The 264,286-nt window shown below is 50.6% G+C and overlaps 5 protein-coding genes, 2 long non-coding RNA genes and 2 other non-coding genes across 23 annotated transcripts; 5 read left to right on the top strand and 4 right to left on the bottom strand.

Annotated features, from left to right (window-relative positions):
• Nucleotides 1-29,852: 29,852 nt before the first annotated feature.
• TPBGL (trophoblast glycoprotein like) lies at nt 29,853-34,148 on the top strand. The gene has a single exon (XM_036929780.2). It carries the CDS (start codon nt 29,897-29,899, stop codon nt 31,064-31,066), a length of 1,170 nt encoding a protein of 389 aa, XP_036785675.1. The 5' UTR covers nt 29,853-29,896; the 3' UTR covers nt 31,067-34,148.
• Nucleotides 34,149-43,482: 9,334 nt separating this feature from the next.
• Nucleotides 43,483-113,756, bottom strand: ARRB1 (arrestin beta 1). 10 transcript variants are annotated; one of them, XM_036929747.2, is made up of 16 exons: nt 113,347-113,756; nt 68,681-68,711; nt 66,941-67,001; nt 64,251-64,295; nt 63,246-63,442; nt 61,888-61,947; nt 60,978-61,045; nt 58,723-58,858; nt 57,782-57,866; nt 57,252-57,324; nt 56,299-56,436; nt 54,997-55,080; nt 53,753-53,776; nt 51,842-51,912; nt 51,009-51,060; nt 43,483-49,695 (listed from the first exon to the last, which is right to left on the bottom strand). In XM_036929747.2, the coding sequence occupies exons 1-16, from the start codon at nt 113,364-113,366 to the stop codon at nt 49,584-49,586; spliced, it is 1,257 nt and encodes a 418-aa protein (XP_036785642.1). In that variant the 5' UTR covers nt 113,367-113,756; the 3' UTR covers nt 43,483-49,583. The 10 variants fall into 10 exon arrangements, with proteins under 10 accessions (XP_036785642.1, XP_036785647.1, XP_036785640.1 ...); XM_036929752.2 differs by having other exon boundaries at nt 63,246-63,401; nt 113,347-113,652; XM_036929745.2 differs by lacking the exon at nt 113,347-113,756 and adding an exon at nt 80,586-80,919 and having other exon boundaries at nt 63,246-63,401.
• A 25,839-nt stretch (nt 113,757-139,595) lies between these two features.
• RPS3 (ribosomal protein S3) lies at nt 139,596-145,198 on the top strand. Of its 2 annotated transcripts, XM_036929808.2 has the most exons (7): nt 139,596-139,731; nt 140,921-141,051; nt 141,324-141,417; nt 141,884-141,978; nt 143,775-143,962; nt 144,430-144,627; nt 145,126-145,198. In XM_036929808.2, the coding sequence occupies exons 1-6, from the start codon at nt 139,702-139,704 to the stop codon at nt 144,621-144,623; spliced, it is 732 nt and encodes a 243-aa protein (XP_036785703.1). In that variant the 5' UTR covers nt 139,596-139,701; the 3' UTR covers nt 144,624-144,627; nt 145,126-145,198. The 2 variants fall into 2 exon arrangements, with proteins under 2 accessions (XP_036785703.1, XP_057363197.1); XM_057507214.1 differs by lacking the exons at nt 139,596-139,731; nt 141,324-141,417.
• Nucleotides 140,614-140,764, top strand: LOC118934367 (small nucleolar RNA SNORD15). The gene has a single exon (XR_005033440.1). It is a non-coding gene; the product is annotated as a small nucleolar RNA SNORD15 (small nucleolar RNA).
• LOC118934366 (small nucleolar RNA SNORD15) lies at nt 144,171-144,314 on the top strand. Its single transcript, XR_005033439.2, has one exon. It is a non-coding gene; the product is annotated as a small nucleolar RNA SNORD15 (small nucleolar RNA).
• Nucleotides 145,199-147,240: 2,042 nt separating the features above from the next.
• Nucleotides 147,241-149,114, bottom strand: LOC130684868 (uncharacterized). The gene is made up of 2 exons (XR_008999206.1): nt 148,899-149,114; nt 147,241-147,336 (listed from the first exon to the last, which is right to left on the bottom strand). It is a non-coding gene; the product is annotated as an uncharacterized LOC130684868 (long non-coding RNA).
• A 4,248-nt stretch (nt 149,115-153,362) lies between these two features.
• KLHL35 (kelch like family member 35) lies at nt 153,363-159,967 on the bottom strand. Its single transcript, XM_036929805.2, has 6 exons — nt 159,066-159,967; nt 157,749-157,933; nt 155,980-156,098; nt 155,142-155,330; nt 153,959-154,147; nt 153,363-153,824 (listed from the first exon to the last, which is right to left on the bottom strand). Exons 1-6 carry the CDS (start codon nt 159,962-159,964, stop codon nt 153,636-153,638), a joined length of 1,770 nt encoding a protein of 589 aa, XP_036785700.2. The 5' UTR covers nt 159,965-159,967; the 3' UTR covers nt 153,363-153,635.
• On the top strand, nt 159,871-175,858 carry LOC130684867 (uncharacterized). Its single transcript, XR_008999205.1, has 2 exons — nt 159,871-159,972; nt 175,693-175,858. It is a non-coding gene; the product is annotated as an uncharacterized LOC130684867 (long non-coding RNA).
• On the bottom strand, nt 164,861-252,035 carry GDPD5 (glycerophosphodiester phosphodiesterase domain containing 5). Of its 5 annotated transcripts, none has more exons than XM_057507212.1 (17): nt 251,233-252,035; nt 250,376-250,501; nt 210,918-211,094; nt 196,137-196,240; nt 194,583-194,676; nt 193,986-194,045; nt 179,214-179,312; nt 178,859-178,952; nt 178,310-178,455; nt 175,271-175,353; nt 173,268-173,418; nt 172,509-172,727; nt 171,762-171,919; nt 171,327-171,474; nt 170,062-170,144; nt 167,354-167,466; nt 164,861-165,847 (listed from the first exon to the last, which is right to left on the bottom strand). In XM_057507212.1, exons 3-17 carry the CDS (start codon nt 211,032-211,034, stop codon nt 165,696-165,698), a joined length of 1,821 nt encoding a protein of 606 aa, XP_057363195.1. In that variant the 5' UTR covers nt 211,035-211,094; nt 250,376-250,501; nt 251,233-252,035; the 3' UTR covers nt 164,861-165,695. The 5 variants fall into 5 exon arrangements, with proteins under 5 accessions (XP_057363195.1, XP_057363196.1, XP_057363194.1 ...); XM_057507213.1 differs by having other exon boundaries at nt 250,396-250,501; XM_057507211.1 differs by lacking the exon at nt 250,376-250,501.
• Nucleotides 252,036-264,286: the final 12,251 nt, after the last annotated feature.

Genomic DNA, 264,286 nt, shown 5'->3' with positions numbered 1-264,286 from the left:
TAATATTTTTTATTAATGCTTGTGCACACCTCTAAAATACATTTTTCCCCTGATGATTGGAAGGATTTTCCACAGACTAGCTCCTGGTTCTGTACATTTCAAACCTGTTTCTCCTGTATTGCCCATATACTTCCCGGTCTGGGTGGCATAAAACACATTCATGTCACAAGATGACCTCTGGATATGACACCTTGATGTCACAATGCTGAGTAAGTTGAATGGTGGTTCAGAAGAGTCCTAGAACCGTTCCCTACGCACAGGTGGCTAGCAGTGATTTATCTATATACAGAGGTAACTGAGAACCACATAAATGTATTCCAATGAACCCAGATCAAGTTGATCCCCAACTCAACTCCCTCTTAGCAGATCCCAGAAATGCCCATGGCCCCTCCAATCAGCTCACATAGAGAGAGACCGGGACACAGGGAAGATGGATTGGGAAGAAGTAGCAATCTTAACTGATTGTGGTTAAAGTATCTTACCTTTGCAAATTTCGTAAGACCAGGACACCATGAACATATTGTGGAGGCTCCTCCCTGAGCCTAGGAAGAGGCCCTGCTGCTCAAGTAGCATTAGCTTCATGCTGAGTCTGCCTCTAGTCTGAGCTGAGATTTGAAGATGAGGTCCTTGTGCTTAAAATCTCCCAGGCTGGTCAGTGCAGGAGACTCCAGGAGTCATCACGAGATAAATGTGGGTCTGAGAGCCAGGGGTGGACGGAGTAAGGGCCTGAGGGAGTCCAGGGAACAGCCCTCTTCCCTAATATGGTCTCCGGCCAATGAGGACCTACAAGAAATGCCTCTGGGAGCTCCCTTTCTTCTCACCCTGACTCCCGTGTTGGGAGGAGAAGGCATTACGTCTCCATGCTAGATTCTACTGGTCGTAAAATCCAGCAGACAGGACTGGGACCACAACTGACAGCCTGACACCTGGCCCCAAGTTCCTTTGGCCTGTGGGCCCACGCTGAGGAGTTACAGGGCAGGCAGATGCCCCTCAGGAGCCATGACTGGAGGACAAATAAAGGAGAAAGACTCCCGGTACCATCACCATTCTTTAGATGTATTGAATTCTTTCCCCTAATGTTCCCCTATGCGCTCTTCCCTCCACCCAGCAGGCCTTCTTCATCCCCACCCCACTGCTTGACTCTCCACCCCACTTCACGACACAGCTCAAAGGCCACCATCTCCAGGGAGGCAGCATGGTATAGGCAATGGGGGTTATAAACACCTTAGGGAATCTGATAAAAGATATAGATTCCCCATTTTAAAAATGTACACACACATATGCACAATTGTGCATCTGATTTCAGAGGCTGGGGACTATCCAAAGCCTGGCTGTAGATCTCCAGTGGAGTGGAGTGAAAGAGCAGAGTTTTAGAGTCAGTTAGATTTGGTTGAAATCTGGACTCTTCCCCTTACAGTGTGACCCTGAACAAGTGATTAAACTTCTCTGCATCTGGGTTTCTTCACCTGTAAAGTGAGGTGGATCATTCTTATCTCCTATCTCCCAAAAGCTGTGAAGACCAAATAATAATAACATACTCACAGGCAGTGCACCTGAGGGTCTATAATTGTAAGTTTCTTTCCCCTACTCCTGTCCCCGAAAGAGTTCAAGGCACACACAGAGCATGGGGCAGGCGCTAGTGCTGAAGACAGAGGGAGGAGGCCCCACGGAGGGAGACCCTCTCCCTTTTCCCTGGCCGGGCTGCAGTTCCTCCTGCCTTCTAATCTCCCTTCTACTGTCAGCCAGGGCTCAGCCGGCCCTCTTATCTTTCTTCACAGCCAGCCTGGGACAGCTTTTCACAACTCGATTTACATTTTTATTGATTTTCTTTCTCCCTTCCAGAGCTGTCCCTTCTGCTTCCCCTTTTGCTATAAAATGGGTTTACGCTGGGCAACAGCAGTTCTGGGGCTGGCCAAGGGGTGACGATGGTTCAAGGATAGATTCACTTACCACTCATTCATTCCTTCATTCAACCACCAGCCAACCAACAAATCTTACGTGGCTACTCTGTGCCCCTGTGCTGGCCCTGCTGGGGACACAGCCACGTATCAGAGGAAACTCACAGCGTAAGCAGACAAGCTGACAGTAACAAAAACGTGAGTGGTCATATAGGAGAGGGAAGAAGAGGAAGCCATGGACTCTTCCTGAGGCTACCAGGGAAGGCTTCCCAGAAGAGTTTAAATCAGAGTTGGCCTAAAACATTAGTCAGGAAGTCCCCTGGTAGAGAAAATGGGAACAGAGATAGGAAACAAAAGGATGAATAAAATAGGAAGGCTCAGGAGAGTGAGGTGTGTCTGAGATATGGCACAAGAGCAATGCGGTGGGGGGGTGTACCCCATGGGCAGGGCCATCAGGAGACCTGAGGCCAGAGGCACAAGTGGGCACCAAGCCTAGAGTTCCAGCTGGCGGCTTTGGATGTCTTCCTGAGGGCAAGGAGGAGCCCTTGAAGCATTGATTGATGGATTATTCCATTGACTGGTTATTTTAAGCAGGGAGTGACATGACAAGATTAGTGTTTCAGAAAGGCTGCTCCTGCACCATGGGGGCTTTGAGTGGGAAAGGGAAGCTGAAGGCCCAGAGCTCCAGCAGGCGGCTGGTGTACTTATCAACAGAGGTAGCAGGCCTTTAACCGGGTCAAGAGAGGCATCCTAGGAGTGGGGACATCTAAGCTAAGTCTTGAAAGATGAGTAGGAACACACCAAGTAGAGAAATTGGGAATGGTGTCCAGGGAAAAGAAACTGCACAGATTAAGGCTCAGTGTACAGAAAGCTTCTGGCAGGCTTGGGAAATTTCCACTAGTTCAGCAGGGCTGCAGTGCGGCCTAAGGGAGAGGTCATGGTGAGGGATGAGGCTGAAGAAATGGGTCAAGGCCTTCAACTTCTCTCAGTATTCTGTCTCCTAAACCTGGGCTCAGGTAGGAGAGGAGAGGGAACACAGGCCACCTGCACAGAGAGGGCCCTGTGGGCTGCCTCGCCCACAGACTGAGAGAGCCCTGGGTCAGGGGCACTCCTTATCCAAAGCCAACCTTTCTGTGATTTTGCATTTTACAAAATCCTTTTGCTCTTGATCCTCCTGGCTTCCCGGTGAGGAATGTGGAACAAGGAGTCTCCCCATACAATGGATAAAGAAATGGAGACCTAGAGAAGTGCAGGGACTTGTCCAAGGTCACTCAAGATGCCAGCTTTTCCCCTCTTAAAATGCCAGTGTTTTTCTAATGAACCTACTTGTCCCTGACTTGCATTTACACAATAGATGTGGTAGCTCCTAACTAATGTGTTTAGAATGGAACGAGGGAGAGAAAACACATCAAGGAAAAAAGACCTCCTCTTTCCAATCCGAAGGAGGTCTCTTTCCTGATGTGTTTTCTCTCCCTCAATTCCTCACCTGGAGACATTCCAGCTGAGAAAACAGAATGAGGTCCCCGCTGCTTTGGAATCCAAGAGACAGGAGGGCAGATCTCAGCTCTGCCACTTTCCAGGTGCGGGAAGTCCCTGTACTCGTATCCACCATGGTTTTCTCATCTGATAAACGGGAGAAATAAACTCCATTTTTCAGGGCTGTTGTGAGGATTTAATGTGATAATGTGACACTACAGTAATTAACTATTGCTGAGTAATAAATTACCCCAAAACTTGGCAGCTTAAAACAACAAATATTTATCCCGCACAATTTCTCAGAATCAAGAACCCAGAAGTGGATTAACTGGGAGATTCTGGCTCAGGATCTCGCAAGAGGTTGCACCCAAGTGTCAGCCAGGCTGCAGTCATCAGAAAACTCAGCTGGGGTGGGAGGATCCACTTTCAAGCTCACTCTCTGGTTCTTTTCAGGCGTCCATTCTCTGCTGGCAGTGGGTTAAAGGTGTTAGTTCCTTTCTATGCAAGCTGCTCCATAAAACTGCTCATGACATGATGGCTAACTTCCCCCAGAATGAATGATCCAGGAATGAGAACATATGCTACCAAAAAGAACGCCATGGTATCTTTTATGATCTCATCTTGGAAGTAATACACAGTAACTTTCACCATATTCTATCAATCACATGGACTAAGCCTGGTACAACGTGGGAGAGAAATGCAAAAAGCTATAAATAACAGGAGGCATGGGTCACTGGGAGCCATTTGGAAGTTGGTTACAAGTACCCAGAACAGTGCCTGCACACCACAGGTGTTTATTCCTTAGCAGCTGCTGTTATTCTCCCAAAGCTCACTGGCTGGCTGGGAAGACAAGATTTGGACATGAAAAGGTGAGAGAGCTCGGCAAAGTGGACTGCCACTTGAATTGGGCAAAGTTCAATTCGTGATAGAAGAGGGTGTGCTGGACAAAGGATATGAAATCAGGGAAGGCTCCCTGGCAGAGGTGAAGAGGAAAGGAGAGGCTAATCCAGAGAGAAGACAGGGTAAGTATGGCAGCCACTGTTGGTTGCCTTCCCACAGCCAATTCCCTCTTCCTCATTCCAACAGCGAGGTGTCCCCCCACAGGGATGGTCCAAGCCTTTCATGGAAATGCCTTCCCTTTGCCAGTAAGTGGTCTAAAAGTGGACACAGTGCCTCATTTCAGTCAATGAGATATAAGGGGATGGTCTGCTTGGGAAGTTCCCCTCCTGGATAAGAGAGAGGCACGAGAAGAGAAGATTCTTTTTGCTCCCATGCCATCTCTTCCTGCTCGGGAGCACATGGTGCTTGGTGCCACAGCAGCCATCTTGTGATCACAGTGGGAGGCCCCCTCAGGGCTCAGAGTGGGAACAGCCGGGGTCATCACAGACATGGTTGGGTCACCAGACCAAACCTGGATCCACCTTCCTCTGAACTGCTTTTTAAAGAAACAAAAGATTTAAGCCACTCTAAACCAGGTTTTCATTTACTTAACATCCTAACTAATTCAGTGAATGAAATATTCCGGTTCCCTCTGAGGTTATTTCCTTTTCCCAAGGAAGGTAGAGTGGAAATGCAGACTAGGAGAGGGCTCTGGGCTGAGAGGCAGAAGTCCTTGGTCTGACCCTACCTCTGCCTCTGAGTTGCTCTGTGATCTTGAGCAAGTCCCTGCCCCTCTGGGCCTCCAATAATTATAGCTAATATTTATTGACTGCTTACTGTGTGCCAAGCACTCTGCTAAGAGCTTCCCTTGCATTATCTCATTCAATCCTCACATCAACTGCACTAGGTCAATATTATTATTCTCTGTATTTTATGGATAAGGAGACTGAAGCCCAGTTATATTATATAATCGCCCACGGTTACAGACCAAGTAGTGCTGGATCTCTGAATTCTGAATTCAGGCTCATCTCTCTCTAAAACCCAGGCTTCTGACCATAAGGCTGTACTGCCTAGAAATAAAAGGAAGTCTCGGGACTGACCTCTAAGGGTCTTTCCAGCTCAAATAATCTTTGATTTGCTGTCCCATTTCTAGCTACATGATGAACAAACCAGCTTACCCTACAGAAGAAAGAAATAAGGACTGTCTTTAGCTATCTGAAAAGCTGTCAAGTGAGTAGGAGATTAGACTTACTCAGTGTAGCTCAGAAGACATGAACTGGACCAGCATGGAGACACTATGGGGAGACAGAATGCAGCTTATATAAAGGAGAACTTTCTATCTGCCATTCAGCAGGGAGTAGAGGTATGCAGAGAGGTAATGACTCCCCGTTATGAAGCTTATGCAAGCCTGTGTTTGATAAACCTTTGTCAGAACTATTGCACTGATTAAGGATGGGAATTAATGGTTTACACCCTGTGGTAGGAATTGAGTGTAATAATACACTAGAATAACTCCCAATTCCATTAACTGATACAAGCATAGGGAATCAACAAACTGTTTTTTTTTCCCTTTTGATGCTGAGATTTTTTAATTTTAAGATTCTCTGATATGAATTTTTGCCTCTAATAGTCTATAGTTCTATAATTTCAACACACTATGATTCTGCCCTGCTAGGATTCTATGATTTTAATACTCTAGTTTTCCATGGTTTTGTGACATTAGAAGCTGAACTGTCTATGATTTTGTAATTTAATAGTCTTTAGCTTTCACAATCCCAGATTCAACAAAGTGTCCCTCACCAGCTCCAGAAACATGAGGGAGTTGCTCCAAATGCTGTGTTTCAGTGGCCTGGACACACACTGGGCCACTCTCTCTGCCCAGTCACTCCACTGCTATCTCCCCAGCCCAGCCTCAGGCTCTCCATTCCAACCAAACTTCCTCCCTGACCCCTACCCCGTCCCCACTCTGCTGTCTCCCAACCCAACATGTAGGTACATTCACTCTCTATCTGCTGATTATTCATTAAATGAGAGCCTTCTCAGTGCCCAGGCTTTTTCAAAGAGGATATAAGGATATAAGGATGGTCATGAGTCTCAGAAGGCCTAAGATCTAGGGATCCAAGTCCCTTGCTCTCCTTTAAGCTCAGTTCAAACTCAACTCTACCATGAAACCTTCTTTCATTGACACTAAATATCTAGCACCAATAACCTCAATCACAACTGTGAAGATCTGAGCTCTTGTGTTGGTTATTATCCACATTTTAACTTATTTGCCCATCCTGTCCCCTTGATTATAACTGAGCTTTTCCTATAAATCAAGAATGTATCTCCCCAAGCAGACTGAGAGTTTTTCAGAGGAAGATCTGTCTTCCCCATCAGATTGGAGGCTCCATGTGACATGGGCCTTGCCTCCCTTATGTCATACTTGAGTTGGAGTTAAAAGTACTTAAAAGTACAGTAATGTTCCTCCACCAGATTAATAAACTCCCAAAGGCAAGTTCATGTCTCTGCCATTGGACTCAGAATTTTATAAAAGCCGCAGTCACATCTCCCCTTAAGATGGGGAACTCCCCAAGACCAAGGACTTGGCTTCCACCTTCATACTGGGGGCCATTTCCCTGAGAGCAAAGGATCTAGGGCCCTTCCCTTTCTTTCTGTTCCTTCAATCTCAGCCTAGGACTCTGGCCATACAAAGAGATATTTCCCCTGAAGTAGATAGACAAATAAATGGAAAAAGAAAAATTCAGGAGGCAGAGTAGGACTCAAATCTCTCTCCAACATGTCCAAAACGTTTCTTGCTCTATCCTGAGCCATTTCCTAAAAGTTGCCATCCCTCTGCCCAGAGTGGGCCCCTCCCAGCTCCTCCCAGCAACTCGCAGCAGTAAGTGAAGATGTCAGCACCTTGGACAGCGCCCAACCCATTACAGGACCTGGAGCCAGCGGAAGCCAAGCTCTCCAACTCCCTTAGCCTCTGGGTGATGGATTTCCTCGTTTCTCAATTTGATTAAAGTCCAGTAGATATCCAGAGCGCCTTGTTCCGTTCTCTTCTCTCTTCCTGATGAACATAATTAACTCCGTCAGGCTGGAAATACTTGCTCTTAAATACTGCCTGCCCAACCCCCACCCAGCCATGTATCAGAACACTTGGGAGAGTCACACGTTTCTTCCTGGAGAATGGAAATGGGAGAAGCTTTCCCTGAGATATATAGGGGCTGTGAATGGAGACTGAAATGTGGTGGTTGGGTAAATAAAACCCGGAGCTGGAAGTCAGGAAATCTGAAGTTTTTTTCTGGCTTTGCCACTAATCTTGATATGAACAAGTCACACACACTTTATGAGACTGTTTTTCCATTTGTTAGATGAGGATGTTGGACTAGACAATCTCAAATGCTGTGTTCAGTGCTAAGACCTTTAAAACAGAGAGGGAGAGAGACTTGACCAAGGTCACATAGCACACTCATGGCAAAGCTGGGTTTGAATTCATGGCTCCTGGCTTATACTTCAGTGTTATTTTCCTTTCACACACATCCCCCTTCATCTGCATTTTGTTGCATGGAGATAGGGCTGAGGAAGCTGAAGACAGGCAGGGTTGAGTTCATTGGTGCCAATAAAAGAAAATAAAATTTAAGATACATGGAAATGCTGATCTCTGTGCAGAAAGCATAATAGAAATAATTAAGATTAGGTGAAAAGGGCCACCTGAAAGAGACAGAAATTCAACCCCAAATTCAGAGAAGCCCAGAAAGGTTTTATGACTTTCCCAAGGCCATGCAGCAAGGAAATTATAGAATCTTCTTAAAGGTGAGTGAACTCTTTTCCTAATAAAGTATTGGGATTGCCTCTGTCAGAAAAGAAAAGGGAAAATATCAATTAGCAAGTAAGTGTTAGATTACTAAAGTGTGTCCAGCTCTGTACTAGGTACTACAGCAGGGATATAAAGAATAAGACATGGATTCTGCTATGCTTTTGGTGTGCTGCTTCTTCTACTTGGAATTATTTTCAGTGCATCTATGTACATCCAAACACTGCTATTCCATCAAGGCCCAAACCACAATTCTCCTCTGGTGGAAAGGCATCCATAACCTTACCTACATGCCACTTCTCCGTCCTCTGAATGCCCAAAGCATTTTCTTCACTCCTCTTTTATAGTTTTATACTCAGCATCTGCCTTATCTGCTCCCATCTCCTCTCCTAAGAAGAGCAAAGAGAGAGAGAGTGTGCACCTGTATTTTAGTCAGCTTTGAATCAGGCAGAATACTCAATACAAAGTTTGAAATGCAATAGAATCTCAGTAAGTACTGGATGGATGGATGGATGGATGGATGGATGGATGGATGGATGGATGGATGATGAATATAGATGTATGGGTGACTAGTAGAGACATTACATGAAGGGATAGATATGTGGGTGGGTAGGTGGGTGTATGGGTGGATGGTGGGTGAATGGATGATGGACAGGTAAGTACATGAGCAGACAGATTGACAGAAAATGGGTAATGGTGAATGGGTTTGCAGGTAGGTGGGTGGATGAGTACATGAGTGAATCTATGGACAGCTGATTGGAAAGGTATGTAGGTGGATAACAGGGTTGGTGAATAGATAGAATAACATATAGTCAGATAGTTGTGTGGGTGAATGAGTGGATGGATAATTGCATGACTGTATGGAAAGATGAATGTCAGGGCTGATGGAAAGAATTACAGGGAAAAAACATGGAGATGTTCCTAATACCACAAAGATCATTTTCATGGAGACTTTCTATTGCTAATGTCAGAAAAATGACTATGGGGGTTAGCTGGTTCTGAGCTTAAGCTGAGTCAAAAGTGTGCTCAGACCCAAAAGATTTCAGGCAATTTCAGCCTATATCAATGGACATCTACTCTCAAGATCAAAGGAGGTGATTGATAGTCCCGCTCTGACCTAAGGTGTCTGCACTACCCTGGAGTCTGTGTTCAGCTCTGTGTAGCTGGAGGGATGATGACGCCCTTGGCTTGTCCACATAGGAGATGCAGTGAGGAGTAATGTGTAATGTCTACCAAATAAGGAACTGGTGAAACAGCCAGAGGTGTTCAGCCTGGAGAAGAGCAGTCAGGAGCGACAATCACTATGTCTTAGGTTCTGACTGTCTATCCAAGAGCATCCCCTGTGGCCCTAGAGGCAAAGCTGAGTCCCAGAAGAGGTCACAAAGCTGAACCTCAGCCCTATGTGAGGACGGCTGTCATACCGAGGAAGGACTATCTCAGGGAAGTGGGCTCCCCATCTGGGGGTGCACAGGTAGGATCTGGACACCGTCTCTCAGAAAAGCTGCAAAGTGGAGACTTGCTTTGTATGGAAAATAAATAAAAGCAACTCTAAAGTCTCTTCTGACCCCAAAATTAAATAATCTGTTCATTTCTTCATTTCTCAACATATTAGGCTTAGCTATGCTCTGTGCTCAGATTGGAACGCAGGGAATTTTTCTCCCAGAGCTGAGGATTTGAGAGACAGACAGGGTCTTATAAGACCCTCAAACTTTTCTCCATATACTTCTGGGGTTTGAGGAATTAGGAGCTGAAAATGCCCTCTCAGAGACTCAAATACCTGGAGAGGGGGAGAGTAAGAGCCACTCAGAGCCAATCCATGACCTAGATTCCCTGTAATTAATGAACCTACATCACTGATGTGTTGGCTTCTGATCAACACTGTCTCCCTAGCCTCGCCCAAGCTCTCTGGTATGAGAAGATTAAATCAATTAGGAGGAGGAGGAGATCTAGCTGGCGCTGGTTGGGAACAGAGGATAATTCACTTACATAACAGGGGATTGAGGTTTGGACTTGGCCCTTGAGTAGTGGGGGGTGGATCACAGACCCCAGACATTTGGGGAGAGACTTCAGGACTTGGAATTGAATACAGAAGAGGAAAGGAAGTCCAGGGGAGGTGGCAGCAGTGACCCCAAGCAGGAGCCTATATCCCATCTTCCTCCTGAGAAGCAGACCCTGTTCTCTGGGCTGGGAGAGGGCCAAACTGAAAAAAATCAATCTTCTTTCTCCAAATGAGGGGTTCCCCACTACCAGGATCATTCAACAATGAAAATCTGACCAAGCCTTTCACCTTAGCCTTGCATTCAAGGCCCTGCAACCTCTCCGGCAGCACCTCTTGCCACCAAGGTGTGGGGGTGGGGAGAGAGGAAACTAACACGTCCTGGTTTTCCCTCTGTGCCAGGTCCTGGCTAGAGTCGGGAAGTACAGAGAGAAACAAACCCAGTTCCCTCAGAAGTGTCGCCTAGTAGGTGGCACACACTTGCAACACTCTATGCCAAGTGGTATAACAGAAGCCGGGGGGCCCGAGGAAGGAGGCCTCGCCAGGCCATCTCCAGAAGGCTTCCCAGAGGCAGTACCTGTGCTCACTGAGCCTTAAAGCAAGGATGGATTAGTGGGGGTTCGTCAGGATGACCTGTTTGAGGGAGGGCCTTGGGTGGGAGGAACACCTTGTACAAAAGCATGGTGGTGAGGCAGCTTGGAGCACATTCAGGGGACTAGTTGGTGTGGATGGAGCCTGGAGTGGGAGGTAGGAATGGGGTAGATGAGACAGAAGTGGCCAAGCACAGGTCTTACTTTTGATGGCATGCCAAGAAAGGGCTGGCACAATGACCCTAGAGTCTGTGATCAGTCCACACTTCCCAACACTGGCAGTGTGCCGGATCCTGTGCTGGAACTGGGGCAGGTAGGGGTGGGGGAAACAGATGAAGCAGACTCAGGCCTTGGGCTCTGGGAGTTCTAAAAAGGCACACAAATATTTCCTTACCAAGCTGGGTTGCCCCAGCTTGGCCCCAGATGGGATTCAGACCTGGCTAGTGTCTCTGAAGCTCCACTTGTTGGCTGGACCTGAGATAGCAGTCTTGCTGGTCAAAAGCGAGCTGGCCTCTAGGGGCCTGCTCTTGCCACCTATCTGGCCTCCTGAAGACCAGTCCTGTGGCGAGCTGGTCCCCATGAGCAAAATCGGATAGGCGAGCAATAGTGATGGGCTGAGCTGGTGCCCAAGGGATGGAGGTAACATGGATTGAGAAACGTTTGGTAGGCAGACTGGAAGGGTCTTGGCAGACACCCAGGGTTTTTATCTTGGGTCATGCCATCCTATGGGAAACACAGAAGGACATATACGGTCAGGGGGGGAAGAAGATGAACTGTAACAGTGTTAGGCTGCTCAAGTCACATGATTCATCAGGTAGAGGTCCAAGGAACCTCAGGAATTCAAGTGGACCACAACAAGCTGCCTGCAAGACATGGGTAAGTGGAAATCTCTCTCTTGCACTCCCTCTCCCTTCCTTCATTCGCTCCTTAAGCAGCTCTGAGTACTTCCTCTCTCCAGGCAGGCTCTGGGCTGAACAGTGAGGCACAGATCTGGCCTGTTCTTTGTCCAAAAGGCCAGCATTAAACATAACATTTCTAGCACATCCAGGATTTATCTGCATTAAAAATTTGGGAGTTGTAGCTAGTGCCTGAAATTTATACTACTGTTGAAAAGGTTTAGGAACTAACCTTTGTGGTTTCAAGCAACAGAAACAGATTCAGCAAAACAGAAAAAAAAAGAAAAGAAAAAGCTTGGTAGTCCCACCAGGCAGCTCAGAATGGATGAGAAAGCTGGAGAACAAAATGAGTGAGCAGCTAGATTCATAGCCAAGGTGATACCATAGGAACACCTGGTCCTGATGCCTCTACCAGCACAGTCTTTGAAAACCTCCGTCATACTGTACACCCAGACATGGCCCTGCTGCATGACATAACCACACATGAATTATAACCTATCTTTTCCCCAGCTTCACCAATTGTCACATCGAAGTCCTGAGCCAGATACAGCTGGCCAAATTGACAGGGGGTGGTAGTGGGGCAGTATCTTGCCCCTTTGGCTTTGAAGTGGAAAGTGGGGTCCTAGTTTCCATAAGGACTCACCTACTGGCAGATTTGCTCAAAATACAAAGCAGTGGATTAGACTTAGGCAGCAAAAAAATGTGACGAATGTCCACTACACCTTTATTGAGGGCTCACGAAGTGCTGGGTACATTGCTGAGAGTTTTATATATAGAAATCTGCAAAAGAACTCTTTAAATGAATAATGGTTGATCACATTTTATAGCTGAGAAAATTGAGGTTTCAGAAATGAAGTAAATTTCCTAAAATCACTCAGCTAGTAAGTGGTAGAGCCAGGATTTGAATACAGGTGGAAGGTGGTTTTGCTGTTATAAGTACATTATGCTGTCTCCCAAATTGTAAACTCAGAGCACTTATATTTATGGTTCCTAACATGTTAAAAAAACGTGTGGGGGCGGAGAAAAAGGATTAGAAGTAAATATTCCAATGTCTTCACACAACGATTGTTGGGATAATGGGATTGAGTAATTTTTTCCTGCTTTTTAATGTTTTTCTGTACTTCCCTTTTCCTTAAACAAAGAACATGCTTTACCTTAATAATCATAAGAAAAATAAAGTAAAATAGTTCTAAAGATTATAAGTTTAACACAGTTATGGAGAAAATATGCATAGGAAAAAGACTAGAAGAAAATTCATCAAAAAAATCTCTGGATAGTGGGATTATCAGTGTGTTTTAGTTTTCTTTCAACTTCTAGTTTTCAAATTTTCTATAGTGAGCACACTTAAAAAAAGTAAAACAAGTTTTATTTCAAAACCAAGCATAAAAACGATATTAACAAAGAGATAGTACTGCCATGTCTTGGTCCTTTTAAGTCCCTGTACTCATGCTCTATAGTGGTATGGAAGCCAAGGTAGTTCTGGGTTTTCTGGAGCAGCCTGGCAGTCACTTGCAGTGTGTGCTGCCAAAGCTGGCACAGCTGGCATGGATCATAGTCACCAAGTTATCTCGGGCTCCACACTGTGAGCCAGGGTGGGAATAACCTGGTGTTATCACCCTTTGCAACAATGTGTATGTTATTAGGCCCTGCTACACTGTAAGGATTCAGCTCCAGAAGCTGGAATCCTCTTCTCTTCTGGTTTAATCTCTCATTTCCCAGGCTTCAAGGGCAGTGCTGCTCAGTCATGTGAAGTTTAGGCCCGTCTGCATCTCCCTGTCCAAGTTGCAAGCCTCCATTTCTCTCTCTCCTCCCTGCACTGCACCAATGCTGAGTGTCAATGGACAGAGAGGATGGAGGCTTGGTCCTGCCCTGGCCCATCTGGTAGGGGAGCCAGTCCTCCAACCACAGGGAGAGTCCAGTCTATTCCCTGCCTTAGGAATCTCCCAATCAGATGGAAGAGGCAGTCCCTCTTTCCAGGAGCTCCCACTGTGATGGGAGACAAGACAGCAGAGAGTGGGGGCTGATTCATACAGGAAGGAACCAGTCTCAGCCAACTTTGACTGCTGAACCTGCCCAAGGATCCCCATACCTCCCCACCCCCTCCCCCAGGTGCAGCAGTCACCGTCACAGCCTCCCTGGCCTCCGGGACCCTCTGCTCCTTCCCCTCTCTGACCTCCCCAGTCACAAGGTTTCTGGTGCCTTGTGCATCCTCTGGAAAGTCATCCCCTCTCCCTGCTCCTCAGTTTTTCCCTGGATAAAGCGAGGGCACCAGATAATCTTGAAGGTCTTCCAACCCAGAAAGGACATTCTGTGTCTTGTGAGTCCCTTCCCAGACTCCTCCCCTTCCTTCTCTCTTCCAGCTTCTTCGCCAGTCTGTTCCCTCTCCTCCTTCCATGTACACCCCCTTCCTGCCAAGCCCCCAGAATCTCCAGGCTGAGGCCCAGGCTGCTGCAGTAAGGGGTGTAGTGGGGTAGAGTAGAGATGGCTGGGAGGTAGAAAGCCTCCACGCTGAGGCTGGGGAGGTTGGGCAGGTCAGGTGACCAGCCCTAGCAGCCCAGGCCAAAGCTGCCTCAGCAGCTTCTACCAAACTCTAGCAAGGCATCTACGCTTGGGTGGTAGCTCCAGGGCTGAGCAGCTCATGGGGGAAGGGCCATCTGCTGAGGTCAGCACAGCCTCCAGAAACCTCTTCAGAGGAGGCCACAGAATTCCAGCTGAAACCCTGGACTCAGGGATATGAGGAAATGGCACTTCCTCCTCCCTGGAGGTAACTCAGGTCCTGGAAAGCTAGAACCCAGAGCTGAGAGGGTCCAGAAGACAACTGCTGGATAAAAGAATCTCGTCTACCTCCACCCACCATGGGCCACAGAGGCCTGCTTATGCACCTTCTGGGGCAGGAAGCTCATTCCCTTCTGTGGCAGCCCACTGCATGGAGATTGGTTTGCACATCAATTATTAAAGTGCCACCTACGGTTGCTCTGTGCCAAGACCTGTGCTGGGCTCTGGAGACATGGAGATGAAGGTGGTCACTGCTCTCCAGGAGCTTGCCATGCAAGGGAGGAGGCAGATGCGGACCACACACTGCAGTGGGGAAGCTGTGGAAGCCCAGGGGCAGTCCTGAGCCAACCTTGGGGTGGGGGCAGGGGGGCTTTGGGAACCGGTTCCCAGAGCAGGAACTGGCCCAAAGGGGACCCTGAATATGCAGGCTGTTTCAGTTACCACCTAAATACCAACCACCCAGTTTTGCACCTCTAGCCCTGATATGGCTCAAGAACTCTACACACATCCAACTGCCTACTTAACATCTCTACTTGGTTGTCCTGGCATCTCTTTAACTCCAGGACCAAAGCCAAGCTCACCCTCTCTGCCCACCCCGCACCCAGTCTTCCCTCTCTCAGTGAATGGTCCCATCATCCAAAAGCCAGACACCTTGGAGCCATCCTTCTCCGTCGCCCCAGTATCTAGTCTGTCAGGAGGCCCCAAGTGACAAACGTACCACTTCCCCCCACCTGCACACCCCCATCCAGCCCAGCTACTGCCGTCTTTCCCCTGTGCTCCTCCAAGTGTCAGCTCGTTTGTCTTCTTGTACTCAGCCCCCTTCACTCATGCAGTGACACTGATCTTTCCAAAAAGCAAATAAAATTGTCACCTCTCTGCTTATAAGCCTTCAGTGGCTTCTCCTTTGGGATAAAGGTTAATTTTTGAATAAAACTTTCAAGGCCCAGCATGGACTGGCCTTCGGGCACCGCCCCAATTCTATCTCAGCAAACCCCCTTCCATCTCTTGACCTCTCACCTCAGGTCTACTTAGCCTTGTCCCTTGACCTCAGAGGCCTTTGTACATGGTATTTGCACTGTCTCCCCATGGGCACAAAGACCTGGGCTGCCCTCCTTTCCTCTTCCAAATGACTCCCAGGACGTCAGTCCTTTGCACGTTCACTGCACCTAAACCCCAGTCTCCAGCCCCTCTCTCGAAATAATAGCAGCAGGACGCAGCTGGTAGTTACCAAGTAACTGGCATGTCTGGAGCCTAAGGTCCCAGAACCTCCCAGTGTTCCCAGAGGCATGTCCCTGACTCCAGCTCTCAGATGCCTTCCAGAGCTCTTACTCCCTTCCTGCTCTCTCTTTCATGTCTGGGTTGGGAGTTGGAAGTAGAGGGTTGAGAAACCTCCCTATCCCCTCAGCCTGGACCTTTTCTGACTTGATAGTGGACCCCAGAACTGAGGGGCAGCGAGGAAATGCCCAGGCTGGTGCACTCTGCCTGGACCTGCCACCCCCATGCTCCCTGGGCTCCCAGACAAGCCAGCCATCCTAGGCTTCAGGCCAGGCACCACCTCCTCTGTGCAAGTTGCCAGGTCTCCCTGAGGCAGAAGGCCCTGGTTCTCCCTGGCTCCTGCGGCATTCAGCACTGTCAATTCACCTGCCATCGTGTTGGTTTTTCTCCCCAGACCAGGAGCTCAGCTTGCTCAGGGGCTATGTGTTTTGTCTCTGCACACCGAGCCTGCCTCAAGGGTGGTCCCCAAAGAGAGCTCATAAAAGGCTTGTTTAGAAATTGGGACAAATGTCACATGAATGTTTTTGTTTTCTTTTCACATAAACTACTGTTAGGTTCTGTCTCCTTTATCCTGAACATTTTGTGAGAAGGTAGACCTATGAGTCTGACATGCCTCAGTTTTGATCTCAGTTCCACCTCTTACTAGCCATGACCTGCAGCAAATGCTTAGCTTTTCAGGGCCTCTGTTTCTCTCCTTATCAAATGAGAACAATAATCTCCTCTAAGGGTTTTCATAATTAAATGGGCTATCTTATGCAAAGGGTATAGCACACAGTATGTGCTCAGTAATTCCTTCCCCTCCCCAACCCCAGTCTTAGAAACCTGATAGTAACTCAGCATTTACTCCATGAACTTGAACCTATCTATGGTTGCCACCTAAAGGTCAACTCAATCCAGATCATTTTGAAACCCAGTCCTGCCATCCGACAGTCACTCTCCCACCCACAGATTTGATACATGTTTTATTTGGCCTCATCTAAGTCCTTCAAAAATACATCAGGCCAAGCAAGTCAGCATGGAGGACCAAGCGCTGAGCAGGGCTCTAGTCTGCCCTCCAGGCTGCCATTGATCCACTGCTCAATTCTCCCCTACCAGCTGTCCAGGCAGCCAGGGATTCCCCCAGAGTATCACTATTTGATCCTGCCCCTCGTCTTGCCATAAAAATACCCTAGGAGATATTCCAAATGTTTTTTTTTTTAATCAAATTCTCAAGATTCTGACAGACCCCCTAATCACTACTGGGGTTCTCCCAAATGAGTAGAGATGGGAGATTAGCCTGACTTCCTTCCAGGATGCTGGATTCTGGTGACCACCAAATTTTCTTCTTTTATAAATGATATAAATCATTCATTTTCGGCTGTGTTTGTTAGAGCTGATAAATCTGAAGAATATTCAGTCCTCAGTGGAAAGTCTCATATACAAATGATCAAATTAACAACAGTTGACTGTTGGTTAAAAATTTTAATGAGAACCCCCCCCATCACAGGAAATCTGTTTTCTGAATGAAGGTTTTCTATAGGAAGGTAAATTTCCACCCTGCTTTTTCGACTCATTATAAATATGTAATGATAAAATTCAAGTAATTGATGGCTGCTTGTAATACTGAGTCAAACGTCCACTTGTTAAAAATATAACAACATAGTGTCTTAATAAGAGCTTAGCTGTATATTTTAAGACCTTGAAAATAAGCTTGGCCAACTATGATTTTCAAAGTTTTGTAAGATTATTGAGAACACAAAAAGCCAGTACAAGAGGGACCATAATGAAATCCAGCAGGAATAATTTGTAATTAGAAAACCCCATGCAATTCTTCAGCCAAGGATAATGGTGATCCGTCTTAAAAACACATGTGTCCCATGCTGGGCACTGATGAGCCTAATCAGACACACTCCACTGACATTTTTCACAATACCAAGGGGCCCCTAATGCTGGTGGGTACAGGGGGGCAAGCTTCTTGCTGCTCCTCTCAGGAGATCATGATGATTAAGAGAAGGCCTGCAGCCAAACAGCCAGGGGTGGAATCCCAGCCCTCCTCCCACTCACTCTGTGACCTTAGATAACTCTCTGTGTGCCTCACTTTCCTCACCTTTAAAATCAGGACTGAGATCACTATCTTTCAGGGTGGTAGTTGTAAAAACTGAACCCACTGCTGTGTGAAGCCTGCCTGATCCAAAATGTGTTCTCTCTTTTACTCCTGGTGTTACTGGGATGCTCAGAGGCAGGGCCAAAGGATGGTCTCCATCCACCTCCCTGACCTGCTGCGGCTCTCCTTTGTTAGGGACCCTTGGTCCCTGGAGAAGATCCAGCCTGGGTGGAGGGGCATGGTGCCCACAGTGGCCTTGCCCCGAGGCCTGGTGTGTCCTCCTCCTCAATGTCCCCAGTCCCACTCTGGGCCAGGGCCTGGCCCTGACCCAGCTGGTCTGCTGGTGACCTGCCCCAGCTAAGCAGGGATTGCTGGGCCCAAGCAAGGGCTAAAGGTTCTTCATTTTGTTTTCTGCTTCAGCTTAACCGTCTGTGGGGAGGGGTTGGAGGAGAGGCAAAGGGGAGAAGAAACACACTGTTCCCATACACATTCTTCCACTGCCTCCCCCATGGCCAGGCACAAGCTATATTTGGTCCAGCAGTGTCCTCAGCCCCAGGAAAGCTCCCCCCAGGAGTCCTGTGCATGGTGTCCCAGAGGATGGGAGTGATCGTCCTCTCTAACTCGATAGCACCTCCACATCCCTCAATCTGTCTCCATCTTTTTATGTCCTTCCCTGGTTCAGCCCATCCTGCCTGTTAAGCTCAACAGCTCTTCTCAGCCCTTGCCACATGCCTGTCCCTCCCAGGGATGAGATGGGGTGGCACAGAGATGAGCCAGCTGTGCACAAGATGACTGTGCCCTCCAAGTGCTCATCTGATAGCACCAAGAGCACAGGCTGCAGAGCACACAGCCCAGGCTGGACTCTCCACTCGGCCCCTTTTAAGCTGTGTGATCTTGGGTCAACTACTTAACCTGAGTGTCTATGTCCTTATTTAAAAACTGGGGCCAAAGTAACTCCATTTCAGGGCCACTGTGAGAGTTAAATACAATCATGTATGTAAAGCTCCCAACTCAGCGCACTGTATACAGCAGATGCTCAGTTCAGTCGACCTGCCCTCTCTCCCGCTCAGAGCCCTCCCTCCTTCTTTCCCTATAACCAGCTGCCTCTTCCAAAGTAGAGATCAATGATGGGGTTTATGGGCAGATGTAGAGCCTTCCCCAGCTAAACAACCTAAGAGCCAGGGTCAGATGGACCTGTATGGCTCCAGGCTGGGCTGTGCAGGGCTGAGGACCAGCCACAGCTCTGTCTGCAGATGCTTTCTTTCTGAAGCAGATTCAGTTCTCTGACCTCCTTTTCTCTCTCCCAGTGGCTAATTAGGGCCGATTGTGGGCTCCTTTTTAGCCTTTCCTTTTCTGAGCTTCCAACTGGCTTCCTTTTTCCTTCCCCAGGGCAGGGCTGGGGACACACTGGCAGGCCCTGCACTAGAGAGGAGGTAAGAGCTGCTTATCCTGGGTGTGCCGTGAGAGGCACAGAGTTTAGGGTTGCCCCAGCAGGGAACTGCTTCTTGACTGTTCTGGCTGCTGTCTATCCATCCTTCCTGAGGTTCCTGTCCAAAGTCCAGGAATATTTGGGACAGCCAATAATCAGTGTCTGGCCAGTCTCCAAGGTCTTCCTGCCCGCCCAAGAATGATGAGCTCTTGGGGATCCCCAGGAATATCACACCCTTAGGAGGCTGGGGGCAGCTATCCTAACCCCACCTGAGGCAGAATGTTTTCTCCACCATTTTGAGACACAACTGGGGAAATCAAAGCCCCTAGAACCAGACCCAGTGAGTGAAACCAGCACTAGATCATCCCGGTGAGTGGCCACCATGAGGTTGGAAAGGGAGTAGAGGCTCTGGGATGTCAGGGAACATGCAGTTCTTGAGGCTTAGACTGGTGGCAATAGCAGGGCTCTCTTGGGGCCTCTTGAGCTGGGAGCACCACTCCAGCAATGGGAAGTGAGTCCCAGGGCCAAAGACCAGCAGCAAAGGGGGCTGAGACCCAAGGTGGGACCTAAACATCTTCAATCACTAAGAAAAGACTGAAACCACAGTGAAAGAAAGCTGTCCCAACCAAGCAGAAGGGAGTTGGGCCACAGTGGCTACTGCCAGGCAGGGGTACCACTTACAGAAAAGCCCTGATCAATGGAAAGGATAGGAAGGTCCAAGCAACATCATATGAGCTCTGGGCAGAAGCAGAGAAAGAGAGAGACAAAGGGGTTGGGGGGCAAAGGAGTTATCATAAAGGTGAGGTCACTACGAAGGTGAGAAAATCTGGTGTCAAAGTTTTGGGAAGTGAACTGGAGGTGGGCTCACCAACCACACTGAGCGCTAGGGCCTGTGCTGCAGTTACGTCTGCATTCCAGGCGGGTGTTGGGGGCATGAGCTGAGCTACTCGGCCCAAGGTGTCCTCCATGCTCCAGCTCCAGCAGGCAGGAGGCTGCCACATGTTCTCATCACGCCTTCTCACCTGGAGCCAGAGCCTGCTGCCTGATGGCTCCTCTGCTAATGGCTTCCAGGTGTGTCCTTGGCCCCTGGGAGGAGACATCCTGAAGGACATACCCCTTCCTACCCAAGTCCCACCCCTCTGGTCACCTTCATCCAGAGCCTGGGCTGGCCCAGGGCACACACCATGGTGCTCTGGTGCCATCTCCTTCCGGTTGGGAGGGGTATCAAGGGTCAGACTGCCTCCTTCTCTGATTGGCTCCTGAACTCTGAGCTCCTCACCAATGTCATTTCTGGGTCCTCAGTACCTTTGGTGTGTGGGAGCCAGAGGTAACATCAAAGGCGTCCTATGGAATAAAATGGCTGGATGGCCTGTATCTCTTTGGCGACAGGGGTTGGCCTGGTTCCTCCTTGTGAGACTAAGTGTATCTGTGCCTGTGGGTCTGCGTAACTACAGACCACTTTCTGCCTATCTGTTACTCTCTGCATGTCTGTCTTAATAACCATTTGTCAAATCTGAGGCTCTGTGTCCACATGTTTCTCTGCATATTTTACAGCAAAGTTTTCCTTGACTGTAGTAATAAATTCCATCAGTGTTTATTCCCTAATAAATGAAAGTCTAAAATTGCCCTTGTGGCTTCACCTCCCTAAGGCTGTAAGTTTCATTTCAGATTTTATTTCCAGCCTAAATAGGGGGAATCTAATTTGTGTGTTCTTCTGGGGATGACTTGGATTCAAGAAGGCAAAAGGCTCATAGTTGATGAACTACAAAGCAGTAGAGGTGCCAAAAATCACTTCTGCATGGCCTGGAGCAAGCCCCACGCTTGATACCTTGTAGTCACTGGGCTCATTTTCTGATAGTCTCCTAGACCAGAGCTTATATTGACTACCAGCTTTATTACCACCATCCTCAGCACTTTCTCCTTCTCCATCACTGTGCTGGTGTCTTTTCCTATATATATATATAGTAACAATAATAGTAATGACAGCAGTATGACAGTACTAACTCCTTTTGGGTTCCTGGACCTGAATCCAATGTTTGTGTGAGGGGAAGGGAGAGGGTCTTCCCCCATACACAACACCAAGCCATTCTTGAACAGCAGCAGGGTGTCCAAGAACTCAACTCTATTCTAGCTCTATCTGCCCAGAAACAGCTCCAGATTCCCCAGGTTAAGGGCTCCATCTTACAAGACTGCCCCCCACCCCCAACTCCAGATGCCAGTCGCAAGCCTCAGGTGGTTACCTGTGCTTCTGACCCACTGGCTACAGACTGGAGATTCCCATGACCTCCCCCTTGGGTTCGATTAATTTGCTTAAGCAGCTCACAGTACTCAGGAAGGCACTTAACGTTTGCCAGTTTAATAAAGGATTCAGTAAAGAAGACAAGTTAATAGCCAGATGAATAAGGACATAAGGCAAGGTCCCAAATAAAGGAGCTTCTATCCTTGTGGAGCTTGGGGTCTGCACAGTGGCATATGCACACATTCTGGTTCCCCAAGTGCAGAAGCTCTCTCCAACAGAGAGGCAGGATCCAAGAAAGCAATAAGCTCTTCTTAGGGGATTTTGTGAGGACTTCATTGCATAGTCACACTTGACTAAATTATTGGCCATGGGCTGATTCAGCCTCCAGCCCCTGCCCTTGGGTGCAGGTCCAAAAGTCTTTCACTAACATGACAAAACACCTGCTTCCCCTTTAAGACTCACAGTATCTTCAGGAACTATGGATAAAGACCAAAGATACCTGGGAAATCCAAACATGCATTTCTTATGACTCACTATATCACAATCACTGCTACTACCACCACTACTACTATCATCATCACCATTACTACTGCTGTCAGCACAAACATCACGGCTGTAATACCACAGTCACTTTCGCCATCAACATCACTGTTCCTTTACCAATGTCAGAGAATTCTAGTTACTTTTCAATAGTATTTCTCCTTCTTCCTCAGTAATAAGGACCACCACAAGTTTTTGCTGGGCACATTGCCTCCCAGTTAAAAGACTATATTTCCCAGGCCCCTTGAAGCTAATTAGATGTGGCCATATAAGAGAGCGTGTTGAATAAAATCATGGTAAGTGCCCATAAAGGGAAGGGGTACCCTTATTTATCCTTTCCCTCCATCTGCTATCTAATGTGATGGCTGGTACTCTAGCAGCCATTTTTGCTCCACAAGAATGAAGCCTACACCCTAGGGAAGGCAGAGTGGGTGGCTGGAAGGAGTGTTGGTTTCTCATGGCTGTGGAGAAACCATTCAGATTTTAAACTTCTACATCTGGACTTTCTTTCTGAGATAAAAAAAAATAACTTCTATTTGTATGTCACTTAAGGCAATTATTTTTGGGCATTCTGATGAATACAGCTGAACCTAATCCTAATTATTTTACATCACCACATATTAGTTTGTATTAAATAATCCAAGCTAATGATCTCTCCATGAGAGATGGGGATGGGGCTAAAGACTGGAGATGTGGAAGTGGGAGGAGAGACTGACTTAATTTCAGGACATGAGAATGATTTCCTACCCTCGGGAAGCACCCATGCTAAGGCAGAGTGACAAAAAGGATAAAGGCATTCAGCACCAAGGACAGATCACAGAAGACACGTCATGAGAGTGCAGAGCAGATAGAGGGAAGACTTTGCTGGTGGTAGTAGTGGTGGTTTTCTTCCAGATATGTTCATTAGTTCCCAATCTGTGGCGGGCACTATACCAGGAACTAGGATAAATACCAAAACAAATTTCCACCCAGTTCACATTTAGCTCTCTAGACCAGAGCAAGCAGACCAACATGGGAAGGATTCCTAAAGCAGAAGAAAGGGATTGAAAAGCCAGCTGAGGGGTAGAACAAGATGACTGTGTGGCAGAATAGACAGAACATTGCAGAATAAAGGACTTGGGGTGCAGGAAGCTCCAGGTTGGAAGCGGGTGAGTGGTCTGTAAATTAAAGGAGACAGTAGCACTGGGTGGTGGGAGTTAAAAAAGTAAATTCTCAGGACCCTTCTTTTCCTCAGACACTATATCAAAGATTCCAGTTTGGATCCCAGAAATCTATGATACTGTGATTGTAGGGGTATATGGAATCTATGACTAAGATTGTACAATTCTAATTTTAAGGCTCTGAATCAGTTATCTACTGCTGCATAAAAACTACTCCCCAAAACTTAATAGCTTAAATCAGCAATGATTTTACTTATTCACAGTAAATGGGTCAGCAATTAGGGCTTGGGTTAGCTGGATAGTCCTTCTGGTCTTATCTAGGGTCACCCAGGCAGCTGGAGTCAGCCGGAGGATCATCTGGGAGCAAGCTGGTAATAGAGAGCTTCAGCTGGGATGGCTCGTTTCTGATCTCTTCGTCTAAGAGGCCTGTTTGGGTTTCTGCACATGGAGATCTCAGGGGAGCATGAAGAGGGGAGCCCCACTGCACAAATACTTTTTAATCCTCTACTTGCATCACATTTGCCAAAGTCTCAATGGCCAAAGGAATTCACATGGCCAAACCAAAGTCAGTGTGAGAAGGGACAGCATAAAAGCATGCATATACATAGGCAGGATTCATTGAGGGACATGAATACCCTACTGAGGGTTCTAAGTGTTTCATTCACCACCATTCATATTACCAACACGACAATCTTATGTTCTTATTCCAATAGACCATGGTTCTATGGCTCTCCACATCTGTGGTTCTTAGAATTCAATGTCTGAATTCAAAGATTCTGTATTTCTAGAAGTAGAAGCCTTGGTATAGCCAAGGAGGATCATGAGGACCCAAAAGGATGCTAAGGAATTCAAGCAAACTAAAGTTACTCCCAGATCTAAACAAGAATGCACCTGCCTCTCCCATTCCCATCCCCAAGCCTCCAAATTCCTGTGTGGAGCAGGGCACTGGCAGGAGCACAAAGTGGGAACTCAGAAAACCTAGATTATAGATGCTTTTCCATCATTGACCCGGGATGACCCCAAGCACAGCTCTCAACCTCCCAGAGTTCTCATATAACCAACAGAGATGTCAATTCCTGTCTTCCAAATAACACAAAACAGTGATGAAGCCAGGAGAACTGGGCCCACTAACTTCCATTATCAGGAGCCTGACCCTGGCACAGCTTAGGAAGAGGGTTTTGCTCCCACCTCTTCAAACTGCATCTACAGCTGCTGAGACCCTGAGTTTTAGGGAAACCAAGACTTAAGTAGGTTATTGCCCTTGGTCTATCCTGACCTCTACCTGCAAGAAAGGATGGAGAAGAAGAGAGGGGTAGGGGAGGGAATAGAAGAAAACATTTCAACTCTGCTCCTTCCCCTTTCCTTATCCACTCCTGCCCCTGACCTAACTGAGTACAGGGGAACCTGGGGCCAGATGCCAAGCCTCAGTCTGCTCTGCCCTTTAGCCTCAAGACGAGGAGTGTGGAGGCAAAAGGCAGCTCCATGAGAGGAAATCTAGACCAGGGCAACAACTTATGAAAGTTTATAGCTAGAAGAAACAGTGGCAAGCCACTGGCTGAACCACCTTGTAACGCAGGTGAAAAACAGAAGCTCAGAGAGGGACAGGGACCTGCTCACGATCACACAGCCAGCAACTAGTAGACCAAGACCAAAAGCTAGATGGGGACACTCTCCTTTTCAAATCTTCAGTGTCCAATTTTAAACTGGGGGAAACAAACCCAACCTGGGGCACCACTTAGAAAAATGTAAAGCCCAGTGCAAAGATTAATAAGGAATCAAGTTCTTCCCAATAGCCTGGGAGTCTAGGTGGGGTTGGATGGGTTGAGGTAGGGGCAGAGCACTTACGACTTTCAGAGGACTCATCCAGCTCATTTATTCTAGCCTTTCCCCAGAGGCCCAGGCCGCAGAGGGGAGGAGGAGGGTATTAAATATCGGAGAGTTATTTAAAAGCCAGTTGCCCGCCCCTCAGAAGCAGAGTGGCCTCTGCTGACTCAATGGAGAAAATGAATCTTGGGCCTATGGATTTTCCCGTGTCTCATGGCAGTGGGGTCGGGGGGAGTGAGAAATGGGGACAGCAGAGCCTGCAGTGGTTTTCTCCACCCTGCCAGTGCAGAAGCTACATGAGAGGAGAGAACCCGGGTCCTCCCCCACCACCTAAGAATGGAGCTTCATCACATCAGCCCTGCTGGCTGCCTCTCCACTTGCCTCAGAGGAAGGAGGAGCAGCAGGGAGGAGAGACTGCCAGGATAAAGGGACCCTCACTTGTAGGCTGCTACAGCATCAGACTTAGGAAGACCCCCAGATCATCCTACCACTTTATAGTTGGGGTGAGGCCAAGTTCAAGGTCACACATTAAGAAGATGGGGGAACCAACATGGGCAAATCACAGTATTACCTTCCCTTCCATGACGCCCATCCCTAAAAGGCTAAGGGGCACAGGACAGAAAAGCCCTACAAGATCATCCTATCCACACACACATACCCCTTCTTTGCAGACTGAGAAACTGGAATCTGGAAAGGCAGACTTGCCCAAGGACTTTAATAGCACTAAGATACCTCTGATGGACAAAACAGAGCTGGAGGTTGATGGGGAAGGGGCTACCTGCTGGGAGACCTCAGTGACATCACCAAACCTCTCCAGGCTCCCTACCAAGGCTCAGTGGAGCTTACAGAGAGCGGGCCTTTGCAGGGAGAAAAGGAGCCCAGTGAAGGAGCTGGAATTTAGGGAAGGGGACAGCACCTTGGAAGGTTCAGAGATGTGCTCTGGGGCTTTGTTGGATAAGACATTCAGGAACTGGGGTCCAGTGTGGCTGACATGGGGATTCTCAACCTGGCACAGGGCAATCACTGCCTGGGTGGGGCTGGGGTGACCCGCTTGCCGAGTCCTAAGGAAACCCTGAGGGCCTGAGGTTTTTGCCCACAGACTCTCCTGGGATCTTACCCAGTCACACTCCCCAGAGAGAAAGCTTAGGATGGGGAGAGCTGTGGCAAAGGAGATGAGCAGGAAACCTGAGGTCCTGTCGGGTTTGGGCCCCAGTCAGCTGTGCAACTTTGGGGAAAGCACTTAACCTTTCTGAGTTGCCACCTCCCAGTGTAAAGTATAGGGGGCTCCTCACCCAGCCTGCCTAACAGGGATAGGAGGATCAAATCAAAGATGTTTAAATCATTATTTCATTCAATAAGTGACGCCTTGTGCCTTCTCCATGCTGACCTCTGAGCTGTGTGCTGACAACACAGGAAATCAGACCAGTCCTGGGTCCTGTTGCTGACAGTCCGGAGGCTCAGAGGAGCTCTAGCCCTCTGATCAATAAGTGAAGTTCAAAGGAGAAAGAAGGAAGCCATGAAGGCTTCTTGGAGGGGGCAGAACTCAAGTTGAGCCTATGATACAGAGGGCTGGACTGTAGAAACAGAGTCAAGGGGAGAGAGCACCCCAGATAGCAAAGATACTTCCACTGAATGCATCAGGGAGTAAACACACAGCCTCAGATGCAACTGGACATACATATACTGACTATCTACTGCATGCTGAAAACTCACGACCCCAAGATGGAAAGGACTGTTCCTCCAGAGAATGGAGACCCTCTCCATGCTCATGGGCTTGACTTCAGGGGAACCTGGACAGAGAAGAGGAACACTTGCATAGAGGGGAGGGCAGGGAGGAGGGAGGCAGAGGTATGCAGAGAGACAGCAAGTGGAGGCACATTTCTTATACCACCTGCCAGGTATTTGCTGTTGGGGGAAAGAAGAGGATGGAACAGGGCAAAATGACTTGGGAGCTAATTAGTCCCAGCGAAGGGCAATGCCTCATCCCAAGTCACAGGGTGGAAGTGTGGCAGGATGGGTGCTATGCCCCCAGGCCCTAGGTGATATGGCTTTTGTTCTTTTGAAGCACTTTCCAGTTCACTTTATCATAACAGCTCTGAGAGGACAAGGAAGGAAAAGTATTCAGAAGACCACCCAAATTCCCAGAAGTAGAAGCTGACAGCCCAGATGTGGAGAGAAGTCCAAGGTCACACCAGACCCAATGTGGCATCTATTCCTGGCCTCAGCTTCCTAGGATCCTGATAGGATTTGCCTGTGGTGCTGGTCCCTCTCGGAAGCAGCCACTGCCTTGAACAAAACCCTAGTCAAGGACCCTGGGACCAAGTTTCCAGGCAAAGCCCTGACAACCTCTGATTTTGGGGGAAGTACCCAATCCTCTAGCCTTAATTTTCCATTTACAGTCATGGTCATTGCCTTATTCTCTGGCAGCTGATGGTTTTAGCTTCTCTGTCAGCCTCCTTTCCCTAACTGAGGTACCTAGCAGCCACCAGTCAAGGCTGCCTGCTGCCCTGCAGTCCTTTCCCAGGGGGGCCACCAGCCAACCAGGAACCAGGCACCATGCACAGGGGCCTAGGGAAGGGCTCTGGACTTGGCAGTTGGTCTGTGATTCCTCAGAGCTCAAGGCAGAAGGGGCTCTAGGCAGAATGACAAGGAAGCAGAGACCTTTCCATTCATTCATGCACTCATTCACTCATTTTTCTTGTGCTAGTCTCTGTATTGGAAACAACAGAAAAGAGCGTCTCTCACTGGAGGGGATGTTAGAGCCAAGTCTTGGAGCTGATGTGGGCCAGGGCTGGGGGGAGTGCAATAGCTGAGGGCTCAGCCCCAATGGCATCTGTTTGACACTTCTGCCCATACGACAAAAAACACCACGTTACCTCTACAGACAAGAGCATGGTGGGTGGTAGGAGTGGGCTCAGAGTGAGTTGGCCAATCTCTGGACACATGTACTTGTGTGCATGGATCTATAAGCTTGCCCCTCAGAGCACACCCAGGAATCCGCATGGACCCAGAGGCATGAATGTTCAGGTAGGTATGTGCTTATGAATCTATGGACACATACCAGATTTGAGATGCACTTAAATCCATGTTCATATGTGCATATGTACAAAGAGGCCTGCATGTACTTACATGAGGCACATCTGAACCTGCCTGGAAGTGTGCACAGTTTGCACAAGCCTTCCTATGGATGTGCATGCAAACCCAAGTGAGCAGGGGTCTATGTGTGCTCACATGTGGACACATCTAGATTGTTTATGCATCACACTTGCCTCTTACAAAAGTGCATGTGTATGTACAACCTCACATATACATTTGTACAGACTTGTCCAATCCTGCGTGTGCAAGTTACTGTGCTCATCTGCCAATGTCTGGGGGTGATGAGGATAAGGGAGAAAGAAGGGGGAGCCAATAGGTGCTCCCCCCAACACACACACCCCGTTCCAAGCATCCTCAGCCCTGATCCTTAACATTGGTCCTTGCTTGAGTCCCAGGCCACCACAGGGTCTGCCTCTTCTCCTTAAGTGGTATTGATCTGTTGGTCGATCTGTTAAATATAACCTCAGGGAAGGAGTCAACCTAACAACCATCCCTAATTCAGGAAAAAGAGAGAGAGTGATGGAGGTGGGGGTGCTCTATTCCCTACCAGCTCTGCTGATACCAGAATGGCCTGCAGATCAAGTGTCAGCCTCTCCAGCCTGAATAATTCATGTCAAGGCCAGGAGGGCTCCCTTCTCAGGAGCCTGTCCCTTTAAATCAGATCTAGAGCTCCCCAGTTCTGGAAAAAAAATCCAGAACAAAACAAACCTATAAACAGCTCAGCCCTGGCACTCTCTGGGACACCCCACTCCATGTTTCAAAATCTGTTCCTGTTCTCCCAACCTCTGGAGCCCCAGACCATCCTACCCATTCACCATTTATAAGTGGGGTACCCTGGAGGGGATAGGGGGAGGAGGGGCAAGGGGCAGTTGATATATCCAACAACCTCAGGGTCCTGAGGCACAGTAGAACAGTCTAGTGGGGGTACCCAGTGCCGGGAAGGTGAGGGGACAGCAAACAGCTGAATCACCACACCCACCAGGTCCCTGGGCCAGGAGAGTGCCTGGGGGAGGAGTCCAGCCCAGGGAAGGACCTCAGAGCAGCCAATGAGTTGCGGGGATGGGGAAGAGCAGAGAGAAAGAAGTGGGTGTTGCTGACTTCCCAGGGGGATGGGGTGGGGTAGGGAAAATGTTGGTCCATAGGACTTGCAGGGGTGGTGATCCAGCCAGGCCTAATGTCTCGGAAGGGGGGCCAATGCGGGGGACTTTCTGGTCTCTCCTAGAAGAGCCCTGCAAGGTGCTTGCTGAGATTAGAAAGAGGCTGAAAAATGAGTAACTTTCTTAGCCCACCCCTCATCCCTGCCTTTGCTTGTAGAGGGAGCTCTGAAGTCCTCCCCGCAAATTCTTGCTCCGTGGTGCTGACCCACCTGCCTGCTCTCCCCGGCCGACCCCGCAAGTGCCAAAGAAGGAGGAAGAAGAAGTCAGCTTAAACGTGGGGACCTGGGGGCAGCTGATGCGGAGCAAGTCGGAACCTCAGAGAGCCAAACTTCTCAGCAGCCCGGAGCTGAAGACTGGGGGAAAGAAAGCGCAGCAGCCTAAAGCCCTGACTCTCGGGAGCCTCCCACCCCGCCTCTTAGCGAGGAGGGTGCGGAGGCTCCTCTGGGGGAGGAGGAGGAGGAGGCCGGGAGGCGGGGAGGGGGAGACAAACCCTGCCCACTCGGCTCTGAGCCCGGAACGGCCGCGGAAGCCGGAGACCGGCGCGCAGGGCAAGGAGGGCACCGGGGGCGGGGGGCTCTGCTCCCCCTCCCCGCCTGACCCCTCTCGCTCCGGCCGGGAAAGTGAAGGCTCCTCGGACTTTAGAGCCAGTGAACGGACGCCTGCGACTGCCAGCTGCCTCGGGGGAAGGACTTGCCCCACCCTCCCCACTCCCCGCGCCCAAGGCGCTCCCAACTCACTGGTGAGCGCGGCGGCCCGGGAGCTGGATGCGAGAGCAGCCGCGATGGCCCCGCGCGCGGGACAGCGGGAGCCAAGGGGGCCGCTGCTGCCGGGGCTGCTGCTCGTGGCGGCGGCGCTGAGCCGGCCCGCCGCGCCCTGTCCCTTCCAGTGCTACTGCTTCGGCGGCCCCAAGCTGTTGTTGCGCTGCGCGTCGGGCGCGGAGCTCCGGCAGCCGCCGCGGGACGTGCCGCCCGACGCGCGCAACCTCACCATCGTGGGCGCCAACCTGACGGTGCTGCGCGCTGCCGCCTTCGCCGGCGGGGACGCGGACGGGGAGGAGACGGAGGCGGGCGGCGTGCGCCTGCCGCTCCTGACCGCGCTGCGCCTCACGCACAACAACATCGAGGTGGTGGAGGACGGCGCCTTCGACGGGTTGCCCAGCCTGGCGGCGCTCGACCTGAGCCACAACCCGCTGCGCGCCCTGGGCAGCGCTGCCTTCCGCGGGCTGCCCGCGCTGCGCTCACTGCAGCTCAACCACGCGTTGGCGCGAGGCGGCCCCGCGCTGCTGGCCGCGCTGGACGCCGCGCTCGCCTCGCTGGACGAGCTGCGCCTCCTGGGCCTGGCGGGCAACGCGCTGAGCCGCCTGCCGCCCGCCGCGCTGAGCCGGCAGCACCTCGAGCAGCTGGACGCGCGCTTCAACGCGCTGGCTGGGCTGGCCCCCGACGAGCTAAGCGTGCTCGAGCGCGATGGCGGCCTCCCCGCGCCTCGCCTGCTGCTGGCCGAGAACCCCCTGCGCTGCGGCTGCGCCGCGCGCCCCCTGCTGGCCTGGCTGCGCAACACCACGGAGCGCGTACCCGACGCGCGGCGCCTTCGCTGCGCCGCCCCGCGGGCACTGCACGGCTGGCCTTTCCTGGACCTGGAGAAAGCGAGGCTGCACTGCGCCCACGGCGACGCCGACGGTCGCGGGGAAGAAGTGGAACTCGCTGGCCCGGAGCTGGAAGCCTCCTACGTCTTTTTCGGGCTGGTGTTGGCGCTTATCGGCCTCATCTTCCTAATGGTGCTCTACCTAAATCGCCGCGGTATCCAGCGCTGGATGCGCAACTTGCGCGAGGCCTGCCGAGACCAGATGGAAGGCTACCACTACCGCTACGAGCAGGACGCTGACCCGCGCCGCGCGCCCGCCCCGGCCGCCCCGGCCGGCTCCCGCGCCACATCCCCTGGCTCGGGCCTCTGAATTTTGCCTTTTGGAGGTTGGGGACGGCCCTTGCCAGCTGAGGACCTTACTGGGACTGCCTGGCCTGAAGCTGTGGGTATGAGACACTCAAGAGTTTGGGGTTTTGAGACCTGTCCTGATTGGTCCGAGACCTTCTGATTATGGCAACCCTCCCCAACCCCCAGGCGCCAAGCTGTATGCCCTCTTACCAGCCTCTGAGAGCTGTCACCATCAAAGACCCAGAGACACCCCTTTCTGATTCCAAAAGCAAAAGCCTACCTGCGCATCCAGGCTCTGGCACATCTCTCCTGAACCACCAAAAGCCCCCTCTCCATCTCAAGACTCACTTGAAGACCTTGTCCTTAAAACCAACAGCCATGAGACTGCCTACAACACCCTGTGCTTTGAGCCCTGACCTCTCAGCGGGAAACATCAGCCTAGACTTCACTGATCCCATCTCCCGTGTGGAGCCCTCAGCTCCCTTCCCAGGGCTCAGGGGCACTTCCATCCCATTCTGGCCTCAGAAGCAGAGCACCCCAACCAAAAGGCTGTGTAGACTTTGAGCCTGTTTTCTCATCCAGTAGCTCTGAGCCCTCCATCCCACAGAGAGACCCACTTCCCCCAGGCTCTGAGGATTGGGCAATGCCCCCAGTCTGAGGATGTATTTCATACCACCACCATCCCAGCTCTAGCTCAGGCCTCCTCCCTTCCCAGATTTGGGGCTCAGCTCCCCTCTCTCTCTCCCATCCCAGGGAAAGGCATACCCCATTATAGCCTTAGTGTGGAGCCACCTCAGTCTTTCCCACCAGGGCTCTGATTCCTCAAAATACTCAGTGCTTGTCCACAATGTCAGACTGTCAGCTCTTCACCCCATTCTGAGTTTCATTCCCCTGCCCAAGTCTTAGGCTGATTCCCCCCACACCTATCACTTGCACTAAGTACCCCACACTTGCCACTCACTGGGGCAAGTTCCACTGAGGAATCCAACCCTGAGATGTGCTCACCATCCTTTCCTCCTAGGATAAGCTCTCCAAGCCTGAAAGACAGGTGCAGGTGCCAAGCAGCCCCCAACCGTACGGGCAGATCCCCATGGAGTAGGAGAGAGTCCTGGGGGTGTGAAGTAGATGAATGGGCCTCAGAACCAGGGCCACCTGGCTATCGGCCTCTCAGAAGGGTCAGGTAGGAAGCTCTGAAGGGCTGGGAGCCACTGGCCACATCCTCTTTCCCACCCATGTGACTTCTCGCCTGGGGATTCCTTGCTGCTGTGCACCCTCCCCACACACCTCCCCTCGTGCCTTCTGGAAGAGGAAGGGGATCTTGCCCCTGTCTCAGGCACAAGCCCTCCTGTTTAGGGTCAGAGCCTCAGTGCCCTGCCTTCTGCATGATCCCAAAGCACAATCGGTGAGTGGAGAGGGGGCTGCCTCTCCCTTACTCCCACCCCCTAGATCAGGCAGAATGGCTGGCCTGTGCTGCCTCTGCACACAGGAAGTCACCTACCTTCAACATAATGGCTTGAGGCCTGCCTTCCCACACTCACCCGAGAAATCTGGATCTCCCTTGGGCAGTTTTCTATAAAGTCTGCAATAATCTCTGATACTCAGCTCTTGTAAGTGGTGCCATGTCATTCCTGCTGACCTTGGGCATTGAAGGAGGTGGGAGGGGACACTCGAGAAGGCATTTTGGACCTCCCTGTGGTGAGGCAGTGACTTCTGGTGTCTTCTCCCAAAGTATGGGAGAAGATAAGGGCTCTGACTGCATGTTGCAGGACTGAGGCTAGACACATGGAGGGACTTTCCATTGGGATGGCATTGCTCTCCAAACCAGCCTGCTTTTTATCCTCTGAGGTGGGGTTATCCACAAGCAGGGTGGGGTCCTATGCTTCTCTGCGTCCTCTTACCCTGCCATTCCTCATCACGGCGGGGGTGGGGGGGGTTGTGGGGAGATGCAGGTGGACTGACAAACACTAGCGACAGACAAGGCTATCAGGGAGGAAATCCAGCTACAGCTACAGAGAATCCGAGGCGGTTAATTCAGACAGGAAAGAAGGGGAATCACTATTTGCTGCTTTGGCATCATCCTCTGCGGTGAATTACCTGATACATTCTTATATCCAGTGTCACACCAGTCTCCCAGCTGGAGGGGTAAGAACTGTACCTTGGATGTGTCAAGGGCTGAGAGGAGAAGCAGCCTGGAGGGGTGTGTGTGCATAAAATGACCCCTTGAGATATATGGAGCAAGGAGACAGAAGGGTTCTGTGCCAGAAGGCCCAAGGTAAGAAGTTTTTCTCTTCCCTCAGGATCCCCAGGTTGGATTATTTTGCATTCAGGGTCTGAATGCCCTAGAACCACATGACAGAAGTCTAGAATGTTGGCATTTTTGCAGTCTTAGGATCATATAATTCTAGAATTTGTGCCTTCTGAACATTGAAAAGGACATCAGAGGGAATGTGGAAGCCTCCTAAGTTGTCTCAACAAGGAGCACCCTCTCTGAAAACGGAGCTCATTCCCTCCCCTTCTGGGAGCATCCCTTTCATTGCCAGAGGAATCTGCCTGGGACTCCCTGAGAGTCCCAGCTGTGCTCTGGGGCCAGGAGAACACCTCACCCCAGGACAGCTCTAAACAGTGTTGGAGACAGTACGTGAGTCTCTTTATCTTCTCCCAGCAAATTCCCGGCCCCTTCTCCCAGACTTTCTCATAGGAAGGGGTTAAGTTCTCTTGAAGCAGTCTAATCTGCCAGTGACCTTCAAAGAGTGCTCTGTCAATCCTCCAGGACAAAACAGTGATAGTTTCTCTAAAACAGGTTGGAGAAATGTGTCTCTACCAGGTCACCTCCCCAGTTCCAAAGATCTGTCCTTTGGTAATGTAGCCTAAGACTGCAGTAAGTCCTGGCAAATAAAACATGCTGTTAGCTGTGGGGTCATTGTCAGCAAAAATCTTTGAAGGTTTTGTATGAGAGCTGCTGCTGAACTAAATATCAAATCAATAGTTGTCAGAAATTAATTAATTGAGTGCCTAATGTATGCCAGTTGATACTTAACCTTAGTGCCATTCACTGGTTTGCTTTAAATGCTGTCTCTGGGCTGCCACCCTCTGTCTGCCTGTCAGTGGCCTTTGGCTTATAGGATTATCAACAGATCCCCGGGGCTCCCAGCCTTGCATCCTCTGTGGATCCAGCCATTCAGCCCCAACTGAATACAACTTTGCCAGTACTAGAGAAACTAACAGCCTAGAGGAGGAATCATATTTAATCAAGTTCTATAGAAAAGAAGTCCCAGGAAACTGAGAGTTCAGGGTATGGGCCCTTGACTGTGCCTAGGGAAACCTCTTAAAGGAGGTGACATTTCAGTGGGGTTTTGAAAGATGAGAAGGAATTTGCAAAACAGAAAAAGATCAAAAGTATCAGCTTATGTAAAGGCCAGGAAGCAGGAAGATCTTGTTAGTCTGAGAATTGAAGAAGACCATCCATAGTTGGGTGTAAGTAGGAAGATGCCTGTGGGTATAAGATGGATCTGTGTTCCCACTTTCTCCCCTGGGAGGCCCTAAAGGGACCTCTGCCCTCAGAGGAGAAGTCGGGAAGTGGAGAAGTGTGATATGTGGGACAGGAGAACTGTGAGAGCCTCTTAACTTGTTCCTTCTTTCTGCCCACCCTTTTTGTGCCAGGCCTCATGCTGAGCACTGGAGACATAGAGAGGGACCATGGGAGGTCAGATGGGCAGGAGAGGCTAGGGAAGGGGCCACTGAAGGAAGAGTCCTTGCAGGAAGAGGTGAGATGGAGGGGCCTGGCTGGCTTTGCCCTGGTACCCTGATGTCACCCACCCATTCCAGGCCCTCTCAGCAGTCCTGAGGCTCCACTGAATGGCCAGCCTCCCACTCCAAATCATGTGTTTCAGATGTTGTGGGAAGCCTGAGGGGGCAGGGGCCAAGCACCAGGGGGAAGAATTCTGTCCAGGATGTCCCCTTAAAAAGCAGGAGAAGGAGAGGAAAGTTGTGTAACTCAGAAATGTGATAGACGTGAAAGCAGCTACACACTTAGAGAAATATGTCAGACTTCCTGGGGTTCTGTGACCCTGTAAAGACTGAAATTTCCTCTCAAAAACAGGGAAGTCACAATCCCCACCTCCTCAAGAAGCCTTTTACTTCTGTGACCCCTTTGCTACCCACACCCCTCAGGCCTCGGGCAGGAACACTGTGAGGACCCAGTAGAGTCCGGAAGTCTGGGTTTTAGTCTGAGCTCAGCATGACTTGCTGTGTTGTTTGGTCCTAGACAGTCAGAAACACTGTTTGAAACACCATTGTATACTGGATCCTGGGGATTCAGCAGTAAACACAGCAAAACCAGCTCCTGCCTTCCTGGTGCAGTCTGACACTGACCTTGGACAGCCCCTGCCCCTCTCTGACTCCAGGTTCCTTCTGTCCTGGCTGGGGCTAGACTCGTGACCTCCAGAGGCACTGCCTACTCTCCCTGAAGTCCATTTACTTCTTCATTAAGTGTCTGCCTAGCAGACGCACAGCCCTAATTTATGAGCATGGCCTTTCCCAGACTGGGGGAAGTGACAGGGGCAGTTAATATTCTTGTGGCAGTGTGCTTGGCCGCCTTCAGAGTCCCCTCCCACTCCCCTCCTCACTGCCCACACCCACTCACTGCCCTCAGCACTGCCTCAGGACAGTTTGCCCAGGCTGGCCAGTTCCACACAGACCACCTCAACTAACCCTTCTTTGTGTGAGGAAATTAAGGCCCAGAGACTGCAGAAGTCCACTAGGTCACACAGGGTGTCAGGAGCAGAGCAGATGCAGAGCCCAGAATGCCCCACGGGGCTGTCCCTGCCCTGCTCTGGGTCTGAGTAACTGGCAGGGCTGCCCCACATCCTAACTCTGTATCTCCACCCCTGTGGTCATTGCCTCTTGCAGCCAGACCCAAGCCTGGGTGGCCTAGAGATGGGGGGAAAGTTGCACAACAGAGGGGTGGGGAGGGCTCTTCAGTCTCCGTCAGCAGTTTCTAGCAGTCTCAGAAGCCACCTCCAGACTCTTGCAGGCAGAAACCCTGCTGGGGGATCCTTCTTGGGGAAGGGGCATCCCTACCCCTCCCTGAGATGAGAAAGGGATTTATTCTGGATTCCCAAGATCCCTGGGCACAAAAATCATTCTTGCTGACCTTCCATTCTCCACCGAGCACCAGCTGAGATGGACCAGATCCTGCTCCTGTCCTCAGTAACGATGAGGCCCTAAGATCACGGAAACACAGGGGGGCCCCAGTGAAGGTGGCCGTCTGACCTCGGAGACTTTGTGGAGTGAAGAGGGCCACTATTAATAATTAGAAAGGGACAAGAATAAGCTGGGACTTTTCCAGGCTGATGGGCCCTAGACTCCAGTGACTTTTGACAAGACCTGGAGGGGAAAAGAAAAAGTGCTAGACTAGCTAGTCTACCAGCCCTAGATAACTATATATTCCCTGTCCTTGGCCATGTCCTCCAGCCACACTAAACAACTTCTTGAACACTATTCTCCACCCATACCAAACGACTCAGATTCTAGCAGCTGAGCCCAGCTATTCCAGGCCCTATGCCTTTGCTCACACAGTACCCTCCCCCTGGGATGCCTACCCCACGGAGGGAATCCGGAGAGCTCAAGAGTCCTCTCTGCTTTCCTGACCTCACCTCTTCCTCCCATTACTGTACCCCCTGGATCTTTATTTGTATGGATTGTTTTTCTAGCTCATTGTCTGCACCAGACCAGAAGCTCCCCCAGGGTCTGGGTCCAGTCCCCTTTTGGGTCCCCAGTCACGGTGCACAGAGAGATTTGTGAGCACTGCCCCTCCCCCACAGAAATCCAAAGCACAGGGGAGGAGGCACCAGGCAGGGCTCCTGGTTTCCCTCTGCTGCACGTCAGATGCCCACTGTCTGTGACTCTTACAACCTCCCGTACTGAACTGAGGTTGCATTTATAGAAGATGCCTGCATGGGCAGCTCCTTGCTACTCTTTAAGAAAGTAAGAAAACAGAAAAAAAATGCAGCTAAAGAATAATCACATAAAACATAATTTAGCCTTAGATTCTCCCACTTTGACTTTTTAATACAATTACAGCTTTCTGGCTCCCATTTGGAATTCTCGTCCAATGTCCTACCTGGGTAACGTCAGCCACCGGCTCAGCCTTTTCCTGGGCCTTGGTCCCTAACCTAGGGAGCTGTGGCGACATCTGTTGGCCTATTTCTGTCAGAACAAAGTTAGTTTTAACTTTTCTTTGCACACATGTGCCATCTGCTAGTGAGTATGGGAAAGTTCATTCTTCATTTAGTCAATCCATTCAGCAAGTATTTTATGAAGCACCTTCTATGACCTACCACAATGCCAGGAAGAAGCTGGCATTATTCTAGGCACTTTATGTATATTAACCCATTTTAGCTTGATGACAAATGAGGCTATTTATTATTATTATTATTCCTACCTTACAAATGAAGAAACTAAGGTACATAAAGATGAATAATATGCTCAAGATCACACTGCTAATAGGGGACCCAGTTGGGCTTAAAACCCAGAGCCCATACGTCATACGTGCTTAAACCATATGAGTAAGATAATTCTTATGAGGCAATAAGTAGAGTGACGTGAGAGTGACAGTGGTCAGGCAGACCCCTCTAAGAAGGTGGCTTGCCCTGAAGAAAGAAAGGAGCTCTGTAAAGAGCCTAAGAAAGACCAATACAGGCAGAAGAAACAGCAAGTGCAAAGGCACTGAGACTGACTATTCAAATACTATATGGGAAGCCAGTGATGGCCATTCTATTCCTAAATACCTCTCCAGTAGGTCCTTTTGCTTCCCCAACTGGTCCCAGCTTCCACATCTTTCAGCTGGATCCCTGCCCCAGATTCCTTGCTGGTCCTCCTGCCTCAAGCTTCCCCCTCTGTTCCATTTTGGCAGTTTAGCCAGAATGACCCTGAAAATGCATGAATCTGATCCCTCTCACTGCCCTGCTTAAAACCTGTGCCACTGTCTTCTGGATAAAAACAAGCTCTTTGAGCTGGTTATCGGTAACCTGCCTCCCATGGCCATGATCTGGTCCTACCTCCTGCCAGCTCTTCTGGTTTCCTTCACCTTAGCCACACCAAAGTCTTTACAATTCCCTGAAAGTTCCAGGTTGTCTCGCCCCTGGAAGCTTCCCACATGCATCCCCTCAAACTGGAATGTCCAAGGCCTTTCCTCACCTGCCTAACTCCTACTCATCCTTCAAAACTCAGTTGAAGCAATTCCTTTTCTAGGAAGCCTGCCTTTTCCCCCATCTCACCCACCCCAGCTGAACGTGATGACCCCTCTGTAGGACTCTCATGGCAAGCTATTAAGTATATGTCTGCCTCCATCTCCAAAATCCCTCAGCAGCAATTCCTTTGTTGTCATGCCTTATCCTCCTATGAATCTGTGAGCTCCTTGAAGGATGGGATTGTCTTATTTATCTTTGTATCTTCAGGACCCAGCATAACCCCAGCAAATGGTACATGCCCAATAAATATTATTTGCATTTTTTGAGCTATAAATTGTTTAGTTTCATTTTTGCCTTTTAAAATGAGATATTCTTTGCATAGAGTAAAATCCGCTCTTTCTGGTATATAGCAATTTTGACAATCAAAATATGGAACAACTCCATCATCATCCTCAAAAAAAAATCCCTCGTGCTGCCCCTTTGTAGCTAACCCTTCCACAACCCAATCCCTGGCAATGTTTTCTGGCCCCATAATTTTGCCTTTTCCAGAATGTCATATAAATAGAATCACATATATTTGTCCTTTTAAGTCTGGCTTCTTTCACTTAGCATAATGTATTTGAGATTCATCCATGTTGTATGTTATCGCTAGTTTATTTTTATTGTTGAGCTGTATTCCGTTGTACAGATGTACAGTAGTTCATCCACTGACACTTGTTGAAGAACATTTGGGTTTTTTGTAGTTTTTGACAATTAGGAATACAGCCATTATTAACATTCACATTTAGGTTCTTGTCGGAATGTAACTTTTCGTTTCTTTTGGTAGTAGAACAGCTAAGTCTTATGTTAAGTATTTTTAAATTTATAAGAAACTGCCAAACTGTTTTCCAAAGTGTATCATTCTGCATTCTGACCAGCAGTGTATGAGTGTTCCCATTCCTCCATATCCTCACCAGCACTGTTTATTGAAAAGACAATAATTGAATTGCCTTTGCACCTTGTTGAAAAATCAGTTGACAGTAGAGTGCAGGTCTGTTTCTGGATTCTGGATTCCATTCCATTGATGTAGATGTCTATTTTTTCACTACCACTTCACTGTCTTGATTACTGTAACTTCATAGTAAGTCTTGAGATCAGGTAAGAATTCCAACTTTGTTCTTCCTGTTAAAAATTGCTTGGCTATTCTCATTCCTTTACCTTCCCATATAAATTTTAGAATCAGCTTGTTTACATCTACAAAAACAATCCTGCAGAGATCTTGATTCGGATTGCATCAAATCTATGGTCAGTTTGGAGAGAACTGATATCTTAATAACAATGCATCTTCCAATCCATGAACATAGTACATGTCTCAATTTGTTTAGATCTTTTTTTTTCATGAGTATTTTGTGTGTTACAGATGTGCATAGGCATTATGCACATATTTTGTTATATTTATATCTGAGTACTTCCATTTGGTACTATTGAAGATGGTATTGTCTATTTGGCATTGTGTTTTATCTCAATTGTTTAATGTTACTATACAGAAGTACAATTGATTTTTGTATATTGATCAAGTATCCTGAAACCTATATAAACTCACTTATTAGTTCTAGTAGCTTTTTTGTAGATTTCTTGGGATTTTCTGTGTAACCACTCACATTGTGAATATAGATCATTTTATTTCTTTCTTTACAATCAGTAGGCCTTTATATCATTTTCTAACCTGGCTGGGCCCTCCAGTAGGATGTTAAATAGAATGATAAGAACAATCATCCCTGCCTTGTTCTCAATTGTAAAGGAAAAGCATTCAGTCTTTCACTATTAACTATGGTGTTAGCTGTAAGTTTTGTAGATGTCCTCTATTAAATTAAGGAAGTTTACTGAGATCTTGTTGTTTTTTCTAAATTAAGAGTGGATATTGAGTTTTGTCCAATAGCATTTGTGTCTATTGAAATAATTTAGCTACATCCCATAAATTTACTTACTTTTGTTTTCAACTTCATTTAGTTCATGATATTTTCTAATTCTCCTTGTGATTTTCTCTTTGACCCATTTAGAAAAATGTTGCTTAATTTCCAAGTATTTGTGAATTTTCCAGATACTTTTCTGTTATTAATTTCTAGTTTATTATGCTCTGAAAACATATTTTTATTTAAATTTATTTAAATTCTTTTAAATATGTTAAAGTTTTTTTTTTAAGGTCCAGAAAATGGTCTTTCTTGAGGACTGTTTCTTGAAAAGAATGCATACTTGTACTTGAAAAGAATGCATGTTTCATTGTTTTAAGGTGAAATGTTCTATTAATGTTAACTAGGTCAAATTACCTGATAGTGTTGTTCAGGTCTTCTATGTTTTCACTAATTTTCTATCTTCTTGCTCTACTGCTCACTGAAAGAGGAGTGTTGGGACTTATATATCTCTTTCCTTTCAGTTCCATCAGGTTTTGGAATGAGTTTTTGGAATGGGATAAATTCCATCCCATATCTGGAAACACCCTTACTAGATGAATGTAAATTTAGGATTATTATGTCTTCTTGGTAAGTTGACACGTTTATTTTTTATATTATGTTCCTCTTTATCCCTGGAAACTTCTTGTTCTGAAGTCTACTTTGCATGATATTAACAAAAACCACTTCAGCTTTTTTTGTTTGCGTGGTTATATTTTCCTTTTCTTTTAACTTAATCTTTGTTCTTATATTTAAACTGGGTCCCTTGCAGACAGCATATAGGTGGATCTTTTTTTTTTTATTATTCAGTCTGACATGCTCTCTTTTAATTGTTATATTTTGATCATTTTCATTTAATATAGATATTAGTATGGTTGGATTTAGGTCTACCACTATTTTTGTTTGTCCCCTCTGTTTTATTATTTTGTTTCAACTTTCCTGCCTTCTTTTGCAATATTTGAATATTTTTTAGTATTCTATTTTAATTTATCTATATTCTGTGCTCTATTTTACTGCTCTAGGAATCACAATATACATATATAAAACTTCACAATATACTTAGGATTAATATTGTATACTTCAGTATAAAACAGAAGTCTTATAGAGAAGTAGGTTTCTCTTTATCTTCCCCCAATGGCCTTTACATTATAGATGGCATATGTATTCCATTTATATACTTAACCCTTTTAGACCATTTATATATTTTTTCCTTTTAACTGTCATACATATTTTAAAGAAATTAAGAGGACCAATACAGCCTTTTATATTTACTCAAATAATTGCCATTTCTGTTGCTTTTAGATGTCAATTTATCTCTGGCATCATTTCTTCTCAACCTAAGGAACTTCTTTTAAGAGAAAATATGCTGGTGACAAATTTTCTTAGTTTCCCTTCATCTGATAATCTCTATTTTGCATCATTCTTGAAGGATATTTTCACTGGATACAGAAGAATTCTGGGTTGACAGTTGTTTTCTTTTGGCATCTTACATATGTTTTTCCACTCACTTCTGGCCTCCATGTCTTTTTTTGAGAAAGCTACACCAGATAATCATTCTTTGTGTGGAAGAACATAGAAGAAATGTGTCATTTTTCTCTACCTGCTTTCACGATTTTAAAATTTATCTGTTTTTTAGCAGTTTGGTTATGTATGTCTATGTGCAGTTTTCTTTGAGTTTAACCTGTTTGGGGTCTGCTTAGCTTCTTTAATCTATAAATTTATGCTTTTCATGCAAATATTTTTTTCTGCACCAGTCTTTCTGCTTTCCTCTGGGTGTCCAATAACATGAATCTTAGACTCTGTGATATTATTCCATAGGTTCCTGAGGCTATGTTAATGTTTTTCAGTTTTTTCCCTCTGTTTATCAGATCGAAAAATCTCCTTGATCTATCTTCAAGTCATTGGCTCTTTCCTGTTCCCTGCCATTCTAGCCTATCCAGTGAATTTTTTATTTCAGGTATTTTATTTTTCAATTCTAAACTTTCCAGTTGGGTCATTTTCTAGTCCCTATGTCTCTTCTGAGAACAACTATCTTTCCATTCATTTCAAGTTATAATAGCTATTTCAAAATCTTTTCTAGTAATTCCAACATCTAAGTCATCTTAGAGTTGGCATATGGTGATTGTATTTTCTCTCCAGAATTCATCATATTTCTCTGGTTCTTTATATGTTGAGTGATTTCAGATTGTATCCTGGACATTGTGAATGTTATATTAGGTAGACTCTGGGTCCTGCTGTATATAGTCCTTTATAGAATGTTGATTTTGTTGTTGTTGTTCTGACCTAACATCTGTCTCATCTTCTGTTGGTGGTTCTAATCTCAGTGCAAATCCTCAAGAGAAATGTGGCATAATGAAAACTGTCTAGCTCAAGTCTTCTAATTCAAATGCCAGTGTCTTCCCACTGCCCTTCTCTGGCTAGAAGGGAGCATCAGAGTAAACAGACCACCTCTGATCAACCAGGAAGAGTAATGCTTTGATCTAAGTTGCACATTAGCTTACAGGAAATTGTTATATGAAATGTTTTCATATACAATCAATTTTCTAGAAAAGTTGTCTTACATTCATTGGCATGTTCCTTTGGTGTCAATGCAATACATTATCAGTCAGAACTTTGAATCTTCCTCATTTATATCCCTGTTCCCATGTATTTGTTTGGAAAAGCCAATGGGTAAATCATGGAAAACTGAGGTGGCTATAGGGAGACCCAGCAGAGCAGGAGATGAGAAGTGAATAAGAACCAGTGCTGGCATGGTGTGGGGGACCACGGGGAGAACAGTGTAGCACAGAGAAGGCACATAGTAGATCTGTGGCATCTTACTGCATTGATGAACAGTGACTGCACTGGGGTATGGGTGGGGACTTGATAATATAGGTAAATGTAGTAACCACATTGTTTTTTCATGTGAAACCTTCATAAGAGTGTATATCAATAACACCTTAATAAAAAATCAAAAAAAGAACCAGTGCTGGGATAGGGGCAAGACTCCAGCTGAAGTGGTCAGTGCTACCAAAGAGAAGATGGGATGGCTTCACCCCAGGAGCAAACCAGGGGGTCACAGGATCCAGTGGTGTCTGAGAGGGGTCAGAGGTTTGGGGACTTCCCCAAGGCCATAAGGCTGGTATGGTAAGTGGTAGAGATGGGAGGAGAAAGCTTGGTGGTCTCCAGAAGAAGCTGCAGGAACCAGGTTGAAGTTGGCGCTGCAGACAAGGGAAGAAAACACCCGACACAGCCACAGGCTCCCATCTCCCAGTCCAGGGCAACCAAGGCAGATTTGCTGGTCTGTGGCTTATTAGACAGGAATAAAAGCACAACCAGCATTTGTCACAAAAGACCTTTAATGGTCTCCTTTTTATGGTTCTTTTGTTCATTTGTTTTGTTAGAATTGAATAAACTGCAATAACTTATCTGACATATCAAGGAATGCCACAGGTACAACAGATAAACCTGACAGGTGGCCCAGGAATGAGTGTCACAAAATAATCACTTAACATCAGGGCTACAGACCTGGAGACCTGTCCCAGACATCTGTCACTCCCTGTGCCCAGAATCCACACATAGTCACTGTGCCAGGCTGAATACTTCTCCCAATGGCTAGGAAGAGGCAGGCCCACGATAGCATCTGTGACTAGACCTTAATACTGAGCAGAGATGCCCAAGTAAGACGGCACATCCTATACTCATTCCCAAGTGTTCTGCAGGTCTGCACCCCAAGTTTGTGAGGCTCCCACCTGTCATATGACACCACCTCTCATACTTGCCTCTCCTATGACCCTCCCTTGTAATCCCTGTGAGGTGAGCAGAGCCTGGCACTAACCCCATCTTACACATGGGGAAAATGAGGTCAGTGGGGTTCCCAAGAGCATGCTTGGGCAGAATGTAGAACACCTGTTGGCACTTTCTCCCATGCCATGTGGCTTGCTGTGCCCTGAGCCTCACATTTGTACCTCAAATGCCCTGGGTGGGGGGCCCAGGAAGGATTCTGTGCCAAGGGCTGGCCCAAGTCCCACCAAAGTGCCCACCTACCCCTTAGCCCAGGTGAGGGGCCCAGGCAGGTTGGTAGGGAGAGAATCCAACAGACTGCAGGTGGAGGACCAGCACCTCTTCAGGCAGCTCCTGCTGCCTCCACACTTGGTCCACAAACATAGCAGTGGAAGCCTATTAGAACTGCTCAAGGGAAACCTGCTGCTTAGAAGTTTCTGGAGGGATCTTGCCCTCACAGGGTCCTCCCTGGGCATTTTTTTAATGAAAACATGGACTTTCATCCATCTGGCTGACTGTGAAGAGGAATCTGATTCTAGTTTCTTCTTCTGTCCCATCACCCACCCCATGGGCCTGGGCCAGGGAAGCAGAGTATCATATTGGGGTGCAGACACAAGTTGTGGGGTAGGGGCTGGGCCTGCTTCTTTGTTCTATGGTCCCCCATGCTGTGTGGCCAATATCAGGGTGAAGACCCATCCTCACTGAGCACCAGGACCCTGCCCAAATCAAATCCAGGTGAGAGTTTCTGGGTGGATGGGCTGCAAAACCATGAAATATGCACACATGCATGTCTGTGTGAATAAACAAATGCTTGGGCCTGGGTCTGTGACCCAAGTTCCAATACAAAGATCCTTTGTATTGGAATAGTAGAGCCATTCCAACATGAAAAGCAAGAATAGAACCTGGCTTGCTGGTCTAAGATCAAACCAATGGCGGTTTGAAGTTTTTCTTCAAAACAAAATTTGAAGGTGAAACCTCAATAGGCAAAATAGATAAAAGCAGAGCTGTTCTGGTGGAAGTGGGACTGGGGGAGGGCTGAAGACTTATCCTTTGTCTTCACCCCCATCTTCCCACGTTAGCAGCCCCTGACAAAGCTCTGTGGACACCAGGTGTTCCACAGCACCTGGTTTGAAAACTACTGTCATAGTGTCTGTAGGTCATGGGTCCTAGGGACCTGTGCTTTGACTTCCCTTTCAGGGTGAAGAGTTGGCAGAGTGTGATGGTGGTAGGATCTCCCCCTTTGGTGGGCCTCTCTTTGAGGCCACTGTGCAGTAACCCTGCAGGGAACTGGTAGGGGTGAAGATCACGCTCCACAGGTAGCCCAAAAGTGATGGAGCTTGCTCCTGGAGGGAGGGCAAAAGTGATGGAGCTTCCTGGGCCAGGGTGGCAAAATGCCAGACCCAATGCAGGCTTATGCAAAAGGGTGGGGAAAGCCCATTTTGGTCCTTGTTGACTTTAAAAAGAGAAACATAAGAACAAGTAGAGGCCTATATCCTTGAGACCCTATGAGTTCAAGATGGGGTCCTACTGCCTTCCTCCAGGATGGGTAGAGTGTCCAGGTCCCAGTTGCTGGCAGAAGCTGCCTTTATGGGCTGCTAGAACCAATGGGAGATGGGTCAGCTGGGGGTCAGTTCTCAGAGAGGGAGGCCTGGATTTTCTGTAGGCACGAATCCCTCCCAAGTGCCACCAAGAAGCATTGGCAGCTCGGGTAGACCCTTGAGGGGGCCTTGTACTTTGAAGGGAATGAGCAGGCAACTGCCATTCCACCTCACACTTACAGTTCTTTGATGTAGGGGTGGCTTGGCCCTCCCTGGGCCTGGGGGCTGGTGGCTCTTCCTAGCCTGGGATCGGAGCCAAGGTTTCTTGGCCTCTGCGGGGTCTGAGAGATGGGAAGTGTGAGTGACACTTCGGGGAGTGTACATGCCCCTGTCCCAATCACTGACAGTATCTTTGTCTTGTCTTTCTGTTGTAGTTGCTGGAACCACTGTCCATGGGCATATCATTCCTAAATAGTGCCTGAATTTCCCTTTCAGCTGGGCTACCAGAGTCCAACTGGGTGCTTCTCATTCTGGTTGACATCTAAGCAAGAAGGGCACAAGAGATGAAGACTAGTGGGAGGAAGGCTCAGCCCAGGAACTTCCTATGTGACCCTGGGCTACTCCCCCACAGGGGCAGGGCCATGAGCTGTGCAGCCATTTGCAACCTACAGAGGTGACTCATCTCACCTGGGCCTCACAATTCCTTGAGTCAGGTGGGGAAGAGATTGCTGTCCCACTTTACAGTTAGCGAAACTGAGCCCAAGAGGTTGAACAACTTGCTCAAGGCTCCTCAGCTGTTTGGTGACAAACCAGGACTGAGAGGCATTGTGACTTTCCAAACCAGCATGCTTTTCACTGCACCCTGTGCGAACCAGCTTGTTGGCAACTCCCCAAGCTGAACCAGCACCATGGGTGAGGTCAAGTTCACCTGTCTGGGCTTTGAGCCTGAGGAGGCCTATGGAGTCCAGCCAAGTTATTCAGTCCTTAACTTCACAGAGACTGAACTCTTCTTGTGGTTGGAATGATGAGGAAGTCCAGCTTGCCCTCTGCCTGCAGATTTTTGCCCTTCCTTCCTGCCCAGACTGCTAGCTATAACCCACATGGCCCAACGGAAGTCCCACTGTAGAGCTGCATGGTCAGCACAAGCCCTGATAGGCACAGCAGGGCCCCCTCACCCCTAGTTTTACTCTTAAGTCTCACCTGACTGACTCCAGATGGAGAGGAACCCTGCAGGGCAAAGATTCTTTGATGTTTGGGGCTGCAGGGTGGGTGTGGGCTGGAGCTGACCAGAAGCTTGGAAAGATGCTCTGGGCCTTTCCCTCAGGAAGGCACAAGAGTCCCACTGGGCTGCAGTGCACGGCTGTGCAGGAGGGTGATGAGCCCAGGGGCAGGCAGGGCTCAACTCTGGCCCACGTGCCACTCAAAGCTGTGCCTCCTAACATGGGCTGAATCCATATGGAAGGGGCACGATTTCTAATTCACATCAAGGCACTATATGGCCCAGCAGCAGCCATGGAGCCCTGAATACAATGGCTCCCTGTTACGTCCCCCTGTAACTATCCCCTGACCCTGAGCTTCCTGAGGACAGGGGCTGGGACTGACTCATCACTGTGTCTCCAGCGCTTGGCATTGAGCAGAGAAGTTGTCAACCAAGGATAGTAAAGCCAAATCCAAAAGAACTTGACCACCTCTGCAGTCCTGGCCCCAAAGAGTAAACGTCTGGATGGGGCTCTGATGCATCCAGCAGCTGGGAAATTTCAGGTAAACGTCGGGATAAACTCAGAGGGCAAGTGGGATTTTGACGTGGAGGAAGCACAAGAAACCAGCCTGGCAAATCTTTTGTGTGTATGGGTTAGGAATGGGGGAAGAGGTTTGTGTGTAGGGCAATGATCACCCCAAATCCTAAAGGGTCTTATACCAGCCCAAAGGGGCCAGAGTAAGACACTGGAGAGCACACGGTTGTTTAGCACTTCACTTCTACAGCTGCCCAAACAAGGTGTGAACTGCCTGGCGAGCTCTGATAGGGGCTGGATGCCAAGGGCACCTGCAGCTGGGACCCCAGGACTGGCCACGGGTGGGTGGCTGCCCCGAGCTGACTTAGTTCTGACATGGGGTAGGGGTCCCTAGGGTTGAGTCTTCATGAGGTTCAGAAGGGAGGACTGGGGGGCAGTGCCAGGCATGGGAACTGGGTAATTTCACCATAGAAAATCGTTACATAGCCCACCCCAGGTGGGGCTGGACTGAAAAGGGTTGAGACCCAACTGGTATAATAAAATTTTGTCTTCTCCCTTTTCAGGCAAGTATAGGACAGAGATAGAAGGGAGTAGGAATGGAGGAGAGATCCCTTGCCCTGCTAATCAGAACATTTCCTTGCGTATGAGGTAAACCTCAGGGTGTCTGCATCCACAGGAAGCTGTGAGGTACTGAGGCCCTATCAAAAGCTCCCCTACTCCTGGCTACCCTCACTCCAAACCTCAGCAAATACAAGTTCTGCCCTTCTGTCATATTCAGGCTCTAGGGCCATGCAGCTCATGCTAGTTAATGGCCACAGCATGACATCAGGCGACCCTCCAGGGGTCCAAGATGAGCCATTCCCAGGCCTGGTGTGGCAGGCATGGGTGGAGGGAAGGGCAGGGGTTGAAGCTCTCCTCTGGGGTCCAATGAATCCCCTCAGCAAGCAGATGGACCAGGATCAGTGGCTCTGGCCCACCCACCAGGTCAGAAACTCTAATGTTCACAAATTCTTAAGAGGCCAGAGCTCTGAAGGCCCTTTGTGATAATATGGTCAAAACCCTTGGTTTTTTGGGTAAAGAACTGAGGCCCAGAGAGGGAAAGGAACTCACCCAAGGTGACACAGTAAGTGAGCATCAAAGGCCAGATAATCATAGTTGCCTTTCAACACTTTCTACCTCATCATCCTGTTGTCCTGGGAACACCCCAGGTCCCAATCACACCAACATCAACCAGTGGGTCCTGGACCCATGACACTGGGAACTGAGGGGTCACCAGTTCTCCAAGGAACAAGGGGCTCTTTGCTACCCAGCAGCTCCCTTCCCTGTAGGTGAGGGCATCTCGACGGACCCTGCCACCTTCTGAGGAAGGACCCTCCGTGGCCTCAGGCACTTCCCCCCAGCCTGCAGGGCCAGCTCAGCCCAGCCCTGGAGATCTTCAAGGGAAGGCAGGAGAACCCTGGTGGCTCGGGCTCCCTCTGGACCTGCGGCCTTGCTTCCTGAGGGACTGCTGATCGCTCATAAGGGGACAGAAGCAGGGGACGGGGAAGATCCTTCCCCTCCCCTCCCTGCCGCCATCTCTCACAGCCACCCTCAGGAAACCTCACAGGAGCTGTGGCTCCCTCTGCTAGGAGTTGGTGCTCTCTGAAGGCCCCTCCTTTCTCTCTCTATTTATAGATAGAAGACACACGTAAGATACAAGGTAGCTGGGGTGTTACATCCTGACAATACTGAGATAGACTTGGCTAGTTCACACAGCTTGCTTTAGACTAAGTAACTGCTGGTAAGAAAGTCTGTCCATCGAACTCCTGGGGCTTACGAACCTTCATCAAAGTCACTGTCCACACTGAGGGACATGCAGTGGAGAAGGGGGTGCAAGGGGTGAGGGTCTGGTGGGTCTGAACTGCACAGAGGCGTTGAGAATCTGTCCACAGTCTGCCCCTCCCTCCAGAAGAGGGTGGCCTTCATGTGGTCATCTTTTAGCTGCCAGAACTGTGTTAACCACCTGGGACTGTGGACATCCTCTCATGTGTCCTAAGCCCTCATGCCCACCTGTCCAAGCCCTGTGTCCCATCCTCCCCCATTCTGCCCCCCATCCCAAGTCAAATTCCAAGGTCAGAGCCATGGTGACCTTTCTGGGGGTCGGCAGGAAAAGAGGAGGGATGGAGAGGTGACTGCAGTGAAGGGGTGAACGTGGCATGGGCGGCCCTGCTGACATGCTGATGTGGGGCCAGTCCTGAGGCATGGCTCCAGGAACCACGGCCTGGAGGACCGCAAGGCCCTGGGCAGAAACTGGAAGAACAAAGAGGAGGGGAGCCAGAACAGGGAGAAGACGAGTAAGCATCCTAGTGCATGGGGTGGACCTGGAGCTGCCAGGGGAGGCTGCCCAGTCTATCTGTCGTTGAGCAGTGGAGAGCCCGTACCATCTTCCTCTTCCTCCTTGTCATCCTTCATGCCTTTCAGTCTCTGGCGGGCAAAGTCCTCAAACACAATGTCGTCATCGCTGGTGGAAAGACAAGGAAAATGGGGCATGTTTGCAGGGCTGGGGAAGCAGCCTTATCTAGAAGGGTCAGAGGGCCGGCCCAGCCAAACAGGACTGAGGCTGGCCCCTGGGGTTGACCTTGGGCAGAGAGGCCCGCCAGACCGGCACATCTGCAGGCGTACCAGTGACAGCGGGAGCGGCCACATACGGCCTCCAGCCCGTTGTAGAAACAGCAGAGACTCAGTTGTTGATGAATATAGGGTAGGAGGCATATCAAATGGCTGGGGGCAGGGCAGGGTGAGAGAGGAGTATAGCTAAGCTGCAGCCAGAGGAAGAACTTATTCCTACTGTGAGAGGCCAGGCCACCAGTAGTTTCCCAGCATATTCTGAATTCCCAAGAACAGGCCCAAGAAACCTCACCCCCATCTGAAGAGCTACCCTCAGGAAGCAGCCCTGTTTCTGTACAGGAACCGGTGGGCTTGGCTTACTGGGAGAGAAAACCACAGAGAGCCTTTCTCCAGGGAAGTGTGAGCTCACATTCCATCCTAAGGGAGCTTGGGTAGGAGAGGGTCTGGGGGGTGACAAGTCTAAGCAGCATGGCAGAGGAAGGGTAGGTGGGGAAAGGGGGTGCCTGAATGGGATTTCAGGACTAAGGACTGCTTCTAAGACCACTGAGTTTCCTTCTGCAATAAAACATGCACACTTAGGCCCAACCAAGTCCCCTATCCCACAGAATTCAGCCAGCCAGCTGGGGTGTCTTCATGGGGTGACTTGAGACCCCACATCCCAAATATCTCCTGGGGCACAAGGGAAGGGTGGATTTGGAGCTGGAGCGAGAAAGCTGCTTGGCCCTGGAGATGGTTCCTGATGTTGACCCAGGTCAGGTGAGGTGACCGACTTTGACCCCAGGGAAATCCACACCGGGCCTTAGGAGTCAGAAGCAACAAGATCCCCAGAATCTTCCCCACCCCAAGCCTGACGCCACTGGTTGGGCATGGGCAGGGCAGTGGAGCCCCGGCCCAGGGCCACAAACCAGCCCTGTGAGAGCCGAGCAGGCGCTGTGGATGGACGAACGGACTGACGGACGGACGTGCAAGGACGAGGGAGGAAGACAGACCCCACCAAGGCAGGAGGAAGAGGAACAGGCACGGAGGGTCCTTCAAGTCACATGCAGGCAAGCAGGCTGCTGAAGAGGCGAGCAGAGGCATCTCTCAGCAGACGGGGTTAGACCAGCTGCTCCTCAGGGGTTAATAAGCATATATGCAAATGACCCGTCGCCCCACCCACCTCCCAAGGCCCGCCCCCCAGGCTTCTGCAGGCAGGGTTTGGCTTACTTGGTGTCAAGTTCTATGAGATTGGTATCTACTGGCGTCTCGTTCTCTGGAACTAAACATAGGGCAGCCGGTGCGGATGGGTTAGTGGGTGTGGGGGCCTGTGGGCACAGGTCCCATCTGGGGACAACCAAGCTAAGACAGGGAGGGCAAAGGAAGAAGGGGAATGGGGAAGGGGAGCTGACCCCTGGTCTCAGAAATACCCACATCATCCTCAAGGCAGGGAAGGCGGTTAAGGGATGGGCTCCAGGCTCCTGGCAACCCCGGGAAAATACAAATCCCTCTGGACCTGCTCCTTTTGGCATGTCTCCCACATAACTTAGATTCATTTCTTGCATGCATGAATTTTACTAACTCTAAGACAAACATTTTTTTCACATTTTCACATCTCTGAACTCATATGTTTTACAAAACAATGGTATCTGATAGTCCAGTTGCAGTAACCATCTTTTCCCTTGGTGGTACATACTACGATGTTGTGTCTTTTGACTGGAACCGTTCTAGATTTAATAAAATATGACCAGTTTGGTACCACTTGGAAGGATTATGAGGAAGGTGTGTCCAGGGGCCTGGATGCAAGACAGGGCTACAAGCATGGCCAGTGGGCCCCTGCACTCCTGACCTCCCTGCCCCATGAAGGAGAGGAGCCAGACCTCTCTGTCTCCTTGGGGTATCAGATGCAAATAGAAGTGTGGGCCTTGCACAGGTCCTGGGAGCTGGGGAAGAAGGGTGACCCTGGGCTGAATGCTAACACAGAGGGGGAATGTGGCAGTTGGCGGAGAATGGAGCCGGCTATCTGGAAACCCCCACCCCAGTGACCCACAGATCCCGCTCACCTTCTCGATGTGGGGGTTCCTCTTTGGGCTTGGGGTGCATTAGGGTGAAGGGCAGTTCCACAGCCACATCACTGAAATAGAGACCCAGAGCCGGTAAGCCTTGAACCCAGTGGCAGGCTGTGAGTCATACGCTCTATTGGTTTGAGAACTTGAGAGATGTTAATGGTCAGAGGTAGCTATGGACCGAGAGGCAGGAAATCTGGCCTCAAGCCCCCAGTTCTGCCACTCTCTGAGCCTCTGTCTCCCTAGGAGTTGAACTAGGAGCACTCTCTCCTGCCTCCAAATAGAAATGGAAACTTCCCTTTCCTGAGAAGGATCCTTGATTGCCATGAGGTGGGAGGAGGCAAAGGGGTGGGGAAAGGATTGCCCAGGGCAGTGTACGCAGTGGTCAACAGGTGGCTCCAGAGGTGCCCTGAGACCCTGCTGGCCTCAGGTCACCACAGCCAGCCCCAGCCTTCCCTGACACTGCCCTTCCCAGCCTCCTGGCTGGAACTCCTATTCTCACTCCATCCCATCTCCCAACATCTCCAGGATGTGGGGGTTCCTCTTCGGCTTCGAGTGCATGGGGGGACCCTTCTGGAGGCCACACAGCTATTAATGGGAAGTGACAGACAAGATTCTGATTCCGTAATTCACATCCACAACCAGAGAGAGAACAGCTCAGAATGGAGAAGGTGATTCCCACCCACCTTCTGCTCTCTATCCTTTCAAAAGCAACTCTAGAAGCTCCTCCTCTCAGCTTGTGGTGGTGCCACCCCAAGAGGTCCCACCAACTGTGAGAGCTTCCAAGCACAGCCTCATCTTACTGGCCTTGCTACTCAGGGCCCAGCTGGGAGGGAGGGAAGGAGGGGCAGGGGAAAAGACAGGCAGGGAGACACTGTCCAGCCAGAAAGGCCTGTCCCACCAGCCCCACCGCTCCCTGGGTGGGCACTTCACATCTTCAGGTCCCACGGAGCCCATCTGGAAAATGGGAGTAACAACACTGACCTTCTAGAACCACTAGGACTTCCAGAAGGCAATGGTAAAACTGGGTTCTGTGCTCACCAGAACCATTACTTCCCCTCATCAATAGAAACACAGAGATTTCATTTCATAGGGGTTCTTTTTTTCTTTTTTCTTCCAAAGGATATTGCTCTTCCAGGTTCAGTTGGAAGAGCGAGCTACAGAATGGAAGCTGACGGAAGATTGAGTTTGCCAATCTTCACTAAAACCACATGGGATATGGATCTTAGTGTTCTGCCAGGCCAGGCCATGGGCAATCAATGGCAGGGGGCATGTCTGATTCCTCCTGGGACCTCAGCACCCAGCACAGGGCTGGGAACAAATTGGGCCAGGAAATTTTTATTAAATTTGAACTGAACTGAATTAATTTCACCTCTCCAAATGAACTAAGATTTCTTGAGATAAGCAATATTGCCATCTTGAGACAGGAGGAGGCAAAAACCACTGCATTTGGGGCAAGTTCATGTTTGGAATGTATTCAGATCTAGCTGGCTGCAAGGGAATCTTGTCTACTAAAGCAGATCTCCACAGGACCTCTCCTTAGCAATACTCGGCCAGCAGTTAGTTCTTATTAGTGTAGAAGTGTGAAAGCCATGGAGCCTGAATTTTTCCAAAACATCCTATAATTCAGACTGAAAGGGAGCCAGTCCCCCAGATCAATGAAGCCAGCTTTGCTATCTGCAAAGGTCTTTGTCTCTTGGGTGGATGGAAGAGCAGGACAGCCACTCAGCTGCATCTCCCTAGATGCCCTGGAGAGAGTTCTATTCCCAGCACCTGTCTGAGCCTGGTAATCAAAAGTGAGTGTTAAGCATTTCCTTCCAACCCCATGCCCTGTGGTTCTGGATAGGCCGGTGGTCTCTGGGGCCCTCCAGGAAGGTGGGTCAGTCAGTTTGAAGGGACAGACTTTACCTGGATGCAAGATCTCCCAACAGGCTGGGTGGGTCAGAGGAGGCGGGAGAAGTGGTCAGGTGAGAGTTCAGAGAGGAAGAAAACAGAAAGCACGTTCATTCACCACTTCTGCTGCCCGTGGGGGTAGAGAAGACCCTGGGACACACTCTCACCCACCCCCGTGCAGCTACAGCTCCTTATTCAGGGATACACAGAGACGGCACTAGCCCTGCCAGGAGGACTGAGACGCAGGCCTGCCTCAGCCAAAGCCCCCTGGGGGACTTGCTGAGTCCCAGGATCTCCATCTGGTGAGAAGATGTGAAACCAACCCCTGGGCTGCCTGCCCCTGGGAGGCCTATATTCAGGCAGAAGAAAGCAACGAGGGATTCACTGAGCCTTTCTCAGGGAAGGAGATTGAGGCAGACTGTTTGAGTCCTGCAAGAGTCACAGGACACGGAGTTTGGGATTTGTGATTCTGACGTGTCCTAGAAAATGTGGTCAGTATTACACACCTCTACCTGCACTTATTATTCTAACAATAAAGGGAGTCAGTGTCTAATGCTATTAGCTTTCCAATCTTTTCATAGAAATTATGAATTAGAAAAAAATCCCTGTGACAAATTAGAAATCCTAGTTCTGTGTTTATAACAACCTGTAGGCCCAACATATGGGAAAAAGTAGTTCTTTCTGAGCTTCCACCAGACTGTGCTCCAGGGCAGGGAATATGCCTGGTCCACCGCTGTGACCCCAGCACCCAGCCCACGATCTGAGATTAGGGGAGGAAATTTCAGAAAATGTTTGAGGAACTGCTTGGGCCTCAGTTTCCCCATCTGTAAAAAGGGAGAGTCAGAACATCCTCAGTCCAGCACTGGAATTCTGAGCCCCTTTATCCATCTTCCCAGCAGATGAGCATGGGCAGGAGTGGGGGTGAGTGCTGTGCCCCAGACAGGGACAGAGCCCCCTGGAAACCCTACCGCACAGACCAAGGGGAAGCCTTCCCCGCCCCCACCCCAGGTGCCCGCCAGGGACTGCAGGGAGGACGAGGGGGAGGAGAGAAAGGTGGGAGGGGCAAGGGAGGGGCTGAAGTGCCCTAAGTCGGGAGAGGAAAGGGGGATGGAGGAGGAGGAGGAAAAGGAACAGGGCGTGGCCAGCTTGGTTCACCCCTAAGGCGGATGCAGCTAGAAGGTCCAGCCGACCGGCAGGACCGGCGACCGGGGACACGCCATCCTGCCCTTCAGGGCCCTGGGCCGGGATGGGGCACTCACCCGCCCCGAGACACCACCAGCTTCACTTTCACCTTGTAGGAAACGATGATGCCCAGGATCTCCCTATTGGCTCCTTCACGCAACCTGCAGGGCGACACGGGGAGGCGGTGCATGCGGGCTCACTGGGTGGGTGAGAAATGGCGGGGGCGCTGACCATCCATCCCTCTCCTGGGCCACTCAGCCACCAAGTGCAAGCCAAGGCCGGTGTGTGAAGAAAGGCAGGCTCTGCCCGAGGCAGGGGTTAATGGTCGGGTGGGGGTGGGGGGTTGGGGCCCTGGGTTCCATAACTGGCTGTGAAATTCACCCCCTGTGCAAGCCCAGTTAGCCCCTTTCCCTCCAGGGCCTGAGGCCCAGCAGCACAGTGAGGACTGTGGTCTTCCTACACTAGGACAGATTCTGCTTCACTCACCGCTCAGGAACCCATGGGCACAAAGGGCCAGACTGGGAGTTCACAGAGGGTGAGGGCAGTTGGCAAGGGAGGGAGAATCAGGGAAGACCCTGCAGGGGGTGGTGCCTCAACAGGTCTTAAGGACAGGTAGGCCTTGAGCCAGCATGGAGGAAGAAGGCAACGCTCAGAGGTGAGTGGACAGCAGGTGCGGGGGGTGGGGAAAGCCCGTCTGGCTGGAGCACAGGGTCCGTGCTGGGTGTCGTGGACAGGGGTACAGCAGAGGCAGACCAAAGCCCACCACAGGGCCAGACCTCAGCGGGTCGGGCAAGACAGGTTCCCCACACCCACCAGGTCTCGGCTAGAGGAGGGTAGCCTCAGAAAGCCAGTGATGACCCTGGGGCAGGGGTGACCATGTGGTCTTAGGGTCCCTGCCTTTGAGGGGCACCCCCACATGTGGTCTAACCCAGCTCACTGCCCTTATCTCTCCAGACTCTCCAACCCCCCTCCTGATTCATCCTCTCCTGCTGGGACCCTTCCAGAAGCTACTTCCTTCATTCCAGCCTTACTCTGCCTCAGGGACACACCCCATCCAACTGAAGACACTAGGTCAGGAGCTGCTGCCCCTTGTGGGAAACCTCTGCAGTTGCCCTGCCTCAGCAAGCCAGCAGAGCCCAGCACTGACTAAGGGAGCCCAGTTAGGGGTCCATCTTGTCCTCTGGGTCATCCCTGGGTAGGCATGGGAGCTGGGGACAGCATCCCTGGAAGTTCAAGCTCCTGAGGACAGCCCTGGAGAATGCCTAGGGAAAGGGCAACCCATGCCTTGTGCTGGCACTGACGGGAGAAAGGCAGGTGTGGGCCCACGGCGGAGGGGTGAGGGTCTGAGAGCCTTGGAGTGAAGGCGGGTAGGTCCTTACAGGGTGCTGGAAGCCAGGTTCGTGTCTTCATGCTTTAGTTTCCCATCTAGGGCAAGGCCCCGCTTCTCTCGGTTGTTGGCCAGGAAGGGGGTCAGCGTATAAACCTTGCAGAATGTCGAGCTGGGTGCCACTGTGTCACTGGGAAGAAGGGAGGCAGGTGTGGAAATCCCCCCCCAGAGCCAACCCCAGCCCTCTCCCCAGCCCAGCCAGGACATCTCAAAGACTACATAGCAACATTTTAAGAAATGTTTTAAGTTACAAAAATTATAAGTAAATAAACACACACATACATGAAAAATTATATGAAATGAATTTTCCCTCTTCACCCACATTATTTGCAGGGCCAGGATAAAAAGACAGGTGCATCTTTTAATTGGATATACTACTTCTTTTAGTTGAGAAAAGATGTTTTATTGGAAATCTTTCTTCTTGCCTTAGCTACTACAAGCTTAGGACAAAGTCCCATGCTCAACCATAGCAGCTCTCCTCAAACTTAGATTTTTTTAAATAAATTATTCTCTACCCTCCCATACACAATCCCTTTTACCCAATGTTTTGGATTATTCCTTTATCAGACAAGAAAAGCTGTATACCTAGTGCCATACCCTCTTTGCCTTGGCTGCCAGGAAGCTCATAGCAAAATACCTCCCTTCAATCTAGGTTTCTGATGCAGTGTAATTATGATCCCAATCTCCTTGGATTCATTAGCTCTTATTTTGTCATTCTAGTTTTGTGGGTCTTTTCCTTGACTGTGACATGCATTTTCTTATAGCTAAATTTAATGGTTGTTTTCTAAAAGGCTGCTCAGGATCATCTACTATGAATGGCAGGGAAGTCTGAGGCCCAGCCACCTACCAGGTAGAGAAGAGCCATCTGGGCCTATAAGTAGACCCAGAGCTGATCTTTTCCCTACCCAACCCCACACATCCACGGATGGGCTTGTGCTCACTTACTCAGCCTCTTCCATGGCCACAGGGCACTTGTACTGGGCCGTATTGAAAAGGCAGATGTCTGCATACTGGCGCACTGGGGAGCAAGAGGGAAACAAAGCGGTCTGAGCCAGCGATGCAGCTTCCGGCCACCCCAGAGTCCCCCAAGTTGGGGACGTTCAGCCCCAAATAATGGCCAGAATCCACTGGGAACTTCCACAGAAGACCACCCCCAACCTCCACCCACAGGGCAGCCCAAACATGCCCATTCTCGTCCATAACCAAACCTCTTCCCCCCGAGGGCAGCTTTGCCCAGCCAGACCCAGGGAAGCTAAGAGGGGAGGCTTAAATAGTAAACTCACTACCTGGCCAATAAGCGGCCTGTGTTATCAGCCTCAAAAGCCTTACCCTTTGGTTTAGAGTAGGCCCTGGGCTCCCCTGTGAGCCAGTAGTTATTTACAAGGCAGTTAACAAGGGAGAGCCTTCTGCTGCTCCCAACCCTTAGGAAGATTCCCTCTTGCCCACCCCCGGGGCTGACCCTCTGCCCGGGGTACCCGAGATCTTGATCTTCTTCACAGTCTTGTTGGTATTGTTAGTGACGTGAACATTGACGCTGATGGGCTCTCCGTGGTAATAGATCTGGGGGGTAAAAGAAGGGAGAAGGGCTGGATGGAAGTGTATCAAAGCTCTAGATAGGGGCAGGGAGAAGAGGCATCAACGCATCTCCTGGGCTCCCCAGACCCTGGCCACCCTGATACTGGCCCCAAGTTCATCAGCCACATCCCACTGATGCTAAGCCACCAGGCATATTAGATAGACTTCAGTTCCTTTGTGGGACCTTGAAAGATAAGTGAATTAGGTGATATTCCTGGACTCCAGTCCAGGCTTGGTTACCAGAAACAATGGTAACAATAACAATAACAATGATAATGAGGATGACAGGGGTGTGACCTTGGACAGGTTTCCTCTGTACAATGGAGGAGCTGGACCAGGTGATGTATCAAGTCCCTGCCAGCTCTGGTTGCCTGGAATTTTGGACACAAAGGGTCTGGAAGAAGCAGGAGAAAGGTGAGGAAGGGCTAACTCCCTTACTGAGGAAAACAGCTCTGAATCCTCACTGTAGGGCCTCACCTTGAGTCTTGCCCCAAGCACTTGCCTTCAGCTGCCCCCAAGAGGGAAAGAGGGTACCCACACCTAAAAGGAGAATGGGGGTGCAGAGAACTGGCCAGGACCCAGGACCCTTTGAGAGGTACACTGACTTCTGAAGCCAGTCATATTCTTTAGGCTCCTGTCCCCCTCTGCCACCCCTATAGGCCCCAAGAGGCTTCCCCAAATCCTCCAAGGGAGGTCTCAGATTCTCTGAGCCCTGTGTTTTAGGGCTGGGGGCAGAAACTCCTATCCAAGCTGTCCCAGAGGCCATGAGAGAGTTAGGATCTAAGGTCCTAGTCATGGTAGGGCAACTCCCCCACCCCCACCCCCAGCCCAAGCCTCCTACCTCCTTATCCAGAGAGGCCTCTAGATGCAATGGCTTGTCCGACATGAGGAACTGCCTGGTGGTCTCAGCTGTGGGCTGGGGTCCAGGCCTTTCGGGCGCATACTGAACCTTCCTGATAACCAGGCGCACAGAATTCCTAATGGAGATGGACAGAGAGGAAGATGACCAGAGTTACCTACCTCTCTCCCCTTCAGTCCTCACATCCCTCTCCTGCTCAAGAGACTGCTATGGCTCCCCATGGCCTTAGAATCCAGTTCAGACTGCAAAGGTTGGCATAGGGGCCTTGACACCATCTGGCCCCACTCCATCATCCCACATTCTGTCCCCAGCCACCCCGACTTCCTCACTATCATCCTGATAGTCTATCTAGTCCTGCCTCTGAAGCTTTGCTTGTAGTGAGCTCCTGCCTATTACACGGTCTTCTTGTTTCTACCCTCACTTGTGTCCTTCCTCAAGGCCCAGCTAAATACCTCCTCTTCCAGAGTAGGATCTACCTACTCTGATCTGCTCCTGGTCTGCACTCCCACAGCTCAGCTAAATCACCCTGCAGCAGCCCTTTGTGTGAATCTGTGTCTTTGTGGCTAGCAGGATGGGAAGAAAGGGACATTTCACTTCCTACGTCACCTAATGTGGTAAGCTCCTTAAGGACAGAAACATTTGTCTAGTTGTGCACCACTGTATTCTCAGCACCTATGACAGTGCCTGCTATATAGCAAGTGCCTGCTTAATATCTATTAGTTAAAAATATGCAGAGGAGCCCCATGAAGAAATGGGGGCTCAGACAGGTGACAGGGTACAGGGGGTGCAGGTCACTTTAGAGGATAGAGACTCAGGGAGAGGATGGAGGCCCAGAGATGAGATGGGGCTCAGTGAAGGTGACAGTAGCTCAGGGAGGAGAGGACACAAGGATTGTGAGGGGATGGGGACTCGGCGAGGCAGTCTCCACAGCATGGGGTACCCCCATTTCTCAGGTAAGCAGCCTCCACTCCCCGGAACCAGATGCCCTCACTCTGCCCTCACTAACTGTACACCCATGAGTAAATTAACCTCTATGTCTCCTTTCCTCATCTGTAAACACTGGTAATAATATAGCAGGACCTACTTCTTACGTTTGCTCTGAGGATTAAATTAGCACATACATGTCCATCACTCTGAACAGTGTCTTAATAAACCCTTAATAAGCCCTTGATAAATGACAGTTGCTGTATCATTATTGGTAATAACTCTGGGGTGGACATAAAACGCCCCGTTGGTGGTGGGGTGAGACTGGTGGCTCTCAGTGTCGCTCCTCTTCCTTGCTCTGGTCAGGGCCCCCTCACACAAGCCACAACCCCTTCCTTTCTGGTCTGAGGTCTTAAGAAGAAAAGGGGGAAGAGAAGCAAGGGAGAAGGGTCCCGCCTCCCCGCGCGCAGGAACTGTCCGGGCTAGAGATGGAGATGCCTGCAATTCATCTTGTAGCCACCAGGTGGCCAGCTTAGCCCACTCGCTGGAGGTTGCAGGGCCCTCAGCCAGCCTCCCGCAGGACCCTTGCCTCAGAAGGTAGGGAAGTGGGGGCTAAGACCAGCCCCACTAGGAGGCATGGCAGGCCTGAGAGCGGGGGCTGGGCAGCCCATCCCGGAAGTCAGGGCTGGCTGTTTGCCAAGAACACTTCCCCTCTGGGACATGGGCTGAACTCCTCACTATCTGCTGGGTGGGTTCACTTTCTCCATTTCCCTTCCTTGCTTAGACACTTCCATTGACACCACCACCACCATCACCTGCTACTGCCTGCTAGCTTCCCAGGAGAACTAGGAAATGGGGGGAAGAGGGGGCACAGTGTGTGGGCAGGTGTTTCAGTATGGCTGGGAAAAGTCTTGCTCACTGTTTAAAACAATCTGAACTTCAGTTTTTTCCAAAACAAAATTTTAAAAACATGCAATCTGGAGGGGATGGGACTAGAGACGGGGAGGTGGAGGAAGCAAGTACAGTGATGTAAAGGAAAAAATGCTGAGGCCTGAGCCTGGAAAATTGAGCCACCTCCCCTAGGAAGCCCTCCATGACCTGCCAAACCTCCAGAGTGGCCTTCTCAGAGTTCCCCAGGCTGGAATGTGCGGCCCCTCCTTGCACACTTCCAGGTATTGTTACTTATCTCTCTGACTTTGCTGGTCCTGTCTCCTTCCCTCTGCCAGCAGGCAGTCCACACCCAAGGCTGGTCCTGTCTCCCTCCCTCTGCCAGTAGGCAGCCCACACCAATGTGGAAGCTCCACATTTCTCACCGCTTGTGAATCTTCTCCTCCAGGTTTTCTGCACAGAAGGCTTTGACTTCATAGTCGACACCACAGGCCTGTAGGGAAGGGGGGTCACTGACCACAAGTCCTTGGGGAGGGCTGGATCCTGAGACCACACCCAGCCCCCTCTCTCATTTTACAAGCAAGGATGCTGGACAGGGACTCTGCGCTCCCACAGCCTGACCAGCCGCCCCTCGGTCTGACTCATGCTTGTGCTCAGCCCGTGTTGTGCTGCCTCCCTCTTCGGCTGCCTCCTGCATCTGACTTTCCCACAGAGCTCTGCCCAGCTCCCCCAACACTGGCCATCCCAAACCAGCCTAACTGGGCTCCACTCTCCAGACTCCTGCCTCATCAGAGTGGCCATCCTCATCAAGACCACTGCCCAGAAAAAACAACGGGTGCCTCAGCAGCCCTGTCTTGGGAGCCCCTGCTATGTACAGGCTGTACAGTGCTTCAGGGTCCCAGCCGCACCAGGAGGCACATCCTTTCATCTCCAGTTTGCAGATGTGGAACCTGGGGCTCAGAGATCTGGGGCCTGTGACACTAGTGGTGTCACCTCTCTCTGAGCCTCAGTTTCCCTGGCACAGAACAGCAATGATTGTATCTCCAAATGAGGTCGTGAGGCCAGGTAGTAGTCCAGAGAATATTCTGGTCCTGTTGCAGCCAACACCAAGGTCAGTGGGAGTGACCTCAGGAGAGCCTCTGGACACAGAACTGAAAGTGGGTATGAGGCTGACATGGTATCTGCTGCCCTGTCTGGAAAGAGCCTGTTTATCTAAAGTGGGATCACACTGGCCTAGACACAAGGAGGCTCCCAGTACCTCCCAGAGATAGAGCCAGGGGCCTGAGGACACAGGTGTCCTGCACTCAGAAAGATGCTCCCTTTGGGGTGACCCACCTTCCCTGTGTCTTCAGGCCCCGGCTGCAACGTCACTGAGCATGGGAGGTTTGGAGGGATCTGTTAAGAGGACAGACAGAATGAGCCACTTGTCACATTCACCGCTAACTTCCCATATCTCCCACCCCCGCCACCCCCACACACATCCATCAGACTAGGGGCTCCAGAGGACAGACCATGCCAAGGACGCCCCACCCTGGCCCACAGCCCCTCCAGGAAAGCCCAAGGTTTCAGTATTTTTGTTTTTGTTTTATCTTAAGGGTTGAGACTAAGCCAGTCCTCATGGAACAACAGTTGGACAAGATCTTTCCATGATGTCTACTGTGGTGGCAGAATAATGGCCCCCAAGAGAAGTCCACATCCTAATCGCCAAAACCTGTGACTATGTCACCTTACCTGGCAAAAGGGCCTTTACCGGGGTGACTAAGTTAAGGATCTGGGCCTGGGGGATTAGCCTGGATCACCCAGGCGGGCCCAGGGCAATCACAGGGCCCTTAACAGTGAAAGCAGGAAGCAGAGGAGTCAGCATCAGAGCCATGGGATGTGAGACAGACCCCACCGGCCCCTGCAGGCCCTCAAGGTGGGGAGGGGAGGCTGAGGCTATGAGCCAGGGCAGTGAGCTGTGTCTAGAAGCTGGAAAAGGCAAGGAAAGAGAATCTTCTAGAGCCTCTGGAGAGAGTACAGCCCTGTGGACACCTTGGCGTTATCCCAGTGAGGCCTATTTTTGACTTCTGACCTCCAGAAATGTGAGACACTAAACGTGTTGTTTTAATTGTCATGTTTAAGTATTACCAGGTTCATGGTAGTTTGTTACAGCTGCAGGAAATCAACTCATCTACAATGGAGAAGACGCCTCCATATCGTCCCCTGTTCGCCTAACAGAAAGTGAGAGGATTTCACTGAATCAAAGAATCAGAGGGTCTGAGAAATAGGAGATTTTAAAATCCAGACTTTTGGAGTCCTTCCCGGCAAAGCAAGGACAGCCCGGCTTGGGGTCCCTCATTTGTGAGTGGGCTGACGCTGGGCAGGTGGGCTGTCGGTGTGAGCGGGAGACAGCTATGCAGTGACCCAGCGGCGAGAAAGGGTTCCTTCTTTCTCTACAGCAACCCCCCCAGCTCTCTCCCCAGTGACCTGGCCTCAGGAGGGCCCAGGGAATCTGCTCATGCCCCAGGGGTAGGGATGACACCCTTGGCAGTGGCAAGAGGCACTCCCCATGCAGTGTCAGCGACTGTGCCCCACACCCCAAAGTGCACTGGGAACCTGGGTCATAGGGAGCTGCTGCTCCTGTGTGCCTGCCCCAAGGGCTTCCTAGAGGTGGTGTTTCTGCAATGGGGTCCCAGGGGCTGGGAGTCCCTGACCTCAAAGGTGAAAGGGTAGGCGTGCTCCCCCAGCTTCTTGATGAGGCGCTCCTGCAGCCGCGTCAGGGGCTTCTTGTCCTCGGGTGCTGGCGGGAAGGACTGCACATTGGCCACAAACAGGTCCTTGCGAAAGGTCAGGCCCAGGACATCCAGGTCCTCCCGGCCATAGCGGAAGGCGCAGGTCAGTGTCACATAGACTGTGGGAGCAGGGGCGCTGAGGAGGGGCCCAGGAGGGCACAGACAGGCCCCCCAAGGGCACCAGCTGAGTCCTGGGATTGGCCCAGCTGGACACCAGAGGTCTGTCCCAAAACTTCTATGGGGAGAGCTGTGCTGCCTTTGGGACAGGGCACTGGGTACCTAGAAGAGCCACCAGTGGCCTGGCCCTCGAGAGGAGGTGGGGGCTGAGTGCTGGCTCACTTCTGTCCTCCTCCACCCCCACTCCAGTCCTGGGATGTGTAGAGGGCCAGGGAGGTGGTCTAACAGGGTTGGTGGAGGCTGGAGTAAGCTGGCAGGACTGGTGGGGAGGGGCTAGGGGAGGGCTGGGGAGGGAGCATATTTGGAGAGAGCAGAGGGGAAAGAAGTGCTGGGCAGTCTTGTGCTTGTCAGAAGGCACAGGGTTCTGTGCTAGCCAAGCCCTGTTCTGCTGACCTTGGACAATCCCTTTACCTCCCAGGGAATCAGTGTTTCTCTTCTGCAAAATGAGCCCCTAACTCCTGCCCTGTTTGCATCCCAGCCTTACATCATGATAAACTGATGTAAAAGGGCTTGGGGCATTGCAAAGTCCTCTCTAAGTGGGCATGGGCAGGGCTGCCCCAGGCCAGAGGAGGCCAGGGTACCTGCTCTGATGCTCATTGGAGCCGTGGAGGGAAGAACCAGTGGGGATGGGCAGGGAGCAGCTATAAAATTAGCCAATGTCCTATCCGGGAGTCAGGGAGGCCCTGGGCTGGAGGTTGGTGGGGAAGGAGAGGCCCCTTGGCAGGTTGGGTGTGGGGGCCACAGCCTCACCTCTTCTCTCCTTGAGGTACTCAGGATCCACCAGGACCACACCATCTGGGGGAAGGACAGAGAGTGAGCAGCCCCCCCAAACTTGACCTCTCAAACACCTAAGCCCCAAACACCAAGCTAAATCCAAACCTAACCATCTGTCTGTCCAAAAGCATCATGAGAGAAACAGGGCAGTGGCCAGACCCCGGGGGATGACCCCTCCATGCTCCTCCCCTCACCCTTCACCTCCAGGCTGGCCTCACAGACCCAGCTGGTGACTTTGTTTCTTCATCTGTTAATGAGAATAATAATATGGGTCTGAAACCCCTACCATCAGGGATACTTTAGAAGCTTTGAATTGTGGGAAGGCCATATGGCCTATCCTCCATTTGTTCTGAACCCCTCTGCAGGATCTGGGGCAGCCCCAAACCCATCATTACCTCTGAAGGGAAATGTGAACATTGTCATCAAGAGCCTAAATAAGACATAAGGAGCTTCCTATCAGTTCAGATCAAGATTTTACCACTAAATAAACCCTGTATCTAACTTATAAATAATTTTAGGCTTCCAGAGTTGTTTTGGATTTGGGATTTGCATCAGAGGTTGGGATTCCCTAGAACCTACCTCCCAGGGCTCCTGTGAAGACTAGATGAGTTAAAGTGTGTGCACTGTTAGACGGTACCTGGCACATGTGACATGGCGGAGAACAGCCCAAGGCCTGGCCTTAGGAAGGTAGAGTCCAGCTAGACACAAAGGGTATTTTCTCTGCCCAGAAGCCCAGGAAGCCAGGAACACTGACTCAGGAGCTACCTCCTTGCCTGACATCCCCAGTCAACTCCGGCCAAACTTCCCCAGCCACACCCACTGAACAAGCAAACCTCTTTCCACACTCGAACCTAGCTAGGCCCCCACAGCCAATCTCTCAGGGCATCTCAGAGGCCACCTCTGGGAGTGAGTGCCTGGTGGGCTCCTGATCCTAGCCCAGTTCTGGACACCTGGACAGGGGAATGCCCCTCTGTCCCCAGAGCCTGTTGTGCATCCTCCCTCCTTTTGAAGTCAGTGGAGAGGGCATCCCAGCAAGGGCGCACCCCTCAGCCAGGGGTGTCAGGGAAGGCTCTCTGGGGAGGTAAGTTGGAGCCAGGTCCAAAAGGGAAGTATGGGTCACCAAGCAGATGATCAAAAGACGGCACAGATGGGCAGCAGGAAGAGCATGGCTCGGAGCTTGGGAGAACATATCCTGGAGGCTGGTGAAAGGAGGCCAGGTCTGATCTGAAATGTCCTGTCCATAGGCCAGGGGGTTTGGACATGCCCTGGGGTTCAAAGGAGAGCCATGGGCGATAGTTAAGCCCGGGAAGACATAATTAGCTCAATGCTGAGACAGAAAAAGTATTTCTCAATGTGGACCATTTGATCAACTCTGGGCAATAGCCCAGACCTCTCTGGGATCCCCAGGGCTCAATACAGGACAGGGCACCAAACAGGTGCTCTGTGAACACCTGCTGAACAGCTCTCGGGGTGCCTGGGTATGTGTTGAGGGGGCTGGTTCCTGCCTGCTCCTGGCCCCCGCCCCACACCCACCCCACCTCTGGGCCACCCTGCCGCAGTCCTTCATAGGCCAGTGGGTGTGGGCAGCCCTGGCCTCAAACAGCCCACTGGAAACTGAGCCTTGAAGCAGACCACAGGCAAACACCAGAATACTTGCTCACTGGCTCCAAGGGGACAGTTCCGGGGGAAGATGCAAATGGCAGAGGGGACACTGAGTTTCAGAGAACACCAATGTCCCCAGACAGTGCAGGAGAGGAGAAGTGGGATTGTGTTGCTCTAATTATTTAACTTCTCTGGGCTTCACTATCCCCATATGTAAAACAGGGGTAATTCTGGGCCGCCCTCTACCCCATGGGAAGAGGCAATGAGGTTGAGGCTCTTCTAACAAGAGCTATGGTTCCTGGGATCCTAACCAGGGGTGACTGCATCTCCCAAGGCGATATTTGGCAATGTCGAAATACAACATTATTACACTGGGATGGGGGTACTCTTGGCATCTAATGGGTAAAGGCCAGGAACGCCCCTAACCATCCTATGATACACAGGACAGCCCTCACCAATTATCCAATTGAGAATATCAACGGTGGAGGCTGAGAAACCCTGAGCTAAAATACAGCCTTGAAAGGTACCTTCAGCCACACGCTGGTGTCTGGCAAGACCTCCATGTGGGTGAGGAACGGCCTGCATTTTATAAGCCCAGGGTTTTCCTTCTATATCCTGCCATTTGCCAGGAGGAGACATCAGAACACAGGTTCTGTGGAGCCAGGTGGCCCAGGTTTGAATCCAGACTCCTCTATGCACAGCTCTGTGACTGAAGCAAGTGGCTAACCTCTCTGTGCCATTCTCCTCATCTGTGAAGCAAGGATGTTAGTAGCAGCCTGCCGTCATCAACCGCATCCTCCTTATCACCTCAGGACATCTGTCCTGCCTCTTATCTCAGTCCCCCCCACAATTTCCTCACACAGTCCTCCTCTGAAGGGAAAAGTAGCCACTCCGCAAATGTCAGCTGACTGAAGCAGGAAGCTACTCATGCCCCATTCTCAGCACGAGTTCCCTCTGGAGACCTAAAGGCTGTTCCTGGGCAGCTTCCAAACGCCCTCCTCTGGAAGGAGCCAGTTCAGCCCCACTGCCCCCTGTGCCTCCCTCCTTGGCTTCCAGAGACTCACCCACAGGGTCCACGAGGTCGATGTGGTCCACAAAGTCCCGCTTTCCCAGATAGACGGTGAGCTAGGGAGAGATGCAGGGTATGTTAGTGGCTGTGGGCCTGGCGGACACATCTCTGAAAAGCCACTGGCTCTTGCCCTGAAGGAAACCCTGAGAGCTGCCCCTGAAACTCCCAGACCGATTGAAATCCTATCTGGACTTGGCCCTGAGCCCCAGCCCTCCTACTAACAAATTCTCGTACAATTTTGGAAGCACATGTTCATCCCAAAGACCTCTGAAGAAGTTGGTATTGTTCCCATCTTACAGAGGAGGACACTGAGGCCCGGAGAGCTCGCACCAGGCACCACCGATGCGGAGCAGCAGCAGCAGGAAGTCTGCTGGGCGGGACTGCTGGGTGCGGCAGGGCCAGAGGCGCTGAGCTGGGTGCTCTGAGCACTGAGCCTGAGCTTTTCACTGCTCCTCGGCCCTTGCAGTCTGGCAGGGATCCACTCGTAAGAGGGCTTGTTTTCCAAGTGAGGAACCGGGAGCTGGTGCACCGCTCAGCAGCCAGCCTTCAGGGAAGAACCCCCAAGCTAGACTGCAGAGTGTCCTCCAAAATGCTTCTGGCTCCTCTATCATCCCTAAATCCTGATGAGTCTCCTGCAATTGTATTTCTCAACCCACCCCAATGCTACTCTGATCTGAAAACACTTTAATGGTTCTTCAGTGTCCAGAGGTAAGATGACACATGGGTTTCATTCCAAATGCCAACTCTGATCGATTGCCTGGGATTCTGGGTTGAGAAGGAATCTCAGATGGAATCCTGGCTCAGCAGGAAAGGGTAAATGGTGATGGGTGAAGTCCGCTATGGGCAGAGAGGGAGACTGGAAGCACACCTGGTGCTATTTGCCCAGGCCAGGAGTCCAGCCACAAGACTCCCCGAGACCCAGCCCTGCAGCCTCCCCTGCCTCAGCTCCCGCCCCCTCTGCCTTCCTCTTGGCACTCAGGTTCAGCTGCTGTGATTCCCCCACATTCCCTGTGATTTATGTTCATGCCTAGAATGCCTTTTTTCACCCTGCCTTGCCTGGAAGTGCATCCCTCCAAGGAGAAGCCACCCCTGACCACCCAGGCTAGGTCCTGCAGCCCCTGGGCACCCCTTTGCCTCACACCTGCCACTTTACATTGCAGTGATCAATGTCCATGTCTGCCTCCCCCACCTGACGGGGTGTGGTATGAGCTAGGTCTCATTTTTCTTAGAACACTGACCCCAATACCCATGGGCTCAGCCTGGACCTGACATGGAAGGATGTCAATAATACCTACTCGCTGAACTGAAAGGAAAGCAGGATGGAGCCTGGGGCCTGTGGAAAGAAGAAAGCGGGCCAGGCACTGGGGGCTGCCCTGGATAACTAGTTGACACCAGGCTTCGGCAGAGAGGCTCCAGGGCCTCTCACACAAGAGGAATCAGTGCCTGTGAGTCCCTTGACATTTATTCTAATTATCACACCCACACTGAAGTCTCTGTGATAGGCTGTGTCTCCCCACACCAGAGCAGGGGCTCCCTAAAGTCCAGGGGAGCTGTACTGCCACCTTCAAAGGGTTCCTAAGAGGGTAGCTCCCCCTAGACTGGAGGCTCCTAAGGACAGAGCTGTGTCTCCCCATCAGATGGGGTGTGCGGGGTCGCGTATGGGCAGGAGAGATGCTCAGGAGAGAACAAGAGCTCAGGGCTTGGAGGAGCTTGGGTGTGGCTGCTATAGACTCACCTTTCCATTTGGACTCGCTTTCTTGAACACCCTGTGGAGAGACAGAAAGCCAGGGTCAGCACATCCTGCCCAGGGGAAGGCTCCTGCAGGCCATCCTCAGCAGGACTGAGAAGAAGGGGCCTGGAGGGACTTCCAGGCACCATCCAAGCCTTGAGAGCTGGAACAGTGGCCAGCAGAATCAGATCTCTCCATCTCCATCCACTAAAGCCACAGCCACCAGTTCATGGGTACCACCGTTATAGCCCTCCTGGGCTCCAGCCACAGCCCCATCCATCTATTCTTCACCCAGCAAGTGGAGGGCATCTTTCAAGATAAGTCAGACCAGGCAGAGTCCTCCCAGCTCAGGCAAGGAACAGCCGCGTGTGCATGGCCTGACCTGCCTCCTCCATCCCCTGCCTCACCTCCCACCCTTCTCACTCACTCCTCCAGCCCCATCACCTCTCCTGTCCCTCCAACATCAGGGGGGACCTGCCTCTGGCCTGGGCTCCGGCGGTCCCCTCCCCTGGACGCGCTCCCCACAGGTCTGCTTGCCCGGCCTGGGCTTCACCGTGCACCTCAGCCCCACTTGCTTACTCTACTTCCCTTTCCCATGGCACTCACCACTTCCTAACCTCCTACCTCACTTGCTGGTTGCATTTGTGCCTGTCTACACTGCTAACACCTCAGCCCCAGGAGGGCGGGGATCTTTGTGTCTCTTTCCCGTGGATGCATTCAAGCACAGAGAATGGTGGATCTAGTAAATGTTTAACACATCTGTGTTAATGAAGGACAGGCAACGAGTACTCAGTAAATATTAGCTGAGTGGGTGAATGGATGAATTAGAGAAGGAACTAACTGAGAAACTGAGGCCCAGGGAAGGCAGGGGATGTGCCCATGGCCACACAGCAAGAGGCCTGGATGTGGAGTCGGTAGAGGCCCCACCCCACTCAGAGTGCTCGCCTGCCTTCCAGAGTACACTGCCATCTGCAGCAACCCCACCCTCTCCCCCCAGCAGGGTTTGGGGACCTGAGACCACTGCCTACCCCCCATCATCTGGCCCCAGAATTACTCGGAGTAATGTTGGGAGGGAGAGAAGAAAAGTGAAAGACAGAGACCAACACCCAGAAATAAGGGAAGGTGCTGGAGGAGGGAGGGAGGGAGGGAGGGACACTGGTGTTCGAGATGTGAAAATAAAAGATGGGATGAGAGGCGGAAAAACAAACAAAAAGAGGGAGAGAGAAACAGTGACAAAGAGAGTGGTGGAGCAGGCCCACACGCGGTCAGGAGGGACCCACACAGCATAAATGCTTCCCTAGGAGCAGGGGTCCAGCAGGCATCCGGGGCAGGGTGGGCTCAGGCCCACAGCGTCACAGTGAGAGTGACTCCTTCCAGAAGGGGAGAGAGGTGGTGGCTCTGTGCAGCCTCCATAGCCCCCACCCCGCCACCTGCACCCCTTATTTCTGGATCCCAAGGGACCACTGATGAGTCTGAGCTCGGCTTGCAAAAAGGACCTGACACATCTCTCCCTCACCTCCCCCAGGAGGTCTGGGCTTCTCTCCTCCTCATAAATATTTACCAGTGTTTGGAGTGTGAGGCTGTCTTAGTCAGCTGGGGTATAATCATTGCTAAAAAATACAATAACTGAGAAAGAATAGAAATCACACAGTTGGAACCAGCAGCTCCCAAGCTAGGGCTGGAGCTGCAGAGACCAGAGAAATGGCACAGGCCACTGGGACCCCAGCTACAGCCTGAAGCCTCCATCCACCCCTTGAGATCCTGAGTCTACGGGAAAGGAGAAGCCACAAATGCCTGAGGCCTTGAATAACTGAGTCAATGAAAGCCATTCCAGTGGTGCCTGAGAGGCACAAGGGGCAGCCTGGACACAGGACGTGGGGGAGTGATAAGAAGGGAGGGAGGCAGGACCAGCATCTACTGAGCGCCTATTTAATTATTTCTCATAATAGCACTGTGAAATGGACATTATAACTCCCGTTTTATAGAAAGTGAACTCCAAGTTCAGATTGATGTTGTAATTTGCCCAGAAATACACAGCAAGCAAGGGGCTAATTCAGACTCAGACTCAGCTCTGCCTCTCGGCCTCCAGAGGCCGGATACTTTATATCCAACCGTGCTGCCTACCCAAAGCAGGCATTGTTATCAACCTCGGGAATAACAGAAAAGAGGGGAAATGAGGACAGGAGAAGGGGAGGAAGAAATAAAATGACATGTAAAGGGCAAGAAGGAGAGTGAGGGTGACGAGGGGCAGGACGCATGGCCAGTGGTGGGTCATGTCCTGTCGCTGACTCAGTCAGTCCCTGGGGCCCCCCTCCTCAGGAAGCAGGCGTGTTGCTGGCTTCCTCAAACAACAGCAGCGCCCATGCCCTGAGAGCACGGTATGCCCTGGTCATGTCTCTACATATTCTTCCAGAACGCTGCTGATCCTTAAACAATCCCATTTCAGAGATGAGGAAACTGAGGCTCAGAGAAGCAAATGGTGGCTGCCTGTGTCCACTCCACTAGGTTGCACAGCCTAGCCCTCCCTGAGACAACTCCACTGGCTTCCCGACCCCAACGCCGTCAGAGAAGAAGGCCCCTGTGGGTCACTAGGACCCCACGTGTGCTTTCGCCTGCCCACTCTTCAGAGCAAGCACAAACGTGCAAGAATATGGTCAAAGCCAAACTTCCAGATTATGGGATGACTGGGTTTGGTTCACCCCCAAGTCCCATCGATGTCCCACAAGTCTGACTCTCAGAGTCAAAGCTGGGGCCCATAAGAGAAATGCCAGCAGCAGTCCGGCCGATTAAGGCTCCCTGGAGACAAGGCACAGAAACCCACCACGGTAGCTGGAGAAAAGGAGGGGGGTATGATAAGGAAACAAAATCTCACGGGAAGGCCGTGCAGGCAGGAGGCATGGGGGCTGGAGCCTGGAACAGGGAAGCCATCAGCCTCTCAGGCGCTTGCTCTCTCTCTCCACCTCTCCCTGGGGCCGCGCACTCTCCCGGTGGCACTGCTCTCCGGGCCGCTGCTCCATTGCCTCTGTGACCAACTCCCTCTGCTTACTCAGGGCTTTTCTGCTCCTCCATCATTTCGCCTTGCATGTGGCTCTCACTCTGACCCTGTTTCTACTCTGCCTCTGGCTCAGCTTCCCACTGCTCCCATACCAGCTGAATGGCCCAATTCCAAATTCCCAGGAGAGGAATTTGATTGATCAGCTTTGGTCAGATGTCCCACGTGGGCCAATCCGCCATGCTGAGGGTGTGTCTTGTCTTCCCTGAGGTGTGGGCAGAAAAGGGTCTGGAGAGCAGTGTTTTTCAAATCATGGGTCACAACCCACTAGCTGATAATGAAACAACTTATTGCCACCAGCACTTTGTTGCTGTTGTTTTTTAATAGAAGATTCCATGCACCAGGAGGTGCAGAGAGTGAGAGTATAGAAGATACTACTATATTTACCAATATTTAATTCCCCACTAAGGCTAGGCAAGTTTCTCCAGTCTTATGCTGTTAGGCATGTCCATGTGGCTTGGCTTGCTCTGGCCAATCAAATAGGAGTAGCAGTGCCACATGTCACTTCCAAACAGAAGCACTTAAGGGCAGGTACTCAGTCACCATACCCTTTGTATTAGTTTTCTATGGAGCCTATAACAAATGACCACAAACGTAGTAGCTTAAAACAACGTATACTTGTCTTATAATTCTGTGATTCAGAAATTCAAAATGTACCCCCACTTGGTTAGAATCAAGAGGTTGGCAGGGCTAGTTCCTTTCTGGAGACTTTAGGGGTGAACCTGTTTCCTTGCCCTTTCTGGCCACTAGAGGCCACCCACAGTCCTCATCTCAGGGCCTCTTCCTCCCTCTTCAAAGCCAGCAGCAGGAGGTTGAGTTCTTACCACATTGTATCGCTCTGACCTCTTCTGCCTCCCTTCTGCCCTTAGGACACATTCATCCCTCTATTTTAAGGGCAACTGATTAACAACCTTAGTTACATCTGCAACTATAATTCCCCTTTCCCATGTGATATAACATATTCAAAGGTTCCAATGATTAGGATGTAGACATCTTTGGCAGGTGAAGGGGGCCTTGTGCCTACCACACCCTCCTTCCTCTGCCACTGAAACCAGAAGTGATCTGGATGGGGAAGCCTCCACCAACATAAATCCCAGGGCTCTCCTACCACATGCTAGATATGTAGCATGAGAAAGAAAACTTTTGCACCACTAAGATTGCTGGGGACTGTTTGCTACTGCAGCAGACCAATTTCTCCTGGCTGCTATAAAAAGGAAGTATTATTTAATACACTTTCATTTTAGGTGAACTGAGTTACAATGTTAAATGAATTTCATGCTGCACATTTTTTAATGTTTAAAATCCATCATTCTAGAGAAACATGCCTAAAACAAACATGTTCTGTCAGTGTCTGTGCAGCCTGTTGGATTCTGTTTCCTGATTCCATTCCATCAGGGTGGTCCTGCCAGGCAGGCAAGCAGGTCAGCTCTCCATTAATCAGAATGTTGGTATCTCCAGTGAACCCCAGTTCCCCACCTGCAGGATGGAGTCTCTGTTGATCAACTATGACACTAATATTCTGCTGCTCTTCTGTGAGCCACCAGTCCTCCCATTGTCCTTTTTTGCCTGTAGGAAGACGCCTGCACCACGAGGGGCCCAGAACAAAATACCTTCCATGATAGGTTAGCCAACAACCAAGAGTTTATAATTCTGTGTGGTACAGCCAAACAATGGCATAGCATTGAAAGTATTCTTGCATCTTTCATAACACAGGGAAATGCCGATGACAGAATATTAAGCAGAAAAAGTCAGGTTTCAAAACAATATATCTGGCATGAGCTCAACTTTATACTCAATGCATACCAAAAGAATGAGAAGACTTAATGTTGTTAGGATGGCAACACTCCTCAAATTAATCTACAGATTCAATGCAGTGCCTATCATAATCCCAGATTTTTTTTTGCAGAAATTGACAGCTCATCCTAAAATTCACATGGAAAGGGAAAGGACCAAGAATAGCCAAAATAGTCTTGAAAAAAAAAAAATAGAACAAAGTTGGAGGACTCACACTTCCAAATTCAAAACTTACTACAAAGCTACAGTAATCAAGACTGTATGATACTGGCGTAAGATAAACATACAGATCAATGGAACAAAATTGAGAGTCAAGAAACAAACCCCACATATTTATGTTCAGTTGATTTTTATCAAGGGAGCTAAGAAATGTCAATGGGAATAAAACAATCTTTTCAACAAGTAATGCTGGAACAGGATATTCACATGCAAAAGAATGAAGTTAGCATGCCTACCTCACACCATGCACAAAAATGAACTCAAAAATGGATCACAGATCTAAATGTAAGAGCTACAACAATAAAACTCTTAGAAGAAAATGTAAGTGTCAGTCAACATGACCTTGGGTTAGGCAATAGTTCCTTAGATATGACACCAAAAAAGTACAGGCAACTAAAAAAAAAAAAAAGATAATGTTGACTTCATCAAAATTAAAAACTTTTGAACTTCAAAAGTCACTATCAAGAAATTAAAAAATAAAACCTGCAGAATTAGGGAAATATTTTCAAATCATGTATCTGATAAGGGTCTAGTATCTAGCATATAGAGACCCTATTATGATTCAACAATAAACAGGCAAATAACCCACTTAAAAATGGCCATGGATTGAATAGACATTTCTCCAAAGAAGATATACAAGTGACCAATAAGCACATGAAAAGATGTTCAATGCCATTTGTCATTAAGGAAATGCAAATCAAAGCCACAATAAGATATTTCACATCCACTAGGATATCTATAATCAAAAAAGGACAATAACAAGTGTTGTCAAGGATGTGGACATACACTGCTGTTGGTAATGAAAAGCAGTGCAATTACTTAGGAAAACAGTTTGACAGTTCCTCTGAAAGTTAAACAAAGAGTTAACACAGGACCCAGAAATTCTATTCCTTGGTATACACCCAGAGAACTGCAAACAGATGTCTACACAAAAACTTGTACATAAATGTTCATAGTAGCATTATTCACAATAGTTATAAAGGTTGAAAACAACCCAACTGTGCACCAACTGATGAATGTATTTTTTTTTACATGGCATATGCAATTACATACAATGGCATATTATTCAGCAATAAAAAACGATGAAGTACTAATTCATGCTACAACATAGATGAAACTTGAAAACATTATGTTAAGAGAAAGAAGCCAGATATTAAGGACCACATATTGTTTGATTCCATTTATATGAAATGTCCAGAGTAGGCAACTACATAGAGACAGAAGACGAGTGGTTGCCAGGGGTTGGTGGGAAGGGAAAATGAGAAGTGATTGCTAACGAGTAGGAGTTTCTTTCGGGGTAAGACAAATGATAGTTACACAACCTTATGAATGTACTAAAAACCACTAAATTTTACACTGAAACTGTGGATGTTATGGTATGCAAATTATATCTCAATTTAGCAAAATAAACTAAAAACAAACCCCCAAAAGTGAATGAAAGGAAAGGTAATGTGCCTAAATATTAACAGGGGTTGAAGAGCCTCCCTCCACCCACCCACTTCTTTTCACTTCTTATCTTTCTACATTGTAGAATAAGCATAAATTACTTTATAAAGATGCCAGGGCTTCCTTAATAAGCTATTTCTCACAGTCTTGGTGAAAGGGGAGTGTGGAAAGTATATTGTAAGTAAAGTAAAGAAACATGGATCCTGAGTCCTTTGATGTTACAATCTGTGGTTCTGCGATTTTACAACCCAGATCCACATGTCTGTGATTCCTCAGATCCCTCCCCGGACCTGCTGTGTCAGCTATTAGAACTGCTGTGCTGTGTCTTCTGCTCAGCTATCCCTTTCTCCAGGGAGCCTTCTCTGACTTCCCCAAGTCTGGGTAAGATGCCTCCAACTCCCAAACGCAGTGTGGCCCCAGTCACAACATTTCCCACACTTTGTAATGGTCTGTTTACTCACCCTCTGATTTACTTACATAACTTAAATGAGAGTAGAGACCTTATTTATGTTCTTGAGGCTGGATCCCAGGGGCATAGCATGGTGCCTGGGGCACAGAAGGTGCTCAATAAATAAATACAGGATGAATGTTGTTGAGTGAACGCTCTAAGAGAATTAGTCAAGAGGGAGGGTGGATGAAGTTTACAAAGGTGGGAGTTGGTGACAATCCTTTTCTCTGGGTCAGGGCACTCCAGGGACTTCCTCTATCTATACTTCTCTTTGGCTGCCAGGGTCACTGGGCTTTGGGCTTAGAAAGTGCTTTGTAGGGGCAGGGTCCCAGCCACCATCAGGCTGAGTCAGGAATACAAGTGATAGACGGATGCAAAAGGGCCTGTGCTCAGCTTTGACCAGTGGCTCTCCCGCTTATCACTCACTCAGGCACATTCACAGAGCAGACCCCTGCCAGGCTCTGCAGTCACTAAGGTAAAGCATTCATGGTCCCTGCTGCCAGAAGACCAGAGTAGAGCCACGTTAGCAAAACCCGCCCAGCACGATGGTCACTGTTCATTAAGTTCTCCCTACGAGCCAGGTGCTGTGCTAAACACTTCATACATGTGAAGGTACTATATTACTCTGTCTACATATTCCCATTTTTTTCCAAAGGACAAACCTGAGACTCAGAGATCCTAAAAAATGTATCCAAAGTCACAAAGCCAGTATTGGAAAACTCATACAGAAGAGAAAGCCTACGAATAGGCCACCTGTGGGAAATCACTTAGACAAAACACATCTTAGTCAACATCAGAAAACTCATTCTGGGGAGACTATGTGTGAATGCAGATTCACCATCAGTGAACTGAGAGTATACTGGTAACAGTTCACCCCTTTGTGAGCATCGGAAAATGACGTTGGAGAAAAATGCCATGAAGACAGTGAATGTGGGAAGAGCTTCAAATAGTACTCAATCTTTAGGCAACATCAGAAAACTCATCCAGGAAAGAAACCAGGTGCCAGTTACTGGTCTAATTGTGTCATAAATATTCACTCATTTGTTCCTCCAACAACCTTATAAGGAGGTGCTACAATCTCCCCCACTTCACAGATGAGGAAACTGAGGCATGGAGACTCTAAGTAATTTGCCCAAGTTCACATAGCCAGTAAGGGGCAGACCTGGAAATTGGAGCCCAGGCTCCATTAGTCTGGCTCCAAGGGGCCCACTTTTAGCCACTCACAATACTACCTTATGGGTGGGATTGTGTGGTTCAGATTGTCTGGGGTGTCAGCAAAGGCTTCAAGGTAGGAGGCAGCAATGAGGGAGATCCTGACAACTCGGAGGTGAAGAGGAAGTGAGGCACTGCAGGTGGGGGCCTGGAGAGGGCGACTGAGTGCACTGGGCCCTTGGGGAGAGAGCGGGCAGCCTAGGGTGGCTGACTGTCTGGGAGGAGCACAGGGAGGAGGATGGGCCAGAGGAGGGTCCACTCACTGCCCATATAGTCACAGAGCACCTCCAGGCGCCAGCCCTGGGCTAGCTGCAAAGGGATCTGAACACCAAGCTAAGGAACTTGGACCATATCCAGAAGGCAATGGAGAGTCATAGGTACTTGGGGGAGGGAGAATGGCTAGCCAGGACTGTGTTTTGGACACAGAGATGCCCCTAACCCTGTAACATTCCTCACCCTTGCCCTTGATAGCAGTCATGGCTCAGTTGGGTAGGGTGGAGAGCACGCCAGAGGGTATTCATTCCCAGGTACAGCCGCCCTACATTCTGACCCACTTTCATGGTGTGAGAACAGCCATCCATGAGCAGGAGGTGTGAGGAGCAGGTGGCTGTGGCAGCAAAGAGGTTTCTAGGGTCCTTATCACACTCCCCCTGGGAGTAGTTATTTGTGTACAAGCTTGTCTGCTCTGCCAGAATTGAACCGCCCTGTGTCTGAACATTGCCTGCTCATTTACCTGCCATCCATGCACATGATTCTTAGGCCAGGAGAGGGAAGGAGAAAAGAAGACAGGAAACGTCACAGCCATTTCACAGATTTGGGAAACCTGAGAGATCACAGTGCAGCCTGCTTCATTTCCCAGATGAAGAAATCAAAGCCCAGTGGGAAGAGTCTTGCACGGGGGCCAGGAAATTCAGGCTCAGAGAGACTCACTGATGTGCCCAGAGTCACAGAGCAGGGGGAGAACCCCAGGCTTCTTGTGCTCCTGTTGCATCCTGGCTCCAATTCCCACATGGCTCCCATGAGCACAGGGTGGTGTCTGGCAGGCCTGAGGGGCAAGGGATGGTGGGTGGGGGGTCTGCCAGGTCAAGCTCCTGGCCTCTGGACTCCTCAAAGGCTTCTAGGCAGGAAAGCAATTCCTCCAGCCTCCTGCCCACATTCACAAGTTCACTTTTCTGGCCATGATCCATATTTGTGGATATTTCCGGGGATGCAAAGTGAGGAAAGAGGGGGGTCACCAGGTGGCTGTGGACAGAGGGGAGAGTTTCTTAAAGGAGTATGGCCCATTTTCTGGCAAAACAAAAAACTGGAGATTTGAAAGGCAAAGGCCAATAAAATTTTCACCAAGCAGGCAGGCACCACAGACTGCACCTGAACACTCCTCAGCCTTCTTGAGGGTCAGGAGGCAGGAAGGGAAGGCTGCTGGCAGAGAAAACAGCACAGACACTGAAGCCAGCAAGCCCTGCCTAAGTCCTGTGTGACCTCAGGGGAGTTTAGCATCCTCTCTGAGGCATACTTTCCCTCATCTGGAAAATGGGGTGATATCTACCCCATAGGTCGGAGGTCTATATAAAGACTTGGTGCCTAGAGAGAACTGGTAAGAGAAGCTGACATCATTGGTACTGTAATTATTACTGGCATAATCATAATTCCCCTGGCCCACACTCTGCCCCTGCCCCAGTGCCAGGAGGAGAGTTCTTGACCAAATGTCCCTCAGGTGAGAAAGCCTTGGGGGTGAGAAGAGATGGTTATGTTACCCCCACTGCAGACAGGGAAGTATTTTTAGTTGCCTGTCTCCCTCTTAGTCTCAGATGGAAAAAACAGTTTATGATGCTCTCTTCCCAGTTTAGACCTCACATTCCAGAAATCTCCAGGGGACATACCCTGCTATTCTCTTCTGTATTAGCCTGTCAGTTCTCCCAACTGCAATCTTCCCCATCCCTCCTGCCAATGTCACCTCCTCCAAGAAGCCTGCCCTGACTGCTTCAGTCAGTCAGTGCCCTTGCCCTCCTGTGGGGCTTTGCTTGCTCTTCCCTCTTTCCCCTTCCCTTCTTAATAGTTAATATTTAACATTAAATGAAAAAACCTCAATTTCCAATTAAATAAGTTATATTAAAGATAATCTTACCCAGCTAGCTAAGATGAAGGTCTGTACACCCACCAGGAGCACCACCCAGGGACCCCACCTCAATGCCCATTCCTCTTGGCCCCCAGAGCCCGGACCTAGTGGTCCCCCATCCCTGCTCTCTGCCCTGCTCCCCGTAGGCTCTGAACCTGAGCCTGGCTCACAGTGGCCTCCAGGGTCTGGCCTCCACCCCTTCCCAGAGCATACATACTCAAAACTTACCACTGAATTTTATTTTATTAAATTTCACTGTACTGCTTTCTAGTTTGTTTCTGTCTGCTAGACCTGTACAGTAGGAATGCTATATGATGCTGTCCCACTGTGTACTTCTTCCCAACTCCATGTTCAATGACATCATGTTAAAAGAGTGAATTCTCAGTGGGAGGATTTACACCATAGAAACCGGCATGTACTGTATCTCCCGCCCCCCTTTCTTCTGGATGGCAAGTTGCTACCAGGCCATGCTAAGTAGATCCATAGAAATTCACAAGCTTGGTGGATATTGCTGAGCACCAGCCTGCTGTGTGTGGTGTGGACCTAGGACCTGAATGTGGCCAGAGGCACAAATTCTACATGCCTCATACACACACACACACACACACACACACACACACACACACACACACCATGCATGCCATACCCACCTACGTACATGCATAGACACATATACCTCCCACATGCCCACAGACACCACATACACCACACACTCTACACATATGCCTACAGACACCACAACCACACATATACATCACCACATATCACACAGGCCACAACACATTATACACACTGCCCATACACCTACATCACACACATACCATATATGCTTCACACCTCACACCACATGTGGTACCACACACACACACGCCACACAAATATTAAGCACACCCCACATACACACCTGCATCACACACATGCACTACATAAACTCACATACATACACTCCCACAGCAGCCCTCTAGCCAGCAAGCACTAACTTAAGTAGCAAGAACAATAAGAGAATGTCAGTCTGGCTGGCCACATTATTTGGTGTCTGAGCACCTTTACTGTCTGCTCATCCTCTGTGGGCCACCCTTCCCCACAGCCCCCACAACCAGCCAGCTAGGGTGAAGGTCTCCACACCTCCAGCAGCACCACCCAGGGACCCCACCTCAGTGCCCATTCCTCTTGGCCCCTGGAGCCCTGGCCTAGTGGTCCTCCATCCCTGCTCTGTGCCCTGCTCCCCGTAGGCTCTGGACCTGAGCCTGGCTCACGGTGGCCTCCAGGGTCTGACCTCCACCCCTTCCCAGAGCCCCTGACAAGCAGTTCCATGGTTATTCCACCCACCCGGCCACTTCAGCTGCCACCAGATGCTCCATCTCCAGTGAGACCCTCTTTGACCCCACACCCACCAGGCTTGGGACATCTCCACTCAGATGTCCCCCGACTCTTCAGACAAGTCCCGAACAGACTTCCTGCCGGCCCGCACCTGCTCCTCACCTATGCTCTCTGCCCCTGTCCACTCCAGAGGTCAGCACACAGAAGGCGCTCAATGCACATCTCTTGGATAAAGGGGAAATTATGTAAATGCATTAAAAAAAGAAAAAAACACACTTCCTTATTAGCAGATAGGAAGTCTTACCCCATTTTACAGATGAGAGCCCTGAGTCTTGGCGAAGGTAAGGAACAGCCCAGGAGCAGCAGCAGAGGCGGGGGACCATGTGGGGTGGAAGGAGGCCGTGTAAGGCCCAGAGCCAGGGGCTGCGGCAGCACCAGGCCGGGGCAGGCCTCGCAGGATCGGCTCCCCAGTCCCAAGTAGGGGGTTAATTACAAAGAAAAGGAAAAGGCGTTCCTGATAGCGTCCTGTTTCCTCTCCTCCTTGGGCTCCTCAGGCCGCAGAGGGCGGATGTCTCTGGGCTGGCTGCACTCGGCCTTTGCACGGACCGGAGGATGGTGAGGGCCTCCAGAGCCCTTTCCACCCCTGCAGTTTGGCCTGCATGGAGACAGGGGTTCCCTGGAGTGACCCCTTAAGTTTCCTTTCCCAGCCTGGGGCAGACTCCACCCTTTATGCCCAGTGGATATTTGTCACAGCCAGGTACCTCCTGTACATCAGACTGTCCCATAAAGGCGCCTCCACTGGGAAGCCTTCCGTGTCACCCTTACTTGCTACAGTGGCCCCTCTATAGTCCCGCTTCTTCTTTTCCTCCCTGCCCCACAGCAGCCAAGCCCATTACTCTGCCCTCCTTTCTGTGTCTGTGCCTGCAGACCTGGGCTCCCCAAGAATCAGGCTGGGGGCAGGAGGCAGGGAGGAGGGGAGCAAAGGCAGAGGCTGTCAAATGGGCTTCTTGAGTGAGAGGACAAGATAAGTCTCCCCAGTCAGACAGGGGGCCTTCCTGCAAGCAGATATCTGGTCTCCTTTATCAGATAAAGATTTCCCTGAGGGAGTGGCCATGGCTCCTCCATCAGATAGGAGGCTCCCGCAGGACAAGGACAAACATCATGCCCCCTTCCTTAGCCAAGTAACTGCCAGACAACAAGAGGGCATGTCTCCTCTATTAGACAGGAAGTTCTAGGTAACAGGAGCCACGTTCCCCCTATCAGACAGGAGTCTGTCTCCTTAAAGAACGGGTCCATATGCCTCCCCCATCAGACTAGGAGCTGCCCGAGGGTACAGCCTCCATCCGCAGCCCCCACAACAATTCCCTGACAGACTTCAGCTCAGTCTAAGGCACAGGGAAGGGCTTCCCTCTGAGGCAGAACTGGGGGGAGTCTTGCCCACATCCGCCTTTGCACACAGTCCCATGCCAACTTCCCACTCACACCCGCAACTGAGTTGAAGCTGCCTTGCCATGCATCTGGGCAGGTGCCAGTGGCTGTCAGTCATGGCCAGGGCCATCATCTTCTCCAGGGATGGTGAGGTGGCATTTGGGAGATCCCTGACAAGAGGATGACCAGGACAGGTCCAGTACCAAGCTATGGCCTAGATGTGCCCAGATGTGCAGGCTGGGTGGGTCTCTGCTCCTGGCCCTGTCACTAACTTGGCAGACCTTTTCTCCCTGTGGCCACTAATCCCCACTCCCCATCTCCCAATTCTGTCCACACCCACCCCTGGCTGAAGTGGCAGGAGGCATCAGGGAGGAGGGACAGCAGGGCACTTCCAGGGTCCTGCCTTGAGGACATCAGTGGCCTTCTCTGGGTGCCATCCCTGAGCCTGGTCCAAGCCACCTCCACAAACGTCTTCCCTACATGCGCCACCTCCAGGGAGCTGCTATTAGTTAGCATCGATCCACAAAGTGCTTTGCTGACACATTTTATGAGCTCAGCCTCACCCAGGCTCCAAGGGCTAGGGGCAAGAAGGGGAAACAGGCCACCTGTGCTCAGCAGAGCCCCAGGACCAAGGCCCAGACAAGCCCAGGGCCAGCACTCAGTAAATGTTAGCTGAATACGTGTTTGCTGAAAAGCAACCTGACTGGATTTGGTAACTTAATCTGGGTGTATCTCTTTACTAAGAAATAAGAATTACAATCATTACTATAAATGATGTGTATTAAGTGTTTGATACAAGCCAGGCACTATCCTAAACACGATTAATTATTTAATCTTCCCAAGAATCCTGTAAGGTAGACATGCTCACTCTCCCCACTCTACATACAAAGAAACAGACCAGAGAGGTTAAGGTACTTGTCCAAAGTCACAGAGCAGAAAATAAGAAATGTAAGCAACTCAAACCATCTGCTTGATAAATTAAGCAGTAAAAGTACAATAAAAATGCCTCTGAATTTGAAAACAATTAGATATTTTTGAAAGACACGATTTATCCTATGTGTGTTCCAAAGCAAATACATTCATTATTGAACACACTGGGATACAGTTAGGATGTAAGAGGCAAGAGGTTCTCTAAAAGAATAGTATTACCAATGTAAAACATATGCTTATCAGTCATCTCAAAATCATAGTTATCCTTCTCTTGAAACTTTTAATTGTGAATTTTATTAAAATTTAGAAAACAAAAGCCCCTCACAATAACAATTATTTTAAGATTTATCATTTAACTTTTTGTTTGTGCTAGGTACTTTACATATTTACATGTTTAATATTGAGGACAACTCAAGGAAAAAAAGACATTACTCCCTTGAGGGGGGTCTCACTGCACCTCCAGCCTGGGGGCGCTTATTTCATATACCATCTTGGTGCACATGATTCACGGGGCATATGCCCCCCAGGGATGTGAGCTGCTGCAGGGTAGGGGCTGTGTTAGGCACATAAAGGAGGTAAGGGCTGGAGGTCAGGCAGCCCTGTTGTCTCATCAGCCTGTGCTTTGGCTGTCTAGGGTGTTAAATGAGGCCCGTGCACAGTCAGAGCTCCACAAGTGGCTAAAATACGAAGGACCGTCACCACAGTAGACAGACTCTCTGGGTGGCTTTGGGCAGGTCGCTGTCCATCTTGGCCTCAGCTGGCTTACTGGCTTTCAGTGGGGGTCATATCACTTCACAGGGGCCTGGCAGCTGAGGGAGATAATGCGTCTGAGGAGATCCTGGGAGGTCAGAGTGCTGGGCAGAGATAAAGGCCTGTTACAGGACAAGGCTGACCGATCGAGCGTTTTTAAGAAAAGCATTTCCGTCACTTCCAGGAACACCCAGACTTCAGATGAGGTAGGCACATGAGCCAGCCCAGAGCAGATGTCCTCAGGGAGGCTGTGCGCAGGGCATCTCTGCACCTCTCCCCAAACACACCCTTACCCACCCTAAACCCTCCACCTGCTCCTCACACCAGTTCTTTGCCCAGGGGGTCTGAGAGGAGCCGCTCTGCTGGCCCCTTCCTTAGCCACCAACCTGCCTGGAGCGACGACTCAAGAACTGGCTCCACCTGCCCCAACTGAGATGCTCAGGCCATTTTCTCCCCAAGCCCCAAGGAAGCCACACAAACAGTGACAGATATGGGGAAGATCAATTGGGCACAGGGTCCAGATCTCTACCCTGGTGCTTAGTGGCCCATCACCTCACCTGTCCTCACCTGGATAATGGGATGGTACCACCTACCTCCAGGGTGTTGAGGGGAATGAACTAGCTGATGTCTGCATATATCTGGCACATAATCCAAGTTTGATATGTGGTAGACTTAGTACACTGAGAGGTACCAGAAGTGCCGTGGTCAACAAGGCTATCTGGGGCCCTGTGTTTGTGGAGCTTAAAGTCTAGTGAGGGACAGAGACTTAAATAATCACATAAGAACACACAGCCAGGAGGCGGAGGAGCCTGTGACCATCATCTACATCTCCCAACCTGGATTTGGCACTCTGAGTATCCAGTGGGCTCTGGGCACTGGGGCATGGGCCTCCTGGGGGCGCTGGGAACGTGGTGGATCAGCTTATGGTATAGCTCCTTAAGGCCTGGACAGCCTCTCCTGAAACCCTCCCCCTCGGCTCAGATTTCACCCTAATCAGGAAACCTTATGACCAACACGTCCCCTTGGTGTCCTGGCACTCAGCAGGAGGTCCTGGGCAGTGGACATGAACACCAGAGAAACATCACAGAACATCACAGAAAGTGAGCAGCCCTTGTACCCAGATGTCTTGCCTTGAGCTGGGCCTCTTGTGAGTCTGAGATGGTCATGGGGGCCTGCTCAGTTCTAAGGGCTGGGCTGCCATGTGGGGACCTTGCCCAGCCACAGCCCAGGAAGCCAGCTGCCCCAGTGCCTTGGCCATCCTGCCTCTGTTCTACCACAGCTACAGCGATTGTGAGAAGCAGAGGTGTCTGGTGAAGGCACTGCCACATACAGTGGGGGGACACAGACGCACAAACCAACACCTAGTCTGCAAAAGGCACCGGGAGAGAGAGTTATAAAGAAGGTGACAGCAACTCTGGGAGGCAGTGGCTTGGTTCCTTCCAGGATGGACAGGGGAGTGCAGAGGAAGTTACAGAGCGGACGACATCTGAGCCAGGCCTAGAGAAGGAGTTAAAAGTTTGCCAGGTGGTCAAGGTACAGAAGAGAGAACATTAAGGTGACATGCATGTGTATGGAATTAACACTTTACATAGCAGCGTGCACATTTCAAAAGCACCAGCTCATCTGATTAAATCCCTTGCCTCTGCCCCCCAACACATACACATGCAAATAAGAACAGTGAGGAGCTGTGAATGCAGATGACAAGTCCAGGGCAAATGACTGATTTCTGGGTGAGGGGAAGGGAGGGAGATCAGACAGCCTTCTTCTCCTGGAGGGTGGGCATTCCTGTCAGGGGGCCGTCCCTCATCTCCAGCCCCTGCTGGTCTGGGCCGCCCTCCTCCCGACCCAGCACATGTACACACTCGCTCCTTGGGATGCCAGGGCCTCTCAGAAGGCACAGCGCAAGGAGGCCGAGCAAGACTATCCCCTATGGCCAGTTTGGAGGCCCTGCCCTCCCTCTCCCACCCCTCCTGAGCACAGGTAACCTGGACCTGCCGCGCCATGTATCTCCTCTCCTGACCTCTCCTCTCCGGTCGTCTCAGCGGCTGCCCCCAGCCTCTCCCTCTCCCCACTCCACCCCTTGCCCTCCCCAGGGAGCAGTGAGCTCAGCCTTTCCCATCAGCCACCCGTGGAATGATGGGAAGTGCACAGCGGGCCAGGAACTGAAAGGGGCCTGCCCCAGCAGGGGAGAGGAGAAGGGGGGCTGTTCCAAGCAAGCGCAGCTGAGGGGGTCCTGGGGGTAGGGCTCAGTTCTGTTGCTTCCTATGAATCCCAGGCTGGACTAAGGGTCCAGTCTGCCTGTCCCTACTGGACATTTTAAATAAGCTGGGATCCAATTGCTGCAGCTGGGATGGCCTCTCTTTATGAATGGGGAGACAGAGGCCCAGAGAGAGGAGGTCAAAAGTGTATGGAGGGACTGAGTGCCATGTCCCAGGCACTATTTAAGCCTTTCACATTTCGTGGCTCATGTAATCCTCACAACTACCCCTCAAGGTATGTGTAGTAGGTTGAATAACAGTCCCACAAAATGTCTAAAATACTAATCCCTGGAACTGTGAACATGTTACCTTACATGGTAAAAGAGACTTTGCAGATGAGGTTTAGTTAAGGATCTGGAGATGGGGAGGTTATCTGGGTGGACCCAGTGTAGCCACAAAGGTCCTTATGAGAGGGAGGCAGGAGGGCCTGAGAGACAGTGTGAAAGGGACAGGAGAACTGAGACAGAAACTGGAAGATGCCATACTGCTTGTTCTAAGAGGGAGGATAGGGCCAGGAGTAAAGGAATGTAGGCAGCTTCTAGAAGCTAGAAGAGGCAAAGGAACAGATTCTCCCCTGGAGCCTCCATGAAGAATGCAGCCCTGCCCACCTATTTTAGGACTTCTGACCTCTGGAACTGTAAGAGAAGAGATGTGTGTTGTATTAGGCCCTGAAATTTGTGGGAGTTTGTCACAGGAGCTTCAGGAGGCTGATGGAGGCAGTCCCATTCCCACTTTGCAGATGAGGAAACTGAGGCTCAAAGAAGGCGTGGGACTTCCCCAGGTCGCGCATGCTCCCCTCCACTCCACACTGGCTTACTGGGAACTTCCATGGGCTCTTAAGGCCAGGAGCCCCTTGGCCAGGGTGTCAAGGCTGGGGGAGTGTGTGTGTGTGGGAGGAGGAGGCAGGAGTCCGCCACCACAGGGCCAAGCTGAGAACAGAGAATGGATCTAGGGAAGGTGAAGCTCTACCTGCAAGGTGTTAAATTTGACAGGGGAGGGGGTGCAGCTGGAGCCAGTGAAAGAGTCCTAACCTGCCCCAAACTGTGAAGCAGGGAGCCAGGTGACAGAGAAAGGGCCTGGCTATGCAGTTGGTTTGGGAGAGCTGAGGGTTTGCAGGACTAACCGAGATGAGATGAAATCCCCGGTTCTCTCTCTTTGATCCTCATAACATGCCTGGCGGAAGGCTCCTCATCCTTCCTCTGGCGTTACCAGTGAAGAAAATGAGGCCCATTTTCTGACCCCAACCATGACGGAGGGCTGTTGGGTCCTGCGTGCCTGACACTTCACTGTCACTGGCATTTTCACAGTCATTCTGGATGCAGACCTCATCAAGGGCCTCCTCTGCCTCAAACCCTTAACTGCTTCCCCACAAGCCCTTCATTATCTGGCCTCACCCACCCCTCCTCACCCCCTCCTGCCACACTCCCCTCCAGCCACACTGACCCTTGGCCAGTTCTCCGGGGCCACTTCCCACTTTGGACTCTCCCACCAGGCTCCAGCCCCACCAGCCCCAGGCCACCTGCCCTCACACTGGAGAAACCATGGGTCCTGGCCACTCTTGTTCTCCTAGTGGGTAAGGGTGAGAGAGCAGGGCCAGGGGTCAGCCCTAGAAGGCAGGAGGCCTGAGAGCTTGGGGCTGAAAGGGTTCACGTAAGCCAGGAATTTCCTACACATTAAAGGCAACAGCAGCCTGGATGTGGGACAGGGTGAGGTGGCAGAACTTCCTGGGTGGGTCGGGTCCTCCCAGAAACATAGACCCCAAGGCACTGGTGCTGAGGGGGCCTTGAAGAACATTGGGTCTCACCCCTCAAGACATTCATGGTGGCACTGAGGCCCAGAGTAGGACAGGACTTGCCCCCAGCCCCAGAGTGTGTCATTATATGAGTCAGTGTATCAGTGAGTCAGTTTGAGGTACTGGTTGAGGCTTTGGGGTCTGCCATCCACTAGCCGGATGCCTTGGGCAAGAAGTGAGTCATTGTGATCCTCACCTCTAAAATGGGAGTAAGAATAGCGCCTCTTGGGATGAATGCATGGGAAGCACCTGGTGCAGCAAGGCCTTCGATGTGGCAGCTGCTCTCACCACTGAGAGCGGGGCCTGGATTCAAGACGCTGGAGCAGGGAGCTCACCCCTCCCAGTGAGATAGCTGGTGGGTTTAACTTAACCCCCAGGCTAGCCCTAGAGGGAAAGAACACATGGAGAGGTGGGCACTCAACTGTCTCCAAAGCTACTGCTTCTGGATCCCCAAAGCTGGTTAGACCTTAATCTCAAGTGATCATCTCTAGGAAAGGGATTCGCAGCTTCATTTTCCTTACAGTTAAAGAGAGGACTCTTCCAAGGGAGCAAGTCTGGGCTAGAGGGGCTCGTGATCAAAACCTGGGCTCCCCATGTCCACAGTGAGGAGGAGGAATCAACGCCACACCAAGCACTTCCTGCAGGTGGCGCTGTCCTGGGGGCTCCTAGGCAATCCTCTCCCTTAAACCTCACCACCGCCCTCTGAGAGGGGATTACGGCACCCACCGTAAGGAAAAGGAAGCTGAGGTTTCCAGAGGGTAAGTAACTTGCCTGCAAAGCAGCTGGCAAAGCCACATTCCTACACTGCTCCAGAAAGCCTCTGGGCTAGGGCCTTCTTATCCTAAAGGCTGAGGTCTTGGGGCCTTTTTGAAGGGAAGGAACCCAGACAGCCATGAGGTCCGAAGCAGCCTCCTGCCCTGCTTGCCAATGCCCCTGTTAAATAACAGCCCCTGTGGGTCACCTCCTTCCTCACCTACCTCAGCCTCCCCAGAGATCTGTTATTAATAACTATGAAAATAACACACCGTAATGCTCCACCGTAATGTGTACAATGCTGTCCACCCCCACACCAAGTTCACGTCCGCATCATCTCAGATTTTTGCTCATCCAGCACTTCCTCAGAAAGCCTCCGACGACCCCCAGCGAGGTCAGCCCCCCATTAGGCATTCTCAGAGTGCTTCTCATAGCGTGTGTTCTTGTCATCTGTCTCCTTGCTCCAGACCAAAAGCCCCATTAAGCCAAGGACGGTGTCTATTTGCTGCCATGGTATCCCCAGAGGTGTGCCCAGCACTGGCACACAGCCTCTGCAAGCCACTCTACTCCTGCCTGGGCCAGGCACTGTGCCAACTGCTGAACGTAGGTATCACACTTAATCCTCACGATTACTCTAGGAAGTGGGGATTATCCCCCCAACGTCTTCCCAATCCCCCATGTCCTCCGAGTCCCCCACCCACAGATGAGGACAGTGAGACTCAGAGAAAGTGACTTCTCCGAGGATACCCAGCTCACCTGGAAGGTACATAGATGGGACCAGCACCCAACATCGGCTACATAACTCGTGCACCCAGTGCAAAACAAAAACGCAAGTCTCCTTGTTTGGATTTCAAGACTGACACAGAAGAGTGTTAAACCAATGCTCCAGCGGTCCTTCTGGGCTTGGAGACCCATGTGACTACACAGATCACATGCCCCTGGAGCCAGACCCTTGAGCACCTATGCATTCAGATTCCCGGCCCAAAGCCAGGTTCTTCCAACTCTGAGACGCTTGGGCATTGGTCTGCTACCTAGTGGTTCTCACACTTGAGCTTGGGTTAGAGTCACTTGCAAAGCCTGTTAAAACACCTGGGAGGCTTGCTGGGCCCCACCCTCAGAGTTCCCAGCAGTAGGGATGAGGTGAGCCTGGGGGTTTGCATTCCTAAATGTGATGCCAGCGCTGTGGCCAGAGCCACTGAGGACCACACCCTCAGGATGCTGATTTATCGGGCGCGGTCTGGATCCTGGATGTTGGGGAAGGGGAGATCTGGGGGTGGGCTATCAGGGCTGAGGAGGCCCAGTGTTCTCAGGCCTGATTGAAAGGACCTGCTCTGCTAAGGAGAGGAATGTGGGGGAGGATGGGGAGATGGGCGCAGGGAAAAGAAGACTTTATGCAAGTTACCCTGTTTAATTTTTGTAATAATCTTAAGAGGTAACTTCTATTATCTTTATCATAGAGGAAATGGCAGCATAAGGAAGTCAATAATTTGCCCAGGGTCCCAGCCAGGAATATGGAGCCCACAGCTGAACCTGACTCTACCATTGTCACAAAGCCTGCTTCAACCAGCTGATCCTGACAGGTTTTCATCCCACAGCCTGCTCAGCCCCAGGGAGAGGAGACAATAGCCTTGGGTTAAATTCACCCAATCCTAACCCCTGACAAGCCCTGGGAAGCCCCCAGGGCCCTCCCTTCTACCATCTGCCTGCCCTCCACACCCAGGCCTGCAGTCCAAGACCTGGGACCCAGCTGAGGGGACTAAGTGCTGGCACATTCCAGAAGTCAGAGCACCCGTCCCCAGACTGGAGGTTCCCTCCACACCCAGGCCCTCCTCTCCAGCCTCCCCTCCGGCCACTTATTCACACATACCCTAACCTCCAGATCACATATTATTCACTTCAGAGTTTGCAGAGACTGTTCCTTCTGCCTGGAACGCTCTTCCCACCCTGCCTATCTGTCCGACGCTTACCCAGCCTTCAAAACCCCAGGTCAGCTCTACCTCCTCTGGGAAGCGCTCCTTCAGCACCTTGTCCATTCATACCCCTCTGTCATGCCACTGTCTGCTTCCGTGGTCACTCCTGCAAGCACCATTCTACAAATATGTAGGGAGCATCTGCACTGCTTCGGGCACAGCTCGAGGTACTGAGGATACAAGGCCCACACTGAGCTCCTTCAAGCCAGGGTATCAGTCTGCTTCACTCTGTAAACCTCTGCCAGGAGGGGCAGACAGAGAGGGGGCCAGGGAGGGTCCCCAGAGAAGTATGGGACCTCAGCTGGGGATCTGAAAAGGTAGGAGGGGAGAGTAGGGCAAATTCTACATTCCAAGCTACTGCTAAGTTGTGGGGAGCAGCTCCCAGATGCCCCCAGGCCTGGAGTAAAGACTCTGAGCAAAGCAGCACAAAGCCACCAAATGAACACAAGGTGTGCTGGGTGTCTCTGTGCCAAAGGGCTGCGTTAGCCGTGGTCTCCCCAGGAATCAAGGCCCAGCAGGGAAAAGGATGAGCCCAAAGCCCCAGCCAGAGCAGGAGGCAGCCTGGAGTGGGCTGGCAACCCTCTCTCCCGGGGGGGAGGGGGGGTGTTGAAGAGTGGAGGAAAGGGAGGCACAGTGTTCCACGCTCGAAGGACGTGCCCTGCAGACCCCTCCTGGGGCGGAAGGCACCAAGCCTGCCCTCGGGAAGCCCAGCCCACTTCTGCAGCTCAGGCGGGAGAGGAGGCGCTGCCTGTCCAATGAGAGGAGCGGCTGGAGTGGGGCCAGGCTGGCAGAGGAAACATCTTGAGAGGCAAGAGGGAGGAAGGGAGGAGAAATGAGAAAGGAGGAAAGAGCCAGACAAGCAAACACCTCCGCCTCATCTTTCCAACCAAAACAGAATCCCCCAGCAGACTGAGACCTGCAAGGAAGAAGACAGCGGAACAGCTGGAGCCTCAGAAGTGCGGGTGGTTGGGAAGGTGCCCAGGACCAAAGCCTCTGAACAGTTCAGGGGCTGGGTAGCCTGCCAGGGATGGGAGGCTGGGAGGGTGGGGAGTCCCCGTCAGTCACCAGGGCCTGCCCAGCACTGTCCCCATGAAGCGCAGGGAGGAAGGGGTGTGAGCTCCACCTGGTCTCTCCTACGGCTCCTTCAAGACCCACTCAGGTAGCCACTTAGCCCACAGTCCCGACACATCTGGACTAGGCTGCAGGGCCGGAGTGAGCAAAAATGCAGAAGCTGCTGCGCAGCAAGGCTGATCTGATGGGGGAGTTGGGGCCTAGCCCTTAGAAGCCCAGTCTGGTGGGAAACCCAAGGAATTCAGAGGGAGCATGGGCACCAACGCGGCTCTGGACACGCAGACCACCAAGGACGGGCAGGCACCTGGGGCCAACCCGCAGGGCCTTAATGGAGGCCTTTTCCTCTGGCGGGACGTGCTTGCGGGATAAGGAGTTGGGAGCCGGGGACGAGGAAGAGGGGGGCATCATTTTGCCCCCAACACACACACACACACACACACACACACACACACACACTCAGCACTGGGGGCTGACAGGCTTCCAGGAACCTGGGTTCTGGTCTTGGCTCTGGGAGTTGGACAAATCCCTTCAAATGTCCAGGGCTCTCCATTCCCTTGTATGTACAAGGGTGAGATGAGGCGGCTGTCCTGTCCCCGTTCCTTTCAGAGAGGCACCAAGTGAAGGACAGGCTTCTCAGCAGGTGAGAACTGAGGTCTCTGGGATGCTTCAGGACAGGGGAGGGACTCCCATCCCATCCCTGGCATGGCTGCCACCCTCTCTCCTCAGACCTCCATCATGGTACTGGGAAGTGAGGCTGCGGTCAGGACAGCAGGCCCCCAGGGGAAGAGCAGCCCCAGAGCAGCCTACTTTCCATCTAGGGACCTTTTCTCTCTCCGTCCTCTCTGTCTACTGGAGGAAAACCACCTTCCCACATTCACGTCCTCACCATCATTTGAGAGGCTCTCCCTCATCAGACTAGAATCTAGGGGCCCTCCTGCACTTGCTTGTGCATCATAGGAAACCAATCAGCCTTGGCGGAAATTTCCACCCGCTAGAGAACATCAGCCAAGTGACTCCCCCTCCCTCAGTCAGTTTCCTCCACTAAAAAGAAGGGCCTACTCCACAGGGCTGTTCTGAGGATTAAATGAGTGTAGTACATGGCACCTACTGATACACATTAACATTAGTATTAATAATATTCGACAAATACTTATTGTGTGCCTTTTGTGTGTCAGACACTGTTGGCCACCAGGGATGTATGGCAACTGGGGCGGATTGTGCAATGGACCCTATCTACACACAGCTTCCCCTCTGGCAAGGCAGACAGCAGGGCCCTGCACTGCACAACTCCAGGGGGTGCCACGGCACAGACCACTGTGCCCCCAGCGTCCCCGGCAAGTGTGCAACACAACAGCCCGGCAAGACAGACCTCAAATGGGTAAACAAACAGAACATGGTGACGCTGTCAAGCACAATGCTCCAGGAGCACCAGATGGGGGACTGATCAGCCCGAGGAGTTGCGAAGGCTGCCCCAGGAAGAGACATCTGAGCTAGGAGCCGAAGAAGAAGCAGTAATAACTCTGAAAGGGGCAAAGGGTGGGGATGGTGCACTGAAGCAAAATGAAACCAACCTGCAGTGGGAAGGCTCTGAGGGAAGGAACAGACTCCCTAAGGGTACTGACAGAGGGGGAGGTGAGGCCAGCAGGTGAGGGCGGCAGAGCCTACCCACCAGGCAGCCACAGTCGGGACTTAAGTCACCACCAGCAGGGAACGGACAATGTAATTAAATATACTTGAATATGCTCACTTTGGCCACTGGGTGGAGAATGGGAGGGCAGAGAGGCTAGAGCAGACACGGGGAGACGAGTAGGGGGCAGGATTAACCGCAAGGCTCAAATCCCGGCTCTGCCATTTAGCAGCTGCAAGAGAAGTCACAACAGCAGCTGCCTCCTGGGGGAATTAAAGGAGCAACTCCATGTATGTAATGAACTTGGAACACCTGGCTCATAGAGAGTGCTGTGTGTTTAGCTGATATTATTCATCCAGGTGAGAAATGAAGGTGGCCCGCATTAGAGAGAGAGAAAGATATGTGGCCAGATTACAGGGACAATATCAGCAAGGTCCTGTTGCAAGCACCCAGCTGTCCAGCCCCTGTGCCATCTGCAATCCCATGAGAGACCCTGAGCCAGAAATGCTCAGCTGAGCTCATTCAGGACCCACAGAAACTGGGAGAGATAAGATGAATGCTGTTTTAAGCTACTAAATTATTGTGTGATAGGGTATGCAGCCCAAGATAAACAGAACAGCTCATGTTGAGATGTACCTGGAGGGACCGTCCCTCCATAGACAAGATGCTGCCCCTTAGGAGTGAGAAAGGCAGGCAGGGGAAAGGGAGCCAGGGCCCTCTGCAACTTCCTGGATTCTACCTTCAGAAAGTGATCAGATGGCTTCAAAGCTAATTGTTTCAGCATTACTTACAATAGCAAAACTAGAAATAATGTGAATGCCAGATAAGGGACGGCCCAGTAAACTGTGGAGCATTCACAGGAGGAACTCTTATGTGTCAGGAACAAACACGGCAAGGATGACGAAGGAGAAAGAAACAGTCGTGTACAGTGAGACAATCGTGCTTGAATCCACAGGGCGTTCGTGCAAACCTGTGCACAGGTCACAGTGCAAGGAGGGCTGATGCCGTGAACAGATTTTTTTAGTATTCATCCTAAGTGATGAGATTGTGGGTGATAGCTATCTTCTCGTCTAAATGTGGAGGTTTTTGTGTTTTTTAAAATAATTATTGAAAGTAAGTATTAGTTCTTTTAAATGTCTCCTCAGATCTCCAGTCACTCCCGTCTCTAGGTGACACAGCACTGAAATGTCGGCCTGGTGGGGGTAAGGATTCTTGCCTGCTCTGCTCCCAGTGGTACCCCAATGCTAGCACGATGTCTGGTACAGAGCAGGTGCCTGGCGAGCTCGGGCTGAACAACTGAACAAAGGCATGGTGCCTGCCTCGTGCACTGTGTCCCTCTTAAGTGCCCTGCAGCCTCCCTCACCCCTCTGCAGGCACCAGGACTGGCCCCGCTCTGTGTCCCCAGGGTTTGGCACAGGGCTTGGCACCCAGTCAAGGCCCATGGATGAATGGAGGGCTAAATAAATGAATATTCTACCAAGACACCCTCCCCAATCACAGTGTGCCAAGCCCTCAAGGGCCCAGGTCTGCATGTGGGAGTGTGGTGCCTGGGCTGGGAGGGAGAAGGTGGATCGCAGAGAGCTCGGCCTGGCCTGACTCTGGCTCTGCCTTCCTCCCCATTCAGCTGTGATATGGCCACTAGGGTCCCGTCTGACACCGCTGGGGAGGAGTTCAGAGAGGCCCGACTGAAGCTCCTCGACATGTAGTTTTGTTTTTACAAAAAGAGAGAGCAGAGAGATACCCTCTCAAAAAAATAAAATAAAAAGAGAAAGCAAACTCCTTCGACAGCCTTTCTGCCCACTGCCCTTGGACCGCCTCTGTGACGAGCATCTGGGAGGGATGCAGGCAGACAGAGATGGAGCTCTGGGTTGGGGAGGAGGGCAGGTGCTCGGAGTGCGAGGTGGGGGTGCAGGTGTTGGAGAGGGCAATGCTGGGTGGGAGGGGGTACAGGAGCTGGGTGAGACTTCGCTGGGGGTGCAGGGGAGTAAAGGGGCCAGTTGACCATGTGTGCATTGGTTGTCACAGTGAGGGGGTGGGGCATATGAGGGTGCTGGAGTGACAGACTGAGGATGGCGCTGGCACAGGTGCTAACATGGAGGGGTTGACAGAGCTGAGTGGTGCAGCAACTAGAATCAGATTGTTTCAGACCAGGAGAGCTGCAATCAGACTGAGCAGGAATGACTGCTGGAGGGGTGGAGGAGGCCGACTAGAGCTGGCTGTGCCCAAAGGGAGGCAGAAACCCAGACCCCCTGACACCCCACTAACCCCTACCTGGCTGTCCAGAATGCCAGCCCAAAACAGACTGGCCACTCTTTATAAATCAACTCTCAACAGATGTGACACCTCCAGCCTCTCCCAAACAGGCTCAGAGGTCAGGAGGTCATAGACACTGAGAACCCGGGAATGCAGCCAGCTTTACCTCTTCCATGACAGGTAGGGAAACTAAGCCCAAGGACTTGTTAAAGTCCGCAGAAGCCCGGGGCACCAGCCCCCAAGCCCAGGGTGTTTTCAAAGCTATGAAGGAGGCCTGCCAGGTCCCAGGGGAGACAGTGCCTGTTTAGGCAGCTCGGAGAAGCAGGAGGTGATGAACAATTTTCATTAACAGCTGAAGCTGCAGGCAGCAAGGGGAGGAGGGTGCAGCGGGGTCAGACTCCTGCACCAGGATGTGAGGGAGCTCCTGACAGCGCGCCCTGAGTCATGCTCACAGCTGTGTCCCCAGAATGCAGTCTGGGGCCTGGCTCAGGGGGAGTGCTCAGTAAATGAACAAATAAATTAAAATGTGAATGAGTGATAATAACAGTAGCTGACACTTACCCAATACTGCTCGGTGCCAAGCGCAATTCTTAGCACTTTACTAGTATTAACTCGCTTAATCCTCAGGAAAATGGTATGACTTCCATAATAAGAGATTAAGATTCCTATCATAAAAAGTTTACGATCCCCAGTTTATAGATGAGGAAACTGGAACAAAGAGGTGTTAAATAACCTGCCCAAGGCCACACAGTTTTGAACAAGGCAGTCTTGCTCTAAAGCCCTTGGTCCCAACCAGTCTGACAAACAGCCTCTGGCTCAACACCTTCACCCTGTCACCACTGCTCACCCCATCCTTTCTCCAGGGGCCTCCTCCCAACACCCATGTCTCATCTCCATATCCTCTCCAAACAGATACTGCCATTTTTTTTATTAGCTATTTTTAAAAGTAATTTATTGAGGTTTAATTCCCATAACATTCACCATTTTAAAGGGAGCAATTAGTGTTTAGTATATTCACAAAACCACCACCTCTATTTCTAAAACATTTCCATCACTTCACAGTAAAATCCCTCACCCATAAATAGCATCTCTCCCCAATTCCCCCACTACCCCAGCCCCAGAAACCACCAATGTTGGCCTTCTGTGCCTATGGAAGCCTGTCTTCTGGACAGTTCATATAAATGGAATCATACGGTATGTGACATCTGTGACTGGCTTCTTTCACTTAGTACAATGTTTTCAGAGTTCATCAGTGTTGCAGCGTGCATTACTACTTCATCCCTTTTTATGACTGAGTAATATTCCATTGTATGGATAGGCCACAATTTGTTTATCCATTCATTCCCTGATGGACATTTGGGCCATTTGTTTCCACTTTTTTGGCTATTGTAAATAGTCTCTGCTGCCTTTTGATCCTCATCATGACCCTGTGAGTAAGGAATATTATTCTGTCTTGTTTCCCAGAAGGCAACACTGAGGTTCATTCAGTAGAGATGGCAACTTGGACTGAAACCCCCTACCTCCCAAATTAGAGCCCTTCCCTACATCCTGATCTCTTATCAGCAGTCATTCACTCACTCTGCAAGTCACACCTTTCCTGGGCATCAGTTACCAAATGTCAGGCTCTGTGCCAGGTGCTGGCAACACACAGTGGATAGCTCAGGCCAATCCCTAGTCTCCAATAGGGCCTGAAGCTTCAGGCATGGCTCCTGCCCAGCCCAGGCGTTTCAGGATCCAGGTATACCATGTCCAAAACTGGTACAGAGGCAAGCGTGCCCTGTTCCTGTTCTTCCCTGAGTCTCAGCTTTCTTCCCTGCAAAGAGGGCAGATGGGCCCCAGCAGAAGGCTCCAGAGATCTTCCCAACAAGACCAGAGTGGAGCAGAAACTGCAGAATTAGAAAGGCCTTCATTAAACAGAACTCATAGCCCTGGAGAGGGGAAGGGGCATAGGATCAGGACAGCCAGTCAGGGCTTCCCCTGCCCATGAGTCACTGCAACTCCCAGACATCAGTGCACTAGAGAACCACCTTCTGCCACACATTAGTCTGTTAACAGGACCATCCTGAGGGAGTTTCTGAAATTCAGTGGGCAGGCAAACGGTCTCAGCCTAGTCACTAATAGTCACCACTGCCTCCTCAGGTTCCCTTCACACATAACAGGGCCTGACAAATACATGATGAGTGAATGAACGAACAAACGAATGAACAATCCTCTGGGATTTCCCAACTTCTAGCCTTTCTTCTCTAGTCTACTTTTCTACACAGCTGACCTGTGAACCTTCAGATCCTGCACCCGGACCCCCAAACTGTGTGGCTTTGGACAAGTTACTTAATTTAGTAAGCCTCGATTTCCTCAGCTATGAATAAGGACAGTACTTGTGCAGTAATTTGGAGCATTAAAAAAGAAAGCATATGCTCAGCACCTTTAGGCCTGAGAAGGAGTCCAGGAAAAGCACTGAAGGAAAACTGTTTCTCTTTAGCACCCCACCCCTTCCCAACCCTCCCAGCCCTAATTCTTTAATCTCTCTCTATTCCTAAAACTAAAAGAAAGAGCCTAGCCCCTGGGCCGGCCCCTGGCTGGATGTAAATGTTTATGCCAAGCCCAGCCTCCCAGGAACAAGTTATTTGCTCTGCTTGTAATTAATTGCAGTAGGGCTGGCTGGGAAATAAACTGCCTGGATAGCATAAACAGTTTGCACAGAGCTCCAAATTCATTGTGAGGCCAGCAGAGAGGGTCTGTGAGGAATGGAATGTTCTCCCCAACTCCTCCCAGCCAGAGGCAGTGAGGTCATTGACGGTCAAAACTGGAAGGCCCCTTGGAGATCACTTGAAGAACAGCAGTTGACATTACAGGGCGCTCACCTTGCTCCAAGCACAGCTGAGCACTTGATATCTAGGACCACTATCTTCCCCTTCTAAAAATGAGAAAACTGAAGCTGAAAGAGGCAGGGTGACTTGCCCCAAGTAAAAAGCAGCTGTGCTTGGAGGGACAACAGGCCTGACTTCAGAAAAGGGAAAGAAAAGGACAGCCATTCATTCAACAAAAATGTGCTTGTGTTCCCAGGCACAGGCACTAGGACCTAGGGACACAGCTCCTGTGGCCCTTGCATTCCAGTGGGGAGAGGCAAATCTTAAACACTGACCAGTGATTTGATTACTGGGGTGTTAAGTGCTTAGAAGAAAAGAAAACAGTTGCTTGTGCAAAGGGTCATAGCAAGTCACAAGTGGCTATTCAAGCTCTGCAAGGCAAAGACGAGACAGTAGGCCTCTAGCAAGAGTGCACAGCCGGCGTGCAGTGAGTGAGTTTCTGGCTAAAACTTAACACTCTCTTCTTCTGGCCACTGCAGCTTCTTGCCAACCAGTTCAAGGAGTCTTGAAATTACCATGCCAGGGCTGGGGTTCAAATAATGGATGAACAAAACCGGGAGCCCACAGTCCAACTGGGGGCATGCACAAATGGGTAAATGGACAGACAGCAAGACAGGTTGATGAGGGTCACACCACAAGGGAAATGGACAATCAGCATTTATCAAGCATCTACCATGTACCAGGCACTGTGCTGAGTCATATATTATCTCATTTAAGGCTTACCCCAACCCTGGGGTGGGAGGTGGGAGGATATTATCACCCTCATTTTAAAGATGAGAAAACTGAGGTTGACATAACAAGCAATAGGGGAGGGATCTGAAACCTGGCCCGTCACCAAAGTCCATGTTCTTTCCTTATAGCCCCCACCCTGTCTCCTCCCGCCTCTCCCTGAAGGGAGGTACAGGAGGCAACCACCACGAAGCTTCTCTTTGCCCACTGCCTGGCAGGAAAGGTCAGCTCAGCCTACCTGACCAACTTCTCTCAGGCACAAACTGGGTCAGACTCCTCACCCTCCTGCCCCACATACTCAAGTGCAGAAAAGTCAGTCCAGACTTCGACCCTGCCCCTCCCCAACAAAAGGGCCACTCAGTTTACAATAGCCATTTCCCAGGGAGCTATACTCCACAGCTTATGAACATTTCCACCCTCTTAGCTCATCTGGCCGCCACCACCGCACCCCAGCAGCCCACACCCCCAACGCCAGCACCCAGCACCGGCGGCATAGGTGAATGTGACAGCAGAACTGTCTCCGTGCCAAGGAAAGGCTGGGCTCCCCTAAGCCATCTCCACCCATCGTCCACCAACATTCACTGAGCTCCACAACAAGCCTGGGTTGTAGCAGGCAGTCCATCCGTGGTACATTATTTAAACCTTTCCACAGCCCTTTTAAGTAAGTATTATGTCCATTTTGCAGATAAGTAAGCTTGAGGGCAGAGAGGCCTTTCCAGCCTCTTATTTACACAGCAAATAGGAGCTGCAGGCTCGGCCTGGCCCAGAACTGGCTCCCCCAGATGCATTTCAGGTCTTGCCTCAGCAGGGAGGGCTCTAACTGATGACAAGGTCTGCACGATGGGACGGGTGAGACCTCCCTGAGGACATGCAGTGACACAGCACCAACATCTGGACACAAAGGGCCACATAGGCAGGTCCAGGCTTGAATGGATTGGAAGCTCATATAGCTTGGAAGGCTTCTTTAAAAAAAAAAAAAAAAGAGTACAAAAATATCTTCCTTTCGCACATTTCCCCAAACCCCTGAGCACGTGGACGCATTGCTAGGCCTTGGAAAGGGCCCTGGAGCATGAAGAGCCTAAAGTGGAAGCTGCAGCAACCTCGTGGTGAATCCGCCTCTGGGCTGGAGGAAGGGCCCAGAGGCGATCTGAGCACAACCCGCCTTCACAAAGGCCCTGCCTCCAGCCCAACAGACAGAGGAGGCTCAAGGCTCTGGAGGACATTCCTTGTTCTTGTCTCATGTCCTGCTGCTATTAAACCTTCTCCGCAGTCGGACTGAGTCTGTCTGTCTCTCTTGCCATGGTTTCAGAAGAAGCAGAGCTCATCTGAGTGCAGGAACTGTCTACAAGAAACATACGCTCACGCAGGCAGCAGCACTGCTGAATTTCTTTGTGGTCCTGGAGCACATGCCCAGGAGGATCCTTCCATGTGTGAGTGGGCAGGGTCAGCCCCTGGTCCAGCAGAGGCAGCTCTAAGGAGAACCCCATCCCCAAATATTTGAAGGGTATGCAAATGTTCCCATATCCCATGTCCCATTTGGGCCACACAACAGATCTGGGAGGTAAGAAGTAGAGCAAGTTTTATTGCCCCCATTTACAGAAGGGGACAACAATAACACTTGTGCACCTACTGTGTGCTAGGCATGCCAAGGGGACTTTCACAAGTGACATCTCACAGACTCCTGGCAGGAAGGGCTACATCCCCATGGAACAGGTTGGGCAACTGAGCCCTTGCTCTGTCTCGGGGCCAGGGTCTGAGAATGCGGAGGCAGCCCTGCTCCCCCACCTCCCAGCCGAGGCCCCCACCCAGTCTCATCTCAGTCTGGAGACAGCTCAGAAGGCAGCAGGCAGACATGCTGGAACACAGTGGATGAAGGAGCAAGAGGCTTCCAGCTTCCAAGGCAGAGAAGCGGCTGGGGGCTCATTATAGGCCTTCCTAGAAAAAGTGTAAGTCACAAGACTTCCCTCTGGGTGTGTCAGAGGAAGAGTGCATGGGCCTTCGAAGCCTGAAACCTGATTGACAGAAACAGCCTTGTAGACTCAGGGCCTTGCGTCTTCTCAAAAGCTGCCAAGCAGCAGAGACCACCAAGCATACCTCCCTCCCACTGGGCCCTCCAGACCCTTCACAAGACCACCTCTTGCCCCATCAGTCTACCACACAGTACCTGATCTTGCGAGTCCAAGTTCCACCTCTGTCCTTCCCCACGACTCATTCATTCATATGCCCATTTTATAAACCCTTATGAAGAATGTAGCATGGGGTGACCTACTATGCCCATCCACCAAAGATTGAGGTGTTTCCTTAGATATGGAACTGAGACCGTCCCAGGAACGCTGGGGTGACTGAACACCCTAATGTACTGTGTGCCCTGCACTGAGCACTGAGGACACACTAGACGTGGTCCCTCCCTCGGGACATTTCCAGTCTAGAAGTGGCTCTCATACAATGAGAAACTAAAGTCAAAGGCACCTGCCCAGCACCTCACACTCAGTATCACCTGCAACTGTATGAGGGAAAACCAAGGCTCAGAAAGTGACATGACTGCCCTGAGTATAACATGCCAAGACTTGGACTTAGATCCACTGAGACAGAAAAAGGACAGGTTCCTGCATAGACATCAGGAAGGTAGAAAAATATAAAGACATGTTTTACTTAAACAATTTTTGTAGCCCCAGTGTCTGGGATGTCCTAGAGGTTTAGAAAATGTGGGCGGAAGGGAAAAAGGAGGGAGGGAGAGATGGGAGGGAGTGACGGAAGAGGTATGTGCCTTATTTAATCATCTCCAGGCTAGGAGATCGAACCCCCAATTCAAAATACATACATTTCCCTTTTCACAGTCAGTTTTAGCTGTTTTCTTTCAGCACCAGGGCCAGGAAGGGAGCAAGAAGAGGAAAAGGACTCCCCTTACTGACATCTCCTTTGGGTCAGCTGCTTAGGGTTCACTTCCTTCAGGCAATCTTCCCTGAGTCACTCCCCTACCCAGTTCTGGCCCCAACTTTTAGCCTGCTTCAATGTACTTCTGCAAACCTGGATATTGCCGGGCTGGGCCAGTCCCTGTCAGGAGCTGGAGATCCGAGAGGTACCAGGCGCATATCTGCACACTAGAGCCCACTACCACCCAGCACCATCCAGTACACCATCATGGAAGCTGGCAAGATGCTAAGGAAGCAGGGAGGAGGGTACTGACCCCTGGGCAGGGAGCACAAAGGGGAGGCAGTGTGCCCAAGCACACAGCAGGTGCCCCAGCCATGTTCAATTGAACCACATTGAGGGTAGGTTCAACCTTAAAATGTAAGGGAGATTTCACAGTGCGAGGAGGAAGAGTTCCAGACAGAGACTGGCTTGAACAAAGGCATGGAACAGAGGAAGGAAAGTACAAAGACTGGGGAGCAACATCCAGAAGAGTCAGTGTAGCCAGTGTGTTGGCTGTGCGGTGGGGAGAGCTGGGTAAGAAGTGTGGGAAGGAAGTTTGGCTCAGACCATGGAGGGTCTCCAGTGCCACCTGAAGAGTGTGGACTGCCCTATGGGAATGGGGAGCTACTGATCATTTTTTAAGTTGAGGAAGGACAGGATCAGATGTGAATTTCAGAATAGAGGAGGGTTTGGAGAGTTCAGATTGAGCACAGGGACAGCAGCCAGGAGACTGCTGCAATAGTGGGGCTTGGACTAAGCTGGGGGCAGTGGAATGGGATGAAGAAAAGCCCTTTGGTGGTGGGACATGTCCCCATCACCATCAGGTTGGGTGTCCTAAGGGTTAGGGTCAGGGTTTCTCTTCTCCATGGAGCTCTGCATGCACCTGTGGCCACACACATGTGCGCACACACACAAAGTGCACACACACACACACCACCCAGAGCTCTGCACTCCAATGGAAGCTGAGGTTGGAAGGAGCCGGGTCAGTCCATGGCCTGGGTCAGGGCTCAGTCTGGGACTGGGTCATGGTTCTTTGTTTGACAGTTCTTCTTACTAAAATACTTTTTTTTTTTTTTGCAAAGTTGACTCTGCAGAATGGTGAACATCAGAGATAGCTGGATTATTTCAAGTATGCACAGTGAGTGGTGGGGCTGCTGAAGTCGGCACTCTAATATGAGAAATGAATATGTGCATATTAACCACTCCATTATGCCATGTGATCATCTCTGTCACTCTTAGGATATTTAAAAAAATCTGTTGGAAAAAAATAAAAGGTCTCCTTACTGAATTTAAAAATGCTTCCAGGTTTCTTCCACTGCCCTGGGGCTCTACAGACTCAAAATAAAATCAACCTGCTAATGTGCCGGGCTCTTTCATTAGCACAGATAGAACAGAGAAAGAATGGAAACTTTATGCCCTGAGGCTGGAAAACTCTCCCACAGACAGAAAGCTCCTGGTAGAGGGGACGTGGGGTGGGAACCCGAGTGGCCACCTCTCTCCCTCCATCACACTGAGGCCTGGCCTAGGTATGATGAGACAGCTCTGAGGGCCTCAGAGACGGTGGGAGGGCTCTCCCTCCCACCACGCCACAGCCCCAAAGCCTAGAGCTGCTTCTCATAAGACACGGTTTCCCGATTAGTCCATGTCCATTGCTCACATGGGAAAAGGCACAGCCTTTTAAGGGCCTCCCTAGCTAAAGGGAAGCCTGTACCCCTGTTGCTTTCACCCACAGACCTGGGCAGACCCTAGGGGGTTTGCAGAGCACTGAGTCTCCCCTCATACCTGTCTATTTTTTCAGTCTGGGTGCAAACACTCACTGGGCCCAAAACTTCCACTTTTCACTCTAGATTTTGTGTCTTCAAGCGGTCTGCAGTCCCAGGACTCCCCTTACTGACAAGCAGGTGAAGCGAGGGCTGACAATGTGCCTGGCACATGGTGGTGCTCAAATATCTGATGAAGAACATTGGTCTGGGCTGAAGACATCAGTCACGGATACCGCCGAGACAAGGGTCACCTCTGGCTTCCTTCAAACGCACCTTCCAAAGCCTGCCCGTCTGAGGAGCTGCCTCTGACCCTTAGCCACTGGGCTTACTCCATCCCAATATAAATGAATCCCTATCATCCACATCTTGTATTGCGTTGTGATGATCTACTTTGTCTCCTCAAAAAGATATGAGCAGGGCGGGGGCTAGAACTGTTTATTTGCTCTTTACATCAGGTGCCCCACCCAGCAATGCAGCAGATAACTCACATAAGTATTTGAATGTGGGGACCTCCTTGGGAGGGCAGGGGTGGCTGAACAGAAAGGTATAAGCCAACCCTGAAAACGCCTAGCCCAGAAGAACCCTCGTCATGATACCCCTGCCCATCTCTCAACCCAGGAGGGCCAGACCTCAGCTATGAGAAAGGCAGACAGGAGCAGAGCTGCTCCTTAATCAGCTTCCCGCTAAGAGAGAAACATCCCACTGGATGTCTTCAGGGGCGTCCCTTGAGTGAAGGTCTGCTCCTCGCACCCAGCAAGTGCTAGAGCAATGTTTGTGGAATTAAGTGCAACAAGCTGAAAAATGCTGGCTATTTGTTCCGCTGGCTGCAGAGAGGCCGGCCCCCCTCTGGGGGCACTTTGCAGGCCAATTATCTCAGGACAAGGCCTGTTTCCTCTAGTGAGGCTGCTCCCAGTTGCAGCTCTGCTCCCAGGCGTGTGGGAAGGGGGACAGTGCACAGCGCCAACCCTGGGACCTGCACTAAGGCAGCTCTCCTCCCAACATGGTGTGTGGGCAGCACACACCACCACAGCAGGCAGGGGGATGGTCACAATGACCTCTCAGGCACAGGAATCCCGAGCAAAGCCTGGCCTGCCTCCTCCGCAGCCCCTCTAGGGAGGAAGAGAAGGAAGCAGGGAGTCATGCTGAGTTATGTAACCAGCTTCCTTGGAGTCAGAGGCCCTGGCTTGTCACAGCCCAGCGCTGCTGGGAGAGGCTGGGGGCAGGGGGAGGCGGCTTTCTTCCCCTCCGTTGCTGCCTTTCCTCCAGACCTCAGCAGACCTCTTTGGCAAGCGCTGCTCTGCGAGCGCCCCAGCTCCAAGCAGGCACCTCCCCCTAGGGGTTGGGAACCGGGAAGGGCCGTTGTTGTCTGAGTGTGTGAAACAGCAGCCTGCGGGCTTCCCTGGCAGAAAACCAGGCTCTGGGATCCACACAGGCACCCGGGGGCAGGGGCTGAGGGAAAGCGGCCTGGGGCCCTCCACAAGGCCCATCCCCGCCCCCAGCTTCCTGCCGCCCAAGTTCTCCCCACTTCCTCCTAGAGAATCTGCCCTGGGTGAGGGACCAGAAGGAAGGGGCCTGGGCCGCCCCAGCACCGCACTGCTCTGTCCCTCCCCGGGCCTGGGCAATCTCACTTCCCCTTCCTGCCGTCATCTGGGCCTCTCCACTGGCCCATTGCAGCCCTACCTCCATACCCTGCACACCCAGCTGTGCGCATAGTCCTGGACTGCACAGGAGGAGGAAGGGGAGGTGGGAGAGAGGGGTCAGAGAGAAAAGCTGAGATCCACTCCCATCCTGAATAATGACTTTTTATCAAATCCTTACCCTCTGCCCACAGCAACCACATGCAATAACTGATACTATTGTAACAACTTTACAAATGAGAAAGCTGAGGCCAGAGAGTTTAAGACCCTCGCCCAAGGTCATACAGCTAGTGTGCACTATTGCTGGACAGCAAAACTGAGTCTGTGTGACTCTAAAATCCATATTCCAAACCTCCTGGCTCTACCTTCAGGGGAGCCCCTCCCACTTACCTGGGGATGCGATTTGTGAATTTCCTAGACTATTGGAAAAGACACTGAGAAGACAGCCTTACATGGTCACTCACTGAGGACGCTAATCCGGGCACCACAGAACAGTCATGGGGACAGGGCATGACAGGGATAAGGGCAGACTGGAGGCCAAGAGCTTACCCACTACCGCCAGTTGTCTACCCTTCTGATTAAGCTACACCCACTCAACCTCAGGCTGGATCAGACCTGCACACCGTCTGCCCCTTCCAGAAGACAGAGCTGCTAGAGGCCCAACTATGCCGCGTAAAACACGGCCTGCTGTGTGCACCTTCTCCCCTTCTAGCTTTAGAGGCAAGAAGGAAGGGTTCCTAGAGACCCTCCAGGCCAATGCCTCTCCCCGCTCCTGCGTGACACGTGAAGAAACTGAGGCCCGAAGAGGAAACGCAGTTCGTCCATGGTACCAGAAGGGCAGTGAAGGAGCGTCTCCCAGCCAGAGCCCCTGCCCATGAGTCATCTCACTTGGGTGCTGGGCCCAAAGAGCACCCTCTCTCACCTGTCTGTCTGTCACTCTCCCTGCTCCCTCACCCCCTCCCATTTCCTGCTCCCCCTTCCCAGCTCTGCTTGCAGGCCATGTCTGAATCCTCCTGCACAGCATCTCTCTCCTCACTTTTCTCCTGAGCCTGCCACCCCGCCCCTCCCCTCCACACCTCTGGGCCAAGTTGCATTTCTTAGGTGGCTTGATTAGCCGATGATGACCACAGCCTGCTGGATCCAGTGCCCAGAACTCTGTTCCCAGCAGTTAGGTGGATTCTGAGTACTTTTCCAGGGGGAAGCTAATGGGGAGTTCTGTGCTCTGCCAGCCAGCAAGGGGGGCTCCCCAGCTGTGTAGAGAGCTCCTAGATCACTGGTGGGTCATTGGAGACCATGGTCCCCACCTGAGGCCAGGCCAAACCACACTGGATACACTATAGGCCCAGATGCCCATCTGAAAGGGGGACTCCCTACTCTCCCCTGTCACTGTCCAGACCTAGGAACAGCTCAATAAATGTCTGAGAACAGGGATGATAAATGGACTCACACTTTGGGAGCCAGAAGGGACAGCTCCATGGCTGTGCACTTACGTCAGGAGTAGGATTTGGACAAGCAGGGAGAAATGAGGGTGGCATTCTAGATGGAAGGAGCAGCAGAAGCGAAAGCACAGAGGCTAGAATGAGCCGTCAGTCCCCTTGCCTGGCTCTAGCTGTCAGAAAACACATTCTCCCAGAAAGGTAAAGCCACTCATCCAGTGACCTCCACCCAAACTCACAAAAAGATTGATCACTTTCAGATATTTCAAAATCAGCAATGATGTCCCACTGTCCTCAACAACCCACCCAACACTGTCCCCCACCCCCCAGTATATCCTTTCCCAGTGAAACACATCAGCTTCCTTCACTGAACAAATATTTAGGGAGCTCAGTGCCAAGCCAAGTCTGCACAGGTGCTATAGGGATAACAAATTCAGAGCAGGTGCCCTTGGCCTCCCCCAGAAGGCATCACAAGTGTGTAAATAACCAGAACCTTTGCCGAGAGGGAAGAGGGAGGGACCAGTGCTGAGAATAAGAGAGAGAATGGCAAGAAAGGCCACAGAGCACTCAGAGATCAGTGAGGGCTTCCCAGAGGAGGAGGCCATGTGTGATCCAGGCCTTGAAGGACAGACAGGAGGGTGTTGGGTTGAGTTGCGTCAACCCCTGTCTACTAAGGACTAAGGATAAAACAGGCTTGTGTTGAACCCTTTGAGGCCTCAAGAGGGAATCAAATCCCTGGCAGAGCTCAAAGCCTGGTGAAGAAGGCAGACCCAGTGAGGGGCCATCGAAGAGCTGACTTCACATGACACAGCTTGTGCCAGGGACTCAACTCAGAGCTTTACTTATTTTAGCTCATTTAATCCTCCAGGCAACCTATGGTGAGGGCACCATTACTACCCATTTTACAGGTGAAGGAGCTGCAGCAGAAAAACAGTTAACTAACTGGGGAAGTGGCCCAGCTGGTAAGTGACAGAGCTGGCATTTGAAACCTGGTTCTTCCTGAAGTCTACCCACCATGCTATTCAGCCTCTAACCTATGCTAATCAGATCACGAGGGGGCTGTGAGCACCACCTACACCCACCCAGGCCCAGCTTCCTGGCAGCCTAAGTCCCTCTGGTCTGTGACAGAGGCCTGAACTGCCCAGTCCTCAGCTTCTGGCCCCCCAGGAAGAAGGTCACCCACCAAACTCGCTAGCAGAACACAAGAAAGGGCTGACTCAAGAAGGGCTTCCTCACACATGCAGGCTGACTTAGTTCCACAGGGACGCCACGACCCAGAGAGTGGTGAATGGCGTACCCAAAGTCACCCAGCAATGAGTAAGCATTAGAGCACACCTGGGACCCTCCCGAGACGGCGCCACCCAGCTGTCCACCCCACAAGCCCTGGCCCTTCGCCAAAACCCAGAGACTGCATGGAGTGGGTGGTGGGGGCAGCAGGGGATAAAGCTGCAGAAGGACCCAAGGGCCAGCTGTGCTGCCAGAGGCCCAGGGTCCTATGGGAGAGACCTCCTGCCTCACCCAGGCCCCCACCCATTCAGCTTCTGGGCCTCTGGGAGCCCCCCCAGGGAGAGAGGCTGCCTGGTGCTCAGCCACATGAGGGAGGGGTCCTGCCTCCTGCTGGCCTGACATCAGGTATAGCACCCCACTTGCTCCAGGCTCTTTGGACCAAGCCTCTCCAGGTACAGGGACCCACAGCACCAGCTGTGGTCTCCGCCAGGCCTAGCCCAGCTCTGGTCAGAGGGAAAGTTGGCTCAGCTGCTGTGGTGACTTCAGTCACACAGAACTCCAGGGACCTGCCTGGTCCAGTTCCTGGGGCCTGGCCTCCCGGGGCAGGGTGGGGGTGCCGTTTGGCACCAGGTCTCCCGGGAAGGAACAAGCAGTTCCTCTAAAGTGGACTCAGAATGGGGCCAGTCTCAGAGTGGAGGAAGTACATCTCCAGAGAGATGACCCTGCCAGGGAGGGACAGAGGGGCTGGGACAACAGAGTCCTTTGTTCCCCTCTCTAAAGCAGCCACCCTGTCCTGCCCCACCCCCTCTGTTCTACACCCCCTACTAGGACTCAAGCCAAGACGGGGGCAGGACCCATCCTGCAGACAGACAGGGGAGAGGGAGGGAGGGTGCCTGATACCATCAGAGATAATACCCACAGCTCATCCTGGAGACGTGCTCCACCCTCAGGGGCCTCCAATCTGATGGGGGGTGGGGGTGGGGGGGTCCTCCTGCAGAAGCCTGTCTGATGGGGAAGAACCAGGCTTCACTCTCAGGAACCCCATTCTGATAGGGATGTGACATCCACCTCCCTCAGGACTTCCCAATCTGATGGAGGAGAAAACCCCCACCGTGCCCAATCTAATAGGGGAACCATGGCTTCCATCCCTAGGATTCCCTAATGCGAAAAATCTAATTTCAGCACTTCAGATGTCCCTGGGCTGATGGCAGAGGCAAGAAGGGAGGAAGGAGTTCAGTCCAGTCAACAAACGCCTGCCAAGCATCTCCTGTGAACCAGACCCACGAAGACAAGGAACAGAAATAGCCCAAACCACAAGCGGCTCACCAAGTGGGGAACAAAGACACCTGGGATATGAATAAATGAGTAAGAAAGCGCCAGGAAGCCCGCCGGCCTCCCTTGCCGTGGAGAGAGGCCTGGTGGAGGCCAGGAGGCCACGCGGGCTGTGCTGCTTTCCAGCCATTGTTCTTCCATCGCTGCAGCCCTGAGGTGTGGCAAGCACACAACCCAGGACCCCTGAGCCCCTGCCAAAGAGCAGCTTCAGCCTCCAGCAAGGAGGCCCAGGATTGGAAGGAGGAGAGCTGTGGAGAAGTCTGAAGCCCAGGAGCCTAGAATCGGGCATCAGAGACAGTGGGTCAGGCTCAACACTTCTGCTCCCAGCAGCCCCACAGGCGGCTCTGGCCAAAGCCACAGGACTTCCCCATGTTCCAGCCAAGATGGGTCACACGGAGCTTAACCACCAAGAGAGATGACAGCCAAGGTTCACAGAGAGTTGGTGATTATGCATCCCCATCACACCCGCCCTCCTTCCCTGCCAAAAAAGAAGAGTTCATAAACATCTGTAGGAAAGAAATTCCATTTCATCCCATTGCCTCTAGTCCCTCCTGTTGTCTAACTGATCCTTCATGTTGTCAATTGAGTTACAAAGAACAACAAGAACCAGAGGGGATGCACAGTTTGAGGATGGGGCTGCCAGGGAGGAGGGGGACCACCTGCCAGCCAGACAAGTCTCCCCTGGGGGAAAGCTGGAGCAGCAGAGGGGCCTTGCAGGCAGACAGGCCTGGGTCCTGAAGCTGGCTGGCAAACTGCAAGTGGACAAATGACTTAATCTCTCCAAATCTGTTCCTCACCTGTGAAATGCGAGCAATCCCTACATTAATAGGATCACTGGAGAACCAAATGAGAACATGCATGTAAATCTCCTGACACATACCAGACACCCAGCCAGTAGGCTAAAAGACTCCACCTCCTCATTCATATTTCTCTCTCCCATCTTCTCCATAGCGTTTGTTTGGATCACACCTTCTCAGGCTCCTCCTCACGTACTCACTGGTCTCCCTGCTTCCAGGCCTGCTCTTCCCATCCAGCCTCCATGCCACTGTGAAAGGCATCCTCTGAAATGAAAATCTGCTCCCATCCCTCCGCTCCTCACACTCCGCTCTGAATCACCACTGACTGCAAGAGAAAATCCTCTCTCCTTAGCTTGGCATTCCAGGCTGTTGGTGCCTGGCCTATGCTTACCTCCGAAGGCTCACCATCATGCCCAGCCCAGCCCACTCTGCACATATTGCTTCATGCCTACAGGCCTTGCAGATTCTACACCCTCGGCCCAGAACAACATCCCTAATCCCACCCTCATCTTTCTAAATGAAGCTTCGCAGCTCCAATGCCACCTCTTTCCCAGGAAAGCTTCCCTCACTGTTCCCACAGGTAGAACTGGACTGGGAACTCTTCCCTAAGTCTGTCACAACACATATGACCCTGCATTATAATTACCTGCTTGACTCTAAATCCTTTGGGGACAGAGTAGAGCCATTCATCTCTGAATCCCCAGCCCCTGGGGCTGCCTGTTGAATGGAGGCATGACTGTGCCTGGAGTGCCTTGGTAGAGTAGCCATCATACTACCTGCCCTGAAATTAAGCCTACCCAGGGATCATCTCATCCCCTCTTCCCTCCTTGACCCTGGAATTCCTAGAGGGCAGTGACAGTTTCTGACTACTTCTCACTGTCACTTTCATATGAGGAGGGAGGTGCAAATCCAGATGCAGGATGGAGGTGTTGACTCCCAATCCTTCAAGGATTGGGTATTTGCAGTTTCCTCTCTGAAGACAGAGATAAAGTAGAATCCCATTGCTCATGGAACAAGGCAAGGTCCAGCTCATTGTTGATTTTGCCCTTCTCTTCCAAAGTACTCAGGAAACCTGTCTGGAATGGAGAAGGAGGTCTCCAGGGCTACAGGGGAGATGGAGAGGGAGAGCAGGACCACCATCACAGCTTTGCCAGGCCTGGGCTCCAGGCTTCATGCAGCATCTCTTCACCCACCCAGTGAATTCAGTAAATGCAAGGAGAACCCTGGAAATTTTAAGTATTGATAGCTCCAGTTTACAGAAGGTCCAGAAAGGTGAAGACAATTTCCCAAGGTCCCTCAGTGAGTTAGAGGCATAGAAGGGGAAAGAATGGAAAAGGCCCCAGGATAGAATCTCCAACAGGTAGCCGGCTGCTCATGGCGTCCCTATCCTGCTGACAACCTATGCCTGCAGGGGATGTAATGATACTCCTCCCCAAGTGACAGAGACACAAACTGGGCCCAAGAGGGGCTGAGTCACCCTGATGGCGAAGCAGCAAAGGAAGGATGAAGGAGAGGAGCTAGGAAGGGCTCCTGACTCCCTGCAGGGAGAAAAGTCCAACCTCGGTAGTCAGGAGGATCCTGGCTTTGGGGGACACAGACTTGGTGAAGGAGAGAGTCACACACCCTCCTGCTGAGGACCTGGGTCACAGTGCTGGCCAGCCAGCTGCAATGGGGACTAGTCATCAAGGTGAATGCAGAAGCCTCACGTTCTTCGGCAGCCTTCCTTACCAGTCTGTGCCTCCATCCACAGAGCAGGGCACCCCACCCCGGCCTCCAACCCAGAGTCCATGAGGGGCTTGGCAGTGCCCAAGGTGAGCCCCTAGAGAAATGGACCAAGTGGGCTCCAGCCTCGGCCCTGCCTCTGAAACCCTCTGACCTTATGCAAGTCAGGGGAACCTCTTTATCACTCTGGTTCCTCTTCTAGAAAACAGGAAGAGGAAAATTAACCTCCCTGAAGAGCTGTCAGGAGCATGGCAGAGAGGCAGTTTCTAAACCTTAAGAGCACAGGCTATCTCTGAGCCTCAGTTTCTTGTTCTAGAAAATGGAAATAATCTCCAGAGGACCTTTCTTATAATGCTGAGACAGTCAGATGGCAGTAGTTGTAAAACTGCTTTGTCAGTGGTCCCAAAACAAGATGACCAACTGGGGCCATTTCTTCCTAGTCTATCAGTTCCTTAACGGAAGGAATGGGACTTGCACGTCTTTGATCCCCACACTATGCATAGTACACAGCAGGAGCTCAATAAATAATTCTTGGAAGCAAGGAGAGGGAAAGGAAGGGTGGAAAGAGAAGAAAGATGGGACAAATGGGGCACAAGGGTAGAATGAGGGTGAAAAAAGAAAAAAATAAGACAGGGGTTGCAGAAGGGATAGGAGAAAGCGCTCAGGGGGAGCTTCTATCAGGGCTTCAGGGAGAGCACAGTGAAGGGGTAGAAGAAGGGGGCAAAGCTGAGCACCCACCAGGCTTAGCTTGGTCTGGCAGGACTGTTCCCAGGGGCCACCCTGCCCCAGCCTCCTCTCCCTTTTGCCCCAGTTGCCCATTTTAGAGGCATAGCCTCTCCCTTCCTGAGTCAGGGCAGGATCCTAAGATTAGGAGCCCCTCTCCCTACCCCAGCTCCAAACAGACCTTGGCCAGCTGCCCCAGGCCCCACGAGGTCCTAGGGAAAGGAAACAGAATGGATGGGATGCATTTTTTTCCCAGGCTCCAGGGGGGCCTCCCACCCTGTATGATGTGTGTGTTTCCACTTCTCACCATGTGGGGACTGGAGTGAGTGTGTCAGCAGCCCCAAGGGCTGTTGCAGCCCTGAACGCCAGTCTGGGTGGGCTTTTGTCTGATGCATGTCTGTGGGGGTCAGCATTGCTGTGCTCTTGCCAACACTATGTTGGTGAGATTGCGCCAGCATAAGCGTTCGTGTCAGTAAGGTTGACAGCGTGCGTGTCTCAGTAACAGTGTTTGCTTCAGTGAGTGCAAGTGACAGGGTATGTGTGCATCAGTGTAGGCATGCATGTGCCAGCACGAAGGGTGTAAGGGTTGATGTGTGCTGGAGCATGATCTGTGTATGCCAAATGACCGTCAGCAAGAATGTGTGATGAGTGTGTACCAGTGAGTGTGTAACAGTGTGTCACACTGTATGTGATGAGTATGTGGCAGTGAATGTCTGTATATGCCAACATGAGCGTGCCCATGGATGAGTGTGCCCATGTGTCCACATGAACGTGTGTGCCTTTGTGTGTCAACCTGCCCCTGTGTCTCTCTGTGTCTGCTGGCCAGTGAGGGGTGTCAGTCAGTGAGTGAGTGTGTGTGTCTCCGTGGTGAGGAGCCGCCAGGCAGACGGGGCGGCCAGGTCCTGTCTCTCAGTAGCCCCGCGCATGGCCCTGCCGGCGCCCACACAGATGAGCCCAGGCAGAGGAGAGTTAGGTGCCCGGGGGCTGACCGCGAACGCAGAGCCAGCGCGCAGACCAGAATGCCCGCCCGCGCCCTCGTCCACGTCGCCCCCATGCGCATTAGGCCGGGCCGCCGCCCCCAACTCACCGTGTCCCTTTGTCGCCCATGGTCCGCGGCGGCCGCAGGGAGGACCGCGGCGTCAGCGCCCAGGCTGGAAAATCCCCGGCCGGCAGGAGGAGCGCGGGCCAGCGGTTGCCGGCTCCCTGCTCCGCCTCCTCCGCTCTCTCGGCCGCCGCCGCCGCCGCCTCCCGCCGCCCGCCGCGCGGCGCTGCACAGCACAGCGCCCGGGCCGCGGCCAGGGGCGTGGAGCCGCGCGGGGAGGGTGCGCGTGTCTGCGGGTGCGCGCGCCGCCCGGCCCGCCGCGGGGGCAGGGCGCCGGGACGCCTCAAGGCCCGGAACTCGGCATTTGGGGTCCGTACGGCTGTGTGTCCAGCTGTGTGCGTGTGCGTGTGTGTGTTGTACGTGAGGGCGCACGCTGGGATGTGTATACGTGCGCGTGTGTGCACGCGGGAGTCTGCCGGTGCGAGTGCGTGTGCACAGCTGTATGCACGGGCTGGTTAGGAGGTGTCTTTGTGGATGGCGTGCACGTCTTTGTGCAGTTGTGCATGTGCAAGCATGCTCCCGGCGCACCCCGGGGCAGCCTTTGTGTGTGGGCAGGAGGGTGGAAGCCAGAGGTCTGACCACCCCGAGGCCGAGCTCCTGGCTGCAACTCCTGGATGGTTGGGGGTGTGGGTCGGTGGGAAACCCCATGTGCCTACCCTTCCCCATACACTTCCCGCTCCACCCGCCCGCCCCGTTGTGGAGAGGTAACACCCAAGAGCCCTACAGGGGACAGGAAGAAGGGGCGGAGGGGGCAGAAGGTAGCATCAACGCTGGGAACTGATGAGGGTGGGAGGGGGAGCCAAGGCAAGCAGGGTGGCAGTGATGGCTGCCTGGGAGGAGGAAGCAGTGAGGAGAGAAGATAAGGAAGGGGCCACAGCGCTGGCCATGCTATGGCCTGGGAGTCTGAGGTGGTGGGGTAGCATAGTGGGAGGGCCCCAGCCCAGCTTCATGGCCCACTGTGGGTGATCCAGGACCCATGGACCTCTCAGAACCCATCTCTAAACATGTAAAGTGGATACTACCACCAGTTTGTGGAATTGTTCATACATGTTTGCTGGCCTCCTGAGTGCCTAACACACTGTAGGTGCCCATAGATGGTAGCCCATCCCTCTTCATGGTGTTCTGCGAAATCCTAGCTGGGACATGTTCTGTCCAAGGTCCCTTCCTGCTTTGCAGGTAGTAGGAGAGTGCGAGGTCTTTCCCACCCCCTACTGCTGGGATCTGGCTAATTAGCCCTAATAGGTCCCTAATATTGGTGTATTAATAGGAGGAAAAGGAAGCTATCATTTACTCTGATGTGATTGTGGTTCTGTAAACAGCTCCTATAATTATGCTCAGAAGCAGTTACCTATGTTAGTTATATACAGTTGGGTAAGGATATTCCAGTATAATTATTATTACTATGTTCAGGTGGGTGAGCAGTTGAGGAGCGGGTGCTGATGGGCAGGCAGGGTAGTCCAGGGTCTGGGCAATGCTAGGAATTAGGAGAGTGTGGATTAGGGCCCAGAATCTTCCTCCTGGCCCTGGGCCCTGGGCTTCACCCCCATTCCCCCAGTGGCAGGAGAAGAAGCCACCTGCTGTTTCTGCTGAGGTCACAAATCTTGAGAAGAGCATAGCAGAGCCCTGTGCTGACAGGAGGCTCCCTGTGAGCCATAGAGTCCCCCAGCCAGGATGGAGAGACCTGGTCCTAGCACGTTTGGCATCAATTTCCCCACTGCAACATCTCTGACACCAAATGTGATTCCCGCACATCCAACAACCACATGCAATGGTGTATTTCTTCCCTACATATATGTATAACAGTAACAATATTATACACAACAGTGATAGTAGTATAACTTCATTCAGATACTCAGACCCGATTCCAGTGTGTGTAAATATGTGGGAGGGGGTGTTCCCATACATACTTACACCAAACAATTCTCGAATACCAGCAGAATGTTGGAGAACTCAATTCTGATGCTATCTGCCTGGAGACAGCACCAGAGTCCCAGGTTAAGGGCTCCATCCTACAAGACTGCTCTCCACTCCCCACTCCAGACTCCTGGTCACAAGCCCCAGGCAGTTCCCTGTGCTACTGACCTACCCACTACACACTGGAGGTTCCCATAACCTCCCCCTTAGGTTCAATTAATTTGCTAGAGTGGCTCACGGAAATCAGGAAAACACAATTTACGTCTACCAGTTTAATAAAGGATACCGTAAAGGATACAAGTTAAGAGTCTGATGAAGCGAGACATAGGGCAGGGTCCCAAATAAAGGAACTTCTATCCTCATGGAGCTTGGGGCCTGGCTTGATGGCACATGGAGGCAACTGGTTCCCCAAGCACAGAAGCTCTCGCCGACCAAAAAGCAGGATCCAAATGCGCACAGAAGTCAAAGCAGAGCAGAGAGCAGCTAACATTCTTCTCAGAGGTTTTGTGAGGGCTTCATTGCATAGTCATGATTGACTAAACTGTCGGCCGGCCGGCCGTTGGCTGATTCAGTCTCCAGCCCCTGCCCTTGGGTATGGATCCAAAGTCTCTCATTAACATGACAAAAACACCCATTACACCTTTAAGACTGCAATGTTTTCAGGAACTGCATGAAGACCAAATATACCTGGTAAATACATATTTGGTTTCTAAGAATGACCAAATGCATATTTCTTATAACTCATGATATCACACCCACCTAGAAAACATGGGCTCTACCCACTGCATGATCTCGGTAGCTCTCCTCATGATGATGCCCAAAGCACCTGGATTTAAAAATTCAGGCAAGTTCTTCATTTGATTATATAAATATTTGTGTCCTACTATAAAACATAATGTTGTAAATTACTTCCAAGTAAAACAAACCATCCAGGAAGATGCATCAGACGGTTTCAGGTAACCCCTATCCCCACACAGCTCTTCTCAGCCCAGTGTGGAAAACACGGCTCTAACATGCTAGGGACACTGAACAAATGGTAGACTGTGGAGTTGACATGCACAATTTAAAGTACATCCCCACTAGCCCGTGAACTTCATGAGGGGGTATACAGAGAATGTGGCTCTACTTGACACTCACAATCTATGAGATAAATACTCTTTTCCCTTTTTTATGAATGAGCAAACTGATGATACTCAAAGAAGCTACTAGTTTGCCTAAATCTAAACCTCCTGTGGACCTTGGCCATTGACCTCCCCACCTCTGGCCCTTCTCAAAGGGAAGTTAATACATAGCAGAGCCAGAACTTGGTCCTTTATGTATCCTTCATTCAATGTCCGTTTGTTGAATGTGCCATGCATGGTTCTAGGAACTCACAAATCACTGATCAATAGGACAAACAGAGCTGCATTCCAGTGCAAGATCTAGGATGGGGGAAGAGGAGTTAAGGGGATATTTTTGCTTTACCTGTCAGGCTTTTCAGACAAGACAGCTATGTACTCCTAATATAATTTAAATTAATAAAAATGTGAAAGTATAGTCATGTTGAGGAGACCTCTGTAAACAACCTAATTTCAGGCAGTAATGAGTGTTAAAAAAAAAATTAAGCAGTGATAAAACAAAGAGAGATGGGGCAAGCATACTTTAAAGGGGCTCTTCAAGGAGAGGTCCCCTGGACTGGGACCTGCAGGTAAGGACGTGCGAAGTGAGGTGTGCAGGGACAGCCAGGGGATTGCTGCCCAGGCAGAGGGAAGCAGTGGAAGCAGAGGAAGCCTTTTGGAAGCTCAGGAACAAGGATGGGGGCCTGGGTCTGGGCGAACAGGGAAGGAGTTGTGTAGATTATGCAGGGCTTGTGGTCAGGTCTGAGGGGTTTGGGGAGCTCGTGAAGGACTCAGGAGATGAATAAAAGTACCAACTTTACATTCTCAGAGCCTTTGGATGGAGATGTCTTGGAGTGAGACAAAAGCAGAGGCAGGTATCCCATTACTGCAGTAGGCCAGAGAGACAGTGAATGGTGCTTTGGACTAGGGTGGTGGCAGCAGACATGATGGGGAGTAAAGAAGTTCATATATATTTGGAGGTAAAGCCAACAGTATCTGCTGAGGGACTGGCTGTGGACAATGGAGGATCCAGGATTTCTCTGAAGTTTTGGGCAGATCTTTGTTCCACTCTTCGTGCCAGCCACCACCCCGTGCATATCTCCAAGGGCACTGATGGTTGAGAGGACTCGAGGGTCCTTCCTTCCTCTTTCAACCTATTTGTTACACATCCTATACCTGAAAACCAGAGTGATATTCCTACGAGGCAAAATAGATTCTATTACTGAAGCTCATAGGAAATGGTCATCTCCAGCTATGTCACAACTTGGGCTCATGCCTAAAATTTACTACTCTCAATAAAAATTCCTTACCAAAACAGAAAGAGAGAGAAAGGAATCATTATTCCCACTTTAAGATAAGAAAACAAAGGCTCTAAGAGGGCAAGTGCCTAAGCCAACGACACAGCAAATAAAAGGTAGAGCTTCATCTCATACTTAGAGCCTGTGCTTCTCTGGCTGGGTAGTTGTTGGCAGATTAAAGCCTGAGTGAGTGGCTGAGTTTTCGCTCCCTGTTCAACAAAGGATGTGAGGTTGGCTGACACAGGCCTTTAAGATGTCAAAGGTTAGTAAACTATGGAGATTTCTACCTCTGCCCCAACTGGAAATCCGGGCATCATCCCTGACTCTTCCTTTGTCGTCCCACCCCCAATTCGTGTCAGACCAGTCCTGGACATCTACCTCCTGAGTGTCTCCCAATAAAGCCAGAGAGGTAGGCAAGAGCCAGACTTGGATCGTGTTAAGGAATTTGCTCTTTATCCAAAGATCAATGAAGAAGCTTTGAAAGATTTTAAGCAGACTGGTGACATGCTCAGTCATGTGTTTTGAGACAGCTCCTCTGGCTGTTGGGTGAAGAATGGATTGGGCAGGAGTCTAATTGCCGGAAACCAATTAGGAGGTGGTGTTGGCAGTTTAGGGGAGGAATGATAACTGCATTCCAGGGAGTGACATGCAACAGCTGCAGAGCCAGGGAGGAAGGGAAGGTCATCATACTTTGGAAGAATTCAGATGATCTGTGGCCAAAGTACAGAGAGGGGAGGGAAGGGCTGGAAAGCAGAATGGGGACATATCCTGAGGAAGCAGGTTCACAGATGGAACAGCTCTGTAATGTGGCAGTGGCTGTTTTAGGTTTGCCTAAGATCTGGTTTGTCTACTAAGACGACTTTATGGGTTTTGGGGGCGTTTTTTTGTGTGTATGGTAGGTATTTAACTATCAGTACGTGGACAACTCAAGATTCTCATTTGTAATCAACAAAACCAATTCTGGCTGACTTAAACATACAAAGAAGTTACTAGCAGGATATTCAGGGAGGAGCTACTGCTGAATAATGAATACCACAACTCATATCCCCACTACAGACAGCACCAAAGTTAGGCCCAGAAACTAGATAAAGCCACGGCCGCCTATCACCAGAAAGGATTCTTTGCTAGCCTTCCGTCTTTGAGTCAAAGTCCCCCATCCATCTGATTGGCCAAGCTAAGTCATGTGTCCTTACTCTAGGTCATGTGACCGTGCCCTTGCTGCAAGGACACTGAGAAACTGTCGTCGACATTTGTGATTTCCATACCGAGGGACAGGCTTTCACTTACTCCAGGACTCATAAAGTAGAGGATTCCCCAAACGTTAGAAAGGGTTTAGAGGCTAAGTAGCCCAAAACCACAAATATCCACTTTACTGTGAGATGAAGCTGAGTGAGTTACAGTAACAGCTCAGAGCCAAGAGATGGCAGGAAGGGACAGACACCCTTGCTAACAATGAGGCCCTTGCCAGGTTGTATGTTAGCTTCCTAAAAAAGAGAGACAGTAGTCTGATTCTAGTGATGGTGAAGTAGTTTATATCAGACAAAACCTCCTGCAGATAACAATATAAACTTTGGACAAAATATAAGAACAAGGGTTTGAAAGCCCTGGGGAGCAAACAAAACAGTCCAAAATTGGATGGATTTTACTTTTGGAAGATGGGAACTGCAGTGGGTGAAATCTACTTTTCTATGCTTCTCCCTTGAGGGTATCCCCCAGTTAGGGCAGTGTAGGGAAGCTAGAACTCAAGCAGAAACTTTGAGGGAGCAGACAGCTGCTGGAGCTAATAGAGGAAGAAACTGGTAGCTCCTAGAATGGCTAGAAGTTGAAGGGGGAATCCTGGAAAGGAGGGAGTTGCAGAGGGGTTAAGACTCCAAATCTGTATATAGATTTTCCTCCAGTCCTGGGCTGGCCCCTCACTGTACATACATGGGGATGACTCCCAGTGAAAAGCAGTAGCTAGAGAGCAGAAATGACTGGGCAGGGATTTTGGACACTTTCGCTATGAAGGAGATAAGTTTGAGTCTCCCTAAGTTATAGCAACTTAGGAAACACCCTGGGCTTTCTCCTGAAACATCAGAAATGCCATACCCTAACAATAAAAACTGTGCCCCAAGATTAAGGATTTTGGCCCAACATTATTAAAAAACAAGATGAACACAATAGCCAACAACTAAACAAATCTAAATGTCCATCAATACAATAAGCAAAATGGACAAAGTGCAGTGTATCCATGAAAGGAATACTATCCAGCAGTTAAAATAAACAAAATACTGATCTCACTATGATATGGATGATCTTCTAAAACATTATGCTATATGAAAAAAAAATGCCAGGCACAAAAGACTATATGTTATATGATTCCATTTATATGAAATATCCAGAAAAGGAAATATATAAAGAAAGTAGATTCATAGCTGCTCGGAGTAGAGTCAGTAGGGGAAAGATGGGGATTAGCAGTAAGTGGTTGACATTTGTAGAATTTTACAACCAATAATTACAGAATCCAGTCTTTTCAAGTACAGACAGAATATTAATCAAGACAAACTGCATGCTGGGCCATGAAAAAGAAAAGACCTAAATGAATTTCAAAAGATTAAAACCTTACAGACTATATTCTCTGAGCACAACAGAATTAAAGTAGAAATCAATAAAATTAAGATATCTAGGGTTTTACATATTTAGAAATTAAGTGGCAGACTTTTAAATAGCCCATGGGTCAGAGAAGAAATCACAAGGAAAATAAGAAATTATTTTGAAGTAACTGGTTAAAAAAATGCAACATATAAACATTTGTGATGCAGTTAAGGCAGTACTTTGTGGGAAATGTATATTTTATATGCTTACAGTAGAAAGAATGAACGGTTAAGAACCAATCATCTAAACTTGTACCTTAAGAATCAAGGAAACAAAAACTGGATTAAACCCAAGGCAAGCGGAGGAGAGGAAATAATAAATACAAGAATATAAATCAATGAAATAAAAAACAATACAGAAAATCAATGTCAAAAGTCAGCACTATAAACAACAAAATATTAAGGTTATAAAATCCCTGTAACACTGATTTTTTTAAAATGAAACACTAATTACCAACATTAAGAATGAAAATGAGAATGTCATCAAATCCTATAGACATGATATGAATAAGGAAAATTATGAACAACTTTATGCCAATACATTCAACAACTTAGATGAAATGGGTAAAGTCCTTGAAAGACACAAGAGACCAAAACTGACATAAAAAGAATAGAAAATCTGAATTCATAATCAAATTTGATTTAATTATCAAAACCTTGTCATAAAGAAACTCCAGGGCTAAAGGATTTCAGTGGTGAATTATGAAAAACACTTAAAGAAGAAGTAATACTAATCTTGCACAAACAGACTCAGAAAATAAAGGAAGGAACTTTTCCCAACTTGTATGTAGCCAGAGTAACCCTGATACCAAACCTAAAAATGATACTACAAGAAAAGAAAACATCTATAGATAAATATTCCATATGAACCTAGAGGCCAAAAATTCCTAAACAAAGTGTTAGCAAACTGAATCTGAATCTCTCCCTACAAGAAAGACCAAGTGGGATGTATCTCAGGATATAAGGGTGGCTTAACACTCTAAAACCAATGCAATTTTCTTCATGAATATTTAGAGGAGAAAATCCATATGATCATCTCAATAGATGCATTTGACAAATTCAACACCCATTCATGAAAAAACTCTCACTCAGCAAATTATAGAAAGGGACTTCCTCAACCTAATAAATAAAGGGAAACTATGAAAAGCCTACAATTAATATGATTGATACTTAAAGTTGAGATACTGAATACTTTACCCTTAATTGGGAATAAAGCAAAGACCTCAGTCTCAGGATTTCTATTTAATGTGATACCAGAGATCCTCACCGTTGTAATAAGGAATAAAAAGAAATAAAAGGCACAAAGATTGGAAAGAAAGAAGTAGAGCTATCTATATTTGCAGATGACATGATTGTTAACATAGAAAATACTAAGGAATGTACAAACAATGACTAGGATTAACAAATTATGTCAATATATAAAAACCAATTGTGTTTATACTAGCAGGAAAGAGCTGAAAATGAAATAAAAAATTCTATTCACAAGGGCATCAAAAAACATTACATTCTTAGGAATAAATTTAACATGAAACATGCAAGCCTTTACCCTTACACTGAAAATTATAAAACACTGTTGAGAGATCTAAATAAATGAAGAAATATACCAAGTTCATGGCTTGGAAGACTCAATATTAGGCTGTTTTCCCAAAATTGATCAATACCATCCCAACAAGCTTTGTTTTTAGTAGACATTTAAGTGGAAATAGCTAAATCAGTCTTGAGGGGAAGAAAATAACAAAATTGGAGGACACATACTACATGATTTCAAAATTTAATTACAAGTTACAATAAAAAAGACAGATTGGTACTGGTAGAAGGATAGATACGTAGATTAATGGAGGGGAACTAGGCCCACAGGTAAATTGTCAGTATCCCCATATGGATTGTAAACTCTGTATCTGTATCTGTATCTGAATCTGAATCTGTTTGGTCCCTTGCTGCATCCCGAGAGTGAATTAATAAATAGGTGTAAGGCAGCTTAATAATCAGAGCATAGTACATAGTAGGTAATCATATTGATTAAGTAAGTGCATTTTAAGGAATGGAGTGGGCATAAAAATCTGGTACCCTACCAAGGTCGAACTATATGTCCCCAGACATGCAATTTCTGGAAGCTGGAAAACCTTATCCTACCCCATCCCACCTCTCCTAGTTCTTTTCCTTGAAACTCTCTCTTCCCTTCAGCTTCAACATCCAGAAATCAGCATCACCAGCTCCCTGATCTGCTCCCCCTACACACACACCTTACTAATGTAGACCCCCCAAAATTCAGACAGCAGATCATGCTGACAGCTCTAGAAGTGACACCCACAAGCCCTGGGTTCCTTGGTCTCCTCTAGCAGAGCAGAGACCAGGGAGACATGAGAGCTGGGGTTAGAATTATCCCCTTGGAAAGGGTGACCAAGTGCTCAGCTTGCCCATGACAGATGGGTTTCCAGAGATGCAGGACTTCCTGTTTTAAAACTGGGACAGCAATGGGCAACCCTAAATGGCTGGTCACTGTACCTCCTGAGAATCGTCCCCCAACTTCCTTCATCCTGAAAAGGAAAGTGCAAATGGACTATACCCTTCCCGTGGTGGGGAGTGCCAGCTCTAGGCAGAGCCATCTTGTAAGGATTGGTTTGAATGTGAAAAGCAGAGATGGCTCCTTATCCTCAGCCTTAAAACAGGGCCTGAAGCTCAGCAAGGGCTAGGTAAATTGTTGAATGAACGAACTTGCTTACAGAGGAAAGGGGCCCTGCCTGGGGGAACACCCCTACCCAAGGTGGCTATTTCTGCAGCCACAATGCTGCATACATTGCACCTCATCCAGCTCCATCGCATCCCCCAACCCAATGCGCACTTTCTGCCAAGCACCAGCATGTTTTTATATTCACCATTTACAAACGTTTTAATTATATGTATTAAATATTATTCTTATAAAACTAATATGTGTGTGTTGTTTTTAAATGCTTTAATAGAGGATGTTGCTAAGGAAAAACTCAGTCTTGTTCCTAGCTCACTCTGTCTGATGGCCCCTCTCTAAAGGAAACCAGTAACCTTTTTTGCTTTTAGATGAGGTGGCTTTCACCACAAATCTGATTAATATGTATATACATTAATTTCTTGATTTATCAACGGAATTAATATTTATTGACTCCACTTATGAAAAATTGAAGAGATTTGTTCACAGATCCATCCACACTGTGTTGCAGTATTAGTTAATTTTTCTGTTGATTATTTTTTCAACCTCAATAATTGTTTAAAACCTTTATTTCCAGTTCCATCCACTTTGGCTATATCTTGTGATTTCTACTGCGTCAAAGAAATCAGCATGTGAACTCTGTTTTGTCTCTCCTCCACCCAAGCCTTCCACTCTGACAGTTGTACTATTACTTTCACATTACCAAGAGTTATAATATTTACATATGTTCTGTAACCATAATTAAGTCTTTTACGCTTTATCTAAAAGTAATTCTTACAGTTTAAATCCAACCAACAACATTCACAACATTATGATTAGAACTAAATTCTAATTTGAGCTAATATTGGGTCCATAAAACAAGAAAGGACTGCTAATAAGTAAAAATGAAAGAGTTCTGGGAAATGAAAAGTGTGATTGCCAAAATACAAAATATAATTTTAAAGTCTAGAAACTAGTGCCAGAAAATAAGGAAGTGCTTAAATAAATCAGGATGGGGCGTGTCAAAGAGACAAGGAGCCAACCTAAATAGCCAAAGCTGGGACAACTTGAGCAACAAAATAAATAGTGTAGTACTGGAGTATAACCCAAAGTGTAAAATAAATATACATGAGTCCATGCTGATCTAAATAAATGATTAAATAAATAAATATGTGGGGAGAAGGGACAAATCTTTCTTACAGAAGAATACCAAATAACATGCAGCTACTCTCCCCTTCAGATGCAGCTTAATTTTCCCTCCCTCTGAAACGTGTGATGGACTTAGTAACTCAATTCCAAAGAATAGGGTATGAAAGGGAAAAAATAGTAACTTTACACTGGACAAATCTGAGAAATACTGCTCTAATGTAGTGAGCAAGGGTATAATCATCAGCTGATATCATGTGATGAGGGCGCATTTCCCCATTGTGCCATTCTCCCCCAAAGCGCCTCATCCCACTCCAGTCATGAGATAAAAACCCAAATTGAGGGATGTTCTACCTGACAGCACTCTTCAAAACTGTCAAAGTACCTTTTTAAAAAGGACAAAAACAAGGAAAGAAAGAGAAAGAATCACAGAGGAGATTGAGAAGATATGATGACTAAATATAATGTGATATACTGGACTGGGTCCTGGAACAGAAAAAGATATTAATGGGAAAACTGTTGACATTTGAATAAAATCTTTAGCTTCAGTAATAATAATATATGACTGTTCATTTCTTAGTTTGATGTACTATGGTTATATAAGATGCTAGCATTAGAAAAAACTGGATGAAGGGTATATGGGTCTCTATCTTTGCAATTTCTTTATAAATCTAAAATTATTCTAAACTAAAAAATTTACTTAAAAATACATAGAAACAAGTAATGAAATTCTCTACAAATATAGAGACAAAAAATATTTTTTATATGAGGAGGAAAAATCAAATCATAAAGGATCAATTCAAGAGGCTTGATATCTGTGTAATGAAAATTCCAGGGAGAAAAGGAAAAATAGAGGCAAGCAAATAATGAGAGAACTAATAGAAGAAAATTTCTTCAGAGCAACCAAAAAAAAAGAAGTTTAGATTAAAGTACCCATTGAATGCCAAGCAGAACAAAAAACATGCATACCAGGGTCCCATGAGGTTTCAGAAAGCCTAACAGCTTCTGGAAGTTGAAAACAAATACACAGATTATCTGTAAGAGAATAAAGATTAAAAATTAGCATCAGGCTTCTCGGAAGCTAGAAGGTATGAAACGATGGCCTGAAAAGTTCTGAGGGAAAATGTTTTTGAACAGCCAAACTAGAAGCAAAATAGACATGCGAGAATAAATAAAATTTACCTCCTATACACTCTTGCTAAAAAAAAATTACTTGAGCTTGTGCCCTAGGAAAACAAAAAAGGAAGATATAATGTAGTGTTTTGATTCTCAAAGTATAGTTCCAGGAGCAGCATCTGGCAACATGTTGGACATGCAAATTCTCAGGCTCCCCACCTAACCTACTGAATCAGTAACTCTGGTGTGCAGAGTCAGGGGGTCTGTGTAACAAGTTTGAGAACCACTGGAAGCATGGATGGTGCTCTCAAATTCCCTTCATCAATCCAGAACACCCATTGCCCAGCCGCTGTGAGTTACTGCACAAAATACCCACCTATGTCAAGGAGAGACAAGCTCCAGAGTCTCTGTGGGACCAGACTGAAGTTAGTCTCCAGCCAGAAGTACTTCCTTGCTAAGCTTTCTTCCCCTGTTCTATTCTAGTGACAATAATCAAGAGAGTGGGCTCACTTTCACCGGAATCCTTGTCTCAGGCTCTGCTTCTGATCTAAGACATATAGTATCCAAGAAACAATAGAACTAACCTAGAAACACATTGAAAACACACCACAGGGTTATAGCTGTTTGCCTGGAAGTCTTTGATTTAAATAAGAACAGGAAAACATAGGCTCTGATAACAGAATCTTAAAAACGTCTTTGAGAATTCAGTGAATTCCAATCAACAGTGTAATTAAGAAGCTGGAAGCTCTAAGCATATGGTAAAGAAGGCACATGTTTCCTCTGTCAGAAAGGAATAGGAAAAGTGCTAATAAGCTCCAGGAAAAAAAAAACACAAAACTGTACCAGGAAATGGTGATTCAAATATGAAGTAAACAAAAATGAGACATGATTTTGAGCAATTGATGGTATGTAAGGAAATAGAGGTATTTGATCTCAACATTTGAAATATTCATTTTTTGGCCTTATTTTACCTTTATTATGGAAAAATTCAAACATGCAGATGTAGAAAGAAAAGCAAAATCAATCCAATGCACCCATCACTCAGCTTCAGCAGTTATCAAGACCTGCTCAATCTCAAATATCCCATCAGTTTTCAAATTTCCCTAAATGCCTCATATATGTTTCCTTTTTTATAGCTGGTTTGCTTGAATCTGGATCCAACTTAATCCACAGCATTTAGTCGCTATGTATCCTAAATCTCTCCTGGGCTACTCCACTTGGGACAGCAACAGTTTAGAGACTTAAAATGACATTTCTTTCTCTACTGATTTCAGTCTTAAAATCTGCAGGGTTGTTTTGTTCCGGCTTTAAGGCCAGCTCCTTTGTCTCGCTCACTATCATCTCCTGAAATAACCATTTGATAGTCTTTAAATTCAGGCTGCTTTCAGTTCTCTTAAATCTTCAGCTTCTGTAAAGTGAAAAGAATCTCCAGCTTCTATAGGTTTTAAAGGATCTTTTTTGCAGAATCCAGTCCACTTAGAAATTTGGGGTCCCTCACTCCAGCATAAACACTGAGGCAGGTGTCCAGCTAGACATCTTCTGGACTTTTCCATTTTTCGAAGTTTAAGAGCCCCCCTGGTTACACATGCTGTGGATCTTTGAATGCCAGATGGGATTAAAGAGATCCAAATAACACTCTAATTTATATCTGGACTTCTCAGCAATCCAAAACGTTTAGGTTAGGGGCCAAAACATGTTTGGAACTGCCGCTGCAAAAGCCCCTGGGGAATGGTCTGAAGCCATGGATCCCGGGTTTTTTTCTAGAGCCCATCTGACCAGGAAGATGAAGGACGTGGCCTGACCTGGGGCACACAGGCTGCCATCGTGGAATCTGCTGCCTCGGGCTCTGCACTGGGTCATAGGTTCTGGACTTTACCCTGTCCCTCCTCTTTATCAGGCGGCTGGTTACAGGAGGGGCTGGAAGGATGGGCAGGGCTGGAACACAAGATGAGGGAGCTTTGATCTTAGCTGCCCAAGACCTCCCAGCTACTAAATGGTCTGTCCAGGGTTTGAACCCCATCAGTCTGGCTCCATATTTTACCACCTTCTCCTTCCTCCCCACGCTTATGTAAACTGGGAGCCAATAGGAGAAATCTTAATGTGACCTGAGCCCAAAAGGGATCACCTGGAATCAGAAAGGCCAAGTTTCCTGTAGTTCAGCAGTTGACTCAGGCAAATATCAACAGGCACTCCCAGAAGCATGAAACCAAAAGTCAGCCAACGAACCAAAGTGGCCCTTCTGACAAGGGGGGAAAATCAGAGTTAGTCAAGTCAGGCGCGCTGTGAGTGTGTGTGTGTATGTGTGTGTGTGTGGGTGTGTGCATGGCAGGGACGATTTTCACCATGTTCTCATCACCCATTTTCATTGTCAGCACAGAGCCAGGCACAAAATAACACCCACTCCATGAACAAATTTCATTTTTGAAAATGAGCCCACTCTATCCACCACCTAATCATTCTTCAAGTATTCAGTGATTTTGTAAGTTACTAGAAAAGAGAAAACTGTAGTCAGGGATGGGAATTGGGAAGTAAAATGATACATTCAGCTTAGTAGATGTATTTCTTAAATGTTTTCCTGGGTAAAGTAAGAGAATAGGGGGAGAGACCAACCAGCATTAGCCCAGCACCCCTGTACCTACTGAGGGAAAGGCTTTCACTTTCTGCAGGGTGTGTGGCACCAGCAGGGACTTCCGGCTGTGTTCAAGGATCTCTGGAGGGCCAATGCCCTGGAACTGGGAAGGGGCAGCCTTTGGAATGGTTGTCAGGAGCCTGTGTTCAGGCTTCCTGGAGTGGGTTCATTCCTTCATTCAGCATGTACTTATCGAGTGTCTACTATGTGCCAAGCCTTGTTTGAAGCACTAGGGATACATCAATGAATAAAAGCTTAAACATTCCTGCCCTGTCATGGAGCTTACATTCTGTTCAGGAGAGGGGGAAAAATAATAAGATAACTGTAAATGTATATTTACTCCCTTGAGCCAGCGATCTCACTTCTGGGACTTTAGCCTGGAGCTTCATCTGCATAGTAAAATGATGTAGGCACAAAGCTATTCATTGTAGTATGTGGGTAAAATTAAAACATTTCCAGATTATCTCTCCTGGCTTCAGTGCATTTGCATATCCTCAGGGGTGGAGAGAAGTTCATCTCCATGTCAATGGGTAATTACTTGGGCAACCTAGTGCGTGTCTGAACCTGAGAGTTTAAAGGGAGGGGCTGGCTTGCTTGCTTGCTTCTTCAGGAGCAGAAGAGAGGGACGGCCCTGGACTGCAGTTTGTAAGCAATAAACAGGTTTTAAACTTTATTTCTCCCTTTAACTGATTTCAGTTTTTAGAGGTATTTTGCCCCGGGATTTCCTCTCCCCGGACTGACACAGTACCATTTGTAATAGCAGAAAACTTTGTCTCTTGAGCCATGGTTGCTGCTAAACCTCGTGCAGTGCATAGGACAGGCCTCCACAACCAAGAATCATCCCATCCAAAATGTTGACAGTGCAAAGGTTGAGAAGCTCTCCCTGTGGGTTCCCAGGACACAGAGAACTTACCGCTCTACCTCCACCCCTTATTCCTTGCCCACCTGCCTTCCTTCCCTCGGACCATGAAAGGACGTGGAGAGAGACTCACAGACCCGTCACAGACGGTAACCGATGTTATGAAATCAACAGAAAAGGTAGAATACAAGACTGTGTGCCTTCTCAGCATGGCACAAGGGTAAGCTATGCATAAAAAAATCCAGTGGAAGAAAAAAGACTAAAATATCAATGTGACCACATTAAGCAAGAGAAATGTTTTTCCCCTTTCATTTTCTTTTTCCCTTTCCTGCATATTTTCTGACAACCAGATTTGTGAAATATTTTAAAAAGTTTAACTTTCAATAATGTAAGTAATGCATGAGGACATTCTCCTTGTATTAAAAAAAAAAAAAAAAAAGGAAACAGTGAAACCAGTTCAGTCTCCTTTGAGCAGCAGTCTGCCCCCAGCCCCCAGCTGTGACCTCAGGGCTGATACTCAGCTGTGGTAGGGACCAAGGTCTGCAGTTGGCCTTGAACTGACACGGGTGGGTGGGGGAAGAAAAAAAAAAGGATCTCTTGGTCATAAATCAAGGACATTTTACTCAATCCCGCCAAGTTGTTTTAAAGTTAGCTCTACCATTTTAGTCTGCCACCAACCAGGTATGACAGGACCAAACTGAGCCAACATTTGACACCAGACTTGAAAATGCTGGTCAATCTGATGGGTGGAAAATATCATTTCATCGTTTTGATTTGCATCTCCTTTATTACAGCTGAGATTTTTTCCAGCTTTATTGAGATATAATTGGGATGTAACATTGTATAAATTTAAGGTGTACTACATAACAATTTGATACACAGACACGTTGGGAAGTGATCACCACAATAAGGTCTGTTGACACCTCCATCACCTCACATGATTACCTATTTTTGTGTGTGGCACGGTGAGAACTCTTAAGATCTACTCTCAGCAGCCTGTAAGTATACAATGTGGTATTGTTAACTATAGTCACCAAGCTGTCATTAAATTCCCCAGAACTTTTTCAGTATACAGCTGGAAGTTTATACCATTTGACCACCTTCACCCATTTTCCCCACCCCTCAGCCTCTGGCAACTTCCAGTCTATTCTCTGTTCCTATGACTTGGGTTTTTTTTATTTGTTTTTTAGATTCCACATATAAGTGAGTCTACGGTATTTGTCTTTTTTCACCTGACTTATTTCACTTGGCATAATATCCTCAAGGTTCATTCATCTTGTCACAAATGGCAGCATTTCCTTCTTTTCTATGGCTGAATAATATTCCATTGTGTATATTCTTTATCCATTCACCTATCAACAGACACTTAGGTTGCTTCTGTGTTTTGGCTGTTGTGAATAATGCTGCAATGAACATGGGGGTGCATATATCTTGTTGAAATAGTGTTTTCATTTTCTTTGGATACATTCCCAGAAGTGGAACTCCTAGATCATATGGTAGTTCTATTTTTAAGTTTTTGAGGAACCTCCATACTATTTTCCACAGTGGCTGTACCAATTTACATTCCCACCAACAGTGTACATGTCTTTTAGCTACACTCTCACCAACACTTGTTGTTTTTGTCTTTTTTATAATAGCCATTCTAAGAGGTGTGAGGTGATGTCTCATTGTGGTTTTGATTTGCATTTCTCTGCTGATGAGTGATGTTGAGCATCTTGTCATATATCTGCTGGCCATTTGTGTATCGTCTCTGGGAAAAATATTATGGCTGAGATTAAATGTCTCCAGGTGTTCATTTCTATTTTTAAATTAGTTAGAATTTAATCAACATACATGAGTATCCTACAACATTCAAAACGGGTAGTCAGTGAAAAGTCAGCCTCTTTCTCATGTCTGAAGCCCAGCTCTGCAGCCCTCTACCCAGTGACCATGTCTGAAACCAGTTTCTGGCACTTCCTTCCAGAGATATTCAATGCACATATAAATACTTACATATATAGACTTTCTCCTTAGTTTTTTGCATAAATTGTAACATTTTCCACACTGTTCTGCACTTTGCATTTTTATTTAATCTGGAAAGTGGTTCATCCCACTGTACACAGAGCCATGTCATTCTTGCTCATGATTTCATAGTATCCCATCTGTTGGATATATTACAATTTGTTTGAACTGTTCCCTAGTGTTGGATATTTTGGTGGCTTCCAGTATTTTGCTACAATGCATTTTCTTGTGCATATGTAATTTCTCACATAAAGGAATATAATTGTAGGTAATTCCCTAGAAGTGGATTAGCTGGGTCAAAGGGCAAGTATATTTAAAGTGTTTAAGGTTGTAACCAAATTGCTTTCCATATCAATTTACTGATTATGTCATTTCATGATTGTAAAGAAACTATTTACAGGGAAAAATCTAGTGCAATCATTGTCTTTGATGATAAGAAACCATGTTTATAAAACATCTACTATGCGTCAGGAACTTTACACAAATTGTCAGATGAACTTATGATGCCTTTTGTGGCACAGCAAATTAAGTCTTTTGTTGCAGGAATCCATGAAGTAGGCAGTGGAGGCAGAAATCAAACCTCAGCCTGTCAGTTTACGTATCTTGGGCCTGGGCCTGGGCCTTGTCACCAGGAAGGAGGCTGACACCCTAGTATGAGGAACAGATTCCAGCATAACTCACGGTGATGTCATGTGACAGGTGTCCAGTCAGAGGCCTAAAACAAGCACCTGGGAACACGGGCCTGGGAGCACTGGACAGGTCAGGGTGGGGCCAGAGAGGATGAAAGGACTTCACAGAGGTGAGGACTTTTAAGGTGAGGGGTGTAGGAATTGATTTTGTGGGTAGGAAGTACGAAAGGGTGTTCTCTGCTCAGACTCTGGAGCCAGGCTCTCTGGATTGAATCTCACTTCTTCCTAGCTGTGTGACTTGTCTCCTTATCTATAAAATATAGACGTTGATTCATAAAGTTGTTGTGGAAATTATATACCTCAAACCATGTTAAAAAAAAAAACACCTGACACTTTGCAAGCACTCAAAAGTTAGGCATTTATCAGTGAAAAAGTGTTCCAGAGGTATTTTAATTGGTGATCTTTTCCTTTGTGTTATTTAAAAATTTTAGTTGGCAAACTGTTGATGATGGGATCCATTCGGCTGGAGGTGACAGGAGGTGATGGTGTAACGGCCCGATCCAGGGTCTGCTTAGAGTAATGCCTGGCCCATCTGGCAGCACAAATGTAGAGACAGTTCTCAGCATATATTTTGTCAAATAATAATTGTTTAGAAGTGTTGAGATGCAGTTCCGCAAATGTAGACTTTTAAGAGTTAAAATATCTTTAGCTCTTCCTCTGTGCCAAGCACTCTTATAAGTATCTCATTTAATCCGCACCCCCAAGCCTAGTGGATAAATACTATTATTATCCCCATTTGACAGATGAGGAAACACTGCATGCAGGCTTTAGGCTCTCTGCCCAAGGCCAGCACAGCTGGGATCCACAACCAGCTTGCTGAGGCCTGAGCCTGCTGGTACTTCTCTGAGGACCTGCCTATCTCCCTGGGCAAGTGCATCCAGAACCAAGCTGCTGCTGTCTTCCAATCATTACGCTCTTTTGAAGTGAGGCCACTTAAACTCTCAAACCTCCTCAGGCCTGAACAACTCTAATCTCAGACCACAGGGGAGCGGAGGGGACAGTGGGAGCAGAAGTTTCCTAATCTGAGGCAAAACATGATGGGTTGCTGATTAGAAAGGACCAAATAGGAGGCCTGGGAGGTGAGTAGGGAGACAGCAGTGACCAGAGGCAAATAATTTACAGGAGGGGGTCTCTGTGTGTGTGGGGGGGGGGCAGGTGGGGGTGGGTGGGAAATGTGGCCATAGACATAAGGCTGTAGGCAGGTCCAGGAGGAGCTCTTGGCCTTACTTTCTCCTTGGGACGCTACTGGAATTCTTGTAAGACCTTTATCCTGCAGGAAGAGCTTACTTCATGGAAATTCGGCATCTGTAGTCACAAGCGGCTATCGAACCCTTGAAATGTGGCTAGTCCAAACTGAGAAGTGCCTTAAATAGAAAATATACATTGGATTTCAGAGACCTAAAAAAAAGAAAGAGTAAGATATCTCAATAATTTTTATATTCATTATACATTGAAACTATAACATTCTTGATATATGGGGAGTACATGCCACAGCTCCTCTCCACACCTTGTAAACACCTATTAATATGGAGATGGACTAAGGCCCAGCGGCAAGAGATTCTGGAAATATTTCAATTTTACCCACAGGGAGTAAATGTCAATACTACTAAAATTAACATCACCTGCTGTTCCCTTTTTTCTAAGTGACTGCTAGAAAACTTGAAATTACATATGGGGCTCACACTAGATTTCCACTGGACAGCACTGGTCCATAACGTTTGTCCAGGCATTGGCCTCCCTTCCCTTGAGGAGAAGCTGTGGCTTGGTGGGGAGGACAGGGCAGTCATAGGTGCCCTCCCACCAAGCTTTTTAATTTGGGATACTGGAGAAAGCTGGTGTCCAGTGACCCGTCTGCATCCGCTGTGCTCTGCCGCCCTCTAGCGGCTCCTCTTCCAAGCTGTCCGGCTCTCCAGTGACATCCCATCTCTGGTGGGACTGGACTGGACTTGGTATCCTGAAACACTTTGTTTAAACCATTTATCCCACTCACTTACTATCCAATGTTAGTTAGTCCAAAGTTGCTTTTATAGAAAAGATTTAAGAAATGTTCTTGTCCCTGGTCACCATCTCCTTAACAGATCTCAACACAAGATGTCTCAAATGTATCTTCACTTCTCCAACTGTGACTTTTGGTTGGTGGAAAACTATCAGTAATGCCTGGAAAATGATATTGCATAACCCCTTAAATTCCTGAATGTTAGTAAGTAATTTTATTTAGGTGGTTAGATTTTTGGTTTTAGAAGTCAGTTCCTTTTGTTGGTGAAATGGTTTAATAGCATGGTAAATAGGTTAAATTGCATCATGAGAATTACGGGGCAGTAAATATAAAAGTACTTAGCACAGTGCCTCCTACATAAGCTTGCAATAGAAGTAGCTATTAGTATATGAAATCACTTGTCTACATAAGCAGCAATCTTTTTTTTTTTTTTAAATAATTATTTTTTATTGAAGGGTAGTTGACGCACAGTATTACATTACATTAGTTTCAAGTGTACAACACAGTGGTAGAACATTTATATACATAATTCTAGGTTCCAGCTATAACCCTACCAAGCTGTTACAATATCTTGACTATATTCCTTATGCTATACATTACATCCCGGTTACTTATTTATTTTACCATTGGAAGTCTGTCCTTTTTTTTTTTTTTTTTTTTTTTTTTGTGAGGGCATCTCTCATATTTATTGATCAAATGGTTGTTAACGACAATAAAATTCTGTATAGGGGAGTCAATGCTCAATGCACAATCATTAATACACCCCAAGCCTAATTTTCGTCAGTCTCCAATCTTCTGAGGCATAACAAACAAGTTCTTACATGGAGAACAAATTCTTACATAATGAATAAGTTACATAGTGAACAGTACAAGGGCAGTCATCACAGAAACTTTCGGTTTTGCTCATGCATTATGAACTCTAAACAGTCAGTTCAAATATGAATACTCATTTGGTTTTTATACTTGATTTATATGTGGATACCACATTTCTCTCTTTATTATTATTATTTTTAATAAAATGCTGAAGTGGTAGGTAGATACAAGATAAAGGTAGAAAACATAGTTTAGTGTTGTAAGAGAGCAAATGTAGATGATCAGGTGTGTGCCTGTAGACTATGTGTTAATCCAAGCTAGACCAGGGCAATAAAACATCCATGTATGCAGAAGATTTCTCTCAGAACGGGGGGTTGAGGTTCTAAGCCTCACCTCTGTTGATCCCCAATTTCTCACCTGATGGCCCCCCTGTGACTGTGCCTGTCTTAGGTTGTTCCTCCCTTGAGGAATCTTACCCGTCTCTGGCTAACCAGTCATCTTCCGGGGCCATACAGGGAAATGTGAAGTTGGTAAGTGAGAGGGAAGCCTTATTGTTTGAAAAGGTTAGCTTTTTATTTCTTTGCATATTTATGCCCTGTGGCTTCTATGTCCAGCATTTGTCTTGAGGTATCTTTACCACTTGGAGGAGTTATGATACTCGGTAAATTTGATATGAGGCACGAATTCTATTTAAGGGTTGTAATTAGGAAGGAAGAAGAAAAGCTATAGAAGTAGCAGGCGGAAGAAAACATGGGAAGATTGATTATTTCTTTGACATATCTTCTTGTAGAGTAACTTCAGCATATATAGGTTTTAAGCTACTACTTAAATTGCGCACACACATTAACATAATAGGAGTATAGTTACATAACCAAAGCATATCTGTAATTACCAGCCATCTCCAGTGAAACCAAGAAAACCATTAAGGCACCTTAGGCATTTGTGAAAACTTATCTATGATATGGTGGATATTGTCCAACTGAACTTGAACAGTCTGAGAGAAATCAGACAAATTAAAACAACCCATTCCTGGGGACTGTTCACATGCCATATGTTCTTTTAACAGTTAAATAGTCTGTAGTTGTAAGAGTTTGGAGCGCTACAATTTGCACTTCTCCAAATTCTTGGTTGAGTTCCAACAGTATAGATCCAGTCAAATTTGTTGTTTTACTGTATGCACAGGCCAGCTTAGATATCTCCTTCCTCATTCTCATGGCAAGTCCAGGAGGTGGTGGGATGAGTGCATCTACAGCTGTAGCAGTGCGTGGATCTTTGTTGGGGTTTTTTGATGATCATCTTCTGGCATGAGTCTTCCAGAGAGTGCAGATGTTGGAAGTTCTTTTTCATATCGTATCTTAGTTCATTTTTGGGGTAGCCCAATTAGGCTTTGATCCTCTGTATAAACACAAACAGACCCTTTGCCTACACTTTTATATGCCCTTTATACCCTTGTGTAGAACTCGTTGGAGGTTACCACACAGGAACTGCCCTTTTTTTTTTTTTTTTTGCTTTGTTTTTGGTATCACTAATCTACACTTACATGACGAATATTATGTTTACTAGGCTCTCCCCTATACCAGGTCTCCCCTATAAACCCCTTTACAGTCACTGTCCATCAGCATAGCAAAATGTTGTAGAATCACTACTTGCCTTCTCTGTGTTGTACAGCCCTCCCTTTTCTCCTACCCCCCCATGTATGTTAATCTTAATACCCCCCTACTTCTCCCCCCCTTATCCCTCCCTACCCACCCATCCTCCCTAGTCCCTTTCCCTTTGGTACCTGTTAGTCCATTCTTGAGTTCTGTGATTCTGCTGCTGTTTTGTTCCTTCAGTTTTTCCTTTGTTCTTATATTCCACAGATAAGTGAAATCATTTGGTATTTCTCTTTCTCCGCTTGGCTTGTTTCACTGAGCATAATACCCTCCAGCTCCATCCATGTTGCTGCAAATGATTGGATTTGCCCTTTTCTTATGGCTGAGTAGTATTCCATTGTGTATATGTACCACATCTTCTTTATCCATTCATCTATTGATGGACATTTAGGTTGCTTCCAATTCTTGGCTATTGTAAATAGTGCTGCAATAAACATAGGGGTGCATCTGTCTTTCTCAAACTTGATTGCTATAAGCAGCAATCTTTTAAGAGCATTCATGTCTCTGCATGCTAGGTCCCTGGTTCAGATCCTTCCTGATGAGAAAACAAGGGGTAATGGAAAGGGACTAAATTTCAGTGGGTCACTAAGTGGGAAAACACCCAGCTGGTTTGGGACCTTCCTGGAAAATCACCCAACTCAGTCAAACCTGAGTCAACTTAGCCAACTAGGGCAAGGAGAGTGGATGGAGAAGAGCTCTTGGGTCCATTCCACAGGAAATTCTGGATTTTCCAGGGTGCATGAAGACATGGCTAGGGTTGTGCCAAATGGAAATAGAAGTTCAAAGAGAAAATGAAGTAATATATAATATACAACTGTTCCAGAAAAACCTGTTTGTATACTTTTTAGTGGATGGTTGTGGATATCGAATTACTATGGTATTTATATTCCTATGGATACATTTAAAAAAATGACTGTTCTGAAGTGTTGACATTACAATAATGCTAGAAATTATAGTCTTTGCAAGTTTTTAAAAATTTACAGTGAAAAGTTCTACCTATTTTTCAAGTTCTACATAACTTAGAATGTATGAAGGAAAACTGCATCCTTCAAATTCTTGTAGGAGGAATGTGAGCACCAAAGTTTGAAAGCCAGGGCCTAGGCTATATACCCAGACATGGAACTGCTGGGGTTTGAGGACCCACAAGCAACATTCCTCAAGGATACCAGCTTGCCAACGCACCCATGATAATCTACATTCCCTCCAGCAGGGGAGGTGACTTCCTTTGCTTAGAATCCTCCCCAACTTGCTTGATGACTGTGTGGAGGTCTGCAACATGCATGAAGCAGCTGTGTCCCTTGTTTTGTCTCTGGGGAAGTGCAAGGCTGATCAGGAGTCACTTGGAGCCAGAACCCCAGGCCTGAACTCCCCAGAAAGTGTGAGCCCATGGGTGAGCATTGCCTATGGAATCAGGGCCTGGAGAAGTAGATCAGAGAGTTCTGATGGCTTCTCTCTACAAAAGCCTGAAGCACTCATCACTAGGAAAGAGCCCTGTCTGCTTGCCCTGTCATACCCCAGGCCTGGCTCCTGCCCCTGGGCAGCACTGGCTCTTGTCCTTCCCCTTTGTCTCCGAGCTAACCAGCCACCTGTTCACACAACCTTGTTCCGGGCAGCAAACTGGGCAGCGGGTAGCACTGGCTTGTTACCATCTTCTTCTTGTCCTCTGGTTACCTCAGTGGAGTCACATTAAATTTGGTTACGTGTGGGTTTCACTAGTCAAAACCTGGGAAGCCAGCCTCCTAGCTTTTGTTTGTGGAGCATGCTCATCTGCCCAGTGAGGTGCTGTCCCTCATTCTCAGCCTCTTCAATGGGGTTGCCAAAGATGCCCACATGGCTAGTAGGCAAGATGAAGGGGTAAGGAGAGCCCGCTGGGGAGATGCTCGCTTTCTGGGGAAGGGGTTGACCAGGCGCCATAGTTGCCTACTGTGGCCTCCAGAGGGCGAAGTATGCAGCGCTTTGGGAGAGCAGGTTTAAGAAAGGTGGAATTTCCACGTGCTAAAATCAAACTGGGCAAACTCTCTGGGTACTTGGTGTTCCCTGTCCTGGGGCTGGTCTTGGTAACACCCTTTCAGGAAGGGTCCAGCTGTCTTTCTTACCTGCCTGCCTCTCCCACTCCCCTCCTTTGCCTTTTTCTCTCCACTGGCAGGGTCTTACTGCTTCAGCAGCCTGATTGACTCAGTTATTTCCACTGCTTTCCTTTAAGGGAGGTTTCTCTGTCATGTATATTATAATAGCATGGTCCTTTTATCTGAAGTCAAATTGTGCCTGGTGTGTGTGAGAACGAAAGGCCTTCTGCAAAGAGCAGAAGTGTGAGCCCATGGGTCAGTGTTGGGTAGACAAAAGCCTGTTCTGGGGTTCCTCATTTCAGTGAGGATTGTCACCAAGTATCAATCGCCGGAGTCAGAAAACAGGGCATCCCTTTCAATTCCCTCCTCAACCTCAGCTCATCACCAAGACGCATCAGGTCCACAGCCTATCCATCTTGTTCACCCACTTTTCATCTTCCCTGGTCCTTCTGCTTAGCTACCCCAAGAACTCTGTTAATTCCATGCTTATCGGACAGCTATTCCCATCAAAGTTTTTTTAATGCTGAGGAAAAGCTCAGATGGCTTCTGGGACCAGACAATAAATGAATGATGCTTTCAGGCACTTGGAAAGGTGCACAGGAAAGCCCTTTTCCATCTAACAGGGAAGCAGGGTGCTGCCCTGAGGAAATGTGGGCCTGGTATGTGGCTAGATCTTTCTACATTTTTAAGAAAAGCCCAAAATAGTTTTAGAGAGAAATTTTCCTGATTTTCATATGTAGACAAACTATTCGAATTTAAAATAAAACTTTTTCACAAAGAGAGCATTTTCTTTTTTCTTTTTTTATTGTATCTATATGAGATTATAGATGTTAGCGGAACCTATTCAAATGGTAATCATTTCACAATATATGTAAATCAAACCATGCTGTGTGCCTTAAGTTTATACAGTAATGTATGTCAATTATTCCTCAATAAAACTGGGAAATAAAACTGTTGTTGAAGTGTTCAGCAGTGAGGTGTACTGACGTCTGCAACTTACTTTGATGCATCAAAAGATGCATTGTTCGGTAGATAGAGGAATGGATAGATATGTGATAAAGCAAATATAGCAGAAATGTTCATTGTAGCACTTAGGTGATGCATATATGGGTGTGCATAGTTCTTTCGACTTTTCTGTACATTTGAAATTTTTCAAAATAAAATCTGAGGGGAAATGTTTTTAATGGTAAAAGGATTGTGAGCCCATGAGTCACTACTTCAGGTCTTCTGTTAAAAGTTACAACATACTTTATGAAAGTGAGGAGGAGGTAAATGAGTTAATATGAAGAGCATATAACAATCCTTGGAATATTTAATAAATATTATACATTATTATCATTTGAAACGGAGGAAATGGACAGAGATTGGAAGAGCTGAGCATCTAAATGCATTTCATTGAGGGCTTTCAGCCAATTTTCATCACAGTGTAGAGTGTAGGTTTCCAGGGTTCCGTGTGGTTGTTGTGGGAGCTTATACGTGTAATTTCCATTTCTGCGTCTCACGTTGCTTATTTTTAAACTAATAAGAATTGGACTTTAAAGCTCCCTGCAGTTCCGCAGTTGTGATTAACACGCTCCCTTTCCTGTTTCTGCCTATAGGTGTCTCCATTACTCTCTCCTCTTTTCCATAGTGCCTGTCTAAAGACTACATTTCCCATGAAAACCAACAGGAGTCGACGTCGCGCAGTGGTTCGTCACCGCTCCGCGCCCTTTATACCCACTTCCGCTAGCGAGCCACTTCCTTTCTTTACGGCGGCGCGCGGTGACAAGATGGCGGTGCAAATATCCAAGAAAAGGAAGGTGAGACCCTGGCGCCCGGGTCCAGGGAACTGTGGCGCCTCGCGGGTCAGGGTTCTCTGGAGGTGCCGCCGCGAGATCGCAGGTCCGTGCCCTGCTCTGGGAAGTGGCTTGGGACGCGTGGCATGCCCTTGGGCCGCGGATGGCAGTGGATAGAATGCGGGGCCCGAGCCGGGCGAGCGCAGTGTGACGGGGAAAGGAAGAGACAGATAACTGCCGGTTCCGGGCGGCGAGTGGAGACGGCCACCGGTGCCCTCCTGCCCCGGAGATGGCGCTTATGAGCATTTCTCGGTCAAGAAAATTAGTAGACGTGTTGGTAGTTTGAGCGCATGAGCCGTCCCCCTGAGATCTTAGTCATGGCTTTGGCCTTCGGAAAGGAAGGCGACAGTGTATTCCTGCGTTCTTAATAGTTGTGTCTGGGTGCAGCCTTTTGACCCGAAAGACTTAATTGGAAAGACTACTGAACAATTTCTTGCCCCATTTTCCGTCTAAGGAGAAATTACGGGCCAATGGAGGGAGGGAACGTGGGGAAGAACGCTTCCTCGAATTTAATTTAGGGCCTTCCCATGGGAGAGAACTGTGTAAAGCCCAGTTTTAGAACCGCGTGCTTGGCCATTTTGTTTACACATAATGAAATTAAGTGCACAGCTTTTGTGTGTGTAAGCTGCAGGTACATTAAGGCAAGACAAATGGTTGAGATTCTTCTAAAGCTCCAGGTTGTGTGCACAAGTAAGGCTGCTTAACATAAGTCACTTCCTGTTCTTTTCCGTAGTTAACAGTGATAGTGCCTCAGCTGTGCTGAATGAATGAAAGTACTGTAACTGTGCTGTTGAGAGCAGTTTTTTTGTTTAGGGTGGATACATACAAAGGATAGTCTTAAAAACCCTTCAGTGAAGAGAAGATGACGAGTCTGACTGGAGGTGTTATCTTTGTCCAGGTGGCCCCTGCTCTGTACTGCGTTCTGTGGCACAGTTACAAGGGCCTTTGGGTTAAAGTAACTTCCAAAAGATGACTTAGAGGCATTTGTCTGAGAAGGGTTGCTATGTGCCTGTTGGAATACAGATAATAGAACCGTGATGGGTCATTCATTGGAGGTGTTGAATTTTGATGAGGTTTACATTGGCTGAAAGACTAGACAATAAAAAGTTAGCATGTACCCATGCCCTAATTTTTAATTTCACTTTTTGGTTAGTTTGTCGCCGATGGCATCTTTAAAGCTGAGCTGAACGAGTTTCTCACTCGGGAGCTGGCTGAAGATGGCTACTCTGGAGTTGAGGTCCGAGTTACGCCAACTAGGACAGAAATCATCATCCTGGCCACCAGGTGAGAACTCATTTTCCTGGCCATCACCTATAATTGTTGTATATGCTAAGATGGTTTATTCTATAAACTTAAGGGAACAACCAGTACATTTGGCCTTAGGGAATGTAACCTTTTTAAAACTGCATTTTTAAATGTAAGTCTAGTTCTTGTCATCCAAAATTTATATTTGCATATGTCACATGCATGAGACTTTACTACCACAACATACACAAGATTTAAAGTTACAGCAGAATTTTGTGACCTGTGAATGGTCACTTCTTATTTATCCCCAGGACACAGAATGTTCTTGGTGAGAAGGGCCGGCGGATCCGTGAATTAACAGCTGTGGTTCAGAAAAGGTTTGGTTTCCCTGAGGGCAGTGTAGAGGTGAGTGAGTGTGGCTAATGCCAGATATTACCACTGACCTGGAAATGGCTCTTGAGAATGGTACTTCTAAAAACCCTTGCCATCACCCAGTAGTCTGTTAATTAATTCATGATCAGTGAGCTTTACAAATGGACTGCCATTTTGCTGAAGTTCTCTTAATTACTGGTGCACGTAGTATTACTACAGGCCTACCCTGGTTGTTTCTGGTGATTAAGGGATTATGCATTCAACTGGAATATCGTTACAGTAAATAGGGATTGGCCTGTGCCATTGGTCTCAGGTTGAGAGGACAATGAGGAATGGTTCAGCCTACGCCACTGTGCAAGGTGTGGGTGGAAGTACTTGAGGTATACAACAGTGACCTCTAAAGTGATACGTGCTTAAATGATGAAATATGTCATTTTTATTGAAAACAATGGTATTGAAGATAGCAGGTTTACAGATGTGTTTTGTTTCCTTCTTAAAGCTTTATGCTGAAAAGGTGGCCACAAGAGGTCTGTGTGCTATTGCCCAGGCAGAGTCTCTGCGTTACAAGCTCCTAGGAGGCCTTGCTGTGCGGAGGTGAGCATCCTGAGACTTGCAGTGGGTGTATGTTTTTTTTGTGTATCAGGATATGATGTGTGTGCCAGTTTGTTAATTCAGCAAATGAACTCATTCTGTGTGGCAGGCTCTTGTCAGTCTAAGGGTTATAACAATAAGATACTGACAAGCCATGTCCTCACTGAACTGGCAGTCAAGCAAGAAAGAAGCAAGTTTTTAGAGTGGTTAGTGCTGTAATGGAGAACTGTTCACATTCCTTTAAGAATAGGACAAAAATAGAACTTCAGGGAGGGGAGGTTGGGATTCCTGTTGAAGTACTGAGGTCTATTAAGTGTGGGGACTCTGAAGAGATAAGGCATCGTTCTCATGGGAGAGAGCTTAAAATCTGGTCACTCACCTCTTTAAGTCTGCATATAGTAAGGTGAGGAGTGTTGGACAGGACAATAGAGGATATGTGGTGGTTAGGTTGGCCCTGGAGCTGGGCCTCCGGCTCAGATGTCAGTAGGCAGTGCTTTGTGAAGTTAGACTGTTAGTGAAATAGTTGGAGTGCCTCGCCTGGGTGTTGGGAATTTAGGCACTACTTAATGCAGAGCTCTGGGAAGTGATTCAACAGAGGAAGGACTTCAAAGCTGTGCCACAGGAAGGTTGACCTAGTGAGGATGGGTGATAGGAAAGGCTGCCCCCTGCCCCCGGTTTGAGTGCCAGCTACACCACTTAGAATGGTAGTTCTCAAAAGTTTGTTCCTTGGGCTGGCATCACTGCTCTCCTCTGAAGACTGGGTTAGAAATAGAAATTCTCAGTCTCCACCCGAGACCCACTGAAATGAAGTGGGGATGTAGCCCAGAAATCTGTCCAGTTGAGTTTTGTATACACTGGGGTTGGACTTGGAAGCTCTGAGACCTGAGTAACATGCTGAACTTCTCTGACCCTTGGATCTCCTATCGCTAAAGGGGATCATTGTACCACCTCTCCTTTTTGTGAGGACTAAGTGAGATAATGTGAAAGGGTCTGGAGCATAGTGGTAGGTATGTCTGTTTTACTCCCTGTTTAAAATGGTGGCTAGCTCTCTAGTCAGTATTGCCCAGGGTGTATACTAATACATGATCAGGACACATGGTATTTTAAGGTTGTCAATTAAGAGAGGCCTAGACATGGTTTTTTTCCAGCACTCTAGTCAAGGCAGCTAGGGGCCTATATGAGCAGCTGGGGTTCCCAGTGAGCATGAGTTTTAGAGTATGAGGACTATTGCAGTAAATCATGAAGGAGCCACTTGGTGACTGGGGTCCTCTAGTATCTTGCTGATTGTGAAATCCTAACTTTACAAAGATGGGCTGGACAGGAAAAGCCTGCTCCAGAAGTGGGGTTGGGGTCAGCTTTGGTAATCATGAGTTTGAGAGTGTGGCTCTCAGTTTCAGTTGCACATTGGAGTCACCTGGGAGGTGTGTTTGAATAACTGTGCTTGAGCTTTACCACCCCCATCACTTAATTATCAGTTTAATTAGCCTGGGGTAGAGGGTAGGCTCCATGAGCTTTTGGTTTTTTGATCTTGAGTTGACTACAATGTGCAGCCAGGGTTGGAAAGTATTTGGTTATAGAGAACCTGGCCTGCATCCCTGAGGAATTAGCCTAAGATTGGGTGTGATGGGACAGGAAGAGAATTGCCAGGCTCTGCTCAGATTTATTCTCTATTAAAGGGACATCAAAAATTGTCTGTGCAAACTAATAAGCTTTGCTTTTTTTAATAACATGGGAGGTGGGGGTGTGAATAATCCTTTCTTTGGTGATTACTCAGATATCTGTCTTTTGCTCTCTCAAAGGGCCTGCTATGGTGTGCTGCGGTTCATCATGGAGAGTGGGGCCAAAGGCTGTGAGGTTGTGGTGTCTGGGAAACTCCGAGGACAGAGGGCTAAATCCATGAAGTTTGTGGATGGCCTGATGATCCACAGTGGGGATCCTGTTAACTATTACGTTGATACTGCTGTGCGCCATGTGCTGCTCAGGCAGGGTGAGTAACTTGCGGCTAAGAGCCTTAGCGAGCAGCTGTGGTTTTCCATGCACACCTCCCTGTTTTGGGAATTCATCTTGGGAGTAGTGGGGCATGTTTGTAGTCCTTAGGTTTATTGGTGAGCTGTGTTGAACTGTAAGAAGCAAATTGCTGAGATAGTTAGATCTGGGAGTTGGTTTTTTGTCCCTGTCCTTGCCGCCTGTGTACCCTTCTGTGATGACACGATGACGAGTCAGAAAGGTCACATGCTGCTCTTGGTCCTTGTCAGTGCCATGTTCTGTGGTGCTGTTCATGGGTTCCTTTTGCAAAGGTGTCCATTAATTGATTGATTAGAGGCATTTGTCTGAGAAGGGACCAGACCCCAGTGCAGGGGTGGTGGCTTGAGTAACCTGCTGTTCTGTTCCTTTTACACTGTCCTATTGCGGGGCCAGTGAAACCATCTAGGGCCTAACTATGGCATCCTCTAGGTGTACTGGGCATCAAAGTGAAGATCATGCTCCCCTGGGACCCAAGTGGTAAGATTGGCCCTAAGAAGCCCCTGCCTGACCATGTGAGCATTGTGGAGCCCAAAGATGAGATACTGCCTACCACCCCCATCTCAGAACAGAAGGGTGGGAAGCCAGAGCCACCTGCCATGCCGCAGCCTGTACCCACAGCATAACAAGGTATGTGTGTAGGGGCCTCTTGGAGCAGATTAGGACCCTATTCCTTTGTCTCCCTACTGATACTTGGATGTGCCACACTGTGGTAAGCACTTGGTGAATAAAAAATTGGATTATACTTGATGTACATGGAAGAGCACAGGTTGGAGCTAGGGGCCCATTTAACCAGGGGTTCTGTTGGGAGGGGTTTTTGCCTTTGGTCTCTTGAGAAGCTCTGACGTTTCTCACTAGGTTTGAGATAGTTTTCCTTATTGTGCTCTCTTACTTGCTCAAAATGTTTGAGGTACTCTTGGTAGAACCTGTCTGTTCTTTGAGAGCCCCCTTAACACCAAGCCTTTCCTATGCCCAGCACCTCTGGTGTCTGCTAGCTTGTTCCTAGATGTTCTTTGTGTATTCCTCATGCAGACCCTAAGTGGGAATGTATACCCTTATGGTAAATGAAAGAACCTGATTCTTGGGTGAAGATTCTGTTCTTAACTGCTGTGCTTTATTTGGTTTCAGGGTCTCCTTTGCAGCTGGATCTGGAGTCTGGATATTGTTCTATAAGGACCTTTAATAAAACTTTTTAAAAACACATGGCCTGTTTAGACTGTACATCCAGTATTCAGACTGAGGGTCATACTGCCCAAAGGGAGTAGTACTTGATTGGTTCTTAGGGCTGCCTGGCTTACAGTGCTTCTGTGCTTTCCCTGAAATCCTGTTGGTTTCAATGTGCTTGTGTGGCAAGGGTTTTTTGATCTTGAGTTGACTATAATGTGCAGCCAGGGTTGGAAAGTATTTGGTTATAAAGAACCTGGCCTGCATCCCTGAGGAATTAGCCTAAGATTGGGTGTGATGGGACAGGAAGAGGACCCAAGCAGAGCTGACCAGAGGAATATCCTGTGGGGGAGTGAATTTGGTGATAGGGAAGGTTGATAGCAGTAGGACAGCACCTTGATTTATTTACCTGCAGTTCAGGGTTACAGGGTTAGAAGAGGGTTATGTGTAAGATGATTTTCTTCTGATGCATAAGGAAACCTGTATTGCACATAGAAAATAAATGCAGTGTCCATTATATTTTGGGACAGTCTGTGCTCTAATACATTCTCATCAAATGCTCAACTTCAAAGTATAGAGGGAATTTGCTTGTGAAGAGTCTGAAACTCAAGTCAGTTTGCCTAAGCAGTTTAGAGTAATGATTAGAATCTGCTTTTCTGTGTTCTGTCCTCTCAGCCATTATACTCTAAAAGAGCATAAAGCTCATTTAAGTTGTCTACAGTTTTATGTCATATTTTGAAGTGTTTGATGCTGATGTCTGTAAGAAATTAGGTGCTCTTAGTTTATGTGAAACTGCGAGGAATAGGCTGGCATTAAAATCCTATGAGACAATATAGTGACTTGAGTTGTTTGGGGAAAACGGACAAGTATGTCTTTTTACCCTCCCCCCACTTTTAAAAGAGCCTTTGATGTTTATACTGATTTTGTCTAGATAGTAATTTAATTATCTCTGTTTTTGTCTGTTGATGGAATTGAGACCACATCTCATTAGTAGAGATACTGCCCTCTAGAAGTCTAACCACTGACAGTATGTTAATGACCATTCACTGTGTTCCAAGGAGTGGGTTTGTATATTTTTATTATTTTATGGTTAGGAACTATAACTTGAATACAAAAACATTCTTCATTTCCACCAGGCTTCCCCTCACCTCAGGATGATGGGAGTGTTCTGGGACTGAGTGAGGTTGGTGGCTAGTTGTTGGGCCTTAGAAACAATGCACATGGTGTAGAGTAAGATTGAGTGCCTTTGAGTAAATGATACTGTGCCCACCCCGAGATCTTACTACAATGTAGGGCAGCTATTGTGCCGTTGGATGTCATGTTAACTGGGTGAATTCATAAGGTTATATTTATTCCTTGTGGGTAAAACCTGGCATTTTGCAATTTTACTAAAGTGTTCAAATTGAGCTAAATTCTTTATTCCTGTATTTATTTCTAGACTTGTCTAGTTCAATTGTAAGACGATTACTTGAAGAGAAACTAGTTCATCTGCTTTGAGTATCCAGAATACTGGGTGCTGGAAACAGGTTAAGACAGTCCTGCTCATCTAGGATATTAACATTTAGTGCCAGTGTAGCCAGTCACGGGTCTTTGTATGTTGGATTAGGTGATCCTTTAGACTGCTTTGCTAATGAGTTCTGCAAGTCACGGTCCCCTTAAAACGAAGTTAGTCTGTGATTCAGAAGTGCTACCTTCCCACCAGGGGTGCTATAGCAGGAAATGTGCATCGCATTGAAGTTAGCAGCATGGAGAGGGAAAGATTAACTCACTGAAGTGTAACACGTGAAAAATGTGCAGTTTATTAGTACATAGCTATACCACTTAAATCGCCAATGTGAACACCCCTGTATAACCATTACTAACGTCAGGAAAGGGGGAGAGTGTTTAGGCTTTTTTAAAGTTCAGAAAAACCACGAGATGTAGCTGAGGTGAGCACTCAATATCCATAGCCCATCAAAAATGCAAGGTATCCTAGAGGATGTCCTCACCACGACCTCCAGATTCACACAGTGAATTTATCAGCTGTACCTTTTTTAGTGTCAGCCCCTTTAAAGTTGGTTCCAGGTGTGAGCATCTGACTAGCTCATGCTGGTGTCTGACCCAGCTGCAGAAGGTGAGAAGATCCTGGCCCCTTTTGCTTACACAGTGGAGGTGTGACTAGACTTGCACAATGCACTTCTCCCTGTAACAGGCAAGGTGTTGATGCTGGGCAGCCAATACCATGTTGTGAAATTGCCCTTGGGACCCACTGGTGGAAATACAGCTTTTGGCAGTATGGAAGCAGGTGGTGTAACCTTCCGTGAACTTAACCACCAAACGGTTACCTTAAGACTGAATTGGAAGTAAGTTTTGGTTAGGATTCCTCTTTGAAATCAGGTAACTTGAGGGTACTGTATTTTCCATTCTAAACTGTTAAGAGTCCATGTCTTGCCAATGGGTTTCAGCCCGGGCAAGTTCACTATGGATTCAGTGTGATCAAAGAAATTGGCAGCAAAACGTTCTTAAGGGTGAAAGGGTTTATTACCCAGCTCTTCTCCCGGTAGGTCTCTGCCTCCACCCAGAGCACTGGGCCGAGCTCTCTATATCGTGCAATAATAGCTTATTGCCTGAAGGTGTGGAAGCGGTAGCCTAGCAACAGGCCAGTTACATCATCAGGTGGTTTAAGTTCAGTGAGGATCCTGGCCGTAGGAACCCCAACTTCCCCACAGCCCAGACACAGGAGCCGTCCTTTCTGCCTTTACTGGGAAGTGTGCAGAGCTGGGTAGGTATCACTAACCCCATTTTACAGGTTTTACAATGCCATATTCCATCTAATGATTGTTTTCTGAGCTTTCATCTTGCTGTGTATGAAGGCAGCTTTTGTGTTTCAGCAGGGCTTACCAACATAAGAGCATAAATGCATTTAAGTATCACTGAGAATATTTTCAATCTCAAAAGAGTTTTTCTTACTATTTTCCTCAGAGATAGGAGATTTTGATATTTTGTCTGAAAATTTTCCCCTATTATTCAAGCTACATTTGTAATTTTATAAGCAGCATGACCATGGTGAGATAGTTATATGCCCTGAGCCTGCTGTGGACGTCCATTTAATCTTGCCAACATCCCTGTAATGGGTAGATTACATAACTAACTTCATTTTACAGCAGTTTCAATTAACCCATGCAATACCTCTTAGGGGAAGGTGATTTTTCTTAGGTTTTAGAAAAGATGAGAGTATTTCAAGAGCCCCACTTAGGATTTGAGAACAAATAGCATGAAACTCTAGATTGGGAACAACTTACCTGATCTCAAGCCCTTATTTTTCAAATTAAGATGGAACCTCAGTGGTTCTGAAATTCAAATGAAACCATACCTCTGCTATTCAGTCTAGTGTTAATGCTGACAGTTCAGTGGGCCGCGTGCAGCTGGGCCTTTGTGTACTGAGCAGGAGGCTGTGGTGGGTTCATCCATGCTCCGTGCAGGCCATCCACTGCCCTCACGACTGGCCTGTGCCTGGCAGTGCCTGTGTGGTGAGGCAGGAGATAGACTCCTGGAATCCTACATTTCCTAGAGAGAGGGCAGGGCTTCCCTACCCTTTAACTACTAAGAGTATGTCTGCTTTTTAGAGGGAAGAGAATGTGAGCATAGAGGAGCAGTCGGGCCACTTTGCCGTTGGGAGTGGGGACCAGAGGAGATGGATCTTGAGCGCACTCGTTTTGCCCTCGGTATACCAGGGAAAGTAGTCATTGCTGTCCAACATCTGGGTCTATTAGTCACCTTTCATATTTTAAGTCACTTTATAAATAAGTTAAAGAAGTAAGAATAAAGGGATAGTAAAAAACAATTACAAATTTTAAGAAATTTAAAATACTAGTTTTAGCAAGTATATAACAGCACAGCTCTCTGTGCTAAAAACCATTAAATTGTACTCTTCAAATGGGTGAATTCTGTAATAAATTGTATTTCAATAAAGTATACATACATGTTAATTAAAACAGCAATGTCATATTTTCCTTGTCTTGAAGGTAAGTACACCCAAAATGAGCACTGTCCCTTGAAAGCAAGGAAATGCTCATCAGCTGCCCTATGTGAAGCTGGCACACATTCATCTTGCAACTACTGAGTCCAGATTTCAGGTACATCCGTAATAGGCTCTGTCATAGTACTTCTGGGGTTTTCTTGATTTTGTTTTGTTCTGCACTTGTATTATCATCAACACGCAGTAGTTGAAAAAAATTCAGATGGCTTGTCACTTTGTTAAAGAGAGGAGAGTATATGCTTTATAATTTTAAACATTTTTGGTTGTGGATTTATAAAGATGAATTCAAATGACCAAGCCAGTGAATTTTTAAAATTTCTACAGCTATTTTCCTCCATCTTTGTACGTAGTTGCTTTCAGCATGTCTCTAAGAACTGTTAACAAACTACCACGTAAATTTTGGAACATAGGCATCATAGGAGATAAATACTGTCACCACCTTTTAGCCAAACTTGATTGTCCAGGTTTTTGAGGAAGAGTACGTGATAAAATCCTTCCTGTTGAATGACTTAACCGAATAATGACTTAAAATACCGTATTTCTGTTTTTAGAAAATTAATGTTCACTCACCAATTCTTGAGTTTGAGAAAACTGATCTAGGAAAGAGTTTGCTTATGTGACCAATTTCCCTGTTGTCTTAGAGACGAATGCTGCTGTGTTTGCAGGCATTTTTCAGTTTGTCAAATAAGAGTAAAATGTCCTCTCAATTCTCTTCTGTCATGGGTGGGAAATGAAAAATCTTGAATTCTCAACTTATGTCTCTAGACTTCTTGAAAGGATAACATACTGATGGTTTATTTCATTACTGTATCTTCTAGGCAGTGCCATCATTCTTCCATTTTCTTAATCATCTTAAGTCTTCGTCATAGTTGGGATTAGTTGAGCAATATGAAATAGCAGTTTTTCAAGATACAGGAAAAATAGGCATATTTTATAATAAGTGATTCCAGTGGTTCTGCAAGACAGAATTTTATTCTATGTTTTTAAAAAATTTCTCATAGTCCTTTGGAATCCCACTAAGGAAGAGTGATAGTCATAAAATACCAATCCTTAACAACTACTCAAAAAAGAAACCCAAAAACTAAATTTGGGTCCAGTGGCTTCTTGTGGTATACCAAGCATTAAGTGTGCAAGGGGTCATGCTTGGGAATTGTGTCTGGCTTCCCACTGAAAGGTAAGTCCTTCCCATGCAGTAGGCAATCCAGGGGGGCCAAGAGCCATGGAGTAGGAGCCAGGCAGGCCTTCTATATATAGCCTCAGTCTAACAAATAGACCTAGGGAATTAGGACACATGGGATGTCACCTTTTGCTTGTGTTGCTATGAGCCTCGATCACCAGGGTTATGAGCCATGTCTCTCCTCAAACACCTCCTAAGGGCAGGAATGGTATCCCATCAGGCTGGGAATTCCTGTAGTGGAAATAATGTACAGTAGTCCACACTCGTCTATGGCTTCAGTTACCATGGTCAACTGCAGTCTGAAAGCAGGTGATCTTCCCTCTGACACATTGTCAGAAGATCCATAGTAGCCTAGCAGTGTCACATGCCTGCAACATTCACCTCAGATCATCTCAGGTTTTTTATCTTTTCACATCACAAGAAGGGTGAGTACAATAGGATATTCTGAGGGGGAGATCACATTCACGTAACTTTTATTATTCTATTACTAGTTGATAATGTCTTCCTATGCCTAGTTTATAAATTAAACTTTATCATAGATATGTATGTATAGAAAAAATAAAGTTTGGTACTATTTGTGGTTTCAGGTAGACCCAGTGGGGGTCTTGGAGCATAACCCCAGTGAGCAAGGGGGACTACTTTTATCTCCTATTCATAAACAACAGCTGTGCAACACAACCCTGTTTTCTCAGATTAGCAGAGCCTGGATGAGGCCACATGGAGAGAGCAGGCTTTGGAGATAGCTGGACCCAATTTGGAATCCTAGCTCTGCCACCACTCACCAGTAAGCCCAGACTCAGTAAGCAAGTCACTTCACAACAACATGCCTCTTTCCTCATTCTGAAGGTGGGAGGGATGGTATTACAAGGTAGAAATCCTGGATGTTTTGATTTAGTGTGTTCAGTGCAATGCCTTGTTTCAGGCACAGGGGAACACAGATGAAGCTGACAGCTTTCCTGCTTCAAGAGGCATTCTATGGGTGTGTCAAGGAGACGAGAGACAGTACACATAGAGGCCTGGCCACATGGCCAGGTGATAGAAGAGGGGCAGGTAAAGGGCCGGAGGAGAGCACAGTCAGCTTTGGGCAGGGGGTATCGGGCTGCCAAGGGAGACAGCATGGGAAGGGCATCAGCACTAGCACGGGAGAGTACTGGGGGCTATCTGTTGGCACACAGGAAGTGCTCAGCCCAAGTGAGGTGCCCATGTCTTCGGGGAGAAATACCTTTAACACTGGGGATTTTGCCTGGGTAGGCAAGCAGTATGGCACAGCCTTTGCTTTGTCCTTTGTTATCCATGGCATGGGTAGGCAGGCTCTGAGGGACTGGGCCTTCACCCACTCCCCTCCCCTTTGCCATTATCAGCTGGGTCCAGATGGTCACAGGCTTCCTAATTTGGGATAATCAGAGAGCAGGAGCTCAGCTGGGGCCTAATCCTTTGTGCTGGGCTATAACAGGTCAGCCCCAGCTGGAGACACCCTGCAGACAGGGCCCTGGGGCTTTGGAAGATGAGGTGGGTATGGGGCTGACCCTGTGTTGGAGGAGATGGGAGGAGCAGATAGATGATAGCTGTTCAAAAGGCAATCTGAGTGTGATGGCAAACCCAGATGGGGCCTGGCTGGCTCTTCAGGGCTTCAGAAACAGGCGCAGAACCCCTGGGCCTCTACCTCACAGAATCTTCCTGTGGCATATTTTTTTCCCTGTCTCCCTGAGCTCATCCCTATCAGTTTTATGTTGCTGCCTCAGAGCTCCAGACCAAGCCAAGTGCTTATAATGGCTTCAGGGACTTGTGCCCCCTGTTGACATTGGGGATCTCAGGATCCAGGTGCAGAGCCTGGCTGGCTGGGCCCAGACCTCTAGCACCCATCACCCTGGGCCCGCAGTTTGCTGTGAGCCTTGACCCCAAGGTTGCTTGGGTTTCCACAGCTGTGTTTGTTCTGTTTTGTTTCAGCGTCTTTGATGAGTTGGGGAGCTATAGTTTGGCTCTGGCTTCTGTGAACCTGGTTTGAAATCCTGTTTCTAAGGCCTTCATCCCAGAGTCTGAACTACAGTTTCTGCCTTCCTCGTGGTCTTACAACAATTTTATATCTGGTTCTTGAACATGTTTGCTTAGTGTCTTGCCAATGGGTTTCAGCCCCGGGCAAGTACACTATGGATTCAGTGTGACCAAAGTAATGATAGTAGAACATTCTTGGGGTGAAAGGGTTATATCCAACTTTATTTCCATGGTGGCAGGTCAATCACTAGAATCCCATTCACTCAGAGCGAGTCTGTGTACAGTAAGCTGGTCTCTTGTCTCTGGGCCTCTTGGCCCGCACAGCCGTCCTCTGACTCTGTCCTCGGCACTGCCACCACGTCAGCTTCTGCTTTGCTCTCCTGCAGCCATGCCACCGTGTTACCCAGAGCATTGGGTGGAGCTCTTTATATAAAGTCAATAGCAACATATTGCCCTGTGCACATGTAGTGAGCTAGCCAACGAGGGCCAGGTGAGAATCCTGGTCACAGGAACTTTAATTTTATCCACACTTACTTACAAGCCTATGCCTCTGTCTTTTTAGTTGTCTGGCTGTTAATTTTTATCTATTTTTGCTAAGTGTTTGAATTGGAGAGGGTGGTTTAGAAAGAACCATCTTGACCAGAAGTGCCTCATAGATTCTGAAACTTCATGAAGTCTTAGGAGTCATAGATTCTGCCAGTTACTAAAAATGTGGCCTTGGGCAGTTCCTTCTCTGTAAAATACAGATATTAACTAGTTCACTAGAAGTTTTAGAAGAAGTTCACTAGAAGTTTTTTTTAAATGCTAATAATCATAACTATAAGGATAGTTATTGCCTCTGGGAAAAGTGTGGAAAGGTATGGGCTTGGAAATAGAGGGCCTATAAAGGCATTTGTAACAATCTATTTCTTAAGGTTATTGGCAACACATATTTATTCTCAAACTGTACAAAATATTTTAATATACATTTTATATATAGATTTATATTTATAATTTATACATAAAATTTTTAAAAAATGTCCACATTGCTGCTATTAAGGTAAATGAGGTAGCATATGAAGGAGCTTTGTGAAGAGTCAAAGCAGGGAGCAGGTACTGGGCATACTTCTGCAGGCAAAGCAGGCTCAAGCTGGAACACAGACCCAACCTTTGAAGGAGGTTTTATTTCTACAAGAAAGGGGGGCAGCAAAGGGGCTATTTACATGGAGGTGCCATGCGGGGAGCAGTGGTGGGCCTGAGTTCTGCCTCCCTCTCTTTGACTCCTGACTCAGGCTATCCAAGTCTGTGTCACCTGCCCAGGCTCTGGACAATGGTGACACAGCCATGGGAGCTGGTGCAGCGCTTCAGGGATGGCTGGGCCTCCACCTGCCCACTGCTGGGGTCAAAGGTGAAGACACTGTCGGTGCTTTCCCCAAGATCATCCTGCCCTCCAAGGATGTAGACCTTCCCATCACACACAGTCACGCCACAGCTTTCCTGGGGGAACAAACAGACAATCAGCTACAGAGTACAGCCTGGGGCTTTTCTGTGTCAGTTGGCGAGGCCAGACAAAACCTTCACCCTCCTGAATGGAACCAGTGCCTGGGTGATGTCCAAGAGCCTCCACTTACCACAGGGCTGGGGAGGACAGCTGCCTCCCCCCAGACATCTCTGTCAGGGTCATAGGTGAAGATTTTGCTCATGAGGCCCCCTACCACATAAATGGTGTCCTCGAGGGAAACGGCCTCGAGACACCGCTGTGAGAAGGGTGCTGGCAGATGCAGGCTCCACCGGTCCTCCTTTGGGTCAAAGCACTGCACCTGGGGGGCAAGAGGAGGGACAGTGGTGCAACCTCCGTGCCAAGCGCCCGCACTTTCCTCTGACAACGGACTCATACAACACATTTGTCTATGTCTGCCAAGCCTGAGCTACTTTCTGGGAAGGTCCAGGGGAACCACCATCCCTGCCCTCAAGTGCTCAGTCTGGTTCCACATTCTGGCCTCTACCTCTGGACTCCCTTTGTCAAACCCTCCTTTCAAGGTCCAAGGAAAGGTTTGCGTCCCAGGACATGGAGGTACTGTCTGAATAAGCACTATAGAGGGTCCTCAGAGCAGGTCCCCCATGGAGATGCACCCCTAGGTGTGTACACTGTCAATCCTCTTCCCTCTTCCTGGTGCTCACAGGTCATGACAGGATTCCAGCGGGGGTGCCTTGCAGCGCCCATTCCTGCAGCTTTCCACGACTCCCCAGGTTCACGGTGTTCATGACACCTTGCACAGTTTGAGAACTTGTACCTGTGCCTGCTCCTTTACTTCCTGTCTCCTCTGGTGTTTCCTTGGATACCCCTGGGCTGGCCTATAACCAACCGGTGCCACACCAGAGGGTGCTAAAGGCCAGTTCCCCCAGGCAGCCCCAGAAAGGCATGGGGAGGAATGGAGTCAGAATAGGAAGGGTAGTTTGGGAAGCTCCAGATTCCAGGACCACAGGCCTATGAGGCCATTAGGGGAGGGGTTTTCTAAATTTTCAATCGTGTTATATATATTTTTAATGGAGGAATAACATTTTAACTAATCTTACCACCCTTGCCCTCGATTTTTAAAATCTATGAGACCCATGTTGCACCAGCCAGACATTCGGGTCGAGACCTGCTGTGTGACCTTGGGGTAATCTTTCTCAACTCATTACCTTTCCTGCAACATGAGGATAACTCCATAGGGCTGTTGATGAGATTAAGGAAGAAAATAGATGGGCACACGAAAGCGCCAGCTCTGCGCCGGGCACACAGCAGGCCTCCAACGCCGACCCGGTGCCCACCTTGTTGGTGCTGATGCCGTCCTGCCTGGCTCCCCCAATCACGTAGATCTGGCCCCTGCAGGGCACCACTGCGGCCGAGCTCACGGCCTCGGGGAGAGGCGCTGCAGCTGCCCAGGTGTTGGAGAAGGGGTCATAGCGCTCCACGCTGCGCAGGCGCTGCAGGCCATCAAAGCCACCCACCGCGAACAGCTGCAGGTGAAGAAAAGGAGTGGAGGGTGCGGGGAGTCAGGGCCATCTACGGTCTGGGTTCCACCGCCCCCTACGTAAGGGCCAGAGACCCATCCCAGGTGCATCCCAGCACCCCAGTACCTGGGCACCCTTCACCTAGTTACTGAACATCCCTTAGCAGGTTTTCTCTCAGCTGGGGATAATGATACTGGTTTCTAGGATGGATACTATATGCAGATTCGATCTGTAAAATTCCTGGCACCAAGCTGATGTGTAATAATAATAATAATAATAGTTTATTAAGAGTTACCATCTCATTTAAATGATGCTAAGAAGCACTTTTATTTGCATTTCTGAATTTGGGATGTAGTTTACAAATATAATTGGCAGGCTGTTCCTGTTTTTTGGCCTTTAGTGGCAGAGTCAAGATTCAAACCTAGTGTGTATGGCCCCCAGAGACCACTTTTGACCTCTAACCACTAGGCTGTACTATTACAGTAACCACTATTATTTTTAGCACTAGCAATATTTTGTAACTTTGGGGAAATCCCTTTACTTTTTGGTGCCTCAGATCCGTTCTTACAAAGAAAGGGTTTTAGAGGGCCTTTCCCCAGGAAGTCCATAGATCTGTACCTTGGGCCTCAGGGAAGAAGCTGTTGCATGTCCCTACCTGCCCCTGCACAACCACCATCTTGTGCCTCCACCTGCCCTCGTGTAGCGAGGCCACCTTGACCCAGGTGTGCAGATGAGAGCTAAACATCCACACATCACGGCTGTTGATGTGGCCTCCTAGGGAGAGAGAAGCAGCTGTTACCCCTCAGGCTCCCTGGCTATCCACAGCATCCCTAATGAGCTAGAAACAAGGGCCCCTAGAGCCAAAGGAAGGGTTAAGGGTAGACAGCACGAAGGACTTCCCCCTGGACTAGTGTTAGGCTCTGGGCCTGTGACCCAGACAGTGTGCTTTGAGAGTGGTGGGAAGTCTGAGGACAATGGGCAAGGGAGTCCAGGGAGAGGGCAGAGATTCAGGGAAAAGGAGCTGATCTTTACTGGGTGCCCTGTCGTGGTGTACCAAGCTCTGTGCTCAGGGAAACGGGGTGCACTTAGAACTCTACTGAACGTAAGAGTGCAGAGGGTGCCCGAGACAAGCATCAGGAAGGCGCTGAGGCAGAGGGAAAGCAGAGTCCACCTGCACTGGGATGAGGAAGGGTAGATAGAGGGTGACCCAGTAGTCCTGCCTCAGTTCTGCCTTCACCTTCAGGGTTTCATGTCTGTTCTCATCCCTCCATGAGGTATTAGGATTATTGTACCCAGTGTACGGATAGGAAACTCAGATAAAGCTTAGAGACCAGGAATGACTTGCTGAAGACCATGTGACCTTTCACTGCTGAAGCAGCAGCCAGACCAGAATTTCCAGTCGCCTGTGTTCAGCATTGGTATGCCCTATGGGTCTAGGTACTGGGGACGTAGGCTGTAGACTGTCCCTCCTCATTCTTCCTGGGGTCCCCACTCCCCAGGAGCAGGCTTCTTAGGGACAACTGACTGCATTCCTCAGCCTGAGCCCATGGCCCAAGCCACATCTCTCATGTAGTGCTTTCCTCTGTATATTCCCAGTGGCACCCAGCAGAGGCCACACATGTTGCTCAGAGACCATCAGTGGCCTTGGATAAGTTGTCCAGTAATGAAGTGTGCCCGGAACGGTCCCAGAGACCTTCCTGGCTCATTCTTCTGTTCCTTATCCTTCCCAGGCACACGTAACTCCCTACAATGTTAAGTACAGTAAAGGTAGGCCTGGAATCAAAACCCTCCCTAGTCTGACTCCAAGCTTCCTTTTCTGCCTCATCTACAATAGCGTCCCCTCCTCTCCCAGATACACTCAACCTGCACTTTGGAGACCCAAGTCTTACTCAGGGTTCCTTTCCACACATTCCTGCCTTCATACCTTTGCCTGTGCTATTCCCTCCGTCAGGGTCTAGCTAAAAAGCCTGGCTGTAAAGTGATGTCTCTCTCTCTTCCTCTCCCCAGGGCACTCCAGGGAAGCAGGGACTCTTTTTTTCTCTGAGTCTCTAGGGCCCGAATCTCAGGGAGGGCACACTCCATTGGTATCAGACCAATCTGTGTTCCTAGCTTTGCCATTTTTGAGACAATGGGAAAATTCTTAACCTCCCTGCAAAAAGGTAAGATTAAATGACAACTTAGCTGCTTATAGTAGGCTAAACAGAAAAATGATTAATATTCATGAATTGAAGCGGATTTTGCTGAATACACAGCGGAGTCATACAGGTAATTGGCTTCTGCTGACTACACACCACTTCGGCCAATAACTGTAGGTTATCTGGAGAAATCCCTCCCCCATTTCCCAGCCGGAGGGAAAAACAAAGGGGCAGTGCAGGAGGTGATGGGCCAGTCCTGTGGGGGCCCCTGCTTTGGTCTCGCCCTCACCAGAGATGTAGACGTCATTGCGGAGAGTACAGGCGGCGAACTCTGAGCGCATGTAGCCCGGCAGGGTGGGCAGTGCGGTCCAGCGCCGGCTCCCTGGATGGTAGGCGTCGGCGAAGGGCAGCTTCAGGAGCCCCTTGCGATTGCTGCCGCCAATGACCACGATCACTTCAGCTAGGTCCATGAATCTGGTGTAGGAATAAGCCCAAAGCCCGTTGACCCGCACCCAGTTTCAGCCCTCTCTCAGCCTCTCTCTGACCACACTGTACGGTTCTGCTACCCTTCCATTCTCTTCTGTCCCTGGCCCGCTCTGGCTATTGATAGGAATAGGGTAACTAATCCTTATCCCATTCTACTGTCCTCTAAGTTACAAGGAAAGAATCTTTACAGAGCCCTCACCTAGCAACATCACATCCTTTAATCCTCAGAGCAGTTCTATCAGGCAGAGATGAGTACTCCTTTTAGAGAGGAGGCAACCGAGGCTCACAGCCTGCGGCTTGCCTCAAGACTTGTAGCCAATCAGTGACAGAGCTGGAATTCAAGCCCAGGTTGGCTCCCACCATTCTCTTCATCCTTTTCTGTCCTCCATCCCCAACTGCTAGCTGATTCTGCTGCCTCACCCCTCTCGTATAACCATTTCCTAAACCTAGCCCCGAATCACTGCTTCCATTGAATTGCCACCCTTTCGGGAACGCATTCTCCCCACCCACTGACCATTCAGGCTTCTGACCCCCGGCAGATTTTCCAAAACTTAGCCACTAGTTTTCTACCTAATTCCTTTGACAAATATTGAGCATCTTCTTTGTGCCAGGTCCTAAGCTTAGTGTTGGAGATGCAGTAGTGAGTAAAACAGAGGTGTCCTATCTTCTACCATTGAGAGAGTGACACATTTCTTGGACTACTCCTCCCAACATCTCCTGGTTCGGCATTCCAGGGGTGCGAGTAAGCCTTTTCATTTTTGCCAGGCCCTGCCTATTTGCATCCTTAGTCAACTGAGCTCCTGTTGGGAAAGGGTGTTTCCAAATCACTCCTGAGCCCAGGGCACCCAACAGAAGACCTGCACAGAGAAAGCACGCGGATTTACGGATGGATGGGCAAGAGAAAGAAGGTGTGCAAGGTGTGTGCATCTCTTCCACTGAACTGTGAACTCTTCAAGGGCAGGAGTCCCAGCACCATGCCCATGAAACATTTGTTGAATGAATGAATGGATTTCATTGAAGAGGCACGGTTGAGTGAATTAAAAGATGGCAGAGGAATGAGTGAGTGGTTGAAGAACGGGGAAATTATGGAGGACTCGAAGCAAGGAGGCGGGGGCAGTACCTCCGAGGCCGGGCCCGCAGAGCTCCGGGCTCGCGGCCCAGGATGAAGCAGGCGCGAGCCTCGAGCAGCAGCGGGCGGCACTCTCCGCAGGTCTGCAGCAGCTCGTCAGCCTCCACCTTCTCCAGGAAGTAGGCGGGCGCCAGCAGGGGCAGGCGCACGTGCTCCAGCAGGCGCCGCAGCTGCCCGCGGCGGGCCGGCGCGTCGTGGCGCACCCAGCGCATGGCCGCCTCGAACACGGCCTCCTCGCGCGCCACGCCCAGCGCCGGGTCCGCCAGCAGCGCCGCCACCTCGTCGGGCGCCAACTCCAGGAAGTCGGCATGGCGCGCCACCTCAGCGAAGGCCTGGCGCAGCACGCGGCCGCAGCGCTCGGCCAGCGAGGTGAGCGAGAAGGCGGCGGCCACGCGGCGCAGCGCCAGGCTGTTGGCGGCGCGCAGGCGGCCCTCGAGGAAGCTCGCGCAGGCGTCGCGCAGGCCCGCCACGCCCAGCCGCTCGGCCAGCGCCAGCACGGCGGCCGCCTCCTCCTCCGCGCGCAGCCGCACGTCCGCGCCGTACACGTAGTCGAGCACCACGGCCAGCGCCGACGCCGCCCCGGCGGGTCCAGCGCCCGGCGCCTCAGGCGTCACCGGCACCACCGGCACCACCGGCACCACTGGCACCAAGGTCAGGACGCGCTCCAGCTGCCTGGCCGCGAACAGGCTGCGGAAGTAGGCGCTGCCCGCGCTGAGCGCCGCGCGGTGACAGGGGAAGTCACGGCCGCCAGCGCGCAGCACCACGTCGGTGAGGGTGCCGCTCCGCCGGTACGCGTTGAGAGTCTGCAGGACGCGCTGCGCGTGGCAGGACTCCACACACGGCTCTTCAGAGCCCAGCTCCGACTCCTCCGCCCCTGGGCCCTCCAGCATCCTGCCAGGTAGAAAACAAACGGCCACGGGAAATGCACCTGCCTGGGGCCGGCTAGAAGGCCAGAGGCTCCTTGTGATGCATTGCTTCGTTCAGTAGTTTACTCATGCAGGCATGCACGAACGTAACCGTCCGCTTTCTGCGTTCAGCGGCTCTTCCTCCATCCACCCATCCTGAGTCCTAACCTTTTAGTTCCCAGCTCCCTGAAGGGCTAGGCCCTGCCTTAGCTGTAAGACCCTCTCCCTTGCTTATCCACTTTAGCCATATTGCTCTTTCTGTTCTTCAAACTCGCTAGGCTTTTTCCTGTTAGTATAGGCAGAGGAGACAGATGGCAAGCTCTCACGTGGGGTAGTCTGAACAAGAGTCTAATAAAGGAGCAATTTACAGAAGCGTAGACAGTGTTTAGGGACTCCCACAAGGGATAGAGCAGTGCCACATGATTACAAACAGCAGGGAGCCTTTACCTCTCCAGGGTCTGAAGGGGCAGGGCTTGGGGGTAGGGGAACCTGCACAAAAATCTGGATAGGGAGGACCTCCTGACAGGAGCTGTAGTCTTTGGTGAAGGGTTTCAGGCTACCGCACACTAAGTGTGTGTGCTGGGTGTGTGTGTGTAACTCTACCTCCCTCTCTTCACCCCATTCTCTCTCCTGCTGATCTGTAGGTGCTCCCTATTGAACCGTGATTATTCTATTTAATGTATGCCCCTCTCCCAACAGTACAGGATCTGACCCAGAGTAGGTGCTCTGTTATACCCGCTCAAGGTAGAATGAAATGTATTAAGCTAGTATTTATTGAGAGCTTTTTCTGTGCCAGGCAGTGAGCAAAACCGTCATAATCCCTGCCCTTCTGGAGCTCACAGCGATGAGCGTCCCATGGGGGAAGTACAGAGTATTGGGGAGCTCATAGAAAGGGCACTAAACACAGTTGGAGGGGTTTCCTCCTTTCATGGCAACTTTCTCTAGGGGAGCAAGCCCTACCCTCTGCCCCTTGCCTCTTCCTCCAGTCTCTTGATTCCACCCGCTCTGCCTGCTCTGAGGCTGCTTTGCCCTGGAGGTCTGATATGGCCTGATGTCAGTCTGGCTTTCACTGCTCATGGCGTGGGTCATTCTGGGTGGTGGGTACCCTGTCTCAGCACTACAGGAAATGAGCTCCCTGGTGGGCAGGGTCCCAGGAAGGTAACTTCCTTGCCCAGGTATTGGTGCTGGGCCCTGAACCCACCTGGCTGCACACTCTGCATGACTGGTGGCTCAGCCACACTTGCCAGGGTCGGGGCGTGTCCCAAGGAGCAGCCCCAGAGCAGAGGGAGGTGGGAGAGGTCAGCAGAACACCCTGCCCCATTCTATTCTCTTCTGACTGAGAAAGCAGCCCCACTCTGAGCTGAGGTCCAAGAGGACAGGTCTTGGAAGAAAGAGAGACTTCTCCCTGCAGAGATGTCCCAAGGCACAAGGGGCTGCCTCAGGGAAGGGAGAGGGCCCCCTCCTGGGAAGTGCACCAGTACTTTTTTATTTATTCTGTGGCTGTCTGCTGTGCTGGGCACTGTGGACACACTGGGACATCAGACCCCATTACACCCTGGGGATTTGCAGCCAGAGGACACCCAGTTGGACCTGTAAACTAGGGATTCTCCAGCAGGGCTCCATCTGGCATCCCAGCTAAGAATCTAGGCACCTCAAGCCAAGGGTCCTCACACAGACTGAGGAACCCAGCCCAGAAGCTGACATGCACCCTTTTTTTCACACCCACACGCACTCATGCAAACACATCAGACTCATAGAAACCACAGAGGTGGGACTGCCCTGTGTCCTAAGTCCCGGATATACCTGGCACTTACCTGGCCAGGGCCTCTCTCAGGTGCTGTGCAGCTGCTGCTCTTGCACTGACCACTCCTGTCTGTACCGCTGCCCACACCCCTGGCTGCCTGGGCTCCTACGTCCCTGCTGCTCTGCCCGGACTCCCACTCGGGCTCAGCTGCAGGAGGACAAAGGGGCTGGACGCTGGGGGGGAGGGGAGAGGCGACAGGGAAGAGGAGGAGGGGAAGCTGGGCTTTTGTTCCACTCTTGGACCAGCCCTGGGAGGGAGGGGAGGTGGGAGTAAGCATGGGATTGACTGTGTGTGCATCTCAGATCTAGATCTGTGTGCCCGGATTGGGGATGACCTGTCACTGGCAGTGCCCCTGAATGACGCATGGATTGGGAGGGCTGCCCCAGGGAGATGGTGTAGTGGTTTTGAGTGTTTAGGTGATCAGGGTACCTGTATGTGAGTGTGGAAGTGCATGGGGACATGGTGACTGTGTAGCATTGGGGTGGGTGTGATCATGTGGCTGTAGGTGTGACTAAGAATGTGAGTGCACAGCTTGGTGTTCTAGGTTTCCCTCCTGCCTCTGTGTGACTGTGTCGCATCTGTTCCTGCTTGACAGCAGACCTGTCATTATGGGACTTCATGTGTCTGGTTATATGCCTGTGTGCCTCTCTTTGTGTCTTTCTTTATGTGACTGTTCATTTCTGTGGATGATGGGTCTCTCTGTGCATGATGGGGCCATGTCTTGTGGACCATGTGCATGTGTGTGTGTGGTCTTGTGTCTGTGGTATGGTCTGAGTCAAGGTGGTTTTTACTCAATAATGCGCCTGCCTTGGTGGGGGGAAGAGTGAGGCAGGGCATGGTGGTACTGGGCAGGCCTGGTTGGAGTGGAGAGGAGGCAGCAGCCTGGGGCAGGTCTGGCCTCATGGACCAGAGGGAGGAGACCCCATAGGCTGGTGCCAGATCATTTGTTGCCACTACTAAGGGCCCCAGGACCTAGTGTCTGTGCAGCGAGGGGATTGGCCTTCATGAAAGAGGGAAGCCATTTGGGAGGAGGTTGCCTTGACAAGAGCCCATCTGGGCACTGCCACGATCACCAGGGAGATCACCTACCACCCCTTGGTCTTGGCTCTATCTCAGCTAGAGGGATAGTAGCGATTCCTGCTCTGCCTATCTGACTGGGTTGCTGTGACTCAAGAGGGTGTGTGTGAAAGCTGCCTGCCGTGCGAAGTTAGTGAGGTCCCAGGCAGGGGAGTTAGTGTTAGGAGGCTTGGGAGGGGTCACTGTGATGCTGGCCAAGTATATGTCCTGAGGCCTGTGGGGAGAGTCTGTTCCATGGACCCTGTGCCAGGGAATGGTGTATGGCCCCCCTGAAAAGGAAGTAAATGTGTGTTAAAGGATGTAGAGGTTTGGGCACCTTTTATACTTGGTAAAGAGGAGCTGAGGGTTCAAGGAGGGCCCTGGAGGAGATGGAGGGTAGGCTCAGTCTGGACGAGGCCTCAGCTACTGAGGTCACAGGAGGAAGTGGGTCTGCGGGGGGCTGCAGGAAGGCAGGGGCCCCATCTCCTGTTCCCTGTGAGTGGGCAGACTGTCCTGCAGACAAGGGGGAGGGCATGGGAAGGGCATCAGGAAGGTGAGGTTCTCAGTGATTCCTCAGGCCAAGGCACGGGAGTCAGGGTTGACCACAGGCTGTAGACTCAGCTGAGGGTGAAACAGGCCCAGCTGCCTGCCTAGCTTGGGGATGGTCTCCATCCTCCGTCCCATCGTTTGGGGTGAGGGGAAGCAGGGGACTGTGTATGTTACTGGGGGGACAGGGGGCAGGTACAGTGTAGGCCCCTCTTGAGAGTGGGATGCTGACTGGCTGCTGCACTCAGAACTCCCAGCCCCCTCAAACCCCTCTCAAGACCTTGGGATGTCTGAAGTTGCCCAAGTATGGCCAGGAGCCTGGGCACTGACTGGACAGGGAGGGGGGCTGGCATGAAAGGTCAAATCCACTGTCTGGGTGGGCGTGACAGAAGCTGGAGGTTACTGCATTTTGGGTAGGGCAGCGTGCTCAGGTGTCACTCATACTTCAAGTCCGGAGAGGCAGGAACTGACCTCTGCCCCGGGGAGGAAAGCACCTGGCAGATGTTCAGTAGGGGAAAAGGGGGTGAACCCCTTCACAGTTCCCAGAGGGGCCATCCTAGGGAGGAATGGGGGGCTGGGGCTGGGTTCCAGCATTACAGAGGGGTTTCTTTTCCTCCAAGAAGGTGCCAGAACTGCTTAGACCCCAAGAATTCTACCCAGAAGACCCCTGTTTAGAGAAGAGATACATCCCTTGGATCCCAGGAAGCACTATGTTTATTTAATGCAGGCTGGAGCTGGGGTTGGCCCTCCCTTCCCCCTTAGGACACCCTCAGGGCCACGCAGACTCTTAGGGCTAAGGCAGCAGTTACAGACCTGCCCTGAGTCCAGTACTGGCCCTTTCTCATGGAGGGCAGAGGGCGGAGATCCAGGGGCTGAAAGACAGGAAGGGACATCTGTGGTCCAAGGAGCTATGTTTTGGCTTTCAGGCCAGGTGCCTTACTGTGCCTGGAATGGGGGTGGGCCCTCTTAGTCAGGCCCGAAGCCCTGAGAAGTCAAAGCCAAACCTCTGCCATGGAGGGGAGGCATGTCCAGGCTGAGAGCCTGTCCTTCCATGGACTGGAGGCTCCCGTGGCCATGAGAGGGCCTGCTAGTCCCACTGTCCAGCCCTGCATTGGACCCAGGCGCCCTCCCCGTCTGTGTTGCCATTCCCTGCTGGTTTCAGAGGACACACATGCATTCTGGGTCAGAGCTGGGGTGGGATTCTGGCTCCGCTTGTTCTAACCTGTGTGGCCTTGGAAATCAGTTCACCTCTCCAAAACCGTCCCCCTCACTACATCGTGGGGATACTGGTCCCTAAACCCCGGGCTGTTAGGGAGCCCCTGGTGCCGTGGTGATGCAGCATTGGGACCCAGCCAACCTGCCACACTCCCATTCATTTCTGAGAATTCTTCCTTATATCAAGGGGCCAAAACAGAACCCCAAATCCAGCAAGCTGTGTCCCTCCCCTCCCACTGAAAATTCAGGAAGGACACAAGTCAAGATGGCAGCTTTAATCATCTTGGCCAAGGCCCCTCAGGCTCCCTCCACTGTAGCCCTCCTTGGCAATACACCCACCCTTGACCCTGCCCAGAATACTCTTCCCAGGTGGCCCCTGCCTTATGGCCTCTGACGTGGGAACCTGAGGTGGTGTCAGCCTGTAATCTGGACCTCCAGGGCCACTGTCCCAGGGCCTGGGATTGAGAAGCCCTGAGTCTCTTCTGGCCATCTCCAGGTACTCCAGCGGACACGGCTCAGGCCCTCTCCTGGGGCAAGGCCAGCAGTGGTGGGAGGCTGGTCGGGGGAGGGTCTCCTCCACTGCAGCAGGCTGTCCTCCTGGGCCAAACCTCCTTGTTTTGGGTCTGATGTGAAGAGCAGAGCTGCTGGGGCAGGACTCAGCCCAGGTCCATGAGGCAGGAGAAACACAGAGAAGTCGGCTGCCTCACAGCATAGACAGGAGGATGGACACATTCGGGCATTCATATCTTCCATTGCCCTGGAGGGCATGGCATGGCCCAGTGACCCACTGAAGTTTTCAAGTCAGGATGCTCAAGGGAGGGCCTCAGAGGGAGGACCAGGCCTGAGGCCTTCAACTTCCCAGGAGGTATCCCAGCACTGCAGGGGCCTGTGAGAGTCTGGAGTCCTGGTCCTGCTGGGCCTCAGGGGAGAGGGGAGCCACCTCCGAGAGAGACCATGGCTGGCCAGGAGTTGGGGCCAACGAGGCAGCTGTGGAGCCAGCTCCCTGAGCACTCCAAGTCCAGATGCGCTTCTGCCAGCACTCTTGGGTTCCCTGATCTCCATGTCAAGTGCAGGCTGGGACAGACAGGTCTTCAGCTAACGCCTCCTCTGGTCTAGGAGGGTCTTGGCTCGGCTGCCACTCCCTCGGGGCTCCACAGGGGTGGCCGTGCTGTTAGCATATGTGTCGTAACTGTTGTCTGAACATACGGAGAGCTCATCGGAGACCTCCATGCCATCACTGATCTCTGCTGGGCCAGAGGGAGGCAGAATGTGAACAGGGAGAGATGGGTCAGTGAGGATGGCTGGCAGATGGGGTGGGAAGGGTGGCCTCTAACAACTCCTGGTTAGGCCACTTGGTGGCGGTTTAGTATTGAGCTTGTCATTCAAGGCCTGCCTTGGTCTCTGTGAGCACTCTGGCCGCAGCTCAGCCTACTTTCCCTGGAGCTCCACCTTCCAGCCACAGAAACCCCCGAGCTTGGCTCCCACATGTTTACTCCCTTCAGGGCCTCTGCACGTACTGGCCCCTCTCTTGGGAATGACTTCCCACCCCCATCAATACTTGCTTTTCTTAAAATCTGGCTCAATTCTTCTAATCTGTTATTACGGCCTCCTGAGCCCCCTAGACTAGGATGGGGCCTCCTCCTGGCCTCTCTAGTCCCTGCTTCCCCCCAACCCATCACCTCCTGTACGGTCACTCTCTGTGGCCCCATCACCTGGAACAGCAAGAACAAGGATGGGGTCTGGGCATCTGAGCCCCCAGGGCCTGGCACAGTGGACATATGCAGAAGCACAGAAAAGGTCTGCTGAACGTAGTGAGTCCCCTGTGAGGAGAGTCGGGGTGCACTGGTGGGGCTGAGGGTCTCAAGAGGACTCCTCACCCTGGAGTGGGCAGGTGAGGCTGTGGCTCACTCCTCAGAGCCTGTACTCACACGGCGCTCAGTGACTGGCTTGGGCACTTCAGAAGAGTGGGGTCTGGATGGGTAGAACACGGCCTGTCAAGGTCTCCTGTCGTCCATTCATTCTACGCACCCCTTCCAACCTCTCCAGGCCCAGCACTGTGCAGGAACCTGGAGACCCCAGATGCCCTGGCCTGGCCCTTTCTCCCAGAAGCTCCCCAGTGTGGCCGGAGGGCTGGGGGACACCACGGGAGGCACCCCACCCATCTGCACCTCAGACCCACCACCCAGCCCCTCCTACCCATTCTTCTCATCTCAGCCATGTCTTTCCCTTGCATAGTGGGCCACAAAGCCTTCCTCACTGCCCCAGGGAGCTCTGACTACTCTCTCTCCTCTTCTGCACCCAACTCTGGCTCAGCCCACCCATCTCTTAGCGCTCTTATGCTACTCAGTCCCCTGTGTGTGTTTACATGGCTGCCTGCTCTGTCAGATTAGGGATGTCAATAGGTGCTAGCAACAAGAGGGGTGCAATCAGTATTTCTGGGTCAGTATAGGAACCAGACAGAAGGCGATGGGCTGTCAAAGCAGACTCCACCCCCCTGCCCCACCCCTGCATATTACCCTTGCCCACCACCCATGGGACTGCCACTGGGCTACAGGATCTGGAGTAGATGATTGGATGTGGAGGGGTGCATGTTTCTGTATCTGTGTGTGTGCCTCTGCTCACGTGTGGGCATGAAACTGGGTGGTTATACGTGTGTCTGTGCCATGTCCCTGCCTGTATGTGTTGCATGGGAACATGCAGAATGCAGAGAATGAGCTCAGTTCCTGCCTCAGCTTGTCTGTGGGGCTGCACACCTGAGAAGATGAGCTTCTCCTTCATGATGCTGACGTCCCGGCTGGTCCGGCGCACTGCGGCACTCAGCATGATCTGCTCAGGGTTGTAACTCTGTATGCCACCCAGGCGCCACCTGTAGAGATGGCCCCGTGGGCATCAGGTCCCTCCCCATCCTTCCTTGGAGCAGGGATCCTGCCCCCTTCAGAGCCTCTCTGGATTTGGTCTGAGAGACAAGGGGACTCTTCTGACTGTATAGATGGAAAACTGAGGCCCAGAGAAGGGCAGAGCTGGGCTTGAATCAGAGCCCCCCGACTCAGCCAGGGCTCTCCTGCTCCCCGCCCGCCCCTAGGACCCAAGGTCAGCTTCCCTTACCCAGAAAAGTGGTTTGGGGTTGGTTAGCCCAGTCTCAGCAGCCCCCAGTTATGCACCTGGCATTTTTGGATGGCACAGATTTTGGGGGGGTGCTTAGCAGGCATGACTCTGATGACCCACTTGGGGGTACACACCAGAACTGGGGAGTCTGAGCTGATATCTCCTATAGCTCCATCAGTAGCAGGCTGAGTGAAGCCAGTGAGGAAACCCCAGAGAGGATGTGAAGGAAAGTGGAGCAGGATTGGGGGGTGGGTGTAGTCACAGGTTCAGAGCAAGGATGTTACAGTGACTTTGGGTGGGGCCAGATGCTGCTCTGTACCAACAACCTGGCAGAGTGGGGTGTTGCTCCTCCTCATGGGGAGGGACAGGCTACAGCATTAATCCCTCTGATGGCTGAGGCAGGGGGTAAAATTAATCGAGTGGGCCAAGAGGTGGAGCTGCACATGGTACACGGGCCAGGCCGAGCCGAGGACGCTCAGGTTCCCATGCCCAGCCCAGGACAGTTTTTGGGTTGTAGTTCCTCTGAACTAGACCCAGATCTCTGCCTCTGAACTTAGACTTTTCCTGTGACCTAGACAGAAGGATTAAATGGACCCCCCCAACCCCCACTCCCACCAAGAGAAGCAGGGGCCAGCTTGGAAACAAGAACCCAACCCCCCAGGGCAGAGCCCTGCTGGGGTGGGTGGAGGGAGCCCAGACTCCCTGAGGAATCAACTGTTTCCAGGTGGGGTCAGTGCAGCAGAAATGGACAGACACAGGCAGATGGGTGGATGAACAGAGCAGGCAGACAAGGGAAAAGCGGGAGGCAGAGGGGAAGGCAGCCTGAGCTCTGGCTGGGCTGGCTGCTCCACACGTCCTTGAGGGTGGTGACTGGGTCTCATTTATCACTGTGTCCCTGGCACAACCCTCATCGCCTGCTGGGTGGCAGGTGCCCATAGCATTTGTTGAATGAATGAATGGAAGGAATCCCTCCCCCAGGGTCCCCTCCTCTATCTGTCCTCTCCTGACCCCCAGGAGGACAATGCCACTGCCCTGGCTGTATGTGGAGCAGGCCTGGCATGTGCGTCCCAGCACCTGGGCCGTCATGGCTGGCCTCCCCAGCACACCGGGAGCTCTGTGCAAAGGCCTCCTTTGCTGCAGCAGCCAGCACAGGGAGATGCCTGCTGACCGAGAATGAAGAAAGGGCTGGGTATGTGTCCTTTCAGGGGCTCAGTCCTCAGCAAGGGGGCACAACTTGTCCTAGATGCTGGTCAGCGAAAGCCCAACTCAGGAAGGATCAAGGGGGATTTGGATCCCCGGGACCTAGAACTCATTTCGGTAACTAACATTAAACCCAAGGGGAACGTGTCAGGCCAGGGTCTCTGTGGCCAGGCACGTCTAGGACCGAAAGTTCCACCACCGTGGGGTCCTCCCCAGTGAAGCTGGGGCTGTGTGTGAGGGGCAGAGGGGCGGGCAATGGGCAGAGACAGAACATGAAAAAGAGACAGACGGGAGAGAGATCCAGGGAAGGATGAGAGAGAGTGATGGAGAGGCAGACTCGGAGGGAGAAACCAGCATGGGGAGAGACAAAACTTGGTGGTGCACGCCCGGGGCAGGGTACAGGTCCCTGTGAGTGCCCAGCCAGCGGGGGCGGGTGCCTAGGCAGAGAGAAGGGAGGAAAGCCACGGAGAGGAGGAGAGCACAGGTGAGGGGGGTGTTGGGGAGGGTGGCCAGTTAGGGAGCCTGACCCAGGTACAGGCTCCGGTTTGCAGAAGGAACTGGAAAAGGGGGTGCAAGGAGGGAGAAAGAGGAACAGGAGGAGGAAGACCACACCAGAATTACCTGATCAAGTGATAGCTGTAAGATGCCAGAGTGCAGCAGAGATGGGGACAGGGTGGGGGAGAGAGAGGAGGGACACGCGCCGTGTCAGAGCGGTTTGGGACAGAGAGAGCACGTCAGTCAAGAACAACACCCCGGCCCGCTGGGGTCCCAGCCTGGCCCTAAACCCCCCCCGGACCAAGCCCGCCTCCCCCCTGGAACCACCATCCCAGCTGCCGACCTGAGGGGCGGGCAGGTCTCCAGCACGGCACGACCACGTGCTGGGTGCCGGTGGGGCCCCATGCTCTGGAGACGGGCAAGGACACAAGCTGCCAAACCATGGCAGAGCTTGGCTCTGGGCTCCTGGCCAGGTGCTCACTCCAGAAGCCACCCAGCGCCAGCTGAGGATGGGCTGGGGGCCCCCCCTGCCTTGGACAGGCTGCCTGGTCAGGCCTTCTCCTGGCCCGGGACTCGGAGGAGGCCCGCCTGCCTGGAAGGGGGTGGGGGCTGCAAGGCCTGTCCCCGGGCAGGCTGGGGAAAGGGGCCAGAGCCTACTCACTTCTGGAACACGAAGATGCCAACGATGCAGGTGAAGGAGATCAGGTCGGCGGTGACCCACATGAGACAGTACTTGTCCGGGGGCTGTGGACAGAAGGCCCACGGGCAGCTTCTGGTCATGGCTGGTCCACACCAGGGCTTCAGACTGAGGTCCACGGGCAGGAGGACCCCATGTCATCTTAGGGTGGAGGCGGCTTGGGGGCTTGAGACTATCTTTCATAGGAATGGGCTCTGGACTTTGGGCCTGGTGTGTACGTGCACAGTAAGAGATCTGTGCAGTGATCAGGGTAGAGGTGGTACATGTTAAGCCTGGGAGATTTAGGTCCTTAAGAGGGCTCAAAGCAAGAGGAGAACAATTTTAAAAAACACATAGCTGAGTGCAAGGGTGTGACATGACTAGCAGTGGTGTAAGGTGTGTGGCATCCTGTGGGTTAAGTATGTGTCCCTCCTGGACCAGAGAGGGGGCCCAGCAAGGGCAATGCCTCCGGTGCAGCCAGGCCACCAACCCCATCAGTCTCAGGGTGGCTGTGGGGGAGAGATGGGGTCAGGGTGAGGGGCACTTCTTGCTGTTGGTCCACCCCTGTGGTCTGAAAATTCCAGTGTGCTCATCACTACTGCCGCCAGTCAGTGTGTCATTTCACCCCAGTCTGAGCTGAGCCTGGGACAAAGTGCAGGTTGATGGACATAACCGTCTATAACCTGATCGGAGTCCTTGACCACGGCACTGTCTCAGCCAAAACAAGACCCGCCATCTGCCTTCACATCCTCAGGAAGGTGGTGGGTGGGGGGACACAGGAGGAGGTCAGGGGCTCCCCACGCCCCCAGTGGCAGAGCTGGGACTGGAACTCAGCAGGTCAACAAACTGAAAAATGGTTTAGTGGCTGTATTCTCTGAGCAGACTTCAGTGTTCCCTGGCCTTGTCCTATTGTTACCTTCTTTTTCTAATGCCTTCCCTTCCTTTAAAATAAAATAAAATAACCTCAAAACAAAAGAAACCAAGTAGTTGTTTATTTCTCTAGGGCCCTGAAGTGAGGTTTTTCTCCCTGTGGGTTGGATCCAGTTTCCTACCACCGCCCTGCACCTTAGTGCAGAACCCAGAGGCCCTGAAAATCTTCCTCAACGCCTCAAGCCTGTAGTCCCCAACCCGAGACCTCACCAAGGAGCCCCTAGCATGGAGCCTGCCTGCCAGCTGGCCCAAGGTGCCGCAGGTGGTTCTCTGTCCCCCACCCCGGGGGCCCTCTGCCCCTCAGCAATCTCCCAACTCACCATGATCCAGAGAGGGGAAGGCACCTGGGACAAGGTGTGGGAGTTGTCGGAGGTGACAGACTGGACGCCCGCACACCACAGCAGGGAGAAGAGCCACGGCGCATTGACTGTGTAGAGGTTCACACTCAGGTTCCAAGATGCATAGTCCCTGTGGGGCAGGGGACAGACCTGTCAGCCCTCGGATCTGGACCTCCAGGCCCAGTGTGGGAAGACTCAGAGCACTGTCCTTCACAGCCTAATGCCATCTTCATCCTAATTCCGAGGAGGAAGGAATCTCTGCGCTCAGAGGACCAACCTCAGAAACAAACTCCAGTCTGCCTGACACCCTTCAACCTTTCCTCTTTGAACCATGAGTCTGTGTGTGTTCAGCCCTCTGCCCAGAGGGGCTCAGTCCTGCCCCCCTCTGGGTGAGCTAGGGTGGGGCAGGGTGGGCACCTGAGCTCCTGGCGGGACACCTGAGTGTAGCGCAGGTTCAGCCACTGGATGTGGCCTCTCCGCAGGCTGGTGGCTGCTTCCTTGGAGCCTGATGTCTGCTGGAAGCCAGGAGCCACCTTCCGCACAAAGGGCCTCTGTCTGTTAGGCAGCCACATAACCTGCAGGCAGGAGAGGGGGCGGCCTCAGATTTCTCTTCTGCCAAATGGGGTTAGAGTGATTCCCCCTCCTAGAGCACCTGGAAGGTGCTGAAAGAGACAGAACCTGGCACACAGTGAAAGCTTACATGTAATAATCATCACCAGAGGATGACTAGGTTCCAGCCAAGGCTATAAACTGCTCTGGCAACAACTCAGGGAGCTTCCCTTCCAGACCCTGGCACCGCAAGACTCAGAACCCAAACACCAGTCACTCCACAGGGCCTAGAGTGTTATCCTAAGCTGTGCCGGATTCATCTGGTCTCCAAGTATCATACCACAAGGAGGTGGGCAACTTTGCCAAGTAACAGTGTTCTGGAGAACCCGGACCACTCCTGCCCTTTGTACATTTTAAAGCACTTTCCTGTTTCCCTCTTGTCCCCACAGTGACTCCATCAGGGAAGCAAGGGGAATGCTACCCTCATTTACAAATGTGGAGACAGGTCTGGAGAAGGGGCGTGGCGAGTTTAGGCTCGAGTCCTGCTCCAGCCAGGCCTGGGATCCCCAGGCTCCTGAAGGAGCAGGGCTGACAGGGCCAAGATACCAGGCTCACCTGGTGCTGGGGGAAGCCCGAGCGAAGCAAGGCCTCCACTGTGATGTTGAGGAAGCTGCCGCGGTAGGGGTGCTCTCGGGGCGGGTCACGCAGGTTGAGCAGCAGTGTGGCGTTGCCCTTGGCCAGCTCCAGGAGCTCCTCCAGGCTGCAGATGGACTGGTTCTGGGCCTCCCTGTGGTCAGAGGGCGACAGCGAGCTGGCCGTCCAGAAGGGGTCCGTCTGGCAGAGACAGGGACATACATGGCTGCCTCACCAGCCCTCTGGGGCCAAATGCCTTCCTGGCTACTGAGTGTGGAGCCCCCTGACTTGCCAGTGTCTTCTGGTATATGTGTGTAAGGGAAATGGATGTGATGGCCCTGGTGGGGGGGCGCCTAGGGGACCCCCACCCAATCTATCCCACAACCTGCTTACTAAAAGAATCATTTGCTTGGAGTGTCTCCCAGACCCCAGCACATTATCCCTTAAGTAGCATTTCAGACCAACCTCCCTCCACAGAGTTTTACAGACTAAACAATTAAACTATCATCAACAATGTCAACTTTCTCCAGTGGGAGACACAGCAGCAAAGCGAGCAGTGACAGCCACGGCATTTGGGATACAGCGGCAGGAGCCCAGGGAGGCTGCTAACTGGCCTGGCATTGAGTCAAGGAGGCTCGGGGGCAGGGGTCACCTGAGCTGATGGCCACCCCTGGCTTTCTCACTCTGCAGGATCCCCACCTGTGCTTTCCATGCCTAAGGCTGGGACAGGGGCAGCCAGACCTTCAGGAACCACTGGCCAGCATTGAGCCTCTGCAGGACGGTCCAGTTGAGCATGGAGGCAGGCCTGCGGGCAAGCTCGGGGAACGCTGCTTCCACGTTGGTGGTGCGCCGCAGGGTAGCGTCATGCATGAGGAAGGGCACACCATCCAGGCTGCAGGAAGGGTGGGCGCACTGAGTCACCATCCACCCAGGTGCCCCCCCCCCCCAGTGATCACACACCCCACACGCTCTCCCCACCCATGAGGGGACACAAGCAGGCTCTGCCTCCTGGGCCTCAGGCCTGCACATGGGGGACAGTGGGCTGGTGGGTGCCTCCCTCTGGTTCTCTGTAAGGGCTAGATGGTGTAGGGACTGCTGAGGGCAGAGGGCTGGGCCTTTTCTCTTAGCAAATTTGGATGGCAGTGCTACATCATTTGATAATGGGAAAACTCAGGCTGGGAGAGGGAAGTACCTAGTGCAAGGCCCACAAGCCAGTAAGTGGTGAACCTGGCTGAGAACCCAGTCCCTGTGATGCCGTAATGAGATCAGTGCAAAAGCAGGCCACTTTGACAAATTCTACTCTATCACCATCCTGGTCTATCCCACGGGGGCTGCCAAAAGTAAAACGAATAGTGAAAGGCACCCATGCTCCCTTCCTCAAGGCTATTGCCAACTGCTAGAAAGTTTTGATAGTACACGATTCTATGATGTGTACACTGGGAACAGAATCCTCACATACTCTATGGTACCCTTGTTGAGCACATAATCTGTGCAACTTATACATGGCAGCCCTGCTACTCTCCACTCCTTAGAGATAACCTGTTATGAGATTGGTGTGGATTCTTTTGCCCTTTATACTAATACACTTTTATGTATCTACATATAGAAAATATATAAATCATTTTTTATGTATAATATAGTTGACATCACAGTGAACACATGGCTCAATCAAGTGCTTACTTCACTATCACTGTTTGAGCTCTATCTTGCTGAGCCATATAGATCTAGCCTTTCCTTTATGTGGATCTGTGGAAGGACTCCAGGTCCCAACCTCCCACTCCAGCTAGAACCAAAAGCATCTATTTTTTTTTCATTAAGATATTGATATACAATCTTATGAAGGTTTCACATGAGCAACATTGGGGTTTCAACATTCACCCATCTTATCAAGTCCTCCCCACCCCACTGCAGTCACTGTCCATCAACATAGTAAGGTACTATAGAGTCATTACTAGTCTTCTCCATGCTGTACTGCCTTCCCCATGACCTACCTATAAATGAGTGCTAATTATAGTGCCCTTAACCCCCTTCTCCCTCCCTTTCCAGCCGCCCTACCCAACCCCTTCCCTTTGGTAACCGCTAGTCCCTTCTTGGAGTCTGTGAGTCTGCCGCTGTTTTGTTCCTTCAGTTTTGCTTTGTTGTTATACTCCACAAATGAATGAAATGATTGGTACTTGTTTTTCTCTGCCTGGCTTATTTCACTGAGCACAATACCCTCCAGCTCCATCCATGTTGTTGCAAATAGTAGGATTTGTTTTCTTTTTTATGGCTGAATAATATTCCATTGTGTATATGTACCAGATCTTTACTCATTCATCTACTGATGGACACTTAAGTTGCTTCCATACCTTGGCTATTGTAAATAGTGCTGTGATAAACATAGGGATGCATATGTCTTCTTTGAATCAGGGATTTTGTTTTTTTCAGTAAATTCCTAGGAGTGGAATTCCTGGGTCAAATGGTATTTCTATTTTTGGTTTTTTGAGGAACCTCCATATTGCTTTCCACAATGGTTGAACAACATAATTTCCATTTCCACCAAGAGCATCTATTCTTTCCTTTACTTTATATCCTGGAGTTGGCACAAGATTTATTTGCACAAAGAGTGCCTGCCCAGTAGTGGATAATCCAGCCTCTGCTTTCCATCTCTGAAGCTCTGGGATATGCATTTCCTCCAGCAGGTACCCAGATGTGGATGAGGTAAGGACGGGAGGCAGTGCCATTCTCCCTACTCCCATACCTACCTGATGGTGACGTCAGCCTGTAATCCATACAGCTTCTGCTCTAGGGCCTTCTGGAAGGACATCAGTGTGTGCTCTGGGGCCAGCTGGGAAGGGAGGGAGTGGTGAGGGGAGAGCCGAGATTTAGCTGATATGCACGCCCCAGTCAATGGAAAATCTTCCATGTTGGGAGGCTGGAGTAGGCCTGGTTCTAACTTCAACTCCTCCAACCAGTAGCTTTGTCACCCTGGGCACCCATGCAGCTTCTCTGAGGTTCAGTTTCCTTATCTGTTAAATCATGCCTGCCACACAGGTTTTTTGGGGAAAGGAAAGCAAGGGGTAGCTGGTATTGATGGATATACATGTAGGGGTGGGAGGTGGGAGGGCTTTTTTAGTCTTGGGCTGGGGCTGAATGCCATGTTTCTCTGCTTATACCCTAAATCTAGGCAGAGATCCTGGAGAGGGTAGATAGGACATCAATTTCAGTAGGATGACCAGTTGCCTCACAGAGACATGAAAAGGCCATCTCCTGGACTGCTGCATGGATTAAAAGCCCCTAGCATGTTGCCAGATATACAATAAGTGCTTAATAAATGACAACTGTTAACTCTGTAGCATACACATCAGAAGATCCTGGTTCTAGCCCTGACTCTGCCATTAACTTGCTTTGTGACCTTGGGTGCATCTTTCTCCTGTGGGTCTCAGTTTCCCCATTTGCCCCTTGGGGGTGTATATTCACAGTTCTCTGAGGGTCCTTTCAGTTGGAAGAGTCAGCATTCTAAGTCTCCCTAGTTCTGCCTGGTCTGAGGGCCCTGTCATACCCCTTGCTGCCACTGGGGGTCAGCACCACACCAAGGATTGGGCCAGGACCAGGTGCAGGGATGGAAGAACAGCTGGGGTTCTGAGAACCCAGAGTCAGAATGATATGCACAGGTGTAGGCACCGATATGTGTACACTCTCAGTGACACACAGTGGAGTTCCAGGCCAGTGCCTCGAAACCACAATCAGCCAGATTAACAATGGGAGGAATTCTACAGGACAAACGACTCGGTTTCTTCAACAAATAAACAGCATATGGAAAAAAGGGAGGGGGACTGTTACACACTAAAAGATACTTCGAAGATATGACAACCACATGCACTATGTGGATCCTGTTTTGATCCTGACTTTTAACAACTATAAAAATATATTTTTTATAGTGAGAAAGGAAAACTGAACAAGGATTCAGTATTAGATAATACTAAGGAATTATTAATTTGGTTGGGTGTATTGGCAGCACTGTGGTTGTGTTTTTTAAAAAAAGTCCTTAATGCATTAGAGATGCATTCTGAAGTATATGTGGGCAAAATGATACAGTATCTGAGATTTGCTTTAAAATATTACAGCAGAAGAAAAAAATGTGGGGAGGTAGATGAAACAAGAATAGCAAAATGCTGGTAAATGTTGACGGTGGTATTGAATTCACTGTATGGTTCTTTCCACTTCTGTGAATGTTTGAAATTTTTCTACTAAAAAGACCAGTCCATGCTGGGGCCCCCCACCCCACTCAGCACACTGGCTGGTCCCTTGGCCTCCACAGTAGGCGGGGTAAACAATCTGGGTCAGGAGGAAGAGAAGCTATAATCTTGGGCCCTGCCCACCTGGGAGGGCTTTGCTTCTAGTTTATTCTTAGAAAAAGACAGGGGCATGAGGCTCACAGGGGACTGGCAACCTCACAGGACACACAGGCAGCATGTGGCAAAACTAGACCCCAAATCCAGATCCCTCTGACTCCAAAGCCATGCTTTTCCAGCTGGCTGCCTCCAGGGCAGGCCAGGAGGGCACAGGTCCAGCTCATGTGTACAGGTCTCTCTCTGAGTCTTATCTCAAAAATGGGCACAGTAACACCCACCACATGTAGCTGGGGAATATCTCAGAGTGGTTTGCAGCCCTGTCGGACTCAACATAGACTTTCAAAAGCTACTTGGACAGGCTGCCCTGACTACCCTGAAATTCAACCACTCCATGGAACTCTGAAATCACTGTGACAAGAAAAGGCTCTCAGGAAGTCCCCGTGCCCCATGGGGGTGAGAAGTGGTACTGCCTCTGTCGAGAACCACTGGTCAAGGCTTTCCTGGGCCCTGGTCCAGAGAAGAGGAAGGGGAGGGCCTGCCCCGAAACACATGCTAAATAACTCCTGCTTCCTATGGCCGTCTGGTGTAGGCACTCTCACTATCCCAGCGTACAAGATGAGAACTGGTCCAGGCTCCCACAGCTGCCAAAATATAGAAAAAAATGTAGGGAGGTAGATGAAACAAGAATAGCAAAATGCTGGTAAATGTTGAAGGTGGTATTGAATTCACTATATGGTTCTTTCCACTTCTGTGAATGTTTGAAATTTTTCTACTAAAAAGACCAATTCATGCTGGGGCCCCCCACCCCACTCAGCACACTGGCTGGTCCCTTGGCCTCCACAGTAGGCAGAGTAAACAATCTGGGTCAGGAGGAAGAGAAGCTATAATCTTGGGCCCTGCCCACCAAGGAAGCATAGCTCTGGAGCCCACCCTCCCAAGCAGAAGGTCTACTGTAGGGCACGGGGCGCATTGGTGCAGGAGCAGGGCACTGACTGTGGCTCCCTCCCCTCTCCACTTCCACCCGAGTTGGCATCCTCCCTTTAGTGGTGGGCTCTGAGCTGCCCTCTGCCTTGCCTGCCCTGTCACAGCCTATGGCCTGCTTGCCACCCTATACTGGCCCCTCTCTCTCTCTCCTGGGCCTTCCTAACCCACAACCTGGCAGAGTCTGGTGCCAGCCTGAACTCTCCTGCGTCTTTTCAGTGCCCTCAGGATAAAAAATAAGTCTTTTGAGCAAAATGCTTTCAGGGCTCTTTAAGGGTTTGATCCCATCTAAGCTCCTCTAGCCTTTTTATCAGTCCTTTCCAAGTCCCACTCAAAAAGGGCTAAAAGTGGTTGCTATTATTATATTACCTGTATTATATCCATTTCTATACAAGGTCCTCTGCACAAAGAGGCAGGTCTTCACCTCTGTCCCCTTGAACGGCAGCCCCCCGCCCCGCTGGCACTCACCATGGGAGCCCCACGGTGTCCAATGAGGGCAGGCTTGGGGCCGAGGTCCTTTTCCTCCATGATGCACGGAGAGGAGATGGTGAGAGGGACCAGGTAGAGGGCAAACGCCACGGTGAGGAAGGTACAGAGAATGGCCATCTGGGAGGCTGCAGACACAGGGTGGTAAGCATGCCTGGGGAGCCATTTGGCCTCTACCAGGCCCACCCATGAGCTCTGGGCAGGTCAGCGGGGCAGAGGTGGAAGGTGCCACAGTCCTCTTCCCTTCTCCTGTTGGGATGCCTATCCTTGGGGGTCAGGGGGGTGCCCTGCACCAAGGCTCATAAAGAGACACAGAGGACGACGCAGGCAAGGCTGTTTGAGGTTGGAACCCTCCGTGGAGCTTGTAGGCCACTCTGAACCAGACTACCCCTGCCCCCAACCACCACCATGCTGAGAGCAAGGGCCCCACCTTATCCCCAGGCCACCCAGGTAACGGCCAGGTGAGGGCAGGACAAGCTGGCCTTGGAACTCAGAAGGCAGGGGAGACAGGTCCCAGCAGGCTGTACTTACAGGAGCGCTCTGCGCGGGCGAACTGTCCTGCCACAATCCAGGAGAGCACGGTGACAGCAGCCAGGGCCCCGAGATGCAGGAGTGGTGCTGTGCCCTTGTGAGCGGCAAGGGGCAAGAGGGGCTGCTGGCTCCCAGCTGTGCCCAGACCCTCTGACAGCCTATCTCTACCCGTGGGGCAGGCAACTCTGTCTCCCTTTTTTAATAGAGGAAACTCAAGAGTCCAGTACCCCTGGGCTGGAGCACCCTCCCTGTCTCTGGCCTGCTGTGGGACCTGGGCACCTCCCACCCCCCAGAGAACTGGGAGTGATAAAATAGAGCTGCCCTGTTTTGAAGCCCCCGCCCGCCCGCCACTCACCTGCAGGGAGATCAGCAGCACCTCCCACTCATCCTCCCACAGCTGGGCCACGGCCGACAGGGCCACCACCGTGCACACCAGCACGACCACGAGCCCTATCTGGAAGGGGAAGAGCACCAGACAGAGGGTCAGAGCAGGTGTGCCTGGACAGTCCCAACGTCCCCGGTGTGTCTGAGAGGGGCAGCAGAGGTGGACAGGGAGGGACAGAGAGGGACACCAGCAGAGCTGGAGAGCACAAGAGCGGCTGACACGCAGGGAGGGGGAAGCAGGAAGGGCACAGACTGAAAAGACAGCCAGACAGGGATGAGAGTGAGGGACTGCGGCAGGCGGAGGCAGGCAGACCTGGTGGAGAAGGGCGGCAGGAGGAGAGAGGAGGGGAGAGGGAGCTGGGAAGGCAGAGGTGCAGCCCCAGGGCTCAGCCCCACTGAGGATGAGCAGGGAAGGCCCAGCAGGTGGAGTCCAGGGCCTCCCCAGGCTCTGCCAGCAACCTTTGGGGTGAACAGTGACTTGCCCAGAGCACAAGGGCAGGAGGCTGAGGAAGCGAGTCCCCTGTGGGGGCCAGACACCCAGCCCAGCGCCAGAGCCAGCAGGCCAGCCCTCCGGGCCGGAGCAGAGATGAGGCAGAGCCTGCCCCGCCCGCAGCAGCCCCAGCCTCCAGCCCCAGCCTCCAGGGCCCTCGTGGGGGCTGCCCGCTCAGCCACCTCCTGGACAAAGCAAGGGGCACAGCGCTGACAGAAGACTAGGTGGAGCCTCCACAGGACAGGGATCTTGGGGACAGATGGGAACGGAAACATCTCATGCAATTTAAGGTGCTCCCAAGACTAAGCGAAGCCTGGTTTCTGGCTATTCAGAGCCCAGCGACCCCTCCTTGAGACCCGGCTCTCACTCCGGCCACGTTCCCCTTACTGTCAGGCCTCCCTGCCTGAAGCCCAGGTCATAGGGCCACCCCATGGCCCCCGCCCCTGCCCCTTGGGGGAGGCAGCCTCCCCCTGCCCTCCTGACTTCCCACTCCAGCCTCCAGCCCCGCCACCGGGGCCCCGGCCCCTTGTTCTCCCTCTAGTGCCTTTCCTAGAGGCAGCTGCACTCTGAGAGCCCTCCATCTGAACGAGCTTGAGACTGACTTTCTACATGGTAAGGGCACAGACAGGGCTCGCGGTGGTGCTGCTGTGCACGGTGGCTCTGTCGGCCGTGGCCCAGGCAGGGAAGATTCATTTTTGCCTGAGATGAAGTTTTCCTTTGGAGGTTTGTCATTCCAGCCCATGAGCCTGGAAACAAATGTTTCAATAAGTACCAGCAATAAGGCTGAGATGCGTAGGGGCCTTTATGGACTGTAACATGCCAGCCTGGGGACGGAGGAAGGGGAGAAATGCAGGTACCCAGGGGGCGCACCTATGCCCAGGTCTGTGGGAGGCACTTCCAGTTTTCCTCATGTTTATTTTCCTAATGTCCCACATGGGGTATTGTCAACTTGCTTTTACACACAGGGAAACAGGGCTTGACATAAGGGCTTGTTTGCCACAGAGCTCGAAGGGGGCAGATCCAGAAGCAAGCCCCATTCTGCCTGTCTGAGGTCATGCCCTTTCTGGGACATTATGCTCAGTGAAGGGAGGCCAAGGAGTGTCCTAACCATCCCTGGGAGTCCCCCTCAAAGCAGGCTCCTTGCCCCCTGCTGCCCCTCTCCAGGCAGGCCCTCGGCACAGCACGTGTCTCTGAAGGGTCGTTTCTGAAAGCATCTTATTACACTGAACTGCTGGCAAATACTTACAATAAAACTGATTCCCCATATCCTAATGCAATAAAAAATCTTTATCCTCTATGAGTTTTGCAGTTGCTCTACTGGCAAATCCTTGTGCTCAACAGCACAGTGCAGTGTTCAACGTCTGTGGGACACCGTCTCCTTCAGCCACAGTAACAGCACTGACCCCCAACAATGCGACCGCCATTCCTCAAATCAGACTGGAGGGGCTAAGCCATACCCATAAGGCCCAGAGACAGCCCACTGTCCTCCTCTGAGAAAGCAGTCTTGAGTTTTCTGTGGGACTGGTTTGTGATGCCAGGGGGCAGGATGGAGGAACAGGAGGTGCAGGCGCATTAAGCGAGCCTTGCCTCCATGCTGGGACCCGAGAGTAGCTGAACCCAGCCTGGCAGAGGTGCAACAGGTTAGTTTCGCAGGGTAGCTGGAATCTGGGCTTTGTGGTCCCAATGGCCAGGGTTCAGGGTCACACCTGAGTCACATGCCTCAGTTAAATCCCAGCTCTCTGCTTGAGACGTTAAGCCCAAAAAGTGTGTTTCCTGAGCTGTGAAATGGGGAGGGTGAGAGCCTTCCTGAAAGGGTTTTGGGACAGATAAATGAGAAAATGCAAGTGAAGTATATAGCACAGTGGTTAGCACCGAAATGCCTACAAAATGTTAATGGTGTGGTTTTAAAAAGTGGGCATAATCTCAAATGAACAGGATTATGACAAGGAGTAAATGAAATACTCTATGGAAAGTACCAGACACATGGGTGGGAAGGGAAGGATAAGGGGAAAAGGGGGTATTACGATTAGCACACATAATGTGTGTGTGTGGGGGCACGGGGAAGGCCATATAGCACAGAGAAGACAAGCAGTGACTCTATGGCATCTTACTACGCTGATGGACAGTGACTGTAATGGGGTATGTGGTGGGGAGTTGATAATGGGGGGAATCTAGTAACCACAATGTTGCTCATGTAAGTGTATATTAATGATACCAAAATAAAAAATAAAATAAAATAAAAAAGAAAATGCCAGATACACAAAGTGGCCAGTACATCCGGTCATGGCTGTTGTGATGAGTACAGCAGGCGGCTCTCATGAATGCGCCTTCCTAGACTGCACCTGGGGGGACAGAGGCCAGACACCAGGAAGAACCGTGGGGCCTGGGCATTTGGAGGCAAGTCTGAATTCACGGGAATGATGATGAAGAGAACATGACAAGACAGCAAAGCAGAGGCGCCGATAGGCCGGAGCTATAGGGGTGGAAGCACAGCCCCCAGCTCAGCCCCTGACTTGCTGTGTGACCATACGGTGCTCAGGCGAGGACCTAGACAGGAGCAGTGTGGTATGACCAGCGCTGGGATGGGGCACATCCTGGGTAGGTGGGAGCTGTGACGGAAGCCCTCCCGGGCCTTGTCACCTGAGCTGTTCCTGAGGAGGGGAAGGGCAAGGAAAGGAAGCATCTCGGGGAAAGGGCCTCCTGTCTCCTGTGCAGCCCCAGCTACCTCCAAACTCCTGCCTTACCTCCTGAGCCCTTGGACTTCTGGAGGTTCACCTGGGAGGGGAAACAGGAACTCGGAGTTCTGGGGAGAGGGGCATGGTCTCTGCGTGGACACCTGATCTGCTCCCAGTACCCCGCCTGCCCCAGATGGCTCCCTCCCCACACCCTCCTGGGCACCTCTGTCCTTCAGCAGCTCCAACTCAGGACCTGGGGGACCAGACAACTCACCAAATGATGACCATGATTAACAACCAGCATAGAGCTACAGTAGCTGGCAGCACGATACTGGCATAAGACCAGAGAGACAGAGGAAGAAAATAAAAAGCTCAGAAACAGATCTGAACACATTTAAAAAATTAGTATATGGTAAGAGTGGCATTTCAATTTGGAAGGGGAAGGATGGCCTTCACTGAGAAGGTAAAAAGAACAAAGTAAGATCACACCAAATGCCAAAATAACTTCTGAAAAGATAAAAAATTTAAATGTTAAAAAGAAGTAGAGGCCCAGAGAAGACAGTGCGGAGACAGAGGCAGAGGCTGGAAAGGGGTGTCTGCAGGCTGCGGACCCACAGCTGGCTGGCAGCCTCGGAAGCTGGAGAGAGGCCTGGAAAGGTCCCTCCCTCAGAGCCTCCAGAAGGAACCAGTCCTGCCAACACCTTCCTTTCGGACTCCAGCCTCCAGAACTATTATCACTCCTGGAGGAGGGGCAGAAGATGGCGGCGTGAGTAGAGCAGCGGAAATCTCCTCCCAAAACAACATATATCTATGAAAATATAACAAAGACAACCCTTCCCAGAATAAAGACCAGAGGACACAGGACAATATCCAGACCACATCCGCACCTGAGAGAACCCAGCGCCTCGCGAAGGGGGTAAGATACAAGCCCCGGCCCCGCGGGAGCCGAGCGCCCCTCCCCCCAGCTCCCGGCGGGAGAAGAGCAGGCAGAGCGGGAGGGAGACGGAGCCCAGGACTGCCGAGCACCCAGCCCCAGCCATCCGGGCCAGAGTGCAGGGCCCTCGATACTGGGAAAACAGGGCAGCAAGAACAGTGAGCAGGCACTGGAGGCTGGGCGACAGAGGGCATAAGAAAAGCGCGCGACCATTTTTTTTTTTTTGCTTTTTTGCTGTTTTGTTTTGGCGAGCGCTTTTTGGGAGTTTTAAAGGGATAGGGACCCCAATACTAGGGAAACAGGGCAGAAAGACCGGTGAGCAGAGGCCTGAGGCTGGCACCGGAGAATAAAGAAAAACGAACGACCACCTTTTTTTTTTTTTTTTTTTTAATTAAAAAATTTTTTTTTTCTTTTTTTTTGGTGGGCGTTGTTTTGTTTTGGCGGGTGCTTTTTGGAAGTCTTAAAGGGGCAGGGCGGGTCACTTAATCCAGAGGTAGGGAATCCGGGATCTCTGGGCACCCTAACCCCTGGGCTGCAGGGAGCAGGGAGGCCCCTTACGGAGATAAATAGCCTCCCAGCCGCTCCTGCTCCAACGCGACTCCACCATTTTGGAGTAGCTGCCCGAGCCAGGCCACGCCCACAGCAACAGCGGAGATTAACTCCATAGCAGCCGGGCAGGAAGCAGAAGCCCTGTCTGCGCGCAGCTGCCCAGCACAAGCCACTAGAGGTCGCTGTTCTCCCAGGAGAGGAGGGCCACAAACCAACAAGAAAGGAAGTCCTTCCAGCCGTCACTCGTCCCAGTTCTGCAGACTATTCCTATCACCATGAAAAGGCAAAGTTACAGGCTGACAAAGATCACAGAGACAACACCAGAGAAGGAGACAGACCTAACCAGTCTTCCTGACAAAGAATTCAAAATAAGAATCATAAACATGCTGACAGAGATGCAGAGAAATACGCAAGAGAAATGGGATGAAGTCCGGAGGGAGATCACAGATGCCAGAAAGGAGATCTCAGAAATGAAACAAACTCTGGAAGGGTTTATAAGCAGAATGGATAGAATGCAAGAGGCCATTGATGGAATTGAAATCAGAGAACAGGAACGCATAGAAGCTGACATAGAGAGAGACAAAAGGATCTCCAGGAATGAAACAATATTAAGAGAACTGTGTGACCAATCCAAAAGGAACAATATCCGTATTATAGGGGTCCCAGAAGAAGGAGAGAGAGGAAAAGAGATGGAAAGTATCTTAGAAGAAATAATTGCTGAAAACTTCCCCACACTGGGGGAGGAAGTAATCGAACAGACCACGGAAATACACAGAACCCCCAACAGAAAGGATCCAAGAAGGGCAACACCAAGACACATAATAATTAAAATGGCAAAGATCAAGGACAAGGAAAGAGTGTTAAAGGCAGCTAGAGAGAAAAAGGTCACCTATAAAGGGAAACCCATCAGGCTAACGTCAGATTTCTCAACAGAAACCCTACAGGCCAGAAGAGAATGGCATGATATATTTAATACAATGAAACAGAAGGGCCTTGAACCAAGGATACTGTATCCAGCACAACTATCATTCAAATATGAGGGTGGGATTAAACAATTCCCAGACAAACAAAAGCTGAGGGAATTTGCTTTCCACAAACCACCTCTACAGAACATCTTACAGGGACTGCTCTAGATGGGAGCACTCCTAGAAAGAGCACAGCACAAAACACCCAACATATGAAGAATCGAGGAGGAGGAACAAGAAGGGAGAGAAGAAAAGAATCTCCAGACAGTGTATATAACAGCTCAATAAGCGAGCTAAGTTAGGCAGTAAGATACTAAAGAGGCTAACCTTGAACCTTTGGTAACCACGAATTTAAAGCCTGCAATGGCAATAAGTACATATCTTTCAATAGTCACCCTAAATGTTAATGGACTGAATGCACCAATCAAAAGACACAGAGTAACAGAATGGATAAAAAAGCAAGACCCATCTATATGCTGCTTACAAGAAACTCACCTCAAACCCAAAGACATGTACAGACTAAAAGTCAAGGGATGGAAAAACATATTTCAAGCAAACAACAGTGAGAAGAAAGCAGGGGTTGCAGTACTAATATCAGACAAAATAGACTTCAAAACAAAGAAAGTAACAAGAGATAAAGAAGGACACTACATAATGATAAAGGGCTCAGTCAAACAAGAGGATATAACCATTCTAAATATATATGCACCCAACACAGGAGCACCAGCATATGTGAAACAAATACTAACAGAACTAAAGGGGGATATAGACTGCAATGCATTCATTCTAGGAGACTTCAACACACCACTCACCTCAAAGGATAGATCCACTGGGCAGAAAATAAGTAAGGACACGGAAGCACTGAACAACACAGTAGAGCAGATGGACCTAATAGACATCTATAGAACTCTACATCCAAAAGCAGTGGGATATACATTCTTCTCAAGTGCACATGGAACATTCTCCAGAATAGACCACATACTAGGCCACAAAAAGAGCCTCAGAAAATTCCAAAAGATTGAAATCCTACCAACCAACTTTTCAGACCACAAAGGCATAAAACTAGAAATAAACTGTACAAAGAAAGCAAAGAGGCTCACAAACACATGGAGGCTTAACAACACGCTCCTAAATAATCAATGGATCAATGACCAAATCAAAATGGAGATCCAGCAATATATGGAAACAAATGACAACAACAACACTAAGCCCCAACTTCTGTGGGACACAGCAAAAGCAGTCTTAAGAGGAAAGTATATAGCAATCCAAGCATATTTAAAAAAGGAAGAGCAATCCCAAATGAATGGTCTAATGTCACAATTATCAAAATTGGAAAAAGAAGAACAGATGAGGCCTAAGGTCAGCAGAAAGAGGGACATAATAAAGATCAGAGAAGAAATAAATAAAATTGAGAAGAATAAAACAATAGCAAAAATCAATGAAACCAAGAGCTGGTTCTTCGAGAAAATAAACAAAATAGATAAGCCTCTAGCCAGACTTATTAAGAAGAAAAGAGAGTCAACACAAATCAACAGTATCAGAAACGAGAAAGGAAAAATCACGACGGACCCCACGGAAATGCAAAGAATTATTGGAGAATACTATGAAAACCTATATGCTAACAAGCTGGGAAACCTAGGAGAAATGGACAACTTCCTAGAAAAATATAACCTTCCAAGATTGACCCAGGAAGAAACAGAAAATCTAAACAGACCAATTACCAGCAACGAAATTGAAGCGGTAATCCAAAAACTACCAAAGAACAAAACCCCCAGGCCAGATGGATTTACCTCGGAATTTTATCAGACATACAGGGAAGACATAATACCCATTCTCCTTAAAGTTTTCCAAAAAATAGAGGAGGAGGGGATACTCCCAAACTCATTCTATGAAGCTAACATCACCCTAATACCAAAACCAGGCAAAGACCCCACCAAAAAAGAAAACTACAGACCAATATCCCTGATGAACGTAGATGCAAAAATACTCAACAAAATATTAGCAAACCGAATTCAAAAATACATCAAAAGGATCATACACCATGACCAAGTGGGATTCATCCCAGGGATGCAAGGATGGTACAACATTCGAAAGTCCATCAACATCATCCACCACATCAACAAAAAGAAAGACAAAAACCACATGATCATCTCCATAGATGCTGAAAAAGCATTTGACAAAGTTCAACATCCATTCATGTTAAAAACTCTCAGCAAAATGGGAATAGAGGGCAAGTACCTCAACATAATAAAGGCCATCTATGATAAACCCACAGCCAACATTATATTGAACAGCGAGAAGCTGAAAGCATTTCCGCTGAGATCGGGAACTAGACAGGGATGCCCACTCTCTCCACTGTTATTTAACATAGTACTGGAGGTCCTAGCCACGGCAATCAGACAAAATAAAGAAATACAAGGAATCCAGATTGGTAAAGAAGAAGTTAAACTGTCACTATTTGCAGATGACATGATACTGTACATAAAAAACCCTAAAGACTCCACCCCAAAACTACTAGAACTGATATCGGAATACAGCAAAGTTGCAGGATACAAAATCAACACACAGAAATCTGTGGCTTTCCTATATACTAACAACGAACCAACAGAAAGAGAAATCAGGAAAACAACTCCATTCACAATTGCATCCAAAAAAATAAAATACCTAGGAATAAACCTAACCAAAGAAGTGAAAGACTTATACTCTGAAAACTACAAGTCACTCTTAAGAGAAATTAAAGGGGACACTAACAGATGGAAACTCATCCCATGCTCGTGGCTAGGAAGAATTAATATTGTTAAAATGGCCATCCTGCCCAAAGCAAAATACAGATTTGATGCAATCCCTATGAAACTACCAGCAACATTCTTCAATGAACTGGAACAAATAATTCAAAAATTCATATGGAAACACCAAAGACCCCGAATAGCCAAAGCAATCCTGAGAAAGAAGAATAAAGTAGGGGGGATCTCACTCCCCAACTTCAAGCTCTACTATAAAGCCATAGTAATCAAGACAATTTGGTACTGGCACAAGAGCAGAGCCACAGACCAATGGAACAGACTAGAGAATCCAGACATTAACCCAGACATATATGGTCAATTAATATTTGATAAAGGAGCCATGGACATACAATGGCGAAATGACAGTCTCTTCAACAGGTGGTGCTGGCAAAACTGGACAGCTACATGTAGGAGAATGAAACTGGACCATTGTCTAACCCCATATACAAAAGTAAACTCAAAATGGATCAAAGACCTGAATGTAAGCCATGAAACCATTAAACTCTTGGAAGAAAACATAGGCGAAAACCTCTTAGACATAAACATGAGTGACCTCTTCTTGAACATATCTCCCCGGGCAAGGAAAACAACAGCAAAAATGAGTAAGTGGGACTATATTAAGCTGAAAAGCTTCTGTACAGCAAAAGACACCATCAATAGAACAAGAAGGATCCCTACAGTATGGGAGAATATATTTGAAAATGACACATCCGATAAAGGCTTGACGTCCAGAATATATAAAGAGCTCACACGCCTCAACAAACAAAAAACAAATAACCCAATTAAAAAATGGGCAGAGGAACTGAACAGACAGTTCTCCAAAAAAGAAATACAGATGGCCAACAGACACATGAAAAGATGCTCCACATCGCTAATTATCAGAGAAATGCAAATTAAAACTACAATGAGGTATCACCTCACACCAGTAAGGATGGCTGCCATCCAAAAGACAAACAACAACAAATGTTGGCGAGGCTGTGGAGAAAGGGGAACCCTCCTACACTGCTGGTGGGAATGTAAGTTAGTTCAACCATTGTGGAAAGCAGTATGGAGGTATATCAAAATGCTCAAAACAGACTTACCATTTGACCCAGGAATTGCACTCCTAGGAATTTACCCTAAGAACGCAGCAATCAAGTTTGAGAAAGACAGAAGCACCCCTATGTTTATTGCAGCACTATTTACAATAGCCAAGAATTGGAAGCAACCTAAATGTCCATCGATAGATGAATGGATAAAGAAGATGTGGTACATATACACAATGGAATACTACTCAGCCATAAGAAAAGGGCAAATCCAATCATTTGCAGCAACATGGATGGAGCTGGAGGGTATTATGCTCAGTGAAACAAGCCAAGCGGAGAAAGAGAAATACCAAATGATTTCACTTATCTGTGGAATATAAGAACAAAGGAAAAACTGAAGGAACAAAACAGCAGCAGAATCACAGAACTCAAGAATGGACTAACAGGTACCAAAGGGAAAGGGACTGGGGAGGATGGGTGGGTAGGGAGGGATAAGGGGGGGAGAAGTAGGGGGGTATTAAGATTAACATACATGGGGGGGTAGGAGAAAAGGGAGGGCTGTACAACACAGAGAAGGCAAGTAGTGATTCTACAACATTTTGCTATGCTGATGGACAGTGACTGTAAAGGGGTTTATAGGGGAGACCTGGTATAGGGGAGAGCCTAGTAAACATAATATTCGTCATGTAAGTGTAGATTAGTGATACCAAAAACAAAGCAAAAAAAAAAAAAAAAAGGGCAGTTCCTGTGTGGTAACCTCCAACGAGTTCTACACAAGGGTATAAAGGGCATATAAAAGTGTAGGCAAAGGGTCTGTTTGTGTTTATACAGAGGATCAAAGCCTAATTGGGCTACCCCAAAAATGAACTAAGATACGATATGAAAAAGAACTTCCAACATCTGCACTCTCTGGAAGACTCATGCCAGAAGATGATCATCAAAAAACCCCAACAAAGATCCACGCACTGCTACAGCTGTAGATGCACTCATCCCACCACCTCCTGGACTTGCCATGAGAATGAGGAAGGAGATATCTAAGCTGGCCTGTGCATACAGTAAAACAACAAATTTGACTGGATCTATACTGTTGGAACTCAACCAAGAATTTGGAGAAGTGCAAATTGTAGCGCTCCAAACTCTTACAACTACAGACTATTTACTGTTAAAAGAACATATGGCATGTGAACAGTCCCCAGGAATGGGTCGTTTTAATTTGTCTGATTTCTCTCAGACTGTTCAAGTTCAGTTGGACAATATCCACCATATCATAGATAAGTTTTCACAAATGCCTAAGGTGCCTTAATGGTTTTCTTGGTTTCACTGGAGATGGCTGGTAATTACAGGTATGCTTTGGTTATGTAACTATACTCCTATTATGTTAATGTGTGTGCGCAATTTAAGTAGTAGCTTAAAACCTATATACGCTGAAGTTACTCTACAAGAAGATATGTCAAAGAAATAATCAATCTTCCCATGTTTTCTTCCGCCTGCTACTTCTATAGCTTTTCTTCTTCCTTCCTAATTACAACCCTTAAATAGAATTCGTGCCTCATATCAAATTTACCGAGTATCATAACTCCTCCAAGTGGTAAAGATACCTCAAGACAAATGCTGGGCATAGAAGCCACAGGGCATAAATATGCAAAGAAGTAAAAAGCTAACCTTTTCAAACAATAAGGCTTCTCTCTCACTTTCCAACTTAACATTTCCCTGTATGGCCCCGGAAGATGACTGGTTAGCCAGAGACGGGTAAGAATCCTCAAGGGAGGAACAACCTAAGACAGGCACAGTCGCAGGGGGGCCATCAGGTGAGAAATTGGGGATCAACAGAGGTGAGGCTTAGAACCTCAACCCCCCGTTCTGAGAGAAATCTTCTGCATACATGGATGTTTTATTGCCCGTGTCTAGCTTGGATTAACACATAGTCTACAGGCACACACCTGATCATCTACATTTGCTCTCTTACAACACTAAACTATGTTTTCTACCTTTATCTTGTATCTACCTACCACTTCAGCATTTTATTAAAAATAATAATAATAAAGAGAGAAATGTGGTATCCACATATAAATCAAGTATAAAAACCAAATGAGTATTCATATTTGAACTGACTGTTTAGAGTTCATAATGCATGAGGAAAACCGAAAGTTTCTGTGATGACTGCCCTTGTACTGTTCACCATGTAACTTATTCATTATGTAAGAATTTGTTCTACATGTAAGAACTTGTTTGTTATGCCTCAGAAGATTGGAGACTGACGAAAATTAGGCTTGGGGTGGATTAATGATTGTGCATTGAGCATTGACTCCCCTATACAGAATTTTATTGTCGTTAACAACCATTTGATCAATAAATATGAGAGATGCCCTCACAAGAAAAAAAAAAAAAAAAAAAAAAAGGACAGACTTCCAATGGTAAAATAAATAAGTACCCGGGATGTAATGTATAGCATAAGGAATATAGTCAAGATATTGTAACAGCTTGGTAGGGTGATAGCTGGAACCTAGAATTATGTATATAAATGTTCTACCACTGTGTTGTACACTTGAAACTAATGTAATGTAATACTGTGCATCAACTACCCTTCAATAAAAAATAATTATTTAAAAAAAAAAAAAAAAAAAGAAGTAGAAACATAAAACTACTAAATTATCAAAGAGAAATTTTTGATAATCTTAGACTTTTCTACGTCTATTACAAAACCCAGGACACATTAAAGAGATGACAGATTCACATCCATAAGAGTAAGAAAATGCAGATGCCAAAAATAGAATAAGCAAAGTCAAAAGATGAATGACAAACTAAGAATTATTATTTGTAGTTCATCAGCCAAAGGGCTAATTTCCTGAGTCTATAAAGAGCCCCTACAAATTAATAAGCAAAAAGCGTATCTCATAGCAAAAAGGGCAAAAGATATGAAGAAACAGTTTATAGGAAAGGAAATGCAAATGACTCAAGCATGCGAAAGATGCCAAATCTAACCCACCATAAGGAAACTTCAAATTAAAACTACACTGAGGTACCGTTCTCACCACTGGATTGGCAAAAGTCAAGAAATCTGGGAACACTTTATGAATGAGAGTGTGCTTACTGGAGATTGCTGAGGGAGTGCGAATTGGCAAGGAGGCAATTTGGCCAAAACTATCAAAATTGCACAAGTACATGCTCTGTACCCAGCATTCCCACCCGGGGCACGGCCAGATTGCCCTGGTGATGCGCTGAGGGCAGCTGGGATGTCTGTCCCGCCCATCACCAGGGCACTGACCAGATCCTCCGGAACTAGGAAGCAGATATGGGACAGGAGCAAGGGATGGGCACCCGTGGGGATGGTCTTAATGTGCTCAAGGGCGAGGAGGGCCAAGAGCCTTACTAAGAGCAGGATGGGGGTGGGGCAGAGCAGGCCACTGCTCATGTTTAAAGACAAAGGAAGAAGGAAACGTGTATGTATATTTATATGTGCCCTAAAATATCTCTGGAAAGATGGTAGGGATATTTACATTGTGTACTTTTTTATTTTTGGGACCATGTCTATGTTTTGTTAGATGGCCAAAAATTGGTTAAAACCAAACAAGGAATAAGGCTTTCTTAGACTCTTAGAATCAAATGATAGAATCTTGAAACAGAATTTCCAGTCCCTGTTTGAACACTCTAAGCCCCAGGGAACTACCCACCCTCCTGGTGCAGCGGGTAGAGCTATGGAAGGATCTCCTTTTGCTGAGATCCCAGGGGAGGGGGCAGAGGGGAGAGGCAGGCGGGCCTGGCATGCTGGGAGACGGCAGCCCTGCAGTGAAGGAGCTGGTCCTCCCACCCCCGAGATGACTCCCTGCACAGATGTGCCACCTCGGCTGCCTTGGTGCCTCCAGGGCCCTTCCGCTAGAATCAATCAGGGGCAACCTGGCCCGCTGAGCACCCCGCGTGACCCAGGAGGCGACCACAGTGTGTGGCAGCCCCATTGAGAGCCAGCTGGTGCAGTTCTTTCAAGGGTCAGCTTTGCAGCTGAGAGAAGAAAGTGCCTCTCAGAGGGAACTTCAGAAGCCAGAGGAGAATGCAGGAGAGAGTGGCGGTGGGAGAGCTGCTGGCTGCTCTTCATCCCTTCAAAACTTCAGTCACCGTCAGGCCTGACTCCCCAGGGCCTGATCTCGGAGAGCCCCTGGATGCCCACAGGCTCCTCCTACCCCACACAGCCCAACTTGAGTTCATGCCCTTCTTCTGGTTCCTGCTCATGGTCCCCTTCTAGCTGGAAATGAGCCCATCCCCTCAGAGTGACTCTGGACCCATCTCATGGGCTCATGGCTATTTCTGGACATTTCTAGCCCTCCCTAAATGACATACCTGCTCTGAGACAAGCCCTTAGAAAAGGGACATGGCCCAGTCCTCCCTCCAAGGCCTGGCTCCCAGGAGAGAGGGACTCTCTTGGTCAGCTCTGGGCCACGGGAGCCCACTGGGAACTCAAGAACAGCAGGCATCAGCCATATACACCCAGTGCCACGCAAGCAATGGCAGCCTTGAGAGCTGAGGCCTAAAGCTCTCTGCTCTGGGTCCAGCCCTGAGTGGGGCACTGGAGACGTGAAGATGGTAAAAGCCAATTCTGGCTTGCAAGGAGCTCTCAGACTGGGGAGGGCTGGGGTCAGGGAGCCAGATGGAAATGGACAACACAGCTTGGGGACTGTGGGGAGCCTGAGCAGCCCGTGTGGTGGGGGGTGCAGAACCATGGAAGGAGAAAGGGAGGGCCACCGCAAAGGGGTTAAGTAGGGAAGAGATAGGGACACTGGGCGGGCCTGAGATGTCTCATGTGGCAGAACCTGAGGGTGACTATTCTGTGACAGCAGCTGGGATGTCAGCAGGGGCCAAGTCATGCGGGGCCTTCTGCCGGGTGGGGGTCAGGGGTCAGTGGAAGTTTGGATCGTCTCGGGAGTGATGGAGAGGGTTTTAACCTGGGGATAACATCGCCACATCAGAGTTTTAAACTGAATGAAGAGGAGAGGGTGAGGCCTGAGGCAGAGCTAGCCGCCTGTGCTCATGAATCACACAGCCAGGGGAAGGGTCCTGGACCCTCCAACAGGGAGGCCTCGGGCAAGTCACTTAACCTCTTTGTACTTCAGTTTTCCCAGCTGCAAAGTGGGATGCTAGCAATACCTACAATACAGGACGGTTGTGAGGGTCAAATGAGTTAACACAGACCAGACTGTGAACAGTGCTGGGCACATAGCGACTCGTGGGTTAACTACTGGAACCACTCCAGCCCTGATCCGGGAGAGCTGAGGTGTCCCAGGCAGCCTAAAGCCCCCTCTCCCTGCCCAGCCCCGTGATGGCAGCCGGTACCTTGTGCAGCCAGTGCAGGTTCATCTGCTGTCCCACGGCGATGTGACAGAGTGCCAGGACCTGAGGAGGGGCCCCAGGGTGGCAGTCAGGCACCACTGACAGAGAGTCAGTTCCCCAGACACCCCACTCCCCACTGCTGCTCTGGCCTCAGAGCAGCCAGCAGACCCTCCCCACAGGCGGTGGAACGCCCTGCCCAGCCGAGCCCGAGCCTGGCCACCGCCAGGGGAGGAGTTCCAGGCCTCAGGGTTCTAAGCAGCCTTGAGCCTTGCCTTGTCCCCAAGGAGTCCAGTATGGGGATCACCTGAATCTGAGGGAATGGAGTACTGACAGCAGGAACCAAAGCAGAAGTTTCTGGAAAAGGATGTCTGGTGGGCCCTAACAGCGAGATGACTCTTGCTGGGTCACGGAGGAAACATAGGAGGGGCAAAAGAAGACGACTGCCCACCTTGAAGATCTGAGGCCCAGGATGCAGCAGAGGGGTGCAATAACCCCAGAGGCCCTGGCAAAAGCCAGCTTTCCTTTTTGACTAGGGCGGCCCCTCCATCATCAGCCTGACACAGACCAAGCCTCTCTTCCTCTGGGAGCAGCTGCACGTACCAGGAGCCCTGAGATGTAAGCGAAGGCAGCCGCTGTGGTCACGAGGATGGGCACAGACCAGTCACTCCAGTAGCCCATGCGGTTGTAGAGGTACCTGCCAGGAGGAGTCAGGGCAGCGGTCAGACCCCCCACCAGGGAGGCAGGTGTGTCCCTCCAGCTGGCTGGCTCCCAGCTCTGACGCAGCCAGACTCAGTGACAGGCCCCGCCCACTCAGCGATACTGCCACTGCTTCCCTGAGCATCCCTCAGGCCTGCTGAGGGCTCGTGTGGGACATGCGGGCATGCCAAGAACCTCTCCGAACCTCAGTCTCTTCAGACTGTCCTCAATATGTGTTTATGGCCATTGGTGAGAACTGCCCCCCTGGGCCTCAGTTTCCCCATCTGTGCATGATGGAGTAGACCCAATGGTCTTCCAAGCAGCTAACCTCTAGTTCAGCAGAACTATCCAGCAGGGAATGTTTGCATGTACCCACCAGAGTGCTTCTGCTCTGGATACCTATATGAATGACTCATTGATGTGTGGCATTTATTAAAAGCCAGAGGCCACCTCTGAGGCCTCAGCCGGGCTCCATCTATGGTGGGACAGCAACGCATCCTTGATTGTACTCGTCAATAACAGAGGCACAGCCTAGGGCCATGCAGAGGGGAGCAGATGCCCAGACTCCATGAGTAGGTTCTTAGGATCACCACAGAATCCTGGAACCTCAGCCCATCAAAAGCCTGGAGTCAGAAGCTCCAAACTCTCACACCACGGCCACATTCCGGCCGGAGAGCTGGCCTCCTGGGAAGTGGCCCTCCAGCTTAGGTGGAGCTTTGAGGCCTCGTACATCCATCACCTAATTTCATCCTCAGAAAGACCTGATGAGGTTGGATTTACCCCATTTTATATAAGAGGAAACAGCCTAAGACTGACACTGTGCTTGGGGTCACACTGAGCTGAATCTAGCCAAAAGTAAAAGACAGCACTGGATGGGGAGAGAGGCCTGGCCTCCAAGCCCCAGCTCTGCCCCCAATGCCCCCTTGGGCCTCAGTTTCCACACCTGTCAATGGAGGAATTCCCACAAGAACCCTGGGACCCCACCCCCACCCAATGCCATCCACTGCTTGACAGAGGTGTAAGGAAGGAAGAGGTGCCCTTGTGTACCCAGGTACCAGGCTCAGACAGCCTTGGACCTGAGGCTGGTGCCCACAAAGGACACTGAGTGGTCCCAGACGGTAGCACCTACCAGCCTGTGCAAGGCCCTGCTCAGGGAGTTTGGAGGCCTGGGGTCTGGGGCCACTTCCTCTGCTGAGGCCTTGTGCTCTCAGCCCCTGGCTGGGCCCTGCCAGTCTGCCACCCCTACTTCCCATGATGGTAGCACCAGGAGGTCTCCTGCTCTCCCCAGCTGGGCTCAGCTCCTGCTAAGCCTCCGTTCTCTCCAGAGGATGCTGCTCCCAATGCCACACAGGGAGCTGATGGCACAGCTCTGGGGGCCACCCTGGGAGAGCAGCTCAAACCCAAGCCCCCTGACATCAGCCACCAGATGCCTGGACCCAGGGCCCCACCCTCACTCACCAGTTGAATTCATCGTAGTCATTGTGCACTTCCCACCAGAAGTAGAGCCAGGTGAGTGTGAGGCCAAAGGTGAAGGTGAGGAGCAGGAACCAGAGGCGTTCCCACTGGAAGAGCAGAGCAGGAAATGGGTCAAGTAGGGTCAGGGGCGGGCCCCTCCTACCCAGAATGCCTCCCTCCTCCGCCTTGGTAGCCAAACCTGGAAGGCAAGGATTACTGAGCTCTTCACACTGGTGGGGGCCCAAGGCTCAGAGAGGGGAAGTGACCTGTCCAACATTACATAGCCCGAAGTCACCAAATGGCAGGGAGCAAGTGCGGGTCGGGGTCCACCAGAGCTGGGCCCTCTTTGCTGCAGCCTGAGGCCTCTCCACTTTGTGCCAGTCCCCCTATTCTGGTGATGCCCCAGGAGCGGAGGCCACAGCTGCTTCAAACCTTTGTACTGTGGGGTGATCTGCAGTCTGGGAGGTCACATCCCTCACCTCCTTGCCCCACACATGCTTACAAAGCAGGTGCTCTTCCTCACCTTGGCCCCATGCTATCATGAATACACTGAGGCCCAGAGAGGTATAGCAACTCACCCAAGTCACACAGCAAGTTAGTTGACGCTTAAAGCCTAGTGCCCCAGACTCGGGACTTCAAAGCGTGATATTCTTCAGCCTTCACCAGGCGCCTGCCCTCAGGGCTGGGCCAGGTCACCCCTCTGCCACTTGCAGGGGTAAAGGGGCAGGTGGGGGACACTGAATTGGCACTGCTGCTTCCTAAGAGGTCTGTGGGCGCTCCCCACTGGGCCCCTGGGTTATCCCTGCTTTCACCCGTCCCCATATCTCAGAAGCACACACTCAGAATATCCTGCTCTCTAGGAACTACTGAGATCATCAGAACTAACCAACAGCCCTTCAGGGGAAGGTAGTGCAGGAGGAACCAAGACCACCTTCCCTTTAGGGACTACAGGGCTTGACATAGCCTGGGAATCTCTCTGGCCACTGCCCAGGCCCCTTGCTGGACCCATTGCAGTTCTCCAAGGCTTCTGTGATCCTCGCTGCTTAGCCAAGCAGGGAAGCCACTCTGTGCCCTCAACCTGGGCCTCCCCAGTTTCATCCCCTACCCTGACCAGTTCCCTCCCCATTGGAAGGGCTACTGCCCCCTGGGCTTGTTCACTAACATTCCCACTCACCTGTCAAGCCAGCGCAAATGTCACCTCCTCTATGAAGCCCTCCAGGACTTTGCCCCTGCCACCCACACTCCCTTCTCAGTGCCCCCACAGCATTAGTGTCCCTGACTTTAAACTCACACTGTGCACTGTGATCTGCTCATGTGACTGTGTCTCTCAAACAACTGTGGGTTCTGCAGGACAAAGACTGAGCCTGCCCTACTCCCTGCCTGTCTATGGCCACAGGCAGGAATGCATGTATAAGAGGAAGGAAAGTCAGTCACTGCCCAGAAGACCCCCACCCTATGTTGCCAAAAGACTGCACAGGGGTCTGGAGCCAGACTCCCTGTCCACCACTTAAAAGCTGTATCATCTTGGGCATTATAAACTGATGTAACCTCTCTGCACCTCAGTTTCTTTCTCTGAGATGGGGACAATAACAGTACTTACACCATGGGGCAGATGTGAGGAATAAATGAGATAACACAAGTCAAATGCTCAGACGCATGCCTGGCTAGCAGAAGGTGCTCTCAGCGTTTTGCAAGCAGGCTCTGCCTCTCCCAGCTCACGGGAACGGCCCTCAAACCCTGATGAGCCATGAAAGTACATGCTGAGTACCCACTCCATGCCTCACTGTGAGCAGGGGGGGCCCAAGCTTAGGTGACAGCGAAAGCCACCTCCTCCACTCACTGTTATGCACAGAGCCAGGCTGCGCTGTTTAGTCCCACTCCACATATGAACAGAGATGTGGAGGTGAAAACACCCCGATACCGTCTTCCTAGCAGATGGAGGCCACTGGCTTCTCAGAAAGGGGGCTGTCTGTGCCTGCCCCACTCAGGCACAGAGTGGCAGGAGTCCCAGCTCCAAACACAGAGAGGCCCAGCCTTGCTGAGAAATGGAGCAACCCCGGATGGGAGTAGGCAATCCATGTGCTTCTGGAGCAATAGAAGCCTGGCAGCCGCCAGAGGATGGCTGGGGCTGAGGAGCAGAGGAGGACTGCGGTTCAGCCCTGCCTCCCGCAGCGGGGCCGTGGGGCTGGAGGCTGCGGGACTGCTCCTTATAAGACAGCACAGCACCTCCACCCTGGCTGGTCCAACATCCCCCAGGTCTATTCCTTCTAAGAGGCCCTCCTGCTGCCTCCAGTTCTTATTTGCTCACAAGTAAGAATTTGTTGGCCCTGTTTCCTGCAAAGTGCAGCTGGTGGGTCGCAGGCCAGCTTAAACATCAGTGCCTCAAGACTCATCTACCTCTGGTCATGTCCTGCCCTAGTGTGAGAGCCCCACTGCCCCTCAGTCCAGGCTACCCTCTGCACCCTCGGCCCTCACCTCTGCCCCACATGCACTTTACACACCAGGCATCCAATCACCCACAGCTCCTCAAACAGGCTTTTTCAAACCTGTGTGCCTTTGCACAGCCACCACGTCCCTGAAGCTTTCCCTGCCCCAGAAGGGTGACTCCCATCTCCTCAGAGCTTCCAGAGCCCTCACCCACATCTGTTGGACACAGACCCACAGTTCCATACCTGACTCTCCATGTGTCACTCCTCTCCCCCGCAAGATCTGGATGGTCTTTATATTCCAGGTAGGGTGGGAACTTAAGGAAGATTTGGTAATAAAATGGTAGGTGAGTAAAGACCTTTTCTCCTACTCTGCCATGAGTACACCCATCCAGGCAGGATCTCACTGGGGCTCACTACCCTACCCCCACAGAGCCAGTCTTCTGTGGACCCTGAGCAGGCGTACTGAGGGGCCACCTGTGCACAGAGATGGCTCCATCTCAGCAAAGGCAAGGCTGCTGCGCCCCTGGCCAGCAGGCAAGGTTCTGAGAGGAGCCTGGCTGGGGATGTGCTTCGGCCTGTGATGGGTGCTCTCCAGGCAAGCAGTTGGCAGGCTGAGAGGTGGTGGTCCTAAGGAGCTGGCTCAGGGATGGTGGCAGGGTAGAGAACTGTCCTGGGGAGGTGTCCTAAGTCAAGCACCGTGCAGGACCCAGGGCCATTCTGATAGGTGGCCAGGAAGACCACAGGTGTCAGGAGCCCCCTGACCCACTGCCACAGGGGTCCTATTGCACTAAGGGCCATTGTCCTCACTTGGTCAAATACTGATAGAGGAGCAGAGCGGACTGGGCAGGAATGAGGGGCTGGAGCACCCCGCCCCTGGAAACTGGCCAGGGTGACAAAATTAGAGCTGGCAGGTGGGTGAGACCCCCAGGGCACGGCAGGGATGGGGGCAAGGCCCCAGCGACAAGGAACTAGGAGCCCCATTATCAGAACCAGGCATAAGGTGGGGCTGGGGGCCATGTAGGGATGAAAGTCCTGGGAGCTGGAGGCCAGAGGCCCCATGGGCACAGGGCTCCTGTACATAGGGATGAAGAAGCCCTGGCCTCTGCGGGGAAGGAAGCTGTGGGTCACTCTGAGAACAATCGAAGTAAAAACTGAATGGAAGGGGTTGGAAGAAAGGGAGAGGAAGGCCAGGGACTGTCTGGAAGAAGTGGCCAGGGGAGCAGTGCCACTGATAGAGGCCCCAGTGGTGCTGATGGTCCTTGGCAGGGCGCGTCAGGGAAGAGTCCTGAGCCTGCTCCCCCTTCAACAAGCCAGCCTGGCCCTGCTCCGGGGAGAGCACAGGCGCACTGGCAGGAGGCTGCACCTCCAGGCCCTGTCACCTCTCACAAGCTACACAAGGCTTGGGGTTGTTTGTTTATCCCTGTTACAGACGCCAAGCCTCAGAGAAGGGCTACCACGTACAGCTGAGCAAGATGAGCTGAGCAACAGCACTCAGAAGCATATGTGCATATTTATCACAATTTTCCAGCAGAGGTAGGTCAAGAGGCCTGACCAATCAGCCAGTCAATTAAGCCTTTTGCTAATTTGCACACAGGCTCAAAATGGGTACATGGTGGTGAGTCAGAGGTTGAGCAACAGATCCAAGGTCACCAAATAGAGGAAGGGTGTAAGGTTAAACCCAGGCATCCGGACAGGAGGCAGTCCTCTGCAGCCCCCTTGGGAGCCAGCCCCACACAGCTCTCCCCAAACCTGCTCTTGCCCTCTGGGACCCAGTATTGTGATCCCAGGCCCAGCATGGCCCCCTGGGATTCCTCTCTCCTCTCTTTCTAGGGTTCACGCCCAGGCCAAATCCTTCTCCTTCAGGAAGCCCTCTGATCCCTTCAGCTGCAAAGCCCTCCCTTCCCTGACCTCTTCTGCACAGACTCTAGGTACCCACCAATCTGACCCTCCATCACATTCTCAATCATGAAGCTGCAAAGAGCCCAGGCTCGAGAGGTAGAGAGACCTGGCTTTGCCACTTGGGCAAGTTACTTAACCCCCCTCAGCCTCAATTTCCTCACCTATAAAACAGGAATAATAACCCCTACGTCGGAGGGCAATGCTAAGTGAAGTGATGTACATCAAGTGGCACACAGTAGGTGCACAACAGGGGACATGGGGCTGTCTACTCCTTCAGTGCAGGGATAGCTGGGACATATCTGTGGACCCTGGGCCCACATCCCGCAGAGCCCAAGGTGGTGCTCAGATATAACATGAGGAACAGAAGGGGTGAACATGACACAGGGGGCTTCAGCCACCAGTGCACAAAGGCCACCAGCCAACCAGACCTATCCTCAGGCTGAGCCTGGGGGCCCTGGGAACCAAGGGAAGGACACCCTGTGACAGCCAGCCTCCTTCTTTTCAGAGCCTTGCAGCCGCCTGGAGCAGGACAAAGGTCAGGCAGTCCCGAGCTGACACTGAGGTGGCTGGGCTGCAGCAGGCACAAGGAGGGGGCTCACAGCAGCTGGCAAGGGACTGGGCCCCGGCTGGGGAGCTGCGGACTGACACCCCGTGCCTCATCCCCTCCCACTGTTTCCCCACTCTCCAGGAAGATGAGGCCTTCCATCCTGCACCAAGCAACAGTGTGCCAATTTCCCAGAGCCTGCTGCTTCTCCTCACTGTCTCCTGATGATCCTCGTGTCTTCTCCTCACCCCTCTGTCTCTGTCCCGCCCACTCCAAAGCCTTCTGCATTCAGAGAAAAATGTGCAGAAAGAGCTTATTAGCTGCTGGGGCTCACACAGTCTCAGAGCACGGGCTGCAGCCACACACCCGAGCCCCATCCAGGAAGTGTTGGCACAGGCCCTGCTGCAGCCCACTGCCACTCACCACAGGCCCCTGCACACCCCGGACCTTGGCTGCAGGTCAGATGCACACAGACCCTGCTCGGGACCCTGCAGGGTCCTGAGTACCTCCCCTGGGTCCCCAAACAGAACCTGGAGCCTGAACTCTGCGTCAGGGCTGCCCCTGAGCAGGAGCTGCCTCTCTGGCCTGGGTACCACCACAGACTTCAGGTTCACGGTATTGCCCAGCCTGAGTTACCTTGCTGAACTCCTGTTCCCAGTCCCCCCACCCCTCCACCTCGGTAGAGACTGCCTCCACAGCCACCAGCACTGGGGCTCACCCTGCTTCCGCTCCTGCAGCTCCAGGGATGGGCACATCCCCTCTGATGCTGCCTGGTCTCCCGACTGAAGGTCCTTCCTTCTAAGACAGCAGCCAGATAAGGAGAGACAGCCTTTGGGGGTCCAGCAATGCTGGGTTTGAATTCCAGACTAGGCACCTACTAAGTGGGTGACCTTGGAGAAGATTTACTTATCCTGAGGACCATCTTCCCACTCTATAGAATGGGGACAGTGGTGCCGGCATGCTTCACAGACCAGGCATGGCAGGGCAGTGGGTGTTATCTTCCTTCCCTGCATCCCTCATGTGGCGCAGCTGGGGCCTGCCTCCTTGCCTGCCACCCTGCAGTGGCTCTTGATGCTGCACAGAAAAAGTCATACAAAAGGGCAAGAAACCCTGGGGTCAATGACCAGGGCATGGGGGAATATAACCAAGAGCTGGATTTTAATTCCTGGCCCTACTACACATTAGCCACGTGGCTGTGGGCCAGTCACTCAAGACCTCAAGCCTCGGCTTCCTCCTGTGTTCACCAGGATGACATCATCTCTACCTCACGGGTGGGCTGCCAGGCTCAAATGTGACTACAGATGTAAGCTGTAAATTGCAAATCCATGATGGTTCCTGTAATTATCACTGTGCATCTGATCAGCCCTTTAATTATGTGAAGACAGTCATCAAGTCTTCCCCCACCTCCTGCTCTACACCAAATTTCTCTGGCTGCTGAGGACAGCCAGCAGATCACCTGCCCCCAGCCCAGGGTCAGTGCCATGGGCAGGAGGACGCAGAGGTCAGGCCTAGCTCTGTGGGCTGCTGTGCTAGGAGTCGGCATGGATGAAGGAAGAGGACCCTGGCCCAGCTGCCACCCCATCCCACCTCACAGCCCCACACTGCCGGCTACGGAGGACAGGGCCCTAGGGAGCTCTTCACAGGGCGGTGGAGGGTACTCCTGAGAGCCTCTGCTTGCTCCATCTCATCTCCTCTTCTTCACAGCCCTGCAAAGCAGGCAGTACAGTCAGAGGAAACCAGGGCTCGGAGAGGGGAAGTGACTTGCCCAAGGCCACCGTGGGCAAACACAGTGGAGGCAGAATTCTCACCCAGGTCTGAGGCCTCCAGAGTCTCCAACTGTCCCACAGCCAGAAGGGTCAGGACATAGAATTACCCTTGTCTGACCAGGGAGGAAACTGGCTCAGAGGGGCAAGGCTTTCCCCAAGGTCACCCAGTTGGTTACAGGCAGTGCCAGGGTGGGAACCCTGAAATTTCAGTTAGAAAAGAACAGAAATCAGCTCACCTTGTCCTCCACAGGTCCAATTAAGAAACGGAGAAACTGTGATCCAAACAAGGGGAATGGACACAGGACTGTTCATGGCAAACAGTGCAGACAGGATAGAGAGGTCAACAGATGGTGCTGGGACTCTGGACTTTGATTTGGTAGGAAATAAAAAGAGACCTCAACCTCACACCCCATACTAAACCTGATTCCAGCGCCTCCCCTCCATGTCCTCACCACCACTCTCCTCCAGTCACTCCACATACATGGGCTGAGCCCTGGACCCTGGGAGACTCCACTGTGAGCAACCTGCACAGATGACTGACCAGCCAGCAGGCAACTCCAATCCCAGGAATGAGTGTGGTGAGTGGGGCAAGCATTGGCTGCTTAATTACGGGAGGAGGGATGGTCTGGAGGGCTTCCTGGAGGAGGAGATGCCTGCAGCAGAGCTAGAAGGAATGAGCTTGCTAGGATGACAAGGTCAGAAAGCCTAATTTTGGTGGTGGGAGGGAGCAGGAGGTGCAGAAGCACACTACCCAGCAGCTTTTGTTCAGGTGGACTGGCTTCTTCGCTTAGGGGCTTCTGAAAGCTTTCTCTGTGGAAGAGTATTAACCTTCAAACATACTATGTATTTTTTTTATTATCATTTGACTTTGTCTTTTGTATAAAAATTTCAATTTTTATGCAGTCAAATCTGTCCCTCTTTTCCTTTACATAAGGTTTTTGCCTTTCATATCATATTTAAGGAAGGTAGCCCAAGATTATATATTTAACACATATTTTATACTGGTAATTTCTTGGCTTCACTGTTTACCTTTAAATCAATAACCCACCCATCTATATCCATCTCTCCATAGCTCCATATGGAAGTATACAAGGGTGGGGAGAGGTTTGAAAGCTGTTTCTCTATAGCATTATGATTAGAATTTCTTTTACTTTACATCCTTCCAAGTTGTTTGAATTTTCTCAACAAATGTGTGCTTCCTTAAGGAAAAAGGAGTTTAAAAATAGGAAAAAATACATTTTAGTCCATCTGGAATTTATTTTGGTTTGAGGTAAGAGAGGCAGGGATCTAATTTTACTTTCCCCAAATGGATACTTCAGCTGTCTATATACCATGTGTGACATTTCCAGTAATTTCCACATTCATTCACCACACAGTACTTTCTCTGATGTGTGTGGACTGTTCCTAGGTCACTACTCTGTCCCAAGGCAGCCCCTTCCCCATGTGCTGGCTCTGCCTGGCATGGCTCTCTCCACGTGGCTGAGCTCTGCTCCCTGTGCCACCCCTGTGGTCTCAGCTCTGCTTTGAGGTCTCAGAGTCCAGCTGTGCCCTCAGCACCACACAGCCTTGCAGAGACTGGAGAGAGATTGAGGGGTACCTACCTGCTGAGTCTGCCCACCTGCAGGCTAGGTCTTGGGCATACTAGCTCCTCCAATCATCAGCCTGTCTCACCCTCACCAAGTTCCAAACAGGGGGATTGATGCACAGAAAAAGTCCAGGACTGTCCGTTGGGAAGGGTGCAGGGAGCTCCCGGAAGGGAGAAATGGGCAGGCCCTGGCAGGATGGCTCTGGCTGTGATCCAGGAGACCTGGGGAGGTTTGTGATGCATTACAGCATTAGGGCCAAGCACTGAAAGGGATTAGAATTCCCACCCCCAGCTGGTTCCTGACAGCCTAAGAGGCTCAGATTTATTTTTCTGGGCTACAGAGAGCTGGGCAATTAAACCTCTGTCAGCCCTTGCTTCTGCTGGGGTGCCCTCCCAGAGGCTCATTAGGCAGCAGAATGCAACCAGGCCAAGCCTGGAGTACCCCGCCTCCTGGGCTGTACCAGCCCATGAGGAGACAGGGGCAGAAGAGCTGGAGGAGCATGGGAGGGATTATCTCAGACACCTCAGAGGGCCCCACCAAGTAGGTCGCTGCAGCCCCCTGCTGATGCCATCATGTCCTGTCTCATCCACGCTCCCTAAGCAATGCTCAAGGCAGTCTCAGAGTATCAAGAACAAGGAGCTTAGCTGCTTCCCCTGGAGCATGGCATGGCCATGCCAGGCACACCCAGCTCCATTCAGAAAGGAGCTAGGTTCCCAAAGGCCACAGAGACAGCATGGTTTTATTAAGGTGATCAATCCTCAGCTCCCTGTGCTACGGCATGCCAGGGCTCTGCCAGTCTCTCCTTGCTCTCTCATGGATGCAAAAACAACCTACAAAATTTAAAGCATATCACAGGGTCTTATCGTTTCCATTTTAGAAGTAGGAAAACCAAAGCTCAGAGTGCCTCTCTTTGATCTGCTGGGCCCCTTTCCACCATAGCACTAGAGAAGGGAACAGCCATCCCTTTGTTAGTTTGTATGCAGGCCATGTTTTCCCCAAGGCTATGACAGTCATCTCTCTTGTACAGGACATGAGGCACACTGGTACCCATATCTAATGGGGTCTCTCCCTTCCATCCACCTTTGGCGCATGAATTTGTATGTTCACCCAACCCACAAGCAAGCTGAGGCCTGGAGAGGGTCTGGCCTTGCCTAACGTCCCACACTCAGTCACTGGGGGAGGCAGGGCAGAGTTCAGGCCACAGCTCCCTATTCAGGAATGCCCAGGTGCTTCTGGATGACTCCAATCACACTGGGAGCCCATCCCAAAGGTTGCTTCATCCAGCGAGCCCACCTTGATTCCCAAGTGGTATCCACTCTTCCCTATACTACATCCTTGTCCCAGGCCTACACGGTGTTGAAAGGACAGAGAGGCGGGGAGCCAGCTGGGAAACTAATCCCTCCCAACCCAACCACTCCTGCCCGTTGGCAGAGCCCAACCTCAGCTCCAAGGGTGGCCTGGGAGGGCCCATGGCTAAGTCAGGAGCTTGCCCTGCCAGCCACAGCCAGGGGCACTGGAATCCAGCGTGCACCTGTCCACACATGTATGTTCACCCTTTCCAGACAACCAACACCAGAGAGCTCACTGCGGTCCTGGCCCTCCCGGGGCCGTCAGCACCACAGCAGAGGCACTCCCTTGGTGGCTTCCTTAAGGCCCTCTTCAGTGAGCCGCTCAGTCCTCCTTCCAGTGCATACCTGAGCCCTGCCTCTGAAAAGACTCAGAATTCACTGGGAGACATAGAAAGTCACAATCCACAGGGCAACTCAGGCCTGAGGTGCTAGGAACCCAGAGGAGGGAGGCATTCTTTCTTGGTTTGAGGGAAATTATTCTTAGAGGAATAGACATTTGTGATGAGCCTTAAGAGACAGAGACAAGAGAGAAAGGGCACTCCAGGCAAAGAGGACAGCCTGAGGGGCACTGTGCTACACAGGACAAGGTTACCCTAGGTGTCCCAGCAGAGACGGGTGCTGGCGGACTTCCCCATAGCAGGTCACTCCCAGCCATGGAGGGAGGGTCCCCCATCACAGCAGGCAGGCAACTGGGGTGCAAGATTTGTTTTTGTCTGAGTTCCACCCACCCCCTGTGCTATTCCTGGACTCTACCGAGTCCACAATCCCTCTCCTTCACCCCTGGGCACGGCATGGATTCCCATGTCCGGATGGCCTCATCCAGCCAGGCTGGAAATGACAGGATGTGGGGAGGCATCATCAGATTCTCTCAGTCTCTTCCACAGCCAGTCTGTTGATTACACCTTCTACGTGTCTCTAGAATCCCCCCTTTGCTCTATCCCTGCATACCCCTTCCCTGAGTTGGGGCCTCAGCCTTTCTCATCTAGCCCTCCCTGCCCTCCCTGCCTCCACTCCAGGCACCTCACCACATTCTCCCCAATTTGACCAGAGAGGTCCTTGCACAGCCCGAGGCTGATGGCTCCCACTGCCCCAGATGGGGTGCAGGCTCCTCAGCAAAGATCAGGCAACACCCTCCCCTCCTTACACCAGAGCCACTCTGGGGCAAAACTGCTTTCAGTTCCTAAACACAAGACGCTCCCTTGTACGCGAAGCTCTCCCTGTCTGAACACTTCCCCACACTGGCAAGACGAGGCTAACTCTCAGACACCAGCACAGGCAAGCCTTCCTGCCTGGGGTCTCCCTGAGCCTGGCCGTGATCACCCTGGGTGGTCAGGATGTGTCCTTTCTGGTCTGTCCCCCACCAGCCCGGGAGCTCTCCAAGGGCAGGAAGAGCCCGGTCTGATACACTTGTGACTGACCCCAGGGCCCAGGGCAGGCCTCAGGACAGGTTTGCTGACTGAGTAACCAACCAGTGCATTCCTGACAAGACTGTCCGGCATGGAACAGGGGAGAGGGCTCAGGGAGGTGGATGCAAGCAGGGGGCGGTGCAGGCTGGCCTTCAATGCCAGGGCTTGAACACATCACTCTCTTCCTGGGGCCCCATCTGTGAGATAAAGAAGGCTACACAAGCTTAAACAGTCTTTAAAAGGTACTACAGAAGCGCAAGAGAGTTGATGATCACTGTGTGTCTCCTTCAGTGTCTCAGGCTGGAAGTTCTCCCAGTGTCTGGCACATATCCCTCTTGCTACAGAGAAACTAATTTTGACCCTGTGCTGCCTCCTATAGATACACAGTTTTCAGGGGGCCCTGTGGGGACAGCCTGAGAACTATCTTCTGTCCTACCAAGTTCTTAATTGGCAGTATTAGAGTAATGAGTCAGACAACAACCAATTAATTATCCCCAGTTATAAAAAGCTTCGCTTCCCCTTCCCAGCCACAGAGTGAGCTGGCCTCTTGCTGTCAGGCTCCCCCACACCCCTCCGTGCAGGGCCAGGAGAATAGGTCATTTCACTTCTTTGGTCCCGAGTTTCCTGTTTCCTTATTTGTCCAGTGTGTGTCCTGTGGGGAGGGGACAGTGTGAGCAAGGGCTTGGAGGAGGTGGAAATGTGCCAGGCTGGTGGGGCAGGAAGGCGAAGGCCCCTTCCCCAGCTCCTCGCCCAGCCCCCACCCTCCCCGGATCCACTCCAGTACTGCAGGGCCAGATCTCAACCACCGAAACACGGAGGGTTCCTAGCCTGGCATTCCAGCCACTGCCCATCTTGTCCCAAATGCCCCGGTCCAGGGCTCTTTCTCCTACATTAGGCAACTTCCCAAGACTTCCTCCAGGCCTCTCCTTCTCGGCTTCTCCTCCTTCTCACAGGCTCTCACTTAGACACACACATATTCAAAATATACACATCCTTCCCTCCAGCCTCCACCTTTCTGAGGCTCTTGCTGCAAATTTCTCCTGGATTCCAGGTGTGACAGTGGCTTTCAGCCTTGACTTCTCTATCCATTAACCAGGCAAAACAAACCTGCCCACAGGGGTGTTATAACAATTCACAGGTCAATACACATGAGCTATCTGCTCCCTGCATAAAATAGGTACTCAACAAATGTTAACTGTCGTCTTGGGCTCTAACTGTCATCTTCGGCTCACACTTCACTTCCTAGTGTGAGGATCAGAGTGAAGTGTCTCTGAGACTCATCACCTGTCAGTCACCCCATTTCACAGAGGAGGCTCAGAGAGGTCTGGCTTCCCAAAAGAACTTGACTCTAGGCCCCTCTGAGTTGGGAGATGCAGGATGGCTCCCCAGGAGGACCTGAGGGGAGCCAGTGCCTGGATGGGAGAAGGGTGGGGTCCCCAAGGAGGAGGGGAAGGTGGGGATGAGAGGAGGCACAGGTCTAGAGTTGGGCCCCTTCCTTCTCCTTTCGGAGGCCTCTCCTCCACAGCCTGGGCAGCACTCCTTTCCCTGTGATCTTAGAGCTCTCTCCCAGCCTCTGTTCAGCAAAATCCACAGAGCACCTACTCTACACAGCCCTGGCTTGGAGACACCAGGTCACTGTTCCCTCACTGTGTGAGGCCAGAGAGCCCAGGCCTCCATCACCTGACTTGGGAGAACCCCAGGAGGGATGGAGGTGAGTGTGGGGGGCGGGGGTGGTGGTGGTGAGGTGGGCATCCTCACCTGTGAGGTGCACGGACCTGAGGTGAGCTCAGCCCTTTCTGCAGAGGCCCTGCCACTCAGAGTTGCTTTTACAAAACCCTCTCCCCTCCCCCAGCCAGGCTGGCTGGGGCCCCTTTAGCCCCTCCAGCCCAGACCTTGGCATTTGCTGTGCCTTCACCACCTGGGCTCCCAGTCAGTTCAAAACCTGCCCCAGCCCAGCACTTCCCCCAGCCTGGGTCTGTGCTGGGCACAGCAAAGTCCCATCACCTCCCGACCCCACAGCCTACGACTGGCCCACTGAGGGGTGAGACATCCTGGGAGGTACAGCGTCCTCCAGCATCTCCTCTGAGGCTCCGGAGCCTTCTGCCTGGGGCTCAGCCATCCTTCTCCTCCCTCGGCTTCCGTCTTCCCGCCCTCACCCATGCTGGCAGGCCTGCGCTGCCTGGGGCCAAATCCCCGCTCTGCCGCTTACTGACGGGTGACCTCGGCCCAGTCCCTGACAGGCGGCTCTGGCTTTGGTCTCCCCGTGTGAAATGGCAGTGGTGACATCTATCTCCTAGGCTTGCTGAGGAAACGAGTGCTCGGCACAGGGCACCAGCTGACCGCTAAGCTCCTGCCTCTCCCAACACAAGGGAGCCCCGCCGCCTGCCCCAGTCTCTGGAGACAATGGAGTTCAGAACAAAGCAGAGTGGCCAAGGAATTCTGGAGTCTTAACCCAACTCCTCTTCCATTTCAGAAAGGGGAGGTGGTGGCTCAGGAGTTGGAATGACTTGTCATAAAGACTAGTCACAGCCAGCCCTGAGTTGGTCACTTCACGTCATTACTGCATGCCATCCACCCAGCAGCTCCTTGAGGAGAGTTATGTGCTATTTCACAGATGAGAAAGCTCAGGTATCAAGCAGGCACAAGAAGAAGAGGCCCAATTGGAACATGAGGCCTGCCTGACTCCCAATCTCCTGGCTTGCACCACTGTAGGGTGAACCCGTGTTACCACAAGAGGGAACGGCTGTCCTAGGCATGGCCTGGGTAGAGAGCATAGCTGCTGTCCCAGCATGGCAGGGACCTGCGGTCTGGCCTTGGACGGGCTCCTTCCTCTCCCTGGTCAGTCTGGCATGTTACCTCCTCTGTGCTGGGAGCAGGGACATGGTAATAAATCAGGCCAGGTGTCCACCAGGTGGTTCCTACTTCTCACCACTTGGGGGTCATGAACTTAGGCTCCTGACTCAGTATAGCACTTGGTTCCTCACCAGCACAGGCAGACAGGAAGGAGCAATAGAAAGACAACCTCCCCCAACCTCCCCATCCAGATAACCAGTGATACCTGCCTCTGGCCTCAGCAGTGACCCCCACCTGTGGCTGCTCTAGCCTGTTTTGCTGGGGCTGGCTCAATTTGCAGGCTGGCTTCTTTGTTCAGACAAGCAGGAGGTAAGAGAATAGTTGTTTTCCAGGCAGCAAAGCTTTTAGATAAACACCATTTATCTCTCTCTTTTCCCTCCTGAAGGAACTGAGGGAAGAAATCAGATCCACCAGCTGATAGTGACCCAGTGCGGCTCAACTCAGGGTCTGGCCTGGGGAGGCAGACACCAGAGGAGGCTTTCTTTATTATCCAGCTGAGCACTTGCTGCCAGCTCTGTGGCTCAGGTGATGAGGCCCCAGTGCCAGGCCATGGCCTGGCCAGTCCCCAGGCTCCAGGATGGCCTGGCCCACCCCCTCACCCTCCCCTCCAGCCACCTACCTGCTTGCCTGCCTGTCCGGATCTGCTAGGAAGCTGAGAACTTCTGCTCACCTTGGGGTGACCCCCTCCTCTTAGAATGCCCCTCCTGGAACACCTTTCTCTGCCAGACCTCAGGAGCAGCCCAGCCCCCATGCTGTCAGAGAGTTAACAACAGGCTACATTCATGACAGGCTGGCCGACTTCCTTGCCCACCATGTCAGATAGATTAAAAAATTACCATGGGTCCATTTCGTAGAGGGACACTGAAACCCAGAAGGGGCAGTGACCTGCCCAGAGCCACACAACAGAGGGACAGAGCTGAGATCCCTCCCCCCAGGGCCCAGCATGGCTCACCGGAGTGGTGTCGTCATGGGACCGCTGGTAGCGCTTCCAGCGGCAGCCGTAGATGCCTGTGAGGCAGGAGAGGCACAGCTGCGGCTCATAGTACTGCAGGGGCTGGTGTCTCACCATGCTCGTGCCCGCAGCCCTGGTGCCCAGCCCTCAGGCGCCCATGGAGGCCCCTGGCTGGTCCTGTGGGAGAAAGCGCAGGTCTGTGAGGCAGGGGAGGGGTGAGAAGTTGGCCCCAGACACAGCAAAAGTCACCCCAGACATGGCAAAAGTCACCGTAACCTCAGCCAGGGCAGATCAGCCTATGCAAAGAGCCCCGCAGTGGGTCCTGGTTGCACTGGGAGTCGGAGGCCCACACCTGCTGGTCCCCCAGGACAGTCCCCTGACCTAACTGCCACCCCCACACACTGCTGCTGCTTCCTCTGCCTGGAAAGCTCTTCCCTTAGAACCCCACATGGCTCCCTCCTTCCCTTCCTCTCCTAAGGTCTTTGCTCAAATATTTTTCTCAACCAGACTCTTCCAGATCACGTTCTGTAAAACTGCAAGCCCTCCCCACACTCCCTCAGCCATTCTCAGCTTTCTCAACCATATTCTCAAATGTAATTTACATATTTTGTTTCTTATCTGCCTAGCCCCTCTATATAATGAAAGTTTCATAAAGGCAAAATTCTGGCCATCTTTTTCTCTGCTGTATGCCTGACAACTAGCACAGTGCCCAGGGCACAGAATTTCCAAGTATTTAAAAATAAGTTATCATAAAAGCTGACAACTCAGTATTAGCATGTCCAGTTTTTAGTATAGTCACAACATTGAGCAGCTATCACCACACTCTAATTCCAAAGCATTTGTATCAATCCAGAAAACCCCCCAAACCCATAGGCAGGCACTCCCCACCCACCACACTCCCACACCCCAGACCCTGGCAACCATGGACCTGCTTTTTGTCTCTACAGATTTGCTTATTCAGGATGTTTCACCTAAGGGCAATCATGACACATGGCCTTTTGTGTCTGGCTTCTTTCACTTAGCATAACGTTTTCAAGGTTCCCCCGTGTTACAGCGTCAGTACTATATTCCTTTTTATGGCTAAATAATATTCAGTTGCACAGATGTACTACTTTATCCTGTCATCAGGTGATAGATATTTGGGCTATTACCATTGTTTGGTTGTAATGAATAACACTGCTATGAACAAGTTTGTCGTGAACGTGTTTTCATTTCTCTTTGGGATAGAAATGCTGGGTCACATGGTAACTATGTTTAACCTTCTGAAGAACTGCCAAAAGCCATTTTCCAAAGTATCTATGCCATTTTACATTCCCAAAGTATCATCCCCATTGTGCAGGTGAGAAATCTGAAGCACAGAAAGATTTAGCCATTTGCTGAATGTCACACAGCAGAGCTAAGCAGTCTGGCTCTAGGAGCCTTGCTCTAACCCAGGGGCTGGCCAACTGGAACTTACAGGTCAAATTCAACCAGCCACCTATTTTTATATAGCCCACAAGCTAAGAATGGCTTTCCCATTTCTAAATCGTTGGGGGAAAAAATCAAAACAAGAATATTTTGTGACCCATGACAATTATGTGAGAGTCAAATTTCAGTGTCCATAAATAAAGTTTTACTGGACACAGCCATGCTCATTCATTTATGTATTGTCTGGCTGCTTTAACTATTAACTGCAGATTCGAGCAGTTGTGCTACAGACCATATGGCCCACAAAGCCTGAAACACTTACAGCCTGGCCCTTTATAGGGAGAGCTTGCTGACCCGTGCAATGGCCAGGCTATAATGGCTCATGAGCCCGAGGTTCAACTGCAGGTATGCTGGAGAGAGTAAAGGGGGGCTGTGGGCACTTAACACGGTGCAGCAAGGGTCAGGGTGCCACTGTCCACGTGCTCCAGGGGCTGCACCGCAGCGGCATGCAGGGTTTCAGGCCTATCCACCACTTCCACCTCTGGGCCTCACTCAGGGCCTCTACCCCCCACCCCCCACCAAATGCTAACCTTAGCACAGGGATCACACCCTCTGGTCTGAGGTGGTGGAGATACATTAGGGGCTTGCTGGGAATATCAACTGCCCCAAAGCCTCCTAATTGCTGAGAACTGTCTGGTGCAGCCTCTGTGGCCGTGGCTCTCTGGGGAGGCATATGGAATATGGTGCAGCTGCTGGGGGCTCTCCGAGCTGTGCCAAGCCCAGGGCCTGGGGACAGTATGAGATGGGGTTCCCATGGAGTTGGGGAGGTCTGGGAGGCAGGTGCAGGGCGATGTGCTCAGCTGTGCTTTAAGGAGCGTATGCACATATCCACAGCCTTCCAGAGAGGGCAGAAGGCCAGCGTCCACAGCCAGGGAGCCAGATATTACTCTGTGTATCCCCAGATCAAGGCCCCAGGTCAACCACATCTGCCCCTGCTTCCCAAAGAAGGGAAGAGGCAGCTGATATTCAGAAAGAAGCTGGGATTCACCCTGCCTGGGCCACTGACCTGCCCTACGGCTGGGCCTTCTCAGGGCTCTGCCCTGAGCCTTGCTTTCAGAGTCTGTAAGATGGCTGGCAGCCTTTGCCTTGACTTCTGTAGGAGACCAGATAATAGGGGTGACTGGGAGGGCACATCACTACAGTGACAAGGTAGAGCAGGTGGGCATTCTGTGAGCTGGAGCCCGCACCCGGGTTCCCCTGCCTCCCATTCCTGTCCCAGGACCCTCCTAACCCTGGGGCTGATCCCCATATGTCCTCTGCCCTCCTCCACCCCCCACTCCCATAACTGCACAACACAACCCACCCAGGCACAGAAATTTCTTTTCAAATCTGGGAAAGAGGGAAGTAGAGCTTCCTGCACCAGGACTCGGTTGACTGTGGCTCTTGGAACTGCCTGTCTCTCAGGCGAATTTTCACAGGTCATTCATTAACTGCAGGGGCATCTCTGGGCAGCGAGCCTCTTCCCTCTCCCGGGTGTGCTCTCCGGGGCCAGCTCATCTCCCACGGCGTCAGTCACCAGGCACAGCCAAGGCCACCCAATCTCTGCCTCCAGCGAGATAGCTGGTGGCTCCTGCCTGTCTCCCAGCGAAGTCACCCAGGCCTCACAGCACACACACGCTGACTCCTCACCACCCTCAACCTGTTCCTAACATCCCTCAAAGCCCTTTTCTCACCCCTCAGCCAATGCCCTGGGGCCTGGTCTCATCTCTCCCCTGGATAGGGACTCTTGTGGCCTCCCTACGGTGGGCTGTGCCCTACCAATCCAAGCTCTCACCTGCAGCCAGAGTGAGCTTTTTAACAGGCAAATGCCCAGGATCTGGTCTCCGGCTCCTCCAGCCTCACGCTCCGAACTTTCTGTCCCTTCACCTGGTTAACACCTCCCCATCCTGAGTCTCAGCTCAGCTGTACTCTAGGAGGTTCCCTGAGGCCCAGGCTTGGCTAGAGGATTCTGTGGCCTCCCATAGCCACAGACACCCCTCATTCATCCTGGGTGAGCACTGCTGACATGCCCATCTCTCCTATGGGATGCCCTGAGTTACTCCCATAGCCCAGTGACCAGCACAGAGCGGTCAGAGCAGATTGGGGTGGGGGGTGCACTACACTTCCGAGGAGTACTGGAAATTGTGGTAACAGAGATTTGCTGCTCAGACACTGAACAGTTGGACAAACTTCCAGAGACCAGCCTCTCCTTCCCCTCCCTCATCAACCCCACTTCCTGAAGGGCTAATGGCATTACTAAGGATCAACTGATTTCTCCAAGCCACCTGCCAGGGCTGCTGCTATCAGCCAAGTTCCTAAGAAATCCTCTGCCTTGAGCCCCTACTGGCTCTGGGACAGGTGAAAGCCCTCACCTCTGAGGCTGATTGTCAAGCGCTCCCCTTAGCCCAAAGTCCCATTTTCTGTCTGAATTCCTGGTCCCTGCCCAGAACTTCCACAGCCTCCTGCTTGCACAGTGAAGAGCCTCCCAGAGACTAAGCCTGGGATGAGCGAGCACCCACTATAGAGCGGGAGCAGCATGTTGGGTGGGCCCACACCTCCAGGGTCCTCTCCCATCCTGACCTCCTAGGTGCACACCTGACCCACTTCCCTGGGCCTCATCCCTCCCATGAGTGGCCACCAGGCACTCACTGCCTCCAGATCATGCTGGCTCTATGTTCAAGCTTGCTCTCTTTACTGAGTGGAAAGAATCTTGGGCCAGGTGTCAGTGCCCGGGCTCCAGCCTCGTCTCCTTCAACTGGCTTGCCGCGTGACCTGAAGAGGTCACTAGCTCTCTCTGAACCTTACTTTACTCATCTAGAAATTGGGACTAGGTGCAGCTACACATAAAAGGATCAACCCATAGACAAATATCCAGGTCCGAGAAACTAACTGATTCACCCAAGGCCACAGAGCTAACTGGGGAGGAAGCAGGACTTGCACCCAGGGGCGCTAACCCTAAAGACGGCTTTCTGCTGTACCAACCCCAGAGGGAGGATCTGTCCACATTTCTGCTGCTTTCCACATCTGCGCTAGCCACAGCACCCATGTGACTGCAAATTGCACTTCAAAGGGATAAGCTCAATATTTCGGTTGGCCAGGGAAGCAGGGGCACAGAGTGGGGACGAGAGCCCAAGAGGAGGAAAAGGGAAATCCTCGATGGGCGCAGGCTCGGGGAGGCAGAGGCCTGGCCCTCTCCAGCAGCCTGCCAGTGCCCTAGAGGAGGCAGGGCATGCATGCAGAGCAGCCATCCCCTTCTCCTGGACCACGGCGGCCTTCACTGGGCCTCAACTGAAGCCCAGCTCCAGGGCTGAGGCTCAGTTTTGCCACCAGCAGCCTGGGTGCCCCCCACATGCCTCTGGCCTTGGCTTTCCCGTGCGTATTGTGGGAGGGCTGGAACACCACCGGATGACCTCCAAGGGCTTTTCTGACACTCAGCTTCTAAAGCCCTTTAGCCACCTGTTCTCTCCTCATCCCCAGGAGAAAAGCAGAGATGGGGCAGCACAGAGAGAAGGGAAGGACAAATTCCATGGACCTTGCTTAGTCTGAGGGCAAGAGCCCCCTATGTGACCAAGACTAGCAGCTGGGAGCCCTGAGCCCCGCCTGACCAGAGCAGTCAAAACAGGGCTGGAAGCTGTAGGGAGGCTTGTGACACAGCAGCCCAGTTATCCTGAGCCCCACCCTCCTAGGTGCCCCCACCATCTCTGACAGGGACCAAGCACCGCGTGGATGACTCACAGTGATGACCCCCAAAGTCCCGGAGAGGTTTTAAAAACCCCTGAGGTAAAAGGCACAGGGTCATGCCGACTCCTGCAGTGTTGGGGACATGCACTGGAGGTAAACCAGGGCCTCCCCTGCCTTGCCCAGCTCCTGTTCCCAAGGCCGGCGTGCCTGTCTCACCGCCTTAGCTCTGCTCCCTCTGCCCATCCTCCAGCCTTGGAAGGCTCCTCCTGGTCTCAGCTCAGTAGCCCCTCCTCCAGGAGACCCTCCCTGCCTGGGTCAGGGTCTCTTCTGCATCCCACAATTCCTCTGCTTGCTGGGTCCCAGCACCGATCACTGCAGGACTGCTTTCTGGGAAGGGCAGATCATGTGGGGTACAGAAATAAGGGATGATCTGTAGCACAGAGGGGAAGAAGGGGACTCTGGATAAGGCAACAGCATGGGGAAAACCTGGGAGCAGTGAGCAGGGCCTCTCACAGGGCAGAGGGCGTCTCCAGACTCCGGCCAGCAAGTTAAGCCCCAGTGGGTTCCATCTGGTGGTAATGGTGGGGTCTTTTGCCAACTGGAGACTCCCTCCCCTCTAAGGGTTAGGAGCAGCAGGGCACTCCAGACAGCTGATCAGCTGGGCTATTTCCCCAAATAAACAACCAAACCCAAATCCACAAGACAAATCCCTGGCCCCAGGGCTAGGGTTGGAGGTAGGGGACAGGGCTGATAATGGAACCTCTCTCACTCTCAGACTGACCATTCCCAGGCGCCCCTCACTGCTCTCAGCACAGCCTTCTACAGGTAGCTTTGGCAGAGCGCTCACAGATTTACTGCATTTCCCGCAGCCCCGGCCTCAGGTAGCTAGAACTGCAAGATCTGGCCTGCCACCATTTCACTGTGTGGCACTGGGCAGGTTGCCCCACTTGTCTGAGCCTCAGAGAAAGCTCCAGATTTAAAGAAATCAGCAGAGAAGGTAGCCAGATATGGGGCAGGAAGGAAGTCTGTTGCTGAGACAGCTGCCAGTGAGGAGAGAGGCTGGGGAGGAGGTTGCAGGAGGGAGGCTTTAGAAGCAAAAAGACAAGGTGGGCCAGCAGCTCCAGGCCCCATAATGCCCACTCATTCTCTCGGGTAAAGCTTAGAGGCTGGGGCTCAGCAGTGCCCTCAGAGAATCAATCATGCCATAATTAGGGTCATTATCAACCTCTTCCTCAGTGGTGCCAGGGCCTCCTGTTTATCCAACACTTCTGTCCCAAGGGACCTCTGATCTCTTCCTCCTGGAGCAGGCCAAGACAGACCCATCTTCCACGTAGACTTGCTTCAGCCCAGCTGTGGGTTATCCAGTTCTTCCACCTGTCCTGGCTGCTTCCCCTTTGGGAATGGTTGGCTTCCTTAGAACTATGACCCTCTGGGCCTATCTGTCCCATATCTGAGGCTACAGAGCTCACTCAGTACATGTTCAGAAGCCTCCACTATGTGCCAGGCACTGCTGGGACCCAAAAGAGACTCACAGAGAACCAGCCATGGACTTCCTTTCAAGGAAACAACCTCATTGCAAAAGCAGCAGCTACAATTCTGACCACATGCACAGCGCTTCTCGGCGTACACATGCTGTCTCGTTGAAGCATCTCACCAACTCTGCAGGGAAGTCGCAGATCCCCATTTTATGGATGAGGAGGCAAGGAGATGGAGCTGGAGGTCAGGATAAGTCACACCCTTGGTTAAGGCCCTAGGGGGACAGATCTACATGTGTGGGACACGTTTGGGGCTATAGGCTGGAGAGGAGCCAGGCCCAGCACCCTGTCATGGTTCTCTTGGCACAGAAAAGACCTCACTTCCCCAAGTCAGGGTTAGGAGTGTGGGCTGAGTATCACCAGGAGTGACCTGGCTTTGCCCGGAGAGCAGAGCTTAGCAGGTCAGAACTCAAAATCTCCAGCTGCAAATTCTCTAAACAACAGTCTTAGAATCACCTCACCAAAGACTCATCCAATCATGGAATCGTGGTGCAATCCAACAGGGATCTTAGAACTACCTCTGGATTTCAGACTATTAAAGCCATCAAATGTCAGCACAAGGCAGGTCTGGGCACCATTCCATGCGGTCACCCTTCCCAGGCAGAAATACCCTGTACAGCTCCTAGTGGTGGGTCCCCTAGCAGAGCGGCCTGCACAAGCTTCCATACTCCATGTGATGGGCCCCTCCCTCCCTGGAGGGCCGAGCAGTTCCCTGGTTCCCTTTTTAAGCCACCAGGACTGAGAGGAATGGCCTGTCCGCCTTCTGCATTGGCACTGACAGGTTCTCCCTGGAGCCAGCAGAGTGAGCAAATGCCTCCAAGGCCTCTGGCTGGGCCTCAAGGACCAGCCCAGGGGTTGGTGAGGGAGATTTCCACCATCCTCTCAGCCTCAGTGACGGCCCAGCCCCTCCCAGGGGCCCAGTGATTCAGTCACAAGCACCAGGCTGGCTTTTTCTGATGCCTCTCCCTGGGTCTCAGGGAAAGGGGGTTGGAGGGTAGGGGGAGAGGCCCACATAGGAGGAGATGGAGGAAGCCAAGTCTGGCAGAGACTGGCATGGAGCAAACTTGTGTCTGCCCAGTTTTTGTCCTGAGGGAATGGAAAGCAATAATTTATTTTATTTGTTTATGTAAAATAGCAGAGATATTATACAAACAGGTTTCCCAAGCAGGCCCTGCAAATGGGAAGAGAAACAAATCCTACCATTTAAGGAACCTTTCTCTACCTTCCTTCCCCTCCACCTACCTGCCTAGCCTCTCCTCCACCTGCCCCTCGTCACACCACTATGCTCCAAATACACCACATCACATCAGTCTTCCCACCTCCATGCCTTTGCTCATGCTGGGCCCTTTGCCAGGAAAGCCCTCTCCATCCCCCCCACTCCAAATCCCATCCACCAACAAATGGATCCTGTACAGAGCTTGGTCTGATCCCCCACAGGGGCCCACTGCCTCCTCCCTTTGTGCTCACATCATCTGGTGGGACACGGTCCCAAGCCTCTGTGAACTACAATGACCTGCTTCTGTGGCTGCCCTGCCCACCAGACTGAGAGCTTCCCTAAGCAGGGATTGTTGCTCTATTTGGCCAAGCATTTCTGGATTGTTACAGAGTCTGCAGCCCTGCACTGGGTGAAGGGGGTATGAGAAACACCAGGTTCCATCCCTGCTAGAGGGGTCACTGTGCAGAGGACCTGTGTTCCTGCACTAAGCCTGACACTGAGAGGCTCTCGTTTACTTCTCAGTCAGAAAAACTGGTTAAATGTGCAAAGGAAGGAAAGAAGGAACCAATCAGAGCATCTTAAACCACACAAATGCAGAGCCACTTATAAGCCTGGTCCTAATTCTGCCTCTGAATAATAATTAGCCTGTTTCCAATTTACAGAAAAAAATTAAGTTACTAAAAAAAGTCTCCATTAAGTATTTTCTCCCACAATTTTTTCTTAAACCTCTGATATCTGTTTATACATTTCTGTTGCAGATCTAGTATAAGATGACCTCAGATTTCGCACAGAACACTGATTTCCTCAGTGCCATTTTCATCTCTCTTCATCATGGCATTCTGGGAAGACAGCAGCTCCTCAGCCTCCAGGCATGTGTGAGAACCTGGGGCCTAAACTTTTCTTCAAATGTCCAGGTTTCCCTTTGATAACCAAAAAAACACCTGGCTTTGCTTGAATGCTGAGAAAAAAGTTCCAGGAGTTTGCTGGCCCAGCGTATCTTGGAGGTTCATGCCAATTCCATGATTCAAACCCTCCAGTTCCACCATTTGCTATTCATTCCTTTGGTGGAAGCATCACTTTCTCTAGGATTCTCTCTTAGAATACAAATCTCCCCTGGAAACGGCAGCCCTTTAACCCCTAAAGTGGAGGTCAAGGAAGCTTAGCTTAATACTTGGCTCCAGAGAGACAGGGATTGAGAGTGTTCAGTAGAGCCAGTCTGCCAATCTAACCACTTAGTAACTGAGCAGGCTCCTGTATCTCAGAGTGGGGATAAAAATAGCACCAATCTTATGGGCTGTTGTGAGGATTAAATGAATACGTAAGGTGCTTGGATAAGTACCAGGTACACTGAAGTAAGCAAGAGACAGCCCTACTCAGAGCTTCAGGTTTTTCTTGCCCATAAAGCAGGACAATAACCCTGTTCCTCATGCCTTTTTGTGTGAACTGTAGAATGCTGCCCCATGGGAGAGGCAGACATTGCTTTAGAACCCGGTGGGCTGCTCTTTGTAGCTTGCCTTTCCGTGCTGCCCAGGGACCTGCTTCTTCGGAGGTAGCTGCCAAACCAGCTGTTCTCCTCAGGCAGCCACTGAGGGAAGGCTAGTGGGCTGGAGACGGGATCTGGGGCACCGCAATTATGTGGCTGACTTCTGACTCACGCGCCGCCTCCCCCGTCAGCAGTTCCTGCAGCCGGCAGGGCAGCCCTCCTGTCTGGGAGCTGGGAGGAGAAACCGTACTGACAGGCCCCGGGGAGAGAAGGAGAGGGGATGAGGCTCTGGGTCAGCACTGCGGGCTTCAGAGGATGCTGCCACATCGCCCACCAGCGGACACTGAGGCTGGCCGGGCCAGACGCCTGCCCAGGTTAGCCAGAGAGGCAGAGGCACAGCCAGGCTGGGATGGAGGCTTCCTGGTACCCTGCAGACCCACAGCCCCAGAGGCTCAGGTGTGGAGCCCAGCCCAAGCATGACAACATGAGAGCTCTCCTAACCCAGGTGGACTCTAGAGACACAAGACACACAGCCAGACTTAGCCTCACACCAGAAGGGGAGAAAGCTGGGCTACAGAGAGCTTGGAAACAACATCCAGCTAGTGAGAGATGGACCCCTGGGGCACCCCAGGACTACCTCCCTCTGCTCCAGTCCCCAGGTTTCTCACAGTGCCCTGAACACACTGCACTTACAGTTTACAAAACACACTTTCTTCAGCTCTCACAATGATCTCAAGGCCTAAGTAACAGAGGAACTATAAATAGAACAGGGCTTCCCAAACTTCAAGGTGCAAACCAATCACCTTGATGTCTTGTTAAAGGTAGTATGGCATAGAAAGTCTAGGCTGGGACCTGAGATTCTTCATTTCTGACAAGGTCTCAGGTGATGCTGACACTTCAGGTCCAGGGACCACAAATTTGAGTTGCAAGAACATAGCTGTTAACAGTATGAGCACTGGGGTCAAACCCAAGTCAAAATCTTGGCTCTCACTGTGTGATCTTAGGCAAGTCACTTAACCTCTCTGTACCTCTCCTTATGTACAAAATACTACTAATAATAATACCTGTCCTATGGGGTTGATATGAGGACTGAATTATGTAAAACACTTAAAATGATTATTATTATTTCAAATCTTAGAATGGAGGCTCTGGGAGGTAGACATACCCAGCAAGGTGGCAGAGCCATAACTCAAACCCAAATTTCAATACCAAGATGAAACAAACTGTTCCAGCCAACAAGCCCTCCCCCAGACATGAATGTTGAGGCCAAGCAGGACAGAGGTTCTGGCAAGTTCATAAGAAAGTACCAGAAATACAAGTTCATGACTTCAGCCAAGTGCTTTCCATCATACCTCACTGTCCTATAAAGAAGCGAAAGTGCCACAAATTCTCCCTGAGGGTTCCCAGCTCTGCTGTCAAGCCCCAGCCTGGGCAGCAGCCACCCGGGACACTGGGTAAGAAATGGCTGGAGGTGGAGGTTGTCCCCATGCCCACCGCGTCCCGTTTCCTGCTCTCAGAGCCCCACCCACAAGGCAGGTGAGAGCAGCCCGGCTGGCATCCTCCTTCTGACTCCACTTCCTACCTCATCTGTAGCACTGCTTGGTCTCACAGTCCCCTGGCTGGGGTAACAGGCAGCAGGTGACACTGCCGAGTCTCCACCCCCCACTGTGGCTTCCCAGCACGAGGCCAGTGGGAGCCTGTGAGTCACTTGAAGGAAGTGCTTGTCCCCAAACAGGAAGTGGCTCTTGAAGCAGAAACCCCCTGCAGGATCTCCCCGGAGCCCTGTGGCAGGTGGCTGGAGTAGCAAAGTCTGGTGAAGGAAGGGAGGCTGATCAGGACATAGCAATACCTATTCAGATTTTACCTGAAACTCAAGACAGTCACCCACCCTTTGCACTTGTGAAACCTGGCCAGGGACTTGCCTGCTGTGTGACCTTAGGTACAGCAGGGCCCTTCTCTGAGTCTCAATTCCCTCATCTGTAGGATCATGGGGCTGCACTACGAGACTGCCAGCACTGTGGCTGTGGAATGGCCTGGCGTTCTACAATGAGATGGAGGGCTGCAAGAAGTGACTACAGGCTTTAAATCAATGAACAAATGCAGGTAAGAATGAAATGAATGAGTGAATGCACATGCCTAGATTTAAACTCCGGCCACGGCAGGAGCTCCACCATCTATCTATTATTCACTGTGTGATAGAGATGGCATTGATTAGATCTCATCCCATCCCTATCACCCTTTGGCCAGGGAAGAAGGGCCCCTGCACTGAGCCCCACACACACCACACACACACACACACACACACACTCACAAATCAATGTACTGAAGAGCATCCAGAAGCCTCTGCCACAGGACATCCATGGGACCCACATGCCTCATCCACCCTCCTGACACCACTCGGACCTTAGTAAACTCTTCTCCATCTCTTAGGCTTGAAGAGCAAAAGGTGGTTCTGTCCAGAAGAAGGTCTGTGGGCTGCACTACTGCTGACGGGAGTGAGAGACGCTACTTGGGGGTGCGAGGGACGACAATGACTCAGTGGCAAGAATGTTTAAGGCGGCAGACACATTAAACTTGTCAAATCCTTCCTCTTAGGGAGCAAGAGCTTCTCGTATAACAAACTATCCACTTCCCAGTAATGCTGAGCATCCTTTTCTTTTTTTCTTTCTCCCTGTTCCAACTTGTGGCTCTAAAAGTACTCATGAATTAGTGTGGTGTTCACAGTAAGTGCACACAGCAGCTAGGGGACCTCTTATAGTATCTAACGATTCATATTACTCAAATCAATGTAACATCAAATGTGATACTAATTCTTTACACTAGCAACTAGATGGGCATTAAACACTAGAACTATGGATAGTTTCATCTTTATAAAATCTCCAAAAATTTGAATGATATCTCATCTCTATTTAAATCATTTTATTTTAAAATCTATGTCCATTTTGATGAACATAGTTTAAATTTCAAGAAACAAAAATGATTTTTGAAAAATATAAATTTTCCTTTTTATATACTTATATTTTTGAGGGAAATACATTCAAATTCTGTAACTTCAGATGTAACTGCTTTTTACTTTTGATCATTTAGATACTACCACCAAGACAAAATTTTCAAGTGATGTGGAAATCCTGATTATAACAATATAGTTATAGTGATCTTGCTAAAATGACAACAGAATGTATTTTATGAAATAAATAATAATACATGAATTGTGCATCTTATTACTTGTCCCAATGTCACCAGCTCCCAAAAACACTCATGTACTAATAATTAAATTCAGTCTCCCTTGCTATTCCGTCACTTTCAGTTGCATAAAACCACAACTTTACATGTACATATCGATCTACATTATGAAGACGTATTTGTCAAGCTGGGGAAATCTAGCTTTATTTAATAGTTTCTTGGTGTGTTATATAACCTTCAAATATTTCTCTCGGGTATCTGTATTTTCGTCCTGGCCCCTGCAAATCTGGTCCCAGCCACCCTGTCTACTCCCTTCCCGTGAGCTCCCACTTTTATGGGGCCCAGGTCCCTGCTGTTGACCCCTTCACCCCCCTGAACATCGGCTGAGCTGCCAGCCAGCCCTCGTCTTCCCGAGTCTGTCAGTTAGAAAGTTTTCTACACATGAAAGGTCCTCGTGCTTAGATGTGGGCCTTATTTCCAGAGTCAACTCAAATATCCTCAAAGGCTGTGACCTTGACTTGACTGGCATCTCCTGCAAACCTGGTGCTCCTTAAGGTCCCTTTCATTCAAGCACCATTGGCAAAGGGACCCAGAGATAGGAGGTGGTGGGCCACCAGTCTCTCGTGTACCAGTTGATGCACCTGGTCATCAGGCTGAGTGAATGGACGCAATGACCTATGATCCCTCCCTCCACTGGTTTTCTCCTTGTTTGCACCACTACTCAGCCCACCTCTACCCATATCCCCCTCTTGCCCCCTTACTCTGGGCCTGCAGGTCACAGCAACCCCCTGGACTAAAGCTTCCGGAATGCATGCTTGGTCCCCTGACATCTGGGCTGGCAAATCTCCATGTTTCCTGCCCACCACCCTTCCTAGCATCTTTCCCAAAGAACTTCCAGAGGGTAGGAGCCAGCTTCTGGAGGGGGATGGGGGGCTGCGGAGAGACAGGAGTCTGAGAGCCAGGCGACCCGGATTCTGGGCCAGGTCCGCCTCCTCTCCAGGCTCTGCATCCTCATTTGTCAGATGGGAACACAGCCACCAGCCCAGACTCCCGTGTGCCGTGGCTGGGAGAACCCAGTGAGCAGGAAGTAACAGGGCTTCGTAAACTATGAAGAGCTGAACAGCGTGATGGGGGTCCAACCCCTCCGCTCTCGTGCTTCCCGCCTGTCCTGACACAAGCCGAGTCCATCCACTGTAACACTGTCTACCACATAGGCTGGCCACAGCCTTGTATGAGGCTGAAATTCTCTGTTGTTCTCTCTTCTCTTAGCCTCCCACTGCAGTACATCTAAGGATGGCAAAATAGAGGTTCAAGGGGGTTTGGGCCCTTCGCTCAGGAGCATAGCTGACCAAGGGGCAGAGCCAGGATCTGTGCTCTAACTCCCAAAGCAGTCTAGACAACCATAAATCCAATCAACACATATTTCCTGAGCTCTCCTGTGTGCCTGGAGAGACCCTGAGACCCCAGCAGATGAGGTTTTGCTGGAGAAGCCACTGTCTAATGGCATTGAGAGGCACCAAGAGCCCGTGTGAACAAAGGGGGCAAGAGCTGGGGAAAGGACACAGAGGGCCCTGGGAGTGGGTCAGAGCTGCCTCCCAGCCTCACTCCCAGCCTAGCCCAGCACTGGACCCGCCGAGGCAGCAGCAAACACCCGGCAGCATTTGTTTCCCCTGTACCCACCACCTGGACCAGCCACTCCCTACCTGCTCCTAGTGCGGGAGGGGCCCTAGCCATTTCAGACCACTTCCTCCTCTGGGGCCACCACCCTATATCCACCCTCCCCCTGGGGTCTGCAGGATCCCAGGCCTCAGGACAGGGCACAGCCTTGCAATGTACTAGGCGCTAAGCCTTGTGAGAGCAGGACCTGCCCATCTGAGCACAGAACCCCTTACACTGCAGGCGCTCAATAAATGGTTGCCAGATGAGCTAATGATAAGCAGCAGGACTGACCACTCTGGTACCCAGCTCGGTTCATCCTAAGTACTGAGAGGCTGATTCAGGTTCCAAATCAGTCGGGGCTGACAGAGGGTAAGACACTTCCTAACCAGCCATGGGGTGAGGTCCTGGCCCTCTCACCTCAATGCTTTTGCTATGTGATCTTGGGCACATCACTTCACCTCTCTGGAGGATTAATACCATGCTGAAATCACCTGATCTTAGGTGGGTACATACAAAACGTTTTTAGAAACATGAGGCACTGAAGCTCAGAGAGGGGAGCTGATCTGAACAAGGTCACACAGCAGGTGACAGACTCTAGAGTGGCACTGAGGCCGCTCATGCTCTTCAGGGCTTGACTCCCAAAGGCCTGAGCAGGGAGCCCAGACTGTAGGTTACATTCCTTGTGATACACAGGAGAGGGGTTGCAGCAGGTTCCATTAGGGCCAACGCAGGCTAACAGCACCAGGTGAAGTCATCAGAGAGTCCTGGAGGCACAACTTCTACTTGTTCCTGGGACACACCGAGCAGCACGAATTCCACAAGCAATCCCTGAGCACCTTCTATGGAAAAAGCCCAACAGACACAGTGGGGTGGGGAGCGAAGAAAAGCCAGGTTCAAATTCAGGTAGGCTTCCATTTCCTCTGAGGTGCATAGTGCCTCCACAGCCCTGGCCTAACCTCTGCCCACGGGCCCTGTGCCATCCCCTGCTCATCCCAGATCACTTGCGGGCTGTGCAGGGAGGACTGGAGGTGGGAGAGGCACAGAGGCAGACACGTCCAGAAAGCGCTGCAGCAGGGCACCAGGAGGGCCCTGTGAGGTTGAAGAGACTGCCCCAAGACAAGTCATCGGGCAGAGCCCTGGCAGCAGCCGCTCAGCCCTGCCAGGGGACTCTGTGGGATTCAGCCTTGAGAAGCTGACAGTGTGAACCCACCCCTGGGTCTCCAGGGTGATGGAACACAGGACTGCTCTCTGTAGGTGCTGCCCCTGGTGGCCACACACTCCTGGGGCACCCCTTTTGCATTCCCCTTTCTAACAGGTGAGAAGAGCTGTCACTTGTTGGTGCTCCCCATGGGCCAGGCTCTGCATGATCAGCACTGCAAAGGATTCATCATGTAACCCACATACTAATCCTCAGGAGAGGCCTCTGGCATGCTCCACCCACATCCCCTGGGACGCTTTACAATTCTGGGGCACACCAGGCTGCACGGTCCCTCCCAACAGCCACTGTCTGTGGAGGTGTGCGGGCAGCCTGCCTCAGGCTGCCGGAATCCCTTCGCTTGAGGTCATGGCCGTCCCCTCGGCACCCCCTATACCAGTGACCACCTGGACAGGGGTCTGGATCCCCAGCACCCTCACCCCAGCTCTGGCTCCCATGTCCCCAGAGCTCCTCTGCAGACTGAGGCAAGTTCCTCTCCACTCTTGTTTCTCCTTCTCTTTCTGGTTCTACTTTCCCATTCCACTAGCAATTTTTTTTTAACTTTCTAATAAATCATTCACACAAACCTTTGTCTCAGGTTCTGCTTCTAGATCACCCAACCTCAGATAGCTATCGTGTAGATGCCATTAATTTTCCCCCTTAAGAGATGAGGAAATTGTGGTGCCAAGACTTAGAGCTGTTATAGGTGCCCCTGCGGCCCACAGAGCACAGACCGGAGTGCAGAGCCTGGGCCCTGACCTGAACACTGGTCTTAGCCATCTGAGCTTTCTTTGTTTCTCCATTGCAAGGAAAGGAGAATCTGTGGATGATCCAGGGAGGATGACTAAATTCTCAGATTCCTCTTGTTGGCTCTGATCCTGTGGCCAATCCTTGTGAATCAGGGCGGGTCTGACATTCTGGGAATGCAGACTTCAGACCAACTTCATGAAAACAAGTTATAAAAACACTGGCTACCACTTAAAGCAGCCGGCTCATCAGCTTGGCTCCACAGAGCAGGGTTGAACAAGTTCACCAGAAGGGAACACACAGCAGGAGAGACAGCCTAGATCCAGAAAAAGAACTTCCCACTTACTGGGAGCTGGGCTCAGGGATGGGGTTGGGTGTGGCCTCTTTGGAAGCAGGTGAATTGATGTCCTGAACTTCCCAGGCCTTTCTTGCTTGAAGTGTCCATGAAGCCGCCTTGGGGAGCACTACAGACACACAACCACCCGAGGCCAACCCCACCCAGCCCTGAGCTTCCCCACTGACCTGGAACCTGGTTTGCGAGGATACTCTTGAGTATGTGGAGCCTCTGCCTCCTAGGAGGTTCAAAGCTTGTGCAGGTGAGGGCCCCTGGTCCTCTCACACCCAGTGTGGGTGGAGGCCCTGGAGCCTGACAGAGCTCAGGGCAAGGGCATGACTGAGGACTGCCACCATGCCGCCTCCTCCTCCCCTAGCCACCCCTCAGGAAGGGCCACCAGCTCCAGCGCCCTCTGTGGGGCTACTGCAGAGACAAAAACTGTAGCAGGTGCTTACAGCGAGCATCTCATGCTCCTCTGCTTCCTCCTGCATCTTCTCTTGGCTGGCTCCTGCCAAGCAAACTGGCTTGAGTCTCACCCAGCTGGTCTCCTCTACCCTTTCCAGCCAGCACTCCATTTTATCCCTTCCTTCTCATCCGAACTTCTGGAAGAGCTGTCTACATTCATGCTTCCACTTCCTTCCTCCCACTGGTTGCTAAACCCAATGCCCTCTGTTCCCACCAAGTTCAACCGTGGCCTCTATGTAAGGAAGCCCACTTGTTAGTTCTCAGTCCTCCCTAACACTGTGGACCCTGCCCTCCATCCAGAAACGTCCCTCTGCTCAGGCTTCCAGGGCTTCTATTGCTTTGGCTTTCCCCTTCCCCTTCTGCCTGCCTCTCCAGCCCTCAGCTGGCTCTCTTCGCCAGGGCCTCATGAGGCTGCCCTTTATCTTAAGCCCCTTTTCCTCCCTTGCCCTGCACCCTCTCCTTGGGTGGTATCATCTGCTACCCCACCTCTGTCTGGACCAAACTCAAGGCCTGAATATTCCAATGACCCTCTGGTCATCCCAGCCTGGACAATCCAGTGACCAAATGGGATCTTGTCACATCCCCCCAAACCTGCCCCCATATCCCCCATCTCAAGTCACCTCCATTCTCCAGTGTTCCAGGCCTGGAAGATGAGAATCACCTGCCTCACCTCCCCTTCTTCAGTCCCTCCAATGCCACCTGGCACAGAGCCCTGCTCTGTTCTTCACTCCTTTCCCCTCTTCTCCCACCAAACATCCCTCAAGTCTCAGCTCAAATTCCTCTTAAAGAAAATCCTCCTTGACTCTGCTGGCAGACTTGGGCATGCCTTCCCCTTTTCCATGTGCCTGGTACAGCCTCAGTTCAGTGGCCATGCTAGGGTATGGCTGTGTACTGACTGCTCCAGGCTGGCTCTGGAAGGGCAGGGCAGTGTCTGATCTCACCCTGAGTCCCAGCACCCAGCCCAGGCTTGGCAGACCAGCCCCCAGGAAAGGTCTGCTGAATTTGCCCCACTGGTGACGTCTGGATCTCCCCTCAGCCCATAGGCCCCACCCGGCTCCCCAGGGCAAGGTTTGTCTCTGCTCTGCCCCCACTCAGGGCTTAAAACACAAGAGCACTTTGCCACTTTTAGAGGCACTCCAACCTGTCTGCCATTTATAAGGAGATATCACATGGGGTCTGTAGGGAACCAAGGGGCCCCCTCTCACACATGTGCAAGCACACACACAAACACATACAGGCAGACATACAAAAACACACAGAGCGCATTCACTGCCAGACCCAGGTAAATACAGAGGACGCAAGGGCACACACACACACAGGCCCACGCAGGCACGTGCAGGTGTGCGACAGGCCCAGGGCCACGGCATCCTGGAAGCAGCATGGGGCTGGGCCACTTCCTCCCCTGGGCTCCAGGGCTCAAGCGGCTTGGCCAGGTCCAGGGCTGCCTCCCAGGGCTGCAGAGCTCAGGGAGAGGTGGTAACAGCACCCAGGACAGGGCCCCGCCCTGGAGGAGCTCTGCTGCGTCAGCCCTTCCTTCTCTCTCAGTTTCCACAAACTTCCTCCAGGAAGCCCTCCCCCATCACATTCTCTCTCTGCTAGGGGGCAGGCTGTCCCTGGAGGGGATCCTGCTGATCCCACCCCAGTCTCTCCTTTGGACCCCCTCTCATGTGCGAGGCGAGGGATGTGCCCGCCCAGCCACAGCTCAGATCAAGGACCAAGACGCCCCTCCTTCCCCAGCCCTGGCCCTACCTGGCTTCCGTATCACAGCTCAAATGCCCCTTCCAAGGGACCCCTGGTGGTTTCCTGTCCCAGATGTGGCATCTGCATTGGAGAACTCAGCACTGGTGAGTCCACCCAGCCCTCAGGGCAGCCCTGCTGGTGCTGGCGTGCTCACACTCCTTTTACAGCTGAGAAGACCACAGCTCAGAGACACACGGTGGCATTCCCAGGGCCACAGCGGCTCAGCCCTTCTTTTCTTTCCTTGCAATTATGTTCCTAGCTACAATCTCCCTCAGAAGGGAGCACTGGCCTTTGATGGTGGCTGGGAGGAAGCTTTAGGAGTAGAGGGTCAGGGTCAGGCAGGGAGGAGCCCTGGGCCTGAGGAGCACCCATTCTCATCCATGTTGGACTGGAGGCAGCCCAAGTGCCACTGAGCCTGGCTGCAGCCATGTGCAGGGTCTGAGGCTGGCGCCTTTACTACCTGCTGTGGCATCTGTAGCAAGTCAATGAGACTCAGTTTCCCCATCTGTGATTTGAGGAGGGTAGACACCACAACCCTTGGGATTTCCTCCATTTGGACCCCATTAGCTGCAGAGTGAGATGGGTTGTTGGAAGGGGAGACCACAGAGGCGCAGGGCCCATTCCCACAGATGGGGCTGGGGGCAGAGGAGGCGGCCCCTGAGTGTTCTCTCGCCTGCCAACTGCCCCAGGGTTGGCTGCCAGGCTCCTCCAGATGCCTCCCACCTGTCTACCTTCCTCTGCAGGAGCGCTGATCTGAACAGAGAAAAATGGCAAAGCATTGCAGGAAAGGGAGGGAAGCAAGTGAAGGAGGGTATGCATATCACATGTGAAACTCATGCAAATGTCCTGCGCAAACACCTGGGCGACAGCCCCACCACTCCTGACCTCTCCCTATTCCCACCGAATCCACTGCCTCCCCAAGTTCTGCTGATTCCACCTCAGAAGTGCCCTCCCACCCCCACCATTAAGGTACTCCAGGTGTTCATATCTCGGCCCGAGAAACAGCCAGACTTCCTGGGACCTACAGGATCAAACCCCATATGCTAAGCTTTGTTCCAGGCCTCCCTGTCCTCACCTCAGCAGAGGGCCAGCCAACTAAGCCCCTGCCCCAGAAACTCCACTCACCAGCTCCACACCTTTACACAGCTAGTTTCCTCTGCATGGAATGCCTTCCCACCTGCTTAAACTCCTATAGATCCCCCAATACCCAAATAGAAAAAGCTGTGGTTCAGTGAATTGGCTTTTGCAGTGGGAGGTTGCAGTGAGGTCCTAAAGTCAGCATATCACAAATAAGTTGCATGTGGTCAAAATCACCCTGGACTATATATAGCTACCACTTACATATAATGCCTAGGCACTGTTCTAGACGGTTCCCTGTTTTGACTCATCTAACTCTCACATCGGTGGCATATTGTATTTTCAAAGACACCTGCAGCAATGTCTTTCATCCCACACACTCTTCTTACAATGTGACTGTCACTCTCCTCATGCAGAGGTAGGGTCTGTGCTACCCTCACCGGAACCCGAGAGGGCTTGGACTAATGGCTGACGTGACACTATGAGACTCCCAAGGTCAGGTCACCACATGTGGTGCAGCTTCCACCTCACGCACTGGCCCATTCCTTCTGGACCCTGAGCCACCAAGCAGGCAATCTGACTGCTCTGAGGCTTGCACTCTGTGGAAGAGCCAGACAAGCCTACAGAGAGGAAAGAAGCCCTAGGGTGACATGACAGGCAAGAGAGGCCTGGCCAGCCTCCAGCGGCTCCAGCACCTCACTACTCTAGCCACCACCTGACCATAACCACATGACAGACCCCAAGCCCATTATAAATTCTCAACCTATAGAAACTGAGAGATAATAAAATGATTGTTTTTATGTAAGTTCACTAAGTTTTCAGGTGATCTGTTAGATAATAGTACCTGGAACATCAGTATCCCCACTCTAGAGAAGGATCTGAGGCACAGAGAGGTTAAGCAACTTGCCCAAGGTCACAGAGCTGGTAACTAGCAGAGCCAGGATTTGCACCCAAGTAGTTTAGCCCCCAAATCCACATGATTCACTGTTATGCTATACTAAGTGCCTCCAAGGTCTGATTGGTCTCTAGGCCCACAGGGAGTGTGTGCTGAATAAATGACTATGGGAAGGAATAAGCAAAGCAACAGGTGAGTTAAAAGTGAGTAAAGCACAGAGTGAGCTCCCAGGTGCAAGACAAGGACCTCAGACTAGCCTGAACTGTACGAACAAGTCTTACATGAGGCCCCATCGCTGGGGCAGCTCCATGGTCCACAGCCAGGGAGATGGCAGTGATCAGAGGCCTCTGGCAGATGCCACTGCATCTGCCCCTCACAGATGAGCCTGAGATGCTCTTCTCCCTGTTCCCCTTCTCCTCTAGCCCTGCATACTGCAGGATTATACACGGGACCCTGGAGAGCCAGGGGTCCTAAGGATAAGGCTGGCTCACCCCACCACCCACCCAGGCCCTCCAGATCTCCACACAAAGGCAGCACCCCCGCCCCAGTGGAGAGGAAGTACTGGTCTGGAAGGACAAAGAGATTTCTTGAACTCCTACTATGTGCCTCCAGGCATTTACTTCTTGACCTCCAGTCAGTCCCTATCCTTCTGGGCTCAGCCTTCCCATCTGTACAATCAGAGGGTGACCCAGGATTCCCTTCCAATTGTCACACTGGGAACTGTCTCCAAGGGGAGACACCAGGGACCTGCCAAGAGGAGGACCAGGACATTTTTTGTCAAAGACCAGGACCCCTGATCCTGCCTCAAGTAGCCTCTGCCCACTGCATAGAGGGGAATTTGAGACAAAAGGGGTCTAATTTTGTTCCGACTGAATAGACAGGTGCCTTTACCTACTATGCTTGTGCTGGAATCCCAATGTCCCCTCCCAACCCAGTACTAGAAATACATAAGGCAAAGCCCCATTTGTTGCACTGAGACAAAGTCCTCCATGCCCAGCACTCTGGCCAAGAATCATGACTCTCAGCTCTCCCCTTGACTCAGGAATCTTTTGCCCTGAGAAGAAATGAGATGAGACGGTCTTTGGTCCCAATCCCAGCCCTGCCAAGGGCTAGGTGGGCCCGTGTCCTCATCTGCATTGTGGGCATGAGGATGGTTCCCCGTAGCACCCCTGTGAGGGTTACATGAGGCAAAGGTACAAAACAAAGTATGAGTCCAGGGTTTGGCATACAGTTGGCACTCAATAAAGGGCCACCATCATCGGCTCTCTCCTTAAAGACAAAGCCACTTTCATCGACCTGTTTGTTCCTCTCAGAGGCTGATTTGTTTGTTTGAGCTCTTCCCAGAAGAGATTTTCCCCCAGGAATACTGGGTGATGCTCCCAGCCAGCCCTGCAGTGGAGAAAGGAAGGGCAACCAGCTTTACTTGATGGAAAAAGTAAAAGCATCATCAGGCGGAAATGACAGAAGTCCCAGGGAAGCCCTGTGGCTGCCCCAGCACCCTTTGCCCCACTCTCCATCCTCCATCCAGAAGGACCCTGCTTAATAAGCTCCCTGGGGCAGGCTGGGAGGCCTGACATGATCAGGCGGCTACTTAAATCGCACAAAGCCTTCTATTCTTAGCTGAGCAGGGGCCTATTTCCTTCCAGGCTGCCTATCAGCACTGTCAGCTCCAGTGGTGCGGGCCTGGGGGTCAATCCTGATCACAAGGAGGTGGTAGGTGGTCTTGTGACCTGACTGGAGTCTAAGGCCCACACGGGTGGGCTGCGCAGTGAGCCCCCAACACTGGGGTATCCAGGGGGTCTGCAGAGGGGCTGCCTGGGCTGAATGAGGTCTGGATCAAATGGCCCCGAAAGTTACTTCCAAGTCCAGTCCGATTCCCAAAGTCTTGACTTCGTAGGACCAAGATTCTAAAGTTTCATGATCCAGTGCTTCTGAGGTTTGGCAACAGAAAGGTTCCATGGTTCAAGAGGGTCAAGGTTTCAAGATGCCAGCAAAGACGAGAGGCTGGGCTCCAGTGCATGACCCTTCCCTTCCCCTTAAGAGGCAGGGGATGGCCAGCTCCATCCTGTCTCTGGGGCTCCTGGCACGAACAGCCCATACGGCCACAGGGGACTTGGCACTGAGTTGAGCAATGCTTGCCCACCCCCAGATCCCCTGTGGGCAGGAGTTCCTGGGGGAACTTCTGGGCACTTCAGGAGAAACAGGGGAAGGTGGAGGGGACAGGCCAAAGCTGCCCTAAAGCCTGACAACAGTAGAACACACTGTTGGGCAGGGTGTTCACCTTAGTGTCTGCTCTGTGCCAGCAGGGCCGGGAAAACCCTGTCAGACAGGCTTACAGAGGCTGGGTGACCTGCCCCCAGTCCAATCTGGCTGGCTTCAGGGATCATTCCTTGCCTCACACCACTTTGCTTTAGGCCGCAGCTTCCCAGGACTACCTCTCCCAACATCCTCTTTTAGATGGAAAACTGAGGCCCAGAGAGAGGAAAGTCAGGTGCTTATAGGTCACAGAATTGGTGGCAGAGCCAGGCAGAATCATTCCCAGGCTGGGGGATAGTGAGTGCCTCCTCCACCAGCCGGGTCCCCGCCATTGATCCTTCTCTGGATTCCTCCTTTCTGTTCATCCAGACCAGGGCTCCTGGGGTAGGACTGTCTCCCGTTCCCTCGGTCCCCAGCACAGTAACTGCTCCACATGGGCATCTGAGAGATGACCTGAGATTCGGGATGGGACAGTGGGTCACAACCTCATGCCCAAGGCTGGCCAGCTGAGCACACACACCTGTGCCCAGTGGGCTAACCCTCACACCTATCAGGAATGTCCATGGGGGCACTTGGCAGGAATACACAGGAGCTAGTGAACCAGCTGGCCCATAAGGAAAGCAAGGAGGCTCCCCTGACTGGCCGCCACAGAGCCTGCTGGTCACCAGAACAGGGAACCCAGCCTCGCCCCCTTGAGTCATTGTCCTGCGCCTGGGAAGCCCCTCCTGATTCCCCCAGGCAAACAGAGTTTAATAGATCATTCCTCATTGGCATCTCACAAGAGTTTTATATAATTTTATAGGGACAGGGAGACAAGGGACTCACCCTAGACCCCTGAGAGTCATGCCTCACACCCACAGCTGCCTGGCTGCATGGCTTCACCTGGTCCCAGGGGACATTCCCTCACACCTGGGTGACTCAGAGGCGCCTCTGCTGGGCCACAGGTGTGAGAACATGTCTAAGCTGCACTGACCTTTCAAAGAGCTTAACAGGAATTTCTTCTTTCCTGCTTAGAGATACCATAGATCAAGTATCTTAAAAACCCAGTTTCTTTGCTCTAGGCTGGAATTAGATCATCTCTGCCAACTGAAGACCTACCATGTGCCTGGCACCCTACTGGGTATCCCACCCAGGGGGTGGTTTGATCTGACCTCTAACCAGCCTTATGGCCTAGCCTTATCATTAGCATTTTACAGATGAGGCCATGTCACAAAGCCAAGGTTGCAGAGGCATGGGGTGGGGCTGGGCCACAAACCCAAGTGACCAGGACCTTTAATGTTCATTTTTACTGGCTCTTTTTTCAATAAACTGCTTAAGTTTATGTTCCTACTCCCCTATATCCCCTCTGCTGCCTCCCACACTGCAGCCCAAGCACAGGGACGTCCGTGGTGCCTCTGGGTGCCCACGGAGCCCAGCTGTCTGCCCTGAGTGCAGTCTGCAGGGGCCAGGACACCATCTGGGAGCCACTCAGGAGCAAGGGCACGGAGAGGGACCCTCAGCCCTCTGGGAGAAGGGACGCTGGGCACAACCCAGTCCTGTCCCCCTGCACTCCATTCAGGGCAGGGTGGCTTTGACTGAGCACTGTGTGTGACAGGTCACGGGTACCCCAGAATAGGTACCCCAGACACTGCTGAAATAAAGCAGCACCCACACAAAAGATCTGAGTCACCCCAACCAACGCCTCTGGGCACCAACTGGGAAACGGAGGGAAGGGAGGAGTGTCTGTCTCATTCTGTCCATCAGCCCCACCCCGCTGGCTACCCAGGGACACGGGCCGGAGTGCCTGTAGTGGGCAGGCCCTGCTGTCCCAGACTGTGAGCAGGACAGATGAGCTGGACAGGGGGAGTTCCAGACATGTGTGCCCCACCCTTCCCCAGAGGCCAGGACCCAACCCTTGGAAGGCTTAGGGATACAGCTGGGGAGGGGGCAGTATCTGGTCCTGGGGCCCAGTGGACAGGAGGGATGGTACGGTTTCTCCTCCTACTGGAATGCACATAGACTCAGGGGTGCAACACACAGTCCTGGCCTGAGCATGCAACTTGTACATAATTCATGGGCTCTTATCCCTTTGGCCTGGATAAAGTGTACTCAGCAGGAGAAGCCTGCACAGAGAATAGTGAGTAGCCATCAGGCAGCACTTCCAAGAAAAGGGTGAGTGGGACAAAGGGCTGGGGGTTATGGAAATTGGACAAATAAATGTTACTAACAAGAACTGTTTACATGTGTGGGGGCAAGTTAGCTTACTATATGCTTTCACAAACTTAACCTCATTGAGTCTTTACAAAAGCTCAGCGTAGGAGTTCCTATTGTTTACATTTTACAGATAAGAAACCGAGGCTCAGAGGTTAAGTATCTTACTTATTTGCACATAGCAGGAAGAAGCAGAACTTCCTCCCTGTCCCAAGCTGCTTCATGCACACAACCCTCAACCCCAGCTTGGCTCGACTCTCCTCCCCACCAATCATGGTCTGGGGCCTTAGAAGAGCCATCAGTGAGGACGCCAGGGTACTCTGTCCTGAGCTCAGCAGCCAACTGCTAAAGGAAGAGAGAATAGGAGTGAAATCCACCAGCAGGGCCAGCCTGACCTCTGCCCCAGTGAATAGGGCACCTCCCACCTAGGGGCCCCACCCATCTAGGGCAGCCCAGTGGACCCTGAGGCTGGAGCAGACACGGTCTGGTCTTCCCTTCACACACACACACCAAGAATCCCTGAGAGCCTTTTGGAGCCAGAAGGGACCTTGCCCCACCAAGGGCATAAGCAATTTGAGGTCCCGAGAGGGAAAGGATTTGTCCAGGGTCCCACATGGAAGGGTCCAGTCAGTCCACAAATCTCCTGGGCATCACCCAGCTCTAAGGACACTGAGACAAACGTGACATAGTCTGGCCCCCAAGGCACCCTCAGTTAGGTGAGCACCCACCCATCTCCAGTGACCCCTCCTTTTCTTCCCTCTACCTCCATTACCCCAAGCTCTTTACAGTATCCTAAACATGTAACCCACCTGACGTCATCTCTACACCTTTGCTCCAGCCGTTGTGCTTTTATCTAAAAATGCCCTTCCTAGCTAGCCAGAGCCTGCCCATGCCCCCATCCCCAGGAGAAACCTCTGCTCTTCTTTGCAGAGCCTCTCAAACTCCCCCAACCCACCCTTGCCCACCCCCAGCTCAGGCTGACAGATCCCAGGGCAAGTGTTCCCTCCCTCCTTCCCATCTCTGAGCCTGGCCACACTGCTGACCTCCCTTAGGACATCTGTGCACTCTACCCAGGGTAACTGACCCCGCACTGTCTCACACACTCAGGACCAGGGGCTGTAGCTCCACTGAACTGGGTACATGTGCACACACCCACCACCATGAAGACCCAGAGCAATTACAAAAATCACTCCTTCCTTTTAAGGCTTGTACTTGGCTTCTTAAAAAACCCTTAGTGGGGCATGGGGATATGGAAGGTTCTTAGTCAGACTCATCTTGGCATTTCCAAATGCTGGCTCTGTGCCTGGCATACAGTAGATGTCTGTGGATACGTTAGTTTGGTGGATGAAGAATAAAAATATCTCCACCTTCCACTTCCGCCTGCTGCCTGAAACTGCACCATTATTACCAATTCTTTCCTGGGGCTAAACTCTGCTCCCTGTGATCCTCTCTCAAAATGCAAACAGCCCTGGGCAAGAAACAAGCTCTAGCTGGAGGCTTCCACACAAAATGGAAAAGTGAGTGATTGCTGATCAGCAATTTCCCCAAGTATTTTCTCTAGACTATTAGTCCCCGCTCTGACACAGAAGTTGCATGTCCAAGCAGGCTTGGGAAAGGCTGAGCGAACATCGTACCACTGGCTGGGGATCCCTAATTCAGATTAACACATTAAAAGCCCTGAGAAATCCTGTCTGATTCACACGACTAGCATTTCCCGAATTTGTATGCCCATGGGCCCTTGGGCCAGTTACCATCCCAGGAACTTAGGGTCCTCAGATCACAGTTTGGGAAGTGTGGGCTAGATGGTGTGCCCAGGTCCACTGCAGGACAAGGTATGTGTGCTGAAGGACATTTGCTGCTGGCCCCCAATCAAGGCCACGCACTTCCTTACACCGACCATTTTATAAAGGCAGAAGTCTGACGTCAGGCACCAATAACAATCCTTTGTGACAGAAAATGAATGGGGCATCATAAAGCTTGCAAATGGAGCACAGAGGAGGGAGCATGTAACAGGCCAGGCGGCAGACCTGACTTCCAACTGCAATTCTGGGCTCACTGCTGGCCGCTGGGCAGGGGACCTCATCCTGCTGAACTTTGTTTTCACTGTCTGCAAAACAGGAATAATGCTATTCTCAGGGTTGTGAAGATTCAGTGTGATAATGCAGAGGCAAATTATAAACTGTAAAGTCCTGTACTGGCATTTGCTATGTGCATCATTATTTCCCTGCATGAACTGCCAGGAAGGTGTGGTCATTATCTTGACTGACCACAAGCCACTGGCAGAAGTCCTCAATCAGGATGGACGGATGGATGGATGGAAGGAATGAATCCTCACAAGATCCAGGATCAACTATGGTTGGTTGAATAGGTATGAATGAATCAGTAATGACTGAACTGATTCCAACGGTCTCAACTGTCCCATTTCTCAGGCCCCACCTGCTAGAACACACGCATACAAAGAAGCAAGAGGGGAGAAGAAAGGTGCTGGGCAGCCAGAGGCAAGTGTGAGGGCAGCAGAAAGAAGGTTTCAGGGCAAGAAGAGCCAGAAACCACTGCTGAATAGGAACAGCAGCCTGGGGCCACTCAGCATAGGGCCCGCCAGTCTGCACTCCCAGCAAAGTGAGGTTCCCAAGGCCCAGCCCTGAGAGGTTACCGAGTGGGCACTGTGCAGGGAAAGGAAGTGAGCTATCCTTTTCACAACGATTTCCAAACAAAACTATTGAAGAGTTGTTTTTAAAGGGAAGAGGGAGCAGAGGGAGCCCCAGGGACACAAGACTTCACTGCCAGGAAAAATACTTCTATACATTTTTATGCCAGCTCATCAACATATTCATGCACAGCACCTGCATTTCTAAAGTACCTACTATGTGCCAGTCAAGTGCTGTTAGGCACTGGGGAGGTAGTGGGGAGACACAAGGCCTCTTCAGACAGCGCCATCCATTGAAGATTGGATAAATGAGGTGTGAGGTCACTTGAAGACAGAGAGCGAAGTGCTAGAGGAAAAAGCCACAGACAGGATGTCTGGAGGACAAGCTAAATCACCACGTGACCTCAGGCAAGTCACTTTCCTTCTCTGAGGCTCTGTCTTCCCATCTACAAAGTGGGGCTGATAATAAAAATCACAAAACTACTGCACCGCACCAGGCACTGGCCCAGAGGCTACCTTATCTCACCTAATGCGTATGGCGAGCAGGGCCGCTGTTGCTGACCAGTTGTTGTGGGAAATGGCTGTCTCCTTCACAGATGCGCACACTGAGGCTCAACTGGTTACTCGCTCACTTGCCTGAAGGCAGACAGCCAGGGGGGAGGGGAGTTTAACCCCAGCCCCACCCTGCCCTCCCAAACAAGTCCCAGGCTGCCTCTTACAGGCTGCTGGCAAGATTCAGTGACATCACGGGTATCAAAATGCTTTATGAAGGTAAACTATTACGTGTCTGAAACCAACAAGAAGTAAGTTTTGATTCCACTATAAAACCAAAACTGAAGTTCACGGGGGCATTCAGAACTGGCCCCTGGATTCCTGATCCCTCCACCTCCTTCATTCCTTGGCCAACTTCTTCCCAGGGAAAGGGACCCGGCAGCCCAGGAACCCCAGCTGACCACCCCCACCACCCATGGGGCCCTATCCCAGACCAGAAACAGCCTCGCTCATGGCCATCCGGCTCCCCCTCCCCAAGTTCCCCCCATTGCTGGGGGCCTAGAGGACATGGCCGGGCCTGGGGGCCATGTGGAATTGAGAGCTGACAGGCTGTGGGACCTCAGACCAGTTGTCTCATCTCTCTGAGCCTCAGGTTTCCCACTCACAAATGAGGGATTAAAGCAGACTTCATGTGGGAAAGGATGTACTCCAAGGAGGGACTCAACACAGTGACAGACCTTTAGTTGAATGCATTTAGTTGTGTGGGTGACAGGAGATCTGGCTCTCAAAATCCCTAGTTTGAGGAAGGTGCTACCCCACCCATCAGGAATCCCCCATCTAACCTTGAACTCACCGCCTGCCTAGGGAGCCCTGGTCTGAGAGGTAGACTCAGTGCCTATCACCACCAGCCACTAGCAAGAGCCTAATCTGCTGGCTTCCCAGGTTGCCTGGGGCTCTGGTTGGGGAGAGGTAGGAAAAGAGTTTTCAGGCAGAACTGCATACATCTTCACTGGAGAGACCTGGGGCCCTGGGGCACAGACATCTTCACAGACCTACTGTGGCCCAGAGAGGCTGCTAACTGGCTTCAGACCACACAGCAAGAAAAGGTCAAGGGGGCAGTGCGACCCAGGCCTTCTGGACCCAGGCCAGGGCTCTCTCCACTGCCCTAGACTCATCCCTCCAGAGCATGGACCAAGCATACAGAGGAACAGTCAAGATGATGCACCCACCCCCAGTCCTTGCCAGTCCGCAGGTGCTGGCCACTGACAGCTGGACCCCCAAGTCACAAGGTGAAAACTGACACCTGGTTGCCCCATTCCCTGCCTCCCTTACTGCAGGTACCGATGGGGCACGTTTATATAAAGGACAGGCTCGGTCTGCCTCTGCAGAGTCCTCAACAAGAAGGTTCCAGTTGCAGCATAACAGATTTAAGTTAACACAAGAAAGAAATTCCCAAGGCAGCATTAAAAATGGACAGAGCACAGAGAAAGGGAGCAGGATGAAGGTGGTTGTGGAGTAGCCTTCAAAATACAAGATGCTATCTTATCCATTATGTCATTTCAACTCAAAACAGACCTGGACACGAAGTGTTGCTGCTCTCATGTTATAGGTCAGCAACTCTGGCTCAGAGAGGTTAAGTGACTTGCCCAATGTCTTCAAAGCTCTGGTCAAGAGTCAAAGCTGGGCTTCAAAGCCAGGAGTGACTTGGAAGCCCACACACCTCCCCTCTGAGGATCAAAGCACTACCACACCCAGCCAAGGGCACCTCACCACCTCTCTCAGATGCCTGGAGTGAGTCAGTGGAGAGGCCATGAGCACTCATGTCATGGAGGAGGGAGTGCTCGGGGGTGGCCAGCTGTAAGAAAGAGCTCTGCATACTAGGCCTGCCCAGCTGCCCCCAAGATGCTAGGCCCTAGGGACCTCCCAGGTGTTTTCCAAGCAATGTGCCCCCCCTGCATGCTCTGTGAGGCCATGCCTCCAGCTCTCTGCTTGGCAGGAACCCCATGTCCTCCCCACATTCCACCCCCAGGTACTACAACACAGAGTCCTGTAGTGTTGGCCCAGAAACCCCTGCATGGCCTGTCCTCAGACTCCCCTTACCTGGTCTTCTTAGGCTCCTGGGAGCCACTTGAGCTCAGGGTGTCATGGCCCGTTCTAGGGACCCAGTGCCACCCCAGAGCTGCCAATGGCTGCCCAGCTTCTAAGGAGCGGCTACACCAGGGCCAGCCCTGGGCTACTCTGTGCACCTGAGCTCACTTGACCCCAGTTGGTGACCTTTGCCCCACTCGAGAGATAAGGCAAGGCCACCCCAGAAGCCATGTGCAACCTAATTTGGGGGAGGCATAAACTAAACCAGGCCCCTTAGGGTCCCTGACTTCTCTGCAGTAAGGGGGTGGAGGGGAAGCCTGGCTCCTCCAGCCACACTCAGCACTTTGCAAGTCACTGCCCAGCGCTGTAAGGACCTACCCTCATTCCACAGATGGGTGAAACAGGGTTAGAGAAGTAAAGCCCCTTGCCCACAGTAAAGAACCAACAAGACACTAAGCCAGGATTCAAACCCAAGTCTGATTCCAGAAGCCAAATGCTTTCCCACCACATCATTCTCCCTTTGAGTGCTGGCCGCATGCTCTGCTTGCTACATGCCCCTGTTCCTTGCTGCAGTCGCTTCCCTTCTCCTACAATGCCTTTCCATCTAATTTGGGCCATTTTAAGGTCCTAGCCTACCCTCAAGACTCATTTCAAATGTCCCCTTCTCCATGAAGCCTCCCTGATTCTCCTCTGAGCCCCGGTGTTTTCCCTTGTCTCCTGCTCATGGCTGTCCAGCCTGCCCTGTGAGGAAGACTCCGGGACTGTGGCCTGACCACTCCCCCCACCCCCAGCCTCGGGGCTCCTTCAGGGCAGGGACAGCTGAAGTCCTCCTCCTCCCAGCTCCCAGCACAGACTCGGGGGCAGAACTTGGGAACCCTAGCCCAACTGCTTTCTTTCACAGATGGGAAAACTGAGGCTTAACAGCAAGAGAGGTCACCACACACAGGCCATGGTTTGCAGAGGTGGACTGGGGGAAGGGGTGAAGAGCTGACAGGTAAACGTCCACAATGTGGCAAGGCTGGAGGAAACCGTCATCACTTTGTCACTGAAGCAGAGTCTAGATGGAGGGTGGTGACAGTCCCTGTCCTCTCACTAATGGTCCAGCCACACCATGAGTTTTGGGCTCCCACTGTGCTATCTGTGATAATGGCAAAGGCTGTCGTTTCCTAGGCACTTCCCGTTTGCCAGACACTGTCCCAAACACTTCATGTTTATTCACCTCATTCAGTGCTCACCGCAACCCTATGAGGTACCGTTATCCCCATTTCATAGATGAGGAAGCCAAGGCATAGTGAGATTAAAAGGCGCATCTTACAAGAGGCCCCAGCCACCTCATGGCAGAGTCAGGATTTCAGGAGAAAGTCTGGTTTCAGAGCCGGTGTTCTAAGCCCTAGTCCACACTGCTGACAAGGAGGGACAGACACACAGATTGTTCAGATGGTCAGGCTGGAGAAAACTCAGAGCCAGGTCCTTTGAGGACCAGGAAGAGTGGGACTGAATGAAGTGGGGGGCATGGTGGGCAAGGGCCTGGGCACCAATCTCAAAGGGGTGCTAAGGCACCTCTGGTGAGGCAGAGAGGGAAAGATGGGTACGCCCAAACTTCTCTGAGGACTACGGCAATTGGAATGCTTTGGTTCATCTTTGGGGTGAGGGCTGAGACCCCCTTCATAAGGGGTCTGCTCAAGTAACAACGGGTGACCCTTAAACTACATTAGAAGGAGAGGGAGCCCAGTGGACTCCATAGCTCCAACAGAGCGAGGAATGCCTTCGGCTCCCGTTCCAGGCCCACTCTCCATGCTGCCTGGGCACCCCGGAAGCCGACCTCAATGGCCTGCATTGGGCTCCATGACCCTGGTTCACCCAATGGGGGCTGGAGGAAGAGGAAAGATAGCTGAGGTTTTGTTCCCCTGCTAGGTCTCCTGGGTAGACTGGTTCCCTCTACTGCAGGCTACAGCCCTGTCCTATGGCTGACCACTTCCTCCCCTGGCAGCCTCAGCCGCTGGGGTACCTGCTAGCCCTGGGCCTGTGCTCTTCTTTGGTTTGTCACACCCTTACTGTCTGAGCAGTTCACCCCACCTGACACACCCTCTCTGGCTGAGCCTGAGCAGAAACCAAGCAGTGCCGCGGATGATCCCCTTTCGGCAGTCTCCCCCCACCCCGCAACAGCCCTCGGAGCCTCCTCTCCATACTCATGGAACAAATGATTACAGAATAGCAATGTGCAGGGGTGCCTCTGCGGGCCTAGCACCAGGAGCAGGACCAGGCCAGGGAAGGGAGGGCCAGGAGGCAGCCTTCAGCTCCTCATGAGCACCACACAGGTTCTGAGCCCTCACTATATGGTAGGCACTGAGCTTTACACACCAAGCACTTCATTCATTCACTTAGAACAACCCACAAAGATGATCCTATTTATACATTTTACAAGAGAAATCAGTGCTCAAAAGGCTAAAATGACTCACTGAGGGTCATGCTGCCAGTAAGTGACAAAGCCAGGATTCAAATCAAGTTTTTCTGCCTCTAAAACCCATACTGGGTTCTACCCTGAAATAACTGTATGGAACTGGCTTCCAACAGAGGCAGCTGACTTAAGCGCTATCAATTATTAGCGAGGACCAAACAGAGGCCCCCAATGTCTCCCACTACCCTCCCCAGGATGAAAAAATACCTCTGACATTCTTCAGTTCTCCCAGGTCGGACAAGGGCCCCAAGCGGGCAGCACAGCTGGGTGTCAGGGTTGGAAAAACAAGCAGGTTCACACAAGGCCGCATTGTTAAGGAGAGCCTGACTTTGGGCATTAAAACAAAACCAAGTAAAACAAAATGCCTGCTGCCTTATCTCTCAGAGAGGGAAGGGCCCCAGGATAGGGTGTTGATCCCTCCCCCGACCAGCCTCCATCTCAGAGACCCAGACTCAGGTGGCTGGGCAGTAGCAGGAGCACTGTGGGGGGAGTCTGGTCTGAGTTCAGCCCAGCTCCGCCACTGTCTGTGGTCTGTGACCTTTGCTGTGCACTGCCAACATGTCAGACACTATGCTGGTGCTTTCCACGCATGGCCTTGGTTGGTCTTTATGACCCTTTCAGAGAAAGCTATTGCTATTCCAGTTTTCAGATGCAGACACTGAGGCTCCCAGAAGACACCCAAGCAGGGAGCAGAGGACTGCTGGAACCCAGGCTTATGGGACTGCCAAGTCTTTACAGTCCAGTTTCTCCAGGCAGCGAGGTCCCAGGGAGAGCAGTTCCCCAGGGGACGGAGCGGCCTGGGAGCAGCGGGGCCCTTGTCAGGGGTGTGCAGGTGCCATGTGGGGATGCTCCGAGGGGCATGCTGCAGAGGGCAGCCAGGGGGTTCTCAGTCTCAGCTGCACATTGACAGCAGCCTGGAGAGCTTTAAAACCTGATGCCTGGGTCTTGCCCCAGATTGTGGGATGGGTCTAGGCAGGATTCTTTAATTTCCCAAATGCTTCTAGTGTGTGTAGCAATGTTTGAGGGCCACGGGCCCAGATACCCACTAAAGCTTCTCCACCTCACAAGCTCCCTACACACATCTCTTGAAGGAAAGAAGGGTTTTATTACTCTGACTGCATTTTACAAAAGGAGCAAAAAAGTCAAAATATAAGGGATAAGGCCATGTCCCCAAGGCCCCATGGCCAGCCATGAGTGCAGGCAGTGCAAGGGGACTCTGACTTCAGAGTGTCCCTGGGGTGACCTCCTTTAATATACTTGGGGGGCCCTGGTTCCCCTGTCAGTGGAAGAAAAGTTTCCCTTTGAGCCTCCTGGGTGGGAGGTTAGATGAACTCTTCATGGCACGTTTTAATAGAGTCCACACATTCAAAGCTAAACAGCTGCAGGCATGAGATGCTGGAAGACCACCTCTGCCAGTGGGTGTGCCTTGGGAGAAAGAAGATAAAAAAACTCGAGCAAGGCCTGTTTACTCTTTTCTGTAGATTTGCTCCCAGGCCTGGGAAGAGCTGGGACTCTCAAACCTCGAGCCACACTTCCTCCACTCTTGCCTTCCTGCCTTCCTTGTGCTCTCAAAACAGAATGTCACAGATGGCGAGACAGCGTGGGGTGGTGGAAGGAGGAAGGCCTATGAAGCAGGCAGACCTGGAGTCTGCCCAAGCTCTACCCCTAGCTGGCGACCCTGGGACAGGAACCACTCATCTCTGGCTCATTCTTAGAGCTGACTCCACAGCAGTGCAAGGGTACATGCATGTACATGAGTGCACGTGTGTGTGTGTGTTCAATGACACAAGCTCAGCTCTGGGAGCACCACCTCCCAGAAGCCTTTCCTGACTCCATCCCCATCCAGCACTGGACCACCTCAGCCCCTGACCTTCCCAGCCACATTCTGTTTCACTGCTGTATCGTCCTCTCCTACAAGGCCATTCATTAACTCACTGCACAGGGCACCTGCCCTTTGTCTGGGCTTCATTCCATGCGCCCTTCCAGAGCACCTGTGCACTTTCAGACTCTGCTGGGTGCTAGAGATACAGCTAACAGCTAACATGCACTGAGTGCTTATTATGTGCTGAGATTTTACATGTACAATTCACTGAATCCTCACCACAACCTTATGAAGTGGGTGCTGTAATTGTCCTCCCTTTACAGATGGAGAAGCTGAGGCCCTGAGAGGTTAAGTTACTTGCCAAGACACATGGCTAGTAAGTGTGTGCATCCAGACTGTGGTCTGAGCATGACCCTATACCACACCACCATCCACAGATGGGAGGAGACCCAACCCCCACTCCCACCCCACCCCCACCCCGCCTCAGGAGCACCCTCTTCACAATTTGGAAGTTTTGGATCCACGTGTTTATTAGCTTAATGTCTGGTTCCCCTCCCAGCCCAAACATCTCCATCAAGCTACACTTTGGATGTGAGTGCAAGGGGGCCAGAGACCAAGAGAATGCTGCTTCCCTTTAAGGAAGGACTCACTCTCTGTGAGCATCTGCTATCTCTAGACCCAGACGGCTCCTCCCAACTGGGTCACTGCTAAGACCTGAGAAGAACCAGGTGCCAGACAAAGTGATCCTGTTCCCTGCCCTGAACTTTGCTCAGGGCCCTCCACGTCCAACAGCTGTCTGCTCGCTCACTGGGGAGCCGTGGAATCACAGTTCTGCAAATTCTGTCTGACACAGAGTCCTCATAGGCAGCAAAATGTCCCCTTCTGGGCCATCCTCCCTGCCACCAGGCACACCCTCACCACTGACTGGACTCTTCAATCAGCTTCTCACAGAGTCATTCATTCATGAGGCTGCCGAGGGGATGGGCAAGTGGATGGACTCAGGTTAGCAGGGCATCCATCTCTGTGCCAAGCCTGGCTGTGCACCTCATTCCCGTCATCTCATTTAACTGCCTCAGCACTGCTTTCATCAGCCCCATTTTACAGGGAGGGAAAAGAGGTAGGAAGGTTGAGCAACTTGCCTCAGGGGAGGCTCGCACTGCTTCCCCTGCCTGGGGGGTTGCCACTTTGTGCCAGGCACTCTGTTAAAGGAAGGAATGGGGTGGCAGAGTATATAGTTCTGACAGGCTGGTGAGGGAGCAGACCTCCACAGCCCTACTCCACAGACCACAGTCAGTGTGGGAGGGCTGCAGAGCTGCAGAGGAGTCCTGGAAGCTTCGAGGAGGCATCTTCAGGCCTGGATAGATGCCTCACTGCTCCGCTCCTACAGTCACCGTAACAGGAAGCGCAGGCCTCAGCCTACAAAGCTCTGGTGCCCATTGGGCACTTGCCACTGCCCTCAAGGCTGCAAAGGAGGGAGAAGCAGCTGCCCTGCCAGTGACCCCACGAAGGCTGGGCAAGACTGCCCCTGCCCTGCCAACCTGGCCTGGTCCAGCCAGCTCCCAATCACAGGGTCTTCTCCACCCAGCTAATGACCATGTTGCCAGCAGCACGGGCTGCCACCTTCCTTCAGGGGAGGAAGTAGCTAACTACAGAGCCCACTGGCCCAGACAGTGGCCTAGCCAAAGATCACAGCCGCCCGTCATACCACATCCTCTGGCCCTGATGCTGTGGTCTCCTCCTCTATCTGCCAGGGTCACAAAGGACACTCACTGTAGAAGGCTGGGGCTCCAGGAACTTGGACACCAACCCCACTCACCAAAGACACAACAAAACAGAGAAGAGCTGATTCACCCCAGGTCATACAACCAGCCAGTGCAGGGCCCTGGATGCCCAGCCGAGGGTTCCTTCCTGAGCCCCAGGCTCACTCTAGCACTCCTCCTCCTTAGCCTTGAAAATGCAGCTTATTTCCAAGCCTTTTACATGCACAGTGTGCTCTTGAGGTACTTGGGTGAAGTTGAGGAGAAAGAACATCTAAAGGCTGTCAAGCTGTCTGTTCTTTAGCAGATAAGAGCATGGGCTTGATACCTCACTTCCCAATGTCTATCTGGTGACCTTGAACAAGACGTGCACCTCTCTTGAGCCCCAGTTTCTAAGGGATAACAGTAGCCACCTCCCAGAGTTGTGAATGAGTGTGCTGGTAAAGCACTTAACACACATCTGGCTCATAATAAGTACTCGAGTATTAGCTGTTGTTAATATCATCACAGTATTATTAAGTGAATATGTGGATGCATTTTACAAACTGTAAAATGTGATGTAATGGTAGGCATTATTTGTTACTATTACTGTGAAGTGTTAAAGATTCAGAGGGGGTGTAATAACCAGAGGATTGTGTAATCCAAGAATGTTTCTGGGGAAATTTATGACCTCCCCTGGGCCTCGACAGATGCAGAGGTGAGCAGAGAAGATGCAGGGATGACAGGGCCCCCACTAAGCAAAGGGGCAGCAACAGGGCCACACATGAGGTGCTTGGGAGACAGTAATGAGCAACGAGCCAAGGATCCACACAGTGGCTAGGCCTTGTATGCACAACAAAGGGGCCTGGTCTTCATCTTGTAGGCAAGAAGGAACCACAGAGGGTTTTAAATGGGGACTCCATGATGCTTCTGAACATTTCACATAAAATGTAAAAACTGTCTGACATTCAAGGCACTCAATCTGGTCACCCCTCTTCTCCATACCTCACTGACCCCCCCCAGACCCTAGAGTTCTCCCCACCTCTGCCTATTACACCATTCCACCTCCCCTTGCCATCAGCCCACATTCATGATGAAGCACCTTTTGCTAAATACCTATTATGCTATGTGCTTTACCTATGACAGCTCAGTCACCCATAACTACCCTCATTTTATGGAGAAGGAAACAGAGGCCTAGCAGGATCAGATGTCTTGCTCACATTCTCACAGTGAGCAAGCGGCACAACCAGGGTTCAACCCTGAATGGAAGTCAGGACCCCTATTCTCTACAGCACCTAGCCTCCAGCCCCAGCCCAGACAGCCTCCTCCTTGATGAGGCTTTCCAGTTACTCCAGTCCTCAAGGGCCTCTCCCTGCCATTCCTCACCACCCATTTGCAATCAGAGGCCCACAGCCTGATCTTAGCTCATCTAGCTTGGTTTCCATTATTTCCTGTGGGTCTACCTTGCCCCTAAAAGGAGAGCCAGCATTGACTATAGGTCACTTTTGTCCTGTCATGTTCCCTCTCCCCATCAAGACTTCATATAGTACTGATAGGACCCACCCACCTTCTCTGGTGGGCTCCAGAGGTTCAGCGGAGCACTAAGCAATTTCCCTGAGCCTGCCTCCCCACACGGTAAAGGAAGCCATAAATTATTCACTGAATCTTTGTGCCTACAGAGGCCAGACAATGGGCCAGAGGGAATTAACACCAGCTCCCCCTAACCCTGCAGGAAGCCGACAGCCCTGAGCTGGGGGGGTCAGAATCCAGAGCCCCTTGCTAGGATCAAGCAGATTCTAGAGGTGGGGTGGGGGTGGGGGGCAGGAAGGCAGCACAGGGGAGCCTAACCCATAAAGAAGTCCTAAACTGATGTTTGTGAACCAAACACTGTATATTTTTATCTCATTTAATCTTCACAACGACCGTGTAAAGGAATCCTAATTTACAGAGAGGTAGCTAGGGCTCTGGGGAGTGAAGTGCTTTGCCCAAAGCCACATGGCCTGTGGGAGGCAGAGCAGATCCCCGCCCACCTAGCTGACTTATCGCTGCCTGCCTGTTCCACTTAGCCCACCTAGTTGTGAGCTGGTTGCCATGCTGCCTTTTCCATTTGGGTAACATCCAGGGTACCTGGTATGTTGTCCCGTTTCCTGAAGCAAACTCAAAGGCCCAAGCAAGTGGTTTCACCTCCCTGAGCCTCAGTTTCCTACACAAGGTAGCCATCGGTAACAAACCCAGTCTTGGCAAACACAAAACAAAAAATTCTTTAGCACTTGACAGTTTGCCGGATGCAGTGGCCCCATTATCTGACCAGGTAACACACAGCCTGCCTTGACCCCATTTTACCGGTGAGGCTTGGAGCCCTGGACGCATCTGAGAGGTCCCAGGTGGCTCCAACCCTCTTCTGCCTCACTCCAGGTTCCAGGTTCTTTTCACCACACCATGAAATGAGATCACAGGTGTGAAATTATCTCATCAAAGATGAGCTTTGTTTAGATGTGGGGATTATTATGAGAATTTGAATTACCAAGGACAGGGGGGAGGTAGGGTCCTAAGCCCCTAAGTTACTTTCTCTTCCAGTTTCACCAACCCCTCCACCTTCACCTGACCTCTCCACCCTGTTCTACCTCCCAGAGGCTTTCCAAGGTGGTTTCCCCCAGACTGTAGGAAACTAGGCACAACAGGGGTTAACGAGTCCCAGCCAAGGCCACAGGGCTAAAACCAAGGCCGCATCCCTCCTCCTCCCCACCCACAACAAGAACCCCACAGAGTCCATGCCAAGCACTCTTTCACAACACAGCTCTCCCTGCATGGCCCCAGGGGGCAGCAGAAGAGCCCCTGCCTGGGAATCCAGACACCTGGAACTGTGCCCGCAGCCCTGGCAGCCCCAGCCTTGAGCAAGCCCCTCCCGTCCTGGCCAGGGGTGTCTTGCAGGTTCCCCTGTTCAGGACAAGATAAGGTCAGACCTTGAGCTTGGGCCAAAGGCTATGGGGCTGCTGGCATGTCTCAGGCCCCAGCACTGACCACACAGACTCTCACAGCAACTTCATACACAGTCACCCTGACCTCACATCAAGGGTGGGAAAACCCCAGCCACCTATCCCGAAGATGCTAACCAGGGAGAGGGAGTAGATACCTTCCAGGATGTTTGGCAAGGTTTGCTGAGGTGTACTTCTGCCTCCACCACTCGCTTGCTTTAGGACCTCAGAACTGGCACCCTGGTCCCCCAGGCCTCGGGGTCCCTGTTAATAATGTGAAGGATGCAAGCTGGGTGAGTGCTGAGAGGCCTCATTATCTCTGGTTCTGATGGGTTCTAACTTGGTGACCTCTACACTGAGTTTCCCCCCAGATAAGCAGTGTCTCGGGACTCCAGAGTGCCTTAGAGACCCAGGTGTCTGGCATGCCTGGGCAGGGGCCCCAGGGAGGGAAGCTCTGGAACTGGGAAGCTTCCCACCTCTCCCCTCAACTCTAGGGCACCTTTCCTGGGAGGTGACATGGCCACGGAGTGGGAGGGAAGGAGGCCAGGGGAAGCACCTCCCCAGCCTCAGGAGCGGCTCCAGGATGCCCCAGTGGCCGCGTCTTGACCTCTCACCCCCTCCTGCCTGGCGGATATCCACTTCCTTTCTTTTTCTCTTCTCTCTGCTTCTTTCCCTCAACCCCCAAAGTGAAAAGAGCAGGGTCACTCGACCCCGTTGAGCCTTAGTCCCCATGTAATCGCGTATAATAATACACACCTTTTATCTCCTGAGTAGTGAGCCTTAAATGAGGGACCATTCGCGCAAGGGTGGGGCGCAGATCCGCACACAATGGGTGCTCAATAAGTGCCCATTTTCTCCCTTCCCCCGTCCTTTTTCCGCACCCACTCCTAGCCAGTCCCAGCCTCAGCTTGTGCCCCGTACACGCCCACAGCTGGCCCCGGCGCTGCGCGGACCGGGTCGAAGGCCGCCCGTGCCCAGCATCCGGGCTCTCTCACCTGCAGCTCTCGGCTCTCGCCCGCGGCCGGGGCAGACGGGGCCCCTGTGTGTTCTCTTCCGGGCACGCGCGGAGCCCCTCGCCTGGGGCGTTAAGAAGGTGGCAGCTCCTGCTCACAGCACCATCCCGGTGCAGTTCAGTCCGACTGGCTAGCAGGTCTGGGACCTCTCACCGGACGCTGACGCTGGCCGGGGCTTCGTGTGCGCTCGCACGGTCTCAAGTCCGAAGCACCGGGTCGAAGGCAGCTGAGGCTTCTTCGGGTCTCGGGGAACCAGAAGCTGGGGGCGTCCAGGCTCCTTTGCACTCAGCAGTGGGGGCGCAGGGCTTGGGGTACCTGTACCAACCCCGGGCGGAAGGCTGGGGGATCCCACACACACTGTGGAGGGACTGGGACGAGCCCGCAACCACGGACACTTATGGTGGGCCACGAGCGTCCGCCCTGGTGCGCTGGATCAGCGCTGGGGGTTCGCGGCGTCCCGCCCACAAAGCCCTGGACCGCGGGGCCGGGAGCGTCCCAGCGCGGAACCCAGAGGTAGGGCAGGCGGGGCAGGGCTCCGGCTAGGGGCGCGGAGCCGCGGCGGCCGGAGTCCGGCGAGGAAGTCTTCTCAGGTCCGGACTCAGCGTGGCAGCTGACTACAGAGCTCCGGGCGGCGGCTCCACTTCCTTCTCTTCCCTCGACTCGCTCGCGGCTCGCTCAGCTCCGTGCCGCAGGCGCTGTCATCCCCGCCGCCCACCCCCACAGAAGCGCCAGCCGGAGCCCGAGCCCAGCGGAGCCAAGCCGAGGCAGCACCGCCCAACACGCGAGCGCCGGCCAGCGCGGCCCCGCCCGGACAGGGCGGAGTCAGCCCTCGGCCCCGCCCCCTCACCGGGCCAGGGGCAAGGGGCGGGGCGCGCTCCAGATCACCGCCCCTGGCCCCGCGCCGTCGGGCCGCAGGAGCCAATCGCAGGGTGGAAAAGGAGCGGCGCTCTGCGGAACGTGTGCTCTACCTCGAGAGGGCGGGGCTCACAGTGGAGAGGTGCGGCTGGAGGGAGGACAATGGCGAGGGTGGCAGTCGGGGTTTCTAGAGCCGACCCCGCTAGAGGCTAACCTGGGAACCCAGATGGAGGGAGAAGTGGGGAGAACTGGTTTGCCTGGGATGGGGCGTGGGGACTGCTTTGAAAGGAGGAGTCGGGGAGTCATAGGAACAGGAGTCGGGGGAGGAAAAAAAGAAGCAGGATGGAAACGAAGTGGGTTATCCCGGGCAGTGGAGTCCCCAGAAATAGTGGAGCCCTTGGGAGTAGGGGGGCACCGCCCTCAAGGACTCCCGCTCCCCAGCTTCTAGAGCTTAGCTCGAGGAGGCGAGCATTGGATGCTGTGAAATACTCATATTTAAGCGGTGAAAAATAAGTTTTTGAAATAAAGAGCAGATCCTCTTCAACATTTTCCTCTTCCCCAGAGCCCGTCCGTGGAGAGGAAAATAATTGTCAGTTTTAAAAATAAGTCAGCAGTGGTGTGAGAGGACAACACACAGACACGCACACACACCCCTGAGTGGTTGTGTATCTGCAGTCGCTCCCGCCCCTCCCCTCTCCCAGTGCCTTGGGGCAGGAGCTGTGACTGATTTATTTCCGAGGCCCCAGCACCCTGCACCGGGCAGGGCACCCAGCAGGCACTGGACGGTTCTGATATATGAATGAATGAGTGTTGAATATGCTGCAGAGGCCATGTGAAAGCCAATAATTGGCCTGGGGACAGAAGGAAGGCAGGTCACACAGTACAGCTTTTCTGTAAGCCTCACACCAACCTTGTGCAATGAGTACCCCCATTTCACTGCGGAATTCACAAAGCACAGAGAAGCCAAGTGATGTTTCCAAGAATGTATAGCTGTCACAGGATTTTGCCACTCATCACTATCACATCCTGGCACAAAGCTGTGTGGCTTTGAACAGGTTACTTGACCTCTTTGAGCCTCTGGTTCCTCATCTATTAAAGGGAAATAAAGATGCTGCTACTTGGCAGGGACTGGGAAAGCACTAGGCTTCAAAGGAGGGAGGCAGGGGTATTCCTGGCAGAAGAAACAGCATGTGCAAAGGCTTGGAGTCTGAGAGAGCACCTCTGGAGACTCCAGCCTATTCTGAAGGATTAGAAGAGGCATTACTGAGGAAATGACAGGCAGGCTTAGACCAGAAGTAGGGGTGAGCTCAGTTAGGAGGGAAACTCATAGAACAGACAGTGCTTTGGGCAGAGAGCCCAGCCTGGGCAAAACCCATGCTTTGTTGGAGAACTCAGACAAGTTAAGGGTGGCTTGAGCTCCCAGGAAAGGGACAGTAGGACTGATGGGAAGAGAAGAGTGTGGAGAGGCAGGCAGGGCCAGACAGAAGGGAGTCGAGACTTTACTTTAAGGGCCAAGAACTCTGTTGAGGTCTTGCTCACAAACCCAGCAGGCTTATGCTGAGCCCCCAGCCTTGAAGGCCCTGGGTCTGGACTTACTATTTGTCAGAGGGGTGCTCTGGGAAGTTTTTAAGTCAGGCATTGATATGGGAAAGATAGAGCTTTCTAGAGAAACCAGGTAGCATGGAAACATGCAAAGCCCATAAGAGGCAAAAAGGGTGGGGCCTGCATTGGAAAGGGTTAGAGTCCTCAGTGAGTCCTGGACCCAGAAGCTCTGCTCCATCCCCTCTTCAGAGTACACCAGCCTTAGAGTCTGGTTGGAGGAACAAAAAAGAGGGTGAGCTAGTAGAGGCTGGCTGAGGTTGGAGGGGGGAGGGAGGATGCCCTCTGTTAGCCAAGCCCACTGGTAGAGAGTGGGAAGGTTGGTTGCAGAAAGCTCCCACTGGTGCCTGTGGCTGTACAGCTGGTAGGCTGTTTTGCCTTACATGCTGAGTTTGGTAATGGTAAAGAATCCTTGTGACTTTCTCCCTCTGCTCAGAACCTTCTGTGGCTTCCAGTTGCCAGCATGTTCAAGTCCTAAGGCCCTACCCTGGTGTTCCAGCCTCTCCATTATTGCTCTCTGCCAACCTTGCCAGTCTCTTCTCCACCTCACTTCCCTCTGCCCCCCACCAAACTCCTCTCAGCTCCATGCACAAGTAGGACGCAGACCCTCCCCTCCGAATGGATGCTCCTGTTTCCCTTGTCTTGGGGACAGTGGTCCTCTTCTCTCCAGACTTAATTCCTACTGCCCTTCTGGACTGAAGGGAAGACACTTTGAGGCAAATGCCCATCTGTCCTCCTTACTGCAGTAATCTCAAGTTTGGCACAAGAAGGGGGTTGGTAAATTATTGTTGATCAAACGCTCCATCTCTCAAATCAAGTGTTTCCTCCTCTAAGAAGCTTTCCTGGACTTCCCCAAGAAGTCTGCCTTTGGTCTGGGTTCTCTCTGCTTGGAGGCTCTGTCAATTATATATTTCATGTCTAGTTGGGCCCCCTTGGCCAGGGGCACCTCCATGGCAGTGCACCCCCACCCACTAGCACCCAGAAGAATGCCAGGCTAGCACTTGTAAGACCTCTGTCTTGGGCAATGAATGAGGCCCTTGGGGAGCATTTCACAGGCCGACCCTGCTGGGAGAGCCTCCTAAGCTTTTCTGATGAGCAGAATGCCAGAATAAAAAGGAGGCTTTCAGAACAGATTATTTATGACCCCTGAGGCCCCAGAGAGCAGTGCCCAAGGTCACCAGGAGGTGACCAGCAAAAAGTTCTCAGATGCCCACAGTCACCCTCTGGCTACCCTCCCAATGGGAGGAAGTCCCCTGACCTAGGAGAATCAGGTCTTTTTGTGGCCAGGGAAGCTCACAAAACATGGCAGAGGCATGGTCAAGGTGGCTTGGCCGGGAGGGTGATGGAGGGCTCAGAGGTGGGCTCTGAACCTGGGCCTCTGGGGCTGACAGAAAGGTTAGCCTTGTCAGCCTGGTGCCCTACCACTCCTGGAAACCTCCACTCTCTTTATTTTCTCCTGACCAGAGGAATGTTCCAAGTGAAGCTACTGCTGTCTGTCACAGAGCAACTTCCGAATGAGAACATTACAAATATACTTTTGTGCTTTTGTGCACTTTTGTACCTACATTTATATTAGGAACTTTGTATTCTTTTTCTAAAGTTATGCCACCGAACTGTATGACTTCACACAGCATGAGATCTGTTTCCACCAAATCCTTGCAGTGCGCCCATTCTGCAGGTGCTGTGCCAAGTGCTGGCCGGGGACCCCAGGGAGCAGCAGGCAGCCACAGCCACGCCCTCCTACAGCTTACTGGTGGGTCAAAGGCTCAGCTGAATGCTGGCCCTCACAGTACATCTTGCTTTCCTACCTCTCTGCCTCTGCCAGCCTGGAATCCTTTCCCCAGCCCTCTTGCCTGGGTGCACCTCACTGGGCTGCAGGAATTTTCTCCATCCCTTAAAGCCTGAGACACAAGTTGACCCCTCTGGGAAGCCTGCCCGACCTCCCCAGTGGGAAGCACAGTGTTGTCCGTTGGCATTGGTGACACTGCAGGCTCTTTGTGCTTCTCTTGGGTGTCTGATCCCCTTGGACTTTAGGCTGCATGAGGATCAGTTTTCCCACCAGAGCATGAGCTTCTAGAGGGCAAGCAATGAAGTCTCATTTCTCTTGTGCCTCCAGCTCATCCTGCATTTACCAATAACTCCTGAGCTGGACATAGTCCTAGACCAAACATTGGGCTTGCAGGAATGGGCCATCAAGGAGCCCCCAGTCCCAGGGCTGTCTGCAGTGGAGTGTGTATGAAATGCTCTGTGGACAAAGAGAAGGCGGCCTAATTTGCAGGGTCAGGTGACTCTCTAAGGATAAGCAGAGCTTGTCAGGATAAGGTGGGAAGTCTTCAAGGCAGAGGGAACATTGAGGACAAAGGCATGAAAGTGGGACTAAGCAGGTGATAGGTGAGAAGTTCAGTGTGTTGAGGGAATGGGAATGACACAGGGAGAGAGAACTTGCGGTCACACGGAGCAGTGAGAGCACAGACCCTGACCCACATGGCCTGGGTTTTCTTCTCGGCTCTGCTATTACTAGCTTTGTCATTGCTGTGTGCCTCAGTCTCCTCAACTGTCAAGTGGGGATAATAGTAGTACCTACCTCACATAGTCTTTATAAGGACTTAATGAGTTAGTTTTTGTAAAAACTTGGGGGTAGTGTTCGAGCATGGTAAGCCTCCCTGTGAGCATCTGATAAATAAGCTGGACTAGAAGGGCAGGTAGAGGCTGTGGTGTTAAATGGACAGCCTTCGGGATGAGAGAGGGAACAGCCCCAGGGAGGGAGTGGGACTCTCAAGGACGCAGCATGAAGATGGGGTGGGCAGATGCGGAGCCAGAGGAAGAGCCAGAGAATAACTGGTCAGAGAAGGGGAGATGAGAGCAAGGGGAGCAGGTGCTGGGAGGAGAGCGAGCTGCAAGGAGAAGTTACAAGGACCAGGAGTGTCAGGACTGAAGGGTCCTCAGGGTCCACAGAGGGACTGAGGGTGGCCAGGGAGAGGTAGAGGCAGGAGCAGGGACGCACTTGGGGATGCTGTGATGGCCCTTCCCTGGGTAACTGTGAAGGGTGCACGCTTGGGTGGCAGCTGGAGGAGGAGGCAGAGTTGGAGGCTTTGGGTTTTGGGTTTTGAAGGAGAACTTAAAGCCTAAAGTCAGGGCAGAGAAGAGGCAGCCAACAAGTGCAATGAAAGGCAGTGATGGAGCTGAGAGGCGGCCCTTCCCCCTTTTGGGGGGTGAGGGGGCCAGAGTGAACCGGCCAGTGATGAAGACTAGGCCTGGAGGCCTCGGGGAGCAGGAGGCAAGCTGTCAACCCTCCAGGGAGAGGGTCGAGTGGAGCCAGGACCTCAAGGAGCTGCGGAAGGTGGAAGAGAGGGAGCAAGCCTCACTGACGTGGGAGCTATGCACCCGTGTCCTGCTTCCTATGGTGGAGGTGGCTTTGGGAGATGTCTATGTCACGTTAATCAGAATTGTTACCTGGCCCCTTCTGGTTCTCCTGGATCCTTAGTTAGGCTACAGGCTTAAAAGGGTCGGGAGATTCAGGGTCCTCTCTGAAGCCCCAGATCCTGTGGACTCCCTCCCCTCCATCAGGCCTTGCTACCAGCTAATGAAATAACAGTGATCGTGGTAACTCCACTCTTACTCTTTATCAGCACCTGCCCATGCTCACGAGAGGGGGTGTCTGGTTTGGCCCCACCACTGTCAATTGCCAATTACCCACTGGGCCATGAACTCATGTCAAAATTACTTCTGTGTCTCCAGCACAGGGTGTAGGTCACACCCATTTGGTGCTTAAGACTTTTAACTAAAGAAAGGCAGGGGGATACTTCATTTAGCTGCCTCTGCTGCCCCCTGCTGCCTGATACTGGTTGGTGCACAATAATAATACTAAGCGCTAATACTAGAGCTCACACCTAAAACTTATTGAGGACCCCAAAGAACTCTGCTTATATGGTTTATATTGGTATTTACAGTACTAGAAATGAAAACGGAGACATCTAAAAGTATTTATGCAACTAATTAAAAGTAACAACCTTGGTAAATGTTAACACATTTTATATGAAAAATAACTATATTTTCCAAAACAAAAATAGTGAGAAGAGTGGCATTGTTTTATGTTTACAAATTTCTTTAGTGCTTGGCTTAATAGAAGTCAGCTGGAGTCTCCTAATTGTTTCCATAATCAGATGCAGTATGTTGTTTGAAGTCTACAAAGACAATACAAGACTTAAACTGATACATCGTTAGAAAAGAAGGGATATTTTAAGGGCCTTCAGTCTTGCCAATGGATTCCAGTCCCAGGCAAGTTCAGCATGGATTTAGTGAGGCTGAGAAAATGACAATGGAACGTTCTTGGGGTGAAAGGGTTTACACCCAACTTTATTCCCACGGTGGCAGGTCAATCACTAGAATCCTGTCCACTCAGAGCGAGTCTGAATGCAGCAAGCTGGTCTCGGCCTCTGGGCCTCTCTGCCTGCACAGCTGTCCTCTGGGCCTCTGTCCTTGGCACTGCTACCACTCCAGCCTCTGCTCTTTATCCACAGAATGGAGTAACAGCACGCAATGGCCATTAGGAAAAAAAGTTACGAGTTATTCATACCACCAAGTTATGCAGATCTTTCAAATATTGATACATGTCAGTATATAATATTTTAAAAAATCAGATTCATTAATATCACCATCAGTCTCCTCAGAAAAGTCTTGGAGAAGCATGGAGAAGCTGTCAAGCTTACAGGGCTTTCCAGAATTTCCAAATCACAAGTTTTCCAAAATTCTGATTTTTACTGGAAAGCTTGAATTTTTATCGTTAGCAATAAATACTATCAGTTTACCTTGAAATAACAGGCTCATGTGTTCTTTTTTAAGAAAATGTCTGACCAATACTCAAGTCTGCATAACCACAATTTACCTGGCAATATTCCTTTCAAATAAAAATGGCGTTCCATGAAAAAAGTGGCTTGTTCAGCTCAGTTCACACATCCATGTGAATGCTTTCCACTGGAGACAGCCACCGTGCTTCTGTCTGCAGTAGACGTGCTTTAGACAACGATACTGGGCGTGTTGTCACACAGAATATTAAAAAGACATGTGCTCAAGGGTCAATGTATAATGAATTGAAGAAATTTTATTGTTTCATCAATGACTTTCTTGAGTGATATTGGCAGTGTTTTACAACTAAGGCACAGCTTCGAAAATTACTGTGACATCTGGTACAGTTTGAAGCTGCTGCTCTGATGTGTGCCAAGGCGTTGGCATTTTTCATCTGTGGAACTTCACCCTGGTGGAAAAGGCAAATGACACCCAAGTATCATTATGAAGAGTTTGGACTCAAAAGAGTCTGGTGTCTGCTCTGCAGTGCGTATTGTGTACCAGGCACTGGTCCAAGCATTTAATTATTTTTTTTTTTAAAGAAACTGGGGAAAAATGTTCATAACATAAAAAATACATTTTCACTATTTTTAAGTGTACAGCTCAGTGGCACTAAGTACATTTTCATTGTTGTGCTACCATCACCACCATCCATTTCCAGAACCTACTTCACCTTTCAAACTTGAAAGTCAGGACCTATTGAATAGTAACTCCCCAGGTCCTCATCCCTTCAGCCCCTGGCAGCCACCATCCTACTTTCTATCTCTATGAATTTGACTACTCTGGGGTGTCTCATATAAGTGGAATGGTATGGACTTATTTCACTGAGCATAGTGTCTTCAAGGGCCATCTAGACTGTAGCATGTGCCAGAATTTCCTTCCTTTATAAGGCTGAATAATATTCCATGGTATATATACACCCCATTTTGTATATCTTTTCATCCATTGATGAATATTTGGGCTGCTTCCATCTTTTGGCTGTTGTGACTAATGCTGCGATGAACACAGGTGTCAAAGTTATTTGCATCCCTGCTTTCAATAATTTTGGATGTATACTCCTCATATGGTTGTTCCATTTTTATGTTTAATTTTTATACATAAATATCATTTATGTATAAAACCATACTATTTTCCACAGTGGCTGCCACATTTTACATTCCTACCAGTCATGCACAAGGGTTCCAATTTCTCCACATCCTCTCTAACACTTATTATTTTATGGTTTTTGATGATAGCCCTCCTGATGGTGTGAGGTGATAGCTCATTGTGGTTTTGGTTTGCCTTTCACTAATTATAAGTGATTTGAGCATCTTTCCAGGTGCTTATTAGGCATCTGTACATCTTCTTTGAAGAAATATCTATTCAACTCCTTTGTCCATTTTGAATCAGGCTGTAGTTTTGGTTGTGTTGATGAGGATTTTGCTCTTCCACCTGCTAACAGCCCTGTGAGGTAGGCCATTACTATGCCCACTTACAGACAAGGAAACAGGCTCAGAGGTTAAGTAGCTTGCCCTAAATCACACAGTTGGGAAGTGTTAAAGCCTAATTCAGATGTCTGGTGCTTGTTTTCACTAAACCACTTTGCCCAAGGACAGAGGGGCACCTTTGTCTCAGGAGCAGCCTGGTGGGGGAGGGAAGAGGAGCTGAAAGGGCGCCATCCAGTCTCTAATGTCAAGTGCTCAAGCGGCAGTCACGGGCGCCATTCTTCAGGGCGGAAAATTGGAAATCCTCCCACCAGCCAACACCACAGGAAGGTGATACTACTCCTGGCTTTCTATAATAACTCCATCCAGGTGCCCTTTGCTGAATACCAGCCCAGGCCAGACCTGAGGCAGCACTAGAGATGCAAAACGGAAACAGGCTCTATTCTCCGCTTTGGAGGAGTGTTCCATGTGGTGGGGGGAGACAGACACAACACATCATAATAATGACTTTACCAAGAAATTTTTTATGAATGCAAAATGTTACCTACTGTATCCCACAGAGTTCTCTTCTGATTCTGTTTCCGTAGCGGAACCCTGAGTTGAACTAGTTTCAGCGTACGGGGGAATTCAATGGAGGGGTATGGAGGGCGTCCCTCAGCTCTAAGGCAAGGGGTGCAGTCAGGCTTCAGGGTGAGGAAAGAAACAGGGCCATCAGCCAGGCCCCCAAATTAATATTATGGTCCTCCCACCCAAAGAGAAACAGTTTTCTATCTCTGTCCTGGGCCTGAAATTCCTGGAAAGCAGGCATTTGTCCTGACTCGCTCTGGTCCCCGTTCCTCGCCATGGAGGCCAAGAGTGAAGGTACCTGTGCTTATAAACAGGGATAGAGGAAGCTGAAGCAATTATTGGAAAAAAGTGCTTGGCAAACAATCTGCCTAGTCTCCCCCACACTGATCAATGTACAAACGTGGTCACAATGAGGTTTATTTGTAGTATTGTGGATTTTCCTTATTTTACTAAACACCATTTATAGCAGTGATGAGCAGTGACTTTACTATGGCCTTTGGTTGGTCACGCTCTTACCTTGATGCATTGGTCAGCGATGACTGTTGTAATGTCACATAATAAACAGCTAAAAATCTTGATGGCCTATAAATAATATTTCTTTTTCTCTTGTTCACAGTACACGGGTGCTCTGGACTGGCAGGGAAGGCTCTGCCTTGGGCTGCTTTTCAGGCTCCACTCTGCTGCATGCTCCTCTTATTCTGGGATAGGGGCCACCCAGGGCCTGCTTTCTTCATGGCAGAAGACAGAAACTTGCAGGCAAGTGGAAGCACACAATGCCTCTTAACACCTGAGCTCAGAACATCCCACAGTCTATTCTGCCCCCATTCCATAGGCAAAAACACGTCACAAGACCAAGTCCAATCTCAGTCGAGTAAGGAAGCACAGCTGTGTGCCTGACATCGCTACTTGGATATCTAAGAGACTTCTGAAAATTAGCATGTCCAAACCCAGATTTAGATCTGTTCCCCAAAACCTACTCCTCCTGCCTTCTTTGCGTCAGATCATGGCAGTGGAATCCTTTAGGTGCCCAAACATTTAAGTCGTTCTTGACTTCTTTCTTTCTCTCACAACCCTCATCCATCAGAAAACCCTGTGGCCCTACCTCCCAGAGACATCCCAGCATCTGAGCGCTTCCCACCCCACCCCGGGCTGTTGCCCTAACAGGAGCCACCGCCACCTCTCTTTTGATCACAGCATTCTGTTCTCGCTGCTTCAGCCCTATGCCCTTTGGTCACCACCCCTGAATCATCTATTTCTGGACTTTTAGCTGAGAGAGAAGCAAACTCTCTTTTTTAAGCCAGAACAATTCTGGGGTTTTGTTATTCACCACTGAATCTAATCCTGAGGCAATACCTCCCTTTTGCTGAGTTTCTCATTTTCATCCTCACAAAAGCCCTGTCAAGTAGATGTTAGCCACCTTCTTTTAGAGAAGAGGAAAGGAGGCTCAGGGGTTTTAGGCAAGCGGCTTGAGGCCACCGGGCCAAAGCCAGGCCGAGGTGGGCACAGGCCCTGCTTGCCCTGACCCCTGGCCCTGCTCTCTCCACCAGCCGGGGCCACACCCAGGATGACCTACCTGTGCGCACTAACAACACGTGGCCTTCCCAGGAGTCCTTTCTTCCTCCAGGGCCCAGAGGCATCAAATGGGCAGGAGAGGCCATTGTGAGATCAGAGCTGTTGTAGGGTGACAATGGCCCCTGTTTTCTCTGGCCTGTCCCCATTTTAGCACTGGAAGCCCCACATCCCTCATTCATGGGCAAACCCAGATTGGTGGTTACTGCACAGCTGTGGTCCAGCCAGGACCCTTGCTGCCCCTGTGGACATCCAGACCTGAGCCATTATGACCTGTCGATTTCCAGGCCTCCATTCCCTCCCTGTCCCTGAGCCCTGAGACTTTCTGAGCTGGACCCTTGATTGTGAGCCCCTGGTGTGGTTAGGGACTGGGGTGGGGTTTATGGGACCAAGGAAATGAGGCTCCTCAATGCTGGCAGGAAATAACAGCCCAAATTGCATCTTGACTAGACCTTGCCCCAGCCTCAGAAGCCAGCAGCCCCTCAACCTGTCTTCACCCTTTCTTATCTCCTGGCTCTCTCTCTGCACATCTGTGATCCCCAAAGAGAACAGTGTCCCAGCTTGCGGGGATCTGAGGCAATGAGGGTGCTGACATGAGGGTCCCTACCCATCCCTGCCTCCATCCATGCACCCATCAGCATGGCTGAGCCCCGACTCAGCATAGCACAAAGGGCTCTGCACTCAGAAGGACTAGTGTCAAATCCTGGCTCTCATGCTTTCTACCATGTGACCCCAGCCAGGGATTTTGCCTTTTGAGCCTCAGTTTTCTCATATGTAAAATGGGAATAATCGACCTATCACATCAGGCCATAGCAGGGATTAATGAGCTAAGGTACTATGAAGCTTGGCACAGGGCCTGGCACATAATTCACACTTGCTAAAGGTTGTCAGAGTCGCTGTAATTGCAGTCCCACTCCTCTGTACCAGGCAGGCTTTGTGCTGGATACCAGGGACCCAGAGTTAAACCAGAAGCCATCCAGGGATTCCTCAAGGAACTCACGATGTAATGGTTAATGTGACACAAGACAATTTTCAAAAATAAAATAATTGTTCTAATGGAGTGAACAAGGTGCAGTGGGAGCGCCAGAGAGGAGCAGAGTCTCAGCATGCCCCATGGAGCAGCCAGGGAGGTCATCCTGGAAGAGGCATCACTTGTGTGGAGGTTTGCAGAAGACAGATTTTTGCCAGGCAGATCAAGGCAACAAAGTAGCCTCTTGCAACTCTGTGAGTCTAGGGTTCTCTAGTCATGTGATGGGGGTGGGGTGGTTGGAATCTCAGCAGGGGCTCTAGAAGGTGCAGATCAGAGGGCCCCAGCACCCCACGTCCTCAAGGGAATGTCAGATCATCCTGCAGGACCAGTGGAGGTGCTCCCAGACCTATCCTACTAACCTCCACCTATCACCCACTGTTATTGAAAGGGTTTTTCTTAGAGTTGTTATTCTGCTCATCCCCCACTCCTGTAAGCCAGGTGAAGCAGGCTTCAAGAGAACTGTTCAGGCATCTTGACATGCGCACCTGGACTTTTGGGGAACACAGGCCAGAACTGTTCTCATGCATTTTAGAACCTAACAGTGCGGGGCCTGTGTGGCTGCAGAGTGGAGTAGGCCACGGCCCTACTGGGAATGGCTTGCTGCAGGGTGATGCAGACAAAGAACACTGGATACTCCAGTGGACAGATGAGGGCCTGCTCACCTAAGCTGGTGTCCTGCTACCTGAGGAGCACTTCAGCGAGGTGAGGAGATCCCAATGGAGGGGGAAACTGCTGGAAACTGCTGGAGAAATTGCAAACCAGAGGAGGCCCTGTTTCTGTCAGGGGAAATTGAGGTGGGAGGTCCCCAGAAAAGGAGGCTCTCTGAAGAACCCCCAGGAGTATCCTGTAAGTTAAAATCAACTTTGGACACCTGCCATGTCTGCAGAGTCCCCAGGCCAGGCTGCAGCTGTGCCAGGCAAGGAGGGCTTTTTCTTGTCCTCTCTCTCACTCTACACTCCATCCTGGAGGGGTGGCAGGTAGCAGCCAGAGAGGGTCATGGAGGGAGAACAAGCAGGTTGTCAGTGCCTCTCTAGGTTTCCAGATTCTGAGGCAAGCCCAGTTTGAAAGAAAGGTCTCATTCTAGACTGGAGACACTTTGGAGTTTTAATATTACTTTGAACTGTTTTTAAAAAATAAAAGTGTGATT

This window comes from Manis pentadactyla, chromosome 9 (genome assembly GCF_030020395.1).
Source record: "Manis pentadactyla isolate mManPen7 chromosome 9, mManPen7.hap1, whole genome shotgun sequence".
Taxonomy (NCBI): domain Eukaryota; kingdom Metazoa; phylum Chordata; class Mammalia; order Pholidota; family Manidae; genus Manis; species Manis pentadactyla.
Note: the sequence above shows the minus strand (reverse complement) of the source record. Positions and strands in the feature narration are given on the sequence as shown.

Excerpts from the sequence above, each read along its gene's own strand:
- TPBGL (XM_036929780.2), top strand. The coding sequence starts at position 29,897 with ATGGCCCCGCGCGCGGGACAGCGGGAGCCAAGGGGGCCGCTGCTGCCG.
- ARRB1 (XM_036929744.2), bottom strand. The coding sequence starts at position 71,602 with ATGGCTTCCCTGTTCCAGGCTCCAGCCCCCATGCCTCCTGCCTGCACG. Across the intron at positions 63,443-64,250 it reads GTACCTCAAGGAGAGAAGAG|TCTATGTGACACTGACCTGC; the intron begins GTGAGGCTGTGG and ends CTGCTCCCACAG. Across the intron at positions 55,081-56,298 it reads AACCTGGCTTCCAGCACCCT|GTTGCGTGAAGGAGCCAATA; the intron begins GTAAGGACCTAC and ends GTCGCCCTGCAG.
- RPS3 (XM_036929808.2), top strand. The coding sequence starts at position 139,702 with ATGGCGGTGCAAATATCCAAGAAAAGGAAG. Across the intron at positions 141,418-141,883 it reads TCCCTGAGGGCAGTGTAGAG|CTTTATGCTGAAAAGGTGGC; the intron begins GTGAGTGAGTGT and ends TCCTTCTTAAAG. Across the intron at positions 141,979-143,774 it reads GGAGGCCTTGCTGTGCGGAG|GGCCTGCTATGGTGTGCTGC; the intron begins GTGAGCATCCTG and ends GCTCTCTCAAAG.
- KLHL35 (XM_036929805.2), bottom strand. The coding sequence starts at position 159,964 with ATGCTGGAGGGCCCAGGGGCGGAGGAGTCGGAGCTGGGCTCTGAAGAG. Across the intron at positions 156,099-157,748 it reads CAATGACGTCTACATCTCTG|GAGGCCACATCAACAGCCGT; the intron begins GTGAGGGCGAGA and ends CTCTCTCCCTAG. Across the intron at positions 154,148-155,141 it reads ACGGCATCAGCACCAACAAG|GTGCAGTGCTTTGACCCAAA; the intron begins GTGGGCACCGGG and ends CTTGCCCCCCAG.
- GDPD5 (XM_057507210.1), bottom strand. The coding sequence starts at position 211,006 with ATGAGCCGCAGCTGTGCCTCTCCTGCCTCACAGGCATCTACGGCTGCC. Across the intron at positions 194,046-194,582 it reads CTTACATCTCAGGGCTCCTG|GTCCTGGCACTCTGTCACAT; the intron begins GTACGTGCAGCT and ends GCCCCTCCTCAG. Across the intron at positions 179,313-193,985 it reads ACCTGCACTGGCTGCACAAG|ATAGGGCTCGTGGTCGTGCT; the intron begins GTACCGGCTGCC and ends TTCCCCTTCCAG.